The sequence below is a fragment of the Trachypithecus francoisi genome, unplaced genomic scaffold, assembly GCF_009764315.1.
Source record: "Trachypithecus francoisi isolate TF-2019V2 unplaced genomic scaffold, Tfra_2.0 Lachesis_group14, whole genome shotgun sequence".
Taxonomy (NCBI): Eukaryota; Metazoa; Chordata; class Mammalia; order Primates; family Cercopithecidae; genus Trachypithecus; species Trachypithecus francoisi.
In genome coordinates this window covers 39,830,571-40,111,440 of record NW_022681459.1, presented here as the reverse complement: position 1 = coordinate 40,111,440, position 280,870 = coordinate 39,830,571, and the positions used below count along the sequence as shown (strand labels likewise).

Here is a 280,870-nt window from a genome sequence, read left to right as displayed (position 1 = left end):
CTGCCCTCCCCAGCCCTGGATGGCTGCCATGCAAACACGTTTTCTGGATCTGGTAGCGCAAGCGGGGACGGAGGGATGAGGCCTGAAGTGACCTTGAGGTCATTTAAATTTTCTAAATTAGACAAAACAATTTTTAAAAACCCCATATTCCCATGCCTTTTAAAAATCAAAAACACATACTGTTTCTTTTCAGTGTAAGCAGTTTTAATTACGTACCAGGTGCAGAGTCTAGGATACAAGACAGAACTGCAGATAAAGTCTCTTTCCAACATAGTTAGGAGACATGGCTCAGGCCACCTGTTCCAGGTGTCACCTAGAAACCTAATGAATGGCTCCAAACCAGGTAAACTAAACAATTTTCCAAAGTCAAAGAAGCAGTTTATAACATTAAAGCACTTAGCCAATTTAACCTCTGACTTAATTTAGAACAAATGTCTAAACTTTAAAGACTTTTTTTTACCAATAATTTTAAAACTGTATTTCCCACAGATTACTTAAGTCATGTGAAATAAAAGGCATGAGAGTGTCTATTTTTCTGACAAAATATTTAAGACTTTTCATTTTCCTTTAATCCAATTAATTAGAGCTCCTTCATATAAGCATCACACACAACACTTCTAGACAGAAGATCTAGCAGTTGTTAAGTTTTTCTTTCCCATCTTATGACTTTCTGACTTGGCCTATATTTCCCTCTTTCCTAGTCATTCTACTTTAGGACAAGAATTTGCCATACAAGATGCTCCCTCACATAAAATTTCTTTCCTTAATAACCTATCTTACCATAAATACATCTTCATATCTACAACTTTTTCTGTTTTTTGTTTTGTTTTGTTTTTCTGAGACGGAGTTTTGCTCTTGTTGCCCAGGCGGAGTGCAAGTGGTGTGATCTCTGCTCACTGCAACCTCTGCCTCCTCGGTTCAAGCAATTCTCCTGCCTCAGCCTCCCGAGTAGCTGGGATTACAGGCATGTGCCACAACACCTGGCTAATTTTGTATTTTTAGTAGAGATGGGGTTTCTCCATGTTGGTCAGGCTGCTCTCAAACTTCTCACCTCAGGTGATCTGCCTGCCTCAGCCTCCCAAAGTGCCTGGAATTACAGCGCCCAGTTTCCACAACTTTCTTTAGATCTCTCTCTTCTACTAATTTCTGATGCCCACCCAAATCAAAAAGGTCAGATAAGGCAAGGCAAAACAGAGTAGAGCCTTAGATTTTTTCTTTTTCTTATTTTTTTTTTTTGAGACCGAGTTTCACTCTTGTTGCCCAGGCTGTAGTGCAATGGCGCGATCTCGTCTCACTGCAACCTCTGCCTCCCAGGTTCAAGCGATTCTCCTGTCTCAGCTTCCCAAGTAGCTGGGATTATAGGCACGCACCACCACGCCCGGCTAATTTTTTTGTATTTTTAGTACAGACCGGGTTTCACCATGGCCAGGCTGGTCTTGAACTCCTGACCACAGGTGATCCGCCCGCCAGCCTCCCACAGTGCTGGGATTACAGGCATGAGCCACAGGGCCCTGCCGAGTCTTAGATTTTCAGAGGGACCTGTCTGCTTACAGTTCTTGGGGGTTCCATGAGGAAAACAGAGAAACAGAGGTTTCTCCTAAAATGGAGTCTGCAGCACCTTCTGTTTTTCCCAAGGAGTCCCAGGTTGTCAGAAACTACCTTAGGTCCTCTCATATGAGCATCAAGAGTGGCAAGAAGACAGACTAGGGAAATAATTCAGTCAACTGAGAAGAAAAAGAAAACCTTAGTACTGCTCCCATTGTAAAGATGGATAAACTGAGGCACCATGCATACTGTATGGAACCCACCCAGGCAATGCAACCCGGGATAGTGTGCCCAACCTGCCCCCGCAGCGAGCAGTGCAGTCCCAGATACCACACCTACCCTGCTACCTTTTCTACCACTCTGGCCATACTCCCGCTGTGGGCTGCCTTCCTACGGCTCTCGCCGCTGCAGTCTCTACCGCCACCACAAACCACAGCAAAGCCAGCCACGCTGTCACAGACTCAAGCCTCCAGCATCCAGCAGATGTCTTCCTCTTCCCCTTCCCCTTCTCTAAGATGAGCACCAAGCAGCAGAGCAGGAACACAGAGAAGAGCCTAGTAATGGCCTGTCTCCTGGCCACTCAGCCGGCTTTATATAGGGAGGTTTTGCAACCGAATTCCCAGACTACATGTTCTGATTGGATGAGAGAAAACCTCTAGGCCTACTCTGATTGGGCTTTATCATCATGTTCTGATTGGTTGGCTAAAGAATTGCTCTCATCCAATCAGAACATGATAATAAAGTCCAATCAGAGTAGGCCTAGAGGTTTTTTTTCTCCCATCCAATCAGAACATGTAGTTCAGGACACAGTTGTATAACTTCCGTATATAAAGCATGCTGAGGCCGGTCAGGCCATTCCAGATTCTTCTGTGTATGACGCCCCAGTAGCTCCCGCCTGGCTTACAGGAAGAAGAGGCCAAAGGAAAGCCACCTCGCTTATGCTGGTGTGTGGCACCGCGGCTCGCCTCGCTGTGATTGGTGGCCACAATGAAGACTGCAACCTGGCCTGAGCGGTAAGGAGAAAACAGTTTTTGGCCGGGCGCGGTGGCTCAAGCCTGTAATCCCAGCACTTTGGGAGGCCGAGACGGGCGGATCACGAGGTCAGGAGATCGAGACCATCCTGGCTAACACGGTGAAACCCCGTCTCTACTAAAAAATACAAAAAACCAGCCGGGCGAGGTGGCGGGCGCCTGTAGCCCCAGCTACTCCAGAGGCTGAGGCAGGAGAATGGCGTAAACCCGGGAGGCGGAGCTTGCAGTGAGCTGAGATCCGGCCACTGCACTCCAGCCCGGGCTAGAGCGAGACTCCGTCTCAAAAAAAAAAGAAAAAAAAAGAAAACAGTTTTTGGGTAAATGGAGGGGGAAAAGAGGGTGGCAAGTGAAAGGAGAAAAGAGAGTGGTAAAGGGGGTAAAATGGCGGCGAGCGAGAGGGAGAGAAGGTTTTGTGAAAAGACAGTGGGGAGGGAGAAAAGTTTTTGGGTGGATGTAAGGGGAAAAGAGGGTGACAAGCAGGAAGGGGGAAGGAGGGTTGGGAAAACGACGATGAAAAAATAGTTTTGAGGGGTAGATGGAGGGTGAAAAGTGGGTGGTGTGTGGGAGAGGGGCGGGAGTGGGGAAAAGAGGTTGTTGAGCAGGAGCGGGGAGAAGGCTTTGTGAAAAGATGGTGAGGGGGAAAGAAAGTGAGGAAAAATGTTTTTGGGTAGATGGAGGGGGAAAAGAGGGTGGTGAGTAGGAGGGGGCAAGAGTGGTGAGCGAGGGAGACAAGGTGTTCCAAAAAGACTGTGGGGGAAAATGTTTTTGGGTAGATGGAGGGGGAAAAGAGGGTGACAAGCGGGAGAAGCCAAAAGAGGGTGGTGAGTGGAAGGGAGAGAAGGTTTTGCGAAAAGATGGAGGGCAGAAAAGAAAGATGGTGCAGAAAGAGAAAAGGTGGGTAAAAAGCTTTTGGGTAGATGGAGGGGGAAAAGAGTGGCAAGTGGGAGGAGAAGAGAGGGTGGTGAGAGGGAGGTAGGAAAGAGGATTGGGAAAACGTTGATGGGGAAAATAGTTTTGGGGTAGATGGAGGGCAAAAAAAGGGTGGCAAGCAGGATAGGGGAAAGAAGAGGGCGAGCGGGCAGTGGGAAGGGCTTTGTGAAAAGACGGTGGGGGAAAATGGGGGTGGATGGAGGGGGAAAAAGGGTGGCGAGCAGAAGTGGAGAGAAGGCTTTATGAAAAAACAGTGGGGAAACGTTTTTGGATAGATGAGGAAGGAAAAGAGGGTAGCAAGGAGGAGGGTAAAAAAACGATGGGGAAACAGGTTTTGGGTAGATGGAGGGGGGAAAGGGTGGTTAGCAGCAGGAGTAGGAAAAGGGCTTTGGGAAAAGATGGAGGGAAATTTTTTGGGATTATGGAAGAACAAAAGGCTAATGAGAGTGGAAGGGGGAAAAAGAGGATAGGTAAAAACAGTGGGGAAAGTTTTTGGGTAGATGGATGGGGAAGAGAGTGGTGAGCGGGAGAGTAGAGAAGGTGTTGCGAAAAGACGGTGGGGAAAAATTGGTGGGGAAGAAGTTTTGGGGTAGATGGAGGAAGAAAAAGGATGGTGAGTGGGAGAGGTCCAAAGAGGGTCAGGAAAAGAAGGCGGGGAAATAAATGGTGGGGTACAGAGGTTTTGAGTAGATTTTTTTTGATTTTTAAATCAGATTATTTGTATTTTTGCTTTTGAGTATTGAATTCTTTATATATTTTGTGTATTAACCCCTTGCTTGATGCATAGTTTGCAGATACTTCCATTCTCTGGATTGTTTCTTTGTTCTATGGATTGCGTCCTCTGCTTTGCAGAAGTTTTGAAGTTTAATGTAATTCCATTTGTCTATTTTTGCTTTTTTTGCTTCTGCTTTTGATGTCTATTTGAAAATTCCTTGTCCTAACCAATTTCATAAAGCATTTTTCCTATGTTTTCTAATCTAATAGTTTCATAGTTTCAGATCCTATATTTAAATCTTTATTTTAAGTTGATTTTCTTTCTTTTATTTTTTTTGGTTGAGAGGGAGTCTCGCTCTGTCGCCCAGGCTGGAGTGCAGTGGCCAGATCTCAGCTCACTGCAAGCTCCGCCTCCCGGGTTTACGCCATTCTCCTGCCTCAGCTTCCCAAGTAGCTGGGACTACAGGCGCCCACCGCCTCACCCGGCTAGTTTTTTGTATTTTTTAGTACAGACGGGGTTTCACCGTGTTAGCCAGGATGGTCTCGATCTCCTGACCTCGTGATCCGCCCGTCTTGGCCCTCCCAAAGTGCTGGGATTACAGGCTTGAGCCATCGCGCCCCGCCAAGTTGATTTTCTTACATGGTAAGATAACGGTCTAGATTTATTCTTCTACCTGTGGGTGTTGGGTTTTCCTAGCGCAGTTTATTGAAGAGATTGTCCTTCCCGAATGTGTGTTCTTGGTACCTTTGTTAAAAATGAGTTGACTGTAAATGTGTGAATTCATTTGTCAGTTCTCTATTCTGTTTCATATGTCTGTATGTCTGTCATTTGTCTATGGCTGTCTCTCCCTGCCCCCCCCTTTTTTTTGCCAGTACCAGTACTGTTTTGGTTACTATAGATTTGTAGTGTATTTTGAAATCAGGTAGTGTTATGCCTCCAGCTTTTTTCTTTTTATTCAACATTCTTTTGTCATCTGAAGATATTTTGCATTTCCATGTGAATTTTAGGACTTTTTTTATTTCTATGAAGAACATCTTTCGTAATTTAACATGGATTGCATTGATTCTGTAAATCATATATTGGATGACGTAGACATTCTAACAATATTCTTTCTAGTGCGTGGACATGGGATAACTTTTTTACTTGCGTCTTCTTTAATATCTTTTATCAATGTGTTTTATAGTTTTCATTGTGGGATCTTTTGCCTTTTTGGGTAAGTTTATCCCTAGGTATCTTTTTTTGGTGAGTACTGTTAATGAAATAGCTTTCTTGATTTTTCTTAGGTGTTTCACTATTGGCTCATGGGTGTGCTGCTCGTTTTTGTATATTGATACTGTGTCTTGCAGTTTTACTAAATTTATTATTTCTAGTAAGATTTTTGTGGAATCTTTAGGGTTCTCTTTTATATGATCATGTCACCTGAAGACAGAGAAAACCTGACTCCTTTTTTCCCAGTTTGGATGCCTTTTATTACATTCTCCTGCCTAATTGCTCTAGCGAGGACTTACAATACTATGATGAATAAAAGTGGTAAAAGTAGCCACCCTTGTTCCAGATCTTAGAGGAAGAGCTTTTACATTTTCCCCATTGATTATGTTAGCGGTGGGTTTGTCATATATGGCCTTTATTGTGCTGAGTAATGTTCCTTTTGTATTCATTTTGTTGAGTGTTTATCATGAAGGAATGTTGAATTTTAATTTTTTCAGCATCCACTGAAATGATTATATGGTTTTTGTTGTTGATTTGCTGAATATGATGTATCACATTTATTTGTGTTTATTGAATCATCCTCATTTTCCTCAGATGAATCTCACTTGATCATGGCAGATTATCTTTTTATTGTATTGTCAAATGCAATTTTCAAGTATTTTGTTGAGGTTTTTTACATCTGTGTTCATCAGAGATATTTGTCTGTGGTTTTCTTTTTGTGTTGTGTCCTGGTCTAGCTTTCGTGCCAGGGTAATGCTCGCCTTATAGAACAAGTTTGAAAGTATTCCCTTCCTGTTCATTTTTTGGGGAATATTTTGAGCAAAATTGGTATTTGTTGTTTTAAAAACGTTTGGTAGAATTCAGCAGTAAGACCATGATTCGTGTGTTTTTCTTCAATTGACAGGAGACTATTACTGCTTTAATTGCATTACTCATTATTCATTTGTTCAGGTTTTTTATTTCTCTATCATTCTATCTTGGGACTTTGTTATATGTCCGGAAATTTATTCATTTCTCCTAGATTTTTCAGTTTGTATATAGGTGTTTTTAGTAATCTCTTACAATCCTTTGTATTTTTGTGTAATCAACTGAATGTCTCCTTTTTCATCTCTCATTTTATTTCAGTTTTTTTAGTCTAGTTAAAGCTTGTCAATTTTGACTTTCAAAAAAACCCCAGCTCTTGGTTCCATTTGACTTCTTGTATTTTTTTTTAGTGTCTGTTTTTTAAATTTTTTCTCTAATCTTTATTTTATTTTTTTCTACTAATTTGATATTTCTTGTTTTTCTCATTAAAGTGTATTGTCAGGTTGGATATTTGACATCTTTCTACTTTTATACTGCTGTGTTGACTTGTTTACCCTTATATAATTATCTTTCTAGTTTTTCTTTTTTTGACATAGTCTATTTTATCAGATACAAGTATAGGTACTCCTGCTTTTTTTGTTTCCATTTGTATGGGATATCTTTTATCATCCCTTCACTTTCAGTCTATGTATGTCTTTATAGGTAAACTGAGTGTCTTAGGCAGTATCTAGTTGGGTCTGGTCTTTTAATCCATTCAGCCACTCTGTCTTAATCGGAGAATTTAATTAATTTATATATGAGGTTATTACTAACAGGTAAAAACATACTATTGCCATTTTTTACTTGTTTTCTGATTGTTTTCCTACACTCTCTTTCTTTTGTTCTTTCTCTCTTCTTTCCTTTCCTCTCCTCTCTCCTTCTTTCTTCCTTTCTTTTCCTTACTCTTTCCCTTCCTTCCTGTCTTTATTTGTAGTGAGGTAATTTTCTCTGGTAGTGTGTGTTAATTCCTTGCTTTTTGTTTTGAGGGTGTCTGTTACTGATTTTTGTTTTCGTTTCACCATGAGGCTAAACAACATAATTATAACGTTATTTTTAACTGAAGAAAACTTAACCTTGATTGCAAAGAACAAAAAAGAGAGAAGCAAAAAAACTGAAAACATTTGCTCTGTAACTCTATCCCCCGCAACACACACATTTTGTATTTGGATGTCTTTCAGTATGTTTTTATATTCCCTATACCTTTAAAAATTGTTGGATTATATTATTATTTTTAACAATTTTGTATTTTAGCCTTCATATGAAAGATACAAGTTGCTTACACATCACAACTAGAGTATTATTCTAAATTTATCTGTGTACTTACTTTTATTAAGGAGATTTATACCTTCAGATGGTTTCTTGTTACATGTTAGCATCATTTTCTTTCAGACTGAAGAACTCCCTTTAGCATTTCTTGTAAAACAGGTTTGGTAGTGATGCATTTCCTCAGCTTTTGTCTGGGAAAGTATTTATCTCTTCTTCATTTTTGGAGGATGTATATTTGTTGGGTGTAGTTTTTTTGTTGGTATTGTTTTTCTTAGCACACTGAATATGACATCCCACTTCCCCCATGCGAGGGAGGCCCCCAGCCTGTTTAATTTTTGCTGAGAACTGTTTCCTGACATATCAAAGGTCCTTCATATGTTGTTTGATTCACTTCTCTTGTTTATAGTCTCCTCTTTGTCCTTGACATTTGGAGTTGGATTATTATATGCCTTGGCATAATCTTTTTTTTTTTTTTTTTTTTTTTTTTGAGACAGAGTCTCTCACTCTTGTTGCCCAGTCTGGAGTACAGTGGCACAGTCTTGGCTCAGTGCAACCTCCACCTCCTGGGTTCAAGCGATCCTCTTGCCTCAGCCTCCCAAGTAGCTGGGATTACAGGCACCCACCACCATACCCAGCTAATTTTTGTATTTTTAGTAGAGATGGGGGTTTCACCATGTTGGCCAGGCTGGTCTCGAACTCCTGACCTCAGGTGATCCACCTGCCTCGGCCTCCCCAAAGTGCTTGAGATTACAGGCGTGAGCCACCAAACCTGGCCACCTTGGCGTAGTCATATTTGGCTTGAATCTACTTGATGATCTTTGATCTTCATGTACCTGGATATTTATGTATTTCTCTTGAATTGGAAAGCTTTCTGTTATGATCTTTTTGAGTAAGCTTTCTAATCTTTCTCTGTTTTCTCTTGAAGATCAATGGCTCTTAAATTTGCTCTTCTGATGCTATCCCATAGATTTCCTAAGCCATTTTCATTCTTTTTATTCTTTTTTTTTTCTCCTGTTGTGTATTTCAAACGGCCTGTATGAGCTTACTGATTCTTTCTTCTGTTGGGTCAGTTCTGCTATTGAGGCCCTCTCATGCATTTTTCAGTTTATCCATTATATTTTTTCAGCTTTGAGGTTTCTGTGGTCTTTTAAAATTATTTCAATCTCTCTTTTTTTAAATTTCTTTGGTAAATGTCTGAACTACTTTATATTTTTAAAATTTCATTGAAAACAGCTATTTTTTACTTCCCTCTCTGAAGAGTTTCACATCTTTATCTCTCCTAGGTTAGTCACTGGTGACTTGTTTATGTTTGGTGTGGTCATACTACCCTGAATGTTCTTAATGCTTTTGGGCCTATGTTCCTGCCTGGGAATTGAGTAAGTCAGTATTTATTCCTGTCTTCGTAGTCTGGTCTTGTTTGTACCTGTCCTCCTTTAGATGGTCTTCCAGAAATTCCAAGGATACTGACTGTTGAGTTCCCTAAGCCTGTGGTCACTGAAGCTGTTTCAGCATCAGGGTACCGTCAGCTCAGGTTCACTGTGACTCTTGCAAGACTGAGGTCCCGGCGGCCCCTGATGGACTTGGAGAAGATAAGGGACGGTTCCCTGGGTTCCCAGGCGAAGTGTTTCATTCACTTCCCTCTTCTTCCCATTGGAAAGAGTCTGGGTATTGGGCTTTGTGGATCTGAGAGAAGGGTGGTTTGGGCACTCCCATGGCCACTGCAGCTGGCACCACATACCCGAAGCCCACAGTCTCTCGGACCAGAGCAGCACTGGGGCTTGTCTGAGTCCTGTGGCCACTGTTGCCTGACGGCTGCTGACTTATTTAGGCCATGTTAGTCTACTGGTGATGAAGCTGGCCAGTGTTCAGGCCCATCCCACCAGGGCAGCAGATTCCCCTCTGCCTCCAGAGGGGTCTAGAGGTGTCTGGGAGCTCCTGCCTGGGATCAGGACCACAGTGTTCTGTCTGATACCGTGTCCACTGTGGTGGAGCTGGGACTGGTTTCTCCTCTTTCCTGCATAGGAAAGGAGTTATCTCTGCACTGCACTGCACTGCACTGCCTGGAGTTGGGATTAGGGTAACAAAGGCAGCCCTGTGCCCACTGTAGCTGATGTCACATATGAAGCCCACAGCCTCCCAGACCATCATTGGTTGCTGGGGCTCACCCAAGGACCACAGTGGCTACGGCCTGCTTGCCACTGAAGTTTATTCAGAGCCTGAGGTCACTTTAATTAGCTGGTGTTGGCCGGGCGCAGTGGCTCAAGCCTGTAATCCCAGCACTTTGGGAGGCCGAGACGGGTGGATCACGAGGTCGGGAGATGGAGACCATCCTGGCTAACACGGTGAAACCCCGTCTCTACTAAAAAATACAAAAAACTAGCCAGGCGAGGTGGCGGGCGCCTGTAGTCCCAGCTACTCGGGAGGCTGAGGCAGGAGAATGGTGTAAGCCCGGGAGGCAGAGCTTGCAGTGAGCTGAGATCTGGCTACTGCACTCCAGCCTGGGCGACAAAGCTAGACTCTGTCTCAAAAATAAATAAATAAATAAATAAATAAATAAATAATCAGCTGGTATTGAAGCAAGTTAGGACTCAGGTTTGTCCTACGGGGCCGTGGATTCCCTCCTAGCCCAGGTCGTGTCTAAATGCTCTGTCTGTGGGCACAGGCCTGGAATCAAGGACCATGGGGTTCTGTCCAGTGCTGTGTTTTACTGTAGCAGAGATGGTACTGGGCTCCAAGGCAAAGTTTCATGCATGCTTTCTTCTCCCTCCTAGAAGTGGACACATTCTCTCTCTCTCTGCACTGCCTGGGGTTGAGGGAGGGGTGGTATAGGCACCGCAAGACTGTCTTTTCCACCCTCTTTAATGTGTCTTTTCTTGTTTTTTTTTTTTTTGAGACGGAGTCTAGCTCTATCGCCCAGGCTGGAGTGCAGTGGCCGGATCTCAGCTCACTGCAAGCTCCGCCTCCGGGGTTCATGCCATTCTCCTGCCTCAGCCTCCCAGGTAGCTGGGACTACAGGCGCCGCCACCTCGCCCGGCTAGTTTTTTTTGTAGTTTTTAGTAGAGACGGGGTTTCACCGTGTTAGCCAGGATGGTCTCGATCTCCTGACCTTGTGATCCGCCCGTCTCGGCCTCCCAAAGTGCTAGGATTACAGGCTTGAGCCACCGCGCCCGGCCTCTTTTCTTGTTTTTAGGCTAAAACCAGGTTCTGTGATCTGTCACCTGAGTTCTTTGGTTTTTGTGAAGGTATTCGTTTGCTTAGATTGTTGGATGGTGGTTCAATTTGATGTTCCTGCAGGGAGACAATCACGTAGCGTTCTGTTCTGCCATCTCGCTCCACCTCTTCTCATTTATTTAGTTCTTCAACTTTAATAATATTTTGCAGGTTTCAAAGTATGAGTTTTGCACTGCTCTTGTTAATTTCTAAATTTATTACTTGTTTTGTTGGTATTATACATGGTTTTGTTTCCTTAATATCATTTTAAAGCAGTTCATTGATAAGTATATAGAAATAAAATTAATTTTGTAGTGCTGTATTTATATCTTGAAACTATGTCAAATTTATTTCTAATAGTATTTTACTAAATTTCTTAGAATTATATGAGATCGTGCCATGTGTAAATACTAAAAATTTTATTTTCTTTTCAATAAGAATGTTTTAAGTTTTCCATTCTTTACTACACTTCGCTAGAATCTACAGTATAATGTTGAATAGAATTTGCAAGAGTGGACATTCTTGTAACTGACTAGTCATTTATCCTCTCATTGCTGAGTATAATGATAGCTGTGGGTTTCATAGATAAAAGTTTCTTCACTAGTTTCAGGAAGTTATTTTATTGTCCATACATTTGGAGCATTTTTATGATGAAAATGTGTGATATTTTCTCAAATGCTTTCTGTCTGAGATGCTCATATATTTTTGTCTTTTATTCTGTTAATGCAGTGTTCGCATGCATTGATTTCAAATAGTAAATCAATGGTGCATTCCTGGGGTAAATCACATCTGCATGTAGTGTATAATCAATCTTACATGTTTCTGGATTCAGTTTGGCAGTATTTTGTTGAAGACTTCCGCTTTTATAAAACAATGGGCTGGGCATGGTGGCTCTCGCCTATATAATCCCAGCACTTTGGGAGGCCTAGGTGGGCAGATCACCTGAGGTCAGGAGTTCAAGACCAGCCTGGCCAACATGGTGAAACCCTGTCTATACTAAAAATACAAAAACTGGCCAGGCGTGGTGCTGCACGCCTGTAATCGTAGCTACTTGGGAGGCTGAGGCAGGAGAATCGCTTGAACCTGGAAGGTGGAGGTCGCAGTGAGTTGAGATCGGACCATTGCACTCCAGCCTGGGCGACAGAGTGAGACTCCATCTCACACACACACACACACACACACACACACACACACACACACAGAAAGATACTGGTCTATATTGTTTTGTGATACAGTTTTTATGTCAGTAATCCTGGCTTTATAAAATGCATTGGGAAGTGTTCTCTCCCCTTTTATTTTCTGCAACAGTTGGTGAACAGTTGATACTAATTTCTCAAGAGTGTTTGATAGATTTCACCTGGGAAGCTACTTGAGTTTTTATTTTATTTTTTTTTATTGTAAGTTTTCAAAATTACAATCCAATCTTTTTCCCTTCTGTAGATCTATGTAGATTTTCTATTTCTCCTTAGTCCTTTCATCTGTTTTAGTTTGTGTGTTTATCGGAATTCATCCATTCGATCTAGGCTATCTAATTTTTTTAGCCTAAGATTTTCATTGCATTGTCTTTTATTTTTATTTTGTAATACTGGCAGTGATGAGTTTTCTTTTATTGCTGATTTTAGTAATTTGAGTCTCTTCTTTTTCTTGCTTAACCTAAGTAAACATTTGCCGATGTTGGTATCTTTTCAAACATCTGATTTTGGTTTATTGATTTTCTCTGTTTTGTATTCCCTATCTTTCTGTTGGCTTAAGTCTTAATATGAATTTTTGTCTTTAAAAACATTGTATTTGGCTAATTAAAATTGAAGTTGATTTTGGAGTATCAACTGTTCTCTTATATGAAAATAAGAGCATAAATCGGGAAATAATGGGTTCCCAAATATTGCAGTGGAAACACATTTTTGGCGGGGGGCGGGGGGTACAAAACAAGTATCCATGTACATCCAGTCCTTGGTTCCCCAAGTCGTTGAAGTCAACTTTGTCAAAATAAGTAGCTTCTCATTTCTTACCTTATGAGAGTGGTCTTGCCTTGCTTGGAGACATTATAATGAATTCACTTGATGTCGTTACTTTTAAGCATACCAGTTTACTTCATGTCCCTTTTTCAACCAGTTATCGTACCTGGAATAATTGCTAGAATCAAATTCCATCTCGCACAGGTAAATAAGTAAATTCTGTCATTTACTATCTAAATTAGATACATAATTATTTACACATACATGTATTTTACTTGTAATTCAGTGAACATAAGGCTTTGTATGCTGTGTAAAATATGCTGTCTATATTGTCATGATAGTAAAGAATAGAATGATGGAATGTATTTACATTTTACATGTATCTTCCATTTAGTAGCAGAAATAAAATCTTGGTACTTGATTTAGTAAATTTCTTCATTTAAATTAAGTTGTTACTTCTTCGAAACAATTTGTCTTAATGGGATGATAGTTCACTAGTTTACCTCTCACAAGTCTCAGCTAGTATTTAATCTATTCTGAAATTATGCAGCACCAAAATAAAATTAGTTAAAACACAAAAATTATTTTCTTGATTAATTTAGACATCAGATGTTTACATTATGAAATCAAGGTATTTTTTGGGTTTTGTTTTGTTTTTAGAATGTTAGCAAATATTACCAAACGCGAACCATAGTAAAAGTTCTTCTGTAACACTTTACCATTCCATTTTCAGATAACCTGTATTTACATGTCAGGTTGAAAAGCTTTTAGATGAGTGACTTGTATTTCTATCTGTATCCAAATATTTGTATATCATATAGACAAGCCAAGAAAATATGCAGATACGTAAGCCATTGCATAGAATGGTAGAGAATACATTCTTAAAAGAAGGAAGAGAAGATGCATTCGCTTAATGCTCCAGATAGGTCTCTAGTATTTCAAATGTAGCATTCACTCACTACTTTCAAACATTGTATCAGGGCCGGGTGCCATGGCTCACGCATGTAATCTTGGCATTTTGGGAAGTTGAGGTGGGTGGATCACTTGAGGCCGGGAGTTCCAGACCAACCTGGCCAACATGGCAAAACCCTGTCTTTACTGAAACCACAAAAAATAAAAATAAAAATAGCTAGCCACAGTGGCACACTGCTATAATCCCAGCTACTCGGGAGACTGAGATAGAAGAATAATGTAAATGACACGGGAGGCAGGGGTTGCAGTGAGCCAAGATCATGCAACTGTACACCAGCCTGGGCAACAGAGTGAGACTCTGTCTCAAAAAAACAAAACCAAAAACATTATATCATGATATGTGATTACTCTGAATTTAAAACACTAACATAAACTAGATGAAAAATACTATACAAAATTTTTCTTTGTATTTCTGTTTTGAATTTGCCAACAATTCAAATCTTGCTGAGAATTTTGCACTATAAATATTTCTATGATTATTGGTTAATATTCAGATTCACTCTTATTTTCAAAGCAATCTGTATAAAGTTATTAAAATGTATATAGCTTGAAATAATACAGTGTGTTGAATATAATTCTATGTGATACATTTATATTTAATAATTAAAAGCACATTACAACACTTATACCTAATCTTCATATTACTTAACCCTAGAAACACAGAGTAAATGATAGGAATAATATGGGAGACAAACCGTGAAAAGCCACATACTGAATATCTCTGTTGTTTTTATTAAACTTTTTTTCCTGCTGCACTTAAAACTAAATTTGCCATGGACCATTATTTTAGTAACTATTAATGTAATCTTACTGTATGTGTATTCTCTACCATCTTAGGTTAAATAAAATACATGATTAAAGGCAAAAATGTATACAAGGAAAATGTAGAATATTTAAGTTACAAAAAGCTATTCTTAGTAAATCTCTTGAATTATAGTTTATAGCTAAAGTGTACGAACTATTGTAAAAGTTTTCTCCATTTGTAAGTAATTATACATATAAAGTGTTTTCTCGTTCAGTAGATCTTATATTTCTTTCAGAAGCATATTAAATATAAAACATTCTGAATTCTAAATTGCATCATCATTGGTTATATTATGTAATTATAAGCAAGTACATTTAATGACTACATACTGCAAACTTCCTTTACCATGTGGCACAAATAGTTAATTTACCTTTTCTTTCTGTCTCTGTCTTCTATGTCCTAGGCTATTTCAGTTTTCTCACAAGTAGCCATTATTTTCAATGAACTACCAAAAAGTTATAAGGCAGCCACGCTCAAACAAAGACGTTAGTAGTATAGTACAGTATAAAGATTTTTTATTTCTTAATTTATATTCCAAACTGTTAAATAATTGTATTATCCAGTCTTGATGTCTGAAAACATCTTAAAATAGAGAAGTTCACAATATTAGATGCTGTATCTTTCTTCATATAATGACAATAGACTTTAGTTCCTTTCTCAATTTTAGGAAAAGTTTTGCTTTAAGACCAATAAAAACACAAGTTTACATAAGCTGAGAGCATGTGTGTATAGCTACTCTGTGGAAAACATTCTGTTTTAAGAGCTATTAGAAACATCATCTGAGAATATTCAGGCTATATATGATGCTGTAAATTTATTTTCATGGTTGCTATAACCGGCAAGGCAAGCAGATGATATGCCTGAAGCTATCTGGTGATGAGCACATCTCAGGGAATAAAGAAGGCCCTTAACAAGAAGAGGGAGGCACCTGGTACAGTAATGCGTCATGAACAATGCAATGGCTCCTGAGAAAGAGTCATTATAACACCTGCATTCTTTGTTTCTATCTCATACGTAATCCAATTTCAAGGAAGTATCAAAGTGTCAGGGATGGGGAGAGTAGATGAACCATTAGCACGAAATCTATAAGAAGTGTAGGCATCCAGCTGCCTGGTGTCTTCTGAGGTCGTTCACCCAGATTAACAATACAGGTTAACACAGATACTGAGTTAAATTCCGAGCTGCAGATAATGGGAAAATAAGATTGTGGAAATCAGCTCTGTCTGAATTATTACTCAGGTCTCCGACCTCCTCCTCTTCCAGATGCTGTCCCCACAGCATACTCAAGGCGTCTGATGGCATTGATGAGCAACTGAGGAATCATTTAATCACCAAGTTCTTCATCCTTACTTAAAAATGTAGAGTCACAAAATCATATATGAAAACACACTTTTTTTTTTTTTTTTTTGAGACAGTCTCGCTCTGTCACCAGGCTGGAGATACTCTTTTTTAATAGAGTATGGCCTTCTGTCCACTGTGCTCTTATTCTTTTCAGAGTAGCAAGATGTCCTTACAGCATACATTTAGCATAAAATTAGATGGGTTCCATTATAAAATAAAATGGAGACAGAATAAATTAATACTGAATTCTTTGGTAAATCAAGCAAAGTCTTTAAAATTTTTTCTAGAAAATGGATTTTTTGTTTAGTGTTTTTATTTATTTTTATTTAGTTATTTTTGTTCGCTTTTGCCTCATTGTTCTGCATTGCTAACTCATTAAAATCACAAGCTATCTTACTGCGTATTGTGTTTGCAAGAGCTGTTTAGTGTTTTCTTCCCTAGTGAACCAACATAACCGTGATTCTGCTATGAGTCTATGTTATGAAATATGTCTATGTTCTGCTATTCTCAGGCTTCATTTTTGCCTCTAAATCCTCCAGGTGCTGTTGTTTTGGGCAATGTAATGGATATTACTTCTTTTGTTCTTTCTGTGCCTTGAAAATTTCAGTAAGGAAATAAACTGGTTGTCAAAAACACCTGTTTGTTAAAAATTGGAAACAAAACTTTTAAAGAAGAGATGTACTTGGTTTCCTTGGCTAAATATTCAAAAGTTAATAGGATTTTTTTCGTAGTATAACATAGTTTATAAAGTTAAACATAATTGTATTTAGTTTTATTGAATACCTACTTGTGTGGTATATTACATTTATTTTTGTTAATATTAAATTTAAAAATTTTTAAATATAAATTTTTCTTGTGCATTTTATATGATATTTATATTATATACTGTTGTTTTACTTTGGGTTTTCTCATTTAAAGTTATAATCAAAGTTACCCTATTATTCATTTTTTGTGCTATGCATTTAATATTTTTATATATTGTGCAAGTGTCTTTTTCATATAACTTCTTTTTCTCTGGGTATATAACCAGTAGTGGAATTGCAGATGAAATGGTATTTCTATTTTTAGATCTTTAAGGACTCTCCATACTGTTTTCCATAGTGGTTGTACTAGTTTACATTCCCACCAGCAGTGTAAAAATGTTCCCTTTACACCATATTCATGCCAACATCTGTTATTTTTTTTTATTTTCTTAATTGTGGCTATTCTTGCAGGAGTAAGGTGGTATCTCATTGTAGTTTTGATGTGCATTTCCCTGATAATTAGTGATGTTGAGCATGTTTTCATTTGTTTCTTGGCCATTTGTATATCTTCTTTTGAGAATTGTCCGGTCATGTCCTTTGCCCACTTTTTGATGGGATTGTTTGTTTATTCTTGCTAATTTGTTTGAGTTCCGTGTAGATTCTGGATATTAGTCCTTTGTCAGATGAATAGTTTGCAAAATATTTTCTCCTAATCTGTGGGTTGTCTGTTTACTCTGCTGATTATTTCTTTTTCTGTGAAGAAGCTTTCCAGCTTAATTTGGTCCTAGCTACTTATATTTGTTTTTGTTCCATTTGCTGTTGAGTTCTTGGTCATGAAGTCTTTGCCTAAGCCAATGTCTAGAAGAGCTTTTTGAGTGTTATATTCTAGAATTTTTGTGGTCTCGGGGCTTAGATTTAAGTCTTTCATCCATCTTGAGTTGATTTTTGTAAAAAGTGAGAGATGAGGATCCAGTTTTTTCTTCTACATGTGGTTTTCAAATTATCCAAGCACCATTTGTTGAATAGAATGTCCTTTCCCCACTTTGCATTTGCTCTGTCAAAAGTCAGTTGACTATAAGTATTTGGTTTTATTTTTGGTTCTCTATTCTGTTCCATTTGTCTATGTGCCTATTTTTTTTTACCAGTACCATGCTGTTTTGGTAACTCGAGACTTGTCATATAGTTTAAAGTTGGGTAATGTGATGCCTCTAGATTTTTTTTTTTTCCTTAGTCTGTCTTTGGCTTTGAGGGCCTTTTTTTTTTTTTTTTTTTGGTTCCATATGAATTGTAGGATTTTGTTTTGTTTTGTTTTGTTTGAGATGGAGTCTTGCTCCATTGCCCAGGCTGGAGTACAGTGGCACTACCTTTTGCTCACTGCAAGCTCTGCCTCCTGGGTTCACGCCGTTCTCCTGCCTCAGCCTCCTGAGTAGCTGGGACTACAGGCGCCGACCACCATGCCCGGCTAATTTTTTGTATTTTTAGTAGAGACAGGGTTTCACTGTGTTAGCCAGGATGGTCATGATCTCCTGACCTTGTGTCTTAATTGTGTGACAAGTAGATACGGTAGTTGTCGTCTTTGTCTTCGTAAACTGTCATGAATTTCTCTTGATCTGGATGACAAACCACACATTTGCAATCTTGATTCAACCAGGAGATCAAGAAAACAGTCCTAAGGACTCAGGTGCACAGACACAAGTAGGGCTGGTTTGTTTCTTTTCACAGGGTTTTCTGTGCATGGACAGTCTTAAAATCTGCCCTCACTTGTGTTAGATCCCCCTGAAGCACTTCCTCTGTCCTATTGAGAGGTTCTCTGTCCTATTGAGGGACTCAACCCAGAGCCCAGACTGAGTGGAGAAAGCTCCCGGACCCTGGGTGGCCAGAAGAAAGTCAGAGGAAGGGAGGAGGGTGGGAGCCTGAGTCTGGCCCAGCAAAGCTCAGCAGTGACGTTCCTGCCATCTTCTGGTGGCTTCAAGGCTTAGTCATTCCTCAGTCCTTTGCATCTTGCCAACATTATGTTAAGAGACACTGTTCAGGACAAGTACGTATCTATGGGAGAGGATCTCAGCGGAACCATGATCCTGTGGAACAATCTGTGATTAGAGGTGGAGGATGGGGAAGGCTGAGCCCTGTGTCCTACAAAGACCCTGAGAGCCAGAGCCACGGGTAGGTGAGCTCAGTGGGAGGGAGAAGGGATTCTGGAAGCCATCCTCCATGGGATGGTTTTCAGTAACAGATATTCATATGGACCACTAACTATACCCAAAGGAAACATGTTTTTGGAAATTCCTGAAGGGACTTACATCTTTTTCTTTCTTTCTTTCATGGTGGAGTCTTGCTGTGTGGAAGACACTGGCTTCATCCTGGCTTCAAGCAGTCCTCTTGCCTCAGCCTCCCAAAGTATTGTGATTATAGGCATGAATCACCACACCTGGCACCTAAGAACTTATGCTTTTAGAAATTCCTCCCAACTCTGTCTGCATAAATCAAGTTATAGTTTTTGCTATGGCTTGAGATTTAAAATCTGTTTCTGAGTATTTGGGGGGTTTTGAATGGGAATTTAGGAGAGTAGGATTATGGAATATTAGCCTGACATCATTTTAAACAGAGATCCCTGTGAATAATTTTATAATAATAAAAGTAGGCTCTTCCCAAACATTAACACTAATGAAAAATTTCATATACAACTTGTTAAGTACAGGTTATCTGGCACCAACCCAAGATTCAGACTTAGAGGGTTTAGGTTGGAGAATTGCATTTTTAACAAGCTCCCTGAAAATGCTCCCACTTTGGCGATAAATAAAATATTAAGTCAGCCTCCGTGGTCAAATTAATGAATGAGCATATGCCTGTTAATCCTCTTTGAGTAAGAAGTGTCTTCCTGGAGCACAGGGATCTCTGTGACTCACTGTGAGCTTATATATTTTGTAGATAATTCTCCCTCCACATTATTCTCAGTGGCGAGGAAGCACAGCCATGGAACAGTCACACTGGGGAGGTGGACACACCCGGGGAGAGACTGGGAGAGGCACCTGGCAGTGAACCCCTGCATCAGAGGCTGGGGCAAGGAGACTCCTCACTCACCGTGTTGACCATTTCCATCCTGTCACTTTCCCTGCTATCTGTAAGGGCTGAACTGTTGTGAGTATATAAAGAGGTTTTAGTTGCACTTCCTCATAGGTTTAAATCGCCGTGGAAATGCCACTACCCATGTACAGCACACAGTAATAATCAGGTTCATCACCTGCCTGAGCCCCCGTGATGGTGAGGGCAGCTTTGTTCCCAAGGATGGAGCCAGAGAAGCGATCAGGGACCCCAGAAGGGCGAGTGTTTGTGCTGTAGATGAGCGTGCGTGGAGCCTGGCCTGGGGTCTGCTGGTACCAGCTGGGGTAGTTACTGGTAGAGACTGGGCCAGAGCTCAGGCCACAGGTGATTGCGACTGTCCCTCCAGAGGACACTGACAACAATGGCTCCTGGGTCACCACAGTCTGAGAATCCACCCCTAAAACCAGCAGGAGAGACAGTTATGATCATGAGGATGAGAGTAACCTGGACCCTGTTTTGTATGGTCCCCGCCTCCAAGGATAGAGTCCCTTCCCTTGACCTGAATCTATGCACACAGATTGCCAAAAGGAAAGAAAACAAAAGGGAAACGTAGGAAGAGGAAACCACAGAAAATGCGATCTTGTTTCCTTTTTTTGTGACAGGACACGAAAATCACCATGTACACATGCAAATAGAAACACATAGGACTATGGAAAGCTTTAGAGATGTTCCATGGGAATGAAACCAATGAATCAAAAGAGAAGGTGTCCTGGCCGGGCGTGGTGGCTCAAGCCTGTAATCCCAGCACTTTGGGAGGCCAAGAGGGGCAGATCACGAGGTCAGGAGATCGAGACCATCCTGGCTAACACGGTGAAACCCCATCTCTACTAAAAAATACAAAAAACCAGCCGGGCGAGGTGGCGGGCGCCTGTAGTCCCAGCTACTCGGGAGGCTGAGGCAGGAGAATGGCGTAAACCCGGGAGACGGAGCTTGCAGTCAGCTGAGATCCAGCCACTGCACTCTCCAGCCTGGGCGACAGAGCGAGACTCTGTCCCAAAAAAAAAAAAAAAAAAAGAAGAAGAGAAGGTGTCCTGCAGATTTGGAGACAGATCTGAAAAACTGTATCTATGAAAGCAGTTGTTATCTAACATGTCCAAGAAACTAACACCACTGTGTTTGGAAAAAAAAAGACAACAACTCCACCACCACTAATGCCAAAGCTAAAACTGGGTAAAGGCCCTTAATAGACATTTCTAAAAAGATGACATGAATTGACTAATGAGTCAAAAAGAAGTTGCTCAACTTTATGACTTCTCCCACGAAGGTAAGGCCAAACCACAGATCCTCCGGGCTCCTGGAGAATGTGAATTCTGACTCAGTAGGTCTGGAGTGAGCCTGAGATTTTGCATTTCTGAAAGGTTCTTTTCTCCACAAATCCACATATATGTATTAATATTACCAAGTTAAGAATGGTCAAAAATTATAAGGGAAGCCATTAGCAGATAACTTCAGTCTTCCTCCTCATCCTTGTCCTTCACTGCATGGATTAGAATAGTCCTCAGTGGGCCAGGTGCAGTGGCTCACGACTGTAATCCCAACACTCTGGGAGGCCGAGGTGGGCAGATCACAAGGTCAGGAGATCACGACCATCCTGGCTAACATAGTGAAACCCTGTCTCTACTAAAAACACAAAAAATTATCTGGGCGTGGTGGTAGGCGCCTGTAGTCCCAGATACTCAGGAAGCTGAGGCAGGAGAACGGCGTGAACCCAGGAGGCAGAGCTTGCAGTGAGCCAAAGATAGCGCCACTGCGCTCCAGCCTGGGTGATGGAGCAAAACTCCATCTTAAAAAAAAAAAAAAAATCCTCGGTGGCCAGCCATGGGGGGCTTACGCCTGTAATCCCAGCACTTCAGGAGGCCGAGGCAGGCAGATCACCTGAGGTCGGGAGTTTGAGACCAGCCTGACCAACATGGAGAAACCCCCCGTCTGTACTAAAAATACGAAATTATCTATTCTTTGCATAGTCGTCACTGTTCTGAGTGGTGTGGGATGGTATCTCGACCTGCTCTTGATTGGCATTTCTCTGTTGATGAGTGGGTTTGAGCATGTTTCCCTCTTTGCTGGTCACTTGCACATTGTCCTTTGAGAAGTGTGTGTTCACATGCCTTGCCCATATGTTAATGGGATTTTTTGTTGTTTGCTGAATGATTGGCATACGGTCCTTGAAGATTCTGGACATGAGACCTTGATCAGACGCAGTTTGGGAGCATGTTCTCCCACTCTGCCGGCTGTTTCTCTGTCACTAATTTATTTTGTTCTTTGGCAGTTCTTTAGAGTACTAAGTCTGACTTGTCAACTTTTTTGTCATTTCCTTTGGGGACAAAGCCACATAGATTCTTTGCCAAAGCCTATGTGTAGAGAGGTATTTTGTATGTTTTCTTGCAGGATTTTAATAGTTTGAGGTTTTCCATTTACACCTTTAATTCAGGCCAGGAGTGGTGGCTTACGCCTGTAATCCTAGCACTTTGGGAGGCCAAGGCAGGCGGATCACAAGGTCAGGAGTCAAGATCAGTCTGATCAACGTGGTGAAACCCTGTCTCTACTAAAAATACAAAAATTAGCCGGCGTGATGGTGCGTGCCTGTAATCCCAGCTACTCAGGAGGCTGAGGCAGAAGAATCGCTTGAACCTGGGAGACGGAGGTTGCAGTGAGCCGAGACTGCACCACTGCACTCCAGTCTGGGTGACAGAGCGAGAGTCTATCTCAAAAACAAAAAAATCTTTCATTCATCTGGGGTTTCTTTTTGTGTCTGGTTAGAGGTAGGGGCCCAGTGTTACTCTTCCACACATGGCTAGCCACTTATCCCAGCACTGTTGATTGAATAGGGCATCCTTTCCCCCTTGCTTATTTTTGTGGATTCTGTTGAGGGTCAGACGGTTTTTGGTGTGTGGGTTTACTTCTGGCTCCTCCCTTGTGTTCCACTGCGCTATGTGGAAGCAAGTACTCGGTTTTTCCATGAAATTTGAAATCGGTGGGTGAGATGCATCTGATGTGGTCTGGATGTCTCAGGATTGCTTTGGAAGAAATTCAGGGTGATTCATGGTCCCATATGAACTTTAACATCATGTATTTATATTTATTTAAACAAATTCGCCGAATAGTAAAGGAGTACAATGAGAGAGTAGAGTGCGACATTTTGGTCTTTGCATACATTGTGGAATGACGAAATCAGGGTATTTAGCGTCTCTGTTATTTCGTACCATTGTTTATTGTTTTGTAACTAGAAGCTTCTGTATCCTCCTTTCAAGCTATCTAATACTGTTAACCCTGGTCACCCTGCTGTGGAATAGAAAAACAGGATTTCCTTCCTCTCATCGGTGTGGAACTTTGTACACCTTTCCAATCCCTGCCCATTCCCCTTCTTCCTCCCAACCTCTGGTAAACATGATTATGCTTTCTAGGTTTTTGAGACAAAGTTTCTCAGCTTCTGCCTGAGTGAGAGGATGCAAAGTTTGTTTGTGTCTGCCTGGCTCATTTCATTTACCACGATGTCCTCCAGGTGCAACCGTGTGGCTCCCGTGATGGGATTTTTTGTTGTTTGCTGAATGATTGGCATACGGTCCTTGAAGATTCTGGACATGAGACCTTGATCAGACGCAGTTTGGGAGCATGTTCTCCCACTCTGCCGGCTGTTTCTCTGTCACTAATTTATTTTGTTCTTTGGCAGTTCTTTAGAGTACTAAGTCTGACTTGTCAACTTTTTTGTCATTTCCTTTGGGGACAAAGCCACATAGATTCTTTGCCAAAGCCTATGTGTAGAGAGGTATTTTGTATGTTTTCTTGCAGGATTTTAATAGTTTGAGGTTTTCCATTTACACCTTTAATTCAGGCCAGGAGTGGTGGCTTACGCCTGTAATCCTAGCACTTTGGGAGGCCAAGGCAGGCGGATCACAAGGTCAGGAGTCAAGATCAGTCTGATCAACGTGGTGAAACCCTGTCTCTACTAAAAATACAAAAATTAGCCGGGCGTGATGGTGCGTGCCTGTAATCCCAGCTACTCAGGAGGCTGAGGCAGAAGAATCGCTTGAACCTGGGAGACGGAGGTTGCAGTGAGCCGAGACTGCACCACTGCACTCCAGTCTGGGTGACAGAGCGAGAGTCTATCTCAAAAACAAAAAAATCTTTCATTCATCTGGGGTTTCTTTTTGTGTCTGGTTAGAGGTAGGGGCCCAGTGTTACTCTTCCACACATGGCTAGCCACTTATCCCAGCACTGTTGATTGAATAGGGCATCCTTTCCCCCTTGCTTATTTTTGTGGATTCTGTTGAGGGTCAGACGGTTTTTGGTGTGTGGGTTTACTTCTGGCTCCTCCCTTGTGTTCCACTGCGCTATGTGGAAGCAAGTACTCGGTTTTTCCATGAAATTTGAAATCGGTGGGTGAGATGCATCTGATGTGGTCTGGATGTCTCAGGATTGCTTTGGAAGAAATTCAGGTGATTCATGGTCCCATATGAACTTTAACATCATGTATTTATATTTATTTAAACAAATTCGCCGAATAGTAAAGGAGTACAATGAGAGAGTAGAGTGCGACATTTTGGTCTTTGCATACATTGTGGAATGACGAAATCAGGGTATTTAGCGTCTCTGTTATTTCGTACCATTGTTTATTGTTTTGTAACTAGAAGCTTCTGTATCCTCCTTTCAAGCTATCTAATACTGTTAACCCTGGTCACCCTGCTGTGGAATAGAAAAACAGGATTTCCTTCCTCTGGTGTGGAACTTTGTACACCTTTCCAATCCCTGCCCATTCCCCTTCTTCCTCCCAACCTCTGGTAAACATGATTATGCTTTCTAGGTTTTTGAGACAAAGTTTCTCAGCTTCTGCCTGAGTGAGAGGATGCAAAGTTTGTTTGTGTCTGCCTGGCTCATTTCATTTACCACGATGTCCTCCAGGTGCAACCGTGTGGCTCCCGTGATGGGATTTTGTTGTATTTTTCTGGCTGAAGAGTATTCCAGTGTCTACGCATGGGACAGTTTCCTTATCCCTTCATCTGCAGATGGACAGGCAGACTGATTTCTTATCTTGGCCATTCTGCATAGTGCTGGATTCCACCTGGGAATGCAGATAATCTCTTCCGTGGCTTGATTTCATGTACTCTGTGTATACACCTAGTAGTAGAATTGCTGGATGAAATGGTAGTTGTAGTTTTAAGGTTTGGAGGAACCTCCAAGTGGTTTCTTTAGTGTGTATGCTAGTTTATGTTTCCATGAATTGTGGAGGCAAGTTCCCCCTCTGTGGAAATCCACACCATCATTTTTTGTCTTTTAATATTTTTCACCTTTTTTTTTCTGTAGTATCCATTCCATTTAGCGTGAGATGGAATCTGAGTGGTGGTTTTGATTTTGTGTGTGTGCGTGATTAGTTATATTTGCCAAGTTATTGTTAATTTGTTTTTAATTTGATGTGTAAAAGTGGGCAGAGGACCTGAAAACATGAGGTTGATGCACAGGTAAAAGATAAGATTATCAACGTGGCTGATTCACACCAAAACGTAAGTGAAACCACACTTAGATTCCATCTCACTCCAGTTAGAATGAATTCTCCCAACAGTTGATGGCAGTTTCATTGCTTATAGAGTGTATGTATATAACCGGTGCAAGGGACGTTTTGATATATACGTAGCATCATGATCAAATCTGGCATCTCTGTGACCTTCCATCGTGATTATTTCTCTGTGGAGAGAACATGCAGAACCATCCTTTCCAGCTGATTTTGAATAATTCCCTCAGAGGTTGTTGATCCTGGACACCCTGCTGTGGACTAGAACACCAGAATGTATTCCTCACCTCTGAGTCTCTGAGTGTCACTTTGTACCCGTTACCAATCCCTGCCCATGCCCCCCTCCTCTCTCCAGCCTCTAGTAACACCTATTGAAAGTTCTGCTTCTAGGAGACAGTGTCTTTTGGATTCCATTTGCCTAATGTCATGCAGTGTGGGTCTCTAACAGGCTCATTTCATTTCACCTAATTGTCTTCCAGGTTTCTTCACATGGCTGCAGCTCAATGATTTCCAGAAGTTTTACAGTTGAAGTGCATTCCATAGTGTATATATCCGGTTCCTTTATCTCTTCATCTGTGGATGGACAGTTAGGTTGATTCCATATCTTGGCTATTGTGAGTAGTGCTTCTGGACACATGGGAAGGCAGATACCTCTTCAATGCAGGGGTTTCGTTTCCTCTAAATGTGTGCCCAGTGGTGGGATTACTACCTGGAGTGGTAGTTGTACTTTGACCTTTTACTTTTTTAAGGAACCTCCAACAGTTTTGCATAGCGTGTATACTAATTTACATTCCCACAAAGAGCGTACAAGAGTTTTCCTTCCTGCAAGTCTACACCAGCCATCGCCTTCAACAATTTTGATTTTTTTTCTTTCTTAATATTCATTTTAACTGGACTTATATGGTACCTGAGTATGGTTTTGATTCACTTTTTCGTGAGGATCAGTGATACTGAGAAACTGTTACCTGTGAGTCCATTTCCTGTCTTCTTTACATATGTCTATTCAGATCCTCTCAGCTTTGGTATTTGTTGTTGTTGTTTTTGTTGTTTTCCCTTAGTAGAATCAGTGTGTTGTAGGTGTTAGATAACAATCTCTTTCAGAGGTAGAACTTTCCTTAATTCTCTCCCAGTCTTTAGGATGTATTTTGTTAGTTTATTTCATTGTTTCCTTCCCCCTGTAGAAGTTCTAAAGTGTCACTAGTGTCGTTTATATTTGCATATGTTAGCAGTAATTTTTGTATCAAGCCTCCACCCCACAAAACACACACACACACACACACACACACACAGAGCCAAGCCATTGCATTGTCTGTGGGGGCATTTCCCCTAATTTTTCCTTTAATGTTATGATTATTTTTTACTTTTTGCAACCTGTGTGCGTGGATACAGGTTTCTTACAATAAACGCCCAACCTATGTTTTCTTATAGGACCTTTGCAGTTTCAAGGTTGAGTTTAAGTCTTTAATTCATTTTGTGTTGATTTTTGTGTACCGTGCAATGTAAAGGTCTTATTTCAGTGTTTTGCGTGTGCACTTTCAGTTTTCTCAAAATCACTTCTTGAACCAGACTCTTTCCCATCGTGTCTTTTTGGTGTTTTGAAAAATATGTTCCCTACATATCATGTTGGGTTGAGTGTTTGGCTGCCTCATTCTGTCCATTGGGTCCTCGTTCTGTGTTTGTGACAGTCATGGATTGTTTGGATAATGATAGATTGTGTTTTTTCATTTATTATTTTCTTTGCTTCTAATCTTGACTTTTTCTTTCAATGCTCTTTACTCTTACTATTATAGATTAAAGGGTACACATGCAGGTTAGTTACATCTGTTGATTGCATGACACTGAGGCTTGGGGTCCCAACAACCTCATAACCCAGGTAGTGAGGGGAGGACCCACAGACTGGGTCTTCAGCAGACTCCCCCTCTCCCTTTTTCTTTTTTTTTTTTTTCCCGTCTGGTAGTCATTCCCAGTGTCTGTTGTTCCTTTCTTTATGTTCAGGTGTATTCATGGTTTAGCTCCCACTTATAAGTGAGAACATGCAGCATTTGGTTTTCTGTTCGAGGCTTAAGTTTACTTATGATCATGGCCTGCAGCTCCATCCACGTTGCTGCCAAGAACATGACTTTCTTTAATGGCTGCATAGTGTTCCATGGTGTATAAGTAACACGTTTTCTTTATCCCGTCCACTGTTTTATTTTTTATTTATTTATTTTTTAATTTTTTGAGACAGCCTCCCACTCTGTCATCCAGGCTGGAGTGCAAGGGCACAATCACAGCTCACTGCTGCTTCAACCTCCTGGGCTCAGGTGATCCTCCCACCTCAGCCTCCTGATTAGGCAGGACTATAGGTGCCTGGCACTGCATTCGGCTAATTTAGTATTTTTTATAGAAATGGGGTTTTACAAACACTTTGCCCAGGCTGATCTTGAACTCCCGGACTCAAGGGATTCACCTGCCTTGGCCTCCCAAAGTGCTTGGATTGCAGCATGAGCCACTGTCCCAGCCTCATGGGGTATCGCTTCTGTAGCACGCTGTTAACCACACAAGTCACAGACCTGGCCCGGATTCAGGAGGAGGGGAAATAGACTCTCGCTCTCAGTGACATCTCAGTGGGACCCATAGCAAAAAATCTTCAGCCATTTTTAATTTACCACAGGTACTGTTTTCCAGGGCAGAGTATACACCTGAAATCAATGATTGTTATGTAACACCGCTGTGTCTTCACTTGGTGTAAGGGATGGAAAATAGAGATGGCGCCACTTTCCTCATGACTGTCTGTGACTCACTTGAAATTTATGCTCTGGTCCCTGCAATTTCAAGCTCTACATGTTAAGAAGTCCTGACTTCCAGAAGGAAATTACTTCCAGCAGTGGGCATAAGAGTCTCTGAACTTTCAGCTATAGCTGCTGCTTGATCACTTTTAGCGCTGGTGCCAAGAAACCATCCAGAAGAGAAAAAAGTCACAACCTGCAGGGAAAATTAACTCTGATTATCAGTGGGAGGTCGGCCTGCTGCCACGTAATACAGCATAGGGAAGAATCTCTTTGGTGCTCATTGTCCCAGTGCTTTTCTCAAATGAAACGAACTTCATGTAAAAAGCAAGTTGATCTGTGCAGTGGAAGGCATTTTTATACTGTGGTGCTTTGCCAACATCCTTTCTTAGAAATGATTTGCCCATAGCCTGACTGTTGGTGGCTCCCAGCTGCACCCCATTCTATCATCATCGTTCACCATGTTGGTGAAGGAAAAATGCCCCACCCTAAATAGCACAAGGTAGCTGAACACATGACACTTCGCGCTGGACAGATGTAATCGACAGCAGTTTATGAGTTACATATACTCATGGCCTGGGGAAGAGGACGCCACGCACCAGGCAGGGCCACACGAGGGGTGCACTCAGGAATAGAGTGAAGCAGAGGGGCGTGGAGGCAGGCTTTCTAGGAACAAGGGGGTATGGTGGCCTCTGGTGCCTGTGGGAGGATGTGGTTGGCTTGTTTAATGGGCTGGCAGGAGATGGAGACACATGAGGTTGAGGATTGATGGGGGACACTGGTTCAGCCAACAGGGGAACAAGCCAGGCAGGGAGTAGGGGAACTCACGTGGCTCCTTTGGGGCCTAGAAGCCTCAAAGATGTCGAAGCACACTGGACAATTCTTCTTCTTCATGTTTGAGTCCTGTATGTGGGTGTTTTTAGTGTTCACATCCACTCTAATTAAAGGAAGCTTTACCATTCCAATAAATGCACTCCACAGGTCAGTTCTGGGGAGGAAACCCCTAAAATGCAGTGAGCATTGTATTCTGTCTTCGGAGAATTTTAGTTAAAAAGCCACAAAATTGGCTGGGCACGGCAGCTCATGCCTGTGATCCCAGCACTTTGGGAGGCCGAGGTGGGTGGATGAGGTCAGGAGTTCGAGACCAGCCTGGTCAATATGGTGAAACCCCATCTCTACTAAAAATACAAAAAAAAAAAAAAAAAAAAAAACTAGCTGGGTGTGGTGGTGGGTGCCTGTAATTCCAGCTACTCAGGAGGCTGAAGTAGGAGAATTACTTGAACCTGGGAGGCAGCGGTTACAGTGAGCCAAGATCTTGCCACTTGCACTCCAGCCTGGGTAACAAAGCAAGACTCCATCTCAAAAAAGAAACAAAACGAAACAAAAAAAACTCAAAACCAAAAGGAATCTTTCTACCATGTCACGTTATAACGAGGAAGGAGATTTGGGGTTATGACCATTTAGAAGAAAGATGAAGATACATGCAGTAGAAATAGTATTAAAATAATTCATTAAAACCACCTTTACACACTTATCAAGTTCAAAGTTACATTACAGATCGGGGTTGGTGAGTTTTGTTTTTTTAAATAATTTTTGGCCTTGGTTGGACACAGTGGCTCATGCCTGTAATCCCAGCACTTTGAGAGCCAAAGCAGGCGGATCACGAGGTCAAGAGATCGAGACCATCCTGGCCAACATGATGAAACCCTGTCTCTACTAAAAATACAAAAAATTATCCAGGTATGGTCTTGTGCACCTGTAGTCCCAACTACTCGAGAGGCTGAGGCAGGAGAATCACTTGAACCCAGGAGGCGGAGGTTGCAGTGAACCGAGGTCGTGTCTACCCTGGTGACAGACAAGACCCCGTCTCAGAAAAAAAAAACTTCAGGCTCTGTGGGCCATGTGGTCTTTGATTACTCAGTTTTGCTGCTGATGTTGCGCAAAAGCAGCATGGACAATAGTAAACAAATGGGCGTGGTTGTGCTTTAACAAGACTTTATCTACAAGAGCTGATGGCAGGCTGCACTGGGCCCACTGGTATAGTTTGTCAACCGCTGTTATAAAGTATCTGTCCTCAAAAACATATTTCTTAGGTCTGTATATTGCCTTATTTTTTAACCTTCCCTTGAAATGATCAGCTTGTGAGGTATCCAGGCAATATTCTCTCATTTTACAGACAAGAAGCCTGAGGTACAGTAACTTTCCTGGGAATTGCGGTGATGAGTAGCAAGCCAAAATCAGATTTCCTGACTCCTCTCCCACACCCTGTGGCTCAACCCAGCTGATTCACTGGACTCCAGTCACCAACACCAAGTTGCTACCAGATGAGTCAGTTTTAAATCACAGGGAAAAAAACAGAAAAGAAAATTAGATAACTACTTTGTAGCAAGCTGGATTTTATTATTTATTCTACATTAAGCTTTGACCTGGTGTCTTGGTAATTGACCTAATGAGATTTGGATTTGACTGGGAGATTAGGTGCTCCAGTAAACACAATGAACAAATAAGGGTAACTTTTTCTCTTCCTGAAATTTTTAAAAACTATTTCCTCACTCAATTCTTTCTTCTTCCGTTCTCATGTTTCATTCGCCATGTGAAAGGCTGTGGCCCCGTGTTCCGAGAAGCCCCTTGTCTGAAGCAGCTGCTGCTCTGAACAGGCAGATCTCGTCACAGGAGCCTTATTTCTAGAGGGCAGCCTTGTCACTGCTGTGAAGGAAAATGTTTAATGCTCAAGCCAGGGGCTACTCAGGCTTTCCCAGACTTGGCCTTTCTGAGATACTGTAATTAAACTGAAGAGATAGTTATTCTGGGATTAAACTAGGAAATCGCATCATCTTATCTGCTTCTGACTTCATTGGGTTCTGCTGTTATTAATCTACATTAATATGGTCTTTTTGCTAAAGCATAGTTTCCCTGGATGCTGAATGTGGAGCCTTACAGTTTTGGGAATGGCTCGGCAGAATTCTTCTTTGGAAATTGGTGAAGATAGGTGAAGTATGTATAAATCTAGGAAGGTGGAGGGTTCCCGCAAAAAAAAAAAAAAAAAGGTGCCCTCACAGAGAACTATGCACTTAGTGTCATTATATACAATGGGCAGCACAGGCAGGCCCCTGCTTTTCCTTCCTGAAGGACAGGTGGGGAGGATCTCTGGAGGCGGTGCTTGCTCATCCATCGGCCAGCAGCCTCTCTGCTGTCCTCTCCGCCTCCCTTATCATCCACACTCACCTTTGTGGTGCAGGACACGCTGGCTTTGTTCTTTGACCTCATTTCATTCTGAATTTTTAAAGCTTGATGTAACTGGAAACCCTTCAAATCGAAAAGTTTATTTTATAAATTGAAATAATTGTTGCCACGTTTTTCTTAGATGTTTAAAATGGTAGCTGCTTTATTTGCAGACAGTGCATAGAGATAAATGCTGGGGATAAGGATGTTTGCTTTTAACCTTGTGTTTGATCTCTGGGTTCTAGGGGGTGTGGAAAAGGGAAGTGGTATAAATTTAATGACAAGGTTACAGAAGACTTAGACCTAAATGATGAGCCCTGGAGTGCAAATGCTTTGGTGAAGCACATTTTAAATTTAGTTTTCTATAAAATTGGAAGTAGGATTATTTACATTAAAAATAGAGTAGGCAATTTTTTTTTGTTAGTACTGCTGATCTGGCTATATATAGAACCACGAGTAAGTGGGGGAGGGGAGGCATGCTGTCGAGATGAAATGAATATCAAAGAGAAACTAATAAAGAAATCTAACCTTAAGTTTCAGAAGAAGTAGTTGTCCATTAAAATTTTCAAATTTCCTTTTCACTTACATAGGAGCATAATTAGAGAACGTATTTTTAACACCTATACTTTTACCATATTCATGAGTCAGCGTAGCAAAGCAGTCTCTACCTCCAAACCCCCCACTCCCAGGACAAAAAATGTGTGAGGGAAACTACATCAAAAAACCCAATCACAGTTAGCTATTTAAAAACCATTTGGCAGAGATCTTAGCATTCCTGAAACCTAATTTTGAGATATTCTAGGGGCATTTCCAAATTTCTGCCTGTACTAGATAAACTATATTCAAGTTCCAGATCATACCACTGTAGTCATGCATTCGATGGTGGTTGAATAGAGTATCATTGCCAGAAATTACCTAGATTTGGCCAGTCTGCAGAAATTGCCAAACGAAGCCAGGGATGATCCCACCCTGTGCCACAGAACATACTTTTAAATGTTACTTGCCATTTGCTTAAATTTGTCTCCCATAGGATATTTATCCTCTTTCTCTTATTACCAAACAGCTCTTATTTCCTGCCCTTCCTCCCCTTATTTCCTGCCCTATCACCCTCTAAATGAGGGATCAATTTTGGTGCCAGAACTGAGGTCCCCTGACTTCGACTCGAAGCGATACCCTAAAAAGATCCTCGTTTTACTTATGCTTTGCATTCAACACATTTAGTGAGTAGTTACTTGCTGGATTCATGGGCCCTTTGTTTTAGATTGTCAAGACAAGAAAACTTTATTTAGATTTCTTAATGCAGTGCTGTAAAGCAGACACACACTTGTGTACACCAAAGATACGGAATGCCCGCATGCTCTTCCACCAGAGGGGGTGTGATGAGAACTCCCTGGGATCACCAAAGAAATTTGAGTCAGCTCTGTGCAGCAGAAAACTGAGGGCCACTCTGTTCCATTGTGAATCCAAAATATGTGAGACAGGTCTGAATAAATTTGGAGATTTTACTTTGCCAAGGTTGTGTATGTGACACACCCTCAGGAAGTTTTGTGGATGTGCCGAGGGTGGTTGGCTACAGCTTGCTTTTAGACATTTTAGAGAGATGTGAGCGATCAACCAATATATGTAAGATGTCCATTGATTTTGTCCAGAAAGGCGGGACAACTTGAAGCGTGGGAGGGGGCTTCCAGGTCATAAGTAGATAAGACAAATGGCTGCATTCTTTTGAGTCTCTGATTAGCCTTTTTCTGATTACACAATTTATATGTGAGAGGAAGGGAGAGTAATCTTCACTTATGCCTTAGTCTGGCTTAAGGAAATTCCTTGTGGGCAAATGGTGAGAGGGGAGGTATGTAGCTATCTTATTTAGGAATAAACTGGGAGCGGGTTTCCCTGATACAGTTCCCAGCTTGACTTGCCTTTGGGTTAGTGATTTGGGAGTCCCAAGATTTCCTTCTTTTCACACCATATAACTTGTTTTATGATGTAGTAGGTGATAGTGTGATCTTTGAGAATATAGTATTTGGGATTTGGAGATAATTAGCTAAGCTAGGGAGAAATTCTTAATCCTAAAAAGAAAATAAATCCCTTTTCTTGCTTATTGCTTCCTGGTCATTAATTCCTTGGCAGTAACATACTTTGCATTTAGAAACATGCACGTAAGTTATTTCCTTCTAGAATTGAGATTTTAAAAAATTTACACTTGAGATTCTTTGAAAAATGTTGGCAGCATTTATTGAATTACACTTCATGTCCGAAACAGTACTATGTCAACACTTTCAGAATTTTTTTTTTTTTTTTTTTTTTTGAAACAGAGTCTCGCTCTGTCTCCCATGCTAGAGTGCAATGGTGCAATCTTGGCTCACTACAACCTCCGCCTCCCACGTTCAAGCAATTCTCCTGCCTCAGCTTCCCTAGTAGCTGAACTACAGGTGCGTGCCGCCACGCCCGGCTAATTCTTTCTTTTTTTTTTTTTTTTTGTATTTTTACTAGAGACGGAGTTTCATCATGTTAGCCAGGATGGTCTCGCTCTCCTGACCTCGTGATCTGCCCACCTCGGCCTCCCAAAGTGCTGGGATTACAGGTGTGAGCCACTGCATCCGGCTAGAATGTTGTCACTTTTTCAAGGTCTTGTTGTCAGTGAATTTGCCTTTAATATATTAAATAAGGAAAGTATATCATTTATTTTTCATATGAAAAATGTGATTAAATATGGTTTATTAAGTTTGAAAACTTGGTTCAATACTTCACTGTTATAAGACCTTGAATGTGTGGCTCTAAGATGAGTTTATTTCACTGTTATTTAATGGTTGTAATGGTGGAAACAATACCTCACAGTAATATGTAGGAAGAATTCATTTTCCTGCTTACTAAGTTATGGACTTTTAAATCCCATGTGCCAATTAAGTAAAAATTTGTGTTAAAATTTGTCCTGCAATTTTTAATTTTTTATGTTATTCAGTTCTCCAAACTAATTGGAAGATACTGAATTTTTAAAATTATGTAATTAAAACATTATAATTGTGTATACTTAATGAGGTCCAGTTTGATGTTTTGGTACACATGCACATTGTATAATGATCAAACAATTTAAGTCTAACACCGTGTTCATTTGAGTTTGGCAAGTTTTAAAGCTACTAAAACAATAGCAACTTTCTTTTTTTTTTTTTTTTTTTTTTGAGACGGAGTCTCGCTCTGTCGCCCGGGCTGGAGTGCAGTGGCCGGATCTCAGCTCACTGCAAGCTCCGCCTCCTGGGTTTACGCCATTCTCCTGCCTCAGCCTCCGGAGTAGCTGGGACTACAGGCGCCCGCCACCTCACCCGGCTAGATTTTTGTATTTTTTTAGTAGAGACGGGGTTTCACCGTGTTAGTCAGGATGGTCTTGATCTCCTGACCTTGTGATCCGCCTGTCTCGGCCTCCCAAAGTGCTGGGATTACAGGCTTGAGCCACCGCGCCCGGCCGCCACTTTCTACTAGACAGAGTTTTCTAGTCCTCTTAGGTCAGTTCCATCTTCATCAGCAATTTCATGTCAGTCATCCCTTGGTCCCGTGGACCTAATAATGCCCAGCTGTCCATTCTAACCAAGCTGGCTTAAAAAGAAAAGACTTTGAAAAGAAAAGCCTATTTGGAGAAAATGCCTGTTTGAATATACCAGGTAAGAACCATGTGAGAAATCCTAAAAGGGAGAATCCAGGTAGACATCAGAGTGTACCTGGTAGGTCCAGAAGCACTCCCAGTGGCCTTTTTCTGGATTAGTTATGCCTCTGGGGCCACATCTTTTCACCCACCTTATCTTATGAATCTTTTATGCCAGGCCACAGAGGTGGCTGCAGAGCTAGTATCATGGAGTGCTAAGGACACACATGTGAATATACACTCAAGATTGGCCAGCACCATCACTGAGCTGCTGTATGATGTGAGATGATACCAGACAAGAGAAGCGTGGGGAGTAAGGGAATACATGGCTGAAACTCACTTATTTTACCTGGAGAGAACAGGTGAAGGCTCATAATCATTGGGTAATGACTAATAGAGTGATGATGGCCATTCTTTATTGTGTACCTACTCTGAGCTATGAGCTTTAAACAAGTCTTCAACTCTTAAAAAACTCTCTCAGAGGGTGACAGGTTGCATTTCCATTTTTTCAGATGAAAAAACAAGTCCAGAAAAGGAAGAGTGAGCATCCAGTGTCACAGAGCACGGATTTAAATTCAGAACTTCTACCCAGTCTAGGCTTCTTACACTAATCAAAAATGAGAAGCAAATAATTTATATATATATATGGCTGGATGCAGGGGCTCACACCTGTAATCCCAACACTTTGGGAGGCTGAGGCTGACGGGGGAGGATTGCTAGAGGCCAGGAGCTGGAGATCAGCCTGGGCAACATAGTGAGGTCCTGTCTGTACAGAAAAAAAAGCCAGTTGTGGTGGCGTGCGCCTATACTGCCAGCTGCTCCACAGGCTGAGGCAGGCAGGAGTTCAAGGCTGCAGTGAGCTGTGGTCACACCACTGCAATCCAGCCTGAGTGACAGAGTGCGACCCCTCTCAAAAATAATTTATAGGCGGGGCCCAATGGCTCACGCCTGTAGTCCCAGCACTTTGGCAGGCCAAGGCAGGTAGATCACGAGGTCAGGAGATTGAGACCATCTGGCTAACATGGTGAAACCCCGTATCTACTAAAAATACAAAAAATTAGCCAGGTGTGGTGGCGTGTACCTGTAGTCCCGGCTGCTTGGGAGGCTGAGGCAGGACAGTCACTTCAACCCGGGATGCAGAGGTTGCAGTGAACTGAGACCACGCCACTGCACTCCAGCCTGGTGACAGAATGAGACTGCGTCTCAAATAATAATAATTTATTATTATTTATATAAAGAAATAGAGATGTGGGTGGAGAGGTGGAGGGGAGTATGGGCTGAATCTAGGCAGGAACCAGAACCAAAGGGGCCATGTGTGCTGATTTATTTAAGCTCAGGAGCTGTGAGGGCCACTGAAAGACCTTGTGTGGAGACTTATGTGATCTCATTGGCCTCCTAGCAAAGCCCTGCCTAGCAGGGGTGGAGGGGGTGGGTGGGAGGGAAAGAGAGTACTTGGGAAACCCATCAGAACAATCCAGGCAGGAGATAGCATGGCCCTGCTGAGGCTTCTGGAGTGAGGATGGAGAGAGAGGCAGATTGGGGTGCTGTTTAGAAGGTGAAAAATGGTGTGAATGCAGACATGGAGTCTTTCACTGAGGTGGGAACAGGTGGATCAGGTGAGAGAAATGTGAAGAAACCAATAGGACTCGTGTCTCCCTGTGCGTGTGGAGTGAGGGAGAGACCCTGGGGATGACTCCTGGGCTTCTAACAGGGAGAGTAGATGACTGGTGCCTTTGGCTGAGACATAGGACCTTCTGGAGGAGTAGCAGAGGGTGGGGAAGAAGATGCAGGGTGAGCCTGGCTTTCCACCCGGTGAGTTAGGTACCTGTGGGTTTTCCACAGAAGGGAGCTGGGGGGGTGTGGTTTTGTGTGTGGACCTGAAGCTCCATCTAAGGCCCAGCAGCCTAGGGGGAACTGATGTGACAGGCCCATGGAGTGTGCGGAGTGATGAGAGTGGAGCACAGGGCTGCTTCATCAGGGGAGCACCGTGGCCCAGAGGCTCCGACCCCTGAGCTTTCTGAAGGTCTGAGAGAAGATCAGAAACCTGAGTAGAAACCTCTAGCTTATTAGAAAGAAACCAAAATACCAAGAAAACCAAAATGTAACAATCCTGTAAAATATATTTCAAAAGCAAAATTAGAAAAAGGTATTCAGTCTCTCATCTCCACAGTGAAAATGTTTCCTGGGATGTGGATGCATTTTAGTGTATTTAATACATGTGATGTGATGTAGGCGAGGCGTCTTCCAAAGATGTCGCGCCTAACATCTAGGAAAGGAGGTGGGGTGTGAGAAGGCATCTTTTCCTTCACTGGGACCCACACCCTTCATTCCACAGCCACCAGGACTCTCTTCTTTTTTCCGTGGGAGAACTGCCTGTTCTGGCCTTTCCTCGATCTTACCAGACCCATCACCCTTGCAGAGGGCATACATGTGATGCTCCGTATAGAGTTTGTGGGTTCATAACTGAAGTGCAGTTCCCACAATATCTGCTCCTGATGAACCCTATCTGGGGTCACCTGCTCCCTCGGGTGTCCCACTGTGGCCTCCACATGGCTTGATCTGCTCCCACAGTCCCCACAAGATCTGATGAACCTCATCTGGGGTCGCCTGCTCCCTCGGGTGTCCCACCGTGGTCTCCACACGGCTTGATCTGCTCAGGCGGTCCCCACAAGATCTGATGAACCTCATCTGGGGTCGCCTGCTCCCTCGGGTGGCCCACCGTGACCTCCACACATCTTGATCTGCTCATGCGGTCCCCACAAGATCTGACGAACCTCATGTGGGGTCGTCTGCTCCCTCGGATGCCCCACCGTGGCCTCCACGTGGCTTGGTGTGGTCACACAGGCCCCACAAGATCTGGTCCTGTGAACCTCATCTGGGGTTGCCTGCTCCCTCGGGTGTCCCACGGCGGACTGCACATGGCTTGATCTGGTCACGCTGTCCCCACAAGATCTGATCTCAACGAACCTCATCTGGGGTCGCCTGCTCCATCAGGTGTCCCACCGTGGCCTCCACATGGCATGATGTGGTCACGCAGTCCCCACAAGATCTGGTCTTGTGAACCTCATCTGGGGTTGCCTGCTCCCTCGGATGCCCCACCGTGGACTCCACGTGGCTTGGTCTTCTCAGGCGGACTTCACAAGATCTGACGAACCTCATGTGGGGTCGCCTGTTCCCTCAGGTGTCCCACCGTGGCCTCCACACAGCGTGGTCTGCTCAGGCTGACCCCCACAAGATCTGATGAACCTCATCTGGGGTCTCTTGTTCCCTTGGGTGTCCCACCGTGGACTCCACACGGCTTGATCTGGTCACGCTGTCCCCACAAGATCTGGTCTCAACAAACCTCATCCGGGGTCTTCGGGTGTCCGACCTTGGCCTCCACACAGCTTGATCTGATCATGCAGTCCCCACAAGATCTGATGAACCTCATCTGGGGTTGCTTGCTCCATCGGGTGTCCCATCGTGGCCTCCACACACTAGGTCTGCTCAGGCGGACCCCACAAGATCTGACGAACCTCATCTGGGGTCGCTTGTTCCCTTAGGTGTCCCACCGTGGCCTCCACACAGCGTGATCTGGTCAGACAGTCCCCACAAGATCTGGTCCCGACGAACCTCATCTGGGGTCGCCTGCTCCCTCGGGTGTCCCACTGTGGCCTCCACATGGCTTGATCTGCTTAGGCGGTCCCTATAAGATCTGGTCCTGATGAACTTCATCTGGGATCGCCTGCTCCCTCGGATTTCCTGCCATGGACTCCACACTGCTTGATCTGGTCACGCGGTCCCCACAACACCTGATGAACCCCATGTGGGGTCACCTCCCTCAGGTGCCCCACCGTGGCCTCCACACCCGTTGATCTGGTCAGGTGGTCCCCACAAGATCTGATGAACCTCATCGGGGGTCACCTGCTCTCTCAGGTGTCCCACCGGGGCCTCCACACGGTGTGATCTGGTCAGGCGGTTCCCACAAGATCTGGTCCCAATGAACCTCATCTGGGGTCACCTACACCCTCGGGTGTCCTACCGTGGACTCCACATGGCTTGATCTGGTCATGCTGTCCCCACAAAATCTGGTCTCAACAAACCTCATCTGGGGTTGCCTGCTCCCTCGGGTAGCCCACCGTGGCCTCCACACAGCTTGATCTGCTCATGCAGTCCGCACAAGATCTGATGAACCTCATGTGGGGTCACCTGCTCCCTCAGGTATCCCACCATGGCCTCCACACGGCTTGATGTGGTCACGCAGTCCTCACAAGATCTGGTCCCAACGAATCGTATCTGGGGTCACCTGCTACCTAGGGTGTCCCGCCATGGACTCCAACACATCTTGATCTGCTCCTGCGGTCCCCACAAGATCTGATGAACCTCATCTGGGGTCGCCTGCTCCATCGAGTGTCCCATCGTGGCCTCCACACACTTGGTCTGCTCAGGTGAACCCCACAAGATCTGACGAATCTCATCTGGGGTCGCTTATTCCCTCGGGTGTCCCAGTGTGGCCTCCACATGGCGTGATCTGGTCAGGCGGTCCCCACAAGATTTGGTCCCAATGAACCTCATCTGGGATCACCTGCTCCCTCGGGTGTCCCACTGTGGCCTCCACACGGCTTGATCTGGTCAGGCAGTCCCCACAAGATCTGGTCCTGACGAACCTCATCTGGGGTCGCCGGCTCCCTCGGGTGTCCCACCGTGGCCTCCACACGGCTTGATCTGCTCAGACGGTCCCAACAAGATCTGGTCCTGATGAACTTCATCTGGGATCGCCTGCTCCCTCGGATTTCCTACCATGGACTCCACACTGCTTGATCTGGTCACACGGTCCCCACAACACCTGATGAATCCCATGTGGGGTCACCTGTTCCCTCGGGTGCCCCACCATGGCCTCCACACTCCTTGATCTGGTCAGGTGGTCCCCACAAGATCTGGTCCCGATGAACCTCATCTGAGGTCGCCTGCTCCCTCGGGTGTCCTACCCTGGCCTCCAAACAGCTTGATCTGCTCATGCGGTCCCTACAAGATCTGATGAACCTCATCTGGGGTCTTCTGTTCCATCGGGTGTCTCACCGTGGCCTCCACATGGCTTGGTCTGCTCAGGCGGACCCCACAAGATCTGACGAACCTGAACTGGGGTCGCCTGCTCCCTCAAGTGTCCCACCATGGCCTCCACATGGCTTGATCTGGTCAGGCGGTCCCCACAATATCCGGTTCGGATGAACCTCATCTGGGGTCTCCTGTTCCCTCGAGTGTCCCACCGTGGCCTCCACACGGCGTGATCTGGTCAGGCAGTCCCCACAAGATCTGGTTCAGATGAACCTCATCTGGGGTCGCCTGCTCCCTCGGGTGTCCCACCATGGCCTCCACACGGTGTGATCTGGTCAGGCGGTTCCCACAAGATCTGGTTCAGATGACCCTCATCTGGGGTCACCTACTCCTTCGGGTGTCCTACCGTGGCCTCCGCATGGCGTGATCTGGTCATGCTGTCCCCACAAGATCTGGTCTCAACAAACCTCATCTGGGGTCGCCTGCTCCCTCAGGTGGCCCACCGTTTCCTCTACACAGCTTGATCTGCTCATGCGGTCCCCACAAGATCTGATGAACCTCATGTGGGGTCACCTGCTCTCTCGGGTACCCTACCGTGGCCTCCACACGGCTTGAGGTGGTCACGCAGTCCCCACAAGATCTGGTCTTGACGAACCTCATCTGGGTTGCCTGCTGCCTCGGGTGTCCCACCGTGGCCTCCACATGGCTTGATATGGTCAGGCGGTCCCCACAAAAGCTGATGAACCTTGTCTGGGGTCGCCTGCTCCCTCGAGTTTCCCACCATGGACTCCACACATCTTGATCTGCTCATGCGGTCCCCACAAGATCTGATGAACCGCATCTGGGGTCTTCTGTTCCGTCGGGTGTCTCACCGTGGCCTCCACACGGCTTGGTCTGCTCAGGCGGACCCCACAAGATCTGACGAACCTGAACTGGGGTCGCCTGCTCCCTTGAGTGTCCCACCGTGGCCTCCACACGGCGCAATCTGGTCAGGCGGTCCCCACAAGATCTGGTCCCGATGAACTTCATGTGGGGTCGCCTGCTCCCTCGGGTGTCCTACCATGACCTCCACACAGCGTGATCTGATTATGTGCTCCCCACAAAATCTGATGAACTGCACCTGGAGTCACCTGCTCCATCGGGTGTCCCACCGTGGCCTCCACACAGCTTGGTCTGCTCAGGCGGACCCCACAAGATCTGACGAACCTCATCTGGGGTCGCTTGTTCCCTTGGGTGTCCTACCGTGACCTCCACACGGTGTGATCTGGTCAGCGGTCCCCACAAGATCTGGTTCAGCTGAACCTCATCTGGGGTCGCCTGCTCCCTCGGGTGTCCCACCGTGGCCTCCACACGGCTTGATCTGGTCAAGCGGTCCCCACAAGATCTGGTCCCGATGAACTTCATGTGGGGTCGCCTGCTCCCTCGGGTGTCCTACCATGGCCTCCACATGGCTTGGTCTGCTCAGGCAGACCCCACAAGATCTGACGAATCTCATCTGGGGTCGCTTGTTCCCTTGGGTGTCCTACCATGCCCTCCACATGGCGTGATCTGGTCAGGAGGTCCGCCACAAGATCTGGTCCTGATGAACTTCATCTGGAATCGCCTGCTCCCTCGAATTTCCTGCTGTGGACTCCACACTGCTTGATCCGGTCACGCAGTCCCCACAACATCTGATGAACCTCATGTGGGGTCACCTGCTCCCTCGGGTGTCCCACTGTGGCTTCCACATCCCTTGATCTGGTCAGGCGGTCCCTACAAGATCTGGTTTGGATAAACCTCATCTGGGGTCGCCTGCTCTCTCAGGTGTCCCACCATGGCCTCCACACGACGTGATATGGTCAGGCGGTCCCCACAAGATCTGGTTCGGATGAACCTCATCTGGGGTCGCCTGCTCCCTCGGGTGTCCCACCATGGCCTCCACACGGTGTGATCTCGTCAGGCAGTCCCCACAAGATCTGGTCCTGATGAACCTCATCTGAGGTCTCCTACTCCCTCGGGTGTCCTACTATGGACTCCACACAGCTTGATCTGGTCATGCTGTCCCCACAAGATTTGGTCTCAACTTCATCTGGGGTTGCCTGCTTCCTCAGGTGTCCCATGGTGGCCTCCAAACGACTTGATCTGCTCATGCGGTAAACACAGGCTCTGGTCCCAACGAACCTCATCTGGGGTCTCCTGCTCCCTCAGGTGTCCCACCGTGGCCTCCCTATGGCTTGATATAGTCAGGCGGTCCCCACAAGATCTGATGAACCTCATCTGGAATCACCTGCTCCCTCGGGTGTCCCACCATGGCCTTCACACGAATTGATCTGGTCAGGTGGTCCCCACAAGATCTGGCTCCGATGAACCTCATGTGGGGTCACCTGCTCCCTCGGGTGTCCAACTGTGGCTTCCACACAGCTTGATCTGATCATGCGGTCCCCAGAATATTTGATGAACCTCATCTGGGTTCACCTGCTCCGGCAGTGTCCCACCATGGCCTCTACACGGCTTAGTCTGCTCAGGCGGACCCCATAAGATCTGATGAACCTCATGTGGGGTCGCCTGGTCTCGGGTGTCCCACCGTGGTCTCCACACAACTTGATCTGGTCCCAGTGAACCTCATGTGGGGTCGCCTGCTCCCTCAGGTGTCCCACCGTGGTCTTCTCATGGCTTGATCTGCTCACGCAGTCCCCGCAAGATCTGGTCCCGATGAACGTCATCTGGTGTCGCCTGCTCCCTCAGGTGTCCCCTGTGGCCTCCCCATGGCTTGATCTCATCAGACGGTCCCCAGAAGATCTGGTCCCGATGAACCTCCTCTGGGGTCGCCTGCTCTCTGGAGTGTGCCACCATGGACTTCACATGGCTTGATCTAGTCAGGTGGTCCCCGTAAGATCTGATGAACTTCATCTGGGGTCGCCTGCTCCTTCGGGTGTCCCACCGTGGCCTCCACACGGCTTGATCTTGTCATGCGGTCCCCACAAGATCTGGTCCTGATGAACCTCATGTGGGGTCACCTGCTCCCTCGGGTGTCCCACCGTGGCCTCTACACGGCTTAATATGCTCATGCAGTCCCCACAAGATCTGGTCCCGATGAACCTCATCTGGCGTCACCTGCTCTCTTGGGTGTCCCACCAGGGCCTCCATGTGGCTTGATATGGTCACGCAGACCCTACAAAATCTGGTCCCGATGAACCTCATCTGGGTTCGCCTGCTCCCTTGGGTGTCCCACCATCGCCTCCATGCTGCTTGGTCTGGTCTGGAGCACTCTGGGTGCCCTCTTGCTCCCTACCTGCTCCGCGCCTTCTGCCGACTCCAGGCAACTGCATCCTTTTCTGTCTCCAGGCAACTGTCCCTGTGGGACCACCCTTCTGGAGTAGGTCTTGTTTTTATTGCCCATCCACCTCACCCCGCTCCCACTTCTCAGGGTCTTATTTCACACCCCGCCTGCTTCCAGGGGTCAACTTACCTGCCTGGGGCTTCTCAGCTCCTGCCTGGTTACTGGAACTGCCCCTGCACATGGCCTGGAAAGGACTCACCACCAAGTGGATGACCCAGGAGGTAATGGACATATGATTGGATCTCATCTTGGCCAATCATTCCCTAAAAGAAATTTTGTAAGGAGTCAGAAATCTCTCCCACTTAAAAGCAGATGTCAAGAATCCAAACTCTGTCTGTCTCAGAAAACTGGAGATTTTCTGTATGAAGAACATTCTAGTCAATGTGGCCAGTATCACCAACACGATAATATAGACAGAATAACTCCAATTCTAAGTAACATGGTGACTTTAGAGGTTTTTTAAATATTTATTTGTAAAATACACATAATATAAAACTTACCATCTTAGGCATTTTTTTTTTTTTTTTTTTTTTGAGACAGAGTCTAGTCTAGCTCTGTCATCCAGGCTGGAGTGCAATGATGCAATCTCCACTCACTACAACCTCCGCCTCCTGGGTTCAAGCAATTCTCCTGCCTCAGCCTCCCGAGTAGCTGGGACTACAGGCGTGCACCACCACGCCCAGCTAATAGTTTTGTATTGTTGTAGAGATGGGGTTTCACCATATTGGCCAGGCTGGTCTCGAACTCCTGACTTGTGATCCGCCTGCCTCGGCCTTCCCATCTTAGGCATTTTTAAGTACACAAAAGTATATTCACATTGCATTAAACCAGTCTCCAGAACATCTTTGCATGCATGAAACAACTCTGCATTTCCCCGTCCCTCCAGCCTTCATTATATGAAGTATCCCTATCTTAAGTTTTGTTTTTATGAATGACTCTGGATACTTCATATAATGTCACTTACTTTAAAAGATCCAAAAGTATCCCTAGGATGGGTGAATTAGCCACCCGATTTAGTGTGCGCCTAAACACTCTTCCCGGCCATACATTCATTCATTCATTCTGACATCATGTGCTGCACGATGCGTTTGGGTGTTTGGGAGACTCTGTTAAACGTGTTTTTCTATTGGATTGGTTGCCTATTTATTAGCTTGTTGAAGTTCTTTATTGAGAATCATGTGTGCTACAAATACATTTTCTCTGTTTGTGGCTTGCCTTTTTATGTCTCTTAATGCTGTCTTTAGACACCAAAACTTTAAATGTGGTCAAATATATTAGTGTTTCCCTTTATGGTTATTGCTTCTTAATTGCCATTTATGGCATCTTTTCCTAATTTGATGTCCTGAAGATATATTTCTGTTATCTTCTAGATCAGTGCCATCCGATAAAAATATGAAGTGAGACATGTATTGCTTATCTAGACTAAATATTGTCTATCTAGGCTAAATATCTAGTGTCCACATCAGAGAGAAAAAGGAACCTGATAAAGCTAATGTTAATAATGTTTTATTTAACTTGGTATATCCAATGGTATATCCAAATTATTTTACTTTCAAAGTTTCAATATAAAAATTGACACATGGCTGGGCATGGTGGCTCATGCCTGTAATCCCAGCACTTTGGGAGGCTGAGGCGGACAGATCACATGAGGTCAGCAGTTGGAGACCAGCCTGATCAACATGGTGAGACTCTGTCTCTACTAAATACAAAAAATTAGCCTGTCGTGGTGGAGCATGTCTGTAATCCCAGCTACTTGGGAGGCTGAGGCAGGAAAAGTGCTTAAACCCAGGAGGTGGAGGTTGCAGTGAGCCGAGATTGCGTTATTACACTCCAGCCTGGGCAACAAGAGTGAAACTCTGTCTCAAGAAAAAAAAAAAAATGAGACATTTGACATTGTTCTTTCTAGTTAATTTATTTATTTTCTCCTGCCTCAGAGTAGCTGGGATTACAGGCGCCTGCCACTGCTCCTGGCTAATTTTTTTTTTGGGGGGGGGTTTTGGGGGGTTTTTTTTTTTGTTTTTTTGTTTTTGTTTTTGAGACGGAGTCTCATTCTGTCGCCGGGGCTGGAGTGCAGTGGCCGGATCTCAGCTCACTGCAAGCTCCGCCTCCCGGGTTTACGCCATTCTCCTGCCTCAGCCTCCCGAGTAGCTGGGACTACAGGCGCCCGCCACCTCACCCAGCTAGTTTTTTGTATTTTTTATTAGAGACGGGGTTTCACAGTGTTAGCCAGGATAGTCTCGATCTCCTGACCTCGTGATCCGCCCGTCTCGGCCTCCCAAAGTGCTGGGATTACAGGCTTGAGCCACCGCGCCCGGCCTTTTTTGGTATTTTTAATAGAGATGGGGTTTCACCATCTTGGCCAGGCTGGTCTCGAACTCCTGACCTCTTGATCCACCCACCTTGGCCTCCCAAAGTGCTGGGATTACAGGCATGAACCACCACGCCCAGCCCGTTTTTCCTACTGTTTAAAATTCCAGTGGGACGGCAGCAGGGGCGCCTCTGGAGGCCGCAGTCCAGGTCCTGGCTTCGGCCCCAGCCCCACCATGGTGACGCTTGCTGACCTGCTGCTGCTACTGGCCGCACTCCTGGCCATGGCCTCAGGCTACTTTGTTAGCATCAACCCGCATGCCGAGGAGTGCTTCTTTGAGCAGGTCACCTCAGGCACCAAGATGGGCCTCATCTCTGAGGTGGTAGAGGGCGGCTTCCTGGACATCGATGTGGAGATAACAGGATGAGATAATAAAGAGATTTACAAAGGAGATGGAGAATCCAGTGGGAAATACACATTTGCTGCTCACATGGATGGAACATGCAATTTGTTTTAGTAACCGGATGTCTACCATGACTCCAAAAATAGTGATGTTCACCACTGATATTGGGGATCTCCAAAAGGACAAGACATAGAAAAAGAAGCTCACCAGAACAACTTAAAAGAAATGATCAGTGAGCTAGCAGTGGCGATGACAGCTGGAAAGCACAAACAGGAATACATGGAAATCCGGAGAGGATACACGGAGCCATCAACAACACCACAAACAGCAGAGTGGTTCTTTGGTCCTTCTTCGAAGCTCTTGTTCTAGTTGCCATGATACTGGGACAGATCTACTACCTGAAGAGCTTTTTTGAAGTCCAGAGGCTTATTTAAGAAGCCTCTTCTTGGCTGGTCACGGTGGCTTACACCTGTGATCCCAGCGGATCACGAGGTCAGGAGTTCAAGACCAGCCTGACCAACATGGTGAAACCCCCTCTCTACTATAAATACAAAAATTAGCCGGACGTGGTGGTGTGAGCCTGTAATCCCAGCTGCTCAGGAGGCTGAGGAAAGAGAATCCCTTGAACCCGGGAGGTGGAGGTTGCAGCGAGCCGAGATCACACCACTGCACTCCAGTCTAGGTGACAGAGACTCTGTCTCAAAAAAAGCCTCTTCCTGATGATCCTAAACTCTGAATTCACTGTTTACCAAACATCTTGGTCATAATAATATCATTAGTTTCTCCATTTTTATTTTCTGAACTATATATTCACAACTTATGTTTCTTTGTGATGAATAGATTTTGGGATATTGGGGGAAAAACACCTTTTCAGGAAAGTTATTTCTTATTTGAATGCTCCCTCCATTAAGTGAAATATGGGGTATAGTTTTTTTATTATTTCTTCTTTTTGTTTTCACAATAAAATGCAGTTTGTTCAGGAAGTCAGCACAAAGCCTGTACTGTACTAAAATGACTGCATTCTTTGGACTCCCTCAATCTGTGGTTCAGGTCACTAAGATTTTGTTGAGTCCTTATGAGAAACAACAGTATGAATCTTGATGGTTTCTGCCCATCCTAATGGCAGAGCTCTCTGACTTGGGCGTATGCTGCCAGGCTGGGTACTTTTCTACTTTGTTTTTTTGTTTTGCTTTAAAGCTATAACTAAGCATACATTTTGCCCCATACATTTCTTCATTGAACCTTAGGACTGAATCACCTCCAGTTAAATTGATGACACAAGTAGCTAATAATCATTTTTGGGTTTCTGCCTGACCTTCTAATTGTCTGTTAAAGCTAGTTCCCTGGGTGAGAGAATCGAAATGACTTTCTCTTGTTCTCTGATGATGGGTTTAAAATTGCCAGTGAGTGGTAGCTCTTTTTCTATCCACACTGGCACATCCACTTCCCTCACTCTTGGCACATAAGAAACATGCATTTACATAATTGGAAAAATCTGGATTTCTGATGCCAAAGGGTTAAAGCCTCTTGGATTTCATTGCAGTGCTATATAGCCACTATTATATTTTTGATCAGTGGTCTTTGTTTTGGGCATCAGTGTCCACCCCAGGGTTTTTGTTTCGGTCTTTCTTTAGGTCTTGCCTTTTCAGCACATGTAAATTTTGCTTTGTGTAAAATGAAATGACTTTCTCTTGTTCTCTGATGATGGGTTTAAAATTAGAAGAGCCTCTGGTTTTGGTATGGGTACAATCCAGGATTACATTATGACTCATATATATTAGTTGTACTTTTTTTTTTATCTTTGCAACGGGAAAACTACAAGTAATGACTTTTACATAATTAAGTTTGTTACAGGTTTTCATGTTCAGGATAAACAATTTTTCAACCTTGGGTGAGAACACTTGCAACAGTTTATTGAGAAGGTGACTTTCACCTTAGGACAACTGTTGCATGCATATGTGTGTGTGTGTGTGTGTGTGTGTGTGTGTGTGTAACACTTCAAAATTGATTTAAAATATGTAAACTTAAAATTGGTTGTATCTAATATGTCTCAGGTTTGGTAAATAAATAATTCTTTTTAAAAACAACAACAAAATTCCAGTGTAAGTTCTACACTTAATAGCATGTCTCAAGTGTTCAATGTCCATGCATGGGCACAGCAATGTGGCAGTCTTTCTGCTCTCGTTCTGTAGCATTTGTCTGCTTGTCTATGTTTTCCCCACTCCTATACTATCTTAATTACTATAATTTCATGATGAGTTTTTTTTTTTTTTTTTTTTTTTTGAGACGGAGTCTCGCTCTGTCGCCCAGGCTGGAGTGCAGTGGCCGGATCTCAGCTCACTGCAAGCTCCGCCTCCCGGGTTCCCGCCATTCTCCTGCCTCAGCCTCCCACGTAGCTGGGACTACAGGCGCCCGCCACCACGCCCGGCTAGTTTTTTTTTGTATTTTTTTAGTAGAGACGGGGTTTCACCGTGTTAGCCAGGATGGTCTCGATCTCCTGACCTCGTGATCCGCCCGTCTCGGCCTCCCAAAGTGCTGGGATTACAGTCATGATGAGTTCTGATATCTAGTAGGCAAAAATGTCTTAGGAGAATGTGGACTAACCTTGGCTTTTTGCATTTCTGTATAAATTTTAGTTGTCAAGTTCTCAAAAATATAGTGGGATTTTAATTGAGATTCTGTTGAATCTAGATATCTGAAGTCCCTGCCATGGTTCTGGAATCCTAGGGTGAATACAAATAAATTATGGAATAAACAAGACCCGAAAAACATGAACAAAATCAAAACTGAGTCTCCGTCTGTCTCTAGCAGGGGACTTGTGCCCTGTGAGCTTTCAGGGGTAATGGTTCTTGCCCTTACTTTAACCCAGGGCAGGACTTACCCTCCTTGGGAACAGATGAGGTGCTTCCCGCTCCTCATTCACCTCTACCTTCTCTGTCTCTGGCCCTATGGTTTGTTCTGTGGCTACAGACTGAGTTCCGTGGAGAAGCCAGGGACAAATGTAGAAGCTTAGGCCATCTGGCTGATCAGGCAGGGAAGGAAAGGAGCAGACTGTTTAGAGAAAGAAAATCGAAGAGGATTAACAAGATGGGAGTGAAGGCAAAATACAGATAGCAGTAGGTGACCAGGACCTGGCCATGGAAAGGGCTCCTGTGACTTACTGAGGCTGAATGCAGGTTTGCCATTGTCTTGCTTCTCTTTATCCACCAGATCAGGCTGCTGAAGCCATGGTCTTGGCCATTCTGAACTACACCAAAACTGCTCCAGGAGCAGGAAAAACATCTCCAAGATGAGATCTTTGAATCGCCAGGTCTGGTTGCAGGTGCCGGGGCTGGAGGCTGAGTTCTAGAAAGAAGGGCTACTTGGCCGGGCGCAGTGGCTCAAGCCTGTAATCCCAGCACTTTGGGAGGCCGAGACGGGCGGATCACGAGGTCAGGAGATCGAGACCATCCTGGCTAACACTGTGAAACCCCGTCTCTACTAAGAGATACAAAAAAAAAAAAAAATAGCCGGGCGAGGTGGCGGGCGCCTGTAGTCCCAGCTACTCGGGAGGCTGAGGCAGGAGAATGGCGTGAACCCGGGAGGCGGAGCTTGCAGTGAGCTGAGATCCGGCCACTGCACTCCAGCCCCGGCGACAGAGTGAGACTCCGTCTCAAAAAAAAAAAAAAAAAAAGGAGGGCTACAAGGAGGAGTAGGGGGATTGATAGGGGAGTAACAGGAAAAAGTTCAGGGACCACAGCATTCGCAAACAGAGCTAGAAGAAGTAGTAAAGGAATAGATAGAGGAGTCACAGGAAAGAGTTCTGGGACTAGAGTATTGGGAAGAAGTAGGGCTAGGATGAGGAGTAGGGGGATAGACAGGGGAGTGACAGGAAGGAATTCTGGGACCACAGCATTGGCAAGCAGGGCTAGGAGGAGGAGTAGGTGGATAGATAGGGGAGTCACAGGAAAGAGGTCTGGAACCACAGCTTTGGCAAGCAGGGCTAAGAGGGCTAGCGGCATAGACAGAGAAGTTGCCAGAAAGAGTTGTGGGACCACGGCATTGGCAAATAGATAGTCTGTAATGACTAGCAGAGGAGCAGGGCAGGAAGAGTTTTAGGGTAGGGTAGTGGGGAGGGCAGGCGTGAGCCACAGTGGGATAACAGTGAGAGCAGAAAACTGAAAAATCTACATACATCTGGAGAGGAGAAAGAGTCCTGGCAGATTGAGGAAAAAGAGGGGGTAAGTGGGTTGCCTTAGGAGAGTGGGTTGGATTACAAGGGCGGGATGGATTAGGAGGGTGTGGAATCAAACTGGGTATCGGGCGGGGTGGAAACTCAGAAATTGGAGGGAGGGAGCCTTCTTGTCATTTCTTCATTGAGAATTCTAGTTAATCACTTGTCCCGGTGAGTCCAAATGAGTAACTGGGGTGTTGCCCAGACCTACTCCAGCATTTATCTCATGGCCACCCCTCGCATCATACCATGTCTGAATGCCCATTATGATGCCTATGTGCCCCTCCCTTTTGGTCTAGGGAGAGGATCCCAGTCTCTAGGTTTAAGAGTATCATGGCAAATAGCAAAGAGAAGAAATGGGGGCTGTAATATTAGTTCCTGTTCTGGGGATACCATATAGTTATGCCCCTCAGTAGGCAAAGTTTGATTAAAGGGCCAAGAAGGAGTTAGGGGCTTGGGGTCTAGGAGAGTGGTTCTGAAGCAGGACTTGGGAAAATGGGAAGAAGTCAGTGCCCCAGTCTTTCACTTACATTTTTCAAAGTACTTTCACATCATTTATATCGCTGTATGAATATATGTGATTAGAAGAGAGATGCTGTGTTCACTGTATCAATGAGGACACTGAAGACCAGAGAGGAAGCTGCCATAGGAGGGGGTGACAAAGCAAGTGGGACTAGAACTTGGGCCAAAAGGAGGGGCAGGTGGGAGGGAGCACAAAATAGCCCAGAGTGCTGCCCAGCGGCCTCCTGTCTCTCTACACAGGGTCCTGCAGGGGGCTCTTCAGAGCACAACTTGACTTTCTGTAGTAACCTCTTGGTCCCTGTGCCCCTGTACTCTTAACGGGAACCATAAACATAGGGCCAATGCTGGCAGGAGGACTGCCCACTCCTGGACACCTAATGATTAGATTTAAACTTTCTTGCTGAGATATCTGATTCCATGTGGGATGCCTAAAAAGGCCCCTGCACACTTCTCCATTCTTTTGTCTGATGGAGCAACCCTCTCTGCTGAACATTCCTAGTTTCTGTGATCACTATCCAAACCCTAAGCCCCTTTGTTCTCCTATTCTCTCCTGCATTCTTATCACTATATTCTGAATTCTCTCCCTTGGTCCAGCAACCCTTTCCTCCCACCCTGCACAAAATATTCAGTTGTCGTCTCTGGAAGTCCAGCTGTATGACAAGCCAATGTCCTGATTTCCTTTGGCTGCTCTATCATTGACAGTTCCTTGCATCTCCTGGCTGTAACTGTAACCTGGATTTCCCTTGAGGGCATTGCTTCCCTTGGATGTCGAGTAGAGATTACACATTCTCTCAAACTCCAAAGTACTTAAAGTACTTCAGGTGGGAATGTGGTTTATAGAGTCTCCTTGCTCCTTCGAATTCCTTGGGAATCATTATTTCTCTCTTCCCTGTAGAAAATCTCTTGCTCTTAGAAACATGTGCTACCCACCCCCACTGCTAGTTCCCTGGCACTGCCACCTTCAGATCTCTTGGAGATTTTCAGTGAAAACTTTCACACTTCTCCTAAAGTCTTATACTTGAGTTCATCCTGACTGACTTGAACGTCCATTTAAATGACCTGGTTTCATTCCATGGCCTCTGCTTTTCCTGATTTTTGTTTGTTTGTTTACTTTTAAGAAGTTTTGCGTATTTTAGAAGTTTTATTTTAATTGATATGTGATTGTTGTGGATATTTGTAGGATACAGTGTGATGTTTCTCTACATGTGTGCGTTGAGCAATAGTCAAATCAGGGTATTTAGTAGATCTGTCACCTCAGCACTTAGCATTTCTTTGTAGTGAAAACCTAAGTCTTTCCTTGGAGTTATTGTGAAAGTTTTCTCACATATTCTGAACATTAACTCTCCTTGTTTTATGCATAGTTTGCATTTTGTCACCAAAGTCCATCACCTACATTCTAGTCCTTTTCATTACCCAAGAGTTATCCCACTTACATGCTGTTCTGGCCACTGCCTCCTGTCCTTAGAGTATAATCACTAAACTGCTCCCACTTCGCTGGGGCCTCCAACTCACCCCTTTTATTCTTTTCTTTTTTCTTTCATAACAGGGTCTGACTTTGTCACCCAGGCTGGAGTGCACTGGTGCAATTTCAGCTCACTGTAGCCTCGACCTCCTGGGCTCAAGTGATCCTCCCACCTCAGCCCTCCAAGTAGCTGGGTCTACAGGCCCCTGCCACCACACCTGGCTAATTTTTGTATTTTTAGTAGAGACAGGGTTTCAGCATATTTCCCAGGCTGGTCTCAAACTCCTGAGCTCAAGCAGTCTTCCTGCCTCAGTCTCCCAAAGTGCTGGGATTACAGGCATGAGCCACAACACCGAGCCTAACCACACTGACTCTTTCCTTTATTTTACTCTTCTGAAGAGAAAAACCCAACCTGGTTGATTCCAAGTATTTGCCTTCCCTGTGGTGCTGAATGCTGCTGGACAAAATTTCATACAACCTGAAAATTTTCACAGGTCCTGGAAGATTGATACTAGATTAGTTATCTAACCTTTATACTCTATCCTAAATAATATCCACAATACTCAATACCTATGAGAATTTTCATAGAAATACTGTGTATTAAAATAGAAAAATTAAAATAATCTGAAAGCTTATAAATAAAGGTTTAAATAAATTATCATGCAGCTATACCATACAATGTGAAAAGAAAATTTACAAATACAAAAAATAAATAGAAGTAGATAGTTGAGGTGATATTGTGGCATTCGAGGATGGGGGTGGGTGAGTTATTAAAGTTGACAGTTACTAGCAGCTTAAGTTTTTCTGCCTATCTAGATCCAACTAAAAAACTATTCTCACAGAAAAGGTCTCTAGAATCTGGATTTTTTTTTTTAATTAAAGTTTATCTTACCAAATTGAAACCCTGGAAATACATCTTGCCATGGTTTTGAGTCCAAAATTTAAATTACTTAGTGTGGAAAACTACAGGTGACAATTTAAATTCGTTCCAGGACAGTGTCAACTCAGGTGTTAGGAGGATGCACAGTGTATCACTCTCTAGAAGCATAGCCATAACCTAGGCCCCAGAACTTCCCACAGAAAAGCCCCACTTAAGATGACTTCACAATCCACAATTACAAAACACATGAGTAAACAAGTCACATGAGGGATAGTCAGCAGATAGACAAACGAACAGATTTACACATAACCCACCAAGAGTTTTACATAAGTAAAGGCAAATATAAGGATTTAAAGTTCAAAAAAAAAAAAAAAAACCAAGATTCTGAAGAACAGATGGCAAAAAAAAAATGCAGAATGAAAAATATTGTAATTGAAATAATAAAACCTAGTGGACAGGATAAACTAAAGATTAGACACAACTTTCTAATATCAGAATTAAACAAAGATCATTGAAATACTAACTTAGTGAACAGGATAAAATTGACATTAAAAAACCATTATAGGCTGGGCCCAGTGGCTCAAGCCTGTAATCCCAGCACTTTGGGAGGCCGAGACGGGCGGATCACGAGGTCAGGAGATCGAGACCATCCTGGCTAACACGGTGAAACCCCGTCTCTACTAAAAATACAAAAACTAGCTGGGCGAGGTGGCGGGTGCCTGTAGTCCCAGCTACTCGGGAGGCTGAGGCAGGAGAATGGCGTAAACCCGGGAGGCGGAGCTTGCAGTGAGCTGAGATCTGGCCACTGCACTCCAGTCCGGGCTACAGAGCGAGACTCCACCTCAAAAAAAAAAAAAAAAAAATACAAAAAGCTAGCCGGGCGAGGTGGCGGGCGCCTGTAGTCCCAGCTACTCGGGAGGCTGAGGCAGGAGAATGGCATGAACCCGGGAGGCAGAGCTTGCAGTGAGCTGAGATCCGGCTACTGCACTCCAGCCTGGGCGACAGAGCGAGACTCCGTCTCCAAAAAAAAAACCATTAAAGACAGAAAAAGAGAATACATTTGAAGACATTATCAAGAGATAGCAGAAACAGATGAAAATTTAAAAATATAAAAGGTTAAGAGGTATGTAGGATAGAATATAAAAGTCCAGCATATGTCGGTAGAAATTACCAGAAGGAAAAACTGGAAAATGAACAAGAGGAAGCATTTAAAGTGATACTGGCTGACTTGACTTTAGAAATAAAATAACTCATTTTCAGATTCAGAACACACAGTGATAGCAGAAAACATAAGAAATTCACATCTAGACAAAACAGTGAAACTGTCAAACATTAAAGACAGCAGAATCAGTAAAAGGATAGTCAGATTATTTATAAAGAAATTAAACTAGAAGCAAACTTCATAAAAAAAAAAAAGACAAAAGTGAGTGGAATCGTATCTTGTAAGTCTTGAGAGGAATTAACTGCCAATCTAGAATTTTATACCCAAATTACCATTCAAAAGTGGGTGCTCAGGAAAGACATGTTCATCATTGAAGATCAAGTGCTAAACAAAGACAGAATTTACTACTAATAAGCCCTCCTTAAAACAATAAAAGAGGCCAGACACAGTGGCTCACGCCTGTAATCCCAGCATTTTGGGAGGCTGAGGCAGGCGGGTCACCTGAGGTCAGGAGTTCAAGACCAGCCTGACCAACATGGAGAAACTCTGTCTCTACTAAAAATACAAAATTAGCTGGGCGTGGTGGCACATGCCTGTAATTCCAGCTACTCGGGAGGCTGAGGCAGGAGAATCACTTGAACCCGGGAGGCAGAGGTTGTGGTGAGCCGAGATGGCACCATTGCAGTCCAGCCTGGGCAATAAGAGCAAAATTCCATCTAAATAATAATAATAATAACCCACACAATAAAAGAAAGAGAAGGAATTTGATCCTAGGAAGAAGAAAATGCAAGAAGCAAGGCTAGAGAGCAAGGGATTCTGAGCTCACATTGGTAAGTAGAAAGCCCCACTCCAGAGTGTCAGCAAAACTTGTTGCAGGGTGCATGCACACTGCTGCCAATAGGACTAAGAAGACAAGAATGGAAGAACACAGGAACCAGAAAGAGAAGCCACTTTCCTCTGCAGTCAACCTGTTTTCCCTTACTGACCTAGTATAACATGGCATTGTATCAGCTGGTAAAGGAGAAATCCAAGTACAAAGGATCCAGCTCCAGTATCAATACACAAGACAACCAAGCTGAGTTTGGGAGCTGAGAGGCAGTAAATTTGTAACTGGCATAGCAGTGGGTAAAGAAACTGGTAAACACAGGTAAATCTGAATAAGAACCTTAGGAGTATAACCAACTTGGGCAATAGATGATAACCAACTTGGGCAATAGAAAAATTGAGGTGAAAATAAAATGCTGGACAATAGTAACAGGAAAGAGGAGGAGGTGATTAGTGGTAAATTACTCTTTCTGGCTGGGCATGGTGACTCACACCTGTAATCACAGTACTTGGGGAGGCTGAGGCAGGAAGACTGCTTAAGCCAGGAGTTTGAGACCAGCCTGACCAACATGGAAAAACCCTGTCCCTACTAAAAATAAAAAAATAAAATAAATAAAAAATTAACCAGGCATGGTGGCACATGCCTGTAATCCAAGCTTCTTGGGAGGCTGAGGCATGAGAATTGCTTGAACCTGGGAGGCAGAGGTTGCAGTGAGCCAAGATCACACTACTGCACTCCAGCTTGGGCCCCCAAGCAAAACTCTGTGTCAGAAAAAAAAAAAAAATACTTTGAAAATGTCTTACAGTTTGCTATAAGTGAATCAACTTCCAGGATGCCTCATCCCATGGCCATTGGTGAGAAGACTCAGCTCCTTGTTGATTGGTTGTGGAAGACCTCACTCCCTTACCATGTGGACCTCTTTCCAATTATTTTTAAAAAGCCATAACAGGCCGGGCACGGTGGGTCACTCCTGTAATCCCAGCACTTTGGGAGGCCAAGGCGGGCGGAACACGAGGTCAGCAGATCGAGACCATCCTGGCTAACACGGTGAAACCCCATCTCTTCTAAAAATATAAAAAATTAACCGGGCGTGGTGGCACATGCCTGTAATCCCAGCTACTCTGGAGGCTGAGGCAGGAGAATCACTCGAACCGGAGAGGCAGAGGTTGCAGTGAACTGAGATAGCGCCATTGCACTACAGGCGGGCGAAAGAGCAAGACTTTGTCTCAAAAAAAAGAAAATGAACCCTTCAGTCTTCCCAATGAGCCATGGAAGCTGACCCCACATGGAGCAGAGGCAAATTTGCCCCACCTAGCTCTACCCAGTCTTATGACAAAAATTTTACTAAAATATGGGTAAATTTTCTAACAAGAGCCATGGACTTCAGACAATCTATGCAATAAAGTAAGAGTAGATTCTTTTTTTGATGATAAACATTATCCGTGGATAAAATGAATGCCCTCTTTCGAAAATGCAGTACCAAAGATACAGTAATCAAGATATGCCCAAGTAATTAAATGTGAGAATCAGGCGAGTGCTTGGGCATGGGACCAGGATTTTCCTGGGAAAAATCTTGCATTTACCTTAACACATGAACAAATAATCAGTGTGTGGCTCAGAGCTCTATAAAGCGTAATATTAACATATTGTCACTGGAAATCAAGTTTGGTTTGGGGCATGTAAAAGGGCTTCATAAACTATTCTATACTAATGCAGAGTGATGTCATTGCCATTACTTTTAATATGATCATTATTCTCTTGGAGATTGGCTGGGATTTACAAAATCATTTCACTTGTCCTGCTTCCTTGTACAAGTATTTTAAAATGAGGGGTTTATCATTATTAATAATAGTATGAAAATCAGGAGTAAAAAATATTAAGAAGGGCTGCACTAGGAGTCTTCTTGAGATCTTGCCTTAATTATGGCCTGCCTTCTAATAGTTTTGCTTTCAGTAATTTGTAGAAATGACTGACTAACACATGAACAATAATCATTTTATGTAGTGTTCTTTTTTTCTATAGAATTCACTGTATTGAGAATTTCAATTCACTGTTTAGAAGTTAAAGTCTATTAAAAAGTTCATACGCTAAGAATAGGGAATAAATTCAAGTTAGAAAAGAGTATATACATTCATTTAGGCAAAAACATGTTTTTGTTTTTACAAAATGTACCTAATTTTTTTTTTTTTTTTTTAAAGACCGAGTCTGGCTCTTGTCCAGGCTGGAGTGCAGTGGCATGATGTTGGCTAACTATAACCTCTGCCTCCCAGGTTCAAGAGATTCTCCTACCTCAGCCTCCCAAGTAGCTGGGATTACAGGTGCCTGCCACCACGCCCAGCTGATTTTTGTATTTTTAGTAGAGACGGGGTTTCACCATGTTGGCCAGGAATCTTGAAACTCCTGACCTTAGGTGATCCGCCCACCTCAGCCTCCCACAGTGCTGGGATTGCAGGCGTGAGCCACCACACCCAGCCCGAGATATACTAACTTTTTATGTTTAACTTGCCAGAGTGGAAACTCAGTTTCTGGGCCGGGCATAGTTGGCCATGCCTGTAATCCCAGCACTTTGGGAGGCTGAGGCAGGCGGATCACCAGGTCAGGAGTTCAAGACCAGCCTGGCCAACATAGCAAAACCTTGTCTCTGCTAAAAATACAAAAATTAGCCAGGCTAATTTTACAGGTGGTGGTGTGCACCTGTAGTCCCAGCTACTCGGGAGGCTGAGGCAGGACAATCGCTTGAACCCAGGAGGCGGAGGTTGTGGTGAGCCGAGATCATGCCACTACACTCCAGCCTGGGCAACAGAGTGAGACTCCATCTCAAAAAAAAAAAAAAAAAGAAAAGAAAAAAAACTCAGTTTCTGGTTACATCTGATCTTCATTTTTTATATATCACCTAAGCTATAAAGTTACATTCCTTCTTTGTGATCTTAGAAGGACTCCTGGAAAGTGTTGAAATGTTCATATATCTAAACTGGAACATATGTTTATATTTTTAAAAGTAGCCTGAGGACTTGGCAACTAAACTCGTATGTTGAATGATAATTTCTCAGAGTTCCATTTTATGGTCTTTCTGTTGTTCCGTAAAATGAGGGCTTGGATAGATACAAAGTGCCTGGTGTCCATGATTTTGTGAAATCCCTTCCTCTTCAATGTGAGTGGGACCTGTGACTTTTAACCCAGAGAATACAGCAAAAGTGATGTGATTCCTCTGATTCCATTGATTATATTGTCAAAGACTTCCCTTGACCACATTATTTAGGACTGCATCATAGGAGGCTGGGGCACATACCCTCTTTGCTGGCTTGATGTAGTAAACTGCTAAGTTGAGGATGCCCACGTGGCAAGGAACTGTGGGCAGCTTTTAGCCAACAGGCGGCAAAAAGCTGAGCTCTTTGGAACTACAGCCTCAAGGAAGTTACTTCTGCTAATAACCTGAAAAAGCTTGGAAGCTAGTTTCTCTCTAGTAGAATTTTCAGGGAAGAGCATGGCCCAGGCAAGATCTTGCCTGAGCCTTGCGAGACCCTGAGTACAGGATGAAACTGTGCCACACAGGAACTGAGATCATAAATACTTGTTGTTTAAGCCAGTACGTTTGTGGTGGTTACACATCCAGAGAAAACTAATACAGGGTACAGTCTCTCCTATGATCTCTGAGATAAATAATGTAAGTGGAAAAACCTGTCAACAATAAAGATTTTAAAAGAAAAAAAACTTATAATGTAGAAAGTAACTACCGGGACAAAAACAAAAAAGAATATAAGGCCTCAGGAAGGTAAAGATTGACATTTACTCCCAAACTATTAATATACGTCCACCCACCTTTCTTGTAGCAAAATCTTAACTTGATGTTTGTTTCAAATATTTATTAAATTTAGTTATAATGTCCTGTCCCAAAATATAGTAGAGGTAAATGTCCAAGGTACTGGCTTGAGGCCACTTACCCTGTATCTATAAAGCGGAGGGAGACCATCAGGAGAGGGAGGGTAAGAAAGGGAAGAAGAGGGCAAACAAGCTATCGAAAAACAACAGTAGGCAGGGTACTATGGCTCATGCTTGTAATCCAGCACTTTTGGAAGCCAAGATGGGCAAATTGCTTGCACTCAGGAGTTCAAGACCAGTCTGGACAACAAGGCAAAAACCTCCTCTCTACAAAAAATCAGCCAGACCTGGTGATGTGCGCCTGTAATCCCAGCTACTTGGGAGGCTGAGGTAGGAGGATCACTTGAGCCTGGTAGGCAGAGGTTGCAGTGAGCTGACATCATGCCACTGCACTTCAGCCTGAGTGAGAGTAAGACCCTGTCTCAAAAACAAACACACCAGTTAGTTACTCATACTTCAGAGTAATGACAAAACATTTTTAAGTAGCTGGCAAAGGACATCACTATATTTCAGAGTAAAATAAATAGGAAGTGTTTAATCATTTGACATGTTTTTAAACATTGTATCTGAAAAGTGAACAAAGAAATGAATGTGCTTATGATTAAATTGACTTTGTTACTTGGTAAACTTGTAGCTTTAGACCTATCTCTTAGCACCACCAAGCCTCAGTCTTTTCATCTATAAAATGGACATGGTGATGCCGGCCTTGCTATGTTTATAGGTCACTTAGGAATGAGGTATGTATGGTATTGACCATGGTTTCTGGCAAGTGGCATATATTCATTATACCATAGCTCTTTTCGGAAAGCTAAGTCACCACGTACATGTTAATGCAACGTGCTGAAAATAGGCATGGAAAAGCTAGACAAGAAAATCACTGAAGAAGATTTTCTTTAAAAAATATGTACTTTAGTGTTTTAGTCATGAAGTCCTTGCCCATGCCTATGTCCTGAATGGTATTACCTAGGTTTTTTCTTCTCGGGTTTTTATGGTTTTAGGTCTAACATTTAAGTCTTTAATCCATCTTGAATTAATTTTTGTGTAAGGTGTAAGGAAGGGATCCAGTTTCAGCTTTCTACATATGGCTAGCCAGTTTAGTTCATGTCCTCTGAACATGATGGATGAAGCTGGAAACCATCATTCTGAGCAAACTATCGCAAGGACAGAAAACCAGACACCGCATGTTCTCACTCATAGGTGGGAACTGAACAATGAGAACACTTGGACACAGGGCGGAGAACATCACACACAGGGGCCTGTTGTGGGGTGGGGGGACGGGGGAGGGATAGCATTAGAAGAAATACTTAATGTAAAGGAAGAGTTAATGGGTGCAGCACACCAACACGGCACATGTATACATATGTAACAAATCTGCATGTTGTGCACATGTACCCTAGAACTTATAGTTAAAACAATAAATATATATGTTATATGTGTATATATATACACACACGCACACACTTTATCCATGTATCTGTTGATAGACACTTAGGTCGTTCCCTATCTTGGCTGTTGTGAATAATGCTGCAGTAAATATGGGGGTGCAGGTACCTCTTTGGACATACTGATTTCAATTTCCTTGGATATATTGCCAGAAGTAGGATTGCTGGGTCATGTGGTAATTTTTTTTTTTTTTCGAGACAAAGTATTGCTCTGTTGCCCAGGCTGGAATGCAGTGGCATGATCTCGGCTTACTGCAGCCTCCACCTTATAGGCTCAAGCAGTCCTCCCAACTCAGCCTCCCAAAGTGCTGGGAGTAAAGGTGTGAGCCACTGCACCTGACCTCATATGGTAATTCTATTTTTAGTTTTTTGATTAATTTTCATGCTGTTTTTCATAATGCCTGTACTAATTTACATTCACTCCAACAGTGTACTAGGGTTCCATTTTCTCTTCAACACTTGTTACCTTTCATTTTTTAAATATTAATCATTCTAACAGATGTAAAGTGATACTGTTGTGGTTTTAATTTGCATTTCCCTAATGATTAGTGCTGCTGGGCATTTTTTTAAAAGAAGGAAATTGTGTCATTTGCAACAACATGAATAAACCTGGAGAACATTACACTAAGTGAAATAAGCCAGATAGGAAAGATAAGTACCACATGATCTCATGTATATGTGGAATCTAAAAAAGCCAAATTTGTAGAAATAACGGGTAGAAAAGGGGTTATGAGAGGCTGCGGTGTGTTGGGGGTTAAAGCAGAAAGGGAGATGCTGTTCAAAGGGTACAAAGTTTTTGTTAGGAGGAATAAAGTTTTGAGATCTATTGCATAGTATGGTGGCTATAGTAAATAATAATGTATCATATATCTCAAAATTGCTAAGAGTAAATCTCAGATGTCCCACCACAAAGGTGAGCTGGATGATGGATATGTTAATTAGGTTTATTTAATCATTCCACATTGTATACACATATCAAAACATCACATTGTACTCAAGACACCTACACAATTGATTTGTCAACCAAAATAATAAAAATAAAGTCTATAAAATGTAAAATAGTTTTGTTACACAGTTTAGTGTTCTTTAAACCATATTGGCTGAGTTTCTTTCCTCTTTGTCTTGCCCCTTTATCAAGTCTGGGTGCTGAATGGTAAATATAGAATCAGTTAATGTTTACGAGGATCTAGTATGTGCCTCACACTGACCTAAATATTTTATAACTAATTTTTTCAATACCCTGATGAGGTGGTTTTTATGATTATCCCATTTGACCTGAGCTAGCTGATCTCTGAGAGGTTAAGAAATCTTCACAAGGCTACAGAGCTACTAAGAAGCAAGGCCTATATAATTACTTGTTGAAGAAATGAATGATATGAGACTAAGTTTATTGTTTTAAATTATGGAACAATTTACACTTTGTAAAATGCACGAGTTTTAAATGTTCACGTCTGTGAGCTTTGACAGTTATAGACCCTCATGTTACTATCCCAGTCAAAATATAGAACATTTCCAGAAAGTCCTCTCACGTCTCTTTCCAGTCAGTACCTTCACGAGTCAAAAACAACTACCTTCTGAGCTCTGTCACCAAAGGTAAATTTTTCTTATGGCTGCATTTCAAATAAATGGAATCACACATCCACACTTTTGAATATCTGGCTTCCTTCTCTAAATACATTTTTCTGTTTTAGTATTCACCCATGCTGTTGTGTGATTCCATAGTGATTCTTTTAATCACTGAATATATACTGTTGTGTGATACACCATGGTTTATATATATATATATATATGTACTTCTAAGTTCTAGGATACATGTGCACAACGTGCAGGTTTGTTACACATGTATACATGTGCCGGGTTGGTGTGCTACACCCATTAACTAGTCATTTACATTAGGTATATCTCCTAATGCTATCCTTCTCCCCTCCCCTCATTCCATGACAGGCCCTGGTGTGTGATGTTCCCCTTCCCATGTCAAAGTGTTCTCATTGTTCAGTTCTCACCTATGAGTGAGAACATGCGGTGTTTGGTTTTCTGTCTTTGTGACAGTTTGCTGAAAATGATGGTTTCCAGCTTTATCCATGTCCCTACAAAGGACATGAACTCATCCTTTTTTATGGCTGCATAGTATTCATGGTACATATGTGCCACATTTTCTTAATCTAGTCTATCATTGATGGGCATTTGGGTTGGTTGCAAGTCTTTGCTATTGCGAATAGTGCCACAATAAACATACATGTGCAGATGTCTTTATAGCAGCATGATTTATAATCCTTTGGGTATATACCCAGTGATGGGATGGCTGGGCCAAATACTATTTCTAGTTTTAGATCCTTGAGGAATCGCCACACTGTCTTCCACAATGGTTGAACCTAGTTTACAGTCCCACCAACGGTGTAAAAGTGTTCCTATTTCTCCATATCCTCTACAGCACCTGTTGTTTCCTGACTTTTTAATGTTTGCCATTCTAACTGGTGTGAGATGGTATCTCATTATGGTTTTGATTTGCATTTCTCTGATGGCCAGTGATGATGAGCATTTTTTCATGTGTCTGTTGGCTGCATAAATGTCTTCTTTTGAGAAGTGTCTGTTCATATCCTTTGCCCACTTTTTGATGGGGTTGTTTTTTTCTTGTAAATTTGTTTAAGGTCTTTGTAGACTCTGGATATTAGCCCTCTGCCAGATGGGTAGATTGCAAAAATTTTCTCCCATTCTGTAGGTTGCCTGTTCACTCTGATGGTAGTTTTTTTTGGATGTGCAGAAGCTCTTTAGTTTAATTAGATCCCATTTGTCAATTTTGGCTTCTGTTGCCATTGCTTTTGGGTGATACACCATGGTTTATTTATCGACTCACTGTCAAAGGACATTGGCTCATTTCCAAGTTTGGGTTAATGTAAATAAGACTGCTATGTTAGATTCTAGTACAAGTCTATGTTAGTGTACATGTGTGTACATACATATGCACACACATACATACACACATAGACTTGTACTAGAAAAAATATACTAAGTACATTTTTATTTTTCTTGGATCAACAGCTTGGAGTAAAAGTGCTGAGTCATAGGTTAAGTGTATATTTAATATTATAAGAAATTGCTAAACCATTTCCAAAGTAGTTGTTTTACACTTCCACCAGTTTTATGAGAGTGTTGGTTCTTATCTTCATCAACATTTAGTATTATCAGTCATTTTGATTTTGCCATTACAGTGGCTAAAATGTGAAATTGTATCTTGAGATTTTAACTTGCATTCTCCTGTTAGTGATGTTGACCATTGTTTAACATGCCTACTGGCTATTTGTATGTCTTGCTTTGTAAACTGTCTGTTCAAGTTTTTCTACTTTATAATTGGCCTGTTTGCCTCTATATTACTAACTTGTAAAAGTTCTTTATATGAGAAGAATTATTTGACAAATATATGTATTACATATATTTCCCCAAGTCTGTGGCTTGCACATTCATATTTGTAGTGTCTTTTGATAACCTTTAATTTTCACTGAAGTTTAACCTACAAATGTCTTTATGTAGGGTTAGAGCTTTCTGTGTCCTTACAAGAAAGTTCTACCTGTTGCAAGATTAGAAAGAAGTACCCATTTGTTTTCCGTATGGAGTGAGACAGGGATGCAAATATTTATATTTTGTTATTCAAGCAGCATTTGGTACAAAAATTCTTCTTCCCTCTTTGAATTCCCTTGTCAACTTCTCAATTCACTTTTTCCTCATGCACATTATTGGTAAGCATTTTGTGTAAAATTAACTGCCTTTATCAGAAGTGTACAATTTTTTCAGATATCTTTCTATAATCTAGATGTGCAAGGTGATTTTTGGTTCTCTTGCTGACATGTTATAATTATAGCTCCCTTCTACTGCCATGTGATTTGCAATTCTTTTTAATCTTTCCATTTAAGACCCTTCTTACTCCTATATAAAAACTATAATTGTGGCCAGACATGGTGGCTCACACTTGTAATCCCAGCTCTTTGGGAGGCCGAGGTGGGTGGATCACCTGAGATCAGGAGTTCGAGACCAGCCTGGGCAACATGGTGAAAACCCCCTCTACTAAGAATACCAAAATTAGCCAGGTATGGTGGCTCACGCCTGTAGTCCCAGCTACTCGGGAGGCTGAGGCAGGAGAATCGCTTGAAGCCGGGAGGTGGAGGTTGCAGTGAGCCGAGATCGTGCCACTGCACTGGGGCCTGGGTGACAGAGCAAGACTCTTGTCTCAAAAAAAAAAAAAAAAAACTATAATTGCTTTGCTCATGCATATATTGAAACACTGTGTGCAATAATTAGGCAATTGAAATTTTATATTTTTCTAAAATTCAAATGGAGAAAAGCGAATCTACTTTGTAATCATATAGATTCACTAAGGCATTTCTTTCTGTCTTTAGGATAGAGCATTCATACTAACAGGGTGAGTAGTATGGATAAACTAGCATATATATTTTATTATGTTGAATTTCCATATCTAGCCGAATTTTGTCTAGTTACATTACTTACAACATTGTGTTACAGTTTGAAATCAAGAAGAAACTTGTGAATGAGTTTTCTATAATTTCTCTGTAAAACATAGATTTGTCAGATAACATAGTACCTTATGTGATTAAATTAAAGAAATTGTTACAATGAGAACACATGGACACAGGGAGGGGAACATTGCACACCAGCGCCTGTCAGGGGGATGGGGGGCAAGGGGAGGGAGAGCAAGGGGAGGGAGAGCATTAGGACAAATACCTAATGCATGCAGGGCTTAAAACCTAGATGGTGGGTTGATAGGTGCAGCAAGCCACCATGGCACATGTATACCTATGTAACAAACCTGTACCTTCTGCACATGTATCCCGGAACTTAAAGTAAAATTTAAAAAGAAATTGTTATATAAATGTTTTAGTGACTTTAATTTTTAATTAAATTTTGTTTACTTTTTAGGACACTAAAAATTGAAATATGAAACGTAAAATCTTACTATATGCACAGAAAAATCTCATTTACTTCTCTGAGGCAGGAAGTCTTATACTCTGAGTGGGGAAATATAAATGGCACCTAACTCCTGCATTTGATTATTACTGTTCTTGGCTGTTGCCACAATAGGTTTATCTTTTTACACATCAAAAAAGGAAATTATGAGGAATCATATATCTGAAAGGGATTGTTATCTGGCAACAGCAGAAACTAACACCACAGAGGGGCAAAACATACAAAACCCAATACCCCCAAAAAAACTGGGCAAAAAACCTGAATTACAGACATTTTTGAAAAGAAGGTATGATATTGATTAACAGGTTAAAAAGGTGTTTCTCAGCATCACTGGTCATCACAAAACTGTAAATAAAAACCACACTCAGATACTATCTAATGCGAATTAAAATGAATAATACCAAAACAAAAATAATTTAAAAATAAATGTTCAGGGTGCTGTTAGATATCTATCGAGACCTTCTTACACACTATTGGGAGAAATTTCAATTATGAAATGCACTGAGAAAACCACTTGGAGCATCCTCAAAAATTAAAAATGCAAGAACTGTTTCATCTAGTAATTCTAACAGTGGTTATGTGCTTAAAGAAAATGAGATCGGTCTGCTGAAGCAGTAGCTGCCTTCTGAGGTTTAGTGACCTACTGCTCACTTACAGTGAGTAGCCAAGGTATGAAATCAACCTACCTGTCCATGAACCAATGAAAGGATGAAGGGACTTCAGTATGCAGACATGATGAAATGTCTCATGCATAAAAATTCATGACATCATGTCATTTGCAAAAACATAGATGAACATGGAAGACATTACATTAAATGAAATCAACTAGGCAGAGAAAGACAAACACTACATGGTCTCACTTACATGGAATCCAAAAAACTTTACCTTCAAGCAGAAGGTACAGCAGTGGTTTCCTGAGGAGAGGGGAAGGAGGGGGATAGGAGGGATTGGTTATGGAAACAAAGTTACAGTGAGTTTGGAGAAACACATTCTGGTTTTCTATACCACACCTTGGTAACTCTGGTTAACAAAATACTGTATTTTTCAAAGAACTAGAAGGGAGCAAGTTGAATGTACTCACAACAAAGAAATAGTACCTCAATGAGGGAACAGTCATGCTAAGTACCCTGATTTGATCATTACTCAAAATATACATGTATCAAAATGTCCCCAAAGATAAAAACATGTCCCAGCATAACCTCTAATTGTGTATTTATTATACACCAAAAATTTAAGAAATATGATATAAAATGCTAATATTCACCTGGAACCACTAATGACCCTGAACATCTAAGGAATCCTGAAAAATACAAAGTTGGGGAACTCACAATCCCTGATAGCAAATTATATTGCAAAGCTGTAGGTAGCCAATATACATGGTCCTGTGATGTGCCACTGTGCGCCAGCCTGGGTGAGAGAATGAGACTCTGTCTCAAAAAAAAGAAAAAGAAAAAAAGAAAATCTGAGGGAATCATGTAAGCGATAACTGGTTGTTATCAAATATGCACACAGAAAAAAACAATGCAAGGTAGCATAAAAATACATAACCAAACCAAAACAAAGAACCTGAGTAGACATCTCTGCAAAGATGACACAAAATTGACCAACACGTAAAAAAAAAATGTCCTCGGCCAGGCGCAGTGGCTCACGCCTGTAATCCCAGCACTTTGGGAGGCTGAGGCGGACAGATCACGTCAGGAGAACGAGACCATCCTGGCCAACACGGTGAAACCCTGTCTCTACTTTAAAATACAAAAAGTTAGCCAGGCGAGGTGGCGGGTGCCTGTAGTCCCAGCTACTTGGGAGGCTGAGGCAGAAGAATGGCGTGAACCCAGGAGGTGGAGCTTGTAGTGAGCTGAGATCACGTCACTGTACCCCAGCCTGGGCGACAGAGCGAGACTCTGTCTCAAAAAAAAAAAAAAAAGGTCCTCAACATCTCTCTTTATCAGAAAAAAAAAAATGTACCTCAAAACCACATTCAGATACCATTTTACTCTTATTGAAATAAATGTTACGGCCGGGCGCGGGCTCAAGCCTGTAATCCCAGCACTTTGGGAGGCCGAGACGGGCGGATCACAAGGTCAGGAGATCGAGACCACCCTGGCTAATACGGTGAAACCCCGTCTCTACTAAAGAATACAAAAAACTAGCCGGGCGACGAGGCGGGCGCCTGTAGTCCCAGCTACTTGGGAGGCGGAGGCAGGAGAATGGCGTAAACCCGGGAGGCGGAGCTTGCAGTGAGCTGAGATCCGGCCACCGCACTCCAGCCTGGGCGACAGAGCCAGACTCCGTCTCAAAAAAAAAAAAAAAAAGAAAGAAAGAAAGAAAGAAATGTTACTAAAAAGATTTTTAAAAAAATTTTTGAGACAGGGACTCACTCTGTCACCCAGGCTGAAGTGCAGTGTCGTGATCCCAGCTCACTGCAGCTTTGACCTCCCTAGCTCAAGTGATCATCCCACTTCAGCCTCCCGAGTATTTGAGACTACAGGCGCCCGCCACCACACCTCATCCTCCCAAAGCACTGGGACTACAGGCATGAGCCAGTGGTCCTGGCCATAAACTTTTAAAAAGAATGCTGGTATGGATTTGGAGAAAAGGGAACTCTTATACCCTGTTGATGGGAAGATAAATTACTACATATTCTATGGTAAAGAGTTGGAAGTTACCATTTTCAAAAAACTGAAAATACAGCTACCAGGAGGTCAGTGTGGGCAAATTGCTTGAGCTCACGAGTTCAAGGCCAGCTTGGGCAACATGGCAAAACCCTGTCTCTACAAAGAAATAAAAAACTTAGCCAGGCGTGGTGGTGTGTGCCTGTGATCTCAGCTACTGGAGGCTGAGGTGGGAGGGCTGCTTGGGCTTTGGAGGTAGAGGCCACAGTGAGCCGTGATTGCACCACTGCACTGCAGCCTAGGTGACAGAAGAAACCCTGTCTCAAAGAAAACAACAGAAAATACAACTACTGTAAGAGCTGGCAATCCCACTACTGGGTATACCTCCAGAGCAAAAGAAAGCAGCAGAGATCAGAAAGACACAATAGGCACAGGAGAGTTTCTTCATGAAATGATTTTGAGGAAACTGATATCCATATGCAAAAAAAATAAAAAGAAAGAAAGAAATAGGACCCTTCTGTTACACAATACAGAAAAAATCAACTCAAAATGGATTAAAGACCTGAACACAAAACCTGAAATCACGAAAAATTATAAAATTCCTGTAAGAAGAGACGGGGGAGCTTACTTTCAGGACAACTTGAATCCATGCTCATCAGCTGGAAAGAGTTTAAAAAAGAAAAAGAGGAATAGTAAAAACCTGATGGAGGATGAAATGGTTTGTGAGTGATTTTTTTTAAATTGGGCACCAAAGTCACATGCAAGGAAAGCAAGAACAACCATGTGGGGCTACAGCAAACTGAAAAGCTTCTGCACCACAAAGGAAAAAATGAGCCCAAAGTTTGGACGAAGGTTTTGGGGAATCATGTATCTGGTAAGGGGTTCTTACCGAAAATACACAACACATTAACAGTACTACATAGCAATTTAAAACAACAAATCATCCACCCCAAACTGGGCAGAGGCCCCAAATTAGACATTTCTGCAAGAGGACAGAAAACCCACACCGAGGCGTCCCTCGCTTCTGGTCAGGCGGCCACAATGGGAGGGACACGAGAGGACACACGCTGCCCAAAAGTGAAGAAAAGTGACTCCTGTGTCCTGATGGCAGGAACTCGGATTTAAAAATTCAGCAAAGCCCAACACAAATCCTCCCTCTGAGGCTTGGACACGAGGCAGCCCGGATCTGGGCCTGGCCCTGACTCTGACTCCAGCCTGAGCGGCGCTTCCCTCTCTCTCCCTCTACACAGGGGAGGTTCCCTCAGAAAAAGTCTTAAACCCCTAAAAATACCACAGCCTGCTACATGTGACGCCCTCAGAAGCCTTCAGAGAATGAATACCACTGTAAAATAAATACGAAAATACTACAAGAGAAAGAGGAAAACCAGTGAGAACAGGAAAGGAAAGAACAGAACGTGTCAGAAAACTAAAGCTTCTGTACTCAGCATGTAGGAAAAATGCCAGGGAAAAGTGCATAGCAGCTCCCTCCTCAGCAGTCAGGGCCCAGACAGGAGCAATTTTCTCCCCAAGACACGACTCCAAGTCGTCCAGAAGCCTCCGTGGTGCCCCTCCAGGACTACAAAGATAGGATGCCCTCCCAAGATGCACTGTCCCCTTAAAATCTTATGCATCCTTCAAAACCCACCTCAAAAGGATGCTGTCTTTCCCCAGCCGAGCAGACCTCTCCTGTATGCCCGCAAGTGGGCACTATTCGTTCCTCTCTCAAAGTTCCTGTCCCCAAACACTGCACAATAACCTGTATACAGGTCTGTTTCTTCTACCAGACTGTAGGTATCATGAAGACATAAGACTGGTGTATCATTCAGCTCTGAACACAGTGCACAGCTTACTTAAGACATGCAGTAAAAGTCTGATGAATGAATATGTTGGTCAGTATATATGGGTGGTTGGGGGTGGGGACGGTAGAAATCAAATTTGGAATTAAATTAGAATTCTAGCTTTGCCATTCACAGGCTGTGACTCTGGATTATTTGCTTAACCTCTCTAGGCATTTATAAAATAGGAATATAAGTATGTCTCTCACTGGGTTGTTAGGTTAGCAGAGTGCCTGCCACACAGCAGGCACTCAGGAAATGGAAGGATGGATGGATGGATGCATAGATGGTATAATTTGACTTTAAACAGACTGGAATTTGAATCTGAGGTCTATCATTACAAGATGTGTGACTCTAAGAAGTACTTGTGCCAAATATCATCTCCTTACCTCTCCCGATCCACACTCCATACTCCCCCAACCTGTTATCTCCCTGAGAAGTTGGCCTCTACTGACTGCATCAGTAAGCTGGCTCGCTTACTCAGCTTTGTGTTAAGATCAGCCAAAGGACAACCACAACAGAAGAGGAAAGTGAGAAAGTGGCCGGGCATGGTGGCTTACACCTGTAATCCCAGCACTTTGGGAGGCTGAGCTGGGAGGATAGCTTGAACTCAGGAGTTTGAGACCAACCTGGGCAACATAGTGAAACCCTGTCTCTACTAAAAATAAAAATATTAGCCGGTCATGGTGGTGTGCGCCTGTGGCCTCCACTACTCAGGAGGCTGAGGTGGGAGGATCACCTGAGCCTAGGGCAATCAAAGCCGCAGTGAGCCGTGATCATACCACTGCACTCCAACCAGGGCAACGGAATGAGACCCTGTCTCAAAAAATAAATCAGTAACTCAGAAATGCATCAGTCCAGTTTGATAATTTAACATGCCATTGGAGGTGGACAGTGTGGCACCCAATCGGACAAATTTAATTGTTGAGGCTCAAATAAATAGCACTTAAAATGAGTAAACCAGGGGCTGGGCACAGTGGCTCACGCCTATAATCCTAGCACTTTAGGAGGCTGAGGCAGGCAGATCACCCGAGGTCGGGAGTTCAAGACCAGACTGACCAACATGAAGAAACCCCATCTCTACTAAAATTATAAAATTAGCCGGGTGTGGTGGCACATGCCTGTAATCCCAGCTACTTGGGAGGCTGAGGCAGGAGAATTGCTTGAACTGGAGAGGCAGAGGTGGTAGTGTCAAGATCTCGCCATTGCACTCCAGCCTGGGAAACAAGCACGAAACTGTCCCCCCCAAAAAAAGAAAAAAAAAAGTAAAGCCATTGTTATCCAAAATCCAAAATATTTCTGCTTCTCAAACTTTCTAGTTTTTTTGTTTTCTTTTTTTTTTTTTTTTTTTTGAGACGGAGTCTTGCTCTGCCACCCAGGCTGGAGTACAGTGGCCAGATCTCAGCTCACTGCAAGCTCCGCCTCCCGGGTTTACGCCATTCTCCTGCCTCAACCTCCTGAGTAGCTGGGACTACAGGCGCCCGCCTCGTCGCCCGGCTAGTTTTTTGTATTTTTAAGTAGAGACAGGGTTTCACCGTATTAGCCAGGATGGTCTCGATCTCCTGACCTCGTGATCCGCCCGTCTTGGCCTCCCAAAGTGCTGGGATTACAGGCTTGAGCCACCGCGCCCGGCCGTTTTTTTGTTTTCTTTGTTTTTGTTTTTGTTTTGAGACAGTGTTTCGCTCTTGTTGCCCAAGCTGGAGAGCAATGGCACAATGTCAGCTCACTGCACCCTCCACCTCCCAGGTTCAAGGGATTCTCCTGCCTCAGCCTCCTGAGTAGCTGGGATTACAGGTGCCCGCCACTATGCTCAGCTAATTTTTGGTATTTTTAGTAGAGATGGGGTTTCACCATATTGGCCAGGCTGGTCTAAAACTCCTGACCTCAGGTGATCTGCCTGCCTCAGCCTCCCAAAGTGCTGGGATTATAGCATGAGCCACCATGCCCAGCCTCTTGCATATTTTTAAGAAGAACTAGATTCTTCCATACATTCAGAAGTGTTTTAAACCGGTACCATTTCTACCTTAGGCTCAATGGCCATGAGAAGGCTTTGATACCATGCCAGGCACGCCATTCAGAGATGAGTGACCAGTGGTCACTCCTGTCAGGCAAGTCGAGGCAGGGTGGCCACTCCACACTTCTACTTCCAGGAAGGAATGTAGGAATGGGGGAAGTTTGCTTGGTAGTTCTTCCTTCGGTTCAGGAGCAGCCACCTTGAAAGTCAGTTAAATACTGGAATTCCTGGATGGTTTGCTATTGCTATTTTGAATGTCGTTGTCTTTTTTTTTTTGAGACAGGGTCTTACTCTGTTTCCCAGGCTGGAGTACAGTGATTTCCTCACAGTTCACTGCAGCCTCAGCCTCCTGAGCTCAAGTGATCCTCCCACCTCAGCCTCCTGAGTAGCTGGGACTAAAGCGCCTGTCACCACGCCCAGCTAATTTTTGTATATTTGGCAGAGACTGAGTTTCACCTTGTTGGCCAGGCTGGTCTCAAACTCCTGGACTCAAGCGATCCACCCACCTCGGTCTCAAAAAATACGTGTGGCTCATGCCTGTAATCCCAGCACTTTGGGAGTCTGAGGCGGGTGGATCACCTGAGGTCAGGAGTTCAAGACCAGCCTGGCCAACATGGTGAAACCCCCATCTCTACTAAAAATACAAAAAAAAAAAAAAACAGAAAACAAAAAAAAGAGGCATGGTGGTGTGTGCCTGTAGTCCTAGCTGCTTGGGAGGCAGAGATTGCAGTGAACCACGATGGTGCCCTGTACTCCAGTCTGGGTGAGAGTGAGACTCCATCTTTAAATATATATATATATATATATATATATATAAAATATTGGGATTACAAGTGTGAGCCACCACACCCAGCCTGTTTTCCTTCTTATATTCATGTCTGGTCACTGGGGCTGCAATCTAGCATTTCTTTAGCCTTAGTTGTCTGGTGTTGGATTAGGTTCTAAAAGGTTCATATAACCATTAATAGCAATAATTTGTGTTTTTTTTTTTCCTACCAGAGACATATGTATTCCTCATGCAAAAATATAGAACTAGTCACTAAATAAGGTAAAATCTTGAAAGAATTTTGGATAAGAAATTTCCCACAAAAATGTTTACTTTTAACCTTTTTTCTTTTGTTGTTGTTGTTAAATGAGTTATTTTTAAACCACTATCAGTTTGTTAGCGTGTTACAATTAATGAAAGAAGTTCCAGTGCAAAATATTTTAATATAAGGTTATCGAATATAGTTATTAGAATTATCTATCACTTATAAACATCAGTACATCACATTATTCTATAAAAACACAAATCACACATTGACAGTAACCCCTGCAGCCCAAGAATACCCTGCCAAGAGTACAAATTACAAACACATTTTTAAAAACCCTGATATGGGCCGGGCACAATGGCTCAAGCCTGTAATCCCAGCACTTTGGAAGGCCAAGGTGGGTGGATGACGAGGTCAGGAGATCGAGACCATCCTGGCTAACATGGTGAAACCCCCATCTCTACTAAAAATACAAAAAAGCCGGACGTGGTAGCGGGCACCTGTAGTCCCAGCTACTCGGGAGACTGAGGCAGGAGAATGGCGTGAACCCGGGAGGCGGAGCTTGCAGTGAGCCGAGATCATGCCACTGCACTCCAGCTTGGGAAACAGAGTGAGACTCTTGTCTCAACGATAAAATAAAATAAAATAAAAAATAAAACCCTGATATGGTTTGGCTCTGTCCTCACCCAGATCTCATCTCCAATTGTAATCCATATAATCCCCATGTGTTTAGAGGGGGACCTGGTGGGAGGTGATTAGATTATGGGGGTGTTTCCCCCATACTGTTCTCATAATAGTGAATGAGTTCTCACAAGATCTGATGATTTCATAATGGTCTCTTCTGCCTTAGCTCATTCATTGTCTCTCGTCTGCCACCATGTAAGATGTGCCTCTTCTTCCGCCATGACTGTAAGTTTCCTAAGGCCTCCCCAGCCCCATGGAACTGTGAGTCAATTAAATCACTTTATAAATTACCCAGTCTGGGGTCTCTATAGCAGTGCGAAAACTAATACAAACTCTAAAGACACATGCATTTAAACCAAAGTAACTGTGACTAGACTAAATGCATTCATTCATCAAGTTCAATAAAAAAATTTAGCACTGCTGCTTGTAGTCACTAATAACACAATTTTAGGTACAATTTCACATGCTTTCATAAATCTTCCAGTACAGTTCCCATAGTAAAGTGACATGGTGTAGACCATTTTCATTTATTTGTAGGTGCATCACACGTTATACTTAAGACTATTTCACTTCACAGACTGTTTATATATATCATAAGTGAACACCAGGTAAAAAAAATTAACCTCAATGATGACAAAACTTAAAAATGAAAGAAAATCCCTGAAAACATATGCCAATTTAATTGCCTAAATACTATTTCCACTTAGAAGCTGTTGGAATAAGTAATGAATATTGAAATATTAACTCAAAAAAAGATAGAGGCTCCAAACTGTCCTAAAATATTAACACGTTTTTAAAGTAATAATATAATCACTCCCTAAGTCAAAAGTAACTTCCTATTCATTGCCAAATTTAAAACACCAGTGATTTGAAGAGAAGACTGAGGCCTAAAATTGTGCTAAATTGTAAAATACAGGAAAGAGTGTGCAGCTAATTTGCTTGTGAATATGTGATAGAATCACTTTCACAGGATTGTTATGTTAAACACTACTTTTGTTTTTATTTCTGTATGTATTTATTTATTATTTATTTGAGACAGAGTCTCACTCTGTTACCCAGGCTAGAGTGCAGTGGCACGATCTTGGCTCACTGCAACCTCTGCCTCCTGAGTTCAAGTGATTCTCCTACCTCAGCCTCCTGAGTAGCTGGGACTACAGGTGCCTGCCACCACACCCAGCTAACTTTTGTATTTTTGGCAAAGACTGAGTTTCACCATGTTGGCCAGGCTGGTCTCGAACTCCTGACCTCAAGTGATCTGCCCACCTCAGCCTCCCAAAGTCCTGGGATTACAAGTGGAAGCCACCACACCCAGCCATGTTAAACACTACTTTAAATGGACAGTCTATGCCGGCGCAGTGGCTCACGCCTGTAATCCCAGCACTTTGGGAGGCTGAAGCGGGCAGATCATGAGGTCAGGAGATTGAGACCATCCTGGCTAATACAGTGAAACCCCATCTCTAAAAAAAAAAAAAAAAAAAAATCAGCCAGTTATGGTGGCAGGCGCCTGTGGACCCAGCTACTCAGGAGGCTAAGGCAGGAGAATGGTGTGAACCCAGGAGGCAGAGCTTGCAGTGAGCGGAGATTGCACCACTGCACTCCAGCCTGGGCAACAGAGTGAGACTCTGTCTCAAAAATAAATAAATAAACAAATGGACAGTCTAAATGAACTTACCTTTACCAGCAAGGAAAGTGAAAAATTAAGGCTTTTTTACGCTATCTGCAACTATTAATATTACCCAAACTTAAAAGTCAAATATAGGTTACAAGACTGCAAAATATTACTTCTAAGATCTCTAACATATTGTTAGTTGCTTCCTCTCAACTCCATACTTACATTATTTAGATGTACATTTTTCTATATCTCTATCTTAATTAAGCCCCCATCCCACCCCAACTAGACAGAATGCTGAAAATGGTTAGGGCCTTATCTGTTTGGTTCACAGCTGTATACTGGGAAGCTAAAAATGCTTGGCACATGCTGTAAATTAAATACGTATTTTTGAATGAACTAAGAACTCAGGCCTTCAAAGGCAACCCAACTTGTTTTCCCAAAGCATTAATAGATCATTGTTACCTCTTTAACCAGATTATTATTATTATTATCGTTATTATTTTGAGACAGAGTCTCACTGTTGCCCAGGCTGGAGTGCAGTGGCACGATCTTGGCTCACTGCAACCTCTGACTTCTGGGTTCAAGTGATTCTCCTGCCTCAGTCTCCCGAGTAGCTGGGATTACAGGCACACACCACCACACCTGGCTAATTTTTAATAGAGAGGGGGTTTTGCCACGTTGGCCAGGCTGGTCTTGAACCCCTGACCTCAGGTGATCTGCCTGCCCTGGCCTCCCAAAGTGCTGGGAAACAGGCATGAGCCACTGTGCCTGGCCAGATTGACAATTATTAAGAAGAAATTGATGTGTTGTGGGCTATGAAAACATCATAGGTTGTAATAGAAAGGATAACTGAGGCCAGGCGCAATGGCTCGTGCCTGTAATCCCAGCACTTTGGGAGGCTGACGCAGGCCAATTGCTTGAGCACAGAGCCTGGGCAACAATGGTGAAACCCTATCTCTACAAAAAAAATTACAAAAATTATCCCAGCGTGGTAACCCAAGTGCCTGTGGGCCCAGCAAGTTGGGAGTATGAGGTGGGAAGACTACTTGAACCCAGGAGGCAGAGGTTGCAGTAAGCGGAGATCGCATGCCATTGAAATCCAGCCTAGGTGACAGAGCGGGACTCTGTCTTTTTAAAAAAAAAAAAAAATCAATGAATGTAAATACTTTATTAAACTATTATACAATTTAAATTTTTATTAGAGGAATGTATTATTCACATCCACAACTTCTTTTTTTTAATTTTTTGAGATGGAGTTTTGCTCTGTCAGCTAGGCTAGAGTGCAGTGGCGCGATCTCAGTTCACTGCAACCTCCGCCTCCCAGGTTCAACCGATTCTCCTGCCTCAGCCTCCAGAGCAGCTGGGATTACAGGCACCCGCCACTGCGCCTGGCTAATTTCTGTATTTTTAGTAGAGATGGGGTTTCACCATCTTGGCCAGGCTAGTCTCGAACTCCTGACCTCGTGATTCACCCGCCTCTGCCTCCCAAAGCACAACTTCTTAAAGTCCTTTTTAAATTAGTATATTCCATAATAAATACACTAAAATCATAATTTATGTTTCATAGGGGAAAAAAACTATGAGAATCCTATTAACCCAAGCTATCTCCTTATTATGTTTATTTCTTAAACATTTGCATGTTAATATACACTTGGTGAATAGTGATCATTCATCCCAATAGTGGTAAATTTCAGCATAATCTTTTTTTCTTTTTTTCTTTTTTTGAGATGGAGTCTCGCTCTGTTGCCCAGGCTAGAGTGCAATGGCACGATTGCGGCTCACTGCAACCTCCACCTCCTGGGTTCAAGCGATTCTCCTGCCTCAGCCTCTTGAGTAACTGGGATTACAGGCGCATGCCATCACGCCTGGCTAATTTTTGTATTTTTAGTAGAGACAGGGTTTCACCGTCTTGGTCAGGCTGGTCTCGAACTCCTGACCTTGTGATCTGCCCATCTCAGCCTCCCAAAGTGCTGGGATTACAGGCGTGAGCCACCACGCCCAGTCAATTTCAGCATACTCTGAAGTGACTGGAGGGGACAGTAAAACAGTCACAGGTAGATTACATGAGCAGATACTTATTCTGGTACATGTAAACTTACTTATAAAGCAACATAAAATGAGCATTGCATAACAGCGATAACAAAATGTAAACAATTAAATGTTCATCCCTTCCCTGAAAAACGAAAGATAAAAGTGCTTCTTGTTTTATTGAAACGTGACATGATCTATTGTATCAAAAAGGTAAGACATTGATTTTACAAAATTATATTTCCAAATACAGATAAAATCTGGAACAGTTAATTCAGACTTTATCGAGCTAAAATGTGCAAAAACTCTGATAAGACTGAAGCTTCTTCAATTCACTGTATATAGGCTGATACCATCTTAACACAAAAAAGCCTCTTGTTAAGATTCAAAATAGTGGGCCGGGCGCGGTGGCTCAAGCCTGTAATCCCAGCACTTTGGGAGACCGAGACGGGCGGATCACGAGGTCAGGAGATCGAGACCATCCTGGCTAACAGGGTGAAACCCCGTCTCTACTAAAAATACAAAAACTAGCCGGGCGAGGTGGCGGGCGCCTGTAGTCCCAGCTCCTCGGGAGGCTGAGGCAGGAGAATGGCGTAAACCCGGGAGGCGGAGCTTGCAGTGAGCTGAGATCTGGCCACTGCACTCCAGTCCGGGCGACAGAGCGAGACTCCGCCTCAAAAAAAAAAAAAAAAAAAGATTCAAAATAGTGTTTAATTATCTGAGTTCAGTCCATACTGTAAAAGTAAAACAAACTTTTCTGATTATTATGACTTGAAATTCATTCCATTAAAAAAAAGTATAGCCGGCCGGGCGCAGTGGCTCAAGCCTGTAATCCCAGCACTTTGGGAGGCCAAGACGGGCGGATAACGAGGTCAGGAGATCGAGACCATCCTGGCTAACACGGTGAAACCCCGTCTCTACTAAAAAAAAAAAAACTAGTCGGGCGAGGTGGCGGGCGCCTGTAGTCCCAGCTACTCGGGAGGCTGAGGCAGGAGAATGGCTTGAACCCGGGAGGCTGAGCTTGCAGTGAGCTGCGATCTGGCCACTGCACTCCAGCCTGGGCAACAGAGCGAGACTCCGTCTCAACAACAACAACAAAAAAAAGTATAGCCAACATTCACTAGAAAAATTAGAAGTCCCTATGGAAATTACACTAAAAGACAATTCTAAATTAAAATCAAATTTTCTGCTAAAAAATGCACATTAATTTTTAAGTTATTCAGGTTTAATATATTTACTAAGCATAGAGTTCACAGGTCATTTGGTACTTCAGTTTGGACTCAGATATTTGCACAGTACCCCCAGAGACAGTTGGGAAGGTAAGATAAACATAAAATTGTGATACTTTTCTCCATACCACAACAAAGGCACTTGGATTTGTGTAACTCTAGAAGAAAAAGAGGAGTAACAATTCACAACTCCAAAACATTTTCCAAATAGATAAATAGATAACAAAACTTTTTCTTTTTTTTTTTTTTTTTTAAGACAGAGTCTCACGTGATTTCCAGTGACTGCAACCCCCGCCTCCTGGGTTCAAGTAATTCTCCTGCCTCAGCCTCCCAAGTAGCTGGGATTACAAGTATGTACCACCATGCCTGGCTAATTTTTGTATTTTTAGTAGAGACAGGATCCCACCATGTTGGCCAGGCTGGTCTTGATCCTGGCCTCAAGTGATCAGCCTACCTCGGCCTCCCAAACTGCTGGGATTACAGGTGTGAGCCACCGCGCCCAGCCAGATAACAAAACTATTAAACTACTTAGATGTGTTATTAGTGAATCAAAGTGCAAGTGATGACAGCATTAGCATCAAATGTACTTGAAAACGTGATTTCAACGTTTTAAATGTTTTCAGTGACAACTAGTTTTTTTTTTTTTTTTTTTTTTTTTTTTTTTTTTGAGACGGAGTCTCGCTCTGTCGCCCAGGCTGGAGTGCAGTGGCCGGATCTCAGCTCACTGCAAGCTCCGCCTCCTGGGTTTACGCCATTCTCCTGCCTCAGCCTCCCGAGTAGCTGGGACTACAGGCGCCCGCCACCTCGCCCAGCTAGTTTTTTGTATTTTTTAGTAGAGACGGGGTTTCACGGTGTTAGCCAGGATGGTCTCTTTTAAGGTAGTGAATGTGAAACAAATACTTAAAATTTTTGGGCTGGGTGCGGTGGCTCACACCTGGAATCCCAGCACTTTGGGAGGCCGAGGCGGGTGGATCACGAGGTCAAGAGATCGAGACCATCCTGGCCATCATGGTGAAACCCCGTCTCTACTAAAAATACAAAAATTAGCCGGGCGTAGTGGCGCGTGCCTATAGTCCCAGCTACTCAGGAGGCTGAGGCAGGAGAATAACTTGAACCAGGGAGACGGAGGTTGCAGTGAGCCGAGATTGCACCATTGCACTCCAGTCTGGTGACAGAGCAAGACTCTGTCTCAAAAAAAAAGAAAAAAATTCCATGCATTGCCCCTACCCCCATGAAATTAAATTGTAATTTCCCTGTTTAACATGATATAAAACTGTTTTGAATAACAGTGAAATAGAAGCATGAATTTAGATATGTACCAAACTCTATGGGATGTACTAATCTATACACAGTGTTTTTTGTAACACTTGCATGACTGGATCTTGTCTTTCATTGCTTAATAGAATTCTGAGAAATTACTTTTAACAACATACATTTATCCTACCACTTAACTCAATAGGGACATACAAATACATTTTTTAATTTCTTTTTATTTATTTATTTTTTTTGTCTTGAGACAGAGTCTCGCTCTGTTGCCAGGCTGGAGTGCAGTGGCACGATCTCGGCTCACTACAAGCTCCGCCTCTCGGGTTCACGCCATGCTTCTGCCTCAGCCTCCGGAGTAGCTGGACTACAGGCGTGAGCCACCACGCCCAGCTAATTTTTGTATTTTTAGTACAGACAGGGTTTCACCATGTTGGCCAGGATGGTCTCAATCTCTCAACCTTGTGATCTACCTGCCTCAGCCCCCCACACAGTGCTGGGGTTACAGGCGTGAGCCACTGCACCAAGCCACAAATACACAAATTTTTAAAGAAAAAAATTCAAGTTATTTAAAGGGGAAATAAAACAAAGCTTCAATTATTTACCTTTTGAAGCTGCATTTAAATTAAAAGTTATCATAGGCCAGGGAAGGTGGCTCACGCCTATAATCCTGAGGCAGGTGGATCTCTTGAGGTCAGGAGTTCGAGACCAGCCTGGCCAACATGGTGAAACTCTGTCTCTACTAAAAATACAAAACTTAGCCGGGCATGGTGGTGCACACCTGTAGTTCCAGCTACTCGGGAGGCTAAGGCAAGAGAATTGCTTGAACCTGGGAGGCGGAGGTTACAGTGAACCAAGACTGCACCACTGCACTCACTACAGCCTGGGCAAAAGAGTGAGACTCCGCTCTCAAAAACAAACAAAAATAAATTTAAAAAAAAGAAAAGAGGCCAGGCACGGTGGCTCAAGCCTGTAATCCCAGCACTTTGGGAGGCCGAGACGGGCGGATCACGAGGTCAGGAGATCGAGACCATCCTGGCTAACACGGTGAAACCCCGTCTCTACTAAAAAATACAAAAAACTAGCCAGGCGACGTGGCGGGCGCCTGTAGTCCCAGCTACTCGGGAGGCTGAGGCAGGAGAATGGCGTAAACCCAGGAGGCGGAGCTTGCAGTGAGCTGAGACCCGGCCACTGCACTCCAGCCTGGGCGGCAGAGCGAGACTCCGTCTCAAAAAAAAAAAAAAGGAAAATAAAGAAAGATGAGCTACAGATGACCTGTTAAGTTCCAGCTCAAGTGTTTTCTTTAGCTGGCCGTTTTTTTTTGTTTGGTTTGGTTTGGTTTTTTGTTTGTTTGTTTTTGAGACGGAGTCTCGCTCTGTCACCCAGGCTGGAGTGCAGTGGCCGGATCTCAGCTCACTGCAAGCTCCGCCTCCGGGGTTTACGCCATTCTCCTGCCTCAGCCTCCCGAGTAGCTGGGACTACAGGCGCCCGCCGCCTAGCCCAGCTAGGTTTTTTTGTATTTTTTTAGTAGAGACAGGGTTTCACCGCGTTAGCCAGGATGGTCTCGATCTCCTGACCTCGTGATCCGCCCGTCTCGGTCTCCCAAAGTGCTGGGATTACAGGCTTGAGCCACCGCGCCCGGCCATTTGTTTTGTTTTTAATAATTCAGGCCTTGTTTGGTTCTGTTCTCTGATCTCTGTGCCCATGGGCATTTACAGTGAGGGTGGAGCCACGGTCCATAACTCACTAGCTGACAGGTCCCAGGAACCTTCTGTCCCTCTCTCTATTGTTACTTATGGAGATCAAACCTTAGTGGTATTGAGCAACTATTTAAGGAAAAAAAAAAAAAAGAATTTGTTAGATCAATGATATGGAACTCAGTGAGAAAGAAGCCCAGGAAATGTCAGATGGCACGTTTTTGGAAGCTAATTGAAGACACTCATGCAATAGTAAGAAATAATACAGAGAGATCCCTGTACGCTTTGTCCAGTTTCCCCAACAGTAACCTTTAGCAAAACCATAGTAATGGAGAATTTGAAAAAGGCAGATAGAATTAAAATGAGCATAAAACACGTGGATTTTGCCTTAAAGGTGAAAATATGGACAGGTGTAAGAGAAGTAACTGACCACATGGATGCCAGACTATGGCAGGGTGCACAGCGGTCAAGAAAGTGCTGCTTCTGGAGTTGGAGGGCGTGGGTTCGAGTCCTGCCCTGCCTCTCACTCTGTCTTTCTGGGAAGAGATGACCTAACCTCTCTCTAGGAGCTTTCCAGGGCTGCTGTAACCAAGTGCCACAAACTGGGGGTCTTAAACAACAGATTTTTCTCTCACAGCTCTGGAGGCCAGAAGTCCAAAGTCAGGGCATCAGCTGGGCCACCCCCCTCACAGGCTCAGGGGATCCTTCCATGCCTCTCAGCTTCTGGGGCTGCTAGCGATGCTTGGTGCTCCTTGGTGTGTGGCTGCATTACTCCAGTCTCTGCCTCCATCTCCACACGGCTGTTTATTCCCCTGTCTCTGTGCCTAAGTTCTCTCTTTTTAGAAGGACACCAGTGTTGGAGTTAGGGCCACTCTATTGTAGCCTGTGCCCTTATCTTAACTTGCTTACACCTGTAAAGACCCTATTTCCAAATAAGGTCAGTCACAGATTCCAAGTGGACATGAATTTTGTTGGGGACAGTATTCAACCTGGTACACTGTCCACAGCAACCTGGCTCAGTTTTCTCATCTGTAAAATGTAAATAACAATTACTCTCAAAAGAGTCAATGTGGACAGGAAGAGCAGTGTAAACTGCCTGATCAGAGGACATTATTGTCACAAATGCCACAGGGCTTATCCGGGACTGCTGTGAGAGTCCAGGGAGACCTCCAGCACTTTTTTTGAGATGGAGTTTCGCTCTTGTTGCCCAGGCTGGATTGGAGTGCAATGGTGTGATCTTGGCTCACTGTAACCTCCACCTCCCAGGTTCAAGCAATTCTCCTGCCTCAGCCTCTCAAGTAGCTGGGACCACAGGTGCGTGCCACCACGCCCAGCTAATTTTTTTGTATTTTTGGTAGAGATGGGGTTTCACTATGTTGGCCAGGTTGGTCTCAAAACTCCTGGCCTCAAGTGATCCACTCGCCTTGGCCTCTCAAAGTGCTGGGATTACAAGCATGAGCCACTGCACGTGGCCAACCTCTGGTACTTTTAAGACCAGCATTGTCTTGAAGAATGTCTTGTGTCCCCCCAGCTGCCCCGTGGCTCCTGCTGTGTGGACAGGTGGAACTCAGGACTCACCCACCTCATGCACACGTATCCTGCACATGGGCTACAGCTGGCGTTAAGCAGCACACTGCAGCGTGCCCATCAGTTGCTCTCTCAATAGGCGAACCTTGGCTTTGACCAGATGTCTGTAGTGATGGTATTTGCTATAATACATATTGAAGTATACTGTTATGTGTTGCTTCACGATGGGGACACCTGCTGGGAAAAGCATTGTTATGTGATTTTTGTCATTGTCCAAACATTACAGAGTCTACTTCAGAAACCCAGATGGCAAAGCCTACTGCACACCTAGGCTCTATGGTACAGACAGACTGTTGCTCCTAGACCACAGATCTGCACAGCATGTGACTGTGCTGAATACTGTAGGCAGTTGTAACACAATGGTAAGTATTTGTTTATCTAAACATAGAAAAGGTACAGTAAAAATATAGCATTATAATCTTATGAGACCACTATTGTATATGTGGTCTATCAATGGCTGAGACAATGTTATCCGGTGCATGACCATATTTGTTCATTATAAACATCCGTGTTAATCACTTCCCAAAACTTTACAGATACTATTTTTAAAAGTAAACTTTTTTAAAAAGTATCACTTAGTATCACTTAGTACAACAGCCCAAATTTTTGTATAGTTGATAAGACTGATTAGACTAAATTGTTGATTTTACTTTTTTTTTTTTTTTAAGACAGAATCTCACCCTGTTGCCCAGGGTGGAGTGCAGTGGCATGATCTTGGCTCACTGCAACCTCCACCTCCCAGGTTCAAGCGATTCTCCTGTCTCAGCCTCCTGAGTGGCTGGGAGCACGCCACCACACCTGGCTAATTTTTGTATTTTTAGTAGAGACGGGGTTTCACCATATTGGTCAGGCTGATCTTGAACTCCTGACCTCAGGTGATCCACCCACCTCAGCCTCCCAAAGTGCTGGGATTACAGGTGTGAGCCACCACGCCCAGCCTAATTTTACTGTTTTATTTATAGCTAAACCCTTTAAAGGAATGGTGAAAGAAATGCAGCTTCATCAAGAAGACTTAGAAATAATCAAATAGAAGAGGTGCTTTTTGTGAGGTAAGGGGAACTTCATGTTAACTTTGCCTAAATTGTCAAACACTAATAGCTCCCATTTCACCTTTTTGTGGACCTATACATTGATTTGGGGATGAGGTAATTAGTATCATTTGGAAAGTCTTTTTTCTTATCTTTCTTTTTTTTATTTTTTGAGAAAGGGTCTCACCATGTTGCCCAGGCTGGCCTTGAACTCTTTGACTGAAGGGATCGTCCTGCCTCGGACTCCTGAGGAGCTGAGACTACAGGCACGTGCCACTGCCCCAGGCTGGAGACCTCTTGATAGAGAAAATCTGAAAGACAGAATAAAGAAAGGGAAAAAATACCCAAAGCTTGTGACTGGTGATTACCCTGAATATCGTGGGGACAAAACGTTTCTTACAGATGTCGTTTTAAAAAATCTGTATGTTAACTGAATTTTGGCATCTTCTGGGCTTTTCTAAAAAAAATGCAAGGAGGGTTAAATAACTGCTGTGCTTAAGATGTGTAGCTTGCTCACCATTGACACTTGTGTGGTTGAGTGTGACTGGCTTTGCGTTAGGAAGGAGGGCAGGCCATATTGAGTGCAGCTGGAGAGGCCCATGGCACGGTGCAGCCTTTACTCACAAGCCTCCATCTCCAGCGCCCTCTCCACAGACTTGCCTTGGCCTCATAGTGCAGTACTGCCAAGACCAAGGGAGAGGTCAGGCTCCTTCAGCAGCCCTAGGACCACCTAGGCGGTGTGACAGTGACTCACCAGAAGAGCTTTGTTGCTTCTTTTTTTTTTTTTTTTAACACAATCAGAGTATTATTTATACAGGCAAATACACACATAGACAATATTATTGGCAATAGACATATGGCTGATTCATATTTGAGTTTTGAAACAAATTGTCTTTTTATAAAATCTATATTTTTTTTAATTTGACTTTTATTTTAAGTTCTGGGATACCTATGCATGGTGTGCAGGTTTGCACATGAGCTTTGCATCTTAAACTGTGAAGTGTATTAGCACCTATGCTGAGGTTTGATCTAAGCTCTCCTTGGCTGAGAAATTGAGCATGTTGGTTATGAGGGAAAATTAAACAACAAAACGCCCTGTATCTCATCACAGCAGCGGGTGTGCTCTGCCTAGAGCGAACCTACTGGACATGACTACAATGTGCTACAAAGTGTGAGATGGCATTTTCCGTGCAAGATGTATGTTTTCCAGGGTGCAGAGATGAAAGAAAGCAAATCAGTACTTTAAGCAGACAGCCCCACCTCTTTTAGCACCATCCCTGTGAGTGACTCTCATCAGAGGGATGGGGGAAGGGAAGGGAGAGCAGCTCCTCCAAGGCCTGTCCCCAGGGTGACTGGGGCTCTAGATGTATCTCAGTACAGACCCTGGATCAAGCCCTCATCAGCCAAGTTCAATTTACTATGGGCTGCGATGGAACAGAGAGCTGTTTAAATTTTAAAAAATAATAATAATAATTACATATAAAATGCATAGATCTAAGTGTACAGTTTTGAGTTTTAACAAATGTCTACACCTGTGTAACCAGCGCCACAGTCAATATAGAGTATTTCTGCCCCCTAGAAAGTTCCCTCGTGTATCTTTTCAGACTCCCTCCTTTCCAGACCCTCCCCTCATACCCAGGCAACAACTCTTTGATTGCCACCAACAAGGAAGTTTTTATTTAAAGGTGCAATAGGAAAAAATTGATTTCTGCATAAAATTAAAAACCTCTAAGTGGGCCGGGCATGGTGGCTTACGCCTGTAATCCCAACACTTTGGGAGGCTGAAGCAGGCGGATCACAAGGTCAGGAGATCAAGACCATCCTGGCCAACATGGTGAAACCCCATCTCTACTAAAAATACAAAAATTAGCTGGGCATGGTGACTCGTGCCTGTAGTCCCAGCTACTTGGGAGGCTGAGGCAGGAGAATGGATTGACCCTGGGAGGTGGAGGTTGCAGTGAGCCGAGATCGCGCCACTGCATTCCAGCCTGGCAACAGAGCGAGACTCCTTCTCAAAAAAATCATCTTTGGGAGGCCGAGGTGGGCAGATCACAAGGTCAGGAAATCGAGACCATCCTGGCTAACACGGTGAAACCCAGTCTCTACTAAAAATACAAAAAAATTAGCTGGGCATGGTGGCGTGCACCTGTAGTCCCAGCTACTCAGGAGGCTGAGGCAGGAGAATGGCATGAACCTGGGAGGCGGAGCTTGCAGTGAGCCGAGATGGTGCCACTGCACTCCAGCCTGGGCGACAGAGGAAGACTCCATTTCAAAAAACAAACAAACAAAAAATCCCTCTAATTGATAAATGGGTTATTTGATGATGTAAAGTTGTTTAGTGAAAAGAGAAAGCCTTTTAAAAGTAAAGCCAAGGCTGGACGCAGTGACTCACGCCTGTAATCCAGCACTCTGGGAGGCCGAGTCAGGCGGATCACTTGAAGTCAGGAGTTCAAGACTAGCCTGGCCAACATGGTGAAACTCCATCTCTACTAAAAAAAATACAAAAATTAGCTGGGTGTAGCAGTACATGCCTGTAATCCCAGCTACTCGGGAGGCTGAGGCAGGAGGATCGCTTGAACCTGGGAGGCGGGCGTTGCAGTGAGCCAAGATTGCACCACTGCACTCCAACCTGGGTGACAGAGTGAGACTCTGTCTCAAAAAAAAAAAAAAAAGTAAAGCCAGATTGCATTCACTGCATACTGTGATTGCCTGTCTACCTGTAGCATGAACTGTGCCAGGTGTGGGAACCTGGGAGATGAGCAGGGCCCAGACCAAACACAGCTCTGCAACCATGGCTGTGCTTTCCAGAGTGCAGTTAGGAGAGAGGAAGAGACACATCAGGGCAGGGATGACTAAGGGAAAATGAAAGAGTGAGAGAGAAAATTGTTTTGTTTTGAGTCAGCGTATAGCTCCGTGGTCCAGGCTGAAGTGCAGTGGCTACATCATGGCTCACTGCAACCTCAACCTCCAGGGCTCAAGTGATCTTCCTGTCTCAGCCACCCAAGTAGCTTGGACTATAGGCGTGTGCCATCATGCCTGACTAACTTTTTTTATTTTTTTTTATTTTTATTTATTTTTATTATTTATTTATTTTTTTTTTTTGAGGCGGAGTCTCGCTCTGTCGCCCGGACTGGAGTGCAGTGGCCAGATCTCAGCTCACTGCAAGCTCCGCCTCCCGGGTTTCCGCCATTCTCCTGCCTCAGCCTCCCAAGTAGCTGGGAATACAGGCGCCCGCCACCTCGCCCGGCTAGTTTTTGTATTTTTAGTAGAGACGGGGTTTCACCGTATTAGCCAGGATGGTCTCGATCACCTGACCTCGTGATCCGCCCGTCTCGGCCTCCCAAAGTGCTGGGATTACAGGCTTAAGCCACCGCGCCCGGCCACTTTTTTTATTTTTTGTATAGACAGGGTCTCACTATGTTGCTCAGACAGGTCTCAAACTCCTGGGCTCAAGTGACCCTCCTTACCTCAGTCCCCCGAGTAGCCTTAACTACAGGCACCCAGTTCTCAGCATCATGTTTAATACTTAAAGTGCAAACCTAGCTGCCCCCAGCACAGCAGTGCCTCTCCATTTTTCACGGATGATAGTTATGATTACTAGAGCAGCTTTATGTATGCATAAGGATTTACAGGCCATGAACATTCTGAGCTACATCCTTCTCACTTTCTGCTCATACCCTTGGGAAGGAAGGAAAATAACATTTGAATGAACTAGTCTTGTATGAGAAAACCAGAGCTTGAGGTTGAGTAAATCCAAGGTCCTTCAGTAATAAGGAGGCAAAGTCAAGCTGAAGGAGTCTAACCCTAAGTCTGGTGTTATTTCCATCACATGCCCCTAAAAAACCACCACTGGAGAGCTTCAAGTCAGTAGAAACAACAGTCAAGCACCTCAGCTATAGAACTATGGCCACACTGACACTCACACGGGCAGCTGATATTTACCAGTAGAAAGCTGGGCTGCTGCAGGTGAGGAAACGCTGTAGCAGCCTCCAGTGGAGAGTCGAAAGTGGCCATTGTGGAAAAACAAAGACGAAATCTCGACATCTACAACACAACAGAATCTTTTTATTTTTCAGAGACAAGGTCTCACTCTGTCACCCAGGCTAGGGTGCGGTGGCACAATCATAGCTCACTGTAACCTCAAACTCCCGGGCTCAAGCGATCCTCCCACCTCAGCCTCCTGAGCAGCTGGGACTACAAGTGTAAACCAACACACCCGGCAAATTTTCTGTTTTTGTAGAGATGGGGTCTCACTATGTTGCCCAGGCTGGTTTAGAATTCTGGCCTCGGGCAATCCTCCCACCTCAGCCTCCCAAAGTGCTGGGAGTACTGGTGTAAGCCACTGTAACTATCCCTAACAAAATATTAGATAGTTTCACAATGCCCAGGAAAACATTTGTGTAACTCAACACACACACCACATGTTCCCATGTTGTATTTTTTATTTTTATTTTTTTTAGAGACAGAGTCTTGCTCTGTTACCCAGTCTAGAATGCAGTGGCATGATCTCAGCTCACTGCAACCTCAAACTCCTGGGCTCATGTGATCTTCCTGCCTCAGCCTCCCAAGTAGCTGCAATGCAATGGCATGATCATGGCTCACTGTAGCCTCAACCTGGGCTGAAGCGATTCTCCCACCTCAGCCCCCTTAGTAGCTGGGACTACAAGTGCATGCCACCATGCCCAGCTAATTTGTGTGTGTGTGTGTGTGTGTGTGTGTGCAGAGATGAGGTGTTGCTGTGTTCCCTAGGCTGGTCTCGAACTCCTAGGCTCAAGCAATCCTCCCGCCTCAGCCTCCCAAAGTGCTAGGATTGCAGGCATGAGTCACTGTGCCTGACTAGCAGTTCCCATGTTTTAGAGAAACACCATTCTCATGTAGCCCACAGTGAGCAGCCTCAGAGCCAAGTTTGTGGTGGTGAATCCTTGGTAATGCTTGTACAGCACTTGCTGTACGCCAGGACATACTCTGCTCTAAGGAGCAGGAGAGCTCTAAGGACTCTCCATATATTTCCTCGTTTCATCTTCAGTGGTAGGCAGAATTCTAAAGATAGCTGCCCAAGATTCCTGTCCCCTGGTTCTTCAGTCAAATATTTATCTGGGTACTGCAGAATGGAAGGCATTCTGCAGATACACTTAGAGTCCTAAGTTAGTGGACCTTAAGTTACAGAGCTGTCCCCAGCCAGCAAGGAAACAGACCTTAGTTCTACAACTCCAAGCAACTGGATTCTGCCAGCAACCTAAATAAGCCCGGAAGCAGCTTCTTCCCTAGAGCTTCCAGGTAAGAGCAAAGCTGCCAACACCTTGATTCCAGCCTTGTGATGCGCAGCCAGGCCTGCCTGGACTTCAGGCTACATAACTATGAGATAATAAATGGGTACTGATTTAAGCTGCTAAATTTGTCAAACAAGAATAGAAAAACCATCTTCAAATACAGATGTAACAAAGTGCAGGTCAGTACAGATGAGGGAGAGGCAGAAAGGGAATAAGTCACTTACCCCCCCGCAGCTAGTAAATGGCAGAACCAAGATTCAAATACAAAGACGGCCTCACAGATCTGAGATAAGGGCAAATCCCCCCCATACTATTGGGTTATGTTGTTTAGTGAGAAGAAGGAGAAAGCCTCTTAAAAGTAAAGTCAGATGTACTCTATGTAAATCTGTCCTCTACATAATGAATGGAGGGGAAGTGCAAGCTCCACCAAGGGAGCCTTTGAATGAATGAACCATCAGAAAACTAGGATCAACTCTCCAGATTCCTACCTCTCTGCCCACCCAGGTCCAAAATGAAAAATGCTGAGACCTAGACTGCGCAGAGAGGAAGTCTCCCAAGTCCCACTGGTGGGCTAGTGACAGCTTTCATGGCCCAGCTCTGCCCACTGCACAAGTAAAGGCACAGGGGTGGCACCTGGCAGTCTATGTGGAGGAAGAGAGGCTGGGTGTAAGGAGGCCGTGTAGGCAGTTGGGAGGGGTGAGAGGAGACAGGAATCTCTGCCACTGGCAATAAAAACACCTCTCAGGTTTTAACCTACTTACCAAGTTCAGTGTTAAGGAAAACCTAAAACACTTCACTCCTGAGGCACTCGGTCAAGAAAACACTGCACTGCAGAATGATCAAAGCAGCACAAAATCGGAGACTGTTTAAGTGCAGAGCTTTCTCTGCTCTGAAGTGAGAGCATCTCTGCTCAGAGGAAGCTTTCATAGGCAGCGATTGAAAGACTGAGGCGGCCGGGCGCGGTGGCTCAAGCCTGTAATCCCAGCACTTTGGGAGGCCGAGGCGGGCGGATCACGAGGTCAGGAGATCGAGACCCTCCTGGCTAACACGGTGAAACCCCGTCTCTACTAAAAATACAAAAAAAAACTAGCCGGGCGCGGTGGCGGGCGCCTGTAGTCCCAGCTACTCAGGAGGCTGAGGCGGGAGAATGGCGGGAACCCGGGAGGCGGAGCTTGCAGTGAGCCGAGATCGCGCCACTGCACTCCAGCCTGGGCGACACAGCGAGACTCCGTCTCAAAAAAAAAAAAAAAAAAAAGAAAGAAAGAAAGACTGAGGCCCAGAGGAATTTCCGGGAATTTCCAAGAGGAAATTCAGACCCGGGAGTTTCCAAGAGAGGTCGGTGTCTCCTACAGCCATTCTCTGACCCTGCCATGGCCACGCTCCCACATCACACCCCACTGCCATGCACCAAGCGTCCGCTTCATCTCGCCTCTTCAACACTTTCTTCAGGAGCTGCTTCGGAACCCGTTTAGAACCCGTTTTGGAGTTTCCTCGGAGAGCGACAGCCCTCAGGCAACGCCAATCATTCCAAGTAAATCCTGTCACTGCCAAGACCTCCCCTGAGCAGCAGCAGCAGCCCAATTGTCCTGTCAATTGGCAATCGGGACCTTCCTATCACAGATGAGGAAACCGAGGCTTGGAGAAGTCAAGCATCCCGTGTGAAGGGTCGAGCTGGGACCCACACCCGCTCATCCTCCCACAGCACCTGTTGAGCCCAAGTCTCAACTTCAACACGAAGCTCTCCTCCCCTCAATTCCTTCAGCGAATGTTAACCTTCAAGGAGCACCTACCGAAACAGAGTGTAGGCGCCGCGCGGGAAGGTGGCACAATGGCATGACCAAAGGGTGCCGTCATGAGGACTCAACTGCGGCCCTCGCCTCCCAAGCCCGCCCGGTCGGGGCACAGTGGCCGGAGCGGGCCCGAGTCCCAGGACTCGCGGAGGAACGGAGACGGCCATGGCAGGGGCTCCGGGAAGCCGCCGGGGCGCAGGACCGTCTCACGCGCGTCCCCCGCCACACACCTGTGGAACCCACAGTGTTGCCCGCCTCTGAGCTGGAAGCCGCTATTCGGCCACCTGGTGCCGAAATGTCATCATCAAGCTGCGCGGGGTGTCACGCGGGAAAAGCGGCTCTGCCTCTTTAGGAGGCTACATCAAAAGGCGCGTGTGCAAAGCGAAGGCCGGCCAGGTGGCGGAGGGGAGGTGGCGAGGCAGGAGTGCGGCGGGGAGGGTGGGCCGCCACTGAATGCGCCTGCGTAGTGGCGTCCTCTTCCCTTACCATTACGTGCAAGCACCTTCTCTCCAGCAAGGAGTGAGCGTGCGCCTAAGCAGGGCGCTTAGTGCCGCCTTGGAGCGCCCCCTAGTGGGACACCGGCGCGGATAAGACAATTGTACGCTTTCTTGCAACAGGCAAATTTTACTGAGCGTTCAGTGCATGCCTGGCACTGGGATGGGTGCTGCCCCCTAAGCGAGTATGACCAATGCTCGGCCAGGGCCTCCCTAGGCCCTGACCACCAAGGAGCGGGCCCCTGCGGTCAGCCACTGCCGCCTGGGAGGCCGGGCACTGGCGCTGCAGGGAGAGGGCGGCGGGCGCAACTGGTAGGGGGTACGGTGGGAGCGCCCACGCAGGGCGCAGTGCCTGGGCCGGGGCGCGCGGCGCCCCCGGGCTGGAGGCTGCCCGGCAGAAGCTCTCACTGCGGCGGGAGAAGGCGCGGAGCGCTGAGGAGATGGAGCTGTAAGAGCTGGCGCAGGTGGTGGGCGGCACCATCGACCTCCAGGTGTTCAAGTGAGCTGGACAGATGGCGGCCGCGCGCCCCCCTACGCCGCGACCTGTGCTCTCCCTGTCAGTCCGGGCTCGCTGGTCCGGAGGAGCCTCTCGCCCTTGTCGGGTGTTCAGGGAGGGGCCCGGGTCCGCGCCGGGCGGGCAGGGCTCACCGGCCCGGCGTCTGTCCCTGCCAGGACCCTGGTGGACCTGCTGAAGTTGAAAATGGCCCCCTGGCCGTCTTCCAGATGCTCAAGTCGATGTGTGCCTGGCAGAGGTTGGCGAGCGAGCCCCAGGACTCTGCGGCCGTGTCTCTGCTCACGTCGAGCGTGCCCGAGACCCTAAGTCAGAGCCGGGCCCGTCATCCCTGCCCCAGTGGCGGAGCGGGGAGGGGCAGGCGCGGCACAGCGACGGCTTGGGCCTGAATGATCACGCCTTTCTGTCGGCCTCAGCCGAGCCCCTGCAGGGCCCATCCGTGGGCTCTGCTCCCTGGCCTCGCTGCTATCCTTAGGAGACACGTCCAGGCCAGGTGGACCCAGAGCGCGTGTCCCAGGATGCTCCAGGCCGGCAAGGGCTCCTCTGCCTCTTCACTCATACCTTCATTCCACAAAGTCAGGAATCAAGACGACGTTGTGGAATGACGACTTTGTGCTAGGCGCGTTGGCTCACGCCTGTAATCCCAGCACTTTGGGAGGTCAAGGCGGGAAGGTTGAGACAGAGTCTCACTCTGTCGCCAGGCTGGAGTGCAGTGGCGCGATCTTGGCTCGCTGCAACCTCCGCCTCCCCAGTAGCTGGGACTACAGGCACCCGCCACCACACCCAGCTAATATTTTTGTATTTTTAGCAGAGACAGGGTTTTACCATGTTGGCCAGGATGTCTTGATCTCTTGACCTCGTGATCCGCTCGCCTTGGCCTCCCAAAGTGCTGGGATTACAGGCGTGAGCCACCGCGCCCGGCCCCCACAAAAATAAAAGTTTTTTTTTTTTTTTTTGAGGCAGAGTCTCGCTCTGTCGCCCAGGCTGGAGTGCAGTGGCTGGATCTCGGCACACTGCGAACTCCGCGTCCCAGGTTCACGCCATTCTCCTGCCTCAGCCTCCCCAGTAGCTGGGACTACAGGCGCCCGCCACCTCGTCCGGCTAGTTTTTTGTATTTTTTTAGTAGAGACGGGGTTTCACTGTGTTAGCCAGGATGGTCTCGATCTCCTGACCTCGTGATCCGCCCGTCTCATCCTCCCAAAGTGCTGGGATTACAGGCTTGAGCTACGGCGCCCGGCCAATAAAAGTTTTTTTAAAAGACAGTTTTGAGCCAGGATTGGTGGCTCAGGCCTGTAATCCCAGCATTTTGGAAGGCTAAGGCCGGCGAATCATTTGAGGTCGAGTTGGAGACCAGCCTAGCCAAAATGGTAAAACCCTGTCTCTACTAAAAATACAAAAATTAGCTGGGAGTGGTGGTGCACACTTGTTTTTTTTTTTTTGAGACGGAGTCTGGCTCTGTCACCCAGGCTGGAGTGCAGTGGCCGGATCTTAGCTCACTGCAAGCTCCGCCTCCCGGGTTCACGCCATTCTCCTGCCTCAGCCTCCCAAGTAGCTGGGACTACAGGCGCCCACCAACGCGCCCGGCTAGTTTTTTGTATTTTTTAGTAGAGACGAGGTTTCACCATGTTAGCCAGGAGGGTCTCGATCTCCTGACCTCGTGATCCGCCCGCCTCGGCCTCCCAAAGTGCTGGGATTACAGGCTTGAGCCACCGCGCCCGGCCTGGTGCACACTTGTAATCCCAGCTAGTCTGGAGGCTGAGGCAAGAGAATCGCTTGAACCCAGGAGGCGGAGGTTGCAGTGAGCTGCGATTATGCCATTACACTCCAGCCTGGGTGACCGAGTGAGACTCCTCTCAAAAAAAAATTTTTTTTTAATTAAAAATTTAAAAAAGAAAAAAAGCACAGTTTTGGTCCCTGTCTTGTGGCATTACAGCCACCAGGGAAGTGCCCAGGAAGCAGGGCAGCAGAGGTCTTCCCACCACCCCCTGCCTGTACCCGACCTGGGCCCAGGTTCCTGTGCAGGGGCTTCACCAGCCCTGGCCAGCTTCCCTCTGGGGATTGCAGGATGGGAGTCAGAGGCAGAACTCCCAGGGGGCAGAGACCTGTGGGACCTGAAGGGCCTCCTCTGTCCAGCATGGTGGCTGGGGCTGACCAGCAGATGCTGAGGCCTTGATTTGTCATGGAGCCTCGGTCCCTGCTCATCCTCCCCACGTGTTGCTTCTGCTCCTGACGGCTCCCTCTGAAAGGCAGCAGAACCTCCCAGGCCACTGGAAGGAGGCCCAGAGCTGGCTCCCTGCCTGGAAGCATGAGGACACCCACACAGGCATCCTGAGAAGGGGTGGAGAGCACGCTGTCCCCATGGGGGCAGGGCCTGGGCACCCATTACCATCCCCTGAGAGGCCCCAGGCAACTGTGCACTGGCCTCACTGACCCCATGCTCTGTTCTCTTTGTGTCTCTCTGTAACCTCCAGAGGCCTCCTTTCTCTCTGCCAGGAACAGTAGCCCCACTGCGAGGCCCACTTTTTCCTCGGGCCCTCGGCCTGCAGCCTCTCGGGTTCTGCCCCACAGCCTGGCTGCCACACACTCACCTTTCTCTCCAGCCCTGCCCCATTCCCTCCGCCTCTCTTGCTGCCTGTTCTTTCTCAGGTCGCGTTTATTGACTTATCTCTGGGGGTTGGTGCTCTCCCTTGTTTCCATGGAAAGTGCCTGGCCCCAGGAGGCAGGAAAATCTGTAAGTTGCAAGGGCAGGACCATGTAGGCCATCGCTGCCCTGCAGCTTAGCGACAGGGCACGATTTGTGGCTCTGTTTATTAGAGACATGGTATGGCCCACAGTTGGGCTGGCATCCGGGGATAGGATCAACACCCCACACCCCAGAGGTGAACTGTGGTGAGTGAGACTTGTGCCCTGTAAAGAACTCCCCCCACCCCAGGAGAGGACAGCAGGCCGAGGGGTGGTGTGCTGTGCTGGAGAGCACAGCCCCAGGCGTGACAAACACCTCGGCCTCTTAGAAGCTATCCTCTCTCCCGACAGGAAGTCTGGAGGCTGAAACAGAGGCTCCCGCCCTCCCCAAGCGTCCTGGGCAGCACCACACAGATGCTGTGTGCTGGTCCCCTGACCACACTCCAGCACCCAGCCCCCTTGCTCGCCTCACTCCTGAGATGGGGCCACCTTCCAGGTGTCACCAGCTGTGATGAGACCAGGGACCCAGCACCAGGGGCCTGTGAGAGCCCAGGGGGCTCTGGTCACACCTCCTGTATGCTCCTCCCCACAGCGCCCACCTCACTGCCACCCAGAGCTCAGGCCCAAGGGAAGGTGGAAAGAGGCTGAGGGACAGGCCGGGGTAGTGCACGGACTGCAGGCTGAGATGAGCAATTGAAGGACAGGTTTGCAAGGGGAAGAACAAACTGGGAACAGAGTCCTTGTCATTCCAGGGGATATTGCCACTCAGTCAGGAATTCTGGGTGCTGGGCCCAGCTCTCAGTGCAGAAAGCCTGGCAGGGAAGTGAGATGGTCACACTTGGTCCAGTGAGAGGTGGCGAGAAAAACCACCAGTGATGGAGACAGGAGGAGGTTTCTGAGCAGGAGAGCAGTAAGGGTTACACAGGGTGGGATAGGAGGGGTCAACAGGGCCACGGAGGTGTGAGCTGGGGTGATGGGAGGCGGTGGGTGAGGCAGAGTGCTGTCCAGGTGCTGGGCCCAGGGCGGGAGGAGGGAGATGGCAGGACACAGTCAAGATGTATTCAGGGGCCAGGCACGGTGGCTCATGCCTGTAATCCCAGCACTTTGGGAGACCAAGGTGGGTGTATGGCCTGAGGTCTAGAGTTAGAGACCAGCCTGGCCAACATGGCAAAAACCCATCTCTACAAACAAACAAACAAAAATTAGCCAGGTGTTGTGGCATAATCCCAGCCACTCGGGAGGCTGAGTCATGAAAAACACTTGAACCTGGGAGGCGGAGGTTGCAGTAAGGTGAGATCACGCCACTGCACTGCAGCCTGGGAGACAGAGCGAGACTCCATCTCAAAAAAAAAAAAAAAAAGATGTATGCGGGAGTCGTGGCTCTGGGAACACGGGCATAGAGGGACCAGAAGGATCAGGGGTGCCATGTGAGTGAAGGGGGGCTCCAAGAGAAGTGGGAGGAAGCCCAAAGCACGAGGACAGGAGTGACCTGGCCTGCTGGACCCCTCAGGGTCTTTGCTCTTTGAGGGCTCTGTCCTGTAAGCTGGGCAGCAGAAGGCCAGGATATGAGGGCACAGAGGCCCTGGGGGGATGCCCTGTGGGGAACCTGGGGAGAAGGTGGAGGGGAGTGGGGCAGAGATGGGGCCACTCCAGGAGTGTGCTGCGGAGTGAGAGGTAGAGCCAGCAGATGGGATACCGAGAGCTGTCTGATGCCCGCATGTTGCAACATCTGAACACACGGAGCTCCGCTGTCCCAGTAATGGCAGAATCTGGAGAACATAAGGGGATGTTGTCAGAGTGATCCACCTGGGGGACATGGAGGCCATGGATTTCACACATGACTCAGGTGTGGAGTTCTCCAGGCCGTGGGCCAGGCCCACTCAAGCCTGCCTCTGTGAACTGCAGCAGGCGCCCAGGCTTCTCTGGATGCCTGTCCCCAGCCATCCAGAGAGCCTGCAAGGACCACCACCAACAGGCTCATTCATACCCACAGGGAGGGGGAAACAGAAGACCCCAGAAGAACAGGGGGTGATGCTTGTCGTGGTGAGGGTATGGAGTCATTGAGGGAAAAGTAAATTCAGTCAAGCGGTCTTTTAAGTTTAGGGAAACTACACATTTTTAAAAGTTGTCCAGAGCCAGGAGCGGTGGCTCAAGCCTGTGATCCCAGCGCTTTGGGAGGCTGAGGCGGGTGGATCACAAGGTCGAGATCCAGACCATCCTAGCTAACACGGCGAAACCCCGTCCCTATTAAAAAAAATACAAAAAAAGAAAAATTAACCGGGCATGGTGGCAGGCGCCTATAGTCCCAGCTACTGGGGAGGCTGAGGCAGGAGAATGGCGGAACCCAGGAGGCGGAGCTTGCAGTGAGCCGAGTTTGCACCACTGCACTCCTGCCTGGGCGACAGACCGTGAACTCTGTCTCGAAAACAAAAAAGTTGTCCAGAGCATGTAAGATGATGACATTTGCTATGTGGAAGCCGTGAGTCTCACATGAGCTGTGCTGCCTGATGCAGGAACCACGAGCTATATATGGCTGGCATGGTCACTGCACTGCGTGTTATGCACAGCAGGTGCCAAGGGACTGGTACAAAAGTGAATACAGGGCATGGTGGCTCACGGCTATAATCCCAACACTGGGAGGCAGAGGCAGGAGAATCACTTGAGACCAGGAGTTCAAGACCAGCCTGGGCAACATAGCAAGATCCAGTCTCTACAAACAAAAGAACAAAAGTGAATGCAGTCCAGGCGCAGTGTCTCATACCTGTAATTTCAGCACTTCGGGAGGCTAAGGTGGGTGGATCACTTGAGTCCAGGAGTTTGAGACTGGCCTAGGAAGTATGGTGAAATCCCATCTCTATTTAAATAAAAAGGAAAAAAAAGTGATTGCAACATTTTATGAATAACTTATGTACTGATTACATGTTGAAATTATAATATGTTGGATATTTTGGGTTAATTGAAATATATTATTTGAATTAATTTCACTAGAAATTTAATTTTCTAGTGGTTACCAGAAAATTTTAAATTGTGGCTGGGGGCGTTGGCTGATGCCTGTAATCCTAGCACTTTGGGAGGCTGAGGCTGGTGGATCACCTGAGGTCGGGAGTTTGAGACCAGCCTGACCAACATGGTGAAACCCTGTCTCTACTAAAAACACAAAATTAGCCAGGCGTGGTGGCGCATGCCTGTAGTCCCAGCTACTTGGGAGGGTAAGGCAGGAGAATCGCTTGAGCCTGGGAGGCAGAGGTTGTGGTGAGTGGAGATTGCACCATTGCACTCCAGCCTGGACAACAAAAGCAAAACTCCGTCTCAAAAAATAAAAATAAATAAAGAATTGCATGTGTGGCTCACACCCCTGGCTCGGGGTTGCTGAAGGCGTGTCGTGAATGTGCTGGAGCAGCACTGTCCGACGGGAGCATTAGGTGAGCCACAGACTAACGGGTCTGCTGTGCAGCCCCCCGCCCCGCTGGTGAGACACCACTGTTGATGCCACCTGCCCTGGCTGTGGCTGCTTCTCAAGCAGGGCCAATGGTGGTTTCCTTCCCTCTCAGTTCTCTCACCTCACCTCTGCCCGTTTTCCTTCCTAACATAAATGTTGGTCAGCCCATGTCGCCGCAAGGTCGCGCTGCCACTACAAAACCAGAAAGGCCACCCTTGGGGACCAGCAAGAAGGGACAGATCCTCATTCCCCAGCCAGCTCTGCCCAGATGGGAAACGGTAGGGAGCCAGGCTCGCATAGGCCACACCAAAGGTAAATGGCAGAGGACGTCCCACCTTGGTCTGGCCCACTCCGCAGTTTCAGGGATTCCCCAGATCATGGGAGGCTGACAGGCAGCTGCATTTTGGGGTTTGCTTCGTTAGGGGCTCACAGAATGCGGAGTGGCCACCAGCTGGTTTCAGAGTAGCAGGAGCACTGACCTTGAAGAGAATGAGCCAGGCTGTTTTTGGTTTTGTTGTTTTTTTATTTTTATATTTTTAAGTTTTGTTAATCTAATTTTTTTGTTTTTAGAGGTAGTCTCCATCCCTCCCTCCCTCCCTGCAGTGGTGCAATCATGGCTCACTGCAGCCTCAAACTCCTGGGTTCAAGTGATCCTCCCACCTCAGCCTCCTGAGTAACTGGAACTACAGGTGCAGGCCACCACACACGGCTTTTGTTTGTCTTTTTTTGGGGGGGAGGTTAGAGATAGGGTCTCACTTTTTTGCCCAGGCTGGTCTTGAACTCTTGGCCTCAAGGGATCCTCCTGCCTCAGCCTCCCAAACCACTGGGATTACAGCGTGAAGTCTGTTTTAACGTTCAGTGGACATTGACTATTTTTGGTTCATAGGAGGACCCTCCAGGGACCAGGCCTGGGGGTATCAGTCACCCCAACCTCCCACCCCAACCTGCAGCCACACTTGGTTCAACCCCACTGTCCAACCCGTCTGACTCAGTAGCCCCTCCAAGGGAGCAGAGCTAAAAAAGCTGGTTTTCCCACTGCAAGACACTGTAGGCCATTCCCTTCTGGGCCTCCTCATCCTTCATAAAGTGGGGAGGCTTGAACAGGGCTCCCCACTAACCCCAAGAGCACATGATTGTTGAAGGGTTCCAGAATTGTTTTCTTTTCTTTCTTTCTTTCTTTCTTTTTGTGTGTGTGTGTGTGTGTGTGAGCAACAAGGCTGTTTATTTCGTATTTCCCAGAATTGTTTTCTTAATATCCATTATGGCTTAAAGTTATGTTGGTTTCATATTTCCAGGGTTTGTCAGCCCTGTCAGATTTAAAGATAAGCATTATTAGTCAGGTGTGGCCACATGCTTGCAGTCCCAGCTACTGCTTGAGGCCATGACTTCAAGGCTGCACTGAACTGTGATTGCATCACTGCACTCCAGCTCAGGTGACAGAGCAAGACTCAGTCTCTAGGCCTGGCGCGGTGGCTCACGCCTGTATTCCCAACACTTTGAGAGGCCAAGGCAGGCAGATCATGGGGTCAGGAGTTCGAGACCATGGTGAAACCCCGTCTCTACCAAAAATACAAAAAAAAAAAATTAGCCGGGCACAGTGGCGAGCACCTGTAGTCCCAGCTACTCAGGAGGCTGAGACAGGAGAATGGCGTGAACCCGGGAGGCGGAGCTTGTAGTGAACCGAGATGGTGCCACTGCACTCCAGCCTGGGAGACAGAGCGAGACTCGTCTCAAAACAAAACAAAACAAAATAAAAAAAGACTCAGTCTCTAAAAACCAAAAAAAAAAAAAAATTTTAAACCCTTATTGGCCAGGCACTGTGGCTCACGCCTGTAATCCCAGCACTTTAGGAGGCTGAGGTGGGTGGATCATAAGGTCAGGAGATCGAGGCCATCCTGGCTAACACGGTGAAACCCCATCTCTACTAAAAATACAAAAAAATTTAGCCAGGTGTGGTGGCAGGCACCTGTAGTCCCAGCTACTTGGGAGGCTGAGGCAGGAGAATGGTGTGAATCTGGAAGGCGGAGCTTGCAGTGAGCCGAGATCACACCACTGTACTCCAGCCTGGGTGACAGAGCAAGACTCCATCTCAAAAAAAAAAAAAAAAAACTTCTTTCCTCCTTTCTGTTTCCCTCTCATGCTTGTTTCCAAAAGGGACCGAGTCATTACTGAGGGGAAGAGAGGAAGTTCAGATGGCACCAAGCTGAAAGGAAGCTAGCTCTGAGTTAGGCCCAGGTCTGCAGGCTGCCCTGCCGTGTGCTGTGGGGAGGTGGGAGTTAGTCACCCTGAGAGCACGTGGGCACCTAAACACCACGGCTACAGACGATCTGACTCTGTCTGGCCTGGCCCGCAGAGGGACTGTGGCCTCAGAGGAGGATGCTGGCCCATTGTGGGAGCTGCTGCAGGGTGGTGGGGCCCATCTGCTCATGGGAGACGGTCCAGTCAGTGGAGACTAAAATAATGGCAGTTTGTACCAAAGGAAATACATAGTGGCCATTCTCTGCCTTGTGCCTTTTTCACGAGTCACTGGTAGACTGAGGTGGCCAAACTTCACCCACCACATGCTTCTGGCTGCGCCCCTCCTTGGTTCTGGGCAATCCTGACTCCATCTTTCTTGAGTTGAGTGTGCCAAGCTGACAGAGTTCCAAGCATGACACCACCATAACCTTCATCACTCACTGAGCAGCAAAGATCTCATTCTCTGAAGAAGAACTCCCCAGAAACTCTCACAAGAAGGTTGTCCTATCCCTGCAGGGGTTTGGGGAGAATTTTGTTTTCAGTATTGGCGTGGAAAGGGAGCTGGAGTGACCTCTGGAGTAGCCAAGATCCATGGCGTCTCAGACACAGGAGCCTCCACTTGTTCAAGGTGACAAATGGTGAAACAGAAATGTCCTGATGGATCCCTAAAACACCTGGTTACATCTTTTCTCCAAGAGCGCGGTTTCCCGTTGCCGGCTATTTGACTAAACTTGGTAAGAGGCCAGGGAAGAACCAGGATTGAGGCTGGGTGTTCTGTTGGCTGAACTGTCAGCTGGTGTCACCCCAAAAGTGGTGGCAGGAGAGCTCCCACAAGGGACTGCTCCAGACCTTCCACTTGGGTGACCGAGAGCCAGTTGGGATGAGAGCCAGTGGGATTCCCAACGCAGAAGCATTTAACACCAGGGTGGTCAGTCCAAAGCATTTGTTAGGAGAACTTCCATACTCACAGGGCTGCAGTGTGGCCTCACGAGGGACAGCCAGGAAGGAGGTTTCTGCCTAGGCATGCTGCAGTGTGGGGGCGGGGTGTGGAATTTATATGAGGGTGCAAGGAATTTGGCTGGGGGGGGGACCAGTTTCCACATGCTTAGCAACATGTCAGATCTTTCAGTGTTTCAGGCAACAAACAACATGTTTATCAGTGTCTGGTAAGAAGCAAGGCCCCAGCTAGGGTTCTAGCCTGCAGGGGGAACATGCAGCTGACCAGGTCACAGAGCAGTCAAGGCACATTCTTGGTCAGGACAAAGGAAAAGGTGGGGGGACAAAATGGAGGACACATGCCCTGGTTACAGCCCATGGGACAGACCGGGCTGGAGCAGAGGAGAGCCCTGGCCAAGGCACTCCACATCAGGGTCTGTGACCCCACGGGCAAGCCGTCTATGCAGGCACATTTGTGCCTTGGAGGGTCCTCTCAGTCTTGCTGATGCCGACAACATCAAGCCCAGGGAAATCCATCCATCAAAATAAAGCTCTGGCCCAAGTGTGGTTGCAGATCTTCCTATCTTCACAAAAAAAGAGTAAGCAAATGACAAATCAAGGGAAATCTGAACTGGTGGTCTTCATCTGAGACTCTCTGGTGGTCAGAGGGACACAAGCATTCAGACCACAGCAGGAACCCAGTCATGAAATCCAGTAGCTAAACCTAAAAGCAAGAGCCTTGACCACTGTTTGCAGAACACTGGGGTCGGTAGGAAACAATGTGAGAACTTCCAAAATCAAAGTCGGAAACCCGATTCCAGTACTTGGTGACTGCGGTGTTTCTTGCCTGTCACCGTCTGAGGCAGCTCAGATGTACAGTTCAGCGTGAACACACCTAGAGGGTGAAGCGGCAAGTCCCTGCTGCTGCTGGCACCATCAGGGCAGACCAGGTTCCTTGTCCAGGCCAGGTATGGACCAGCCACGCTTACCCTTCCCTAAATAAACCCCTGGCCAAAGGCTTCTGGGGCATGACCTGCCTTTGGCGGTTCTGAGCCTCAGGACTCGGGACTGATACAGGGCCTTCAGCTTGAAGTGGCTTTGAGGGAAATGTGCAGACACAAACGTTGCTCAAGGAGCACAGTTCCGTAGGTGCTGCAGTTACAGGGCTCGCTCGTTCCTATTGGTTGTGCTTTGTGTCTCCTCAGGGAGAAACAAAGGCAGCACCTCCCTCAGGGGAGCGGTAGCCCTGTTGGAATGCAGCGGCCGCAAAGGATCCAGCCAGGGGACACCCTGCCAGCCCAGCGCTACCAGGCTGCCCACATGGGGCAGGCCTGGGAAGAGCCCTATGCGGGGCAGCACCTAGGATGGGCCCGAGACGTGTCAGACCACTGTCCCCAGCAAAGGCTACATGTTGTCTCCTTCAGTTGATAATAAGCCTTTCTGAGACGCAGAAGGTCCGGGTCACATGTTCTCTGCTGTTTTTTGATGATATTATGGCACAAACTTACAATGAGGTTTTTGTGCAGGTCCTGGTTGTGCCACAGCTGAACTAACCAGGTCACTTCACCGTGAGTCAACTTCCCGGAGCTGACTTTGGTTCTGAAAAAAAATACCTGGATTCCCAGGTCTTCTATAAACAGACGTCAACATGCTTCACTTGAAGTGCGAGGTTTTCTACCAAGACAGCTGACAGTGCTGAGGGGCAAGGTGACCGCGTGTGTGCCTAGAGGGCAAACGCTGCCTTCCACATTACCGTGGAGCAGTGGGGGTCAGGATGGGTGTGTTGTGACCTTCTGTGGGTCACAAATACTGTGGAGAACTCAGTAACACTCCTTCCCCCTTCTAAAATGTCCTGACCTTACACATTTGACCCACAGCTTTAGGGATTTCATGGACAAGCCCCATTCACATACCTCAGATTTAAACACTCTACTTCTAGGCTCTTCTTTTTAGCCAGCACATCCCATTAATAGACAAGCCCCAGAAAGTGCAAATTCAGTTGAAACCCTGACTTAGCTTTCCTAGAATTGAGGAAACCTATCCACTGAACGCTTGGCTTGGAAAAACACTGTTTCCCCTGGGTCAAGTACTTCCATGGCAGCTCCTTAAGGACATACACTCGTGCTGCACCCCAACCCCGTGCCAGCAGGGCAGGCTGGGACCCCACTGACTGTCCACGCAGGCTCTGGGGTCCCACCTGCTCCTGTAGGCAGAGCCAAGCAGCACGACACACAGAGGTCTTGGTTTTGTAGAGAAACTTTAATTGCAAACAGCTTGAAAGCAGCCATGGTGGGGGTGGCAGGAGAGAGTCCACCGCACCCTCCCCTCGCTATTCTTCACCTTCTTCAGCCTCCGCTTCCACGGAATCCACACCCACCTCTTCATAATCCCCCAGAGCTGCCAGGTCCTTTTTTTTTTTTTTTTTTTTTTTGAGGCGGAGTCTCGCTCTGTCGCCCAGGCTGGAGTGCAGTGGCCGGATCTCAGCTCACTGCAAGCTCCACCTCCCGGGTTTACGCCATTCTCCTGCCTCAGCCTCCCGAATAGCTGGGACTACAGGCGCCCGCCACCTCGCCCAGCTAGTTTTTATATTTTTAGTAGAGACGGGGTTTCACCGTGTTAGCCAGGATGGTCTCGATCTCCTGACCTCGCGATCCGCCCGTCTCGGCCTCCCAAAGTGCTGGGATTACAGGCTTGAGCCACCGCGCCCGGCCCGCCAGGTCCTTTTGAGCCTCAGAGGATTCCCCGTCCGCCATGCCTTCCCCCGTGTACCAGTGCACAAAGGCCTGCCTGGCATACATGAGACCAAACTTATGGTCTAGACAGGCCTAGGCCTTGGTGATGGCTATGATGTTACTTAGCATGCACATGGCGCATTGCAACTTGGCCAGATTTCCCCCAGGGACCACCGTCAGGGGCTGGTAGTTAATGCCCACCTGCCAGAGAAGGGAAAGAAAGCAGTCCATGAAGCTTGTAACAAACCTAGAAAAGGTGGCTACTTTTCCTCACACAGAAGACACCCTGTAGGTGACCAGGAGAATGCTCAGTTCACCCCACAAACCTCACTAAGCCCTTCTCTGTGCCAGGCAGGGTGACGGTTCCAGACAAGGAGTAAAGAGAAAGGAGCCTTGAGGTGGCCACCCTGGCAGGGTCCCAAGCTGCCTGAAGGGCTGTGTCCTAGCAACTGTGACATGTGATAGGTGCCCAGGTGAAGACTGTCTTCCCTCTGAAAATGTACCCTGCCTGTCCTCCTTATAGATTATTTACTCCAGAGGGTTTTACAAGATAGTCATGAAATTCCATAGCTAAACTTGTTCCACCCAGATAGATTCTGAGTACACAACTGTGATACCACGGGGAAGGTCATACCCCATGCTGTCCCACCAAACAAGCCGCTGTGAAATATGCAAAGGTGACAGGTCAAAGATCACTTGAATGAAGCTACCGCAGCAGCAAGAGTAGTCCGTGTGCTTGCTAGAGTAGGAAGTGACATGCCACCACACCTGGGAACCAAAAGAGAAGCATTCCAAGTTTCAGAACTTGGGAATAACACGTCCTGAGTAGTGCATGGGGTCAACTAGAGCAGTGGTCAACAAACCCGTTCTATAAATGACAAGATCATACAAATTCTAGGCCTTACAGGCACATGGGCTCTGTCACACCTACCCCACTCTGAGGCTGGACAGCAAAATCGATCTGCAATGAAGGGGTGTGGTGACTGTGTTCAGACAAAACCTTACTTACAAAATTAGGTGGCTAGTCCAGCAGCCACGCTAACCCCTGAAGGAGAGGAAGAGAAGCCCAGAGTAGCAATTCCCAGTCAGAGCTGACTGCAGTGGTCTCCCCAGAGGCAGTGGGTGTCTGAGCCAGAGGAGGCAGGGAAAGCAAAGCAGAGGACCCACAGGTCTGATAGAGGAAGAGGCGACAGGATTTAGTCACCAACTCCTGGAAAAGCTGAAAGGGGACCACAAGCTTTCTTCCATGTGTCAGTGGAAGGTGGCGACAGATTTTCTGTCTGAGGCAAACACAGGCCACAACTACTAGGCTTCCCAAAAGAGAAATAAAGACGGTGCTGTTTTCATCAAAAAAGATTCTTGATAGTCTCTCTTTAAATCAAACACTCCAAAGGACATTTACATTGGATATAATTTCTACAGACATTCTGACTGTGCCTTCACGGTCAACAACGAAGCCACCTACGACATATGTCGGCACAACGTGGACATACTTACATGAAGTAGGACTTAGTGAGAGCAGTTTACAACGATGCCCAAGTTAAAATACATACACCATCCACATGATTCCCCAAAATGCCCATAAAATTTCTACTAAGTTCAACCTATCTTTTTCACACAAATTCTGCTATCCAAGCAAGGGACACCAAAATCATCCAAAAAATACCTTAGTCTTAAAAAAACACAAAAACTTCACCACATATATATAGTGTGATGACTCACAAAGGAAGTTCAAAAGACACCACTGAATTAATTATCACTCTGGTTCACTGATTGATGCCCACGAGCCTAGCCCATGGAACAGGGGCAGGTGACAGTTCCAGACAAGCAAAGGATGCGGGCCTTCACAGGCAGCATTATTCTGCAGGTCTGCTGCTTCCCGACAGCACAAGGACTCCACCTCACCCAGTCCTACCTTACATCCAGTCGGACACCAACCCACAAACTGGTTAGTGCGCTTGCTCTTGATGGTGGCGACAGCTGCACTGACATCTTTGGAGACCACATCCCCGTGGTACAACATGCAGTAGGCCATGTACTTGCTGTGGCGAGGATCACAGCGACCATCCGATTGGCTGGCTCGAAGCAGGCATTGGCGATCTCGGCCACGGACAGCTGCTCGTGGTAGGCCTTCTTGGCTGAGATGACTGGGGCATAGTTGGCCAGGGGGAGGTGGATATGGGGATACAGCACCAGGTTGATTTGGAATTCTGTCAGATCCACATTCAGGGCCCCATCAAATCACAGGGAGGCCGTGATGGAGGACACGATCTGCCCAATCAGATGACTGAGGTTGGTGTATGTGGGACACTCGATGTCCAGGTTGTACCGACATGCCATAGGTGGCTCTGCCGTCGACCATGAAGGCACAGTCAGAATGTTCCATGGTCGTGTAGGTGGTCAGGATGGAGTGTAGGGCTCCACCATGGCCGTGGAGACCTGGGGGAGCTGGGGAAATGGCAAATTCTAGCTTGGACTTCTTCCCATAGTCCACCGAGAGCCACTCCATGAGCAGAGATGCGAACCCAGAGCCAGTGCCGCCCCCAAAGCTGTGGAAGATGAGGAAGCCCTGCAGTCCGGTGCACAGATCCACCTGAGAGAAACCAGACAATGTGAGCCAATGCCCGTGGGAGCCACACCACCAACCTCCACCAAGCCAGGGCCACTTCTCTTTGCCTCTGAGAGTGGATATGGATTCAGACTATCCATAATGAACACGCATCACACTTTGAAGCAAAGAAAAGCAGACAATACAGATCTATGCACAAATCACTACGCACACTTCATAGTAAGACGTTGCAGACTCAGTCGGACTCAAGATGCTGCTCTAAGTGTTGCGAAAATGACCTTCCCTTCACCATCCAAGGCCTGTTCTCCCGTGCAGGACAACGTCCACATGAAGCCTTCTCCTTACCAGTTTGTGGATCTGGTCCAGGACCAAGTCTCCTTGCCGATGGTGTAATGGCCTCTGGAGTAATTACTGGCTGCATCTTCCTTGTCAGTGATCAGCTGCTCCGGGTCGAAGAGCTGCCTGTAGGTCCCTGTGCGCACTTCATCTACAAAGAGACCACATGTGCTGTGAGCTTTTAAGGCCTACTGTACACCAAGGTGGACACGTTCCAGGACTGTTCACTTCTACAAAGTACATGCTGTTCAAAGTACATGAGCTACATGTTGTAGGTCAACAGTGGCAGTGTCTGGTAGAAAATGTCTCTGTGTGGGGCCAGGCATGGTGGCTCACGCCTGTAATCCCAGCACCGTGGGAGGCCGAGGCGGGAGGATCACAAAGTCAGAAGATCGAGAGGCCAACATAGGGAAACTCCATCTCTGCTAGCTCTTAAAAGGGTAGAATAACAAACTAAAATAGAAGGGAGAAGGTAAATAGAAGGGAGAAGGCTGAGTGAGGTGACTGACACCGGTAATCCCAGCGCTTTGGAAAGCCAAGGTGGGAGGATTGCTGGGGCCCAGGAGTTCTGCAGTGAGCTGTGATTGTGCCACTGCATTCCAGCCTGAGTAACAGAGTTCTTAAAAAAAAAAAAAAAAGTTTATTATTGCTACATTTAAGACGTCAGCCCTGGAGCGGAGATTTGAGTTGCTTTAAATATACACTGTTAATTAGCAGCAGTTACAAAATGCTGTTTTATGTTAGTTTTTATGTTATTTTGTTTTATTTTATTTATTTATTTATTTTTGAGACACAGTCTTGCTCAGTGGCAGGATCTCAGCTGACTGCAACCTCTGCCTCCCGGGTTCAAGCGATTCTCCTGTCTCAAGCTCCTGAGTAGCTGGAAAAGGCACGTGCCACCACAACTGGCTAATTTTTATATTTTTAGTAGAGACTGGGTTTCACCATGTTGGTCAGGCTGGTCTCGAGCTCCTGACCTCCTGATCCACCTTCCTCGACCTCCCAAAGTGTTGGGATTACAGGCGTGAGCCACCGTGCCCAGACTATTTTATTATTTTTTGAGACAGGGTCTCACTCTGTTGCCCAGGCTGGAGTGCAGTGGTGAGATCATGGCTCACTGCAGCCTTGAACCTCCTTAGGCTCAGGTGATCCTCTCATCTCAGCCTCCCATATAGCTGGGACTACAGGCATGTGCCACCATGCCCAGTTAATTTTTTGTATCTTTTGTAGATACAGGGTTTCGCCATGTTGTCAGGGTTGGTCTCAAACCCCTGGGCTCACGTGACCTGCCTGCTTCAGCCTCCCAAAGTGCTGTGATTACAGGCGTGAGTCACCATGTCGAGCCTGATTCATTCATTCTTTTTTTTTTTTCTTTTTTTGAGATAGAGTTTCGCTCTTTTTGCCCACGCTGGAGTGCAATGGTGCGACATCTTGGCTCACCTCAACCTCCACCTCCCGGGTTCAAGCGATTTTCCTGCCTCAGCCTCCTGAGTAGCTGGGATTACAGGCATGCAACACCATGCCTGGCTAATTGTTGTATTTTTAGTAGAGACAGGGTTTCTCCATGTTGGTCAGGCTGGTCTTGAACTCCCGACCTCAGGTGATCCACCTGCCTCGGCCTCCCAAAGTGCTGGGATTACAGGCGTGAGCCACCGCGCCGGGCCATTCATTCATTTTCTTTTTTTTTGAGATGGAGTCTCGCTCTGTCGCCCAGGCTGGAGTGCAGTGGCCGGATCTCAGCTCACTGCAAGCTCCGCCTCTCGGGTTTACGCCATTCTCCTGCCTCAGCCTCTTGAGTAGCTGGGACTACAGGCGCCCGCCACCTCACCTGGCTAGCTTTTTCTATTTTTTAGTAGAGACGGGGTTTCACTGTGTTAGCCAGGATGGTCTCGAACTCCTGACCTCGTAATCCGCTCGTCTCTGCCTCCCAAAGTGCTGGGATTACAGGCTTGAACCACCGCGCCCGGCCATTCATTCTTTTTTTTTTTTTTTGAGACGGAGTCTCGCTCTGTCACCCAGGCTAGAGCGCAGTGGCCGGATCTCAGCTCACTGCAAGCTCCGCCTCCCGGATTGACGCCATTCTCCTGCCTCAGCCTCCCGAGTAGCTGGGACTACAGGCGCCCGCCACCTCGCCCGGCTAGGTTTTTGTATTTTTTTTTTAAGTAGAGACGGGGTTTCACTGTGTTAGCCAGGATGGTCTCGATCTCCTGACCTCGTGATCCACCCGTCTCGGCCTCCCAAAGTGCTGGGATTACAGGCTTGAGCCACCGCACCCGGCCCCGGCCATTCATTCTTAAAGATAGTCTTTACTTTCTTGAATATCCACTGTGTATTCGCTTCTGGGAAAGCACAGGAGGAGACATGCAGGCTTACCCCTAGCTCATCACTGGAATGCAGCACCCCATTCTGGCTTCTCCCCAGAGGGTGGTCAAGCAGACCCTTAACTTTCCCTCCTAAGAAGACAGCAGGGAAGAGAGAGGAAGCTCCTCCAGTGGAATGAGACACATGAGGTCCGGAGTTGGGCCTTTTCTGTGGGCTTTGGGGACCTCTGAACAGTGCAATCAGGTCTGCCCTTAGAAGGGTGCTTTGGCGCAAGGAGAGGCAGGGAGGGAGTTCTGCAGAGGGCCACGGAAACCAGAGGAGGCCACTGCCCCCACTGCCCCTTCTCCCCAGGAGGGTGAATCATTCCGTATTAGTCAGCTCCAGGTGCCATAAAAAAATACCATCGACAGAGCAGCTTAAACAACAGACATTTATTTTCTCTCAGTTCTGGAGGCTAGAAGTCCCAGAAGCCTCTCTTCCCGGCTTGCACGCAGCCACCTTCGCACCATGTCCTCCCACGGGGTGGGGGGAGGTAGCACCCAAGCTCTCTGTCCCCCAGGCTGGAGTGCGGTGGCCGGATCTCAGCTCACTGCAAGCTCCGCCTCCCGGGTTTACGCCATTCTCCTGCCTCAGCCTCCTGAGTAGCTGGGACTACAGGCGCCCGCCACCTCGCCCAGCTAGTTTTTTGTATTTTTTTTAGTAGAGACGGGGTTTCACCATGTTCGCCAGGATGGTCTCGATCTCCTGACCTCGTGATCCGCCCGTCTTGGCCTCCCAAAGTGCTGGGATTACAGGCTTGAGCCACTGCGCCCGGCGCTCTCTGGTCTCTTATAAGGACACTAATCCTGTTGGATCAAGGCCCACCCTTATGCCCTCACTTAATCTTCATCATCTCCTTATAGGCCCTTGCCCCAAATACAGTCACACTGGGGACTAGAGCCTCAGCGTCTAATATTGAGGGGGATACCATTCAGTCCACAGCCCTCCCCTTCCTCAGAGCTCCAACCACATCATGCACAGAACTCAACTGTAGCCTGCATCACACGGTGCTCTTCAGTAGAGGTATGCATTGCGCAGTGACTAGGATACATTCTCAGAAATGCATCATCAGGCAATTTCGTTGATGGGAGAACATCATAGAATATGCTTAGACCAGCCTAGATGGTGCGGCCTACTGCACACCTAGGCCATATGGTACAGCATATTGCTCCTCGGCTACAGACCTGTACAGTAAGGATTTGTGTATCTAAACACAGAAAAGCTATGGGAAAAATATGGTATTAGAATCTTAGGGGACCACTGTCGTATATGCTGTCTGTCGTTGACCAAAACATTATGATATGCCACGTGACTGCCGTATTTGTTTTTCTGATTATAAAAGTAACACATATTCCCAGTAGAAAGTGTGGAAAATCGCTGGGCACGGTGGCTTATGCCTGTAATCCCAGCACTTTGGGGGGCTGAGGCAGGCGGATCACAAGGTCAGGAGATCAAGACCATCCTGGCTAACACGGTGAAACCCCATCTCTACTAAAAATACAAAAAATTAGCTGGGCGTGGTGGTGAGTGCCTGTAGTCCCAGCTACTCCGGGAGGCTGAGGCAGGAGAATGGCGTGAACTCGGGAGGCAGAGTTTGCAGTGAGCCGAGATCGCGCCACTGCACTCCAGCCTGGGCGACAGAGCGAGACTCCGCCTCAAAAAAAAAAAAAAGTATGGAAAATCTAAAAACAAAAAGAACATAAAATCATTCAAAAACCTGCAGCTTACAGATAAACATTATTAATATTTCAGTTGGGCTTTTTTGGTCTTTTTTTCTTGTGTGTATATATTCATACTTTCATTTATTTATTTATTTATTTTTGAGACAGACTCTCACTCTGTCACCCAGGCTCAAGTGCAGTGACACAATTTCGGCTCACTGCAACCTCCACCTCCCAGGTTCAAGTGATTCTTGTGCCTCAGCCTCCAGAGTAGCTACATCATATTTGTACTTTTTTAATACCACTAGGTTCAACCAGTATATTTTTTGCAACAGCTTTCTTGAGATGTAATTCACATGCCACATAAATAACCCTTTAAAATGTAAAATTGAGTGGTTTTTAGCATACGCATAGAGTTGCACATCACCACAATAAATTTTAGAACATTTTTATCACCCCCTTGCAAAGAAATTCATATCCTTTAGCTGTCAACCTCCAATCCCTCTGTTTCTCTACGTCTAGGCAACTTATCATCTACTCTCGGTCTCTATAGATTTGCGTACTCTGGATGTTTCATATAAATGCAATCATGTAACATGTGGGCTTGTGACTGGCTTCTTTCATTTAGCATCATGTTTCCTAGTTTCATCCATTTTTAGCATGTTTCAGTACTTTTCCTTCTTTTCGAAACAGTTTTATTGAGACGCCATTCACATGCCATACCGTTCATTCCTTTAAAGTATATATAATTCAATTGCCTTTAGAATACGCAGTTATGTAGCCATCACCACAATACATTTTTAGAACATTTTTATCACCTCCAATTCCTTTTTATTGCCAAATAATATTCCATTGTATGGATATACCACATTGTATTTATCCACTGGTGGGCATTTTTACTCTTAGAATATTATAAATAATGTTGTTATGGATATTCGTGCACAAGTTCTTGCGGGGACATATGTTTTCATTTCTTGTAAGTACCTAGGAATGGAATTAATGGGCTATATGGTAATTATATGATTAAGCTTTTGAGGAACTGTCAGATAATCCACGTGATTGATTGATTTTAAAGACAGGGTCTTATTGTATTGCCCCAGTTGGTCTCCAACTCCTGAGCTCAAGCAATCCTCCTACCTCAGCCTCTGAATGGCTGGGACTACAGGCAAGTACCACTGCACCCAGCTGCCATGTGATTTTTTTCCTCCTAATTTTCTCAGTTAACATTAATCATGTACATTTTCATGAATTGTTAAGCGTCCTTTGAGCATGTGGCTTTTAACATTTGCAGAGTTCCAAATTTTAGTTGGCCAATCCCGTTATTGGGGACACTTCCGATTTTCATCATGATAAACAGCATTTCCACGGGCTTTTTTTTTTTTAAGACAGATTTGTGCTCTTATTGCCCAGGCTGGAGTGCAGTGGTGACAACTGCAACCTCCACCTCCAGGATTCAAGCGATTCTCCTGCCTCAGCCTCCCGAGTAGCAGGGATTACAGGTGTGTGCCATCACGCCTGGCTAATTTTGTATTTTTAGTAGAGCTGGGGTTTCACCATGTTGGTCAAGCTGGTCTCGAACTCCTGACCTCAATGATCCACCCACCTTGGCCTCCCAAAGTGCTGGGATTACAGGTGTGAGCCACTGTGCCCAGCCCCATGAGCATCTTTAGGCACCAATCTTTTATTTAGGCATCTCTGGTTATTTCTCTAAAGCACATTAGTCAAATAATTGTATAAAAGGGCACAGGCAGTTTTGAGGCTCTCAGTGCATAATGATAAATTGCCTTCCAAAAAGTCTGTGCCCGTTTGCATTCTCAAAAGTACAGTGTGTACCCCCTCCTTATATTTTAATAGTTTCCTGAGGTCACCAGAACATGAACATGGGGAAGGCAGGGACTTGCTTGGGCATCTTGGATACCACACCCAGGTCAATGTGCAGTACTTAGTAGAGGTTTGTGTGACATGAATGAGTGAGAGCACATGAAAGCCCAGATGAGTGCAGGGTCCGTGGGGCACAGCGGAGAGTACAGGTGTGTGAGCACCGTGAAGGCCAGCTCCATAGGACTTAGCACACTGCTGACGTGGGGACTCAGTGTAGACACAAGTGGCAACAAGGCCTCGTGAGTCAAAGAGCTCCTCACACTGGAGGTCAAAGCAACTGATTGGAGATGAGGAAGCCGCACTCCAAGGTCACTTAGAGACAGACGCTGGCAGGGCTGGTCTGAAGACTGGCAGCAACTCCTTTTTATACTCCACTCTGCAAGCACCAGTCTTTATGCAGAGCTCTGGAAGAATTCCCTTCACTGAGCTAGCAAGGCCATCAAACTCTGCGTTCACCTGGATATCCTGAGGAGACACCCATTACAAGGATGAACTTTATTACTATCTGAGAACTTGACCATTTTTCACTCACACACACAAGGTCTCAGAGAAGCTCCTTCGGGCGGCTTCTCCCCTGTGGATGACAATCTCATACCCGCAAACTAGTAAGATCCAGGAGAGAAGGGGACAATGGGGCACGTTTAAAGTCCTGCTGTATTTATTTATTTAGAAATGGGATGGTACTCTGTCACCAGGCTGGAGTGCAGTGGCTCCATCATAGCTCACTTCATCCCTAAGCTCCTGGACTCGAGCTATCCTCTCGCTTAAGCCTCCAGAATAGCGGGGACTACAGGTGCCCACCACCATGCCCGGCTATGCTGTGTTTCCAGATCTAGGGGCTGGTTACATAGACACCTATGCCGTTTGTGAAAATTCTCCAAGCTCTATGCTTAATCTTTGTGCATTTTTCAGCATAAATGTTGTTCCTCAATCAAAAAACCAAGGGGTTGTTAGAACAGAACTGGCACTGATTAAGTCCTTCTCTGTGCAAGGCCTTTCCCTCAGGTCTGTCATCTCAGCTGAAGTTCATGATGGCCTTGGGGGGTAAACGTTAGCCCCATTTCACAAAAACACAAGTCTGAGCCCAGGGAAAGATTTTCCTTGAACTATAAGTCTTCAAAACTATTTCCCTCAAAGCCCAGAATAAAATCTGCGCTAGTCAGATTATACTAGTGATAACAGATAACAACAGTTAAGGAATAGAAAATAGAATATTCGATTCAGGCTAATTGTTTTTCTTTGTGTTTTTGTTTTGTTTATTTGTTTTTGAGATGGAGCCTCGCTCTGTCACGCAGGCTGGAGTGCAATGAAACGGTCTCGGCTCACTGCAACCTCTGCTTTCTGGTTCAAGCGATTCTCCTGCCTCAGCCTCCTGAGTAGCTGAGGTTACAGGGGGGTACCACCACATCCAGCTTACAACACAGAGTTTCACTCTTGTTGCCCAGGCTGGAGTGCAATGGTGCAATCTTAGCTCCCTGCAACCTCCGCTTCCTGAGTTCAAGTGATTTTCCAGCCTCAGCCTCCCGAGTAGCTGGGATTACAAGTGCATACCACTATGCCTGGCTAATTTTTGTATTTTTAGTAGAGACAGGGTTTCACCATGTTGGCCAGGCTGATCTCGAACTCCTGACCTCAGGTGATCTGCCTGCCTTGGCCTCCCAAAGTTCTGGGATTACAGGCATGAGTCACCAACTCTGGCCACATTTTTGTATTATTAGTAAAGACAGGTTTTGCCATGTTGGCCAGGGTGGTCTCGAACTCCTGACCTCAGGTGATCCACCTGCCTTGGCCTCCCGAGGTCCTGGGATTATAAGCTTGAACCATCATGCCCAGCCCAGGCTAGTTATTGATTGATTGTTTACGATTCTTTGACTCAGAATCTTGTCCAGGATCCCACATTGATAGACACAGGATTTGGTCCCAAACCTGAACTGATTCCAAAGCCCATGGCATTCCCATGAGACTAGAGGCTTCTGATAATGACCATACATTGTGTCAAGTAAGTATATATTTGGGTAGGATAATGCCATATGTCATTCTATTTCTTTTAGAATGACAGATCCAGGGCTGACAGGAATTCTCAGAGCAGCAGGCACATGGTTAAGGCAAGAACAGGCCGTTAGAAGGAAACGGTAAGGATGTTTGACGTCGGTTGTCCCAAACCTGAATAATCGAAACTACACACACACATTTCTGGAAAGGCTTTGACTCAAGTCTGGGTTGAAAAAAATCAGGGTTAGAATCAGCACTGATTTGTAACTCAACTTTTTTGTTTCCTTCTTTTTTTATATTTTTTGAGACAGAGTCTGGCTCTGTTGCCCAGGCTGGAGTACAGTGGCACAATCATAGCTCGCTGAAGCCACAAACTCCCGGGATCAAGTGATCCTCCTGCTTCAGTCTTCTGAGTACCCGAAACTACGGGTATGTGACACATGTCTGGCTAACTTTTTAAAAAGCTTTTTGTAGAGATGGGGATCTTGCTGTGTTGCCCAGGATAGTCTTGAACTCTGGGCTTTAAGGGATCCTCCCACCTCAGCCTCCCAAGGTGCTGAGATTATAGGTGTGAGCCACCTCACCAGGCACTTTTCCTACATTAAAAATCAAAATTTACCGGCCGGGCGTGGTGGCTCAAGCCTGTAATCCCGGCACTTTGGGAGGCTGAGACGGGCGGATCACGAGGTCAGGAGATTGAGACAATCCTAGCTAACCCGGTGAAACCCCGTCTCTACTAAAAATACAAAAAACTAGCCGGGTGAGGTGGCGGGCGCCTGTAGTCCCAGCTACTCGGGAGGCTGAGGCAGGAGAATGGCGTCAACCCGGGAGGCGGAGCTTGCAGTGAGCCGAGATCCGGACACTGCACTTCAGCCTGGGCGACAGAGCGAGACTCCGTCTCAAAAAAAAAAAAAAAAATCAAAATTTACCAGGCTCAATGGCTCATGTCTGTAATCCCAGCACTTGGGAGGCCAAGGTGGTTGGATCGCCTGAGGTCAGGAGTTCAAGACCAGCCTGGCCAACCTGGTGAAACCCCATCTCTACTAAAAAAAATACAAAAAAAAAAAAAAAAATTAAGCCGGGCATGGTGACATACGCCTGTAATCCCAGCTACTTGGGAGGCTGAGGCAGGAGAATTGCCTGAACCTGGGAGCTGGAAGTTGCAGAGAGCTGAGATAGCACCACTGCACTCTAGCCTGCGTGACAGAGTGAGACTCCATCTCAAAAAAAAAAAAAATCAAAATTGACCCAAGACATAAGAAACCACGGCACAAGGATCACTTGAGTTCAGAAGTTTGAAACCAGCCTGGGCAACATAGCAAGCGCCCATCTCTAAAAAGAAATTAGCCAGGTATGGTGACCTGTGCCTGTACTTCCAGCTACTTGGCGAGCTTAGACAGGAGGACCACTTGAGCCAAGGAATTTGAGACTGTAGTGAGCTATGATCACACCACTGCACTGCAGCTGGGTGATAGAGTGAGACCCTGACTCAAAAAAAGTGGCAGAATTGAATGAAAAGGGATCCTAATCTCTCTCACAGCCACTCAAGTGAACCTTCCAGCACCACAGTCTACCTGCAGACAGTCGGGGGAGGGGCAGAGGGCAGCCTTGCAGGTGCAACTGCAGATCTAAACCTCAGTGGATAGGGAGCATCGTGCCCAGACCTCCACTTATCCTCTCTCAGCCAATGAAGAACCCAGGCAGAGGCCCCAGGCAAGATCCCGCAGAACCACCAGTCCAGAGGGGGCAGAGCCGAGTGGCACCATGCCTGCATTCAGGTCCCTACTGCAACTCTGCCTCTGCCACGCCGTGTGTCTGGGCAGGGCTCTTGATTTCTCTGACCCTCACTTTCTTCTTCTAAAATGATGATACCTCACAGGGCTGTTGGGAGGATCAGAAACGAGGTTTATAAAATTCTCTTACTGAGAAATCCAGCAGCTCCAGGGCAGAGGCTGGATTGTCCTGGACAGACTTGAGGAGACCAAAGCAGCCTTCACTTCGCATGGGATTCCTGGACACCTAAGAAACACGCACACAAAGCTGCGAGAAGCCGGATCTAGGGAGGCCAGAGAGCAATGTGAAAGGGAAGGAGGGGCTCCTCATCTCTGAGGACACAGCTACTATGGCCACACTGTCTCAGCTCAGAAGGTGTCTCCATCAGACAGTCAGACAGAATGTTCTGGTGCGGCTGCTGGGCCAGAGAAGGGAGGAAGGGAGAGGCCTCTGACTGATACAGACACACAAGACACACTCTTGCCTTTAAGAACTTGCCTGCTGGGGAGAGGGGAGGGAAAGGAAGCATCATGAAATGTGGTGTGATCAGCGCAGTGAGTATGCACCAGCTGCCCTGGGAGGGAAAGGCTGGGAGGGGAGGTGTATCTGGGTAGGGCTCAGCTGAGCTTCCCAGGTGAGGTGGCTGTAGCTGGACATTTCAGCAAGAACAGCAGAGGAACAAAGGCAGGGGTGAAAAATAGTACCGTGTGTGTGTGTGTGTGTGTGTGTGTGTGTGTGTACTCCGAGCTTGGGGTGAGAGAGCACTGAACTTGGAAGAGAGGGGCTGGCAGAGCCCAGATCCCCTATGACATGCTATGTTACTTTTTTTTTTTTTTAAGACACAGTCATGCTCTGTCGCCCAGCCTGGAGTGCAGGGGTGAGATCTCAGCTCGCTGCAACCTCCGCCTACTGGGTTCAAAGGATCCTCCTGCCTCAGCCTCCAGAGTAGCTGGGATTATAGGTGTGCGCCACCACATCTGGCTAATTTTTTACGTTTTCAGTAGAGACAGGGTTTCACCATGTTGGTCAATCTGGGCTCAAACTCCTGACCTCAGGCGCCTGCTTCAGCCTCTTGAAGTTCTGGGACTATTGGCATGAGCCACCACACCCAGTTCCCCATGACAAAATGCACTCGAAGCTTGGGTTTATCCAGAGGGGATAAAACTCCAACAGTTTTCAGGCAGGGCATGTTTCTGGTTTAGAAAGGTCACTGGGTAGCAGGTGGGAAGGAAGGACTGTAGCCAGGAACCCTGCAAGTTCACAGAAGCTGAGAGGGGAATTCAGAAGAGGGAGGAGTCAGCAGGGTGAGCCCCTGCAGAGGGTGGGAGGGAGGGTGTGGAAAAGGGAGGGGCAAGCAGGCTCTGGGCCCCAGCTGGTGACTTGGGAAGAAGGAGACCCCACCAGGAGGCGGCCCTTAGAGGTGGGTGATGCATTCAGGTTGGACTCTCACATTCCCACGCGACTTTGGGACATTTAGAAGACTGTCTAGGAGGTGACTGGAAACGCAGGTCTACGGTTCAGAGAGGTCCGGGTTCCTGTGGGGCAGGGAGCAGGGGAGGAGAGCTATGGGAGAAGCCCAGGGAAGGCTGGGGTGGGGAGCTGAGGGTGGACAGAGCTGGGTGTCCATACCCAGCTGGCAATGCTGTCCCCCAGCACGTACCTGCTGTGGGCACAGTGGTCCCCTGGGGACCTGCTCCCCAATCGCCTCCCTCCTGTGTCTGTCTTCTGCTCTCTGTCTTGCTCAGCACTCCCTCCCCACCTGCAAACCCAGGGGAAGGACCCCAGCTGGAAACACCAGGCCTCAGGTCAGCCTGAGCAGCGGCCAGCGCAACACCTGGGTGGGGCCTGGGTCCCAGCAAGGCCAGAGGAAAGGCAGGGGAGAAGATGAGGGAGACACAAGGGGTGCCCAGCCACCTTCAGCAGAGTAGCACCCCAGCCCACAGAGGAGGAAGGGCAGCAAGAAGATGTGGGAGAGAAGCTGGGAGGGAGGAAGGGGAGAAGAGGAGGGCCAGGCCCCAGATGCAGGGTGAGTGGCAAGGGAGCGAGCCAGCCTGTGTGCACCTGCCCGCTGCCCCTGGGTGGGAGCTGTGGGGGAGGGATCTGTGTGCACTGGTACAGGGCAGGTCTGTGCTGGGGTCTCAGTCATCAGGCTGGCACTCACTACAAGAATCCTCAGTGTCTGGTTGACCCGGAGACCCAGGCCCAGGCTCAGGGCTCCCATCGCAGAGATGCGGTTGTTGCTGCAACAAAGACAACAGATACATGCCTTGTGCAACCTTCCAAGCAGCCGTGCAGAGCCCACTGCCCCAGGGTGCCCACTGGAGTTGCCATTGCAGCCACCAGGTTGGGTCTCTCATTCCAGCCCTCCACTCACCGCAGGAACCCTGGACAGGTCAACAGGTAAAAGGTGGAGATGACACCGTTCAGAGGGATCACGCAGCAAACACGCCTAAAGCGTCCCTGTCCTGGTGGACACCAGCTGCCGCTCCCTGGCCCTCTGAGCTCTGCAAGTGCTCCCACGTGTTCTGCCCGAGCTGGCATCTCATGCCTATCACCATGACAACGCCTGTTCCAGAAAATCACCTAGCTTCTGTCCAAGGCCTCTCCTCCTCCTGCTGTTCCCAAACTCCAGGGCTCAGCACCACCCTGGACCACTTTGTCTCCGGAGCCAGTCCCACTTCCCTTTCACTTCTCAGACCCCAGCTCTGGCTGCACCTCCATTTTCAGCCTCTGTGGCTGCCCCTAGTCTTAGCTCCTCCCATGGGGAGGAAAGTTGGGCAGGATTGAGTGGGGCCTTCTCGCCCACAGGGAGCTGCCCCTGGGAAGGGTCTCAGTCACAGCAGCCCATGACCTCCCTGGCCTCTGGCCCATGACCTCCCTGGCATCCACCTCTTTTCTTCCTTCTGGGCTTGTGCCTCCTGGCTAGGCTGGGACACTGCCTGGCCTGGAGGAGCCCCTCACACAGGGCATGCTCCAGTAGCCACGTGCTGAGCAAAACAGGCACTGGGGCCCACTTGTCAGGGTCCTGCCTTGCCCCATCCAGACTAGGCTAATTTTTCTCCCTCTGTTGCTCAGGCTGCAATGCAGCGACATGATGACAGCTCACTGCAGCCTGAACTCCTGAATCCTAGACTCAAGCAATCCTCCTGCCTCAGCCTCCCAAGTACCAGGAATGATAGGTGTATGCCACCGGAAATGGACAATTTTTAGATTTTGCGTAGAAATGGAGTCATGCTATGTTGCCTAGCCTGGTCTCAAAATCCTGTCCTTAATGGATCCTCCCACCTCAGCCTTCCGAAGTCCTAGGATTACAGGTGTGAGCCACAGAATCTGGCCTTGGCTCATCTGCAAGGGAGGAAAGCTTGCATGGAGCACCCGCCATGCACCAGGCTCTGCGGGAGATGCTTTATACACCGTGTGCAATTTGCAGCCATCTGCCTGTGCTGTAGGAATCACAGGTCTCTATGTAATAGTGAGGAACTCCCCATGACTGTAATTCCAGCACTTTGGGAGGCTGAGGCGGGAAGACTGCTTCAGCCCAAGAGTTCAAGGCCAGCAGGAGACTGTCTCTACAAAAAAGAAAAAATTAGCCAGGCTTGGTGACATACTCTTGTGGTCCCAGCTACTTGGGAGGCTGAGGTGGCGGGATTGCTTGAGCCTGGAAGGTCAAGGCTGCAGTGAGCCATGATCACATCACTGCACTCTAGCCTGGGCAGTAAAGCAAGATGCTGTTTTAAATCAATACATAAAATTATAAACTCCAGCGATAAGGATGATAGAGCTGCTCTGGGACTGTGGCTCAAGCCCCGTCACAGGTAGACCGTGTGGATCAGCAGCAAGATCATGGAGCCCACGATTCCTGGAGTGTCCCCACAGGGATCCTCACCTCATGTTGAGTTCCTCCAACACGTTGTTGGCCTTGAGAGCCTCACCCACTGCAGAGGCTCCAGGATCCCCAAAGCCATTGTATGAGATGTCTAGAACTTTCAGGAAGATGTTTGCCTAGAATACCGAAGAGTGAAGTCATGAGACCCCGTCTGACAGTGGAGCAAGCCAGGGTGCCACAGCCTCAGAGACCAGGAGTACTGAGGAGCAAAGATAAGGGATAAAGGGCAGAAGGCGAGAGGCTCCAAGGAAGGGTCAGGAAAGTGCCATGCAGACCCCCCGGTGGCTACAGATTGGATGATGGCGGTCAACAGAGCCCAGTGGCCCAGAGCACAACAGGAAAGGACCGGTGTAGACGTGAATGGCCCTCAGAGAGACTGGCAGGGATGTGTGCAGAGCAGCAGCAGGCCCCAGAAACATTGAACGGACTCCACACCCACTTAATGGCTCTAGAGGGCAGGGATCCCAAGATCCAGTGAACAGCTGTTGGATGAAACCTGCCCAGGGTACTGTGATGGGAAGAACGGTAGGTGCTCCGGCAAGACAGAATGTGTCATGCCACCTTGTGGGGCAGGACCCCAAGGTCAGCCCCTGTATCAGGGCAAGACAGCAGCTGCCATGGCCTGAGGAGGACTCCACAGGGTATCTGGCACTAGGGACATTGCAGGCACCTTGTACCACCCTAGCACCAGCTTGAGCCGCCCATTCTCGAGCCCTATGAGCCACAACATGGAAGGGAACGGTGGGTGTTTGAGAGGCTGTGCTGGCATCCAAGGGTGCAAGGTCTTATCTCAGGAAACCACCTGCCTATGCCCAACAGTGAGCATGTGTCACCAGACTGCACAGATGTCCCTTCCCAGCTGGGTGTCTGTGGTGTCTAGGGAAGGTGCAAGACATTCAACAGTGACCCTTCAGGAAATGATATGACAGTGAACACAGCGTATTGTGGTCACTAAGTGAAGCCAGGAAAATTAAAATCACCTAAAGAAACAGTCTTTAAGCTCTGCTTAAAAGATCCAAGGTTCGGCCGGGCACGGTGGCTCACGCCTGTAGTCCCAGCACTTTGGGAGGCCGAGGCGGGTGGATCACGAGGTCACGAGTTAGAGACCATCCTGGCTAACATGGTGATAACCCCGTCTCTACTAAAAATACAAAAAAATTAGCTGGGCGTGGTGGCGGGCGCCTGTAGTCCCAGCTACTAGGGAGACTGAGGCAGGAGAATGGCATGAACCCGGGAGGCAGAGCTTGCAGTGAGCTGAGATAGTGCCACTGCACTCCAGCCTGGGAGACAGAGCAAGACTCTGTCTCAAAAAAAAAAAAAAGATCCAAGGTTCATTTCCGAAGAGCTGCAGAGACAGGGAGCTGGCCCCTGGGAGACAGGCACCAGCAGACAGGTTGCAGGGATGACTAGGTGGGGGCTTCATACCTCCAGTCCCCTGGCAAATGCCACAGCTCCTGGGCCTCGGAGGTGATTCCAGCTCACGTTAAGTTCGGTGAGTCCAGTGTTTTCTGCCAGGGCTGGTCCGAGTGTCTCCCCTTCAGAAACACCAAGAGAGACCTTCTGACTCACTCTCTTCACTCCTTCAAAAGATCGCACTGATGCCCACTGTGTGCTGAGCCTCTGCTGGGCAGGAGGGTCACAGACATGAAACTGACATGGGCCTGCCATGCCTTAAGGAACTCACATTTCATGGGGAAAATACAAATACAAATGTATGGGATGTGAGCTATTCATTTAGACTGCAAAGAGGGAGGCATGGGAACAGAGTGGTGGCTAACCTGTCTTGCGGACAGTCAGGAAAGAGGACAGAGGAGATAACTCAGGACTGAGGAATTCCTGACGGGCTTGTGCATGCACAGTGGGGAGGAGGCACAGGAAAGTGCAAATGGCAGAGGCACCTGTGGAAATGCATGCAGGCTTGGAGCTGGGGCTGGGGAGGGGGAAGCCAGTGAGGTGAGGAAGGAGTAACAGGCACTTGAGAGATGCTGAGGGGCCTTGAGTGCCAAGCTAAGGGGCTTAGGCAGCACATACAAGTGGCAAGGAGTCAGGGAGGGCCTTAAGAAGCGATGAGGCTGGACTAGCATTTCAGCAAGTGGCAGGTGTCCAGGATAGACTGGGCTGGGTGGGGGCAGAGGCAAAAGGCTGGGGGACCAGGTAGAAGGCTGGTGCCATAGGGTAGGCACGAGGTGACAGGGCTGGCACAGCTGTGATACAGAGGAGATGGGGGTGGTAGAGAAAGGAAGGTGAAAGCCAGGCAGTGGTGTGTGCCTGTGGTCCCAGCGACTTGGGAGGCTGAGGCAGGAGAATTTCTTGAGGCCAGGAGTTCAAGACCAGCCTGGACAAAAAAGGGAGACCTGGAAATGAAGGCGGAGCAACATGGCCGAACAGAACCCTCCAGCAGTCATCCCACAACCCTCACAGAACACCAAAGAGAACATGTGGGGAAAAGGAAGAGAGATTAGACTGTTACTGTGCCTATGTAGAAAGAAGTAGACATAAGAAACTCCATTTTGTTCTGTACTAAGAGAAATTCTTCTGCCTTGAGATGCTGTTAATCTGTAACCCTACCCCCAACCCTGTGCTTGCAGAGACATGTGCTGTGTTGATTCAAGGTTTAATGGATTTAGGGCTGTGCAGGATGTGCTTTGTTAAAGAAGTGCTTGAAGGCAGTATGCTTGTTAAAAGTCATCACCATTCTCTAACGTCAGGTACCCAGGGACACAATACACTGCGGAAGGGAAGGCCGCAGGGACCACTGCCAAGGAAAGCCAGGTGTTGTCCCAGGTTTTCCCCCATGCGATAGCCTGAGATATGGCCTCCTGGGAAGGGAAAGACCTGACCTTAAAGGGCCTGTGCCTCTTTGCAGTTGAGAAAAGAGGAAGGCATCTGTCCCCTGCTCATCCCTGGGAATAGAATGTCTCCGTGTAAAACCCAATTGTATGTTCTATTTACTGAGATAGGAGAAAACTGCCTTAGGGCCAGAGGTGAGCCCTGCTAGTGGCAATACTGCTCTTTAATGCACTGAGATGTTTGTGTACTCCCACATCAAAGCACAGCACCTTTCCTTAAACTTATTTATCACACAAACATCTTTGCTCACATGTGCTGACCCTCTCCCCACTATTATCCTATTGTCCTGCCACATTCCCCTCTCCCAGATGGTAGAGATAATGATCAATCAATACTGAGGGAACTCAGAGACCAGTGCCAGCTGGTGGGCAGGGATCCTCCCTATGCTGAGTGCAGGTCCCCTGGGCCCACTGTTCTTTCTCTATGTGTCTTTTTTTTTTTTTTTTGAGACGGAGTCTTGCTCTGTCGCCCTGGCTGGAGTGCAGTGGCCGGATCTCAGCTCACTGCAAGCTCCGCCTCCCGGGTTTACACCATTCTCCTGCCTCAGCCTCCCGAGTAGCTGGGACTACAGGCGCCCGCCACCTCGCCCGGCTAGTTTTTTTTTTTTTTTTTTTTGTATTTTTTTTTAGTAGAGACGGGGTTATCACCATGTTAGCCAGGATGGTCTCGATCTCCTGACCTTGTGATCCGCCCGTCTCGGCCTCCCAAAGTGCTGGGATTACAGGCTTGAGCCACCGCGCCCGGCCTCTCTATGTGTCTTATTGTCTCTGTGTCTTATTTCTTTTCTCAGTCTCTCGTCCCACCTGAAGAGAAACACCCACAGGTGTGGAGGGGCTGGCCCCCTTCACAAACATTTATATACATAAGAAAGCACCTGCATAAGACCCAGAAACCAGCTGCACATCACAGTACCTGCTTTTAACATCATAACAGGGAAACAGGCACTAAAGAGGAAAGAAAGATAGTCTTTTTGTTGTTGGTTTTTTTGTTGTTTTTTTTTTTTGAGACAGAGTCTCACTCTGTCGTCCAGGCTGGAGTGCAGTGGCACGATCTCGGCTCACTGCAAGCTCCGCCTCCCGGGTTCACGCCATTCTCCTGCCTCAGCCTCCTGAGTAGCTGGGACTCCAGGCGCCCGCCACCGCGCCCGGCTAATTTTTTGTATTTTTAGTAGAGACGGGGTTTCATCGTGGTCTCGATCTCCTGACCTTGTGATCCGCCCGCCTCAGCCTCCCAAAGTGCTGGGATTACAGGCGTGAGCCACCGCGCCCGGCTTTGTTGTTGTTAAGACATGGTCTCACTCTGTTGCCCAACCTGGAGTGCAGCGGGACAATCACGGCTCACTGCAGCTTTGGCATCCTGGGCTCAAGCAATTCTCCTACCTCAGCCTCCTGACTGAGACTACAGGCACAGGCCACCACTTGGGGCTTTTTTTGTTTTTTGTTTTTTGTTTTTTTTTTTGAAACAGAGTCTCACTCTGTCACCCAGGGCTAATTTTTTAAATTATTTGTTATCACCACTGGGGCTCCCTATGTTGCCCAGTTTGGTTTCGAACTCCTGGCCTCAAGCAATCTTGGCCCCTCAACCTCCCAAAGTGTTGGCATTACAGATAGCCACAGTGCCCTGCCAAGCCTCACTTTTAATTTCACTGACTTCTTGCAATCATTTTCTTAGAAGGCAAACTGGCTCTCTGGCAGTTACATGCCAGGGCCAATTCTCACAGGCCAAGGCTGATGTCACCCCACTTGCTCTAAGCTGCTTGAGACAGAGAAGTGCTTCTGAAAAGACAATTCTCAGCCAGGCGCAGTGGCTCATGACTAATCCCAGCACTTTAGGAGCCTGAGGTGGGCGGATCACAAGGTCAGGGGTTCGAGACCAGCCTGACCAACATGGTGAAACCCCATCTCTACTAAAAATACAAAAATTAGTCGGGTATAGTCACGCGCGCCTGTAATCCCAGCTACTCAGGAGGCAGGAGAATTGCTTGAACATGGGAGGTGGAGGTTGCAGTGAGCAGAGATCACACCATTGCACTCCAGCCTAGGTGACACAGTGAGACTCCACTCCGTCTCAAAGGAAAAAAAAAACGGTTTTTGTTCTTTTGAAAATGTTCCTGGGGCAACCATTAACATGCAGATTCACCGGCATTCCCCTAAGAGTTTGGTTCAGCAGGTCCAGGGCCAGCATCTGCATGCCTAACCCAGGGTCCCAGGTGATCCTTACTATTATCAGACCATTTGAGGAGAGGCAGGTAGAAGTACATATTCCTGGCAAGGCAGATAGCTCCTGCATATGCTCAGGGGCATGACAGTGATGAGATCAAGGAATCCCAACATGTCTGCTACCTCACTTGGAACAAAATCTTCACCCTTTTTGCCACAGCCTGTAGCCCTGCAGCCCCCTCTGCCCTCTCCACCCCACAGCCTGGCCACGCTTCCCTGGCTGCCTAGCCTAGTCACACTGCTGTCTGCCAGTCTGCGAAACAGGCCCGCATGCTCACTGTTCCTCTGCTTGAAATGCTCTCCCTCTGATCTTGCCAAGGCTGACTCCTTCCCACTCTGCACATTTCAGCTTAAATGTCACCTCACAGAGGCCTCCCCAGCCACCTCTTTAAAGCAGGGGGTCCCCATTCTTCTCTAGAAGCAGAAACTATTTGTTTCTTCTGAGAATGATGTTGTCAACACTGTTCCTTGAGGCCAGGAACTTGGTTTGTTCAAGGTGGATCCCTGGTGGCTAAGTCAGTATGCAGCACATACAGCAGTGGGCAATGAGATATTTGTGGAAGGAATGAAGAGTTCTGTGTGGCGGGAGTGGAAGAGGAGTGGGGCAAGGTGGGGTGTGGGGAGCCGGAGCCAGAGCACATGCTCCCTGGTGATGTGCAGTGCGGTCCTGCCAACCTCCACCCACCCCTGTCCCAGGAAGCTGAGTTTTTATGGCCCATGGTGCCCTGGGCAGGTGTTACCTGCTTGCTCATTCAGCTGGTTATAGCTCAGGTCCAGGGACTTCAGGTCTGTGTGGGCCAGCAGGAGTTCAGCAAGGTACTGGGCCGCCTGCTCCTCCAGGCCATTCCCTGACAGCTGTATCTTCTGCATGGCCCGGTTGATGGTGAAAGCAGCACAGAGGGCCTGGGCTCCTGCCACTCCCAGCTGGTTCTCCGACAGGTCTACATCTGGGGGATGGAGCCACTCCTCAGCCAGTGGGATGCAAAGCCAGGCACCCCCCTACACACCCTCCTCCCTCTTCTACCATCCCCCAAACCTCCAGGTCTGAGGCAGAGGAAGGCACCTTACAGGTTACTGTTCTGGGGTTGCATGGTGGCTCTGGCTCCCAATGGCTGGGTCCCCTCTGCCCCTGACGTCCCCCTCCCTGTGTGTCCACGAGCTTCTGTGTCAAGTGGTTAAAACCGCCTACCTCTTGGTACTGTAGAGACTGCTGTGGTGGGGGATAGCCACCCCGTCAATGACTGTGTCTGGCAGTGATATCACCACGTACTTCAGAAGCCCTCACAGCCCCACTGCCAGGATTGGCAATAATAGCCCAGGTGGCCATGCATGGAGCACTTACATGGGTCACACACTCTGCTGACCACTTCAGGAGTGCGTTTCACTTCATGCTCACCACAGCCCCAAGCTCATAAGATATTGTGGGGGCCATTTCACAGATTGGAAACTGAGCTGCTTTCATAAGTCACCCTGTTTTCTCAGTGGCAGAGCCAGCATTTGGATTCAGCTCCAATGAACTCACACCTTGCCCACCCCTTTCTTGAACTTCCCAGTCTGCAACTCTCTGTGTTGCAGGACTTTCCACCCTGCATTCAGGCACTGGGAGTCTCTTATGTGCAGGGCAGGGCAGGAGAATGGGTGCCAGCTAGCAAGGAAGGAGAGTGGTGGGGTGGGGTGGGTGAGGAAGGGACTTGTATCCAGCATTGACTGTAAGCAGAGGGTTTAACTCCACCCCACATGCCCCCTCCTGTGATGAGGCCCCTCCTCTATCCACCAGCAACACCAGCAGGCCCCAGGTAACATGGCCCAGCTTTCAGGGATGGAGGCACATCCCTGAGGATAGGGAGGACTGACGCCTGCCCACCTGCCCCAGGCCCAGCACCTACCACGGATGCTGCTGCTCTTGCTCAGGGCATCTGCCAGGGCCTCTGCACCCGCCCCACAGAGCCCATTGTCCCAGAGTTCCAGCCGCTTGACATATGGATTGGAGCTCAACGAGGAAGCCAGAGCCCGGGCGCCCTGGGACAGACAAAGCAAACACACTGGCCACTATCCTGGCTCATGCTCCAGGGCTCAGCCCACTCCATGTCCCCGACCTGGAAAGTACCCCGCTTCCTACCTGCCTAAGGGACACCTGCTTCTCCTTTTAGGCCCCGCCCAGGTCTCCCCCTACTCCCACCTCTCCCAGATCCCCCAGTGGGTTAGAAGCTTGCAGGCTCCCCAACCCTTAATGCCATCTGTCATAGCCTCAATCCCATCTGTCTCCCAGATGTGGAGGGTAGGGCATGACTGGCACAGGCAGAAGCTGGTAAGTATAGGGGACAGACTCAAGGGCACTCTCATGGCTGTTGTCTCCTGGGGCCTCTCCCTGTAAGCCTGGACCCAGTGTCCTTCCAGTGGTACCTGGGGCCCCAGGCCACCATGCGGCAGGTTCAGCTCTGGGGTGCTCCCTTGGCACAGAAAGCAGAAGATGGGCACAATGCTATGGATCCGGCAGGACCTTAGGTAGAGGGTGTCCCCAACCAGTTCTCCAAGCCCATGGGTGCTTGGTAGGAGACAGCAGGATGAAGGTGAACCCCTGCATGGCTATAGCCACCTGCCTCCTCCCCTGCCCTGCATCACTACCTGGCCTATTGTTTGCCTCTAGAAGCACTGCTTCCTACACTCCTTGGGACCATTGCCTCCATGTGACAGATGGGAACATCCAGGCTAAGACAACGCAAATCTTTTCCTTAAAGTCATACAGCTGTCAAAAGAAAGCTGGACAACCTGGGCAACATAGCGAGATAAAAAATTATTTAAATTAGCCAGATGTGGTGGTTCCCTGTAGTCTCAGCGACTCAGGAGGCTGAGGCAGGAGGCTCACTGGAGTGCAGAGTTCAAAGCTGTAGTGTTGGCCGGGCGCGGTGGCTCAAGCCTGTAATCCCAGCACTTTGGGAGGCCGAGACGGGCGGATCACGAGGTCACAAGATCAAGACCATCCTGGCTAACACGGTGAAACCCCGTCTCTACTAAAAAATACAAAAAACTAGCCGGGCGAGGTGGCGGGCGCCTGTAGTCTCAGCTACTCAGGAGGCTGAGGCAGGAGAATGGCATGAACCCGGGAGGCGGAGCTTGCAGTGAGCTGAGATCTGGCCACTGCACTCCAGCCTGGGCGACAGAGCGAGACTCTGCCTCAAAAAAAAAAAAACAAAAAAAAAAACAAAGCTGCAGTGAGCTATGATCCTGCCACTGCACTGAAGCCTGGGTGACAGAGCAAGACCCTGGCTCTAATAAATAAATACATGAATAACGTACCACAGCTAGTGGTAGCCAATCCTGATAGAGTCAGGCCTCTGCCTATCTGATGCCGAATTGCACGCTGTGTCTTTTAACCTGGATTGCAGACCACAAATGTTTTGTAAACATTTTACGGGAGAAAAAACCGAAATAGTTCTAAATTCTATACATCCAGTAGCTTAGTTTTTCCTGTGGATTGGGAAAACCCAGCTCTAATTGCATTTCAGGGCGGGACAGCCCTCGGTGCACAGTCTGGCGGGATTTTGCATTTTAACCTCCTTCTGGAAGCGCCTTCTCATGGTAAAGTTAGTGATGCCGCCAGGAGCGCCGAGGGGAGGGCGAGGGGCTGGAGACGCCCCGCAGAGGGCTACGTGCCCTGCTGAACAGGGGTCTCCTGCCTCCTCGGCCTCAGCCCACCTCCCACAACCCCTGTGGGAGAAGCCTCCAAGGGGAGGAGGCGGGCCTGGCCCCTGCCCCGTGCACCTTCCGTCTCCGGGTCGGAGTCCGAATCGGCCTCGGGACCCTCCTTGGCCTCGGGGACCCCTGCAAGACGTCCGCAGGCCGCCGTCGCCTCTTCCTCCTGCTCTTCATCCTCCCCAGACCTCTCGCAGGAACCACTCATGGTTAAGCCCCTTTCGCAGCCTCAGACCCTCAGGCGAAGACCGCTTGCCGCCTCACCTAGAGCGCGGCCCGGGGATGTGGGCGGAGTCTGCGGCTGCGCTGACCAATCGAATGTGGCGTCCATCGACTGGCGTCCGCCACGGCAATTAGCGACGGGCTCCCTAGCGGCGGTCGCCCCGGCAACCAGGTGTTGTTAGTTGCCGTAGAAACCGTGGCTCGCCTCAGCTGAGGCTCCCCGCCTGAGAGGGTAAACTGCACGCGCCACGGGCCATGAACTAGCTTGGGCGCCTTGTGGGCATTTAGCCTCCCTGCCTCCCTAGGCGGTTCCAGCATCGCACCCCCTTTCATGGAATGGGAAACATGCCTGACTTCTGAGCTTGTGTTTTCTTCACTGCACTTGGGAGCAGCTTTTCAGGAGAGTCTGGGGAACCTCTCAGAGCCAGGTCACCCTCTCACTCTGTGGCTCTCAGTTCTCTTGCATGCGCTGGCCTTTGCATACGCTGTTCGTTCCCCTGGGAACCTCCATCCCCATCTTTGTCTGCTTATTCACTTCAGAATCTGCAAGGGTCGGCTCAGAAGTCACTTATTCCTGAAGCTTTACTCAGAGCCTTCCCGGGGCTCTTGCTGCCCTCAGGCCATCCTCTCACAGCACTGATAACAGCTGTCCTTCCCCATCCTCTCACCACCTCCACTCCCACCCCAGGAAGTGAGGCCAGAGGGCAGGGACAGAGCTGCTGCTGTTTTCTGTGTGCCAGGGCCCAGCAAAGGGAATGTAGGGAGGGTGGGACGTGCAGGGCAGCTGGGGTTAGGGACTGAGGGCTGGGTGTCGGAGGCTGGATCCTGCTTTAGTGGAAGTGTCCCTTTAACAGCGGCTGGCCTGGCCTGGCTCAGGCCCTGCTTTGCCTCCTGTTCAGCTGTGACTGCAGCTACCATGCTGACTCATGTGCCCGCAGCTAGCAAGAGCTGGCAGCATGGGCTCCCCAGGGGCTACGACAGGCTGGGGGCTTCTGGATTATAAGACGGAGAAGTATGTTATGACCAGGAACTGGCGGGTGGGCGCCCTGCAGAGGCTGCTGCAGCTTGGGATCGTGGTCTATGTGGTAGGGTAAGAGAGAAGAGCTTTTGGCCAGGCTGGAGGGGCAGGGGAAGAGGTGGGGGGTGGGGCTTGGTCCTGCTGGGTTGAAGTTGAGGGATGGGCTGTTTAGGGGCTGGAGGGGAAGGGGGCAGATTGGGATGGGGGCTGGGGGGAGGTAGGCGATATAAGACAGGAGAGCAAGAACAAGCTGTGTGTTTGTCCTGTGTGCCCACCTGCCTCTTTCCCAGTCCCTCCCCACAGCCCCACCCAGGGGGCACAAGACATCGTCCTTAACATCTGTGAGAGCTGGAGCAGTAGCCCCAGAGAGACCACCAGCTCTACCTCGGGTCAGGGGAGTCTAGAAGCTGGGAGCTGGGTCTAGTGAGGCTGGGGGTGGGTGCTGGCTGGGGAAGGTGATTGTCCGAGGGCACTGGCTCTCTGACGCATGGCTGGAGCTTCTGTCTCGTTCAGGGCGTCTGGAGTGGGAAGTGGGGCCAGAGAGGAGGTGGGGCCCTCGATGCTGGACTGGGAGCCTGTAGGGTGTGGGGAGAGAACTGAGCATGTAGGGCCCAGCTCTGCCCCTGTCACTACACGCTGGGGACACACCACACTGCCTAACTTCTCCTCCCCAGGTGGGCCCTCCTCGCCAAAAAAGGCTACCAGGACCGGGATCTTGACCCCCAGATTTCCATCACCAAACTCAAAGGGAAGTGGCCGACTTGGTGAAGCCGCCTCAGGTGGGGGCCCTGGTGCTGCAGACGGGGGCGTAAGTCCTTTCTCTGCTGACAGCTTGGACACCCGCCATGCAGCCAGTGTGTGCCAGAGAGAAGCATGTGATGCCAGAGGCAGCTGGGGGTTCTCAGGAAGGCCTTCACAGAGGAGTGGCGCCTGGACAGCGCTTTCAGGGATGTGTAGGAGGTTCCGGTAGAAAAAGGTACAGGTTGAGAAGCCAGGCCAGAGAAACTGCATTTCCGAAGGCTGCCAACAGAAAAGAAGGGAGTGTTTGAAACTAATGACTTGAGCTTGAGAGGGGTGAGGGGTGTGAGAGGGCTGGAACCGGAACTTCCTGTAGCCCTGCTCCCTGATGGGGGCACCTCTGTCAGGTGCTCCTCCTGCACCCTTCTCGGCTGCATTTTCCTCCTCCCTCCACCCAGCTTATCCACAGCCTTAACTTCCACCTCTGCTCTTCTGATACCCAGGGTGTATGCAGCCCCAGTGAACACCTGCCTAGAGCACAGCTGTCTTCCAGGTGCACACCCACATGTCCAAAGGTCAATTATTTCCCTCTCCTGGCATGGCCTCTGTGACATCCACTAGTTCCGAGGGCTGTGACATCCACTAGTTTAGTGCGGCAGCCAGACCCGTGACTCAGCCTCAACCCCTTCCTATCCCTTCCAACATGTTTCACTACTTGCCCATGCCACGCCTGCATGAGACTGTGAACTCCTAGAGGACCCTTAGATGCCCCTCTCACCCATTCCCTACTGCTCGGTGCACACCACTCAGTAGCCAGGCTGAACTTTCACACCAGGCATCCTCAGAGCCTGCAGCCCCTGCTTCTACTCTCAGGAGCCCCCCACCCCCCAATAATGGTGGCCACCCATCCCTCCTAATCCCAATGACTGCCTCTCTCAGCACCCTCTGCACAGCCCTCACCTTCCTTTCCTGGGCATGCATTCCCCAAATTCAGTGTTCTTGTGGGCAGCACTGGAGGGTCAGCCTCCCCTTCCAACGTCCTTAGCCACCCTTTGACCACAGGCAGAGCTTTCTGTCTTCTCACCTGTGCCCTGCCATGCCAGTGCTGCTGTGTGTGGTATGGGAGACTCACCTCCTTTCCATCCTGGGCAGGTGCCGGGCCCAACTCTCCCCTGGATCTTCAGTACTAGAAGCAGCAGGCTGTTGGAATATTCTGGTTGATGCCAGGCATGGTAGCTAGAGCCTATAATCCCAGCTACTTGGGAGGCTGAGGCAGGAAGATCTCTGGAGCCCAGGAGTTAGAGGATGCAGTAAGCGTTGATGACACCACTGCATTCCAGCCTGGATGAGTAAAGTGAAACTCTGTGCACCTGTAGTCCCAGCTACTCAGGAGGCTTAGGCAGGAGAATCCCTTGAACCCAGGAGGCAGAGGTTGCAGTGAACCGAGATCGTGCCACTGCACTCCAGCCTGTGTGACACAGTGAGACTCTGTCTCAAAAAAATAATAAATAAGAAAGAAAAGAAAAGATATTTTGGTTGAACAAATGAGAAAGAAACTTGTCTCAAGAGATGGACACAGGCACGAGGCTTCCCAGTCTCAAAAATGGCCAGAACCCTGCCAGCCTCCCATCTCTGCTTCAATCTGCCTTATGGGGGGACAGGGTTAATGACTGGACAGGGCCAACATCCCTTCCCTCATAAACCAGGCTGCCGGCTGCCGGCCTTTCTGGTCAATGCGAGCCCATCCAGGCCAACCTTAAGATTTGCCTCCTAGGGAGAAAACGTGTTCTTCTTGGTGACCAACTTCCTTATGACGCCAGCCCAAGTTCAGGGCAGATGCCCAGAGGTGAGTTTGTCCAGGATCCTCCCAGCAGGCCCCTCGTTCCTCCACCAGCCCCAGGTGGCCACCCGTGTTTCCCTTTCCCCTTCCCAGGTGGCTGAAGGCTCAGCATGTGCTTAGTGTCCCCCAGGCACTGGGCTACATCTTTGTGTGAACCATTTCATTCAGTCTTCACATATCCCCACAGGAATTCCTGTGATCCCCATTTCAGAGGCAAAGACTGAGGCTCAGTGAAGTTGAATCACTTTCTTAAGGCCTCCCAGCCTGTGGGTGACAGAAACCTGAGCTCTGGGCAGCAGCAGTTTCCATGAGGTGCCCAGGCCCTCCCATCCTGGTCCTGCCTCTGGGTACTCTCCAGGTTGTTAGTGTGACACCCAGAGCTGGGCACATGCTCAGGGAGGCTCCAATAGCAAGAATCAAGCAGTGGCATGATCATGGCTCTCTGCAGCCTCAAACTCCCAAGTGATCTTCCTACCTCACCCTCCAGAATAGCTGGGGCAACAAGCATAGGCTACCACACCCAGATAATTGTATTATTCTATGTAGTGATGGGGTCTCACTGTGTTGCCCAGGCTGCTCCCAAACTCCTGGACTCAATCAATCTTCCTCCCTCAGCCTCCCAAAGTGCTGAGATTACAGGTGTGAGCCACCAAGGCCAGCCCAGGACACTTTTCTTGAGAGACACAGGTATCTTTTGTTCCCGTGTAGTAAGAAACCAAAGTTGAATAAGCTTATACTTACGTTCAGCAATCAATGTTTCTGTATTATATCTTATTTGGAAGTGATCTAGATATTCAACAAATAACCATCTTTTAATTTAACTTAGTTTGACTTTAAGGTTTTAGATTACTGAAAAGATTTTGGATTTTGTGTGTGTGTGTGTGTGTGTGTGCTTTTGTCACCCAGGCTGGAGTGCAGTGGTGCAATCTCGGCTCACTGCAACCTCTGCCTCTTGGGTTCGAGCAATTCTCCTACCTCAGCCTCCTCAGTAACTGGGATTACAGGTGCCTGCCATCATGCCTGGCTAATTTTTGTATTTTTAGTAGAGTCGGGGTTTCGCCATGTTGGCCAGGTTGTTCTCAAACTCCTGACCTCAGGTGATCCATCCTCCTCGGCCTCCCAAAGTGTTGGGATTACAGGTATGAGCCACCTTGCCTGGCCAGAAATTATCATCATTATTATTGTCATTATTATTGAGACAAGGTCTCAATAATAGTGGGAGTTGGCTGGAGTGCAATAGCACAATCATGGCTCACTGCAGCCTTGAACTCCTGGAAATTATTTTTAAGTAGACACATTTTATAAAATGTAATCATTATTTAAATAGTATGTCTAGCAATGAGTCAGTCAAAAATAAAAATTAAAACAATAAAAAATTATTTATAGCTGGGCACAGTGGCTCCCGCCTGTAATCCCAGCACTCTGGGAGGCCAGGACAGGAGGACTGCTTGAGGCCCAGAATTTGGGACCAGCCTGGGCAACATAGCAAGACTCCACTCAACAAGAAAATTTTTCTAAAAATTAGCCAGGCATCGTGGTACACACCTATAATCCCAGCTACTCAGGATACTGAGGCAAGAGAAGTTCAGGGCTGCAGTTAGCTACGGTCCCACTACTATAGTTTAGCCTGGGCAACGAAGCAACACCCAGTCTCAAAAAATAATAATTATAACTTATTTACAAATTTTTTCCCACTTGCATTTATATAAGTTTAGTTTGTTTAACAATTAGATTTGAATTGTGAAAACTTCATGAAACATTAGACAAAGTTAGTTATTAAGTTTTATTTTGCTGGCAATTTTTTTGACATATATATATTAGGCAAATATCAAACATTATTGAAGTAAAGTATCTAAAATGTTAAACATTCAACACTTTTTTAAAATCTCATATGAGCATACTAGGGGTTGTTCTAGTTAATTCGTCAGACACTTTTTTTGTTTGTTTGTTTGCTTTTTTGAGACGGAGTCTGGCTCTGTCGCACAGGCCGGAATGCAATGGCATGATCTCGGCTCACTGCAACCTCCGCCTCCCAAGTGGTTCCAGTAATTCTCCAGCCTCAGCCCCCCAAGTAGCTGAAATTACAGGCGCATGCCACACCCAGCTAATTTTTTTTATATATGTATTTTTAGTAGAGACAGGGTTTCACCATGTTGGCCAGGCTGGTTTCGAACTCCTGATCTCAAGCAGTCCGCCCACCTTGACCTCCCAAAGTGCTAGGATTACAGGCTGAGCCACTGCGCCCAGCCCAATGCCTCAGATACTTAAGTTTTAAAGATATGATAAGATTTACACTTTCAAGGAACTAAGAAAGAATGTAGATTTTCTTCAAGAAGGAGTTTCAGAGCATATTTTTTGTTATCAGAGATCTAGGGTGATGTTTATGGTTTCTTTTTCCTAAGAGCACGATAGTTCAGCAGATTTTTTTGTGGTTTCGGCCTAAACATGGGAATGCCTGGAGCTGATGAGGTTTGATGACAGAGCCCCAGGAAGTAGGAGGAATTGTAAGGTACAGTGAAGCAAGCCTGGCTGCTCGTTCCCAGAACCTGTGTTAGGTCTATTTTCTGGCTATCAGTATTTACATGTCACCTGTATATCTTGGGCCTGGAAAACAGGCTAGGGTGCTTTCTGTGAATTTTACAGGAAAAGGGAAGATAAGTAGGCAGCTGGGCATTGAAAGGATATTTGGAGAAGTTTTAGGTCTAAAAGAAATTTGCTGAGGAGATAGGGCCAAGTTTTGAGGAGGGTAGGTTTAAGTCAGGGGCCCAGATATCTGAAAGATCTTCTGGGGGATCAGGGACAGGGACTTGGGGGTTGAGCAGAGCACAGGTGGATGGAGGAGGAGAATTTACAGAGGGTGCAGATTTTAACTTTTATTTTACATCTGATTTCTGTTCTTTAATGTGGAGGAAGATTAAAGGAAGTCTCTAAAGCTAACCATTATATTTCTTTTTTTTTTTTTTTTTTTGAGACGAAGTCTGGCTCTGTCACCCAGGCTGGAGTGCAATGGCGCCATCTTGGCTCACTGCAACCTCAGCCTCCCGGGTTCAAGCGATTCTTCTGCCTCAGCCTCCTGAGTAGCTGGGGCTACAAGCACCTGCCACCACGCCTGGCTAATTTTTGTATGTTTGGTAGAGATGGAGTTTCAACATTTTGGCCAGGATGGTTTCAATCTCTTGATCTCGTAATCCACCTGCCTTGGCCTCCCAAAGTGCTGGGATTACAGGCATGAGCCACCATGCCTGGCCTATATTTCTTTGTGTCTTCTTTTTAATTTGATCTTTCTCTAGTTACCAATAGGACCGTTGTTTAGGATGAAAGCACTCTTTTGTGTGTGTCGGGCGGGGGGCAGTTTAGAGATGGGGTCTCACTGTGTTGGCAACATCATAGTTCACTGCAGCCTCAACCTCCTGGGCTCAAGCGATCCTCCCACCTCAGTCTCCCACAATGTTGAGATTACAACACCCGGCTAGTAGCACTCTTTAAAATACTTTTAGACTGGGCACAGTGGCTCATGCCTGTAATCCCAGCACTTTGGGAGGCCGAGTCAGCAGTTCATGAGGTCAGGAGTTCAATACCAGCCTGGCCAACATGGTGAAACCCCATCTCTACTGCAAATACAAAAACTTAGCCAGGCATGTTGGCAGGCACCTGTAATCCCAGTCACTTGGGAGGCTGAGGCAGGAGAATCACTTGAATCCGGGAAAGAGAGGTTGCAGTGAGCCGAGACTATGCCACTGTACTCTAGCCTGGGCAACAGAGCAAGACTCTATCTCAAAAAAAAAAAAAAAAAAAAGCTTTTAGATTCAAAAGTCCAAATCTTCAATGTTATACCTACTTTAATTGTGACTCAAAACCAATAAGCCTTTTTATGGCTTAAAATCAGTATGCCTTTTCTGGCTCAACCGGAGACAGAGAAGAGCATCCCAAACAGGCTGGAAAAGATGCAATCCCCCCAAGATCCAAAGTATTTCTCAAGATAACCTAAGCAAGCAAATATCCTAATTGTTATCAAGGCAATGAGAGCTGAGACAAGTAGGACAAACTCCTCTGAGAGCTGAAACCGTTGGACAGAGACACTGTGTTTCTGATTCCTGGGCAGCTGGCTAGCAGCTTAACAACGACCTGTCCCCCCAACCCCCCCAGCTGGCAGAAACCAAAGAGAATATTTTCATTGGTCACAGAGCCATGTTCCCAAGACATAAAACAAGATATAATAAATCACACAAAAGACAGAGACATAGAAAACAAGCCTTATTTCTGGGAGGCTGTGAGTCAATAGCCACTATGTATGCAGAGCCAAATACCAAATTCAGAAGTGTGAAATCAAATAATTCTTTTTTTTTTTTTTTTTTTTTTGAGACAAGGTCTCCCTCTGTCACCCAGGCTGGAGTGCAGTGCTGCAATCGTGGCTCACTACAGCCTCAAACTCCCAGGATCAAGCAATCCTCCCGCCTCAGCCTCCTGAGTAGCTGGGACTACAGGCGCCTGCCACCATGCCAGGCTAATTTTTGTATATTTAGTAGAGACGGGGTTTCGCTGTGTTGGCCAGGCTGGTCTCAAACTCCTTTCTCAAGTTATCCAGCCACCTCGGCCTCCCAAAATGCTGGGATTACAGGAGTGAGCCACCGCCAAGCTGTTGGAACTTTACATTACTATGAGCCTCGGGAGGAATGTGGCCATGTGGCCTGAGGCATAGAGTGTGCAATTGCAACTTCTGCTTTTTCCTGTAAATGGTTGGAAATGACTGAGCAGCATCAGAGATAAGATGCCCTCAGACTTTGACTTCTTCTCACGGAATGTTGAAACAATTTTCCTTGGAATGTAGCAAGCTGTACTAATCGAATCTAACATACTGGATTTGTACACAAGATGTTGCAATCCTGCTGGCACTGTTTCTGTTTCTACCTTAGCTTCCCCACTTTGGAGCAATGACCCCAACCCTTTGGAAGCTGTTTCCTGGGTGTCCATGTCAAGCTTTGAACTAGAATAAAGATCATATTTCCTTTCTTTTTTCTTTTTCTTTCTTTCTTTTTTTTTTTTTTGAGACTAGGTCTCTGTCACCCAGACTGGAATGCAGTGATGCAATTATAGCTCACTGCAGCCTCAAAGTCCTGGGCTCAAGTGATCCTTTCACCTTGGCCTCCCAAAGTGCTAGGATTACAAGCATAAGCCAACGTGCCTAGCTGGTATTTTCTGAATCTCATTATTTCAGGTTGACACAAGAGTCATAACTCCAAGAATCAATTCTTATCAATGCTTTTCTCCTGCCAGTTTGAATTTGGAAAGGGACAAGGAAAAATTTTACTCTCCTCTTTCAACCAGGCAGTACAGACAGAGATCCAGAAGAGTTCACTTTGGTAAGAATTCCTACCTGTGCCTGCTTTTATTTGTTCTCCCAGGATCCCATCTTTAGGCTTGAGAGGATCTCATCCTTATCACCAGAAACTGTAGGGGTGGCAAAACTCCACTTCCATCCCTAGTCTCAGCTGGGTCCAAGAATTAAATTGACATACGACAGGTTAACAGGAGAAAAGCACACAAATTTATTTATATGCTATTCTACATCTGATTTCTGTTCTCTAATCTTGCTAACAGAGTCCCTAAGGCTAGCCATTACATTTATTTATAAATAAGGGACGCTGGAGTGCAGTGGCAAAATCATAATTCACTGCAGCCTCAAACTCCTGGGCTCAAACTATCCTCCCACCTCAGCCTCCCGAGTAGCTGGGACTACAGGCACATGCCACCCACCACACCAGTCTAATTAAAAAAAAAAATTGTTGAATCGGGGTCTCACTATATTGTCCAGACTGGTCTTGAACTCCCGGACTCAAGCAAGCCCCCCTTGGCCTCCCAAAGCACAGAAGTGAGCCACCACACTCAGTCCCACAAATGTATTGGGTACAAGTTTTACATGGGTTGGGAACCCTCATAAGGACATATGAAGACCCAAAGAAGAAGTTAGAGTCTGTTACTTATACACTGAATTGGACAAAGAATAATAAGTTATGAAGAAGCAACTAAATTATGTGGGGAGGCTTAAAAGATAAGAGTGTTTTAACAAGGTTTGTACAGAATTCTCTCATTTCAGTTTCTCATCCTTGAAGATAAGAATGTTGCATCTTTCACATGGCAACTTCATCTCTGCATTTAAGAAATAGCACAGGCGGCCGGGCGCGGTGGCTCAAGCCTGTAATCCCAGCACTTTGGGAGGCCGAGACGGGCGGATCACGAGGTCAGGAGATTGAGACCCTCTTGGCTAACACGGTGAAACCCCGTCTCTACTAAAAATACAAAAAAAAAAACTAGCCGGGCGCGGTGGCGGGCGCCTGTAGTCCCAGCTACTCGGAGGCTGAGGCGGGAGAATGGCGGGAACCCGGGAGGCGGAGCTTGCAGTGAGCTGAGATCCGGCCACTGCACTCCAGCCTGGGGGACACAGCGAGACACCGTCTCAAAAAAAAAAAAAATAGCACAGGCTGGCCGGGCGTGGTGGCTCACGCCTGTAATCCCAGCACTTTGGGAGGCCAAGGCGGGTGGATCACGAGGTCAGGAGATCAAGACCATCCTGGCTAACACAGTGAAACCCCATCTGTATTAAAAAATACAAAAAAATTAGCCGGGCATGGTGGCGGGCGTCTGTAGTCCCAGCTACTGGGGAGGCTGAGGCAGGAGAACAGTGTGAACCCAGGAGGTGGAGCTTGCAGTGAGCCGAGATCGCGCCACTGCACTCCAGCCTGGGCGACGGAGCGAGACTCCATCTCAAAAAAAAAAAAAAAAAAAAGCACAGCCCAGGTGGGGTGGCTCACGCTTGTAATCCCAGCACATTGGAGAGGTTGAAGCAGGTGGATCACTTGAGGAAATGAGTTTGAGACCAGCCTGCCCAACATGGGAAAACCCCCTCTCTACTAAAAATACAAAAATTAGCCTGGTGTGATGGCGCACGCCTGTAGTCCCAGTCATTCGGGAGGCTGAGGCAGGAGAATCACTTGAACCCAGGAGGCAGAGGCTGCAGTGAGCCAAGATCAGGCCACTTCACACCAGCCTGGGTGACAGAGCGAGACTCTGTCTCAAAAATAAAAATAAAAAATAAAATTAAAATGAGCTATTCAGCCATGAAAAGTCATCGAGGAATCTCAAATGCGTATTATTAAGGGGAAGAAGCCAGCCTGAAAAGGCTACATACTCTAGAATCCCAACTACATAAGATTCTGCAGGCCAGGCGCGGCGGCTCACGCCTGTAATCCCAGCACTTTTGGAGGCCGAGGCGGGCAGATCATGAGGTCAGGAGATCGAGACCATCCCGGCTAACACAGTGAAACCCCGTCTCTACTAAAAATACAAAAGAAAAAAAAAAAAATTAGCCAGGTATGGTGGTGGGCACCTGTAGTCCCAGCTACTCAGGAGGCTGAGGCAGGAGAATGGTGTGAACCCGGGAGGCGGAGCTTGCAATGAGCCGAGATCGCACCACTGCACTCCAGCCTGGGTGACAGAGCGAGATTCCATCTCAAAACCAAAAAAGATTCTGCAAAAATAAGACTAGACTATGGAGACAGGAAAAAGATCGGTGGTTGCCAGGTGTTAACAGGGAGGGATAGGCAGGGCATAGAGGGTTTTTAAGGCAATGAAACTACTCTGTATGATACAATAATGGTGTGCATATGTGTCATTACACATTTGTCCAAACCCACAGAATGTACAACCGGAAGAGTGAACCCTAATGTAAACTATGAACTTTGGGTGATAATGATGTGTCAATGTAGGTTAATCGATTGTAACAAACATGCCCCTCTGGTGCTGGATGTCAGTAGTGGGAGAGGGGGCTACACGTGTGTGGAAGGAAGAAGTATATGGGAATTCTCTGTACTTTCTGCTTAATATTGCTGTGAACCTAGAACTGCTCTGAAAACTCATCTTTTTTTTAGATACAGGGTCTTGCTATGTTGCCTCCTAGGTTCAAGCCATCCTCACAACTCAGCTTCCTGAGTAACTGGGACTACAGGCATGTACCACCATTCCCAGCTAATAAAGTCTACTTTTAAAAATCACTTTTCCATAAACATAAGTGTTTATTTGTGGACTGTCAATTCTATTCCATTCATGCATGTACTCTTATGTCACCACCACGATCTTGATTACAGTCATTTCATAGTTTAGAAATCAGGAATTGTAAGTCCTCCAAATCTTTTTCAAAAGTATTTTGGCTATTCTGGATCCTTTGCATTTCCACATTAATTTTGATGATTTCTGCAAAATAGGCAGTTGGGATTTCAATAGGAATTGCACTGAATCTATGCAACTCCTGAATCTGTAGACCAGTCTGGGGAATACTGCCATTTTATATTTAAAATCTTACAGTCTATGAACATGGGATGTCTTTCCATTTATTTATTTTGCTTTTAATTTCTTTTTCTTTTCTTTTTTTCTTTCTTTTTTTTTTTTTTTTTTTTTTGAGACAGGGTCTCACTGTGTCACCCAGGCTAGAGTGTAGTGGCACAAACATGCCTCACTGCAACCTCAACCTCCCAGGCTCAAGCAATGCTCCCACCTCAACACCACCCCCAACTCCCAGGAGCTGAGACCCAGGCGCATGCCACCATGCCCAGATAATCTTTTTACCTTTTCGTAGAGGTGAGGTCTCCCTATGTTACCCAGGCAAAATACCCAAGTATTTTGGCTATTCTGGATCCCTTGCATTTCCATATGAATTTTTTTTTTTTTTTTTTTTTTTTGAGACGGAGTCTCACTCTGTCACCCAGGCTGGAGTACAATGGCACCATCTCAGCTCACTGCAACCTCTGCCTCCAGGGTTCCAGCGATTCTCCTGCCTCAGCCTCCCAAGTAGCTGCAATTACACGTGCCCACCACTTATTTTAATTTATTTATTTAGTCGTTTTGGAGACAGGGCCTTGCTTTGCCACCCAGGCTGGAGTGCAGTGACAGGATCATAGCTCACTGCAGCCTCAAACTCCTGGGTTCAAGCGATCCTCTCACCTTAGCCTCCCAAAGTGTGAGCCATTGGGCCTAGCCAAATACTGTATTTTTTATCAACATTTGGTTGAAAAACATCTGTGTATTAGTAAACCTGTGTTGTTCAAGAGTCCACTGTGCTTTGCTGAGGATTTCTACATCTATATTCATAAGGGATTTGGGTCTGTGGCTTTTTTTTCTTGTGATGTCTGTCGAGTTTGGTGTCAGGGTAGTCCTGGCCTTGTAGAATGAGTTAGACATTATTCCCTCCTCTTTTTGTTTCCTGGTGGTTTATCTTCACTGCATCACTGTGGGGTTGCTCTGTGTAACTGTCTCACTCAGTAGTGAGTGAAATATCCTTGGAAATGTACAATTTACTGCATTAGCCCAACTTAGTGTCACATATCCATTGTATGTTGGTGCCTGTGGCAGAAGATGTGGTGTCACACCTTCTCCAGGTAGATAAAAAGTCAACATTCCAAAACACTGGACAGCAGCAATAAGGTGGTCATTGGTAAGGCCTTGGGGGAGCTCCCATCACAAAATTGCCTAAGCCTCTGGCCTGAAGTGCCTAGACTTTTGTGGTGACATTTCAGGACAAGGGACGTCTGCTCAGGCAACACAGGGATGGGGTAAGGAAGCTACCATCCCACCGGAAGTGGGAGCCATCTGAGAAGTTCCTCAAGACAATACCAGCCAAATATTAGAAGGTATTGGCATTCTGGCCGAGGCAGAATGTTCCAAATTAGCACTATCTTGTCTGGGAGTCCATCATCCTGCCACCAGCCCAGCTGGATAGGCTGCAGATGCTCCTAAGATCCCATTCCACAAACCACACATAAGCCTGAACACATGTCTAGGATAGCGTTCTGGGGAGGCCAGGAGCCATGGTTCATCACAGCCTTTTGGGAGGCCAAGGCAAGAAAATCGCTTGAGTCCCAGAGTTGGAGACCAGCCAGGGTGACATAGTGAGACCTAGTCTCTAAAACAAATAAAATTTAAAAATTAGCCTGGTGTGTTGGTGCAAAGCTGCCTGCCTGGAGCGTGGGGTGCAGGGAGGCAGTACTCAGGACACAGTGGCTCTCACTGATAAACACAAGTGTGGATCTGTTATTGGGGTCCTATAGGCCCCTCCCGGCCTGCCTGAGGCATCTAGGCTAGGAGGGGCTACCACTGGGGTCTGAGGAGGTCTAGTCCCCTACGGGAGGGCTGCGAGGTTGGTCCCAGAAACTGCTTGCTCCCTTGCAGGATGTGGTAGCGCAGGCTCAAAACAGCCAGCCTGCGTTCCCCCAGTTCGCAGAACTCTCTCAAAAGGCTGCAGTCTCTTGCCAACCTGTGAGGGTGGCTGACTGCCACCCCATTGTAAGAGTAGAGGTCAGGGACTGCCCCAGGCCACTCTGGCAAACCTGTGTTTTCATTTAACTCACTGTGCCTGAAGCTCACATGATGGTGCTGCAGGGTCTGTCTGGGGCGCAGCTGGGTGGGGTTCATGTACTGGGGTGAGGGATCAAGAAGGGTGTCCACTGCAGTGGAAAGAGGGTGGGCTGCGGACTTTCAGACGTGGCCCTTAACCTCCCGAGTGACCTAGGCTAGTCACTTAGCCGGTGGTCTGACCTCCATCTGTGAGTGAGTCACAGTCACAGGGCTTCCCTAGACCCCGGTGAGCTCCCGTCATGACCTTGCGAGGTCGGGGCAGGGTGGGCAGGGTGAAATATCTGGGTATGTGGCAGCGGGTGGGGCCGCGTGGGGGGGGCCTGGGGGTGGGGGCGGGCCCTGAGCTCCGGCGCCGGCAAACTGGGCGGGCTCAGAGCTCAGAGCCGAGGCAGCTGCGGCGGCAGCAGGTGGGTTGCAGCGGATCCTACGGGGGACCGGGACCGGGACGGGGATGGGGATGGGGACGGGGACGGGGACGGGACGGGGGACGGGCTCAGGCCCAAGAGCAGGCGAAGGCGCAAGTGTCCGGGAACGGGGGCGCGGCGGAGCTGGCTCTGGCGGCAGCGGCGTGTTGGGCATGGGGAGGTGTGCGGGCCCAGGGCTCCCCCGCATTCTGCCCGGCGCGCGTATACCCCAGTCTGGCCACGGTGGCGGGGGCAGGTGCCGGGTATATGTGGCCGCCACTGTCTGTGGCAGGTGGCTGCCTGGGACACGCCCGACCCAACGCAGAGCCGTGGCTCCTGTTCCGGGTCCGGCTCTACTCTGGGGAAGCCTCGGTTTCATCTCGCTCTGGGACCCCACCACTGAGCCGTTCCCAGTCTCTCTCCCAGCTTCGCCTGGAGCTGCTCCCTCCCCACCCCACCGAGCAGGTGAGTAGGTGGGGCCCCACCAGGCCTTCTCTGCTGCCTGGGATGCAGACAGGACCTCCAGGCTTCCTATGACCTCCTGCCCACAGGCTCTGACACCTGCCCCATTCCAGCCCTTCAGCAGGCCTCCGGTTCGGGTGTGTAGGTCCGCAGGGCAGGGACGGAGAGAGGACTGGGGGTGGTGAGACCAGGAGGGATGAAAGGCCGGCTGGGCATCCTGTCATTCCCCTCTGGCCCTAGCAGGTTCCAGTAGCTTGCTCGGTGCTCTTCTCGGCCACCTGCCATGGCCCAGGGGCTGCCCAGCATGGCCAGCCTGGCTCGCTTATGCCAGAAGCTGAACCGCCTGAAGCCGCTGGAGGACTCCACCATGGAGACGTCACTGCGGCGCTGCCTGTCCACACTGGACCTGACTCTTCTGGGCGTGGGTGGCATGGTGGGTTCGGGCCTCTATGTGCTTACAGGTGCTGTGGCCAAGGACGTGGCTGGCCCTGCTGTGCTCTTGTCCTTTGGTGTGGCTGCTGTGGCCTCCCTGCTGGCAGCCCTATGCTATGCAGAATTCGGGGCACGTGTGCCACGCACGGGCTCTGCCTACCTGTTCACCTATGTATCCATGGGCGAGCTGTGGGCCTTCCTTATCGGCTGGAATGTTCTCCTCGAATACATCATTGGTGGTGCCGCCGTGGCCCGCGCCTGGAGTGGCTACCTGGACTCTATGTTCAGTCACAGCGTCCGCAACTTCACTGAGACCCACGTGGGTTCCTGGCAGGTGCCCCTCCTGGGCCACTACCCGGATTTCCTGGCTGCTGGCATCATCCTCCTGGCCTCTGCCTTTGTCTCCTGTGGAGCCCGCGTCTCTTCCTGGCTCAACCACACCTTCTCAGCCATCAGCCTGCTTGTCATTCTCTTCATTGTCATCCTGGGCTTCATCCTGGCCCAGCCTCACAACTGGAGCGCTGAGGAAGGCGGCTTTGCACCCTTTGGCTTCTCCGGCGTCATGGCTGGCACTGCCTCCTGCTTCTATGCTTTCGTGGGCTTCGACGTCATTGCCGCCTCCAGCGAGGAGGCCCAGAACCCACAGCGGTCCGTGCCTCTGGCCATTGCCATCTCACTTGCCATTGCAGCTGGTGCCTACATCCTTGTCTCCACCGTGCTAACCCTCATGGTGCCCTGGCACAGCCTGGACCCCGACTCAGCACTTGCAGATGCTTTTTACCGGCGGGGCTACAGGTGGGCTGGCTTCATCGTGGCAGCTGGCTCCATCTGCGGTAAGAGACTCTTCCTGGGCAGGGTGGCAGGGAAAAGAGCAAGGGGGAGCTCTGTCCTCAGATTCACCTTCACCTGGGGCTGTTTTACCAGTTGCATAATGGGGCAAGGAAAGTGCTAATTATTATTATTATTTTTTTTTTTTTTTGAGACGGAGTCTCGCTCTGTCGCCCGGGCTGGAGTGCAGTGGCCGGATCTCAGCTCACTGCAAGCTCCGCCTCCTGGGTTTACGCCATTCTCCTGCCTCAGCCTCCCGAGTAGCTGGGACTACAGGCGCCTGCCACCTCGCCTGGCTAGTTTTTTGTATTTTTTAGTAGAGACGGGGTTTCACCATGTTAGCCAGGATGGTCTCGATCTCCTGACCTCGTGATCCGCCGGCCTCGGCCTCCCAAAGTGCTGGGATTACAGGCTTGAGCCACCGCGCCCGGCCAAGTGCTAATTATTAGAAACTCTTCGCTTCAAAAAAATTTCTTCAGAAACTTTTTGGAAGGGACCTCCCCACACATGGTCCATAGCATATTAGTGTTGGGCATGTCCTTATAGATTATTTCCTAGGCAGACGGACTCAGCTCTCATCAGATGCTCCAGTGGGCCTGTGACCTATCCCAGATGTCCTGTTCTTGGGCAGAGCGCTGACAATCTATTACTCCTACACACACTCATGCTTACTCTAAGAGGCCAGACAAGCTCATGCCCATGTTCCTAAGGAACCACCCATGCACCGACCCCCAGCAGAGGCCCCTGGTGGGCTTCTCCGCCATGTTGACCCTCCCCGCTCTCTCTGCTACAGCCATGAACACTGTCCTGCTCAGCCTCCTCTTCTCCCTGCCACGCATTGTCTACGCCATGGCCGCCGATGGGCTCTTCTTCCAGGTGTTTGCCCGTGTGCATCCCCGGACACAGGTGCCTGTGGCAGGCACCCTGGCGTTCGGGCTTCTCACAGCCTTCCTGGCACTGCTGCTGGACCTGGAGTCGCTGGTTCAGTTCCTGTCCCTTGGCACACTCCTGGCCTACACCTTCGTGGCCACCAGCATCATTGTGCTGCGCTTCCAGAAGTCTTCCCCGCCCAGCTCCCCAGGCCCAGCCAGCCCTGGCCCCCTGACCAAGCAGCACAGCTCCTTCTCAGACCACCTACAGCTAGTGGGCACTACGCACGCCTCTCTCCCTGAGCCGGGGGAGCTGCAGCCAGCCTTGAGGCCCTACCTGAGCTTCTTGGATGGGTACAGCCCTGGAGCAGTGGTGACTTGGGCGCTTGGCGTTATGTTGGCCTCAGCCATCACCATAGGCTGCGTGCTCGTCTTTGGGAACTCGACCCTGCACCTCCCACACTGGGGTTACATCCTGCTGCTCCTGCTCACCAGTGTCGTGTTTCTGCTCAGTCTCCTCATCCTGGGGGCTCACCAGCAACAGTATCGGGAAGACTTGTTTCAGGTACCTCCCCCAGCCAGCACCCACTGGTGCTCTGCCCAGGCAGCTGCCTCCCCTTCCCCCACGGCCATCCCAGAATGAACAAGACTCACAGGGCTGGGGAGGACGGCACACCCATCCCGCACCCCTCTCTGCTTGGTGAGTGAGCACATGTCTCCACAACCTCCTGAGAGGGAGAAAGGCTGTATGGATTCCCGAGAAAGTGGGCCCTGGGCTGGCAGATCTTTCCTGCAACCCGGTCCAGCCCTGCCCTGCCCCTGCCTCCTCAGATCCCCATGGTTCCCCTGATTCCAGCCCTGAGCATCCTCCTCAACATCTGCCTCATGCTGAAGCTGAGCTATCTGACCTGGGTGCGCTTCTCCATCTGGCTGCTGATGGGTGAGTGGGGGCCAGGCTGGGACCGGGTTCAGGAGGAGGGCAAAGAGGACAGGAAGGGCTGAAATCTGTACCTCAGGCTCATGCCCTGCCTCCTGCCCTGTCTAGGACTCGCAGTGTATTTCGGCTACGGTATCCGGCACAGCAAGGAGAACCAGCGGGAGCTGCCAGGGTCAAACTCCACGCACTACGTGGTATTCCCCAGGGGCAGCCTGGAGGAGACAGTGCAGGCTGTGCAGCCCCCTAGCCAGGCGCCAGCACAGGACCCCGGCCATATGGAGTAGCTGGTCAGCCCACACTTGCCCCGCTCTCCCACACCTGCTTGGGAGGCCAGAGAGGCTGGACAAGCCAGGAGCCCCTTCTGTTGTGGGCGGCCTGGGTTTGCAGGCCTGCGCAGGCTGGGGCGTCCTCAGGACCTTAGGACTTTGTCCAGGAGCTGAGCTTCAGGTCTTCAGGAGTGGGCCTTGGCCGATGCTGGTGCCGCGGACTCTGCCCAGAGCCTTCTTGTTTATGATCAGCTCCAGCTACCTGGGCAGGTGTGGTGGGGTGGACGGGAAGGCCCACAGCACAAGGGATCCATAATAATAATTGCTTGGCCAGCCATGTGGCCTGCTGGCATATCCACTGTGGCATTCTTTATGGCACCGAGTCTTCACCTGCCCCATGGAACCAGGCAATTGTCTCCAATCCACATCAAAGATGCTGGGGCTCTCCAAAGAGTAGGTGCCAGTCCTGGGACCACCCTGAGTCAGAGACACAGGTGGGCCTGGATCCAGGTGCCCAGCTAAGAGGGGAGTCACACACACCAGGCAAGGAGGGTTCCATGACAGACCTGGGGTCAGGCTCCCCACATCTGCTAGGTGGCAGATCTAGGGAGCAGAGCTGGGGCCCCAAGGAGGCTTCCTAAACAGGGCAGTAGGGTTCAGAGGATGGCATGCACCTGAGGCCTGCCCGGCACAGGCACACCCACAGGGACACACACGTCCCTGCAGGCACTACCCTGGGGTGCACGCCTGTGTGCAGACTGAGGTGGCAGCTGCTTCTGAGCTCAGGCCCAGGCTGAGGCTCTCTTGCTGTCTTTGTCCACTCTTCAAGGGCTGTGAGGTGAAAGAGTGTGGCCCTCAGGCTCTGACATGGGTGCACAAGTGTCCAGGCCTATTCCAGTTACCTTTTAGCCCACCTGGTAGCTGCAGGGCCTCAGTCTTCGGGGGTAGGGTCCCCAAGTCCACCCTGCACTGCCCCACTGGCTCCCCATGGCTGTGCCATGTCTACCATAGATGCCCCCCAACTTTCCAGTCCTGCCCGTAAGGATTACACAGGACGAGGGTGGCTTTGCTGGCTTTACTCCACGACTTTCTCCAGCCAAGACATCAGCTTTCTCTGGGCCCCAAGGAGAATCAGGTGCATGTGCCCCTCCTTGGATACCCAGGCCTCAGGGGCCACACTCTCCCACCCTAGCCCTTCAGAGCCCAGCTCCCGATGGACATGGCTCTGGGGATTGAGAGGCAGCAGGGACCCCAGGCATTTTACTGAGGCTGCAGGTGGCAGATGATTCCAGACGTCAGCCCAGCCTCAGCCCCACCCCTGGCCTTCCACAGCATGCCCTGATCACCAGGTATCCACAATGGAAAGCAGCCCCTTGACTCCCTGGGGTGGACAATTAGAATTCCCTGCCCTGCCCTGGGACCAAGAGGAGAATTCCAGCTGCAAAACCCAGCCAGCCTGAGGGAGATCTCGGTGTTGTCGTTTGGAACCATTCCTTCCAGCCACTCCACCCAGCCTGGGATCAGAGTCAGGGCCTCCCTCGAGCAGCTGCGCTCAGACAGCTTCCTAAGTATGACTTCTGTGGCTGACTTCTGTGGTTCCCTGAGGAAGCATCCTGCTAAGGCAGGAGTCAGGGGAGGGACTGTCTGCTGGGGTTCAAGGGTAGAATTCTACCCCCAATCCTCCATGCTGGGGCCTCATCCTTGAGATCCCCAGGCAGGGCCCCACCCTCCCCAGCCCCCAACTCTCAACCAGCAGGGAATGGCTACGGGCTTCAGGAATGGGCTGGCAAGTGGGTGTCAGAACTTGGACAGGGCCATCCTGGTGTCTGTGTCTGACTCTCAGCAGCAGTGGCCATGGGTGCAGGTGCTGAGATCTGCCTAAGGCACTTGGCCAGTCGGGCTTGGGATGCAAGGGCCAGCTCACTCCACACAGAGTTGGCGGTTGCCTTCGGGGCCTTTGCCTGCAGACGAGGACAGCAGGTCAGGGATCCAGCCAACTTCTTTCTAAGTGTGGCAGAACCCAGAGTCCAAGCAGAGCACCTCAGCTCACCTCCTCATACTTTGTCCTCCAGTAGAAATGGGCTTCTCTATCCACATACAGCAGCAGCAGGTCACAGATAAAGGTGACCTGGGAGAGGCAGGGCCAACCCATGTTCCAGCCCCCGAGCCTGCTCTCCTGCCACTTCCCCAGCCTGCACCCCGAGATTCAATGTGCAGGCACCGGAGCCTCCAGCATGCGTTGGACACACCCTGGTCAGCGGCATTCACCGCAGCCTGCAGGTGCCCACAGTGCTTGCACTCACCACGCCCAGCCAAGCTGCCCCGGTGCCCAGTGTGACGGCCATGGGGATGAGCCCGAACTTCCCTGCCTGAGAGAGATCTGAGCTGAACCTCTCAGCCCACGACTGTCGGCCTCATGCCTCCTCCAGCCCTGTCTGCTTTGCCGCTTCCCATCCCCGGCCTGACCCCTACCTGTGCCTACCTGCCCGGTGACGAGGATGTCGAAGCGGATTCCGTAGAGTTTGAGCAGGGTGCGGGCCTCCACACCCGGTTGCTCCCACCAGTAAGTGGCTGTCCTGCAGGCAGGAAAGAGGGCTCTGGTGGCCTGCTTTGCCCACCCACAGGTGGGGCTGGCCCTGCCAGGGCTCTGTCCACCTTATCCATTGACTGTAAACCAGAGCCCAAGCCTGAGTCCTGGGTCTCAGCCCTGTGTCATTGGTGAGAAAACAGAAAAAGCAAACCAAGACCTGTCCCTCAGAAGTTCCCTGCCTGCTGAGGGGATAGGGGACAGAGGAGTCCCTAAACAGACCCAGCAGCAGGGATGTGAAGGAGCAGGCTCAGGGCTGAGGGATTCCAGAGATGGGAACTCACTCTTCCCTGGGAACTGGGGTAGGCTTCCTGGAGGGGACATGAGACTGGGCCTGGAGGAACATGCACACAGATGGTTTGCCAGCACAGAGGTGGGGGGAACAGGATGTGGGTGGGAGCCAGCCCTGCATGGTTTCGAAGGGTTCAGGAGGTTGGGGAAGCCAGACCAGACGGGATGCAGTGAGCTGTGTTGAGGGGCATCATCCCCAGGCCTGGTGGCCGTGGTGTGCCCACTTGCATGACAAGGTGACACTCAGTGGCAGAAGGATCCAATAAATCTGCTTAGAAGACTTAAAGACATGATAATAAATGCAATTTAAGAACCTTGAGGCCAGGTGCGGTGGCTCATGCCTGTAATCCCAGCACTTTGGGACGCTGAGACAGGTGGGTCACTTGAGGTCAGGAGTTCAAGACTAGCCTGACCAACACGGTGAAACCCCATATCTACTAAAAACACAAAAATTAGCTGGGTGTGGTGGCATGCACCTGTAATCACAGCTACTTGGGATGCTGAGGCAAGAGAATTGCTTGAACCCAGGAGGCAAAGATTGCAGTGAGCCGAGATCAGGCCACTGCACTCCAGCCTGACACCAACAAGAGCAAAATTTCAACTAAAAAAAAAAAGGCCAGGCATGGTGGCTCATGCCTGTAATCCCAGCACTTTGGGAGGCCGAAGTGTGTGGATCACCTGAGGTCAGAAGTTCGAGACCAGCCTGACCAACATGGCAAAACCCCATCTCTACTAAAAATACAAAAATTAGCCAGGCATTGTGGCACACACCTGTAATCCCAGCTACTCCGGAGACTGAGACTGGAACCTGGGAGGCAGAGGTTGCAGTGAGCCAAGATCATGCCATTGCACTCTAGCCTGGACGCCAAGAAAGTGAAAACTCCGTCTCAAAAAAAAAAAAAAAAAAAATTAAGGCCGGGCGCGGTGGCTCAAGCCTGTAATCCCAGCACTTTGGGAGGCCGAGACGGGCAGATCACGAGGTCAGGAGATCAAGACCATCCTGGCTAACACAGTGAAACCCCGTCTCTACTAAAAAATGCAAAAAACTAGCCGGGCGAGGTGGTGGGCGCCTGTAGTCCCAGCTACTCGGGAGGCTGAGGCAGGAGAATGGCGTAAACCCGGGAGGCGGAGCTTGCAGTGAGCTGAGATCTGGCCACTGCACTCCAGCCTGGGTGACAGAGCGAGACTCCGTCTCAAAAAAAAAAAAAAAAAGAAAAGAAAAGAAAAAAAATTAAAAAATTAAAAATAAATAAATAAATAAAGGCCAGGCGTGGTGGCTCACGCCTGTAATCCCAGCACTTTGGGAGGCCAAGGCAGGTGGATCATGAGGTCAAGAGATCGAGACCATCCTGGCCAACATGGAGAAACCCCATCTCTACTAAAAATACAAAAATCAGCCGGGAATGGTGGCACACACCTGTAGTCCCAGCTACTCGGGAGGCTGAGGCAGGAGAATTGCTTGAATCTGGGAGGTGGAGGTTGCAGTGAGCCGAGATTGCACCACTGCACTGCAGCCTGGCAATAGAGTGAGACTCTGTCTCAAAAAAAAAAAAAAAAAAAAAAAGGCCAGGTGCAGTGGCTCACACCTATAATCCCAGCATTTTGGGAGGCTGAGGCGGGTGGATCACCTGAGGTCAGGAGTTCGAGACCAACATGGTGAAACCCTATCTCTACAAAAATACAAAAATTAGCTGGGCATGGTGGTGGACGCCTGTAATCCCAGCTACTTGGGAGGGTGAGGCAAGAGAATCGCTTGAACCCGGGAGGCAGAGGTTGCAGTGAGCCGAGATCATGCCATTGCACTCCAGCCTGGGTGACAAGAGTGAGACTCCATCTCAAAAAAAAAAAAAAATTCTTGAGTGCATCATAGATTGGAAAGTACAAAGGTTTAGGATCACTGTTGGCACAGCTGGGGAGCATTAAGTATTAGATTTATTCTGCCAGCCAGGAAGGTGGGTCACACCTGTCATCTCAATACTTTGGAAGGCTGAGGTGGGAAACTGATCACTTGAGGCCAGGAGTTCAAGACCAGCCTGGTCAACATAGTGAGACCCCGTTTCTATATTGTTTTTTAAAAAGTAAAAAAGATTTACTCTTGCTAAATGTCTTTCTTTCTTTCTTTTCTTTCTTTCTTTCATGGCATCTGACTCTGTCATCAGACTGGAATGCAGTGGCATGATCACGGCTTACTGCAGCCTCAGTCTTCTGGGCTCAAATGATCCTCCCACCTCAGCCTCCTGAGTAGCTGGGATCATAGGCATCGGCCATCAGGCCCAGCTAATTTTAGAAGTATTTTTTGTAGACATGGGGGTCCCCCTATATTGCCCAGGTTGGTCTCAAACTCCTGGGCTCAGGTGATCCTCCCGCCTCAGCCTCCCAAAGTGTTGGGATTACAGGCATGAGCCACTGCACCCAAAAGTCAATTTCTTGAGTGCAACAATAAGACAGTGGCTACATGGGGAAGGTCCCTGTTCTCAGGACAATGTTGAAAAAGGTGAGTGTCCGGATGTCTGCCACCTACTTTCAAACAGTTCCGTTTGAAATCTAAACATATCCAGTTCACTCCAGACAGGGAGAAAGAAAATGTGGCCAGATGGTAACATAAAAACTGGTAAGCCCAGATGAAGGTATATGGGTGTTCATGGCACTAATCTTAAGTTTGTCTAGAGTTTTTTAAAAAAATGTTTAGGTAAAAGCTGAAGGGGGGCCAGGCACGGTGGCTTACATCTGTAATCCTAGCCCTTTGGGAGGCTAAGGTGGGTGGATCACCTGAGGTCAGGGGTTTGAGACCAGCCTGGCCAACATCGTGAAAACCCATCTCTACCAAAGTATGAAAATTAGCTAGGAGTGGTGGTGGGCGCCTGTAATTCCAGCTACTCGGAGGCTGAGGGAGGATAATCGGTTGAACCCGGGAAGCGGAGGTTACAGTGAGCCAAGATCGGGCCACTGCACTCCAGCCTGGGTGACAGAATGAGATTGTCTTAAAAAAAAAAAAAAAAAAAGGCCGGGCGCGGTGGCTCAAGCCTGTAATCCTAGCACTTTGGGAGGCCGAGACGGGCGGATCACGAGGTCAGGAGATCGAGACCATCCTGACTAACACGGTGAAACCCCGTCTCTACTAAAAACTACAAAAAAAACTAGCCGGGCGAGGTGGCGGGCGCCTGTAGTCCCAGCTACTCGGGAGGCTGAGGCAGGAGAATGGCGTGAACCCGGGAGGCGGAGCTTGCAGTGAGCTGAGATCCGGCCACAGCACTCCAGCCTGCGTGACAGCGCGAGACTCCGTCTCAAAAAAAAAAAAAAAGCTGAAAGGAAGAAGGGGAAAGTAAAAAGCAAACACCCCATTGCTGTGGAGGGGAGATACTAGAGGCAGGGTGGGTGGAGAAAGGGTTGACAGTGAGGAGCCTGAGCTGGGCAGGGGCCCGGGACAGATGGGGTGGAGGGCTCAGGACTTGGGGGAGCAGGATGGAGCCTGTGCTGGAGGATGTGGGGTTGAGAACAGCTCTCTCGTGCTTCTGGGAGCCCCTCGCACACCAGTGGAATATCCAGAGGGCTGGGCCTGGGTGTGATCTGTCCTGATCGCCACAGGGAGAGGGCGATGGGCACAGCAGTTGGGCACTGGGAGCAGTGGGGCCGCACCTGAAGTTGTAGCTCCTCTCCTGCAGCTGGAAGGAGTAGTGAGTCCGGCAGCCGGAGTCCCCAGTGTCCAGGTCACAATCCCAGTGAACCCTGATGCCCACAGAGCCACCCTGCACATAGCACACAGCTGTTCCACTGGTGGATGGGCCCGGGACCCTCTCCCAGAGCCCTCCAGGAACCTTGCCCCCAACTCAGGACCCACCAGCAACGCCAGGTCCTCGAAGTTCCCTCCAGCCTCAGCCACGAGGTCCCCAATGCGGAACACGGGACAGTAGGGGCTGAGTTGTGGTTCATAGCGGCAGTACTTAAAATAGGTGGGGTCCCAGGTCTCCAAGGCATTGGACCTGGGAGGGGTGGGGGAGGTCAGACAAGGTAGGAGACAAGGAGGGTCTTGGGGCAGATGGGACCCACTCTGCTTACTTAGAGAAGTTGAACTTGCTGAAGGTGACCGTGTTTTTGATGAACAGTGTGAAGTTCTGGGCCTGGGCCAGCAGGGGCCTCCTGCAGGTGGAAGGGAGATGACAGCCTCTGCCAGGCCTGGGGCCCTGCACCGGTGGGGGTGGGGGATTGTGGGGACACTTACGAGGGCACAACGCCACTCTCCACTGGGCACCAACTCCAGATCTCACAGGTCCTGTGGGTCCCATTGAACACCACACATTGGCCTGTTTTCACGCCTAGAAAACAAAAGATGAACTCCAGACCTTCAAATCTCCACAGGGCTGGGGAAGGCGTCAGCCAAGGGGTTGTTGTCAGAAAGAGAGATGCAGGGACAGAGGCGAATGGGGCCTGCACTCAGGAGCCACCCAGGATCCCAGCCCAGCCCCCACCCTGCTGGGGACACTGGAAGACAGAGCCCACAGTTACCGTGGCTGTGCGTGCCTCTCTCCCCTTCTGGGCAGTCCTCGTCGACCCAGCAGTTAGCCAGTGGGACGGAGGGGTGCTGAGGTGGGCAAGAAAGCAGTCACCCATGGCACAGGGGATGTCTCCCCTCCACAGCCCAGTCTCAAAGGCAGGGAGGTTCAAGGTGGGAAGGACAGGCCCCCTTCCCACCTTAAACCTCCTCACCACCCCCCCACCAGAGTACCCTGAGTCTGGGCCCACACAGGAAAGCTGGAGGGTGCAAATAAAAGGAGGTGGTCAGAGGAGGGAGCAGAGCAACGCCCTGGCCAGATGAGGGTACAACGCTGTATTTCAAAAACAAAGGGAGACCCCTTTCCTCCTTTTTAAAAAAATTTATTTTTAGTGATGTGGTCTCACTCTGTTGCCCAGGCTGGAGTGCAGTGGTACGATCGTGGCTCACTATAGCCTTGCCCTCCTGGGCTTAAGCAATCCTCTCACCTCAGTTTTTCCAGCAGCTGGGACTACAAACACACACCACTGTGACTGGCTGATTTTTTAATTTTCTTTTTTTTTTTTTTGTAGACATGTAGTCTCGCTATGTTGACCAGGCTGGTTTTAAACTCCTGGCCTCAAGCAATCCTTCTGTCTCAGCCTCCCAGGGTGCTGCGATTAAAGGTGTGAGACAACGCACCCTGCCCTTCCCTCCTGACAGTTCTGTCCATGGTGGACACGGAAGTGATTCTTCCAGGTCTAGCTCCTCTGGTCCAATCTGGATGACAGATCAGGGAAGGTGAATATACCTTGGGAGGGCAAGTTTTTGATGCCCGGAATGGGGACACAACTGACAAAGATCAGGGCCCTAGAGTCAAGGGCTTGGGTATTGAAGCAGGACCCCACACCCTTGCTGAGGGGCCACAGGCTACTCCTTTCTGCTCGCTCTTCTGTAACCTGGGGACATTAATGCCTGCACAGAGGCATAGGACTATGGGGCTCTGGCAGAAGGGGAGGACAGGCGAGCTTTCTGGGGTCCCAGACCCAAGAGAGGAAGGCACACTTGAGCACCAGGCACTCTCCCAGGCACGGTTCTGCCCCAGCTGAGGATGGACACTGCTGCCCAGGGCACTCAGTTCAGTGGCAGCAGGAGGAACAGCAGTACCAGGGGCTCAAGGAAGGCTGAGGGCCTCTGAGAAGCCAGAATGAGGCAGTGAGAATTTCTGAAAGACAGGGCCGTCATGATTGGGTGGAGGGCGGAGCAGAGCCACATGCTGTGCTTCTTTGTCCCTACCTATGTCCTGTGTCTGCCTCTCCTCTCCACTCCAGCTGGGCTACCGTCTCCTCCAATTAGACCCCACAGTGACCACCAATGGGGCCCCCATGTCTCCCCCTACCCTCATCCACCTACCCCCAGCAGCCCAAGTGGTGCATCCCACAATGTGCAGGAGATTGAGCACCCTGCCTCTGAGCCCATGTGTGGCTCTCTTCTTCTCCTCTCATCAGGTTTAGCTCCTGTCAGGCACGGTGGCTCATGCCTGTAATCCTAGCACTTTGAGAGTCCAAGGCGGGCAGATTGCCTGAGCCCAGGAGTTCGAGACTTGCCTGGGCAACAAAGCAAGACCTCATCGCTACAGGAAAAAAAAAAAAGTTTAACAATTAGCTGAGTATGGTCACTCCCACCTATATAGTCCCAGCAACTCAGAAGGCTGAGGCAAAAAAATTGCTTGAGTCCAAAATGTCAAGGAGGCAGTGAGCTGTGATCACACCACTGTATTCTAGCCTGGGTGACAGAGCAAGACCCTGTCTCAAAAAAAAAAAAAGAAAACAAACAAAAACAGTTTGGCTCCATAGTGGGGCTTACAGGGGCCCCTGAAATCCTGAACTACCTTCTTCCCACCCCAGTTCAAATATTCACTTCAGCTCCACTCAGTGGCAGGTAGCCCTAAAGGCACCTCACCTCACACAGCTCAGCGCCTTTGCCCACCAAGCCCCCTCTGGTGGACACCTGCTCCAGCCAAATCCACCTGCTCACCAGCTTCTCCTCACCCTTTTTTAAGATTCTGCTCAGCTGGACACGGTGGCTCATGCCTGTAATCCCAACACTTTGGGAAGCCGAGGTGGGTAGATTACCTGAGGTCAGGAGTTCGAGCCTGGCCAACATGGCAAAACCCTGTCTCTATTAAAAATACAAAAATTATCTGAGTGTGGCGGCTTGTGCCTGTAGTCCCACCTACTTGGGAGACTGAGGCAGGAGAATCACTTGAACCCAGGAGGTAGAGGTTGCAGTGAGCCGAGATCATGCCTCTGCACTCCAGCCTGGGTGACAGAGTGAGACTCCATCTCAAAAAAAAAAAAAAAAGATTCTGCTCAACTGCAGCCCTGGGTCCCCCACCTACAGCCTCTGTCCCATCATAGGACCTGCCACCTTGGCTGGGCTGTCCACGCAGGTGGTCCTTGAGGTATGGGAGATGGAGTTTTGTGAATTCAGCATAGCTAGCCCCCTGGCCCAGAGGGGAGGCTCAGCGGTGCCTGCTGAGGGAGGTGACACTAAAGGAGCACGGTGCACGAACGGGAAGGATCAGGGCCAGGATCCCGAGAGGAGCTGGCAGAACTCTGGTCTTCTGGGAAAGCCAGGTTGTCAGATCTGATCATTACAACCCAGCCCTGATGTTTCATGGAAAGAGCCAGAAGTGTGCTTGCAGACAAAGAGGAATTGCACAGATTCTGAAAAACACAGACCCACGGATCCAGCCAAATTTCAGAACAGTCTACAAACTGAATATTAAATAGACACCTGAGCATTAAGAAAGGGAAGGACATTGTGTGGGTTCACTAAGAGTAAGCACATCCTGCTGGGTGCAGTGGCTCATGTTGGGAATAGGCCCCCAAAATCTGGTCATAAAGTGGCCCAAAACTGGCCATAAACAAAATCTCTGCAGCACTGTGACATGTTCGTGATGGCCATGACGCCCACGCTGGAAGGTTGTGCGTTTACCAGAATGAGGGCAAGGAACACCTGGTCCACCCAGGGGGGAAAACCGCTTAAAAGCGTTCTTAAACCACAAAGAATAGCATGAGCCATCTGTGCCTTAAGGATATGCTCCTGCTGCAGATAACTCGCCAGAGCCCATCCTTTTATTTTGGTCCATCCTTTTGTTTCCCATTAGGAGTACTTTTAGTTAATCTATAATCTACAGAAACAATGCTTATCACTGGCTTGCTGTCAATAAATATGTAGGTAAATCTGTTTAAGGCTCTCAGCTCTGAAGGCTGTGATACCCCGATTTCCCACTCCACACCTCTGTATTTCTGTATGTGTGTCTTTAATTTCTCTAGCGCCGCTGGGTTAGGGTCTCCCCGACCAAGCTGGTCTCGGCAGGCTCACGCCTGTAATCCCAGCACTTTGGGAGGCTGAGGCAGGCAGATCACCTGAGGCCAGGAGTTCAAGACCAGCCTGGCCAACAAGGCAAAACCCTGTCTGTACTTAAAATACATAAATTAGCTGGGCGTGGTGGTGGGCACCTGTAATCCCAGCTACTCAGGAGGCTGAGCAGGAGAACTGCTTGAACCGGAGAGGCGGAGGTTGCAGTGAGCCAAGATCGGGCCATTGAACTCCAGCCTGGGGGACAAGAGTGAGACTCCATCTCAAAAAAAAAAAAAAAAGAGTAAGCAATCCTTTGTGCATATTTCAACTACAGACATGGGATGTCTCCAGCAACTGTGCTAGGACTAACCACCAGGGCTCAGGGAACAGGTGTCTGCACAATCTGCACAATGACCCTCCAGCCCAGGAGGCAGGTAAATGTTGGACTTGTTTAAAGAAAGATGTCACTGTGGAAGTAAACTTTTGGGACTATGTCCTGAGTCTCAATAGTTCAAACAAAATTCACAGCTGGAGAGAATGAGCGTGCTCTGTGACAGATCCCAGGGACATCTCCAGGCAAGGGGTAAAGGTGAAATGTCAGGGGGAGAATCAGTATTTCTGGATCAGAAACGAAGAAGAACAAGGTGGGGGACTCTGGCTTGACCATGGTTGATGTAAAAACTATCCAGAAATCAGGGCTCACGCCTGTAATCCCAGCACTTTGGGAGGCCGAGGCAGGCGGATCATGGGGTCAGGAGATCGAGACCATCCTGGCTAACACGGTGAAACCCCGTTTCCACTAAAAATACAAAAAAAAATTATCTGGGCGTGGTAGCGGGCGTCTGTAGTACCAGCTACTCAGGAGGCCGAGGCAGGAAAATGGTGTGAACCTGGGAGGCGGAGCTTGCAGTGAGCCGAGATCTCGTCACTTCACTCCAGCCTGGGTGACAAAGCAAGACTCCATCTCAAAAACAAAACAAAACTATCCAGAAATCATAAGCAACCCTGAATTCACCATGAGCAAGAGTGTGCTGTGTTGGCTCACAAAGATGAAAGCTGCTTCAGGACACATTAATAGAGGCTGAGCACAGAGAAGGGGAGGTGATATTCCAGCTTGGCTCTTGCTATTAGAGCCTCCCTGAGCATGTGCCCAGCTCTGGTTGTCACAATAACAACCTGGAGAGTACCCAGAGGCAGGACCAGGATGAGGAGGGTCTGGGCACCTCATGGGAACTGCTGCTGCCCAGAGCTCGGGGTACTGTCACCCACAGGCTGGGAGGCCTTAAGAAAGTGACTCAACCTCACCGAGCCTCAGTCTTCTCCTCTGAAATGCGGATCACAGGACTTCCTACCAGACAGGGGATATATGAAGACTGAAAGAAATAACTCACACAAAGATGTAGCCCAGTGCCTGGGGGACACTAAGCACATGCTGAGCCTTCCGCCACCTGGGAAGGGGAAAGGGAAACACGGGTGGCCACCTGGGGCTGGTGGAGGAACGAGGGGCCTGCTGGGAGGATCCTGGACAAACTCACCTCTGGGCATCTGCCCTGAACTTGGGCTGGCGTCACAAGGAAGTTGGTCACCAAGAAGAACACGTTTTCTCCCTAGGAGGCAAATCTCAAGGTTGGCCTGGATGGGCTCGCATTGACCAGAAAGGCCGGAAGCCGGCAGCCTGGTTTATGAGGGAAGGGATGTTGGCCCCATCAAGTCATTAATCCTGTCCCCTCATAAGGCAGACTGAAGCAGAGATGGGAGGCTGGCAGGCGTTCTGGCCATTTTTGAGACCAGGAAGCCTCGTGCCCATGTCCATCTCTTGAGACAAGTTTCTTTCTCATTTGCTCAACCAAAATTTATTTGTGTGTGTGCGTGTGTCTGTGTGCATTTAGAGACAGGGTTTCACTTAGTCACCCAGGCTGGAGTGCAGTGTTATCATCAGTGCTCACTGCAAACTCTAACTCCTGGGCTCAGGAGATCCTCCTGCCTCAGCCTCCCAAGTAGCTGGGACTCCAGGCTCCAGCTACCATGCCTGGCTTCAACCAGAATATTCCAACAGCCTGCTGCTTCTAGTACTGAAGATCCAGGGGAGAGCTGGGCCCGGCACCTGCCCAGGATGGAGAAGAGGTGAGTCTCCCATCCCACACACAGCAGCACTGGCACAGCAGGGGCCAGGGGAGAAGAGGGAAAGCTCTGCCTGTGGTCAATGGGTGGCCCAGGACATTGGAAAGAAAGGCTGACCCTCCAGTGCTGCTCATGAGAGCACTGTGAATTTGAGGAATGTGCACACAGGAAGGGAAGGCAGAGGGTGGTGGGAGTGGCAGCCATTAGGATTGGGAAGAATGTGTGGACACCCTCATAGGCAGGGTTGGGAAAATTCCTGAGGGTAGAAGCAGGGGCTGCAGGCTCTGAGGATGCCTGGTGTGAAAGTTCAGCCTGGCTGCTGCGTGGTGTGCACCGAGTAGTAGGGAGGAGGTGAGAGGGGAATCTAAGGGCCCTCTAGGAGGCCACAGTCTCATGCAGGCATGGCAAGGGTAGTGGTGAAAAATCTTGGAAGGGACAGGAAGGGGTCCAGGTTGAGTCACGGATCTGGCTGAGGCACTAGTGGATGTCACAGCCATCATGACTAGTGGATGTCACAGAGGCCATGCCAGGAGAGGGAAATAATTGATCTTTGGACATGTGGGTGTGCACCTGGAAGACACCTGTGCTCTGGGCAGGTGTTCACTGGGACTACATACACCCTGGGCATCAGAAGAGTAGAAGTGGAAGTTGAGGCTGGGGATGAGCTGGGTGGATGGAGGAGGGAAACACAGCCGAGAAGAGGGGAGGAGCAGCACCTGACCACAGTGCCCCAGGTCAGGGAGCAGGGCTACAGGAAGTTCCATGCCCCAGCATCCCACACCACTCTCAAGCTCAAGCCATTAGTCCCGGACACCCCCTTCTTTTCTGTTGGCAGTCTTTGGAAATGCAGTTTCTCTGGTCTGGCTTCTTTTTTGGGACGGGGGACAGAGTCTCTCTTTGTCTCCCAGGCTGGAGTGCTGTGGCGCAATCTCGGCTCACTGCAAGCTCTGCTTCCCAGGTTCACGCCATTCTCCTGCCTCAGCCTCCCTGAGTAGCTGGGACTACAAGCGCCCGCCACCTCGCCCGGCTGATTTTTTGTATTTTTAGTACAGACAGGGTTTCCCCATGTTAGCCAGGATGGTCTCTATCTTCTGGCCTCGAGATCCGCCCGCCTCAGCCTCCCAAAGTGCTGGGATTACAGGAGTGAGCCACCGCGCCCGGCCCTCGCCTGGCTTCTTGACCAGCCCCTTTTTCCACCCTGAAACCTCCTACACATCCCTGAAAGCGCTGTCCAGGCGCCATCCTCTGTGAAGGCCTTCCTGAGAACCCCCAGATGCCTCTGGCATCACATGCTTCTCTCTGGCACACACTGGCTGCATGGCAGGTGTCCAAGCTGTCAGTGGGCAAAGGACTTGCACCCCCATCAACAGCACCAGGGCCCCCACCTGAGGTGGCTTCACGAAGTCGGCCACATCCCACAGCCGGTTTCCAAGCTCCTCTATCTGAGTCACGGAAACCCCTTTGAGTTTGGTGATGACAGAAATCTGGGGGTCAAGATCCCGGTCCTGGTAGCCTTTTTTGGCGAGGAGGGCCCACCTGGGGAGGAGAAGTTAGGCAGTGTGGTGTGTCCCCAGCGTGTAGTGACAGGGGCAGAGCTGGGCCCTACATGCTCAGTTCTCTCCCCACACCCTACAGGCTCCCAGTCCAGCATCGAGGGCCCCACCTCCTCTCTGGCCCCACTTCCCACTCCAGACGCCCTGAACGAGACAGAAGCTCCAGCCATGCGTCAGAGAGCCAGTGCCCTCGGACAATCACCTTCCCCAGCCAGCACCCACCCCCAGCCTCACTAGACCCAGCTCCCAGCTTCTAGACTCCCCTGACCCGAGGTAGAGCTGGTGGTCTCTCTGGGGCTACTGCTCCAGCTCTCACAGATGTTAAGGACGATGTCTTGTGCCCCCTGGGTGGGGCTGTGGGGAGGGACTGGGAAAGAGGCAGGTGGGCACACAGGACAAACACACAGCTTGTTCTTGCTCTCCTGTCTTATATCGCCTACCTCCCCCCAGCCCCCATCCCAATCTGCCCCCTTCCCCTCCAGCCCCTAAACAGCCCATCCCTCAACTTCAACCCAGCAGGACCAAGCCCCACCCCCCACCTCTTCCCCTGCCCCTCCAGCCTGGCCAAAAGCTCTTCTCTCTTACCCTACCACATAGACCACGATCCCAAGCTGCAGCAGCCTCTGCAGGGCGCCCACCCGCCAGTTCCTGGTCATAACATACTTCTCCGTCTTATAATCCAGAAGCCCCCAGCCTGTCGTAGCCCCTGGGGAGCCCATGCTGCCAGCTCTTGCTAGCTGCGGGCACATGAGTCAGCATGGTAGCTGCAGTCACAGCTGAACAGGAGGCAAAGCAGGGCCCGAGCCAGGCCAGGCCAGTCACTGTTAAAGGGACACTTCCACTAAAGCAGGATCCAGCCTCCGACACCCAGCCCTCAGTCCCTAACCCCAGCTGCCCTGCACCTCCCACCCTCCCTACATTCCCTTTGCTGGGCCCTGGTGGTACACAGAGAACAGCAGCAGCTCTGTCCCTGCCCTCTGGCCTCACTTCCTGGGGTGGGAGTGGAGGTGGTGGGAGGGTGGGGAGAGACAGCTGTTATCAGTGCTGTGAGAGGACGGCCTGAGCGCAGCAGCAGCAGGGCGGGGAGGGTGTTGAGGAAAGCTTCAGGAAGAAGTGACCTCTAAGCTGACCCTTGCAGATTTCTGAAGTTCGACAAGCAGAAAAAGATGGGGATGGAGGTTCCCGGTGCAGGGAGCAGCGTATGCAAAGGCCAGAGCATGCAAGAGAACTAAGAGGCCTAGAGTGAGAGGGTGACCTGCCTCTGCGAAGTTCCCCAGGCCCTCCTGAAAAGTTGTCCCCCGCCACCTTCCCCAGTGCAGTGAGGAAAACACAAGTCCTGGAGTCAGGCATGTTTCCCAGTCCATGAAAGGGGGGCGATGCTGGAACCCCCTAGGGAAGCAGGGAGGCTAAATGCCCACAAGGCGCCCAAGCTAGTTCATGGCCCGTGGCGCGTGCAGTTTACCCTCTCAGGCGGGGAGCCTCAGCTGAGGCGAGCCACGGTTTCTACGGCAACCAACAACACCGGGTTGCCGGGGCGACCGCCGCTAGGGAGCCCGTCGCTAATTGCCGTGGCGGACGCCAGTCGATGGACGCCACATTCGATTGGTCAGCGCAGCCGCAGACTCCGCCCACATCCCCGGGCCGCGCTCTAGGTGAGGCGGCAAGCGGTCTTCGCCTGAGGGTCTGAGGCTGCGAAAGGGGCTTAACCATGAGTGGTTCCTGCGAGAGGTCTGGGGAGGATGAAGAGCAGGAGGAAGAGGCGACGGCGGCCTGCGGACGTCTTGCAGGGGTCCCCGAGGCCAAGGAGGGTCCCGAGGCCGATTCGGACTCCGACCCGGAGACGGAAGGTGCACGGGGCAGGGGCCAGGCCCGCCTCCTCCCCTTGGAGGCTTCTCCCACAGGGGTTGTGGGAGGTGGGCTGAGGCCGAGGAGGCAGGAGACCCCTGTTCAGCAGGGCACGTAGCCCTCTGCGGGGCGTCTCCAGCCCCTCGCCCTCCCCTCGGCGCTCCTGGCGGCATCACTAACTTTACCATGAGAAGGCGCTTCCAGAAGGAGGTTAAAATGCAAAATCCCGCCAGACAGTGCACCAAGGGCTGTCCCGGCCTGAAATGCAATTAGAGCTGGGTTTTCCCAATCCATAGGTAAAACTAAGCTAATGGATGTATACAATTTAGAACTACTTCTGTTTTTTCCCCGGGAAAATATTCACAAAACACTTGTGGTCTGCAATCGGGTTAAAAGACACAGCGTGCAGTTTGGCATCAGACAGGCAGAGGCCTGACTCTATCAGGATTGGCTACCACTAGCTGTGGTACGTTATTCATGTATTTATTTATTAGAGCCAGTGTCTTGCTCTGTTACCCAGATTTCAGTGCAGTGGCAGGATCATAGCTCACTGCAGCTTTGTTTTTTTTTTTTGTTTTTTTTTTTTTGAGGCAGAGTCTCGCTCTGTCGCCCAGGCTGGAGTGCAGTGGCCAGATCTCAGCTCACTGCAAGCTCCGCCTCCCGGGTTCATGCCATTCTCCTGCCTCAGCCTCCTGAGTAGCTGAGACTACAGGCGCCCGCCACCTCGCCCGGCTAGTTTTTTGTATTTTTTAGTAGAGACGGGGTTTCACCGTGTTAGCCAGGATGGTCTTGATCTTGTGACCTCGTGATCCGCCCGTCTCGGCCTCCCAAAGTGCTGGGATTACAGGCTTGAGCCACCGCGCCCGGCCAACACTACAGCTTTGAACTCTGCACTCCAGTGAGCCTCCTGCCTCAGCCTCCTGAGTCGCTGAGACTACAGGGAACCACCACATCTGGCTAATTTAAATAATTTTTTATCTCGCTATGTTGCCCAGGTTGTCCAGCTTTCTTTTGACAGCTGTATGACTTTAAGGAAAAGATTTGCGTTGTCTTAGCCTGGATGTTCCCATCTGTCACATGGAGGCAATGGTCCCAAGGAGTGTAGGAAGCAGTGCTTCTAGAGGCAAACAATAGGCCAGGTAGTGATGCAGGGCAGGGGAGGAGGCAGGTGGCTATAGCCATGCAGGGGTTCACCTTCATCCTGCTGTCTCCTACCAAGCACCCATGGGCTTGGAGAACTGGTTGGGGACACCCTCTACCTAAGGTCCTGCCGGATCCATAGCATTGTGCCCATCTTCTGCTTTCTGTGCCAAGGGAGCACCCCAGAGCTGAACCTGCCGCATGGTGGCCTGGGGCCCCAGGTACCACTGGAAGGACACTGGGTCCAGGCTTACAGGGAGAGGCCCCAGGAGACAACAGCCATGAGAGTGCCCTTGAGTCTGTCCCCTATACTTACCAGCTTCTGCCTGTGCCAGTCATGCCCTACCCTCCACATCTGGGAGACAGATGGGATTGAGGCTATGACAGATGGCATTAAGGGTTGGGGAGCCTGCAAGCTTCTAACCCACTGGGGGATCTGGGAGAGGTGGGAGTAGGGGGAGACCTGGGCGGGGCCTAAAAGGAGAAGCAGGTGTCCCTTAGGCAGGTAGGAAGCGGGGTACTTTCCAGGTCGGGGACATGGAGTGGGCTGAGCCCTGGAGCATGAGCCAGGATAGTGGCCAGTGTGTTTGCTCTGTCTGTCCCAGGGTGCCGGGCTCTGGCTTCCTCATGAGCTCCAATCTATATGTCAAGTAGCTGAAACTCTGGGACAATGGGCTCTATGAGGCAGGTACAGAGGCCCTGGCAAGTGCCCTGAGCAAAAGCAGCAGCATCTGTGGTAGGTGCTGGGCCTGGGGCAGGTGGGCAGGCGTGAGTCCTCCCTTTTCTCAGGGATGTGCCTCCACTCCCGAAAGCTGGGCCATGTCACCTGGGGCCTGCTGGTGTTGCTGGTGGATAGAGGAGGGGCCTCATCACAGGAGGGGGCATGTGGGGTGGAGTTAGACCCTCCGCTGTGCAGTCAATGCTGGATACAAGTCCCTTTCTCACCCACCGCACCCCACCACTCTCCTTCCTTGCTAGCTGGCACCCATTCTCCTGCCCTGCCCTGCACATAAGAGACTCCCAGTGCCTGAATGCAGGGTGGAAAGTCCTGCAACACAGAGAGTTGCAGACTGGGAAGTTCAAGAAAGGGGTGGGCAAGGTGTGAGTTCATTGGAGCTGAATCCAAATGCTGGCTCTGCCACTGAGAAAACAGGGTGACTTATGAAAGCAGCTCAGTTTCCAATCTGTGAAATGGCCCCCACAAGACCTCATAAGCTTGGGACTGTGGTGAGCATGAAGTGAAACGCACTCCTGAAGTGGTCAGCAGAGTGTGTGACCCATGTAAGTGCATGGCCACCTGGGCTATTATTGCCAATCCTGGCAATGGGGCCATGAGGGCTTCTGAAGTGGGTGGTGATATCACTGCCAGACACAGTCATTGACGGGGTGGCTGTCCCCCACCACAGCAGTCTCTACAGTACCAAGAGGTAGGCGGTTTTAACCACTTGACACAGAAGCTGGTGGGCACACAGGGAGGGGGACGTCAGGGGCAGAGGGGACCCAGCCATTGGGAGCCAGAGCCACCATCCAACCCCAGGACAATTCACCTATAAGGTCCCTTCCTCTGCCTCAGACCTGGAGGTTTGGCGGATGGCAGAAGAGGGACGTGGGCAGGGGGGTGCCTGCCTTTGCGTCCCACTGACTGAGGAGTGGCTCCGTCCCCCAGAAGTGGACCTGTCGGAGAACCAGCTGGGAGTGGCAGGAGCCCAGGCCCTCTGTGCCACCCTCACCGTGAATCAGGCCATGTGGAAGATACAGATGTCAGGCCTGGAGGAGCAGGTGGCCCAATACCTTGCTGAACTCCTGCTGGCCCACACAGACCTGAAGTCCCTGGACCTGAGCTATAACAAGCTGAATGAGCAAGCAGGTAACACCTGCCCAGGGTACCATGGGCCATAAAAGCTCAGCTTCCTGGGGCAGGGGTGGGTGGGGGTTGGTAGGACCACACTGCACATCGCCAGGGAGCATGTGCTCTGGCTCCTGCTCCCCACACCCCACCTTGCCCCACTCCTCTTCCACTCCCGCCACACAGAACTCTTCATTCCTTCCACAGATATCTCATTGCCCACTGCTATATGTGCTGCGTGCTGACTTAGCCACCAGGGATTCACCTTGAACAAAACCAAGTTCCTGGCCTCAAGGAACAATGTTAACAACATCATTCTCAGTAATTATTGGTGCTACAAAAGAAACAAATAGTTTCTGTTTCTGGAGAAGAATAGGGACCCTCTGCTTTAAAGAGGTGGCTGGGGAGGCCTCTGTGAGGTGACATTTAAGCTGAAATATGCAGAGTGGGAAGGAGTCAGCCTTGGCAAGATCAGAGGGAGAGCACTTCAAGCAGAGGAACAGTGAGCATGCAGGCCTGTTTCGCAGACTGGCAGACAGCAGTGTGACTAGGCTAGGGAGCCAGGGAAGCGTGGCCAGGCTGTGGGGTGGAGAGGGCAGAGGGGACTGCAGGACTGTTGACTGTGGCAAAAAAGGGTGAAGATTTTGTTCCAGGTGAGGTAGCAGACATGGTTGGGATTGCTTGATCTCATCACTCTCATGCTCCTGAGTGTTTGCTTTGCCAGGAATATGTACTTCTACCTGCCTCTCCTCAAATGGTCTACTAATAGTAAGGATCACCTGGGACCCTGGGTTAGGCATGCAGATGCTGGCCTGGACCTGCTGAACCAAACTCTCAGGAGAATGCCGGTGAATCTGCATGTTAATGGATGCCCCAGGAGAACTCTCTTTTCTGCAGTGTTTCAGAATCTCTGATCTGGCTCAAGCAGCTTAGAGGGAGTGGGATGGCACCAGACTTGGCCTTTGAGAATTAGCCCTGGCGTGTAACTGCCAGAGAACCAAGTTGCCTTCTAAAAAAATTACTACTGGGAGTCAATGAAATTAAAAGACAGGCTTATTTCAGACTTTGACAAACTGAATATAGGTGTCTCTTTTGACCGGCACAGGAAAAGGGCAGGTGCCAGAGAGGCAGCCAGGATGGAGGGCCTGGAAGCTAAGGTGCTATGAAGGCTTCACAAACAGACACATGTACATGAGGGAGGTGGTTGGGGACTGGAAATAGGCCCAGCAAGGCCATTTTTTTTCTCCAGAAGGAGATCTGTGGGAGGGCCCAACTCCCTTGAGAGGTGAAGGAGCTTGGGTCTCTGCCTCCCCACTTGATCCGTGGCAATGGTAGCACCTACAACATAGGACCGCTACAAGGGTCACACAGAACAAGCATTGGCAGTTGCAGGAGTGTGTAGAAGAAAGAATCTTCCTACCCTTGAGCTGTTCAGCAAAAACAGGGCTTCCCTACAAAGTGGGGGATTACTGTCTGACCCTGCCAGCCAGCCCTAGAAGTGTCTGAGTAAAGACAAAAGCACATGTATTTGAGTACCTGTATTATCAAATCCGGTGCTGGGTGCTGAGTCTAGTTCTCAGGTAGAGAGGGGCAATGCCCTGAGTCCTTGCTTCTGTGCAGGGAACTCTCCATGGTGCTAAACAAAAGTGTCTGTAGCCACGGGTGCCAGTCCAGCAGGCTGGCTGAGCACTCTGGTTAATCCATCCATTTTTATTCTGTGTATTTCTTCAAACCAGCCTTCCTAGACCTATGCTAGGTGCTGGGATCATGGAGAGAGGTCAACTTCAGATCTCCAAGGGACACTCAGACTGGTAGGAAAGACCCACTAGGCAGAGAGCGGTCTAATGGCCAGAGCCGTGGAAGGACATGGGGCTCAAGGTCATCCAGTAAGCTCAGCCAGGCAGGCAAGGCTTCCTGATGCTATGAACCCAGATTAGAAGATGAGGAGGCTCACACCTGTAATCTCAGCACTTAGGAAGACCAAGGTGGGAGGATCACTTGAGTCATGGAGTTTGAGACCAGCCAGGGCAACGTAGCAAGAAGACCTTGTCTCTACTAAAAATAAAAACAACAACAACAAAAAAATTGCTGGGCACGGTGGCACATGCCTGTAGTCCTAGCTACTCACGAGGCTGAGGCAGGTGGATTTCTTGACTCCAGGAGGTCAAGGCTGCAGTGAGCTATGATTGCACCACTGCACTCCAACCTGGGTGACACAATGAGACCCTGTCTTAAAAAAAAGAAAGAAGGATTAGGAGGATGAGGAGCTGTTAGCCATGTGCAGAAGGGGCTTTTAATTGGAGGACAGTACACAGACATGCTGGTGCTGATGCTTTCGCAAACTGAAAAGAGGTCAAGGCCAGGCGCGGTGGCTCACGCCTGTAATTCCTACACTTTAGGAGGCCACAGCGGGTGGATCACCTGGGGTCGGGAGTTGGAGACCAGCCTTCCCAACCTGGTGAAACCCTGTCTCTACTAAAAATACAAAAATTAGCTGGGCGTGGTGGCGGGTGCCTATAATCACAGGTACTAGGGAGGGTGAGGCAGGGGAATCACTTGAACCTGGGAGGCAGAGGTTGCGGTGAGCCGAGATAGCGCCATTGCACTCCAGCCTGGGTGACAGAATGAGACTCTGTCTCAAAAAAAAAAAAAAAAATTGGGCGTGGTGGTGCATGCTTTGTAGGCCCAGCCTGCAAAGGATGCTGAGGCAGGAGGATCATTTGAGTCTGGGAGTTTGAGCCCAGCCTGAGCAACACAGTGAGATCCTGTTAAAAAAAAAAAAAGGAAGAATCAGTTCCAAAGTCCTCCAAAATGAGTATTGAGTCTCAGCTTGGCTCTTCCCTGAGCAGGGATGTGCCTCTCCCTTTCTGGTGGGCAGAAACTCACTCCTCACTAAGAAAGTGAAAAAAGGAAAAATAGCTCGGAGCACTTTGAGCTATATGGGGTATGCAGAATTTATCAGGCCCAGAGTCATGAATATGGGACTTCAGGCAGGGCACAGTGGCTCACGCCTGCAATTCCAGACTCAGGAGGCCAAGGTGGGAGGATCACTTTAGTCCAGAGGTTCAAAACCAGACTGGGCAACATCGGGAGACCCTCGTCTCTTCAAAAACTTAAAAAAAAAAAAAGTAGCTGGGCATGGTGGCACACACCTGTGGTCCCGAGCCCAGGAGGTTCAGCCTGTAGTGAGCTATGACAATGCCAATGCATTCCAGCCTGGGGGACAGAGCCAGACCCTGTTTCAAAATAAGAAGAAAAAGATGAAAATGAATATGGGACTTCAGTAACACACTTTGTACCAATGCCCAGGGGCCAGCTGTTTAAAGACATTTTGTTCCTGACTAGCTTAATGTATTATCTTCGCGTTCCTGGAATTTGTGATGCAAAGAATAATGTATGGACAATCAATAGCTTATGCTATTTTAATACAGATTCTTGTGGCAAGGGAAGCTGAAGTGATAGGATTGCTTGAGGCCACGAGTTGAAGACCAGCCTCAGTGAGACCCATCTTAATTTTTTTTAAAAGAGCAATTTTTGGTAAACCACTTAGGAACTGCCTCTTCTTTTCATTTAAAAACAGCATCTCTGGCCAGGTGTGGTGGTTCATGCCTATAATCCCAGCACTTTGGGAGGCTGAAGCAAGCATATTGCCTGAGTCCAGGAGTATAAGTCCAGCCTGGGCAACATGGCGAAACCCTATGTCTACAAAAAAAAATACAAAAAATTAGCTAGGTATGGTGACATGTGCCTGTAGTCCCAGTTATCTGGGAGGCTGAGGTGGGAGGATCGCCTAAGCCTGAGGAGGTTTGAGGCTGCAGTGAGCTGTGATCTCATCACTGCCCTCCAGCCTGGGCAATGGAGTGAGACCCTGTCTCAAAAAATAATAATAAAACAGCAAGTTGTAACTGCTGTTAATTAGACTGTATATTTAAGGCAACTTTAATCTATGCTTCAGGGTTTCAGTTCTCAAATACAGCAATAATAAACTTTTTTTTTTTGAGACAATCTCTCGCTCTGTCACCCAGACTGGAGTGCATTCTGGGTTCAAGCAATTCTTTTGCCTCAGCCTCCCAAGTAGCTGGGACTATAGGTGTGCACCACCATGCCGGCTAATTTTGTTTCACTGTGTTGGCCAGGCTGGTCTCAAACTCCTGACCTCAAGTGATCCATCTGCCTTGGCCTCCCAAAGTGCTAGCATTACAGGTGTGAACCACTGCAGCCAGTCAGATTTCTAACTTCTAACCTTTAATGTAGCTTCAGGTAGGAAAGACGTATGTACTATAGAATTACCTAGGCGGGGCGGGGGGATGCAAGAACTTATTTCCCTTCGCTGGAAGCTGTTCCTGCTGACATTTATACCAGAGCTGACTTTAACTTCCTAGAACCTTAAATTGCATTTGCGGTTTGGTTATCACACAGAGACATCCCCCTCCCCTTCACCCTTCCCCTCCCCCTCTCCCTCTCCCCTCCTTTCCTCTTTTTTGACAAAGTCTCACTCTGTTGCCAGGCTGGAGTGCAGTGGCGCCATCTCACTGCAATCTCTGCCTCCCAGGCTCCAGTGATTCCCCTGCCTCAACCTCCTGAGTAGCTGGGATTACAGGCGCACAACACCACGCCCAACTAATTTTTTGTATTTTAGTAGAGACGGGGTTTCCCTAAGTTGGCCTCTCGATCTTCTGACTTTGTGATCCTCCCGCCTCGGCCTCCTATAGTGCTGGGATTACAGGCGTGAGCCACCATGCCTGGCCCCACACAGAGACATTTTCTACCAGACACTGCCACTGTTGACCTACAACATGTAGCTCATGTACTTTGAACAGCATGTACTTTGTAGAAGTGAACAGTCCTGGAACGTGTCCACCTTGGTGTACAGTAGGCCTTAAAAGCTCACAGCACATGTGGTCTCTTTGTAGATGAAGTGCGCACAGGGACCTACAGGCAGCTCTTCGACCCGGAGCAGCTGATCACTGACAAGGAAGATGCAGCCGGTAATTACTCCAGAGGCCATTACACCATCGGCAAGGAGACCTGGTCCTAGACCGGATCCGCAAACTGGTAAGAAGAGAAGGCTTCATGTGGACGTTGTCCTGCACGGGAGAAGAGGCCTTGGATGGTAAAGGGAAGGTCATTTTCGCAACACTTAGAGCAGCATCTTGAGTCCGACTGAGTCTGCAATATCTTACTATGAAGTGTGCGTAGTGATTTGTGCATAGATCTGTATTGTCTGCTTTTCTTTGCTTCAAAGTGTGATGCGTGTTCATTATGGATAGTCTGAATCCATATCCACTCTCAGAGGCAAAGAGAAGTGGCCCTGGCTTGGTGGAGGTTGGTGGTGTGGCTCCCACGGGCACTGGCTCACGTTGTCTGGTTTCTCTCAGGTGGATCTGTGCACCGGACTGCAGGGCTTCCTCATCTTCCACAGCTTCGGGGGCGGCACTGGCTCTAGGTTCGTGTCTCTGCTCATGGAGTGGCTCTCGGTGGACTACGGGAAGAAGTCCAAGCTAGAATTTGCCATTTCCCCAGCTCCCCTAGGTCTCCACGGCCATGGTGGAGCCCTACACTCCATCCTGACCACCTATATGACCCTGGAACGTTCTGACTGTGCCTTCATGGTCAACAGCAAAGCCACCTATGACATGTCGGTACAACCTGGAAATCGAGTGTCCCACATACACCAACCTCAGTCATCTGATTGGGCAGATCGTGTCCTCCATCACGGCCTCCCTGTGATTCGGTGGGGCCCTGAATGTGGATCTGACAGAATTTCAAACCAACCTGGTGCCATACCCCCATATCCACCTCCCCCTGGCCACCTACGCCCCAGTCATCTCAGCCAAGAAGGCCTACCATGAGCAGCTGTCCGTGGCCGAGATCGCCAATGCCTGCTTTGAGCCAGCCAATCAGGTGGTCACTGTGACCCTCGACATGGCAAGTACATGGCCTGCTGCATGTTGTACCGAGGGGATGTGGTCTCCAAAGATGTCAGTGCGGTTATCGCCACCATCAAGAGCAAGCGCACCAACCAGTTTGTGGGTTGGTGTCCGACTGGATGTAAGGTAGTACTGGGTGAGGTGGAGTCCTTGTGCTGTCAGGAAGCAGCAGACCTGCAGAATAATGCTGCCCATGAAGGCCCGCATCCTTTGTGGAGACAACCCCTTTTCATGTCAGCTAGGTTGCAAGGAGAATAATTTTAGTAATTTATTTCCTACCGCCTTATACTTTACCAAATACTTTATGTTCCCTTATATGTTACTGCCACCCTTTAAAGTTCATGGGGCAATATTACCAGCATCTTACACTTTAGAAAACAGAGACTGAGGCCGGGCGCGATGTCTCACGCCTATAATCCCAGCACTTCGGGAGGCCGAGGCCTGCGGATCACGACGTGAGGAGATCGAGACCATCCTGGCTAACATGGTGAAACCCTGTCTCTACTAAAAATACAAAAAATTAGCTGGGCGTGGTGGCGGGTGCCTATAATCACAGGTACTAGGGAGGGTGAGGCAGGGGAATCACTTGAACCTGGGAGGCAGAGGTTGCGGTGAGCCGAGATAGCGCCATTGCACTCCAGCCTGGGTGACAGAATGAGACTCTGTCTCAAAAAAAAAAAAAAAATTGGGCGTGGTGGTGCATGCTTTGTAGCCCAGCCTGCAAAGGATGCTGAGGCAGGAGGATCATTTGAGTCTGGGAGTTTGAGCCCAGCCTGAGCAACACAGTGAGATCCTGTTAAAAAAAAAAAAAGGAAGAATCAGTTCCAAAGTCCTCCAAAATGAGTATTGAGTCTCAGCTTGGCTCTTCCCTGAGCAGGGATGTGCCTCTCCCTTTCTGGTGGGCAGAAACTCACTCCTCACTAAGAAAGTGAAAAAAGGAAAAATAGCTCGGAGCACTTTGAGCTATATGGGGTATGCAGAATTTATCAGGCCCAGAGTCATGAATATGGGACTTCAGGCAGGGCACAGTGGCTCACGCCTGCAATTCCAGACTCAGGAGGCCAAGGTGGGAGGATCACTTTAGTCCAGAGGTTCAAAACCAGACTGGGCAACATCGGAGACCCTCGTCTCTTCAAAAACTTAAAAAAAAAAAAGTAGCTGGGCATGGTGGCACACACCTGTGGTCCCGAGCCCAGGAGGTTCAGCCTGTAGTGAGCTATGACAATGCCAATGCATTCCAGCCTGGGGGACAGAGCCAGACCCTGTTTCAAAATAAGAAGAAAAAGATGAAAATGAATATGGGACTTCAGTAACACACTTTGTACCAATGCCCAGGGGCCAGCTGTTTAAAGACATTTTGTTCCTGACTAGCTTAATGTATTATCTTCGCGTTCCTGGAATTTGTGATGCAAAGAATAATGTATGGACAATCAATAGCTTATGCTATTTTAATACAGATTCTTGTGGCAAGGGAAGCTGAAGTGATAGGATTGCTTGAGGCCACGAGTTGAAGACCAGCCTCAGTGAGACCCATCTTAATTTTTTTTAAAAGAGCAATTTTTGGTAAACCACTTAGGAACTGCCTCTTCTTTTCATTTAAAAACAGCATCTCTGGCCAGGTGTGGTGGTTCATGCCTATAATCCCAGCACTTTGGGAGGCTGAAGCAAGCATATTGCCTGAGTCCAGGAGTATAAGTCCAGCCTGGGCAACATGGCGAAACCCTATGTCTACAAAAAAAAATACAAAAAATTAGCTAGGTATGGTGACATGTGCCTGTAGTCCCAGTTATCTGGGAGGCTGAGGTGGGAGGATCGCCTAAGCCTGAGGAGGTTTGAGGCTGCAGTGAGCTGTGATCTCATCACTGCCCTCCAGCCTGGGCAATGGAGTGAGACCCTGTCTCAAAAAATAATAATAAAACAGCAAGTTGTAACTGCTGTTAATTAGACTGTATATTTAAGGCAACTTTAATCTATGCTTCAGGGTTTCAGTTCTCAAATACAGCAATAATAAACTTTTTTTTTTTGAGACAATCTCTCGCTCTGTCACCCAGACTGGAGTGCATTCTGGGTTCAAGCAATTCTTTTGCCTCAGCCTCCCAAGTAGCTGGGACTATAGGTGTGCACCACCATGCCGGCTAATTTTGTTTCACTGTGTTGGCCAGGCTGGTCTCAAACTCCTGACCTCAAGTGATCCATCTGCCTTGGCCTCCCAAAGTGCTAGCATTACAGGTGTGAACCACTGCAGCCAGTCAGATTTCTAACTTCTAACCTTTAATGTAGCTTCAGGTAGGAAAGACGTATGTACTATAGAATTACCTAGGCGGGGCGGGGGGATGCAAGAACTTATTTCCCTTCGCTGGAAGCTGTTCCTGCTGACATTTATACCAGAGCTGACTTTAACTTCCTAGAACCTTAAATTGCATTTGCGGTTTGGTTATCACACAGAGACATCCCCCTCCCCTTCACCCTTCCCCTCCCCCTCTCCCTCTCCCCTCCTTTCCTCTTTTTTGACAAAGTCTCACTCTGTTGCCAGGCTGGAGTGCAGTGGCGCCATCTCACTGCAATCTCTGCCTCCCAGGCTCCAGTGATTCCCCTGCCTCAACCTCCTGAGTAGCTGGGATTACAGGCGCACAACACCACGCCCAACTAATTTTTTGTATTTTAGTAGAGACGGGGTTTCCCTAAGTTGGCCTCTCGATCTTCTGACTTTGTGATCCTCCCGCCTCGGCCTCCTATAGTGCTGGATTACAGGCGTGAGCCACCATGCCTGGCCCCACACAGAGACATTTTCTACCAGACACTGCCACTGTTGACCTACAACATGTAGCTCATGTACTTTGAACAGCATGTACTTTGTAGAAGTGAACAGTCCTGGAACGTGTCCACCTTGGTGTACAGTAGGCCTTAAAAGCTCACAGCACATGTGGTCTCTTTGTAGATGAAGTGCGCACAGGGACCTACAGGCAGCTCTTCGACCCGGAGCAGCTGATCACTGACAAGGAAGATGCAGCCGGTAATTACTCCAGAGGCCATTACACCATCGGCAAGGAGACCTGGTCCTAGACCGGATCCGCAAACTGGTAAGAAGAGAAGGCTTCATGTGGACGTTGTCCTGCACGGGAGAAGAGGCCTTGGATGGTAAAGGGAAGGTCATTTTCGCAACACTTAGAGCAGCATCTTGAGTCCGACTGAGTCTGCAATATCTTACTATGAAGTGTGCGTAGTGATTTGTGCATAGATCTGTATTGTCTGCTTTTCTTTGCTTCAAAGTGTGATGCGTGTTCATTATGGATAGTCTGAATCCATATCCACTCTCAGAGGCAAAGAGAAGTGGCCCTGGCTTGGTGGAGGTTGGTGGTGTGGCTCCCACGGGCACTGGCTCACGTTGTCTGGTTTCTCTCAGGTGGATCTGTGCACCGGACTGCAGGGCTTCCTCATCTTCCACAGCTTCGGGGGCGGCACTGGCTCTAGGTTCGTGTCTCTGCTCATGGAGTGGCTCTCGGTGGACTACGGGAAGAAGTCCAAGCTAGAATTTGCCATTTCCCCAGCTCCCCTAGGTCTCCACGGCCATGGTGGAGCCCTACACTCCATCCTGACCACCTATATGACCCTGGAACGTTCTGACTGTGCCTTCATGGTCAACAGCAAAGCCACCTATGACATGTCGGTACAACCTGGAAATCGAGTGTCCCACATACACCAACCTCAGTCATCTGATTGGGCAGATCGTGTCCTCCATCACGGCCTCCCTGTGATTCGGTGGGGCCCTGAATGTGGATCTGACAGAATTTCAAACCAACCTGGTGCCATACCCCCATATCCACCTCCCCCTGGCCACCTACGCCCCAGTCATCTCAGCCAAGAAGGCCTACCATGAGCAGCTGTCCGTGGCCGAGATCGCCAATGCCTGCTTTGAGCCAGCCAATCAGGTGGTCACTGTGACCCTCGACATGGCAAGTACATGGCCTGCTGCATGTTGTACCGAGGGGATGTGGTCTCCAAAGATGTCAGTGCGGTTATCGCCACCATCAAGAGCAAGCGCACCAACCAGTTTGTGGGTTGGTGTCCGACTGGATGTAAGGTAGTACTGGGTGAGGTGGAGTCCTTGTGCTGTCAGGAAGCAGCAGACCTGCAGAATAATGCTGCCCATGAAGGCCCGCATCCTTTGTGGAGACAACCCCTTTTCATGTCAGCTAGGTTGCAAGGAGAATAATTTTAGTAATTTATTTCCTACCGCCTTATACTTTACCAAATACTTTATGTTCCCTTATATGTTACTGCCACCCTTTAAAGTTCATGGGGCAATATTACCAGCATCTTACACTTTAGAAAACAGAGACTGAGGCCGGGCGCGATGTCTCACGCCTATAATCCCAGCACTTCGGGAGGCCGAGGCCTGCGGATCACGACGTGAGGAGATCGAGACCATCCTGGCTAACATGGTGAAACCCTGTCTCTACTAAAAATACAAAAAATTAGCCGGGTGTGGTGGCGGGCACCTATGGTCCCATCTACTCGGGAGGCTGCGGCAGGAGAATGGCGTGAACCTGGGAAGTAGAGCTTGCAGTGAGCCGAGATCGCAACCACTGCACTCCAGCCTGGGCGACAGAGCGAGACTCTGTCCCAAAACAAAAAACAAAAAAAAAAAAAAAGGAAGAATCAGTTCCAAAGTCCTCCAAAATGAGTATTGAGTCTCAGCTTGGCTCTTCCCTGAGCAGGGATGTGCCTCTCCCTTTCTGGTGGGCAGAAACTCACTCCTCACTAAGAAAGTGAAAAAAGGAAAAATAGCTCGGAGCACTTTGAGCTATATGGGGTATGCAGAATTTATCAGGCCCAGAGTCATGAATATGGGACTTCAGGCAGGGCACAGTGGCTCACGCCTGCAATTCCAGACTCAGGAGGCCAAGGTGGGAGGATCACTTTAGTCCAGAGGTTCAAAACCAGACTGGGCAACATCGGGAGACCCTCGTCTCTTCAAAAACTTAAAAAAAAAAAAAGTAGCTGGGCATGGTGGCACACACCTGTGGTCCCGAGCCCAGGAGGTTCAGCCTGTAGTGAGCTATGACAATGCCAATGCATTCCAGCCTGGGGGACAGAGCCAGACCCTGTTTCAAAATAAGAAGAAAAAGATGAAAATGAATATGGGACTTCAGTAACACACTTTGTACCAATGCCCAGGGGCCAGCTGTTTAAAGACATTTTGTTCCTGACTAGCTTAATGTATTATCTTCGCGTTCCTGGAATTTGTGATGCAAAGAATAATGTATGGACAATCAATAGCTTATGCTATTTTAATACAGATTCTTGTGGCAAGGGAAGCTGAAGTGATAGGATTGCTTGAGGCCACGAGTTGAAGACCAGCCTCAGTGAGACCCATCTTAATTTTTTTTAAAAGAGCAATTTTTGGTAAACCACTTAGGAACTGCCTCTTCTTTTCATTTAAAAACAGCATCTCTGGCCAGGTGTGGTGGTTCATGCCTATAATCCCAGCACTTTGGGAGGCTGAAGCAAGCATATTGCCTGAGTCCAGGAGTATAAGTCCAGCCTGGGCAACATGGCGAAACCCTATGTCTACAAAAAAAAATACAAAAAATTAGCTAGGTATGGTGACATGTGCCTGTAGTCCCAGTTATCTGGGAGGCTGAGGTGGGAGGATCGCCTAAGCCTGAGGAGGTTTGAGGCTGCAGTGAGCTGTGATCTCATCACTGCCCTCCAGCCTGGGCAATGGAGTGAGACCCTGTCTCAAAAAATAATAATAAAACAGCAAGTTGTAACTGCTGTTAATTAGACTGTATATTTAAGGCAACTTTAATCTATGCTTCAGGGTTTCAGTTCTCAAATACAGCAATAATAAACTTTTTTTTTTTGAGACAATCTCTCGCTCTGTCACCCAGACTGGAGTGCATTCTGGGTTCAAGCAATTCTTTTGCCTCAGCCTCCCAAGTAGCTGGGACTATAGGTGTGCACCACCATGCCGGCTAATTTTGTTTCACTGTGTTGGCCAGGCTGGTCTCAAACTCCTGACCTCAAGTGATCCATCTGCCTTGGCCTCCCAAAGTGCTAGCATTACAGGTGTGAACCACTGCAGCCAGTCAGATTTCTAACTTCTAACCTTTAATGTAGCTTCAGGTAGGAAAGACGTATGTACTATAGAATTACCTAGGCGGGGCGGGGGGATGCAAGAACTTATTTCCCTTCGCTGGAAGCTGTTCCTGCTGACATTTATACCAGAGCTGACTTTAACTTCCTAGAACCTTAAATTGCATTTGCGGTTTGGTTATCACACAGAGACATCCCCCTCCCCTTCACCCTTCCCCTCCCCCTCTCCCTCTCCCCTCCTTTCCTCTTTTTTGACAAAGTCTCACTCTGTTGCCAGGCTGGAGTGCAGTGGCGCCATCTCACTGCAATCTCTGCCTCCCAGGCTCCAGTGATTCCCCTGCCTCAACCTCCTGAGTAGCTGGGATTACAGGCGCACAACACCACGCCCAACTAATTTTTTGTATTTTAGTAGAGACGGGGTTTCCCTAAGTTGGCCTCTCGATCTTCTGACTTTGTGATCCTCCCGCCTCGGCCTCCTATAGTGCTGGGATTACAGGCGTGAGCCACCATGCCTGGCCCCACACAGAGACATTTTCTACCAGACACTGCCACTGTTGACCTACAACATGTAGCTCATGTACTTTGAACAGCATGTACTTTGTAGAAGTGAACAGTCCTGGAACGTGTCCACCTTGGTGTACAGTAGGCCTTAAAAGCTCACAGCACATGTGGTCTCTTTGTAGATGAAGTGCGCACAGGGACCTACAGGCAGCTCTTCGACCCGAGCAGCTGATCACTGACAAGGAAGATGCAGCTGGTAATTACTCCAGAGGCCATTACACCATCGGCAAGGAGACCTGGTCCTAGACCGGATCCGCAAACTGGTAAGAAGAGAAGGCTTCATGTGGACGTTGTCCTGCACGGGAGAAGAGGCCTTGGATGGTAAAGGGAAGGTCATTTTCGCAACACTTAGAGCAGCATCTTGAGTCCGACTGAGTCTGCAATATCTTACTATGAAGTGTGCGTAGTGATTTGTGCATAGATCTGTATTGTCTGCTTTTCTTTGCTTCAAAGTGTGATGCGTGTTCATTATGGATAGTCTGAATCCATATCCACTCTCAGAGGCAAAGAGAAGTGGCCCTGGCTTGGTGGAGGTTGGTGATGTGGCTCCCACGGGCACTGGCTCACGTTGTCTGGTTTCTCTCAGGTGGATCTGTGCACCGGACTGCAGGGCTTCCTCATCTTCCACAGCTTCGGGGGCGGCACTGGCTCTAGGTTCGTGTCTCTGCTCATGGAGTGGCTCTCGGTGGACTACGGGAAGAAGTCCAAGCTAGAATTTGCCATTTCCCCAGCTCCCCTAGGTCTCCACGGCCATGGTGGAGCCCTACACTCCATCCTGACCACCTACATGACCCTGGAACGTTCTGACTGTGCCTTCATGGTCAACGGCAAAGCCACCTATGACATGTCGGTACAACCTGGAAATCGAGTGTCCCACATACACCAACCTCAGTCATCTGATTGGGCAGATCGTGTCCTCCATCACGGCCTCCCTGTGATTCGGTGGGGCCCTGAATGTGGATCTGACAGAATTTCAAACCAACCTGGTGCCATACCCCCATATCCACCTCCCCCTGGCCACCTACGCCCCAGTCATCTCAGCCAAGAAGGCCTACCATGAGCAGCTGTCCGTGGCCGAGATCGCCAATGCCTGCTTTGAGCCAGCTAATCAGGTGGTCACTGTGACCCTCGACATGGCAAGTACATGGCCTGCTGCATGTTGTACCGAGGGGATGTGGTCTCCAAAGATGTCAGTGCGGTTATCGCCACCATCAAGAGCAAGCGCACCAACCAGTTTGTGGGTTGGTGTCCGACTGGATGTAAGGTAGTACTGGGTGAGGTGGAGTCCTTGTGCTGTCAGGAAGCAGCAGACCTGCAGAATAATGCTGCCCATGAAGGCCCGCATCCTTTGTGGAGACAACCCCTTTTCATGTCAGCTAGGTTGCAAGGAGAATAATTTTAGTAATTTATTTCCTACCGCCTTATACTTTACCAAATACTTTATGTTCCCTTATATGTTACTGCCACCCTTTAAAGTTCATGGGGCAATATTACCAGCATCTTACACTTTAGAAAACAGAGACTGAGGCCGGGCGCGATGTCTCACGCCTATAATCCCAGCACTTCGGGAGGCCGAGGCCTGCGGATCACGACGTGAGGAGATCGAGACCATCCTGGCTAACATGGTGAAACCCTGTCTCTACTAAAAATACAAAAAATTAGCCGGGTGTGGTGGCGGGCACCTATGGTCCCATCTACTCGGGAGGCTGCGGCAGGAGAATGGCGTGAACCTGGGAAGTAGAGCTTGCAGTGAGCCGAGATCGCAACACTGCACTCCAGCCTGGGCGACAGAGCGAGACTCTGTCCCAAAACAAAAAACAAAAAAAAAAAAAGAAAGAAAACAAAGGCTGAGATAGCTTTAGGTGTCTGAAGCCTCACAGGCAGCAAGTGATGCAGAGAGAAATCAGAGATGATCTGACTACAGGTCCTGGTCTGTCCTCCACATTACTCCACTGCTTACTTTAGTAATTTGTCAGGTTCTATGGTATCATTTTTTGTGTTTTAAACAGTGGGTTTTACACTTTACATCATCTTGGTCACCTGTTGTCACTGAAGTTTGGGCAACACTATGTTTCTGTGAAGATTTTTAAATACATTGTGCAGTGTTTACTGTGAAGACCAAAGGCAGGTCTTTGCCCTTTCTCCAAACCAAGCAGAGACCTCTGCCTCACACACAATCAGACTGATGATTTGGTGCTCCTTTAGCTATGCTTACAGTCCATTGTCTACCAAGAGAAAAGTACCATGTATTTGGAAGCCAAATAACAGAATGTCAGGCTCAAAGATCTGTTGTGAGGACTAGGCTAAATGCCTCACCACACCTGTGTTGGTCAACTTTGTGTCCTATGGTTAGTTAAGAGCCCTTGTCTACAGTGGTTTCCACATTAGGCAAAGCTATAGATCCCACATTTGTAACTGTCAATGAGTTCTGAAGGTGCTGGAGGAGTTGCAAGTTCCAGGATCATTCTAGATTGAAATGATATAAGAAAGTCACAGGTATGTGTCTTCTTTTTCCCATGTGGAATGGCCATAGCTTGCCTCTGAACACACACAACTTCTTGGATCTGTCTGGCCCTCTGTCAGCCACTTTACAACACCTTGACACAGATCATCTCTATTTTTCATCTTATGTTGATGCAAATCATCTTTAAGTGACAGATTTAAAGTGATTCATAGAACAGGGTAAAATCCGCCAGGCTCAGTGACACATGCCTGTAATCCCAGCACTTTGAGAAGCCAAGGTGGGAAGATCGCTTGAACCCAGGAGTTCAAGACCATCCTGGGCAACATAGTGAGACCCTGTCTCTACAAAAGATATAAAAATTATCCGGGTATGGTTGTGCATGCCTGCAGTCACAGCTAATGGGGAGGCGGAGGTGGGAGGATCGCTTGAGACAGGGAGGCAGAGGTTGCAATGAGCCAAGATCACACCACTGCACTCCAACCTGGGCAACAAAGCGTGACTGTCTCAAAAAAAAAAAAAAAAGGAAAAAGAAGGGTAAAATCTACAACAGTTACACCAACCTGGAATGTTCATTACATGTTACACAGGAGGATTACAGACCTTGGATATTAGATGTTACAGGTAGGAGGTGAAACCTTCCATTCTGTGTCTAATTACTAAGCCTCTCGACTTGAGTAGAGGAATTTTTCTTTCAATTGGTGTTGCATTTGGAAGGTGAAGACATCCTTAGCTGGCAGGCACTGTGGGAGATGCTGTGCTCTGCAGAGGTTTCCTGTTGTAGCTAAGTCTTGTGAGACAGTAGTCTGTGGGGAGATAAAGTACAACCTCTCCTGTCCTCCCAGAAGATAGTCCAGCTCCAGATGGACCTTGTTGAATTCTCTTTGCTCTAAGTTCCTTTTTGTCAGTCTTAGTGTGGTTTACCATACATTCTTTTTTGTTTGTTTGTTTTGAGATGGAGTTTCACTCTTGTCGCCCAGGCTGGAGTGCAGTGATATGATCTCGGCTCACTGCAACCCCTGCCTCTGCGGTTCAAGCAATTCTCCTGCCTCAGCCTCCTGAGTAGCTGAGATTACAGGCGCCCCGCCACCACATCTGGCTAATTTTTTTTTTTTTTTCTGAGACGGAGTCTCACTCTGTCGCCCAGGCAGGAGTACAGTGGCATGAACTAGGCTCACTGCAAGCTCCGCCTCCCGGGTTCACACCATTCTCCTGCCTCAGCCTCCTGAGTAGCTGGGACTACAGGTGCCCGCCATCACGCCTGACTAATTTTTTTTTATTTTTATTTTTGTATTTTTAGTAGAGCCAGGGTTTCACCATGTTAGCCAGGATGGTCTTAATCTCCTGACCTTGTGATCCGCCCACCTCGGCCTCCAAAGTGCTGGGATTACAGACATGAGCCACCACGCCCAGCCAATTTTTTGTATTTTTAGTAGAGAAGCGGTTTCGCCATGTGGGCAGGCTGGTCTCGAACTCCTGAACTCAGGTGATCCACCTGCCTTGGCCTCCCAAAGTGCTGGGATTATAGGTGTGAGCCACCACACCCGGCCAACCATATGCTCTTATGTTTTTGTTTTTGTTTTTGTTTTGAGACGGAGTCTCACTCTGTCACCCAGGCTGGAGTGCAGTGACAGGATCTCAGCTCACTGCAAGCTCCACCTCCCAGGTTTACGCCATTCTCCTGCCTCAGCCTCCGAGTAGCTGGGACTACAGGCACCCGCCACCTCGCCCGGCTAGTTTTTTGTGTTTTTTTTTAGTAGAGATGGGGTTTCACCGTGTTCGCTAGGATGGTCTCGATCTCCTGACCTCGTGATCCGCCCGTCTTGGCCTCCCAAAGTGCTGGGATTACAGGCTTGAGCCACCGCGCCCAGCCATGTTCTTATGTTCTTTAACAACCATCTGCTTCTTTTTTTTTTTTTTGAGATGGAGTCTCGCTCTGTCACCCAGGCTGGAGTACAACAGAACACACTGCAACCTCCGCCTCCCAGGTAAGCAATTCTCCTGTCTCGACCTCTCGAGTAGCTGGAATTACAGGCATGCACCACCACACTTGGCTAATTTTTGTATTTTTAGTAGAGACAGGGTTTCATCATGTTGGCCAAGCTGGTGTCGAGCTCCTGAACTCAAGTGACCCACCTGCCTTGGCCTCCCAAAGTGCTGGAATTACAGGCGTGAGTCATTGTACCCAGCCTCAGATACGCTATTTTCAAAGTCTTTTCCATGCTTAAAAACATTTGGGGACTGGGCAGAGTGGCTCATTGCCTGTAATCCCAACACTTTGGGAGGCTGACGTTGGTGGATCGCCTGAGCTCAGGAGTTCGAGACCAGCCTAGGCAACATGGTGAAACCTCATCTCTACCAAAAATACAATTAGCCAGGCATGATGCCACGCACCTGTAGCTACTTGGAAGGCTGAGGTGGGACGATCACTTGAGCCTAGGAGGCAGACGTTACAGTGAGCCAAGATCGCACCACGGCACTCCAGCCTGGTGACCAAGTGAGGCCCTTTCTCACCAAAAAAAAAAAAAAAAAAAGCTTGAGTCCAGGAGTTCAGGATCAGCCAGGGGAACATGGTGAAACCTCATCTCTACACAAAATACAAAAAATTAACCGGGTGTGATGGCACACACCTGTAGTTCTAGCTACTTGGGAGGCTGAGGTGGGAGGATCACCTGAGCCTGGGAGGCAGATGTTGCAGTGAGCTATGATTGTGCCACTGTACTCCAGCCTGGGTGATAGAACAAGACCCTTAGTGAAAAAAAAAAAAAATTTGGGTTTTTTATTATAAAAGTACTTATGTTGGCCAGGCACAGTGTCTCACACCTGTAATCCATGGGGTGGATGGCTTGAGCCCAGGACTTTGAGACCAGCCTGGGCAATATGGCAAAACCCTGTCTCTACAAAAAATAAAAAATTAGCTGGGCATGGTGGCACATTTCCTGTAGTGCTAGCTACTCAGGAAGCTGAGACAGGAGGACTGCTTGAGCCTGGGAGGTTGAGGCTGCAGTGAGCCAAGATGGCACCACTGTACTTCACTCTAACCTGGGCAAAATAGCAAGATCCTATCTCAAAAAAAAAAAAAAAAAAAAAAGCTGGGTGCGGTCAGTGGCTCACGCCTATAATCTCAGCATTTTGGGAGGCCGAGGTAGGCAGATCACCTGAGGTCAAGAGTTCAAGACCAGCCTGGCCAACATAGTGAAACCCAGTCTCTACTAAAAATACAAAAATTAGCCAAGTGTAGTGGTGGTTGCCTGTAATTCCAGCTACTCTGGAGGCTGAGACAGGAGAGTCACTTGAACCCAGGAGGTGGAGGTTGCAGTGAGCTGAGATTGTGCCACTGCACTCCAGCCTGAATGACAGAGCAAGATTCCATCTCAAAACAAAAAACAAAAAACAAAAGATATGGGCTGGGCGTGGTGGCTCACACCTGTAATCCCAGCACTTTGGAAAGCTGATGCAGACGGATCACTTGAGGCGGGAAAATTGCTTGAACCCAGGAGGCAGAAGTTGCAGTGAGCCGAGATCACACCACTGCACTCAAGCCTGGGTGACAGAAAGAGACCCTGTCTCAAAAACAACAAAAAACAAACAAAAAAACCCTGATATGTGGCAAAATACGAAAAGAATGTGGACGACTGAAAAGCTGAAGTCCTCTTCTTCCCCAGAGCTGTTTCTGTCCTCTGAAAAACGTTCTGTACATATTCAAGGCATAGTAATCTCTCGTTATACAGGTGATGTTGGCAGTGGCCAGCAGACATGTATGTCCCTTTCCTGCAGGTGACAGGCCCAATCACTGCACACAGGTGGTCACAGTAAACAGAAAGCTGGCAGCACTCCCACTTGGAAGGGCTGATCGGCTTGGCCTTAGAGTTGTGGGAGAACACTCCCTGATCAGGGTACAAACCTTTCTCTCTGCCCCTTCCAACTCCTGTGGAGTCTGTATCTAGCTGCTGCTAACTGCTAAGTGCTTGTTAGGGCAGGGTAGGGTCACCGCCTCGGCAGGCGTTTGTCCTCCTCCAGCATGATGCTACCCCTAGCCACCCAAGGCTCTAGCCTGTGTATGTTACTACATAGATTTTTTTGCACATAAATACAGACTTCAACTCACTTTTTTTTTTTTTTTTTACAAAGTATACAGTATACCTTGGATGTATTTATATCCCAAGACAGGGTTCTCGTTCATGTGTTTTACTGTATGGGTAATATGGGATACACACACACACATATATATATATTTTTTTCTCCGAGACAGAGTCTCACTCTGTAGCCCAGGCTGGAGTGCAGTGGCAAAATCTCAGCTCACTGAAATCTCCGTCTTCCGATCTCCATCTTACATGGCTGTAATCCCAGCTACTCAGGTTGCTGAGGTAGGAGAATCGCTTGAACCTGGGAGACAGAGGTTGCAGTGAGCCGCGATTGCACCACTGCACTCCAGCCTGGGCAACAGTGCTAGACCCTGTCTTAACAACAACAGCAACAACAACAACAAAAAAAAAAAGGAGGAAGAAGAAGAAAAAAAAAAGGAAGTCATCAAAGGACATTGTCAATAGATAACAGATAATGCCAAAAATTCTTTAAAAAAGGATATTGTCAATAGATAACAGATAATGCCAAAAATTCTTAAAACACAGTGTTGAAACTGGTCCACAGCTCTAATTTTTAATGAACTACCATTTCTGAGGCCAATATAAACTTCATTCTATACTGCCCATCTCTGACAGGTGGGCATTAACTACCAGCCCCCCACGGTAGTCCTTGTGGGAGACCTGGCCAAGGTGCAGTGGGCGGTGTGCATGCTGAGCAACACCATGGCCATCGCGGAGGCCTGGGCCTGCCTGGATCATAAGTTCGGCCAAGTGCGCCTTAGTGCACTGGTAGGTGGGGGAAGGCATGGCAGAGGGGGAATTCTCCGAGGCCCGCGAGGATCTGGCAGTTCTGGAAAAGGATTATGAAGAGGTGGGCATGGATTCCATGGAAGCTGAGGCTGAAGAAGGCGAAGAATAGTGAGGGGAGGGTGCGGCAGGCAACCATCCCTCTGTATTCCCTACCATAACGTTAGAAGAGCTAATTACCTATTAAAATTTCTGTATTGCAAATTAGCTGGGCGTGGCGGCGTGCCCCTGTGGTCCCAGCTACTCGAGAGGCTGAGGCAGGAGAATGGCGTGAATCCGGGAGGCAGAGCTTGCAGTGAGCCAAGATCGCCCCATTGCACTCCAGCCTGGGTGACAGAGGGAGACTCCGTCTCAAAAAATAAATAAATAAAATTTCTGTATTGCGATATTGTCTTTCTCCTGTGTTGTACTTTGAGAGATTCCTCCTCCAGATAACCTTCCTAGTGCATTTCTACGGGAAAAAACATCGATTTGTTTCATTTTTTTTTTGAAACGGAGTCTCAACGGAGTGGTGCCCGCCACCACGCTCTGCTAATTTTTGTATTTTTAGTAGAGACGGGGTTTCACCGTGTTAGCCAGGATGGTCTGGATCTCCTGACCTCGTGATCCACCCGCCTCGGCTCCCAAAGGGCTGGGATTACAGGCGTGAGCCACCGCGCCCGGCCAATTTGTTTTCTTGAAGAAATTAAGCATGTCAGTATGTTTAGTAATTGCATTACTTCCCCATTGCTGGCTTCAAAACACTAACTGAGGGAATTAGGACAAAATGCTTTACTTTTCTTTTTCAAGCCGGAGTCTCACTGTCGCCCAGGCTGGAATGCAGTGGCATGATCTCCGCTCGCTGCAGCCTCTGCCTCCCGGGTTCAAGCGATTCTCCTGCCTCAGCCTCCCGACTAGCTGGGACTATAGGCGAGCACCACCACACCCAGCTCTTTTTTTTTTTTTTTTAAGTAGATTCGGGGTTTCACCATGTTGGCAGGATGGTCTCCATTTCCCGATCTTGTGATCTGCCCGCCTTGGCCTCCTAAAGTGCTGGGATTACAGGCGTTGAGCCACCGCGCCTGGCCTATTTTGCATTTAAACCTTCTGAAGCTCTTGAATGGAGCGGCTATTTTCACTGAGTCTTATGGGAGGAGATGAGGACTTAAGTTAAGCAGCCCGCCGGGTCATGTGTCCACGGCCTTCGCAGGCGCAGTTCCCGACGCTGCCTGTCATAGCGGCATCCTCAGCTTTTCCCCCACTCCGTCACGCCCCTACCGAAGCTGGCTACAATGGAACTTCCCGCCCAGCACACGTCCCCAGTGTACTCAGGGGCATACCCTGCCCTCCCTCAAGTACACCTCCCCGGTACGAGAGTGTGGGCTCTGGTTTTTGTCGGGTTCTTTTGTGCAAGCGTCCCAGGCCCCGTTTTCTTTCGTCAGTCAGTGGTCTTCCGGAAGAGAGCTGCCGCCCCGCGGCTTTCGAGGCTCCCAGGACACCGCAGCTTTCCGCTCCCGGGCCGACCCGTACACTGGGGCCGCTCCATCGTGCTGGGGTGTTTACGGAGAACAGTGAGGCCTCAATCGACGAAAGACAAGCCCACATGGGCGACAACACCGGTAGTCCAGGCAGCTGGGACGACGCGGGCGCAACAGAGACTCGCACACTCGCACCGCTTCCGAACCCAGCTCGCTGGCACCTCGCCCCGCCCCGCGGGCGGAGCACCTCCAGCTCTCCAGTCTCTATGGTACCAACTTCCGGCGCGCGCTACCCCTCGCGAGACTTCGGCGGCGCAGCAATGGCCAGACCGTGAGTGCCGCTGACAGAAGTCAAGAAACCGGCTGGGACGGGGTTGGGGCAACAACGGGCCGGGGGGCACCCAACGGGCCAGAGCCCCTTGGGGAGGAGCGGCGGCTGGCGGCGCGAGGCTCCTCTGGATGCCCGGACAGCCGCTTGCGACTTAACTCCCGCCTCTTCCCCAGATGCCGCGTCACTGCTCCGCTGCCGGCTGCTGCACACGGGACACGCGCGAGACGCGCAACCGCGGCATCTCCTTCCACAGGTCAGCGCGCGTGCGCGGGTTCTCGTGCGCATGCGCTAGTCGTTGCTCGCTTCGGGCCGTAACTGCGTAGAGGCTTCGCGCCTTTCTCGGATCCTGAGGAGGCTTGAACCTGTGGGTGGGAGGCGAAGCGGGACGGTCCTGGCAGAAACAAATGCAGTCGGGACGGGGAGGATGGGAAATCTGGCCGGCTTGGACGTGCACCACTCTGTTACCTGCCAGACGACGCTGAGGAAACTGCTTTTCTTGTCGAGGCTCCCGTTGCCTGGTCTGTGCCGGGGCGCTGGTGCTTATCTGGCGGGGTCGCAGGGTGGTCTCGTGGCGGCGCGTGTTGGGTCTGCGTTTTCCCCCTGGGGAGCTTGGGCAGCATGAGCCCAGGGCTATGGACAGCCTGGTGCTCACGGGTTTGTGGCTCCACAGACTTCCCAAGAAGGACAACCCGAGGCGAGGCTTGTGGCTGGCCAACTGCCAGCGGCTGGACCCCAGCGGCCAGGGCCTGTGGGACCCGGCATCCGAGTACATCTACTTCTGCTCCAAACACTTTGAGGAGAACTGCTTTGAGCTGGTGGGAATCAGGTGAGCCTCCCTGCCGGCCAGCGTTGGGGTAGGACGTGGGGCCTCAGGCGGATTGGGACAGCTACAGGTCCTGGAAGTCCCTTGAGCAGCCAGCGTCCGAGGGGGCTGTTTCCTCTTCCCAGCTCTGTACAGTGAGACCCACCCCCAGGATCACTGTGCCATGACACGGGGAAAAACGTGAGCCTTTCCAGAGAGTATTTTTCAGAGCCCCAGTCTTGCCAGCAAGTCCACAAATCAAAAAATTGTTTTTGGCTGGTCAGCCCAGCTCTGCTTGTGCAGGTTTTCCACGCACCTCGACTTTGAGGGGTCCTGCAGGGAAGCGATTGGTGTAGCTCTAACTTGGCATTCCCCAGACCTATTGTTTGCGCGATGCCTTCCAGCCTCCCACTCCGCTGGTGCTGGCGGCAGGTTGGCCTGGGGAGGCAGCACTTGCTCTCCAGCTCATCTGGGTTGCTTTTCCCCACAGCGGGTATCACAGGCTAAAGGAGGGGGCAGTCCCCACCATATTTGAGTCTTTCTCCAAATTGCGCCGGACAGCCAAAACCAAAGGACACAATTATCCACCTGGCCCCCCTGAAGTCAGCCGGCTCAGACGATGCAGGAAGCGGTATGTGGTATGGGTGGGGGATGCCCCACTCCCACCCCTAGGCTGAGAGACTGGGCCCTAGGGGGTCTGCCAGCAGTCTAACTAGACAGGGTTCTTGCTCCACAGAATCTGTGGATCGGGTTTGGGCGTTAAGGGGATCAGGTGGACTGGTGGAGTGGGGTCTGGCAAGCCCTCAGCCTAGCCCATCAGTCTCTCTCTTCCCCCTTACTAGCTGCTCCGAAGGCCGAGGGCCCACAACTCCATTTTCTCCACCTCCACCTGCTGATGTCACCTGCTTTCCTGTGGAAGAGGCCTCAGCACCTGCCACTTTGCCGGCCTCCCCAGCAGGGAGGCTGGAGCCTGGCCTTAGCAGCCCCTTCTCAGACCTACTGGGCCCCCTGGGTGCCCAGGCAGATGAAGCAGGCTGCAGTGCCCAGCCTTCGCCAGAGCGGCAGCCCTCCCCTCTCGAGCCACGGCCAGTCTCCCCCTCAGCCTATATGCTGCGCCTGCCTCCACCCGCTGGAGCCTACATCCAGAATGAACACAGCTACCAGGTGGGCAGCGCCTTACTCTGGAAGCGGCGAGCTGAGGCAGCCCTTGATGCCCTTGACAAGGCCCAGCGCCAGCTGCAGGCCTGCAAGCGGCGGGAGCAGCGGCTGCGGCTGAGGCTAACCAAGCTGCAGCAGGAGCGGGCACGGGAGAAGAGGGCACAGGCAGATGCCCGCCAGACTCTGAAGGAGCACGTGCAGGACTTTGCCATGCAGCTGAGCAGCAGCATGGCCTAAGGGAGGTGCCGCTAGACTGACTGAGGGGATGCCCAGCAAGGCTGCTGCCTCTCCCGCCCTCAGATCCCACCAGGTGCCATAATAAAGCGGATTCTAGACAGAGGGCCTGCTGTCTGGCTCAGCTGGGGGCTGGAGCCCCTCTGAGTACTAAGCTTGCTGCCCCAGACAGTGGCTGCAGCTTCCAGAGGGCTCAGTCGAAGCTCTTCGCCAAGGAGAACAGAGAGCCTGGCTGTCACCCCTCAGAGCTACTGGTGGCAGACAGCCCTGCTAGTGCAGCTCCATGCCCCACAGGGTTCTCTGAAGCGCCAGGTGCCCTTTCCATAGGATCTGCAACAGCCCTGACCTAAACCAGCCAGCCCCTTTGAGAACACTTGTGAAACCCAGTCCAGATTCCATTCTCAAGCAGGGGCATGACAGGCTTCTCTGTCCACAGGCCCCATCAGCCTGGTGGGTAAGCAGGGCAACCCTCTCCCCATCCCCCTTCACTACCATCTCTATTTGAAAAACAGGGATGATGATGACGACAGTCATCAGCCTCCTGGGGCATGTCAGCAGGTAGTGAAGCCCCAACAAGCTAGTCCCTGGAAATCTAGGAAGAGGTGGCTAGAACTTGGAGACAAGCAGTCAGGTCTTGGCCTCAGCGTCCTTTTCCTTCAACTCCCAGGAACCTGGAAGGCCTTGCTGCAGCTGTAATTCTCCAGCAGCTCTGTGTGTGGGGTGATTCACTGCAAGCATGGCCTCTCCCTGCCAAGGAGCACAACTGAATTCATTCTAGTCCCAGAAACTGCCACACAATTTTGTAAAATGTGCTTTTTGGGGCCCTTGGCATGTAATTTCATTTATTCATGTAAGCCGAGAAGAGACAGTTCAGGGTTCAGCAACAAGGGTCAGCATAGAGCAGGGTTTGCAGACTAGTTCAAGGAGGCTTCCGGGCTGACCTGTCCCGGAGAGGGATTTGGGGGAGGCTGCCCTGTGGGTGTGGCAGGAGCCACATGTGGAAACTGTGGCCCCACTCTGAATGAATGCACCTGACCCACATGGCTGGCTGCTTCAGCCTGCACTCCACTTCCAGGTTCTGACATATACCCCCAGCCATGGTCCTGTGCCTGCTGTGTCCTCACCTCATGGGCCTCCTGGCTCAGCCTCTGCCCTAGCTCCCACTCTCTCCTCCCTTGTTCCCAGCTCATCTTGCACTAGGCCACTTCCTAGCCTGCAGGCTGCCTATGGATCTGTTCCTGTTAGCTAAGCAACTTGCCACTCAAGGCCCCCCATCCACCTGCATACAGCCAGAGGAGAGCAGGTCACTTCCCCAAGGTGAGCTGTGGCACACAGCATAGCAGCCACAACAAAAAAGGGGTCCTGGAATCCTCTTCCCAATAAGGGAGCACTGGTTCCCCAGCATCAGAGTGGATTCACATGGAGGCCTCACTATGGCAAGACGGCAGCCTGCCTTCCACAGGAGCCAAGAGCACAGTGCAGGGGGAAGGCAGGGCAGAAGGGGCAGGAGCCCACCCCAGGCCTCCAGGATTCCCCTGGGAGGGGCCAGCCTGGAGGCCTTCATAGCCCTTCTCCCCAGTGTGACCAGGTGACCCCAGGTGGGGTCAGGAGTTGACAGCATGGATAGAGACAGGTAAGACCGACTGACCTACATCTGGGGATCTGCTAAGCCATGGGCTCCAGAGCCAGTCCTCGGCTGCGGGAGGGCCGAGGGACTGAGGCCAGCAGTGGTGGCTGGGCCAGCAAGGTGTGTGTGGTAGGTAGCACTGCTGTGGCTTTAATGGAGGCTTGTCTGTGACAAAATACTCAGCAAGGGACACGCGGGACTTGGCTGGCTTCTTTCCGCCTGAGCCCTGACATGCACACAGGTGGACTGGGATCCTTCAGCCCCTGTGAAAACCAGGCCTGGCCCAGCACAACCGACCTGGGAGCTGACCTCAGGGCCCGTCACTCCAAAATTCACCTCAAGTCAGGTGAGACCCACACATCATGAGTCCACACTCAAAAGTTCCAGGTGGGAAAAGGAGCCCCTTACATGGATCTCAGTGAGGGTGGGCGGGACAGGAGCAGCCCAAGCAGATTACATGGTGCAGCGCAAGTCTGCTAAGCCTCCTCCCGCATGTTGGAGGAGCCTTGGTGATAGGCCCCAGTGCCTGGGTCTACAACACACCCAGGCCACAGGAGCCAGGCCAAGCACCACTGGGTGGGAGGCCCAAGGTCTCTCCCCACTTCTGGGTGGTGAGCCCATCACTGAGCCATGGCCTCACATCCACACCACATCAGGAGAGGGTGATGACAGGGGAGGGGGTGTGCTTCCTCATCTGCTCTCTGTGGGACCTGTGTCTTCAGTGAATTGAGATTGGGGCCCCACATCCCCTCAGCTCTATTTGGAGGCTCTGGGCACCCTGACCCTTGGCCTGGCAGGTGCACCCACTCTGCCATAGGCAGACGCATAGCCAGTAGTCTTCTCAGTGGGCAGGGCAGGCAGGCACGGCAATTCTTCACAATGGGCAGGCGCTATAGGGCCTCAGATGTCAGCACCCAGCTCCGCGCACTGCTTGTCTGAGATGTGGGAGGCCAGGGAGTCTATGATGTCCAGCAGCAGCTGCTGGCTCAGTGACCGCAGCGTGGGCAGCTTGGAGACCTGCAAGGCAAGCAGGCCGGAAGGAGATGGGACTAGATCCACATAAGGGCCATGGTGGGCAGTGGAGCCCTCTGGGGCCCACCCTACTCGGGGCTCAGGCTGGTCCCAAGGATGAAGCAAGGTGCAGCCAGTGGTGGGCTGCTCTGCTTCGCCCACCCCCAGGACCCACCACTGCAGGGGACCACAGAGCCTGGGCACCCCTCCCTGCCTGGGCGTGGCCACTGCCGAGGGGAAGCAAGTCCTGAAGGGGAGGCCAGAGCCTTGACCTTGGTGAACTGGTGCACGATGATGTGCAGGCAGTGCCGCTTCATGTCCAGCGCCTGCGTTTTGTCGGCTGCCTCCAGGATCTGTAATGGCAGGGACCTTGAGGCGCTGCCCCTTTCACCCACTCAGTGGGAGCTGCAGCCACGGGCACAGGGCTGGGGGGCTACCTGCAGCACGTTCTGCACCGTCACGTTCATCTCCAGGTTCTGCTTGCAGTACGCCTGCAGCCGGTTGTTGTAGAAGCCATAGTAGTAGGGGGCCGCAAACAAGTAGCTGGGGCCTGGTTAAGGAGCTGACCAAAGGAACCTGGTCTGCCCACACCCTCCCAGGGAAGGACAGGGAGGGACGCAGCTGGAGCCCCAAGCCCACCAGGGAGGGGTCAGTCTCCAATCCAGCCCACACACCAGCATGCTCTCTAAATGGATTCTGAACTACTTAGTGGGTCAAAGGCCCCACTGAGGATTCAAATACCATGAATCCCCTCCCCAGAAAAATACCGTCTGCACATCTGCAGCGCTATTCCATGGCCTTGCAAGCCTAACAGGCATCGTGACCCTCCATGTTCGGACCCCTACTGAAGTGACATAAGAGGAGTAGTTCCATGTCTGTGCTCAACTGTCACACACAGCAATGACCCACCCCATCCTCTGGGCAGTTGTGAGGGTTAGGAACCCACTGGTTCCTCCTGGCTGCAAACCCCTCCCTGCCAGGTGCCAACTGCTTCGGAGAGCACCTGGCCCAGCTCCAGGCACCAGCAAATCCTCTGGAGGGAGGCGCTGGGCCCAGATCACCTACCTGGGGCAGGAGAGCGGGCCTCAAAGCCACCCGAGGTGGGTGCCAGCACCCCTTGGTGGGGACCTGGGAGTTCCTTGGGGAGTGAGGATACAGCGAGTCCTCGGGCGGCATGTTGACCTCGCCGTAGTAGATGTAGCGCAGCATGGACTCAAAGGCCTGCCTGCTGGGCACCATCTCCCCGATGGAGATGTTCACCTGCCCGTCCTCGGGCATGAAGGACCGGAACATGGCTTCAAAGTAGCTGTAGACAATGAGCGGCAGGCACCCGGCTGTCAGCAGAATGAAGACACCATCCAGGCCCACCCTCCCCTCCCGTCCAGCCCCCACCCACCTGGAGCGGGCGGCCAGGATAGCCTTGTGGGCTGGCCGTGGGTGCCCATCCAGCAACAGCGTGATGTCACAGAACTCTGCGCCCGCCCCCTCCAGGTATGCCTTCATGTCCTGGATCAGAGAGGTGCCTGGGGGTGGGAGGAACCCTGAGCAGGTACAGCCTGGGATTCTGGCCTTGGGGCCCCATGGCACTACCTTCCCGCACATCTGCCCATGTTGTCACTCTGAACAAAACTTCACCCAGGCAGAAGGTTTCACTCTGGCCCTGAGGCACCATCAACCACATTCTGTCCTCCCTCAGCGCCCTGACCGACTCCAGCACTATGCTGAACACACAGCCCACCACCCAGTGTCTCATCTTCCACCCAGCTTGCTGTGCCCCCTTCGCTGCCCTCATGATCAAGCACCCTCCAGGCCCACTGCATGGCCTCTGGTGCCGGCAGATGTCACCAAGAGCCAGCAACTGGGGTCAGCACGACCCCCAAGGAGAGCTGGGGGAATGAAGGGGCCTGTGACATTACAAGCAAAGAGAAGTCCAGCGACTGATCACTGTGACCCTGGGCCATCAGACCTGACATCCCAGCCCAAAAGAGGTGCCCATGTCCACCCCCAGAAATTGGCTCAGGAAATCCCAGCTCACCAGGACACAGCCCACTGTGGCAAGCCCCATGGGTTGGGGGCTTCTGCCTCCATCTGTTTCTGCGCTGTACCCAGGAGAGCACTCTGGGGTCCCATGGCACCCACCCCCACCCCGAGGGCCTGGCAGGTGCTCTCCATGGCTCCCAAGTCTCCTGCCACAGATGAACACCATCCCTCCCAGACCCGAGGGAAGGGGAACGGGGCTCCCTACCAATGTCCACTGGCTGGTCTGAGGGAGTGCGAGGGGGTGGCTGCTGCTTCCGCCGCACAATCTCCACAATCAGCGGCGAGGAGAGGCGCTCGAACTCCTTCATCATGATCACCTGGTTGAAGTGGGACTCCTTCACCACGAAGTTCAGGCAGTGCTCCTGGGCAGACAGGCACAGGCAGGCAGGCAGGCAGGGTCAAGCCAGGGTCCCAGGCTGGGCGAGGGGCTCACAGTGGTGGGCAAGGAGGGGGCCGAAGCCTGAGCACACCCCACCTGACCCCGATTGCGCTGACCCCACCCCACACCTTGAGTTGGCTCAGCTGCAGCCGGGCGGCACTCTCGCACACGACCAGCACGTTCTGCAGGTCCACGGAGGCCTCGATGTACTGGCGGCACAGCTGCTCCAGGCGGCACAACTGGAAGCTCAGTGCCAATTTGTACACATCCATGATGAGCAGCACATCCTCCACGTGGCCTGCGCCCCAGAGCCCCCGAGTCTCAGGGAGCCGGAGAGGGGAGGGCGGGGCACAGGGCACAGGGCTCCCCACATGGAAGAGTGTGAGTTGGGGCCACTAGGTAGGAGCAAGGCCTGGGGGGACTCAGATGGTGTCCAGCGGCAATGATCATGGGTAATGAGGGTGATCTGCAGCCTCTGAGCCTCAGGGGGCCCATCAGTAAGGCAGGGCTGGCAGCACCCACCTTTTGGCTCTGCTGCCCGCACCCCAGCCCACACCAATCCTGTTCCACCCCCACCCAGGCGGACCTTTCCGTGGGTATTTGATCTTGTCGGTGTAAAGGAACTGCATGAGAACCTCGAAGGGCCGGGCCTCGGCCTCCCGGATGGCCACGTGCAGCAGGGGTGGCCGGGTCCCACCAGCAGCCACGCCGGGGGCCTCCCTGGGAACTGAGGCGGCCTCCTGCTCCAGCTTCTGTGGGGAGAAGGGAGCTCAAGGGCACCCCAGTGGACAACAGGCATGGCTGCCTGGTCCAGGCGGGGCAGTTAGGCACCTCACCTGGGCCAGCCGCTCCCGTGCCTGCGTGATCTTCCTGCGAAGCCAGCGGCTCCGCGCAGTGACAATGGCTACATGGCCCTGCACGCACTCCTCCTTCTGTACAAAGAATAATGCACTGGCAGAGGGCATGGGACCCTCGCCCCAGAGAACAGAGACCCAGCCGGCCAGGGTCAGCACCACCAGGCCAGCAGCTGTTTTTCTGAGGGGCGAAGTTCCCACTACCCAGGCACAGCAGGCAGAGCAGGGTGCAAGGACAGGCACTCACCTCACCTAGCACGAACTCCACATCGCAGAACTGGCGGCTCTCCCACAGCCGCCCATAGTCCTCGTGCAGCGTGCACTTAGGATAACAGGAGAACTGCAAGAGGGGCCCAGTGAGGCTAGATGTTGAGGACAGCAGAGTGGCCCCAGTGTGGCTGCGCAGGCTGACCCTGAGGTCCCCACCTGACCCATGCTGACCCTCAGGGCCCAGAAGGCAGGTGGGCCTGGCTGAGGAGAAAAAGCCGCCGCCACCCCACCCTGAAAATACAGCCTGGCTCCAGCCTCTGCACCTGCAACTGTCCACGGCCAGTTCCACAGCAGGAAAGGGCTCCCCTGCCTCTTGCCTTCAGCTGGGGCCCAGGCCTCAGCAGAGCTCTGCTGTCTCCACTCTGCCTGGACTTGTGTCCTCACATTGGCCCCCACCAGCACCACCCCAATCTCCTCTAGGAAGCCGGCCCTGACCTCACTGTGGCTGTGAGTCCCTGCCCTGACCACCTGTTCCTCCAGGCCTGGGAAGGGGCTGTCAGTGCAAGCCACTGTCAGCCCTGGCTCTGCCCTGGGCCAGGCTGTGATGCCTGTGAGGCTCTGGTGCTGAGCCTAGCTTGGCCCGGCTCCCTCCACTGACTCTGCTGTGAGCCCCAGTGCCATCCGCCTGCCCCACTGCACAGAGGCTGCCCACTTTAGTGCCACCTCAGCCCACAGGGCTGCTCCCAAGGATTCCATCCCGCCAGGTGTGGCCCTGGCAATGGCCTGGATAAGGCCCGCCCCCCCGACTTGGCCTCAGTTTCCCATCACGGGGGATCCGTCCACCCAGCCATTCCTACAGGCCCACAGGCCCCACACCTGGAACCTGTACATCTCCCCGCTGCGGATGTTGTTGTCCACCGTGCCCCCGAAGATGTACATGGCGTCCGAGATGACAGCAGCCGCGTGGAAGAGCCTCCCGCTGGGCAGCTGGGGGACAAGAAGGCAGGGTGGAATGGGGGGCAGAGCCTCCACTGTGGGGCTGGTACAGCCAGGTAAGGGCAAGGACGCGCCACCTCATGGCCATGAAGGGCCAGGGGGCAGGGTCCCCAAGGGAGGAGGGCCCCTGGGTGCAACCACAGACACAGGCGGGACCTGAATACCCACGTAGTCGAGTGGGGCATGACGGGCCATGGGGACCCTCAGAGTGGGGGGGCACTCGGCCAGTGTGTGGCACCCATCCCAGAAAGCTGCAGCCTGGCCAGCAGGGTGAGGGCTCCTGGCCCTGCATCTCCTTTGGAATGTGACCCCAAGCAAGTATTTCTCTGGGCCTCAGTCTCCCCATGTGTGAGAGGGGTTGATCACAGGACCTGCTTCAGGAGGTGATGGAGCCTTAATGAGGGCCCAGCCTGTACCTCCGAGGCGGGCTGGGCGGGCTGCTTGGCTGAGGTGGTGCCAAAGTCCAGGCCGAACACATCTCGGGACTTCTTGAAGCCGCCTCGCTCCTCAAAGGGCAGGGTGGGCACCTCCTCGGAAGCACAGGCTCGCTCGGGCACTTCAGCCCCACCGACCTGAAGAGGAGAGACACGTGGGCATGAGATCAGTTGGCAAGGGCCAGGTAGGTGCCCAGAGATCCCCACCATCCTGGCCTTGAGAGCGGGTTCGGAAAGAAGGAAGAGCTGCATGGCTCTGGGCTTCCCAGGAAAGGTCTGCAGCACAGCAGCCCCATGTAGCCATGATGGGGTGTGAAGCGTTAACCACCTGCAGGCTGTGGGGTGAAGCTGGGGCTGGAGGCCGGGGCACGTGTCCAGGGCTGAGGCCCAGGTGTCCTGGCCTTGCTCCTGGTAGCTGTCTGGAACCCCAAGGGGCCCCAAAGCTGTGAGGAGCTGGGGAGAAGGTGGGAGCAGGGTAGGAGCCACTGGTGTCCAGATGGCAGGGCAGGACACCCCTGGGCACCCTCACCTCGCTGTCGGAGCTGGGCTGGACGACCTCCCAGGTCTGGAAGTCCACGTCATAGCAGTGCAGCTCATTGGGCAGCGTGTTATCGGCCGCACCCCCAAACACATAGAGGTGGCGGTCAAAGGCCACCATGGTATGCCCGTAGCGCCGCTGCGGGGGTGGTGGGGAACCCCGGAGCAGGTGTTCGGTTGGGATGCGTGTCCACCTGGGGGTACACGACAGTGAACCAATGCTGGGACAGGGGCTCCTGCTCACCCTCGGGGCCTTCCCACAGCAGGCCCTCACTGGGAGGTCCCCCTGCAGCCCCTGCGGTGACTAGCCCAGGGTCCAGAGGGAGGCCTAGACACCTCGCTGAGCACCCCTCACCCCATCCAGCACTGGCACCAGCCCTGCCTGGTTCCATGTGGCCCACTGCGGGGTCCTGCCGGAGCTCCCCTGTCTCCCCATGGTGCAGGCAGCAGTGATGGGCAGGAGGGTGGCATCTGACCCGCCAGGCAGTCCTGCTCTCTGGGAAGTGAAGTTGTGCAGAGACCATTGCACATCTTCATGCTGCCCAGTCAGACCATCCCCACAGCTGAGTCCCCATCCTGGGAGCTGCCTGCACCCCACATCCTGATGCTGCTCCAGCACCTTCCACCTCCAGGCTTCCCAGTACCTCCCAGCGAGTCCTCTCTTTTGCTAAGTTAGTTGAAGACTTCAGAACAGATCCTGGCCTGGCAGGGCTATTCCATCTGGCTCCTTGCTAAGCCCCGGGCCCTCGACAGGTTCCCTCGTCCTGGGGCACCCTGCCCTTCCTCCCACGCACCCGTGGCCTCCAGGGAAGCTCCCAAGTCCCTTCCCAAACCCTCTGTGCCTGCAGCTCACACTCCTTGTGCCCTCTTCTGCAGCCTCATTGCAGGGTCAAGGGCTGGCCAGCAGCCAGGGGCAGCATGGGCCAGACCTCTGGGGACCTGCAGGCCCCTCTGGTCTTCTGCCATCATTTGAGATCTATGCAGGCCATGTTTGTTACTGGTGGCCCTGACCAAGCCATTCACGGGGAAGGGGATGTCCTTCATAGTCAGGGGGAGGCCTAGTCAGGGGCCTCCTCGCCAGGCCCTATCTTGCTAAACTGTAGCCATATCCTGGAGACCTGCACATCCCTGCTCCAGGCTGGAACCTCCTGCTGTTTGCAGAGCTCAGAAGGACAGTTACCATGGCCACCAGGTGCAGGGGGCGTCCTTCACATTCAAGGATTCGGGGGCACTGACTATCTTCCCTCCACCCCACTGGCCAGAGTACTCACGTCTTGTCCTTGAATTCAAACTGGAAGAGGTTGTTGGTTATCTTGGCTCCGCTTTGCCCGGAGAACACAAACATCTTGTCCCGGCACACGGCCACGGGGAAGTTGCAGCAAGACGGGGGTATCTCACCACTCTGGGCCACCTGCATGGGGGAGAGAACAGCTCAGCCCTGGCCTCACGGGGCCCACTCACATTTCACAACGCTCAAGACTGCTGAGATGGGACTGCTTTTATTCTTGAAACTTCCCCAGATGAGGGTTCACAGATTCATTTGTCTTCGAGCAGCACATAGCCCTGTCTCCTCCACTTCAGGGGGCTCAGTTGCGAACAGCTAGGGCTAAAATCATCAGGGTTAAATCCGCAGCGGCTAAACCCATGTTTTTCATGCCCAGAAGACTGAGAAAAAAAAATTTTTTTTAATGAATACATAAATAAATTCCATGTTTCTAAAGGGGAAAGCAATCCCAGGGGGAGCTCCAGGGAGCAGAACACTAGATAGCAGACTGCCCTCACTGCATTGAAACAAAGGGTGGATTAAAGCAAAACCACATCCCTCAAACATGTGGCGCTCTGCCCATCCAAAACACCAAGGCTCGAATCACTGTGCAGCCACAGTGAGGAACTGGTCATGAAGGCCCGCAGGTCGCCAGGGAGGAGAGCGTGGCTCAGGTGGAGGCAGGGCTTTGAAGGGGGAAGAAAGCAGCCTCGACCCCCTAGCCTGGCTCTGCCTGCCTCCCACCTCCCTCCACCTGCACCCTGGCTCCCTGCACCTCCCACCTCCCTCCACCTGCACCCTGGCTCCCTGCACCTCCCACCTCCCTCCACCTGCACCCTGGCTCCCGGTGCCCCTCACCTCCTCCCAGCAGGTGAGCTCTCGGTCCTGGAGGCCAATTGTCCACATGTCATTCAACCTGTATTAGGACAGACCAGTGAGGACCCCTTGGGTCTGGCTGTCAGGGTGGGCCGGTCCTGGCTGGAAGGGATGGCTGAAGGGAGTACCCCCATCCCCACACAGGGTAGGAGACTTGTGCGGCCATGAGGCGGGAACTTCTGTGTGGGGTGGCAGGCACTGCCTCAAATCCCTGCTGTGCTGGGCCCCCTGCCCGGCCCAGACAGAACAAGTACTCTCATACATGACATTGGGGCAGTGTGGCAGGCCAGCTCCTCACGCAGTGTCCCTCCTGGGTGGGGAGAGGACACAGATATCACAGACACCACCACCATCACTGCATCGTTAGGAGTTTCTATAATGCTGAAGTTTTGGGAAACCAGCACATGCTACTTTTGTAATCAGAAAAAGAGAGCAAAGCCAACTTTCTAAAATAAGGAGGAAAAGGCCTTTGGCCTGGGCAAGAACCAGGGCTGGGCCTGAGCCTGGGCACCGCCCATCCGCCCACTGACTCAGCCCTGCAGGGCGACTCCTGGCTGAGGATCCTCAACGGAGGTAGACATGGGGCTCCACCCAGTGGTTCTCACCTCCATCTGCCCATCCTCCTCTTTCCCTGTCCCCCTCCCAAGAAACCCCTAGACAGTGACACTCAAAACCTACTAGGCAGAGCTCTCCCAGCCTAAGCCCTCAAAGGCCAGGATGGCCTGCTCCAGGTCTCAGTGCAGTCGGAGGAGGGGTACAAAGGCCGGACCACCACCCACCTGGCATTGCCGTCATAGCCAGCAAAGATCCACAGCTTGTCACTGTACACCGTGGCCCCGTGGGCTGACCTAGCGACCGGCAACCTGGAGTGTGAGGGAAGAGGGGAGGGAGTGAGGCCGCCCAGCACAGACCTGAGCCTCGCAGTCCCATATGGTCAGTGCAGGGGCCACAGCCAGGCTGCATAGCCACATCCGCCCAACACTGGGGCTTCAGGGCCTCCACAAGGCACTAGGAATAAGCAACAAGGCCAATAAGAGGCCGACTGGAGGCTTGAAGAGGAATTCAGACAGCCACAGAGGCACAGAACCTTCTCCTAGGTGCCACCAAAATATCAAAGGGGGTGCTTAAAAAGCAGGACCCCAGAAGCACCATCAGCAGTACATTGGGTCTTTTTAAAAATTTTTTTGTGACAAGGTCTTGCTCCATCTTCCAGGCTGGAGTGCAGTGAGGCATGCATGGTTCACTGCAGCCTTGAACTCCTGGGCTCAAGTGATCTTCCCACCTCAGCTTCCCAGAGTGCTAGGACTACAGACTTGCGCCACCATGCCCGGCCCATTTGGGTCTCTTCTGAAAGGAGGGAACTAAAGGCTGGTAGCAGGCCATGCACAGCTGCACCGGGGGATATTCCACCAACCCTAAGCTCCCTGCTACTGCGTGCCCTCAGAGTCCTCATCTGGGAGGCAACAGGGGACAGATTCCAGATCCAATGCCACCCAGGACCCTGCCTGTCCCAAATGTTTCTGCAAAGTTTCTCACCGTCCTTCAATTTTCCACTCCGTCCACTGGCCAGTTGCAAACTTGTATTCAAAGAGGTCATTTTTATTCTTCAAGTTAGAATTGGAATAAATGTCCCCAGTGTAACCCCCTGAGTAAAGAGAGTGAGAAACTGTCAAACCCAAAGGCAGTCTTGAAGATTTCAAACCCTGGAAGGTGGACCAGAATCTGGCCCCACTGAAAATGCATAAGCCAGGACTCCCTCCACAAGCCCTAGAAGGACCTACTGCCCGCCTGCCTCCATGCTGGGCTCTGGGGACACAGAGATGAGCAGGACACTGTTCCCAGCCACAGCCCAGCAACACCGAAAGACACCCAACCCTGTGAGTTCAGGGCTGTTAGGGCAAGGGGTCCCAGATCCAGCGCAGAATTCAGAGGACTGGCAGACAAAGCCAAGGGTGAACAGAGAGCCCCTGCTGTATACAGCATGAGCACAAACGCCCCAGGCCTGCAGAAGGGCAGGGTGTCTGTGGGCCTCGGGGGCGACACAGCCCCTGGGAGGCAGGAGGCTGCTTACCAAAGACAAACATGCTGCTCCCATAGACGACGGCCGAGTGGTGGTAACGGGGGGCCGGCGGGGTCCCAGTGGTAAAGGCCCTGGGGTGGCACAGGGGTGGTGAGAGTCAGCAGGCGTCACCCATGAAGTCTACACCCTCACAGGGTGGCGCTGCATCCCTGTGCTGCATTTTTTTTTTTTTTTTTTTTTTGAGACAGAGTCTCGCTCTGTCACCCAGGCTGGAGTACAGTGGCGCCATCTCGGCTCAACCTCCGCCTCCCGGGTTCAAGCAATTGTCCCGCCTCAGCATCCTGAATAGCTGGGATGACAGGCACCCACCATTATGCCCGGCTAGTTTTTTGTATTTCTGTAGAGATGGAGTTTCACCATGTTGGCCAGGCTGGTCTTGAACTTCTGACCTCAGGTGATCCGCCCACCTCGGCCTCCCAAAGTGCTGGGATTACAGGCGTGAGCCACCGCGCCCGGCTACCTTTCATTTTTGTATTTTGAAGGTGACACCTGTATCATTATAGAAACTTAAAAAAAAAACAACTCACCAATAAGGAAAAAAAAAAAATAGGCACTAAAGCTCGTGCAAATTCCCATTACCAGAAAACCTCTGGCAACACCTTGAGGTCTTCCCTACACCCCTCTCCTATGCATACTTAGGCTTCCATGGAATTTTTTTAAATGGAATCAAGTGGTAGATATTTTGTAAATTGCTCATTCAACTCACAGAATGTGACCAGGTCCTCATGCTACTTCAGGACCATCCATACTCCTGCTCTCAGCAGCAGTGCAGCGTCTTACAGCATGGGGTCCATCAATTTCATTTAATACCTATCTAACCATCATCTATCTACCTACCTATCTATCATCTATCATCTAATCTATCTATATAATCTACCCATCATCTATCTCCCTGTCATCTATCATCTGTCATCTACCCATCATCCATCTATCTATCTATCTATCTAATAATCTGTCTACCTATCATCTGTCATCTGTCTGTTGATCTGTCATCTATCTATCAACTATCCACTATCTAGGTCATCTATCTAATCTACTTATCATCTAGCTATCTACCTATTATCTATCTATCTATCTGTCTGTCATCTCTCTTTCTGTCTTTCTATCTATCTATCATATGTCTATCTTTCTAGACGGGGTCTCACTTTGTTGCCCAGCTGGTCTTGAACTCCTAGCCTCAAGGGAGCTTCCCTCCTCAGCTTCTCAAAGCATTGGGATTACAGGCATGGGCCCCTGTGCCCTGCCTTTACATTTTATGTACTGAATTCAAAATCCATTTACACTGCTGACCTGGGGCTGCTCTTTTTCTGAGTTTTATAGTTAAGCAATTTTTGACAAATAATTGCGAAGCCTTCAGAATGATTTTTAAAATTAATTTTTAACTACTAGCTATCTTACAAAATCACGTGTGAGAGAAATGACATAGCAACTTCTGTACCCACACTAGCAGCAGCCTCGGGGTAGAGGTGGGCGCCCGGAAGGGAGCCGCCCTGTGTGCCCAGCTTGGCAGCTGCAGGTGCTGGGCAGCTACTTCATCTCCTCAGCCCTGACAGGGTGGCTCTGGGTGTGGCATCCCTGGGGACGTGGTTGTCTCCTCCTGGAAGCTTCTTTCTAGCTTCCCATGATGAGAGAGCCTCTGCTAGCAACTGGGACCCAGAACTGTGCCACTGTGTTCTAGGAGGAAAGGCAGGGCCCTGGAGCACAGGGCCACCCACCTGCACCAGGAGCAGTCTTTCACATCGAACCGCAGGAGGTCATTGAGCATGGTCTTCCTGAAAGGCAGTCGGAAGAGAGGGTGGCATTAGCCAGGTCTGTTCTGCAGGACCCCCAGAGATGGGTACTACATGTAGCCAGGGTAGAGGAGGGGGCTGTTTTGGGCTGGGTCACTAACACAGCCAGGCAACCAGCTGATGCCCAAGAGTGGTGACCACAAAGGAGGCTCCCCAACTGACATGGGCAACAGGGCTGCCACACAGGCAGCCACCAGCCAACCTGGGGTCAGGACCAAAGCATGAATGTGGCCACCAGGAGCCCAACCAGCAGGCACGAAATGGCCCAAAGTCCAGAGTCACCCTCACACCTTACCCTAGCCTCCAGAACCCCTATTCACATGTCCCAATCCCCTTCTGCTGAGGCTGTACCCCACAATGCATGCACTTGCCCATGCTTCAGGGGAGGCCCTTTGCTTCTCTCTGATCTTCCTGCCACTGCTTTAAAAAAAAAAAAAATAGAGTCAATGCGCTGGGCTCAGTGGCTCGTGCCTGTAATCCCAGCACTTTGGGAGGCCGAGGCGGACAGATCACTTGAGGTCAGGAGTTCGAGACCAACCTGGCCAACATGTTGAAACCCCATCTCTACTAAAAATACAAAAAATTAGCCTGGCGTGGTGGCGGGCACCTGTAATCCCAGCTACTCGGGAGGCTGTGGCAGACTCGCTTGAACCCAGGAGGCGGAGCTTGCAGTGAGCCAAGATGGCGCCACTGCACTCCAGCCTGGTGACAGAGCAAGACTCCATCTCAAAAAAAAAAAAAAAAAAGAAATGAAGTCTTGCTTTCCTGCCTAGGCTCATCTTGAATGCCTAGCCTCAAGTGATCTTCCTACCTCAGCCTCCCAAAGTGCTGGGATTACAGGTGTGAGCTACCACACCTGGCCCTTGCCATTTCTTTATTGCAAAAGTCAATGTAATAATCATGTTAAAGATACAATTAAATAGAAAACAAATTCACTGGTCATTGCACCACCTAATACAACCAGCTGGCATATTACTACCCAGCCCTTGGGAAGAAGGGCAAACTGACAGGAGCCCAGCACCCCTCACGCCCAGCCTGTGCTGGGTGCCCCCTGCACCGTCTTAGTCTGCACCAGCGGGTGCATCTGTGAAATGGATGTGCATCTCACATCCATTTCACAGATGGCGACAAAGCCTAGTGGTTCAAAGGCTGTGTCTGAGGCCATGCAGCCAGGAAGCCAGGAGCCTAGAAGCTGGTGGTGACTGTGATATCGCCCCTCCCTCCCTCCCTCACTTGCCCCACGTGCTGCAGGAGGCCATCTTTCTTTGTACTCAGTCTTTATAAAGTTAAGACTAGAGTGAGACAAATTTGTATCCTATTTCTTTGTCACACTGAAGCAAAAATGTTTCTGCTTATTGCTACACAGTTGTCACACAAACTACCTGTTAGGGACACTCTTGAGGATGAAGGTCCCCCATTTCCCACCTGCTGCCTTGTACTGGACACCAAAGCCTTTTCTGGTTTGGAGGGTTCTCATTAAGGCTCCAGTAAACGCCTGTGGGTAGGCATCTCTTCTTTATTTCATTCCTTCATCTGACAAACATTTATTGAGTTTTCTTTTACAATGGTAAAAGGAGCACAGGCCCTGCCTTGACTGAACAGATGGATAATAACCAACATCTGTGTGCCTCAGGAACAAATGAAGATGGTAAGAGGGATGGAGGGGAAGTAATGGTCTCCAGTTGTTCCAGATGACCAAGGAAGGCCTCAGTCACAAAAAGCATCAGAAGAGGGGCAGGAAGGTAGGAGGAGAGAATGGGCAGTGCAAGGGCCTGAGCAAGGGGGCACTTGGTACAATCCAAACATAGCAAGGCAGCCGGTGCAGCCCCAGTGCAGTGAGAGACTGAGGGCAGAGAAGCAGCAGATTCTCATGAAGACTTGGGCTTTTACTCAGAGAGGCAGGGAGGCATCACAGGAGGATGAGCCAAGGAGGAACACACTCTGACTTGCATATGTAAATAGGCCCCACTGGCTACTCCTGGGGAAAGAGAGTGGGAGGAAGGCAGGCTTGAAGCCAGGGGACCATGCCCAAGGAGGCTTTTTTGCCCAGTCTGCAGATCCTGGTGGGGTTCAGACTACCCCACCATCCTCAAGCCAGCCCCCCGGGAGGCCTGCAGGACCAAGGCTGCAGAGCCAGTAAGAGGCCAGCTCTTCCAGGGCTTCATGCCAGGTCCTGGGGCTGAGAGGCAGGAATATGACAACTGGTCATGTGCAAATACTCCACCCTCTGCATAAGGAAACCAGCCACAACTTAACTGGAGACAGTTTATGTGAAAGGAGGTGTGCCCACCAACAAAACATCACGTTGTTGCCTGAATGTTTGCAGCAATGTGGGAAAACCCTCACAAAAAGTGAAAAATGTATGAAATAAATAAAACTGTGTCCTCCATACCGGATGAGGCCCAGGGAAAGAAAAGTGCCTGGCAGGGCTGGCTGCAAGGGTGGTTGTGTTTCTTTCAAGGCTGCGTCTACTCAGAAGAGGGACATTTCCACATACTGAGCACGTGCCACCCACTGGAAGCTGTGCTGAGGACCATGAGTGCAGGATCTCATTTAATCCTCACCACGACCAGGGAGGTGAGTGCAAGGAATCTCACAGATGGGGAAACTGAAGCTTAGAGGCACTAGCTAACATCTGAAAGGACAGTAATGGAGCTGGACAGGCCCAGTCCCTGACCACAGTACTTCTCCCTACCTGGTCCAAACACTGATGCTCAGACTCACTCACCCATTGTCTCCACCAAATACATAAATGGCATCTTTATAGGCCACTACTGTGTGCTTGCTGCGCCTGGAAAGAAAGGAGTGGAGGGCGGTAAGGACAGGACCCTCCTGGGGGACACCCAAGGAATGGGACTAAGCAGGAGAGCTGCCACAGACGTTAGATATCACCTCTCAACTGCTAAGATCGATCATCTTCTAAGATAACACCAATCACCCTGCAAGTGAGGACCCCTGACACGGCTCCAGGACTTTCTGGACTCCTCACCCCACGTCAGAGCACCTGGGACCCCAGCCCAATATCCACAAACACAACTTAGTTCTAGTATTCTGTCCCAGGTCATCGGGCTCTGGGACTCCCTCGGACCCCCTCTCCCCTGCCCTGAACAGCGTCCTGTACAGCACCATCCACCTCATTACCAGATCCTACCCCAGGACACCACGCATCGGCCTCGCCCCTGGACCCCGCCCTGGGACTCTCGCAGATCGCCCTTCCTGTCCTCAGGACCCCATGAAGCCCACCGTACCGGGCACCCACGAACTCGTCGCAGGGCGGGAGGCGCCGCCAGCGATGCACTGTTTCGAAGGGCCCGAAGTTGAGTGTCAGGTACTCGACACTGTCCGAGCAGCTGTGATCGAAGTCCACGCTTGGGGCTACCTTGGACCGCGCGCCGCCTGCCAGGGCCCCGGGCCCAATCTGGCCCCCGGTGCTGCCCGGTCCAGCCATCCCGGGTCCACGCCGGATCGGCCGCGCTGTCCGCAGAACTTGAGGCCACCGCCCCGGGCCGCCTGGAGGAACCACATTTCCCGGCGAGCCCTGCGCTGACAGCTCGGCACTTCCGGCCAGCGCCGCGCTTGCGCCCTTCCGCTCTTCCTGACAAGCCTAGCGCTTGCCAAGACACCGCGGGCGAGCGCTGGGTCCAGTTGGGGACGGCGCAGCAAGCGTGGGACTCTCTGGGGGGCGTTTCAGGCTATGTACTGGCGCCGGGTTGTCCCTTCCAGTGAATGCGGTGTCTCGTCCCTAACCCCGTCGCGACTGCTCTTCCCGGCGCCTCCCAGGCCCACGCAGCCCCAAGACCCGCGGCTGGCCTGCAGTTCCCGGCATGCCCTATGTCTGCGCGTGGCTCCGGCCTGGATCGTCTGCTGCTGCCAGGACTCCACAAGGAGGGTTCCGGGCTCGCAGCGACCTCTGCAGGCGCTCAACGCTCCCTTTCCTGCTAGCGCCCCCAGCCCTGACTCCCTACATCTCCCCTCTCTCCTTGGCGTTCTTACTGACTGAGAGGCAGCCCGGCGATGAGCCTCTAGATTCTCATTTCTACTTAGCAGGGCCTCAGCTGCGTCACCTCCGACATTGGGATTGAGAATGCCCCAGCTATGAAAAGCATGGGGTCTGTCTCAGGACACAACTCCCACAACCCTAAATGGGCAAATGCCCCCAAAGTGTCAAGCATGAGCCACCTCTGAAGGAGCATTTACTATCTTAAGACTTTTGGGCTTGTCCCTTCTACCTGGAATACCCTTCCTTCAAAATTCAGAGCCAAAAGCAAAAAGCGTTCGCTGATCGCAGAGAGGGAGAGGGATGTGGGAGGGCGTGGGGCGCAGAATTAGTTGCTACCTCCTTTGGGAGTTCACAGGCCAAATTTCCTTGGTGTGGCACCTAGCATTCTATGATTGTGCCTGTTTCCCTGTGGTCTGGCCCTGTGCCTATCGGCCCAATTACACTGGGAGTCATACAGGTCTGCAAGTTTGTGCGTTTTAATTTTACGGCAATGTCTACATGTTGCAGGGTTCTTCAGGGGACCAGTCCCAATAGAGGGAGAAGAGGCAGGGCCTGTCCTGCTTCCAGTGCCAGCTGTCAGTGGCAGTAGAGGCCTTGAGGGTTGAGCATCTTCTGGATCCAGCAGAGGCCTCCCAGGAGGGGAGCCAGGTGGCTGAAGGCAAGCACTGGGAGGGCTCAGGTTCTGCCCTGGGGGATCCTGGGACTGGAGATTGGCACCTGCCCCCAAGGCTTGGCCTCTGACCCTGGTGCCCCCCCTTTGCCTGCCCAAGTCTACTGCATGTGAGCTCAGGATCCTTTCCCTGTAAGCCAAGACATGTCGCCAGTCCTGCAGGAATGAGGGGAGGAGGGGTCATGACAGAAGAAAACAGGCTCTCCACTCTGGGCACCCTGAACAGCTGGCCCTTGAGGACAGCAGGGGGTCTGTTCTGTGCCAGACCCTAGTGCCCAGCAGGGAGGTGTACTTGGACAGATGGAGATAGACCATTGGGTGGAGGGTCTGGGCTGACATGGGAAAGGCTCAGAACAGTCAACATGAAGGACACACGTACTTGCTGTGCAGCACAAACAGCCTTCACGAAGGCAAGAGAGAAACAGAAGGCCAAGAAGAGAGCATGTCATTTATCATGTCCCCTTCTGGTCCTCCATTGTTTCCAGCCTGGAGCCTGCCCCTGTCTCATAGCCCCCCAGTGGCCTCCAGGCTGTCCTCAGTCCCTGGGAGCTCTCTCCCAGCGGGTGAATCTCATTGACACCACACCAGGATAAGGGAACTGGCTGGTGTTGAGTGAAACCTAGAACCACCCCCACCATCTCTGTGGAGGGCATACCCAGGGCATCAGTAGCTGCATTTTCCACGAGCTTCTGCCAGGCTCAGCACAACCATGTCCAGTTAGGTGTCCCAGGCCTGGTGATTGACCATGCATTGGGCCCTGACCCCTCCCCACAGCACTGGCCTTGCCTGCGGACACACATCCCTATTCCTTCCATCCACCGTGAACACATAACCAGCCTGCTCCCAAACCATGATCCTTGCCCCACACCTCCCTGTAGTCCTGGAAGCCTCCGGTGATGCAAACCAAGAGTGAGGGGCAAGGCCCTGGAGGGTTGTGGGGGCGACTGGCTGTCATGGGCACCTTAGCCAGTCCTCCAGGGAACTACTCCCGCCCCCAGGCTTCCCACACCCACACTCACTCCACCTCCCGCTTCCGGATGGCACGGCCTGAGGCCAGAACCTCAGCGACCTTGGACACAATGGGATCGTAGTTCATGCTGGCCACGGCGATCACCTCGTCGCCTCTGCAGGGAGAGGATGGCCAAGCCTGAGGACTGCCAGGCAGCAGCCCCTTTTTGAAGACCCTGATGCACTGCTGTCATTCTGGGGCCCAGGGAAGGACCTACCCCAGGGGAACAGGAATGTCCTGAGCACCCAGCCCTCCCTGCTTCGCACATCGGGGCTTGACCATGCACAAGCTTCAGGCTTTCCTAAGGAAGCTCCAGCACTCCTCAGCGGGGCTCAGGGCTGGGCTCTTGTTCTGGGATTTTGCCTGAGATGAATCCCCCTTCCCGACTGAGCTCCCGCTGCTTCGAGCCAAGCTGCACCCCGATGCTCTCACTTAGTGTAAAAAGCCACAAACTTCAGCTCCTCCAGATCCCCCTGGATGATGACGTCGTCGAAGCCTTCTCCGTAGCCTGTGGGCCGGGCAGGTGGGTGGCACCCACGTGAGCCGGGGGAGGGAACGAGACGTCACAGGATCCCCTCCTAACCCCGCCCAGGCCCTGCTCCATACGTCCTTTTAGGTAGTTCCTAGCCTCGCCGCCAGCGAGTTCTTACCGGCCGCTTCCTAGTGCAGTCACAGCTCTTCCCGTAGGCGCCCCGCCCCGCCCCAGACCCAAGCCCCGCCCCTAAACGCCCTTGACCCCGCCCCCACCCGAGGCCCCGGGGTTACCCGCGTAGCGCAGGCTCTTGCCAAACATGGCGGTCCAGAGGTAGGGCACGGTGCTCATCTCCGCTTCCTGCGCCAACATGTTCTGGGCTGCCACGCGCCCTGCAGGACCCAGGGCCGTGAGAACCCTGACTCTCGCCCTTACCACTCCCACACTGCCTGCTCCTGATGCCGTTGGGACCCCTGACACGTGTGGCTACTCTTCCTGGTCTCCCCAGAGGTCAAGAGACATCATTGTTCAGACCACCGCTCACTTGCACCTGCAGCTAACTGGTGCAGGGGAACACCTGACTCCAAGCTCGCCACTTGATTGTTTCCTGGGAGAATTTGAATACAGTGCCCTGCCTCTGGAAGGTCTGCTTCTTGGGGTTGGGCTGTGCACACAGACACCTAATCAGACATAACAGGTCTGAAGAGGGAGGAAAATGGGCCATAAGTACGCAGGGAAGCACAGATGACAGCCACACACAAGGCTCCGAAAAGACCAGTATGGATGGCTCCCCAGTTCCTATGAGGCCCCAGTAGACCCCTGTAGTTGGATGTACTTCAAAGTCCCCTAAACTCTCCCAGTTAAATCCTAATTATACTTGGCTGATCAGTAGCCTTGGTTACTTACAACTTACAACTTTAGACTTTGGACTTGAATAGAAATTGGTACCAGGAGTGGGGTCTCAAGCAGCAGACCCTCAGGTGTAAAGGCAGAGGGAAGGGGAAATGGGTGCAGAGAGGTCCCTTGTCACAGGCTGGGGGTCTGGCAGTCCTCTCTCTGAGGCAGTGAGGCAACTAACGTGATGGCACCTGTAGCTTAGGGGCCCAGACCAGATGTGCACAGTGGATGAGGCTTGGGGGACTTGGTGGCCAGCAAACAGCAGGAGGGGAAAGCTATTCCTCAGAAAGCACAGTGCCTCCACTGAGCCCAGGTCTCTGGGCTTAGATGGCACCTCAGGGACCTGCATGAGGCTGAACTGAGTTCACAGAGATACTTGAGTGGCCCAAGGGAAACAGAGGCACAAAGTAGGAAGGTGATCCAATAAATCCCTCCCTCCCTCCCCAGGGTAAGTGCACAGGTTGATCAGGAATTCTGCAGAATATAGGTCCTTGAGGACAAAAAAGGGAGAGACTACCAGAAGGAAAACTGAGATTGAGGAGCTGTGGCTGGCTCAATGGGGTGTTGCTCTCTGTGTTGGCTGGATTGCCGGGATGAGGCTGGCCAGAGAATCCACATCAGAGCTTTGATGCCTAACACAGTGTCTAAGACCCAAGGTCAGCAACTGAGGCATGGGCATGGGGACACTGAGACCCTGGGACTCCCTCCCACCCCTCCATGTGCCTCGGGACTGGCCATACCCTGAGCATGAGCCATCTGCCAATGTGGAATGTTCACTTTCCGGTTGTTCCTCCAGGCAAGGGGGAAGGTGACGGCGTCACCAGCTGCGAACACACCTGGGACATTGGTCTGCATCATCTGTAGAGAGAGGGCCCAGGGCTCCATGGGTGTGACGGGGCCCTGACCTGAACCTCCTGCCACTCCCAGCCCAGCACCGGGCCCTCCCCACCCAGTGCCATCCACCCCACCTTGTTGACAGGGATGAAGCCTCGGGAATCCAGACCGATGCCGCTCTGCCTCAGGAAGCCTGTAGCGGCCACTGCACCTAACAGGACGGAGGCCTGTGTCCACTCCCCTGTCCCTCCCTTCTGCACCGTCACTCTCCACACCCCACATCCTGTGTTTGATGTGACATCCCCAGACTGATCTTCCAGGGGCTGCCACCTGAGGCCTTCATGCACCCTGGCCCCCACTAACTGGGCTTCACAGATCTGGTGCCTCCTGCAAGACCTCAGGTATCACCTTCTCCAAGTGCTCCATGAGGCCCTTAAGTGGAGGGACGGCATGCCACACCTCCTCAGCCCCTGCAGGCACTACCACCTCCCATCTTGGCCCCTACCCAAATTAGCACCTCAGCTGGAGCAAGAGCCAGTTCAGGGCTTGTCTATGTCAACTCTCGCAGGGCATGGAGATGAGTGTTACTGGGCAGTGGGCACTGGGAGCATCCTCTGTGCCAGGCCTGGGCTGAGCCCCGTACACACCTTCCTCAACAGCTCCGTAAAGTGGGGGTGGTTGGCGGTCCCCGTTTGACAGATGTGGTGGAAACTGAGGCTCTGGGAGGGGAAGGGACTAGCCCAAGGTCACATGTGAGCGTGTGCAGACAGCTGTGCTGGTTTGCGCCTGCCTGCCCACACACCAACTCACCAATGCCCACCACGCAGACGTCAGCCCGCACAACCTTGCTGCTCTTCAGCACAACCTCCTTCAGCTGTGGGGAGTGGGTGGGTGAACAGGTGGGTCAGCTCCTGGGCTCAGGGGACAGAGGACAGAAAGCAGCAGGGAGAAGGGAGAAGGGCCCACCTTTCCCTCCTGGCCCCGCAGCTCTGACACCTCAGTCTGCATGTAGAACTTCACCCGGTTGTTCTCAAACATCTGTCAGGACAAGTGAGCAGGTGGACAGTGGATGAGAGTCCAGCCAGGGGCCAGGCTGGGCCCCACGGCTTCAAGGTGCTGGGTGCGTGCTGGAGTGGGCTCACCTTCATGAGGGCACGACCCACGCGCTCCCCCAGGAACCTCCTGAAAGGCGTCTCCTCCAGCTCCACCACAGACACGGAGTGGGCCTTCTCCGTCAGGTAAGCGGCCACCTCCATCCCTGGTCGTGGGCAGGGGTGGCAGGCTGGCACCTGCACCTTCCTTGACCAGAACTTCCCTGGGACTGGCCATGACGACCTGATCACCATCCCCACCACCCACTACCTCTCACCCAGGAAGCCGGCTCCCACGATGACCACATTGCGGCCTCGGGCCAGCCTCACCACACGATTGGCATCCTCTGGCGTCCGGATGGTGAACACGTTCTCCATTTCTTTGCCTTTGCAGCTCAGAGTCCTGGGGCTGAGACATGGCAGTGTCAGTGAGGGCCTCCTGGCAGCCCCAGCCCCGTCCAGGCCAGTGTCCTGCCTGGTGTCCCATGGGTAAAAAGGAGACCCTCCCACCTGCTCCCTGGCGCCAGCAGCAGCTTGCTGTACTCCAGCTTGAAGCCATCCTTGAACACGACCTTCTTGTTTCTCACATCCACTGTGACCACCTGCAACCCCCGCCAGGCAGAGCATGAGCTTGAGCATGGGGCTTGGCCTCGCCGCCCACTCCCGGGTCCTGCAGTACATTCACAGCCCAGCCACAGCCTCTGAGAAGCTCCCATTAGAACAGATCCTGCCACCCGGACTTTGTTCTTTTTTTTTTTTTTTTTTTGAGACGGAGTCTCGCTCTGTCACCCAGGCTTGAGTGCAGTGGCCGGATCTCAGCTCACTGCAAGCTCCGCCTCCTGGGTTTACGCCATTCTCCTGCCTCAGCCTCCCGAGTAGCTGGGACTACAGGCGCCCGCCACCTCGCCTGGCTAGCTTTTTGTATTTTTTAGTAGAGACGGGGTTTCACCGTGTTAGCCAGGATGGTCTCGATCTCCTGACCTCGTGATCCACCCGTCTCGGCCTCCCAAAGTGCTGGGATTACAGGCTTGAGCCACTGCGCCCGGCCGGACTTTGTTCTTTTTTTTTTTTTTTTTTTTTTTGAGACGGAGTCTCGCTCTGTCGCCAGGGCTGGAGTGCAGTGGCTGGATCTCAGCTCACTGCAAGCTCCGCCTCCCGGGTTCACGCCATTCTCCTGCCTCAGCCTCCCGAGTAGCTGGGACTACAGGCACCCGCCACCTCGCCCGGCTAGTTTTTTGTATTTTTTTAGTAGAGACGGGGTTTCACAGTGTTAGCCAGGATGGTCTCGATCTCCTGACCTCGTGATCCGCCCGTCTCGGCCTCCCAAAGTGCTGGGATTACAGGCTTGAGCCACCGCGCCCGGCCGGACTTTGTTCTTTAAGCTTCAGACATCACCTTCCCTCTCTCCTTACCCTCCCAAGTCCCACCAGTCTCTCCTATTCAGCCCTGATTGTTCATCTCCGCACACCCTGGGGCTGTGTGTGTGCCCATGACCTGTCGGGAAAAAGCTCCTTGCTGTCTCCCAAGCCTGGAGCACCTCCCAGGTGCCTGGGCAGTGGGGCCAGGAAGGGAGAGCACCAAGACCCCACCCCAGGGGCCCACACAACCTCATGTTCCCACCCTCCCTCCTCGGGGCCTGTTTCCCACCCTTGACCCTGTACCTGAGCCTCCGTGAGCACCTCGATGCCATAGGCTCGGAAAAACTCCTTGGGCCTCAGGGCCAGCTGCTCAGGCTGTGTGTCCAGGGACTGCAGGGGCGAGCCAGCTTGAGAGGAGCCAGTTTACAGCAGAAGACACTGGGGCCCAGGGAAGGTAGGGCCAGCCCCAGTGACACAGGGGCTGCAGGACAGAACTCAGCAAACCCAGATCTGGCCAGGCGCAGTGACTCATGCCTGTAACCCCAATACTTTGGGAGGCTGAGACCGGAGGATCGCTTGAACCCAGGAGTTCAAGACCAGCCTGGGCAACATGACAAAACCTCATTTCTACAAAAAGTACAAAATATTAGCCAGGCATGGTGGTGCACGCCTGTAGTCCTAGCTACCGGGAGGCTGAGGTGGGAAGATCATTTGAGCCTGGGAGGTGGAGGTCAATGCTGCAGTGAGCCATGAGACAGGCACTGCGCTCCAGCCTGAGTGACAGAGCAAGACCCTGTCTCAGAAAAGCCAGGTGCAGTGGCTCACACCTATAATCCTAGCACCTTGGGAAGCTGAGATGGGTGGATGGGCTGAGCTCAGGAGTTCAAGACTGGTCTGGGCAACATGGTGAAACCCCATCTCTACTAAAAATACAAAAAATTAGCCAGGTGTGGTGGTGGTACACACCTTTAATCCCAGCTACTCAGAAGGCTGAAGCACGAGAACCACTTGAACCCAGGAGATGGAAGTTGCAGTGAGCCAAGAACGCACCACTGCACTCCAGCCTGGGTGACAGAATGAGACCCTGTCTCCAAACAACAAGGAATCTAGACCTTTTGGGGGTACCACGGACAGGCCTGGCATAAGCAGAGAGGGCAGCCGGCCAGATCTCCAAGGGGTGACAAGCAAGGCTTGAAGTGGGCTTAACTGGGACTCAGAGGGATAGGGTCCCACTTGCCCCACCCCCCCTACCTTGCTGAGCTTGGGACGGTCATAGGGAAGGTGCCGGTCTAGCGTGCACAGAACGATCCGGTCGGAGAAGCCCTCCTGCCGCAGTGTCTCTGCACACACCAGGCCAGCTGCACCTGAGGGGAGGGGCCCGTGGGCCGGGGACCACTTCTCACCAATCCCATCTCCCACCCTGCCCCTCATGACCCCACTACCAACCTGCGCCCACAATGAGCACATTGGTGCTACTGCTGTACCCAGCACTTGGGGAGATACACTTGGCCATCACCTTGGTCCTTCGCTGCAGCTGTAGAGCCTGTGGGTGCCAGGAGGGTGGAGGCTCATTGCCATCATCCTGGCAGGCAGGTCCTGGCACTCCAGTCCAGCTTCATCCCTACTGCAACCCCTCACTCTGGCTCAAGTGACATGGGCCAAGCTCCTCTCACCACAGGGCCTTTGCACATGCCATTCTCTGGGCCAAGATGCCCTCCCGGCTCCTCCCTTCTGCCTGAGCCCAGAGCTACCCCCTCACCTGCTTGCTGGCCCGGACGTACACCTTCTCCTTCTCAATCTTCACCTGCAAGGGCTGCATTCCTCAGGACCAGCCCCGAACCCCACACCCCCAGGTTCCCACCCCACCACACTCCTGGCCCCACCTGGAACTTGTGCAGACTATCCAGGCCGGGGAAGTCCTCCAGGTCCCCAGTGCTGACGTTGAAGCAGGCACCGTGCCAGGGGCAGCGCACCCGACCACGGGACAGAACGCCTGGGAAGGGGAGGTGCTAGGCTGGGGCCACCAGCAGGGGTTGCTTCCCAAGGATCTCAGTGCCCTGGCAACTGCGGGCCCCTCCCCAAAGCCTGGGAGACTTCACTAATAGATGAAGATCCTGGGGTCTGGGGAGGAGTCAAGCTGGCATGGGGCCTGGAAGGTCCCCCTCACACCTCCCACCTGACAGCTCACCTTTCACCAGGGGTGCGCCGTAATGCGGACACTTATGGCCCAGGGCGTGGAACTCCCCATTGTCCTTCACCAGCAACACCTTCCCCCAGCCCAGCTCCACTTCCCGCATCCTGGGGAATCGCAGCACTCAGAGGTCAGGCCAGACACCAGGCACAACCTCCTGGCAGCTCCTCCCAGTGTCCAGCCTTCTGGGGAGCAGGCCCAGACCGGTAGAAGCCACAAAGGCAGTGACCAGGGCAGCAGCTGGTCATAGCCCCTTCAGGCCAACCCCGACCCCCGGCTACGACCTGTACCTCACCCTCCCACCTTGGGACCCCTGATCACCCCTCCCAGGCAGGCCCAGAACCCACTGGCCATTCTCGAGGTCCTTGACGTGGCAGACAGCAGCCTCCACACAATCCTGAGGGCTGGGGTAAGGGTGAGGGGTGGGCAGGCGCTCCTCTGTGTGGAAGTGGCGGGCCGTGCCGTTGCCCTGGTAGGCCCGGGGGCTGCCCTTCCCACTGGCTGACAGCTCCTCCTTGCCTCGTTCCTTCTCAGGCAGCACCACCTCGATCTTGAGCTCCACTGTGGGCAAGTCAGCGCCTTGAGCCCTCTACCTCAGCCCACTTCCTCCCCCATCCATCAAGCTGGGTGCAGAGGCCAGCTCCTCGGGGTGCCGGGAGGCTCCGCCCGGCCTGGTAACCTCCTCAGAATGCCCTCTGCACCACCAGCAAAGAGCCTTAAACCTGGCACAAAGCAGAGGAGGGGCATGTATGGGTAGGGGTACACCCGAGTCTGCTTGAATTCATTCTGCGTGTCTCTTTTTTCTTTTTTCCTTTTTTTTTTTTTTTTTTTTTTTTTTTTTTTTTTTTTTGAGACAGGGTCTCACTCTGGCACCCAGGCTGTAGTGCAGTCATGCAAACTCGGTTCACTGCAGCCTCCGCCTCCTGGGTTCAAGCAATACTCCCATCTCAGCCTCCCCAGTAGCTGGGACTATATGTGCACACCACCAGGCCAGGCTACTTTTTGTATTTTTTGGTAGAGACAGGGTTTTGCCATGTTGGCCAGGCTGGTCTCAAACTCCTGACAAGTGATCTGCCCACCTCAGCCTCCCAAAGTGCTAGGATTACAGGCGTGAGCCACTGTGCCCCACCTCCTTTTTCAATGACAGTATTAGTGAGGGGGGCACAGAGCTGAGTTCCTTCGACCCTGCAACTCTCCTGGCTGCAGAAACCTCTGTGGCAGAAAGAACGCTGAGGCCCTCAAGTCCTGCATCTTCCGACGGACAATGACGATGTCTCTGACAGCTCAGGGACACATTTAGGGTATGACTCAAGTGCACACAGGAATTCAAAAGTGGTAGCAGCTCAGTTCCCAGCCAGTGAATCTGAGTGACAGGAAGTTAAGGGTTCATTGTTCTAGTCTTACAACTTTCCCGTATATTTGAATTGTTTTCAAAAATTAAAAAAAATCAGGAGGCTGAGGCACGAGAATGGCGTAAACCCGGGAAGCAGAGCTTGCAGTGAGCTGAGATCTGGCCACTGCACTCCAGCCTGGGCGACAGAGCTATATTCCGTCTCAAAAAAATAAAAATAAAAATAAATGTACACAGCATAATTCACAGCATAATTTCAACTTCTTTTTTTTTTTTTTTTTTTGAGATGGAGTTCCCTCTTGTTGCCCAGGCTGGAGTGCAATGGCGCAATCTTGGCTCACTGCAACCTCCGTCTCCCAGGTTCAAGCGAGCGGCTGGGATTACAGGCATGCACCACCACTCCCGACTAATTGTATTTTTAGTAGAGACGGGGCTCCATGTTGGTCAGGCTGGTCTTGAACTCCTGACCTCAGGTGATCCACCGGCCTCAGCCTCCCAAAATGCTGGGATTACAGGCGTGGGCCACCACACCCGGCCCAATTTCAACTTCTCAAAATAGCTTTTCTCACCAATTTGAGAACCCCTCACTGACCAGGTGCTGGGTTTTCAGTGTCCTCGTGTGCCCCGGGGGTGAACCCCAGCATGTGAAGGCATGTGGACAGCACAGCCCCCCGACAGCCTCCTACAGAGCCCACTTCCCCAGCATGCCCACGGGGCCAGCTCTAGCGGGGAGTGAGCCAGAGATTGCCATTTTCTTCTTTATACTGTTCCACATTTTCCAAATTCCCTGTGATGTGCCTGGGATATTTTTCTAATTAGAAGGGAACAATAAACAGAATTTTTAGCAGCAATAATCCAGCCTCCCAGGCTGCTGCGGCAGGGAGGAAGCTGAGTGATGGACAGCCCCTAGCACAGCATGGGCCAATGCTGGAGCAGAAGTACCTCTCTCACTTCCCAAGGCACCAGCGCCTCTGGGTTTTACCTCTCATCCCCTCCACCTCAGACCCGACACTCCAGAAACCAAGAACCCAGACAGGCTGCCGAGATGCACCTCCAGGCCTTCATCTGAGCTGTCCCCTGGGCTGGGGCTGCCATCTGCCATCCTTCCTGTCTACCCAGACAAGGCTCAGGAGTTGCCTCTCCTGGCTGCCCAGTCCCTGCATATCCGTCATCTCATGCTCTGCTAAATCCTCCACCCTGGCCAGGCCTCCTCCCCAGTCCCAAGTCCCAGCCCTCAGCTCAGGCCCAGGCATAGCAGGAGACAGGGGCAAAGGTCAGTTCCTTGACCTCAGCCCAGCAGGGAAGGTGCAGAGCACAGAGCCACACTGAGGCCATCGTATCAGGTGGGGGGTTATGGGTGGGGCTTTCATTCCATTTTCTATACTTTATGTAATGGTGTTATAATGTTTTTGGAAGACTTAAAAAGAGAAATACTTTGGACTTAGCTGACATCAGCTCTAGAAGCTGTGGGAGCTCACAAATAGCCTGGCAGGGGGGCCAGATAACGCCAAGCCAGGCTGCTCTCATCCTCCACCTCCTCCCAGAAGGCTCCAAGCCCGCTCACTGATGCGGTCTAAAAAAAGCCATTAAGTCAGGGGCCCTTTGGAAAGGTGGAGGGGAGGGGCGTCTCTGCTCACCCACAAAACCAGATCAGCCCCAGATCCGTGACTTCTGGCTGCCCATAAGACCCGCCTTAGCCCTTTTGGGCCTTAAGATGCCTTTATTACAAAATGGAGAGAAGGCCAGGTGCGGTGGCTCATGCCTGTAATCCCAACACTTTGGGAGGCCAAGGCAGGAGGATCGCTTGAGTCCAGGGGTTCAAGACCAGCCTGGGAAAGAAGATGAGACACAGCCTCTACAAAAAATTTAAAAATTTGCCTGTTGGCCAGGAATGATGGTTCACGCCTGTAATCCCAGCACTTTGAGGCCGAGGCAGGTGGATCACTTGAGGTCAGGAGTTCGAGACCAGCCTGGCCAACATGGCAAAACCCAGTCTCTACTAAAAATATAAAAATTAGCCAGGCATGGTGGCATGCACTTATAATCCCAGCTACTTGAGAGCCTGAGGCAAGAGAATTGCTTGAACCTGGGAGGTGGAGGTTGCAGTGAGCCGAGATCGTGCCATTGCACTCCAGCTTGGGCAAGGGAGTGAGATTCTCTCTCTCTCTCAAAAAATCAATCAATCAATCAATCAATCAACCAATAAAAATAAAATTGCCAGTCGTGGTGGTGCAGGCCTGTAGCCCCTGCTTCTCAGGAGGCTAAGGTGGGAAGATCACTTGAGCCCAGGAGTTCTAGGCTGCTGCAAGCTATGATTATGCGACTTTACTCCAACCTGGGCAACAGAATGAGACCCTATCTCAAAAAATGAAAATAGGTCGGGCGCGGTGGCTCAAGCCTGTAATCCCAGCACTTTGGGAGGCCGAGACGGGCGGATCACGAGGTCAGGAGATCGAGACCATCCTGGCTAACATGGTGAAACCCCGTCTCTACTAAAAAATACAAAAAACTAGCCGGGCGAGGTGGCGGGCGCCTGTAGTCCCAGCTACTCGGGAGGCTGAGGCAGGAGAATGGCGGTAAACCCGGGAGGCGGAGCTTGCAGTGAGCCGAGATCCGGCCACTGCACTCCAGCCCGGGCGACAGAGCGAGACTCCGTCTCAAAAAAAAAAAAAAAATGAAAATAAAACAGAGAGAACAGCAAATGCCTACCTCGTTGGTGATAGTGGATGCTGAAGGAAATAATGTATGTAACCCAGAATAGAAGCTCAATAGATGGAGTTGGGCAGCAGTGTTTTACCAGTTAGCTCTGAGCCTCCTAGCAGCCATGGTGAGGATGGAAAGCCTTTAGGTAGCAGTTATGGCCTAATAAAAGGCGGGTGAATAGATGCTAAGAGAGCTGCACTTCCTCCTAGCTCTGAGCTAGATGAGGGACTGGCCTGATATCTTCTTATCAAGAACTCAGACAGGACATGCAGGAGCACAGAGGGAACCCAAGAAGCAGGTGCTGATACACATGGAGCCACAGAATCGAGTGGGGCAAGATAGAAAGTGAGGGATTTGCACAGAGGTCTTCTGCTTGCTCTAGTCTCTTTGTGGCCCCTTAAGACCCCAGCAGAACCCTCATGCCCCAAAAGCTGTAACTCCCATATCTGGAAATTCCCTGAGCCTCATGCCTGACCTGCCCAGCATGGGAACCTGGGGCCTGAGCCTCTGGCTACAGGCCTACAGGGGAGGCCTGGCAGCACAGAGCCCAGCTCAGAGAAGGGATAACAAATAATATTCCACAAGTGTTTCTTGTGTGCCAGGCCCCCATGCTAGGCACAACAGCCCCACTTTACAATGAGGATGCAGAGGCTCAGAGAGGTGAAATCACCTGCCGAAGGCCTCACAGCCAGGAAAGGGCAGGGCTGGATTTGCCTAAATTCTTAGCCCTGCCTTTGGTGAGAGTGGCCACCCCCCATACTGGGCCCCAGGTCCCAGGCAGGCCAGCCCTTTGGGGTCCTTTAAAAGAACCTGCAGGTGGCATCTTCTGCCAGGGCCTCCTGCCAGCCCAGCAGTGCCACAGACGCCTGGTATGAGGCCAGCTGGCATCATCCCACCCACTTCTAGGGGGAGACAATGGACATCATTTGCCCAAGGCACATTTTGAGGCAGGGAGGGATCCAGCCCAGGCCTGGGTGTCCACAGCACAGGAGTTGGGGGAGGAAGAGTGGCTTCCTGGAGCAGAGGCAGGTGGGTCCCTCTGTCTGGTGAGTCACTACAGCTCTCCTCCCTCCCCTAAGTTCTCCCTTAGACCCAGGAAAGGGAGAAAAGGCTCACAAGTTCCAAGGTAACGGAGCCGATGGGTATCAGGTAAGGGGAGCTGGGGTAAGCTGGCTGGGGTGAGCTGGCTGGGGCAGGGTGGCCTGGCGGGGTGAGTGGAGCACTGGCTGGGCTCTTGAGGTCTCTCTAAGCCTCATTTCTCCATCTGTGACAAAGCTGCACACTCCTGCCTCCCTGGGTGTTGTGAGGAGAGAAGATGGAAAGTAGGGGGCCAGAGAGAGAGCTCTGCAGACATGAGTCTTTAGTGGAAAAAAGACCCAGGCCTCTCCCAGCACCCCATGACACTATCACTTCTGGCCAGAGTAGCTCAGGCTAGGTTGGGTGGTGATTTCCTGTATAAATGGGGAAGTGTGCCCAGAAAGACCAAGAAAGCAGCCCGAGACCACACAGGGGATGAGGAGGCAAAGAGAGCCAGGATCTGCTCACTACACCCTCACAGCAACTCTAAGAGGTCAGGGTGGCCAGGCCCTCTCTTTTGCAGAGAGAAAAACAGAGGCTCAGAGGGGTAACTTGCATGCCCTAGGTCATAGAGTGGCTGAGGTTGTCTTCAGTCCCCCCACTTCCCTGGCCCTGGGGGCATAGCCCCTTCCCCAACCCTGCAACAGGAGGAACCTGCCTTTCCTTTTCCAAGAAGGGTCCTGCTGTTATTCCCACCACCAACACTCAAAGCCCCAAAGAAAAAGGGGCACCCACTGGAGCAGGGGCCAGCCGGGGAACTGCTCCAGGCCTCCTACCCCCTCCTGGCCGCAGCGTATTAACATTCCGAGCAGGCTCCTGCCTAGCCTGACCTACTTCAGAGGCTTGCCGAGTGCAGAGGGGGAGGGCGGGGGGGAAGAGGGGGGAGGAAGAGGTGGGGAGGGAGGAGGAAGGATGGAGGCAAGAAGACAGGAGGTACCTGGTTTAGGCTTGGAGAAACAGCCACCCATGGTGAGTGGCCTGAAGATGGCCGGCAGGCAGGAGCACAGATGGGGAGCTGTCGGAGGCCTAGGGCACCCGCCATGGGGCTGGACCCCCTGAAGGCCTTAGAGATGCTGGAGATGCCATCCTGCTGGAGCTGCTCTAGGACCTGCCGGGGAGACTGGGGCCGTCATGACCGGGGCGTGTGGGCAGAGGTAGAGACACAGAGAGACAGAGACAGTGGGAGCTTCAGAGAGTCTTACATTTGAGTTGGGAACCATGGCGTGTAGGTGAGCCTGATCCCAGAGCATGGGGCCCTGGAGGACACCTCCCCTTTGAAGCCCTCCGAGCTCAGCTCTCTCACTCCTCCAGTGGAGTTCCTCGCCCCAACCTCGGCCACCCTTGGTCCAGCCCTGCAGTTGCCTTGCCCAAGAAATCCTCCCTGATTTCTGCTGCCTCCTCATGCCCCCCTTCCCCTCTCCAAATCCCACAGCCTGAGAGTTCTTGGACCCTCCATTGTACCGGGAGACCACCATGCCTAAGCTCAAAGAGTGGGTCACCTTGGGCAAGCCAAAGCCCTCCTCATCCTTGGTCTTCTCCCTCCTACAATGAAGGTGTCATCAGGCTCCCCCTAGCCCAGCCCCACCCTGGCTAGTACTCTGGACACCCACCTCCTCTCAGGGCAGCCACTGCTCCATGTTCCAGGCCCAGCAGTGGACTGAGGCTGCTGGGCCTTGGAAGGCCAGGCAGGCAGGGCAGGGGTCCAGGAGGCGGCCCAGCCTCCACCCTCCTCCTAGCTCAAGCTGTGGCCAGGAGGGGCTGGGGGGTGGTGTGGGGCTGGGCCAGTCCACTGGTCCCCAGGGAAACCCAGCTCTGTGGTGAACAGAAGTGGGCGGCCAGCCCGGCCCTGATGGGGTTAGGGGAAAGAGAAGCTGGGCACATAGCCCTGCCACGCCTGTGCCCAGCAGCCATAAGCTCCCCCTACCCCCGACTCCAGCCCTTCACAAGTGCCCACTAGGCCTGTGGTGCTGGGGTCTTGCCCAACAGCAGATGGGGAAAGCAAGGGGCCAAGGTCCCATCAAGGTCAAGCAGCAGGGGTATCCCTGTGGCCTCCTACCCCACCCTCCCACCTTCATCAGTTTTAAGATGGGCAGGGGCCCAGAAAGCCCCCATATCACCCTAAGGCCCTGCAAGGTGCCCTGGGGGAGGGACACCTGCACAGCAGAGAGATCACTGTAGCCCAGGTGCCTTCCAGGCTACAGGGTGGGCCTTGCGGAAGATGCAGCCTACAGGTAGGACTTTGGAAGGCCCAGGGCACAGGCATAGCTGCCTTGTTTACAAATGACCTCCCCACAGTCCATCCCACTGTCATCCTCCAGTTTCCTCTGGAACTTCTTCCTGAAGTCTCACTTGAGGTGGGGCTGAGGCCCACCTGGTCTGGCCCAGATCCCAGAAGGGCTGTGGGTGGGTGCCTGAGAGCGAGGGGTGGAAACAAAAGGCCAGGTTGGAGAGAGACCATTGGTGCCTGGCCCCTGCGCCTGTCAGCCCTCGAGGTGCCCATTACAGGGGAGGAGCCAGTGACTCCCACAGCCACTGGGGCGTGCCTTGTCTCTTTCCCCCACTTGTCACCAAGGAAGGTCTGTAAAACTCAACTGCCACCTGCCCCACCTGCCCCCTCCCTGGGCACTAGGCAGCCCCTCCCTGGGTCCTGGCTTCAGCCCTGGCTCAGCCCTGCCCACTTCCTTCCTGGCTGACCTCAGGCCTCACCTGCTAGGCCACAGATCCCAGAAAAGGTCAGACCTGGTCTTGCCACTGGGGACCTGCCCAGGCTGCGCTGTCCCTTCCCAAGTACCCAGGGGCCTGAATCCCCCAGGGCCTGGGCCAGGAAGAAGACTGGGTGGGGCCCCTGTGCCTTCGGCCTACTGTGTACTAGATCGGCTTGGAGCCCAGTCACCCCACTCAAAGGCAAAGGTCCTTGCTAGGGGCAGGGCAGTAGGGGCCCCCCAGGTTTGTGCAGAATGCCAGAGTGCTGTTCCTTGCCCATTAGCTGCTCACTGCAGAAAAGTTCTAGCAGAGTCCAGTGCTAACTGGACTCTGCAGGAGTCTGTCTGTCCCAGGGACCCCAGGACCTGTGAAGCGGGACTGGATTACCCCCATCTCACTGAGCGGCCACTGCTCCACCTGACCCTCCCAGGGCTCCTGGCACCCGCCCCCTGTGCAGGCTGGGCAGGGTCCTCCCTCCACTCCTCCACCTCTGGCCCACCTGCCCCCGCTGCCTCATCCCAAGGGCTCCTGCCCAGATAGGGCTCCCAGTGGCTTCCAGGCGTCCTAGGGGTGGCATCTGATTCCAGTCCTGCCTTCGAGTGTGGGGGCTCCGCGCTCTCCCCTCCCCCACGGAGCTCAGGCGCAAGCCTCTGTCCACTCTCCCCGCCTCTGCACGTGCAGTTCCCTCTCTCCAGGAAGCCGGTGGCCCGTGCCAGCAGCCTCACCGGCTCCGTCCCGGTGCCCCGCCAGACCTTGCAGCCCGGGAAGGGGGACTGGCACACAGTGGGAACCCGCGGCGAGCAGGGAAGGGGCGGTTGTGGGACGAGAGAAGAACAAGGTGTGCTCCGACCCCCGGGCAGTGCCTCTGGCCACGCTTGCCGACCCCCAACCCCTAACGTGCCGGGCCCGGGTCCGAGACCTGCGAGCGCAAGCGCTGGCCCCCGGCGCCGGGGCGAAGAGGCGGGGCGGCGGGCGGGGACCGGGGTTCCGGGGACCGGGGTCCCCGGGGCGGGCGCTCACCTGGGCTCGGCGCGGGCCTGGACTCGGGAACCGCTTGGGGCCGCGGGCGCGGGGGGGCGGGGAGGCGCGGGCGGGGCGGGGCTGGCGCTGCGGCTGCACTGCGGCCGGGGAGCCCGCGGCGCCCAGCACCGCCCCGCCGGGCCGGAGCAGGTGGTGGGCGGCGGGGGGACATGGGGCAGGCCGAGGCCCTCGGCGTCCGGACCGGAGTCGCGGAGCGTGGGGAGGCAGCCGGGGGCCGCTCTGGCAGGGGGCGCCCCGGACCCGGGTCTGGGTCTCCGAGGATCCTCGCGACCTCCCAGGGATGCCCAGCTGGGGCGCGGGCAGGGTCTGCTTCTTTTTCACTTTTCTTTCTTTCCAAAGTCTCAGAACCACTGTGGGCGGGGTGGGGGAACTTGAATCACTCTGAGAAATCTCCACAAGAAAGAAAACCCCAATCAAACCTTACTGCCCACAACTCCCTTCACTGGGTGGGGGAGTTCAGGTTCACCTGTGTCCTAGGTTCCTCCCGGCCCTCTCTCCACAGGTACCAGGGTCTATTTTCAATTATATTTTATTACATTTTTCTTTTTCTCACCTGTCATTTACCAGAACTCCTTGGGTCTCCAGAAATCACAGTGCACCCTGGTGTTGTGCCTCCTCCTCCAGGAAGCCCTCCCTGACGAGCCTCCCCTCTATTAGGGCTGATTATTTTGGTTCCTAACACTTGGGTGTTTCGTTGTCCTTAATGTGTGGATCTCTGCATTTGTAGGTAGACCTTGTCCTTCCAGCAAGCTAGAGCACAGAAGCTGTGTGGGTTCCTCCCCTGTCTGGGCCTTACTCTCCTCTCCTGTAAGGAGGACAATAATGACAGCAGTAATAGTCCCCTGTGCCAGGCCTAGCCGGTCTTCCCAGGCCATCCTCTGGGACTATTTATGCCCCACCCCACCAGGGGGCAAGTTCCAGCCCCCCAACCCCACCACCCTCCTACAAATTTACAGATAGGAAACGCAGCCCAGGAAGTCTTGGTATTGCTCAGGGTCAGGAACAGGCCCTGCATGGGTCACACTGGGGGCAGGTGGTGGGGTGCCCAGGCCCGAAGGGCACATGTGGCTCAGTTCAGGCAAGTCCTCTCAGCTCCTGTGTCTCTTCCACAGTGGGACCGTTGCCACTGCCACAGGAGAGTCCCATCACGGGGCAGATGGCAGTGCTTGGGTCTGGTGCCCTCCATCTCCAACCAGCCTGCCCCCATTTCATACACGTGGTGATCTGGCTGCCCCACCCCCCACCCACCCTCAGAATCTCCTGCAGTCAGGAAGACAGTGTGCCTCATAATACCTATGGCTGTGATTTTGCATGCATTTATTTCCTTACCCATCACAACAGCCTGAGAAGGAAGGTTCTCTTTGTATTATCTCCATTTCACAAACGGAGAAACTGAGGTTCAGTGAGGTTAGGGACTCTCCAGGACCACACAGCTGCTAAGTGGCAGAGCAGACCTGGGCAGGCTGGCCTCCCAGATGGAGGATTGGAAGCAGGAGGGGAGAGGCCTACCAGGCTCATGCAAGGCCACAGGGCCTCCAGTGCACAATTCAAGTCTTACTCTGTGACCATGGCAATCAGTGAGTGGACCCCTCTGCTCCAGCCTCCCCAGGACACCGGGGGTAACTGAAATACTCTCCCAGACTGCTGCCAGGACACCATGACAGGTGCAGAACCAGGCACAGGGGGTGCTCGGGAAGTGGGGTCGGGGCTGCTGAGTTTGGGGTGCCAGAGATAAAGCTGGGGAAACAGGTCATTGTGGGGGTTGAGGAGGCCAGCAACCTGGGGAGATACCCTGACACAAGGCAAGTGCAGGCCTGACCTGGGGCAAGTCCATTGTGGCTCTCTTGGCCCCAGGCACTGTGCTTGAGGTTCCTGCTGCCCCATGCTGGGGAAGAAATCACAAGATCTTCATAGAGCAAAAGCTAAAACCAAGGGCAGGCTAGAAGTGCTGCTTCTCGAAGGGCCCTAACGCTTAGGGGAGATGCATGTGAACCAGGGGCCCCAGGAAGACCCAGGAGGGCTCTGAGCCCCTGGCAGCCTGAAGTCCTGATCTTGCCCCAAGGATGGTTCTGGAAAGGCAATAATATTCCAGCAGCTTTGACAGTACCAAATGGGGCACATGGCTGCAGTGAGATGACCTAGAGCAGCTGGGAGGTCCCTAAGGCCCATTAGACACCCCAAAGGCAGGAAGAGGTAGCCAAGGTTAGAGGAGCAGTGAGTGTGGGAAGGATAATTCCACAGCCTGGGAGAGAGGTAGATTCCTAGGCACCCCCAGCCCTGGAGCATCCCACCACACAGCAAGCTTATCCCTCTCCTCCTTACATCTACCCCCTACTGTCAGATTCTCCTGTTCCCCACTCCCCTCACTCTAGAGTCTCCAAGCAGGGTGTGCAGGTATTTTAGGTAAGAAAGTGACCGGGCGTGGCGGCTCACGTCTGTAATCCCAACACTTTGGGGAGCTGAAGCAGGAGGATCGCTGTCTGGGCAACAAGGCAAAACTGTCTCTACAAAAAACAAACAAAACAACACTTTAGCTTGGTGTGGTGGTGCAAGTCTGTAGTCCCAGCCACTTGGGAGGCTGAGGTGGGAGGATGGCTTGGGACCGGACAGTCAAGGCTGCAGTGAGCCATGATTCTGCTACTACATCCAGCCTGGGTGACAAAGTGAGACCCTGACTCAAAAAAAGAAAAAAAAAAAAGGCCACTGCAGTGGCTCACACCTGTAATCCCAGTATTTTGCGGGCAGATTACTTGAGGTCAGGTGTTTGAGACCAGCCTGGCCAACAAGGTGACACCCCATCTCTACTAAAAATACAAAAATTAGCTGGGTGTGGTGGTGCACACCTGTAATACCAGCTACTCAGGAGGCTGAGGCAGGAGAATTGCTTGAATCCAGGAGGCGGCGGTTGCAGTGAGCTGAGGTTGCGCTACTGCACTCCAGCCTGGATGGCAGAGTGTGACTCTGTCAAAAAAAACAAAAGAAAGAAAAAGAGAAAGAGAAAAAAAAGAGAGGAAGGGAAGGGAAGAGAAGGGAAGGGGAGGGGAGGGGAGGGGAGGGGAAGGGAGGGGGAAAGGGAGGGAGGTGGGGAGGGAAGAAGGGAAGAAGGGAAGGGAGGGGAAGAAAAAAAAAAAAGAACTGAGCCAGTTTCAGTATCTAACATTGTGATTGACACTGTCGCCCCCTGGAGCCCAATCTGAGAATCAGCAGGATTCTCCTTGAGGGTTCTGAAGGCAAAGACCAAGACTGGGGGCATTTTCCCTGCAGGCTGAGGCAGATTTCCAGATGCAGAGACCTCAACTTAATTAACTGATCCCGGGAAACATTGAAGGACTGATACAGCACAGCCAACATGAGCCAAGGGCAGCTGTGTGGAGGGGCAAGCTGATGCAGTGGTGCGCGCAGCTGTACAGTGATTCATTCATATGGAAGCAAAGAACTGGGGCCCAACTCCATCACCCACTCCTGTCCCTGCCCCTCTGCCTTGCCCTGGCTCCTGCAGCCCAGCCTCTTCTCAGCCCAGGTCTGCCTACATAGGCCTGACCACTGTATGCCCAGCACCCACTAGATTCTCTGGGGTTGTTCAACTCTGTCCAAAGTCAGCTCCAGCCCATTGATCTATTCAGTTCAGACTAGGCCCTCCTCAAATGGCTGGCTTTGCAGCGTGCACTGTCCTGTCCCCATACTCTGGGAGAGCCAGTCTTTTTTTTTTTTTTTTGGAGATGGAGTCTTGCTCTGTCGCCCAGGCTGGAGTGCAGTGGCACAATCTCAGCTCACTGCAAGCTCTGCCTCCCGGGTTCACGCCATTCTCCTGCCTCAGCCTCCCGAGTAGCTGGGACGACAGGCGCTCACCACCACACCCAGCTAATTTTGTGTTTTTAGTAGTGACAGGGTTTCCCAATGTTGGTCAAGCTGGTCTCGAACTCCCAACCTCAGGTGATCTGCCTGCCTTGGCCTCCCAAAGTGCTGGGATTACAGGTGTGAGCCACCACGCCTGGTGAGGCATAGCCAGTCTTAATCCCTGTTCTCATGGAGGGAGGTGGCAAGAGCTGAGGGCAGATGCCCGTAGTTCACAGGAGAGGAAAAGGGCATTCACACAGAAGAAACAGTGTGGGCAAGGAGGTAAGACGGTAAATTCTGGAGAACTCAGAAAATGCCAGTCCAGTCCAGCTTGCCATGAAGTTCTAGGCAGGGGCCTTACATGGATGTTGGCTGGTCTGGAGGAACAGGGGAAGCTGGGTAAGGGGTCTTCATGACATGTGTTTTGTTTTTGAAACAGGGTTTCTCTGTCACCCAGGCTGGAGTTCAGGAGCACGATCATAGCTCACTGCAGCCTTGAACTCCTAGGCTCAAGGGATTCTCCTGCCTCATTCTCCCGTGTAGATAGGACTACAGGCATATGCCACTGTGCCCGGTTACATGTGTCTTCGGGAAAGAAACCTAGGACTGGTGTTGGACTGGAAGGAGGCAACAGGTAGGGGGAAGAGGTCAGAGGACTCCTAGAGTGAGCTAGCCCACAGGGCTACAGGGTGGCCCTGTCCCTGCGGCCCTTAATTGGATCCCCTGAGGAATTTTTATCATCAATTTGGCAACAGGTCAGGAGCATGGCTCACATCTGTAATCCCAGTTCTTTGGGAGGCCAAAGCAGGAGGATCGCTGGAGCCCTGGAGTTCAAGACCAGCCTGGGCAACATGACAAAACCCCCTTTCTAAACACACATGCGTGTGTGCGTGCACACACACACACACACACACACACGATTGGCAACAATCTCCACACTCCCAGTGACTGATGGGCTAGTATAAGCTGTCTCCGGCCAGGCGCGACGGCTCACGCCTGTAATCCTACCACTTTGGGAGGCCGAGGCAGGTGGCACCTGAGGTCAGGAGTTCGAGACCAGGCTGGCCAACATGGCGAAACCCTGTCTCTACTAAAAATACACACACACACACAAAAAAAATTAGCTGGGCATGGTGGTGGGCACCTGTAATCCCAGCTACTTGGGAGACTGAGGCAGGAGAATTGCTTGAACCGAGGAGGTGGAGGTTGCAGTGAGCCGATATCACGTCACTGCACTCCAGCCTGCACATTGGAGTGGGACTCTGTCTAAAAAAACAAAACAAAACAACAACAAAAAAACAAAAATCCAGCTGTCTCAGTCCACACAGTGGAATACTGTTCTGCCATGAAAAGGTTTTTTATTGGCCAGGCGCGGTGGCTCAAGCCTGTAATCCCAGCACTTTGGGAGGCCGAGACGGGCGGATCACGAGGTCAGGAGATTGAGACCATCCTGGCTAACACGGTGAAACCCCGTCTCTACTAAAAATACAAAAACTAGCCGGGCGAGGTGGCAGGCGCCTGTAGTCCCAGCTGCTCGGGAGGCTGAGGCAGGAGAATGGTGTGAACCCGGGAGGCGGAGCTTGCAGTGAGCTGAGATCCGGCCACTGCACTCCAGTCCGGGCGACAGAGCGAGACTCCGCCTCCAAAAAAAAAAAAAAAAAAAAAAGAAAAGGTTTTTTATTACAAACATTTTATTATTTTTAATTATAAACAGTGTTTTGTAATTGTGTTAAAAATACATACATACATATATATATATATATATATATTTTTTTTTGATACAGGGTCCTGCTTTGTGGCCCAGACTGGAGTGCAGTGGTGTGATGACAGCTCACTGCAGCCTCCACCTCCTGGGCTCAGGTGATCCTCCCAGCTCGGCCTCCCAAGTAGCTGAGACTACAGGCATTTGCCACCATGCCTACATAATTTTTGTATTTTCTTGGTAGAGACAGGGTTTCTCCATGTTGCCCAGGCTGGTCTCGAACTCCTGAGCTCAAGCAATCCACCTGCCTCGGCCTCCCAAAGTGCTGGGGTTACCAGCATGAGCCACTGTGCTGGGCCTAAATATTTTAAATATTTTCTTTTTTTTTTCTTTTGAGACAGGGTCTCACTCTGTTACCCAGGCTGGAGTGCAGTGGTGCGATTACGGCTCACTGCAACCTTCACCTCCCTGGCTCAGGTGATCCTCCCACCTCATTCTCCTGAGTAGCTGGGACTACAGGAGTATGCCACCACGGCTGGCTAATTTTTAAAATGTTTTCGTAGAGGCGGGGTTTCGCCATATTGCCCAGGCTGGTCTTGAACTCCTGGATTCAAGCAATCCACTTGCCTCAGCCTCCCAAAGTGCTGGGATTACAGGCATGAGCCATCGCACCTGGCCTTCCTTTTTTTCTTTTGAGACTAAGTCTTGCTTTGTTGCCCAGGCTGGAGTGCAATGGTGTGATCTCGACTCACTGCAACCTCTGCCTCCCAGGTTCAAGCGATTCTCCTGCCTCAGCCTCCTGAGTAGCTGGGATTACAGGCATGGGCCACCAGGCCTGGCTAATTTTTGTGTTTTTAGTAGAGATGGGGTTTCACCATGATTAGCCAGGCTGGTCTCGAACTCCTAACCTCAAGTAATTCGCCTGCCTCGGCCTCCCAAAGTGCTGGGGTTACAGGCATGAGCCACTGCGCCCGGGCCAACTCCCAGGTTCAAGCCATCCTCCCATCTCAGCCTGTGGAGTAGCTGGGACTACAGGTCCAGCTAATTTGTTTATTTTTATTTTTTTGTAGAGACTCACTATATTGCCCAGGCTGATCTTGAATCCTCGGGCTCACGTGATCCTCTCCGCCTCAGCCTCTCAAACTGCTGGGGTTACAGGTGTGAGCCACCGTGCCCTGCCTACAGGTCTTTTGAATGCTGCATCCTATAGATACTTTTTTCCTTCAATCCAGAAGCCAAAGCATAATTCACTAAATTCTTCAGAGCTGTCTTGGTGAGCTCAGGTGGTCTGCAAAGCGCTATTTCCAGAGGGCTGGCATGGGGGCCTGTGTCTTCCCCCTTGCAGCCCTGTCCAGGTCCCTCTTCTTGGCTCCCACTCTCTAGGCAGTTACTGGTTACCTACCCCGTCCTTCCCGAACTTGACTGTTGGGCATCTCCAGGGCTTCCGCCTTGCTAGTCTTCTCTTCCTCAGACCCTTTAGCCTGAAAGTGGGTTCCCCAGGGCTTTCCTTGGCCGGAGGGCGGGCAGAAGCTGTCCTCTTGGGGCCCCCACCCTGGCCATCCCATGCAACCGTCCCTCCTCCATACGGTCCTGCTTTCATCTTAGCAAGGGCAGAGCTAAGATCCTGCGCCTCCCTCAGGGACTCAGGGACACAGGTTACTTAGGGCCGAGAGCCCAGGAAGCCTTGAGAGGGCAAATGCGACGGCTCTGAAGAGCCATACGAAGAAAGGCGGCGCAGCCGACGGTTGGGCCCCACGCCCTGCCTCCCCAATCTCTGCAGCTGCTGAATGCGCCCCCACCATCTGTGGACGCCAGAAGCCATGGGCACTGGAGAATGTCAGGGAAATATCAAGTTCTTCCTTGGGATCCGAGGGCTAGGACGGAGCTCCCGGAAGCACCAGGGACCCCAAGAGTTCGGCCACCCTCCACACCCACCCCGCGCAGGGTCCACCACCTTCTACCCCCATCCCAAGCTGGGATTCTCTCTGAGCTTAACCCGCTTCCGTGCGATGTCCACCTTCCCCAGACTCGGCGCTGGAGATGCCCCACGTCGGCTGCCGCGGGCGGGGACCGAAGGTGCAGCTGGGCCCGGCGATGCGGGGCCATGAGTAAAGATCTGGAGGATGCGGAGCTGGCCAGGGTCCGGGTTGCAGGCCACGCCGGAGTCCGCGCTGCAGCGGGGGTCGGAGCCCGCTTTCAGGGTCCAGGGGTGTGGCGGCCTGGCCCTCAGCACAGGGGCCCACAGCCCCGCCTGAGGGCTGTGCTCCCGACTGCAACCGTCTCTGTCCCCCGCCCCCACCACACCCCAGGAAAGAGCGCGCGGGAAGGGACTGGGAGAGCACCAGACAGGAAGCCCGGACTGAGCGCGGGGGCTGGGATCTGGAAGCCAAACGCGGTGGCCGCGGGCCCGCGCCGGGACAGACCCGGGATCCACTCTCACACCAACACCACGCGGTAGATGGGCTACAGTTCCTTGTCCGAGGGCTTCCAGGAGCAGGAGCCACACAAAATGAAGGGGTTCACTGGTAGTGGTTCCCAGACTTCGTTGCATATTAAACCCCCCTGGATAACTTAAACTCCAGTGCCCAGTCCTATGCAATCAGATCCCGGGTCTCCACTGTGCAGCGCCCGTGGAGAGCCAGCGATGTGGAGGGTCGAGGTCACCCGGTTCTTTTTTTTTTTTTTTTGAGGCGGAGTCTTGCTCTGTCGCCCAGACTGGAGTGCAGTGGCCAGATCTCAGCTCACTGCAAGCTCCGCCTCCCGGGTTTCCGCCATTCTCCTGCCTCAGCCTCCCGAGTAGCTGGGACTACAGGCGCCCGCCACCTCGCCCGGCTAGTTTTTGTATTTTTAGTAGAGACGGGGTTTCACCGTGTTAGCCAGGATGGTCTCGATCTCCTGACCTCGTGATCCGCCCGTCTCGGCCTCCCAAAGTGCTGGGATTACAGGCTTGAGCCACCGCGCCCGGCCTGTCACCCGGTTCTTTAGGGACAGGGTCTCACTGCCACCCAGGGTGGAGTCCAGTGGTGCGATCACGGCTCACAGGAGTCTCGACCTCCAGGGCTCAAGCGACCCTCCAGCCTCAGCCTCCCAAGCAGCTGGAAGCACAGGCGCATGCCACCATGTGTGGCTTGAGACGAGGTCTTGCCATGTTTCCCAGACTGGTTTCAAACTTCTGGGCTCAAGCGACCCTCCCGTCTCAGGCCTTCCAAAGTGCAGGGATTACAGGCGTGAGCCACTGCCCCTGGCCCCATCCAGCTCCTTCAGCCTGGATTACCAGTATTTCCCCTCCTCCAGGAAGGTTCCTAAACCCGCCTGGGCTCCACAGCGCCCCTCATCCTCAGCGCACTGGTCACCACATATGCTGCCCCAGCTTTCCAGAGCAGGACAGGGAACCCCTGAGCTCCAGCTCTGGTTGCTACCGGAATAGTCCTGCTTGCTGCCCTTGAAGAACCAGGGTGTACACTAAGACTGCAAGAGCAGAGTCCAGTCACAATAGTGGGCTGGGGAATCACCGACTTGGCCAGAGAAGACACCTCCAGAATGACTAGCCTGGAGGTGTCAAGTTTTTGTTGCAGGGTAAGGTTTCAAGACTGACTGGGCCAGCTGTACTGTTAACCCAGCAGGGAGGCAAGCAGAGGGGTAGTTCCAACTAGGTCCCATGTCCAAGAGTTTCCCTCGCCTCGAAGGAACTCAGGTCAGCATTCCTGGCCAAGATACACTTTTTCAAACTTGTTATTTTTTAGTTATTTATTAAAAATTGAGATGCTGGCTGTGCGCAGTGGCTCACGCCCAGCACTTTGGGAGGCCGAGGTGGGCAGATCCCCTGAGGTCAGGAGTTCAAGAGCAGCCTGGTCAACATGGTGAAACCCAGTCTCTACTAAAAATACAAAAGTAGCTAGGCATGGTGGTGCACGCCTGTAGTCCCAGCTACTCCCACCTGGGAGGTGGAGGTTGCAGTGAGCCGAGAATATGCCACTGCAGAGGAGACTGTTTCAAGAAAAAAAAAAAAAATTGAGATGCTACTATGTCTCAATAGGGGTCACTATGTCAACCAGGCTGGAATGCAGTGGCTATTCACAGGCACAGTCATAACTCACTGCAGTCTGGAACTCCTAGGCTCAAGCAATCCTCCAGCCTCAGCCTCCAGAGTAGCTGGGACTACAGGAACCCACGACCACACCAGGCTCTAAAGGTAGTTTTCTTTTTTTTTTTTTTTTTGAGATGGAGTCTTGCTCTTTCACCCGGGCTGGAGTGCAGTGGCCGGATCTCAGCTCACTGCAAGCTCCGCCTCCCGGGTTTTATGCCATTCTCCTGCCTCAGCCTCCGGAGTAGCTGGGACTACAGGCGCCCGCCACCTCGCCCGGCTAGTTTTTTGTATTTTTAGTAGAGACGGGGTTTCACTGTGTTAGCCAGGATGGTCTCGATCTCCTGACCTCGTGATCCGCCCATCTCGGCCTCCCAAAGTGCTGGGATTACAGGCTTGAAAGGTAGTTTTCAAAGATGTATCTGGAAAGTATTGTTTCTTTCAGAATGATGTAACAGTTTTGATATTTCATGACAGATTTCTCTCAAATTCAGCAGAAACCTGAAAGTAGGAATCAGGGACATTTTAGCATCATAGTTCTATATAAATATATATACCGGGCCAGGCACAGAGGCTTATGCCTGTAATCCCAGCTACTGAGGAGGCCAAGGTGGGACGATTGCCTGGGCCCAGGAGTTGGAGGTGAGCTATCATCTTACCACTGTACTCCAGCCTGAGCAAGACACTGTCTCAAATAAATTTTTAACTTATTTTTTTTTTAGATGGATTCTTACTCTGTCACCCATGGGGCTGGAGTGCAGTGGTGCGATCTTGGCTCACTGCAACCTCCGCCTCCTGGGTTCAAGCAATTCTCCTGCCTCAGCCTCCCAAGTAGCTGGAATTACAGGCACCCACCACCATGCCCAGCTAATTTTTGTACTTTTAGTAGAGACGGGGTTTCACCATCTTGGCCGGGATGGTCTTGAACTCCTGACCTCGACATCCACCTGCCTCAGCCTCCCAAAGTGCTGGTAAATTTATTCTTAAGACAGAGTCTTGGCTGGGCGCGGTGGCTCATGCCTGTAATTTCAGCACTTTGGAAGGCTGAGGCGGGTGGATCACCTGAGGTCAGGAGTTCGAGACCAGCCTGGCCAACATGGTGAAACCCTGTCTCTATTAAAAATACAAAAAGTAGCTGGGCGTGATGGCACACGCCCATAATCCCAGCTACTCAGGGGAGGCTGAGGCAGAACTGCTTGAACCTGGGAGGCAGAGGTTGCAGTGAGCTGAGGTCACACCATTGCATTCCAGCTCTGGGCGACAGAGCAAAACTGTCTCAGGGGGCGGTGGGGAAAGGATCTCCCTCTGTCACCCAGGCTGGAGTGCAGTGGTATGATGTCTGCTCACTGCAACCTCTGCCTCCCAAGCTCAAAAGATCTTCCCACCTTGGTCCTCCCTGCACAGTAGTTGGTACTACAGGCGTGCATCACCATGCCTGGCTAATTTTTATATTTTTTGCTGAGATGAGATTTCACCGTGTTGGCCAGGCTGGTCCTGAACTCCAGATCTGCCCACCTTGGCCTCCCAAAGTGCTGGGATTACAGGCATGAGCCACCACACCCAGCCATAATTTTTAAAAATGGCTTCCTGAGGTTTTACAAGAAAATATGCACCTCTCAATACACAAACAGTTATGGGAAGAGTACAAGTGAAGTCAAAGATAAAATGTACTGAGAGCTGGGAGTAGGAGAGACAAGGCCCTGGCTGAGGGGGTGTCAGTGGGCCTCCCAACACCTCAAGTCAATCCACTTGGAGGTCTCCCAAAGTTCATCAGGAGAACCACATACAGCCGAAAACAGAAAAGGATTCAAGAAAGCTGCATAGGTATCATGCCCTGACCTGCGATGAGGCTGCTCACTTCCCATGACTTCTGCTTGAAACCATTCAACCCTGGTTAGCTCATGCTGAAGAAATATTTACTAGAAGCCTCAGATATGGGTGCCTAGAAGGAAAAAGATCCAAATTCTCTGTGGTGGTGCAACCTGTGGGAACTATTGCCCCATGCTCAAAAAGGCCAAACACTAGGCTCCCCTACAGTACCTACAAGGCAGACACTCTGGGAGCCAGATTTTTTCTCTTTTGGAGGGAGACCCCAGGTGCTCTCCTCTGGGTGCCTGAGTGTTGGAATGGGCAGATGCCAAGACTTCATTCTAGCTCTTGGTCAGCAGCAGCACTAAGGGGTCTCTGAGGAGCATCAGAGATTTCACCACTGCTCAACTGCCAGGAGGCTAGTGGGGGCTGACTGAGGAGACACTGAAACACCAAAGCTGCCGCCACGACCGGCTGATGCAAGTTTTATTGAGACAATATACAAACAGGCCACGGAAACAAGGGTTTTGATGCTGGGACCACTAACGTAAAACGGAATACAAAAATAAAAAGGCACTAATCTGTTAAGAAAAGACACTCGATGTGTTCTAAGAATATAAGTCATTTAATACTGTTAATTTTATAGCACAAAATAAAACAAGCTATGATCCCCAAAAATAATTTTAAAAGCTTACACAGAAAATATTATTGCCTGAAGTTTATGATCTTTAAATTACAGGTCAAAAGAGTTTTACGGTGTTGTTGTTTTTGTTTTTGTTTTAAAACACACAGTGAAGACCGTCTAAGAAGCAAGGCCACTGTTCCTCCTGTAGGGACAACGATCCTGTCTCAGAGACCTGTCTTTCTACTCCTTTAGAAAATAGAACCAGCACAGTGTCCACACCGACAGCAGTTTCCAGGGGCATAGTTCTCCGGTCCCAGAGGGTGGAGTTGAGGCAGAGCTCAGTGGTGTCCACAGAAAGCATTAGTCTTAGGTACTGTGTTAAAACAATCAAGAATTCGTTCACGTTTAAGAGGTTAATAACCGTAATATTAAAGGATTAAATTATAAACACCTGGCACAAAACCACATCATCCCTTTTCAAAAATAAAATGTTCATATTCCTCTGAGCAAACATCACAAGAGCAGTGGCCATCCTCCTCAGGCCTGCCTTGTCTGTAAACAGCTGTAAAGGAAAGCTAGCACAGTGCTAGGGACACATGAGCTCCCAGGAGGGCACAGCTGTCCTTCCCTTTCAGCTTTCCAAACATGAGCACAGAAGGTGTCTAGTCTGGGTGACCAAAGTCCTCAAACGGCAGCCGGTCAACGTATCATCTTCCTCATTAACCATGTCGTCAGGTGGTTCCACACAGCACAGACATGGCTGACTCCTGTACCGCAGGTCCTTCCCAGGATACACAAGTTTATAACCAAACAGTCAATGCCCTCTAGTATGTAATTTGTTTCCTTCCCAGGTGAAAAACCATAGTGAGTTAATTTAACATCCAAATATTTCTTTAAACATGGTAGAGCAGAGCAAGTAGCAGTTATGAACACCCACCCTCTGGGTCAGATTTGCACTGCTCTATGGAGCACAACAGGCTTTCCAGACCAGTGGGGAACCCAGGCACGAGGCTGAGCTGAGGCAGGGGTGCTGCTTTCATATGTTTAGTGTGAAAAAGAGAATATCCCTGCCTGATTAAAAAAACTGACAAGGTTGTAAGTCAAAAAGTTTTACTTTTGGCACATATCAGGAGCGCAGAACTCAAGCTCGCCTTGTTTTGAGCTCTGAATCTCCTGACAGCCCTGTATGCCATTTTCATGGGATGAAGTAATGAGCTGATTAATTATAAAACCAAACCACAGGTATACTCTAGGTATATCTGATTCTGAAGTGCGCCACACAAGGTGAGTCGGGGTATTGGTCAGTAGACAGGGCTGAAAGGAAAGCTTGCTTTCCAAAATGGCCACAGACTTCTTGCGCTCTAAGTCAACTGCTGTAATTCAAAGGTGTCAAGCCCTTCAGCTAAATCTGGTTGGAAAAGGCTTAAGGGTCTGTGCCCTCCTTGAACAAGGCACATTCCTCCTTCTGCTGGAAACTCCAGTCAGGGCTCAACTTGGGCAGGGATGAACCAGGTCACTGGCTAAAGGGCAAACACTGTTTCTAGGCAGAGTTTGGGGACTCTGTGATATGTCTGCCACTTGTGGGTGCTACGCTAGGCCTGAACCCAAAATAAACAAACTTGACACACCTAACCAGAAGCAGCAACTGCCGCAGACCATGCAGAGCAGGAGGTGGCCACCGTTCTCACTGGCAAGGAAGGGCTAATCTCCAAGAATTTTAGAGGAGAACCACAGATGGGAAGCCATGGTGAGTTTTCCCAACTGACCATTTAATCCTATCACAGGGAACACTCTCAAGATTCATGAATATGGCAGTTATCTGCCTAATAGAATACTGATTTAAAGAAAAATTGAAAAATGGTTGTTTTGCCGGTTCTGTCTCCAGAAGGCATTGTTCTAAATCTCAAAACCTAGGAACCTTCAGACAGGGCCACAGTCACAGCAGATACTCAGTAAATGACAATTACTCATTAGGCGGTTGCTACATTTCTAGGTCTGCTGTGTTCACTATGAGCTGAGGCTTGTCTTTACCAGGGCCCAGAAGGGAGAGCTGACTGAATTGCACAGGGTTCCCAGAATTCTAGTCTGACATGAGCAGCAGATGACGGATGAACCACACGTATATACCAGCTGGCTTGTATGAATAGGCCTCTTTCAGCTAACAGGGAAATGCTTTAACATCAATACACTGGTAAGTGGTTAATGATAAACTAGTTAATGGTCTCCCTAGTCACTAAAACACTAAGACATCAAATACATTAACCAATTTCCAGAGCCTGCATTTCCATTGCTTGGGAGCATCAGACACTTACTTAGACTGTGAGACCAGTATCAGCAGCACCAACTTTCTCTGGCAACCTGGTGAGACTGGGCCTGGGTACGGAGGTCTGGGCTTCAGTGAGTGGAATTTAATGATTCATTAATGAGTCCAATGATTCTATGAACAACCCCACTTTTTAGGGGAATTTAAGTCTTAACCTAAAAGGGGTACATTCACTGAAAAGCTGAACAGAAAACTGGCCAACTGCCCTCCAACCCACTGCTCTTATCACTGGCAAACAAGGTAAGCAAAGGTTTCCCTAAAGTACCCCCCAACTCTGATGCTTTTTAAAACAAAGTAATCCAAGGGGCTGTGCACATAGCATGGCACACCACAGCTGCATTATTTTGTGTGTTTTCTGCTACATGGCAAAACAAACTATTACTGGCAACCAAGACAATAAAGGCCTCTGCTTCAGGGTTGTTCTTTTCAGATTCCTTTAGTTACAGCAGCTTCAGTTTAGAAGCTCAGAGGCATGTGTCATTCCTTGCACTATCATAAAAACCCAACCTGCTACTTAACCTGTTTAGAACACACAAGTCTAGGCCAGGCACAGCGGCTCATGGCTGTAATATCAGCACGTTAGGGGGCTGAGGTGGGTGGATCACCTGAAGTCAGGAGTTCGAGACCAGCCTGGCCAACACGATGAAACTCCGTCTCTACTAAAAATACAAAAATTAGTTGGGCGTGGTGTGCGCGCCTGTAATCCCAGCTACTCGGAGGCTGAGGCAGGAGAATCGCTTGAACTCAGGAGGCGGAAACTGCAGGGAGGCAAGATTGCGCCACTGCACCCCAGCCTGGGTGATGGAGCGAGACTCCGTCTCAAAAAAACAAAAAACAAAACAAAAAAACCCCACACAAGTCTAATTAATTAGTTTTCCAAAACCAAACCAAACCAAAAGAAAAAAAAAAGCCGGATTTTGGAGTTTTAGGACAGAATTCTCTCTTCCTTAAGGTTCAGTTCCTGTTGTCCAAAGAAAAGCAAGATGGCAGCTGAGCCACTGCTTTGTGGAACAGCAAACATGCAGTATCTCGCCATGGCCTCAGGCTTTCTCTGGTGAACACGACAGAATCAGTCCCATGTACAAACAGGCAGCGATGAGAAGGAAGACCCTTTCCTCGTCAACTTCTCTCCACTTGTGTGCTTCCATCAGTATTTCCAGTTTATGATCCAAAAGAACTCTAAAATCAACTACTCTTTGACAATACAACTATGATACAAACGTCAGGAGGCAGTCGCTGTGTGCATTCCAAATGTGTGTGCGACTGCCAGTCTGCAGAAAGCTGGACTTCGGCAATGCAGTGTGACTTGCCTATGAGAGAGAATGCTTTCCCACTTCAAAGGAGACTAGGACAGGCAGAACAACAAAGCAGCAGGAAACATGGCAATGGCAATCACTCGTTTTCATCTGGGTTTTGAGGGTCAAAGATTTTGACATGCGTAAAGGGAAAAAGCCCTTTGCGCCCATTCACCTCGCCTTCCCACTGGCCATTTATATTCATCCTTGTGACTTTCACGATGTCACCAACCTGTACAGATGAAGAAGACAAAGTTAGCATTTCTCTGCAACAAGAAAAAGACAGTTTACATTAAATCACAAACACTACCTTATCCAAAGGGCCCATACATTATATTTAGACATAGAGTCTTACTCTGTTAGCCATGCTGGAGTGTAGTGGTGAGATCACTGCTCAATGTAACCTCTAACGCCTGGGCTCAAGTGATCCTTCCACTCCACCTCTTGAATAGCTGTGACTACAGGCGTGCACCACCATGCACATTAATTTTTTATTTTTTATAGACAGGGTCTGTCACCCAGGCTGGAATGCGGTGGCACGATCACAGCTCATTGTACCTTGAACTCCTGGGATTACCTGAGGTCAGGAGTTCAAGACCAGCCTGGGCAACACGGTGAAACCTCATCTCTTCTAAAAAATAGAAAAATTAGCCGGGTGTAGTGGTACACGACTCTAGTCCCAGCTACTCAGGAGGCTGAAGTGAGAGGATGGCTTGAGCCCATGAGGCTGAGGCTGCAGTGAGCCGTGATCGTTCCATGGCACTCCAGACTGGGCAATTGAGTGAGACCCTGTCTCAAAAATACAAAAACAAAAACACACACACGCACAAACAGCTTTTGAGCACAAAGCAGCTCCTCCCCAAACCAATCCTCTATTTTGGCCACTAACCCCAACAGGATAGAAATGAACACATGATTCTGAGAATGGTTAAAGTCAAATCACACAAAAAGGTGTATTTTAAAAAAAGACCTTCAGGTGGTAGCCATTTAGACATTGTGCTCTCTGTTCAGCAGAGCACTAATCTAAGATTCTATTTTGTGTACTCAGGTCCGTGAAAATACTACTTGAATATAAGACCCACTTAAGATCTAAGACAATAAGAAATAAGCTTTTGTCTGCTTAAACACATACAGAACCAGGCATAGTGGTGCGTGCCTGTAGTTCCAAGTACTTGGCAGGCTGAGGTGAGAGGATTGCTTGAGCCCAGGAGTTTGAGACTAGCCTTTGCAACACAGCAAGACTACATCTCAAAATAAAAACAGGCACAAGGTGGCACAGTCCAGTGGTCCATGCCATGAACTCTGGAGCATGCAGGACACCAAACAAATATCCTGGTTCTGCCACTTTTAGAAACTACATGACTGTAGCAAACTGCTTAAGTTCTCCAAGTCTCAGTTTCCTTCCAACTTTGAAAGGGTCTTGCATTAATCAAATGATTGTTACTTAAGTAAAGATTCCTGAGTAGAACCCAGCCCCCAGCCCCACGCCCCCTCTAATGATCATACCCTTTGGATGCACGAAGGGAAGAGCTGGAAATAGCACTGAGAAGCACAGCACTGTATATATCAGAGGATTTCCAACCTTGTCACCAATAAGGGTCCTCTCAAAACCAATGAGGAACAGGCTGACAACGGGGTCTAATAAATTACTGTGATGGATACTAAACAGCCAAGGAAGACAACGGGAAGATGGAGAAGATGAGGCTAGGGATTGAAAGCTACCAAGAATACTCACACCTCATACCTTCCAATTAACTTGTGAGTCTGGCGGTCTTTAACAGGATACTTTCTAAATGATCCTACCTAAACAATTAAATAAAATTTACTGAACATCTATTCCATGGAAAGTGGGCAGGTCAATTTGTATCCTCAAAAAACTTGTCTTTTGAGTGGGATACACGATCAATCTTTGTTAAATAATAACAGTGTAAAAAACACGAAGTGGCTGGGCGCAGTGGCTTACACCTATAATCCCAGCACTTTGGGAGGCTGAGGCGGGTGGATCACTTAAGCCCAGGAGTTCAAGACCAGCCTGGGCAACACAGTGAAACCCTGTCTCTAAAATACAAAAATGAGCCAGGCATGGCGGCATGCACCTGCAGTCCCAGCTACTTGGGAGGATGAGATGGGAAGATCGCTTAAGCGCAGGAGGCAGAGGTTGCAGGGTTGCAGTAAGCTGTGATCATGCCACTGCACTCTAGCCTGGGTGACAGAGCGAGACCTTGACTCAAGAAAAGAAAAAGAAAAAGAAAAGGGCTGGGCACAGTGGCTCATATCTGTAATCCCAACACTTTGGGAGGGCGAGGCAGGTGGATCACCTGAGGTCAGAAGTTCGAGACCAGCACGGCCAACATGGCAAAACCACGTCTCTACTAAAAAATACAAATCAGCCAGGCTTGGTGGTAGATGTCTGTAATCCCAACTACTCAGAAGGCTGAGGCAGGAGAATCACTTGAACCTGGGGGGTGGAGGTTGCAGTGAACCAAGATCATGTCACTGCATTTGGTGTAGCCAGGCACAGTGGCTCACACCTGTAATCCCAGCACTTTGGGAAGCCAAGGTGGGAGATCACTTGAGGCCACATGTTCAAGACCAGCCTGGGTGACATAGTGAGACCTAGCTTTTATTAAAAAAAAAGCCGGGTGTGGTGGCTCAAGCTTGTAATCCCAGCACTTTGGGAGGCCGAGACGGGCGGATCATGAGGTCAGGAGATCGAGACCATCCTGGCTAACACGGTGAAACCCCGTCTCTACTGAAAATACAAAAAACTAGCCGGGCGACATGGTGGGCGTCTGTAGTCCCAGCTACTCGGGAGGCTGAGGCAGGAGAATGGCGTGAACCCGGGAGGCGGAGCTTGCAATGAGCTGAGATCTGGCCACTGCACTCCAGCCTGGGCTGCAGAGCGAGACTCCGCCTCAAAAAAAAAAAGAAAAAAAGAAAAAAGAGAGAGAGAGAAGACACGTAAAAGCAGCAAGTGGCAGAAAAACACTACTAAACCAATGCTGCAGAGCACAGGATCAAGGGGCTACTGCTTAGACAGAGGGAACCTTGACCAGCAGAAGTAGGCCAAAGAGCAGCCTAGGAAGAGAATGGCTGAGACTTCTGGTGGCCCCTTGACCATTAGTGCCTCATTGTGGCCTTGCAGGAGTTTCCACATGCTAAAACACCATCATCGTTCCTCATGCTGTTTTCTATCAACACAGAAAAGACATCCTGGCTGTTATGCAGCCTGCTGCCCAGTTACAGGCCTGGTTATGGACCAGCTTCTTCCATGGCTCTACCGAACAGTGCTTGTGCTGAGATCCTAAAATGGTTGGTAGCTTGGCAGTCACCTTGCTGTTTCCTTCATCACTCCCTATTCTTCCTCTGGGTTCATGGTACACGGATCCAGTTCAAAGAAGCACTCACTGTGGAGGGCAGATCAATTTGTTTTGTTTGTTTGTTTGTTTGTTTTTTGGTGCTCTACACTTTCAGAGAAACTTCTCTAGTAATGAACTATAGAAATGATCCCTGAGGCCGGGCGCGGTGGCTCAAGCCTGTAATCCCAGCACTTTGGGAGGCCGAGACGGGCGGATCACGAGGTCAGGAGATCGAGACCATCCTGGCTAACACGGTGAAACCCCGTCTCTACTAAAAATACAAAAACTAGCCGGGCGAGGTGGCGGGCGCCTGTAGTCCCAGCTACTCGGGAGGCTGAGGCAGGAGAATGGCGTAAACCCGGGAGGCAGAGCTTGCAGTGAGCTGAGATCTGGCCACTGCACTCCAGTCCGGGCGACAGAGCGAGACTCCGCCTCAAAAAAAAAAAAAAAAAAAAAGAAATGATCCCTGAAAGTAAAGTCAGAGGGCAGATCAATCTTGATGTAGGTAGATACCAACTTGGTTCAAGGGGCAAACTACACCTGGAAGATGTGGCTGACCTTATCAACAGATTAAGAGGAAGCACATATCTAATGCATCATCTTTATTAATTTTCACTCTATGGAACAGGACAATCTTAATCATCATTAGAACTGTCAAAATACTATCTTTGGGGCTGGCCGCACTTAGCACCTGTGGAGTGGACACAATAACTCTAAAACACATATGCCAGGGACACTAGTCAGCCCTTCTATGTCTACCAAGAGTTAAATGGCAAGAGGGTACCTCTTGCTGCTGGCAGTAGTTTCCTACAGCCCTACTTGTCCAGAGTGTCGCCCAGAAAATGACTCTACTGACTGGCATGTAGCACTTGATTCAAAGAGCAGTCAAGGCACTGGAGGGCCCAAGCACTGGTTGTCACAGTAGTTTTTTGGTTCCATAATCAGTCTCCACTCCCTGTACTGATATTCTGAGATTTCATGCTTTCAGGTTACATAAAAGTAAGATCAGGAGTACACTGGTGACACTGGAATCATAAATGCTAACTTGGGTGACGTGAATGGTTCTCCGTGACCAAAGAACATCCTGCCAAGTTGTATGCAAATGCATGAATGTATGCTGTTTTTCTGAAGACTGCACAACTTTCACTGGATTCTCAAAAGGCGCTTATAGCTCCCAAAATATCTAAAACAAAACAAAGCCCATGTACTATAATCACCAGACAGGTATCATCCTGCTCTCTGTGGCTTTTATTCCTCTAGTCATTCAACAAATATTGAAGATCTATGTGTAGGCTGTGGAGAGATACGAGAGGGGACACAAAGGAGACAAACACCCCTGACCCTCACGGAGCTGCATAGGTCCACTGCCTGCCCCTATGTTCTCTGTGCACCTGCACCCGAATCAGAGTAGCCGGAGAGATAGAGGCTTTAGAGGGCTAGGCTCCCCGTCTGTGTGCCCTGGGTAGCAGTCAAGTAACCTTATGTGCTCAAGCCCACAACTGAATGCTATCTAATAGGGTTTTAATACTGAAGACTTGGTCTCTTCCTTAAAATTACCACTATCCTTCAGAGTAGTAACTTGATTCAAGAGAGCTGTTTACTGGTTAACAAAGATTTTATTTGGGAAGGGTAGGTGGCAGGGCTAAAGATACCACAGGCCAGTATGCCGTGGTACAAGAGTATGTGGGCTTTGAAAAGGAAGAAGTCAAGACACGATTATATATATAAAAAAGTTCACAGATTCCACAAGAAAAGATACAAATTCAGCAAAGTTGCAGGGTACAAGATCGACACATAGATATCAGTTGTGTCTTATATATTGGTAATAAATAATTAAGAAAGCAATTTCAGGCGGGGTACAGTGGCTCATGCCTGAATCCTAGCACTTTGGGAGGCCAAGGAGGGCAGATTGCCAGAGCTCAGGAGTTCGAGACCATCCTGAGCAACATGGTAAAACCCCAATTCTACTAAAACACACACACAAAAAAGTTAGCTGGAAGTGGTAGCAGGCACCTGTAGTCCCAGCTTCAGGAGGCTGAGGCACAAGAATTGTGCCACTGCACTCCAGCCTGGGCAACAGAGCGAGACTGTCTCAAAAAAAAAAAAAAAGGTGATTCTATTTACAATAGCATCTAAAATAAAAATATCAGGCCGGGCGCAGTGGCTCAAGCCTGTAATCCCAGCACTTTGGGAGGCCGAGACGGGCGGATCACGAGGTCAGGAGTTTGAGACCATCCTGGCTAACACGGTGAAACCCCGTCTCTACTGAAAAATACAAAAAGCTAGCCGGGCAAGGTGGCGGGCGCCTGTAGTCCCAGCTACTCGGGAGGCTGAGGCAGGAGAATGGCGTAAACCCGGGAGGCGGAGCTTGCAGTGAGCTGAGATCCGGCCACTGCACTCCAGCCCGGGCGACAGAGCAAGACTCCGTCTCAAAAAATATATATAATAAAATAAAATAAAATAAAAATATCCAAGAATAGGCTGGGCGTGGTGGCTCATGCCTGTAATCCCAGCACTTTGGGAGGCCAAGGCAGGCGATCACGAGGTCAAGAGACTGAGACTGTCCTGGCCAACATGGTGAAACTTCGTCTCTACTAAAAATACAAAAATTAGCTGGGTTTGGTGACACATGTCTATAGTCCCAGCTACTTGGGAGGCTGAGGCAGGAGAATCGCTTGAACCGGGGAGGCGGAGGTTGCAGTAAGCCGAGATTGCGCCACTGCACCCCAGCCTGGTGACAAAGCAAGACTCCGTCTAAACAAAAGAAAACAAACCAAGAATAATTTAACCATGGTGGAAGATTTGCATACCAAAAATTATTAAAGACCTAAATAAATGCAAAAACATTTGTGTTAATGGATGGAAAGACTTACTATTAAGATGTTAATACTGGTTAGGTACAGTGACTCACACTGTAATTCCAGCACTTTTTTTAAAAGAAAGACTCTGAAACCTTACCTCACACTGTACACAAAAAGTCATTTTTAAAATGGATCAACAGCCTAAATACAGTAACTAAGGTTAGGCATGGTGGCTCACGTCTGTAATCCCGGCACTGTGGGAGGCCAAGGCGGGCAGATCACCTGAGTTTAGGAGTTCAGGCCAACATGGTAAAACTCCATCTCTACTAAAAATACAAAAAATTAGCCAGGTATGGTGGTGAGCGCCTGTAATCTTGGCTACTCGGGAGGCTGAGGCAGGAGAATCGCTTGAATCTGGGAGGCACAAGTTGCAGCGAGCCGAGATCGTGTGTTCCATTGTACTCCAGCCAGGGCGACAGAGTGAGACTCTGTCTCAAAAAATATAAAAAATAAAAAATAAATAAATAAAACAAAATACAAATAAAAATGCCCAAATAACCCAATTAAAAAATGGGCAAAGAACTTGAAACCATTTCTCCAAAGATTTGCCAACAGCCAATATGAAAAGATGCTCAACATCAGTCACTAGGAACATGCAAATCAAAACCAAAATGCGATACCACTTCACACCTACTAGGATGGCTATAATAAAAAATATGGAAAATAGGCCGGGCGCGGTGGCTCAAGCCTGTAATCCCAGCACTTTGGGAGGCCGAGACGGGCGGATCACGAGGTCAGGAGATCGAGACCATCCTGGCTAACACGGTGAAACCCCGTCTCTACTAAAATATACAAAAAATTAGCCGGGCGAGATGGCGGGCGCCTGTAGTCCCAGCTACTCGGGAGGCTGAGGCGAGAGAATGGCGTAAACCCGGGAGGCGGAGCTTGCAGTGAGCTGAGATCCGGCCACTGCACCAGCCTGGGCGACAGAGCGAGACTCCGTCTCAAAAAAAAAAAAAAAAAAAAAAATGGAAAATAATAATTGGTGAAGATGTGGAAGAATTTTTTTTTTGGCAGTGAAGAAGGGAACCCTTACATACTGCTGGTTGGAATGGAATATGGTACAGCTGCTATGGAAAACAGTTTGTTCCTCAAAAAGCTAAACATAGGCCAGGTGCTGTGGCTCATGCCTATAATCCCAGCACTTTGGGAGGCTGAGGTGGACGGATCAGTTGAGGTCAGGAGTTCGAGACAAGCCTGGCTAACATGGCAAAACCCTGTCTCTACTAAAAAATACAAAAATTGGCCGGGCGCGGTGGCTCAAGCCTGTAATCCCAGCACTTTGGGAGGTCGAGACGGGCGGATCATGAGGTCAGGAGATCGAGACCATCCTGGCCAACACGGTACCAAATGAAATAATACAAAAAAATACTAAAAACTCTCTACTAAAAAATACAAAAAACTAGCCGGGCGACGTGGCGGGCGCCTGTAGTCCCAGCTACTCGGGAGGCTGAGGCAGGAGAATGGCGTAAACCCGGGAGGCGGAGCTTGCAGTGAGCTGAGATCCGGCCACTGCACTCCAGCCTGGGCAACAGAGCAAGACTCCGTCTCAAAAAAAAAAAAAAAAAAAATAGCCAGGTGTGGTGGCGTGCACCTGTAATCCCCATTACTTGGGAGGCTGAGGCAGGAGAAATCGCTTGAACCCAGGAGGTCGAGGTTGCAGTGAGCCGAGATTGTGCCACTACACTCCAGCCTGGGCAACAAAGCAAAACTCCATCTCAAGAAAGAAAAAAAAAAAAAAGCTAAGCACAGAATTACCCATTTGACCCAGAAATCCACTCTGAGATATATAATCAACTGAAAGCAAGAACTCAAACATTTGTGTGTCAATGTCCACTGCAGCATTATTCGCAATAGCCAAAAAAAAGAAAACAACTCAAGTATCCGTCAAGAGATAAATGGGTTAACAAAATGTGATATATACATAACAATGGAATATTATTCGCCCTAAAGGAATGAAGATAAAGACTTTATCTTAATTTCCTGTATAGATGGAGTCTCCCTATGTTGCCCAGGCTGGTCTCAAACTCCTTGCCTCAAGTGATCTTCCCACCTTGGCCTCTCAAAGCACTGGGATTACAGGTGTGAGCCACCCCATGCTGGGACAAGGAATGAAGTTTTGATATATGCTACAACCTGGATGAACTCTGAAAACATTGTACCAAATGAAATAATTCAGACCCAAAGGACAAATACTGCATCATTTTACTTATATCAGATACCTAGAATAGGTAAATTCATAGACAGAAGGTGGATTGCTGGCAAATTATATAAACCTCAAGCTCTTAGTGGGGGAGCAGTCATGAGAATAAACTTCTCTCTGTGAACCCCTAGCTGATGGTTCTTCTCACTCAACAGCTATCAGCAGAAAACAGCTATCACAGAAAACAGAGGTCAGCATAATGACCAGGATGGGACAGGCCCTACCTGAAACACACCAGGGCCCCAATTCCATGGCATTCTCACTTAATTTACACATTAGGAAAGAGGAACAAAAACCTTTAAAAAAATCTTTTTTCAGCTGGGTGCGGTGGCTCACACCTGTAATCCCAGCACTTTGGGAGGCCGAGGCGGGCTGATCACGAGGTAAGAAGATCGAGACCATCCTGGCTAACACGGTGAAACCCTGTCTCTACTAAAAATACAAAACATTAGCCGAGCGTGGTGGCGGGTGCCTGTAGTCCCAGCTACTCTGGGAGGCTGAGGCAAGAGAATGGCGTGAACCCAGGAGGCGGAGCTTGCAGTGAGCCGAGATCGCACCACTGCACTCCAGCCTGGGCGACAGAGCGAGACTCCGTCTCAAATAAATAAATAAATAAATAATTAAATATTTCTCTTCTGGGCTGGGCACAGTGGCTCACGAGGTCAGGAGTTCAAGACCAGCCTGACCAAGATAGTGAAACCCCAACTCTACTAAAAATACAAAAACTAGCCCAGCCTGGTGGCGGCCACCTGTAATCCCAGCTACTCGGGAGGCTGAGGCAGAGAACTGCTTGAACCCGGGAGGGAGAGGCTGCAGTGAGCTGAGATCCCGCCACTGCATTCCAGCCTGGGCGACAGAGCAAGACTCCATCTCAAAAAAAAATACATATATATATATATACACACACACACACACACACCCACATATATGTATATATTTTTAAATAGGAGAATCTTCTAAAATTCTAAAGGACTTTCTAAAGATTCCTATGTTTGCACGGTATTATAATCAAGGAAAAAAAGCACTTTTGGTACTGAAGAAATAAAGCTGAGATGCTGTGAAGGACAACTGACACAATGTCAAAGACAGAAGGGTGGAGGAGGATCCTGGCCAGTCCTGACGAAAGAAAGGTCCAAGGAGGCGAGTGGAAATGATTCCTCGGGCACCAGACATCCACACACACCACCACGACATGGGTAGAACACACCTGAGATTCTTGCTTAAGGTGAATGCTAATTTGTGGGCCTTTCCGAGAAGCCTTGGTAAGAAGGCTTCACGTTGCTAGAACGTGACGTGAAGTGAGAGACAGCAGCCCCATTACACTGGGAGGCTGTAAGCTTGCTGCATGGACCCCTGAGTCAGATGCTTCATGATGAATACATATAGGCCCAACAGCACTGCAGGCTACCCAGTAGGAGGAACTCATGATGATCCCTAAGAGATTACAAAGTACAATCAGTATTACCGAAACCTAAACTTACTTTGTAGGTTACTTCACCTCAGCAAGTAGAAGCAGCAATGAAGAAAATGCTATTACAAATTTAACTCTAAGCAATGAAGCAAAACCAATTGGTAAAGTGGGAATCTGATAATTCCAGGTCAGTCAGTGAAGGAAGTTGTACCATGGGCCCTTGGGAAGGCCAATTCAAAAGACACAGAGACCTGATGCAATCCAAATGACTACAGGTTTTGAAATGGGGCAAAGACAATCCAAGAAGAAATTATAAAAACGCAATCACAGATGACACAGAGCAAGTACAGGAACGAACAGCAAGAATGTTGAGGATGCTGGTGAGCTCAAAGAACTCTGAGCATCACTAAGAAAAAAATGTCAAAAAAAAAAAAAAAAAAAAGAGCACCAAAGATGATGAAAGGGTGTTCTCATGCTGAAAAGGACAGGTATGTAAGAGTTGACCAAATACACTGGCAAGCAGGAGTAAGAGTCCAAGACTAGTCTCATCATAGAGAAATTACATCATAGGACACTGGAAGATTAGAAAGGGTCAAGTCTCTCTCGTTTTTTGTCAAAACAAAGATGGCAAATTCCATAAAATGTAAAACAGTGAGCTTGAAATGAATCCCAGACAAAATTCTGGATGCAATTAGCTAAGAGATGGTTTGTGAGGATTTAGAATGGGAAGTAGAGCATCTGGAAGCAGCATGAACCCACCAAGAACAAGTCACACCAGATCAACCTCATTGTCTTTTTATAGATATAAGAGGCAGATCTGGAGAGGCTGCAGAGAAGGACTTTAGTACAAAGATCTGATTGGTGCTTTTACAAAACCTGTAGTTAGGACACTGGAGGGTAATGAATACGCTAGATGACATAATCAGGATTTTAAAAGATTCAGAGGCTGGGCGTAGTGGCTCATGCCTATGATCCCAGCACTTTGGGAGGCTGAGGCAGGCGGATTGCCTGAGGTTAGGAGTTTGAGACCAGCCTGGTCAACATGGTGAAACCCCTTCTCTACTAAAAATACAAAAATTAGCCAGGCGTGGTTGGCAGGCGCCTGTAATCCCAGCTACGCGGGAGGCTGAGACAGGAGAATCGCTTGAACCTGGGAGGTGGAGGGTGCAGGGAGCCAAGATCACACCATTGCACTCCAGCCTGGGCAACACAGTGAGACTTTATCTCAAAAAAAAGAAAAGGATTCAGAGATGTACACAGATGGTATGATAAGACCAATAAAAACCAAACCAACAACAACAACAAAACTCAAGAGAGACAACTATGGGGCCATGCACTTAAGTCCACATACTGGGCTAGGCAAACACAGGAAGGGGGCTGGCTGTGGCTTCTTTCTCCCTAGTGGAGAGCCAGAACACAAGACTTGTCAGCTACCAGAGCCATACAACATGAGACACACCACCTCATGAAACTGTTATGTTCCAGACGTTCCACAGGAAAGACATCTTTGTTTTGTTCACTACTATATCCCAAGTTCCCAGCCTGTCACGTAATAGGCACTCAATGAACTTTTGTTGAAGTGAATGTTTTTTTGGAGGTGTCCAAGTTGAGACTGGAGGGCCATGGAGTTAGACTCTGAAGAGGGCTAAAAGCACTGGGAAAATGATTAGACTAAATGACCTAAGGTATCAATACAACCTTTCTGCTTGATTTCTATCAATTCCATCCCAAATCACTTTAAGTCTCACTTGAAGCCTGGGAAACTATTTTTCCTCCACACGATCTGTACCACTGACTTCAGTTCCCACAGATCCCCAGCTTGTGTCACCAACTGTTTTCTTATACCATACCATGGGGGAAAAGCACAGCTGAAGCTGCATTTAGACATCTGAATACAAATTTTCATACAAATATTCAGGGGTGTGTGTACCCAGGGTTAAGTACAATTCTAAAGTTGCTAAGATATTTCTTCCCTTTCTTTTTAGTGAGAAAAGTGTACTGGAATGCAAATGAATGAGAATGATATTATTACATGAGAGTCAAGCATTTGCTCTAAATTTAAAAATTAATAAATAAAAAGAAGTTGCCTGCAAACCTGACCTTGTCAGTTGTGAGAAACTGGCTGTTTCATGACTCAAATGAAGGCAATGCAAGAAAATTGTTAATCTCCTCAGCTTAGCCCTTCGTGGTATGGCAACAGCCCACTGTCCTGGCTGTCTTTTGCCACTTTTGCCCTTTGCCCAGCATGCTCATCTATCTACAGCTATTCAGTGATATTAATCTCATCACACAAGCTCTACTCACCTTACAGATACCAAGCATTCCCCTTCAAATCAAATCTCAGGATCAACTCTCTTCTTGCAGAAAAGTCAGCAAGAAAAGAAAATAGCTAAACACAGACTGGTTTTGAAATACCTAATTACTTACAGGAATACTCTTTTGAAAATCAAGTTTTATTAAAAAAAAAAAAAAACTTGTAAAATAATTTAAGGAATGAAGTCACCTAAGCCATCATTGTTCTCTGTAATACTATCTAGGGGAATAATGAAGCTTCAATTATTGGCACATTTTGTCCTACTTGTCCGTTTCTCATTTTAATTTTAATACTTTTCCTAGTAACCTAATTGCAAAAGTCCCAAGAGTTGTTTCTAACAAGATCAGACAGGCACCACTATCCTAATAATAGTTTTAGAAGGTAACAATCAAAAAAATATTTACCCCAGCTACTCAGGAGGCTGAGGCACGAGAATCGCTTAAACCCATGAGGCGGAGGTTGCAGTGAGCGGAGATCGGCGCCACTGCACTCCAGCCTGAGTGACAGACACTTGATCTCGGGGAAAAAAAATTTTTACTTATGCTATAACCTAAAGTTTCATTTAAATATACAGAAAGCGAAATACCTTAAATGGAATTGGTAAAGGTCTATTTCTCAGGTCCTATTTACATTCTCTCTCATTCAAGCACAAAACAAACCATTTGCTGAAGCTCAGCTGGCTGGGTTAGTGTCATGAGGCTCAGGTGTGGAGAACCTCTCTCTGGGGCCAGAGAGACTAGGAGCTATGTAATGGCCAAGTATGTAGGCTATCTTAAAATACACAATCATTAACTGGGCTTCCCTCCTCCTACTCCTGACCTGTCTCGGGCACCTACCTATCCACCCACGCACCAAGCTCTAAATGATCCCTTCTGTAATACCTGATGTTCCTCCCTACAACCTCCTAGTACTCGCTGCAATGAGCACACACGCACGCACACTAGATACAGGTTTCTAAAACACACAATCCTAGAGCCAGAGGTCAACAGGGAGGTACCTAAAATTCTGACTGGGAGCCTCCGTGGCTTCAAGGTTCTCAACGAGCAGCTGCCAAACACATGCGAGTCACACCCACTCTGACTCCTAGCTCCCCAATCCTATGCTATGACGGACGTGAAAATGCCTCAAAATGCTGAAAACACAATGCATGCTACAACATATTAACAGCCCAGGGCATCCCATGTTATTCTAAGGTGCTGAGGTGTAGACCAGGCCAGAGGCATGCACCTGTGCCTAGGCCGGTCTGTGTTGGGGTGAGAAAGCTGGAAGGCCTGACCAGGCGCAGTGGCTCACGCCTGTCATCCGAGCACTCTGGGAGGCTGAGGCGGGTAGAGGATCAGAGCAGCCTGACCAACATAGTGAAACCCCATCTCTACTAAAAACAGCCGGGTGTGGTGGCGGGCACCTGTAATCCCAGCTACTTGGGAAGCTGAGGCAGAAGAATTGCTTGAGCCCAGGGGGCAGAGGTTGCAGTGAGCCAAGATTATACCAAGTGCACTCCAGCTTAGGCAACAAATGAGACTCCATCTCAAAAAAAAAAAAAAAAAAAAAAAAAAGAAGGAAAGAAAGCTGGAAGGCCTGCTCAGCCAGCACTCCTATCTGTGGAGGCAGCCTCCTCAGACCTGGGGCCACTCAGTCCCTGACCTCCACCACAGCCTCAGATGCTCCTTCTTTCCTTATAGCCAACATGAAAGTGAGACAAAAATCAAACACTGAAACAAACCTTCAGGTGCAGTTCATTCAGATAATACTACTGGTCCAAAGAAAAATTGAGGGCCAGGCATGGTGGCTCACACCTGTAATCCCAGCACTTTGGGAGGCCGAGGCGGGCAGATCACCTGATGTCAGGAGTTCGAGACCAGCCTGACCAACATGGAGAAACCCGTCTCTACTAAAAATACAAAAAATTAGCTGGGCATGGTGGTGCATGCCTGTAATCCCAGCTACTCTGGAGGCTGAGGCAGGAGAATCGCTTGAATCCAGGAGGCGGAGGTTGCGGTGAGCCAAGATGGTGCCATTGCACTCCAGCCTGGGTAACAAGAGCGAAACTCCATTTCAAAACAAAACAAACAAAACAAACAAAAAAACATTGAGGACAACCTATGGACAAACCAATTCTAGATAACTTTTGTCTGTGGGCAGGCTGTTTGGTGAGTCAGGATTTGTTTTTTTTAAAACGACAAGGTCCCTTACTTCATCCTTCTGAATTGCACTTGGGATCTCTCTTAACATTCTCCCCCTCTTTTTTTGAGATAGGGTCTCACCCTATTGCCCAGGCTTAAATGCAGTGGCATGATCTCGGCTCATTGCAACTTCTAATTCCCCGGTTCAAGCAATTGTTCCACCTCAGTCTCCTGAGTAGCTGAGACTATAGGCGTGTGCCCACCACGTCTGGCTAATTTTTGTATTTTTTGGTAGACATAGGGTTTCATCATGTTGGCCAGGCTGGTCTCAAACTCCAGACCTCAAGTTATCCACCAGCTTCGCTCTCCCAAAGTGCTGGGATTACAGGCATGAGCCACTGTGCCCAGCTGAGAAAGTGTCTTTTTATTTTTATTTTTATTTTTATTTTATTTTATTTTTTTTTGAGACGGAGTCTCGCTCTCCCGGGCTGGAGTGCAGTGGCCGGATCTCAGCTCACTGCAAGCTGCGCCTCCCGGGTTTACGCCATTCTCCTGCCTCAGCCTCCCGAGTAGCTGGGACTACAGGCGCCCGCCACCTCGCCCGGCTAGATTTTTGTATTATTTTAGTAGAGACGGGGTTTCACTGTGTTAGCCAGGATGGTCTCGATCTCCTGACCTCGTGATCCGCCCGTCTCGGCCTCCCAAAGTGCTGGGATTACAGGCTTGAGCCACCGCGCCCGGCCGAAAGTGTCTTTTTAAAAAGTAATGTTTAGTTAGAAGAAAATGACGTGGCCGAGTGCAGAGGCTCACGCCTGTCATCCCAGCACTTGGGGAGGCTGAGGCAGGCGGATCACCTGAGGTCAGGAATTCGAGACCAGCCTGGCCAACATGGTGAAACCCCCATCTCTACTAAAAATACAAAAATTAGCCGGGCATGGTAGTGCGTGCCTGTAGTCCCAGCTACTTGGGAGGCTGAGGCAGGAGAATCTCTTGAACTCAGGAGGCGGAGGTTGCAGTGAGCCAAGATCACACCACTGCACTCCAGCTTAGGCAACAAGGCAACAGAGCAAGACTCTGTCACAAAAAAAAAAGAAAAAGAAAACAAAATGACTTAATAATTAAAATGTTCAACTTCTATTTCATGCTATTCTAATTTACAAAACCTGTAACAAGCAAGGGCTGATGTATTTTAAAATCATTCCTCTATGGCTGGGCGTGGTCATACACATCTGTAATCCCAGTACTTTGGGAGGCCGAGGCAAGCAGATTGCCTGAGGTCAGGAGTTCAAGACCAGCCTGGCCAACATGTTGAAACCCCATCTCTACTAAAAATACAAAAATTCGATGGGTATGCTGGCAGGCACCTGTAATCCCAGCTACTCAGGAGGCTGAGGCAGGATAATCATTTGAACCCGGGAGGTGGAGGTTGCAATGAGCCAAGATCATGCCACTGTGCTGGAGCCTGGGTGACAAAGCGAGACTCCATCTCAAAAAAAAATCATTCCTGGGCCAGGCACGGTGGCTCACGCCTGTAATACCAGCACTTTGGAAGGCCAAGGCAGGTGGATCACGAGGTCAGGAGATCGAGACCATCCTGGCTAATACGGTGAAACCCCATCTCTACTAAAAATACAAAAAATTAGCCGGGCGGCCGGGCGCGGTGGCTCAAGCCTGTAATCCCAGCACTTTGGGAGGCCGAGACGGGCGGATCACGAGGTCAGGAGATCGAGACCATCCTGGCGAACACTGTGAACCCCGTCTCTACTAAAAATACAAAAAACTAGCCGGGCGAGGTGGCGGGCGTCTGTAGTCCCAGCTACTCGGGAGGCTGAGGCAGGAGAATGGCGTGAACCCGGGAGGCGGAGCTTGCAGTGAGCTGAGATCCGGCCACTGCACTCCAGCCCCCGGCGACAGAGCAAGACTCCGTCTCAAAAAAAAAAAAAAAAAAAAAAATTAGCCGGGCATAGTGACAGGTGTCTGTAGTCCCAGCTACTCGGGAGACTGAGGTAGAGATGGCATGAACCCGGGAGGCGGAGCGTGCAGTGAGCGGAGATCGCGCCACTGCACTCCAGCCTGGGCGACAGAGCAAGACTCTGTCTCAAAAAAAATTAATTCCTCTACCAAGTTCAAGAGAAATTCTAAGACATTTTCATATTTCTCAACTGATTCCAAGGTTAGAAATACAGAACCATACAAGTAGCTATGTATCTGTATGTTGATTTTGCCTCTAGGTCATGGGTCTTCCTTAATTATTATCTTTCCTTACTGGAAGAAAAACCAATGACTGCAAAACTAAATCTGTTAGGCTTTGGGAACAAAAAAGAGCAAGGAGGCAGAGAATGTGGGACAAACAAAGAATAGGAAAGAACAAAACAAGCTGTGAAACACTAATAACAGGCCAGGCACGGTGGCTCACATCTGTCACCCCACTACTATGGGAGGTTGAGGTAGGAGGATTTGCTTGAGGCCAGGATGTCGAGATCAGCCTGGGCAAACAACTCTTTTTAACAGAGACTTTGTCTCTGTAAAAAAATTTAAAAATGAAATGCTACCAGTGCATATCTTCCAAAATCATCTAGTGCTCTAATTCCATGAATATAAGCTTAAATGAGCAGAAACTAAAACTAAAAATTAAAACCAAATGTCAAAGGACCCAAAAAGCTAGTCTGAACAGATTTTACCTCTAATGCCAAGGCAGTCTTGTCATAAGCACAGGGCACTCTTTTCTGGATTGCTTTCGCAAAGACAGGTCCATTCTGTGTGGATGGCAAAGGGGTGATTGCTGCCCCAGGAGAACCGGAAACTGCAGGTAGAGGAGTTGTGGTCTGAGGTTGAGCATATGCATGAGCAGGTTCTGGGATCCCATAACTGTTGGAATTCCTATTTCCATGCTTTCCGTGTGGTGAGGATCTCACAAGCTTTTCAACATAAGGGACAGGAATCATCCCAACCCGGCCATCCTTGTTTCGGGCACTCCACCACTGTTCTTCAGGCTTCTCTATTATCACTAGGATCTCACCCTTTTTAAAGGGCAGGTCTTCGGCATCATTTCCAGGAAAATCATACAGAGTCCGTACATATTCCAGGTTATCTTCTGCTGTAGGCAGGTTGGGTGCTGAGACAGAGCCCATTGGTGGGCTTGGATACCTTAAGAGAGAGAGAAAATTACTATTAAGAGAAAAATCTTACTCTAAGCCAGTGCCTGTCAAACTTCTTAATAAACCACTCTCCTCTACAATAAATTATTTTCCTTTTCTTTTTTTTTTTTTTCAGACAGGTTTCGCTCTTGTGGCCCAGGCTGGAATGCAATAGCGTGATCTCAGCTCACTGCAACTTCTGCCTCCCAGGTTCAAGTGATTCTCCTGCCTCAGCCTCCCGAGTAGCTGGGGTTACAGGCACCCACCACCATGCCCGGGTAATTTTTTTTTGTATTTTTAGTAGAGAAGGGTTTTCACCATGTTGGCCAAGTTGGTGTTCAACTCCCGACATTGGGTGATCCACGCGCCTCGGCCTCCCAAAGTGCTGGGGATTACAGGCATGAGCCACCACACCTGGCCCCTACTTTTTTTTTTGGAGATGGAGTCTTGCTCTGTTGCCCAGGCTGGAGTGCAGTGGCGGGATCTCAGCTCACTGCAACCTCTGCCTCCCAAGTTCAAGCAATTCTCCTGCCTCAGCCTCCTGAGTAGCTGGGACTACAGGCACATGCCACCATGCCCCGCTAATTTTTTCTATTTTTAGTAGAGATGGAATTTCACCTTGTTAGCCAGGATGGCCTCGATCTCCTGACCTCGTGATCCACCTGCCTTGGCCTCCCAAAGTGCTGGGATTACAGGTGTGAGCCACTGAGCCCAGACTTTTTTTTTTTTTTTTGAGACAGAATCTTGCTCTGTCACCCAGGTGGAGTGCAGTGGCGCAATCTCAGTTCACTGCAACCCCTACCTCCGGTGTTCAAGTGATTCTTCTGCCTCAGCCTTCCGACTAGCTGAGATTACAGATGTGCAACACCATGCCCAGACAAATTTTGTGTTTTTAGTAGAGACAGGATTTTGGCATGTTGGCCAGGCTGGTCTCAAACTCCTGGCCTCAGGTGATCCACCTGCCTCAGCCTCCCAAAGTGCTGGGATTACAGGTGTGAGCCACCATGCCAGGCCTTATTTTCCTTTCTATATTCTTAGTAGTTAAGAAGGTTCTATCATGCTGTAATTTTTGTAGTCTGTACTGTCCCAAAATTTACTATTCTGAATGTCTTTTCAAATTACAAGTATATACACACACATACACTTCATCTCTGTTTTATAGAAACCTTTTGATTACACAGAGATACCTGGTTTAAATTTATTTTTATAATCTCAAGTAAGTTCGGAAGCTGCCTTCCTTTGGACCCTTGACACAACCACCACACTCTTCCTCCCACTCCTAATCTATGGCTTATACATCCTGAACACTTCCCTGGACACACAGAAAATGACAAAGGCCTCTACCTCTGGCCCCTTGAAAAAAAAGGAACAAAAAAGGGCTTACAGACTTGCCAAGTTAAAAATAATAAATCCACCAGGAGTAGTGGCTCAGAACTGTAATCCTAGCACTTTGGGAGGCCAAGGCGGGCAGATCACTTGGAGACCTGCCTGTTCAACATATCAAAACTCTGTCTCTACTAAAAAGACAAAAAATTAGCTGGGCATGGTGGCACACACCTGGGGTCTCAGATACTCAAGAGGCTGAGACAGGAGCATTACTTGAGCCCAGGAGTTAGAAGCTGCAGGGAGCTATGACTGCACCATTACACTCCAGCCTGGACAACAAAACAAGACTCTGTCTCAAAACATAAATAAATAAGAGGCTGGGCACAGTGGCTCAGACCTGTAATCCCAGCACTCTGGGAGGCCGAGGCGGGCACATCACAAGGTCAGGAGATCAAGACCATCCTGGCTAACACGGTGAAACCCCGTCTCTACTAAAAATACAAAAAATTAGCCAGGTGTGGTGGTGGGCGCCTGTAATCCCAGCTACTCAGGAGGCTGAGGCAGGAGAATGGCGTGAACCCGGGAGGCAGAGCTTGCAGTGAGCTGAGATTGCGCCACTGCACTCCAGCCTGGGCGACAGAGCAACACTCTGTCTCAAAAAAACAAAATAAAACAAAACAATAAATAGCTAGCAAGAGTAGTAGGAACAGGAGTAATAATAAAGAGATCATACTTATTATCTATGCTAGGCATAGTTTACGGTGTTTGAAAATATTACATTATTTAATAGTCACAGCAACCCTGTGAGGTAGATGCTGTTATTTCCATTTTACAAATGAGGAGCCAAAGAAGAGGTTAGACTTGAACTCAGGGAGTCTGGTTCTAGACTCCTCACTCATAATGAGCTAATCAGCCTTAGGGATGAACTCTGCATCTGTCAGGTATATGAGAATGGCATAATGCATGTGAAGCATTCAAAATTACCGACCAGCACCAAGCATTCAATATAACCACATGAACACACACATACCCTTCAAGTACATCCCTGCTTCTATTTCTTTCTCTTTTTTTGAGACAGGGTCTTGCTGTCATCCCAGCTGGAGTGCAGCGGCACAACCACAGCTCACTGTAGCTTCCACCTCCCAGGCTCAAGTAATTCTCCCACTTCAGCCTCCTGAGCAGCTGCGACTAGAGGCAGTTGCCACCACACACAGCCAATTTTTAAATTTTCTGTAGAGATGGGGGTATCACTATGTTTTCGAGGCTTGTCTTGAACTTCTAGCCTCAAGCAATTCTCCCACCTTGGCCTCCCAAAGTGTTGGGATTACAGGTGTGAGCCATCACACCCAGCCCCTGCCTATTTGAAGAGCCATAGAGATCCTGTGAAGAGTCTAGTAAGCACCATATAAATTTCAGACACTATTAAGAGCACAGTCAGTTCCACCTTAAGACTCCATCCAAGAGTATTTTATTATTTGTATAGTTAAAAGCAGTTAGCCAGTGCGTGGTGGTTCACGCCTGTAATCCCAGCACTTTGGGAGGCCGAAGTGGGCAGATCACGAGGTCAGGAGATTGAGACCATCCCGGCTAACAGAGTGAAACCCTGTCTCTCTACTAAAGATACAAAAAATTAGCCGGGCGTGGCACGCGGCTGTAGTCGCAGCTACTCGGGAGGCTGAGGCAGGAGAATGGTGTCAACCCGGGAGGCAGAGTTTGCAGTAAGCCGAGATCACGCCACTGCACTCCAGCCTGGGCAACAGAGCAAGACACTGTCTCAAAAAAAAAAAAAAAAAAAAAGCCGTTAATCCTGGCTGTGTGTGGTGGCTCACTCCTGTAATCCCACACTTTGAGCTCAGGAGTTCGAGACCACCCTGTCTCTGAAACTGTCTCTACAAAACTACAAAAACTAGCCAGACAAGGTGGTACAAGCCTGTGGTCCCAGCTACTCAGAGGCGGCTAATATGGGAGGATCACTTGAGCCTGGGAGGCAGAAGCTGAGTGAGTGGAGATCGCATATCTAGCACTCCAGCCTAGACAACAGAGCAGGACCCTGTGACCAAAAAAAAAAAAAAAAAAAAAAAAAAGCAGTCCTACCAGAGAACAACACTTAATATAGCTTCAGTGGGGGATTAATACTGATGAAATCCATTTGCCCAGGTATCCACCGGCCCTATTATGTACTAAGAATTTGGGAGCTGGCCGGGCGCGGTGGCTCAAGCCTGTAATCCCAGCACTTTGGGAGGCCGAGACGGGCGGATCACGAGGTCAGGAGATCGAGACCATCTGGCTAACATGGTGAAACCCCGTCTCTACTAAAAAATACAAAAAAAACTAGCCGGGCGACATGGCGGGCGCCTGTAGTCCCAGCTGCTTGGAGGCTGAGGCAGGAGAATGGCGTAAACCCAGGAGGCGGAGCTTGCAGTGAGCTGAGACCCGGCCACTGCACTCCAGCTGGGCGGCAGAGCAAGACTCCGTCCAAAAAAAAAAAAAAAAAAAAAAAAGAATTTGGGAGCCACATGCTGTGCTTTGTTCTGCACCTGTAGTCCCAACTACTAGGGAGGCTGAGGTGGGAGGATGGCTCTGTCATCCCAGAACTTTGGGAGGCCAAGGCAGGCAGATCACCTGAGGCCAGGAGTTTGAGATCAGCCTGGCCAACATGGTGAAACCCCACCTCTACTGAACATACAAAAAATTAGCAAAGTATTGTGGTGCACGCCTGTAGTTCCAGCTGCTCGGGAGGCTGAGGCAGGAGAATCGCTTGAAAACTGGAAACAAAGGTTGCAGTGAGCCTCCAGCTTAAGCTACAAGAGCGAAACTCCATCTCAAAAAAAAAAAAAAAAAAAAAAAGGAAGAATTTAGAAGACAAAAAAAGTAAATAAAACCAAGTTCCTCCTCTCAAAAGACTGAATTTAACAGTGGAAGGCAAATGAGAGAACACAGTATAATTAACATGTGTCTCAGCCGGGCATGGTGGCACACATCTGTAATCCCAGCCCTTTTGGGAGGCCGAGGCAGGTGGATCATTTGAGGTCAGGAGTTCAAGACCAACCTGGCCAACATGGTGAAACGCCATCTCTACTGAAAATACAAAAATTAGCCTGGTGTAGTACTGTGAGTCCATAAGCCCAGCTACTCAGGAGGCAGAGGCAGGAGAATCACTTGAACCTGGGAGGTAGAGGTCGCGTGAGTCACTGCACTCCAGCCTGAGTGACAGAGCAGGACTCAGTCTCAACAACAACAACAAACATGTGCCCCAACAGAAGCTGATAGGGTCAAGGAGTACTCAAAGGAAGGAGTTTTGCTAAAGGTCAGGAGAACAAGCTAAGGAGGTGATGCACAGAAAGCTGCTCCCCTTGAAGTTGAATGATTCTGCTGAACACAGGTTCATGTATTTGGTTCTCCATTAGAAATACACTAGAGGCCGGGGGCAGTGGCTCATGCCTATAATCCCAGCACTTTGGGAGGCCAAGGCAGGCAGATTGGGCTGAGGCAGATTTGCTTGAACCCAGGAGGCAGAGGTTGTAGTGGGCTGAGACTGTGCCACGGCACTCCAGCTTGAGCGATAGAGTAAGACTGTCTCAAAAAAAGAAAGAAAAAACGAAAGAAACAGACTAGAGGCCAAGCATGATGGCTAATGCCTGTAATTCTAGCACTTTGGGAGGCTGAGTGAGGCAGGAGGATCCCTTAAGCCCAGGAGCTACAGACCTCTTAAAAGAGCTACAGCTCTCTTAAAAAAAAAAAAAAAAAAAAAAAAAAAAATTGGCCGGGCGCGGTGGCTCAAGCTGTAATCCCAGCACTTTGGGAGGCCGAGACGGGCGGATCACGAGATCAGGAGATCGAGACCATCCTGGCTAACATGGTGAAACCCCGTCTCTACTAAAAAATACAAAAAACTAGCCGGGCGACATGGCGGGCGCTGTAGTCCCAGCTGCTTGGGAGGCTGAGGCAGGAGAATGGCGTAAACCCAGGAGGCGGAGCTTGCAGTGAGCTGAGACCCAGCCACTGCACTCCAGCCTGGGCGGCAGAGCGAGACTCCGTCTCAAAAAAAAAAAAAAAAAAAAAAAAAAAAAAAAAAAAAAAAATTAAAAAAAGCTTAACCAGGTGGTGGTGATGTGGGGAATAGGGTAAAACCCGAGGGAACCCATTTAGAAAGTGTCACTCAGGGCCGGGCGCGGTGGCTCAAGCCTGTAATCCCAGCACTTTGGGAGGCCAAGATGGGCGGATCACGAGGTCAGGAGATCGAGACCATCCTGGCTAACACGGTGAAACCCCATCTCTACTAAAAATATGAAAAAAATAATTAGCCAGGTGTGGTGGCGGGCACCTGTAATCCCAGCTACTCAGGAGGCTGAGGCAGGAGAATGGTGTGAACCTGGGAGGTGGAGTTTGCAGTGAGTCGAGATTGCGTCACTGCACTCCAGCCTGGGCGACAGAGTGAGACTCCATCTCAAAAATAAAATAAAATAAAATAAAATAAAAATTAGCCAGGCATGGTGGCGCACGCCTGTAGTCCCAGCTACTAGGGAGGCAGAAGCAGGAGAAACTCGGGAGGTGGAGATTGCAGTGAGCCAAGATCGTGCCCATGCACTCCAGCCTGGGAGACTGGGTGACAGAGGGAGACTTAATTTCCAAAAACAAACAAACAAACAAACAAAAAGTAGCTAGGCTCTAGCAAATGAGGAGAGTCTCTGCCCGGCCGCCCCACTGTCTGGGAAGTAAGGAGCACCTCTGCCCAGCTGCTGCCCCGCCTGGGAAGCGAGGAGTGCCTCTGTCTAGTCCCTGCACTGCCTGCAAAGTGAGGAGCACCTTCCCCCACCGCCTCCCACTCCACCTTCACCGCCTGCACTATCTGGGAAGTGAAGGGCGCCTCTGCCCAGTTGTCCCCCCACCATCTGGGAAGTAAAGAGCGCCTCTGCCTGGCTGCCCCATGGTCTGGGAAGTGAGAAGCCCCTCTGCCCAGCTGTCCCCCGATCTGGGAAGTGAGGAGCGCCTCTGCCTGGCTGCCTCAGGGTCTGGGAAGTGAAGAGCGCCTCTGCCCAGCGTCCCCCCCATTCTAGGAAGTGAGGAGCACCTCTGCCTGGTTGCCCCAGGGTCTGGGAAGTGAGGAGCGCCTCTGCCCAGCGTCCCCCCCGGTCTGGGAAGTGAAGAGCGCGTCTGCCCAGCCGCTGCGCAACCCTCCAAGTGTGAAGTGACAGCCTTGTGTATGATCTTTCTGCCCTCCCCAAGTTTGCATTTTTGACATTAAAGTTTACTTTTTAATTAACAAGAAAAAAAGCAGCCGGACATGGTGGCACACACCTCTAATCTCAGCTACTCGGGAAGCTGAGACACAAGAATCACTTGAGCCTGGGAGGTGGAGGTTGCAGTGAACCTAGGTGGCACCACTACACTCTCGCCTTGGCCACAGAACAAGACTCTGACTCAAAAATAAATAAATAAAATAGACTACAGCCCAGTAAGTTCATTCAAATGTTCCCCTACCCAGTCTTCTCACAGCCCTCAGTGCACACATGCATTATGCCATTAATTCTCACAGGCACATAACAGAAGCTGGGCTGGCCAAGGCCTTTCAAAGGTCGCCAAATGTTCATAAAGGGTCAGATGGTATCCATTTTAGGCTTTGCAGTCTTCATATGGTCTTTGTCACAAATTCTCTTAAACTCTTTTTTTTTTTTTTTTGAGACGGAGTCTTGCTCTGTCTCCCGGGCTGGAGTGCAGTGGCCGGATCTCAGCTCACTGCAAGCTCCGCCTCCCGGGTTTACGCCATTCTCCTGCCTCAGCCTCCGGAGTAGCTGGGACTACAGGCGCCTGCCACCTCGCCCGGCTAGTTTTTTGTATTTTTAGTAGAGACGGGGTTTCACCATGTTAGTCAGGATGGTCTCGATCTCCTGACCTCGTGATCCGCCCGTCTCGGCCTCCCAAAGTGCTGGGATTACAGGCTTGAGCCACTGCGCCCGGCCAACTCTTTAAAAATAAAATAATCAGGCCTTGTGCGGTGGCTCACACCTGTGATCCCAGCACTTAGGGAGGCCGAGGTGGGCAGATCACCTGAGGTCAGGAGTTTGAGACCAACCTGGCCAACATGGTGAAACCCCATCTTTACTAAAAATACAAAAAATTAGCCAGGCGTGGTGGCACATGCCTGCAGTCCCAGCTACTCGGGAGACTGAGGCACGAGAATTGCTTGAACCCAGGAGGCAGAGGTTGCAGTGAGCCGAGATTGCACCACCGCACTCCAGCCTGAGCAACAGAGTGAGACTCCATCTCAAAAATAAATAATCATTCTTAGCTCCAGTACACTGTACAAAAATTATTGGCCAGGCGCAGTGGCTCACGCCTGTAATCCCAGCACTTTGGGAGGCCGAGGCGAGCAGATCACAAGGTCAGCAAATCGAGACCACGGTGAAACCCCATCTCTACTAAAAATACAAAAAATTAGCCAAGCGTGGTGGTGGGCACCTGTAGTACCAGCTACTCAGAGAGGCTGAGGCAGCAGAATGGTGTGAACCTAGGAGGCAGAGCTTGCAGTGAGCCGAGATCACGCCACTGCACTCCAGCCACGGCGACAGAGCGAGACTCCGCCTCAAAAAAAAAAATAAAAATAAAATAAAATGTACAGGGTTTTCCAAGCCCATCCAAACACTCTCGACCATACTTCCACTTTATGCTTATTGTCCACTGCACACTTTCAGCAGCAAAGCCCCAGACAACTAATTCGTAACTGAATTTTCTCATCTGATGATAATGAAATTCTCAGCTCTTTTGGTTAAAAGCATTCTCAGGCCGGGCGCGGTGGCTCAAGCCTGTAATCCCAGCACTTTGGGAAGCCGAGACGGGTGGATCACGAGGTCAGGAGATCGAGACCATCCTGGCTAACATGGTGAAACCCCGTCTCTACTAAAAAAAAATACAAAAAACTAGCCGGGCGAGGTGGCGGGCGCCTGTAGTCCCAGCCACTTGGGAGGCTGAGGCAGGAGAGTGGCGTGAACCCAGGAGGCGGAGCTTGCAGTGAGCTGAGATCCGGCCACTGCACTCCAGCCTGGGCGACACAGCGAGACTCTGTCTCAAAAAAAAAAAAGCATTCTCAGTTTCTACATGTATAAACCATACACAAAACATGTTTAAACCAAGCTTTAATATGTTCTAAGCTTAAAATCTCCTTATGCATGCTAAGAACCAATACAATCAACTTCTGGAAAAAGGAAGTTTCAAAGGTGCTGGTAATATTCTTTTTTTTTTTTTTTTTCAGATGGGATCTCATTCTGTTGCTCAGGCTGGAGTGCAGAGGCACAATCATGGCTCACTGCAGCCTCAACCTCCAAAGCTCAAGCAATCTTCCCACCTCAGCCTTCTGCGTAGCTGGGACTACAGGTGCATGCCACCACATCCGATTAATTTTTGTATTTTTTGTAGAAACAGGTTCTTGCCATGTTGCCCAAGCTGGTCTTGAACTCCTGCGCTCAAGCGATCTTCCCACCTCGGCCTCCCAGAGTCCTGGGATTACAGTCTGGGCCATCACGCCTGGCCAATGTTCTATTTTTTTTTTTTTTTTAAAGGGAGCACAATGATGATAGTTTTTTTGTTTGTTTTTTAAAATTTTTTGAGACAGTGTCTTGCTCTGTTGCCCAGGCTGCAGTGCAGCAGTACGATCATGGCTCACTATAGCCTTGACCTCCCAGGCTCAAGTGATCCTCCCACATCAGCCTCCCGTGTAGCTGGGACTACAGGAATGAGCCACCATGCCCAGCTAACCCTTAATTTTTTGCAGAGATGGGGGTTTATGTTGCCCAGGCTGGTCTTGAACTCCTGGGCTCAAACAATCTTCCTACCTCAACCTCCCCAGTATTTGGGACTACAGGTGCATGCCACCACACCCAACTTACATATACTTTTTTTCTTTCTTTCTTTTTTTGAGACTGAGTCTCTCTATTGCCCAGGCTCGAGTGTAGTGGTGTGATCTCGACTCACCACAACCTCCGCCTCCCGGGTTCAAGCGATTCTCATGCCTAAGCCTCCCCAGTAGCTGGGATTACAAGTCCCCACTACTGCCCGGCTAATTTTGTATTTTTAACAAAGATGGGTTTCACATGTTGGCCAGGCTGGTCTTAAACTCCTTACCTCAAGTGATCTGCCTCCCTCAGCCTCCCAAAGTGCTGGGATTACAGGCATGAGCCAACGTGCCCAGCCTTACTCTTTTTTTTTTTGAGACAGAGTCTCGCTCTGTTACCCAGACTGGAGTGTAGTGGTGCAGTCTCAATTCGCTGCAACCTCCACCTCCCGGGTTCAAGCAATTCTCCTGCCTCAGCCTCCCAAGTAGCTGGGATTACACGTGCCTACCACCATGTCTGGCTAATTTTTGTCTTTTTAGTAGAGATGGGGTTTCACCACGTTGGCCAGGCTGGTCTCGAACTCCTGATCTCAAGTGATCCACCTGTCTTGGCTTCCCAAAGTGCTGAGATTACAGGTGTGAGCCACCGCACCCGGCTGCCTTACTCTTTTCTACGTATGAAATATTTCACAGTTGGCCGGGCGCGGTGGCTCAAGCCTGTAATCCCAGCACTTTGGGAGGCCGAGACGGGCGGATCACGAGGTCAGGAGATCGAGACCATCCTGGCTAACACTGTGAAACCCCGTCTCTACTAAAAAATACAAAAAACTAGCCGGGCGAGGTGGCGGGCGCCTGTAGTCCCAGCTACTCGGGAGGCTGAGGCAGGAGAATGGCGTGAATCCGGGAGGCGGAGCTTGCAGTGAGCTGAGATCCGGCCACTGCACTCCAGCCCAGGCGACAGAGTGAGACTCCGTCTCAAAAAAAAAGAAAAAAGAAATATTTCACAGTTAAAAATAAACAAAAAACACCGGTAGAAAAATTAATTTCAGCTAGGTGCAGTGGCTGGCTCATGCCTGTAATCCCACCACATTAGGGGGCCGAGGCAGGTGGATCACCTGAGGTCAGGAGTTAGAGACCAGCCTGGTCCAATGTGGTGAAACCCCATCTCTACTAAAAAATACAAGAATTAGGCCGGGCGCGGTGGCTCAAGCCTGTAATCCCAGCACTTTGGGAGGCCAAGACGGGTGGATCACGAGGTCAGGAGATCGAGACCATCCTGGCTAACACGGTGAAACCCCGTCTCTACTAAAAAAAAAATACAAAAAACTAGCCGGGCGAGGTGGCAGGCGCCTGTAGTCCCAGCTACTGGGGAGGCTGAGGCAGGAGAATGGCGTAAACCTGGGAGGTGGAGATTGCAGTGAGCCGAGGTTGCGCCATGGCGCTCTAGCCTGGGCGACAGAGCGAGACTCCGTCTCAAAAAAAAAAAAAAAAAGAAAAAAAAAAGAATTAGCCGGGAGTGGTGGTGGGTGCCTGCAATCCCCGCTACTCGGGAGGCTGAGGCAGGAGAATCACTTGAACCTGGGAGGTGGAGGGTGCAGTGAGCCGAGATCACACCACTGCAACTCCAGTCTGGGCGACAGAGCAACACTGTCTCAAAAAAAAAAAAAAAAATTAAATTCCAAGACAAGCTAAGTACTTCTCTAGTGCAACTACTTTTAACCACCATTCTTCTTTTTTTTGAGATAGAGTCTTGCTCTGTCATCCAAGCTGGAGTGCAGTGGTACCATCTTGGCTCACAGCAACCTCTGCCTCCCAGGTTCAAGCGATTCTCCTGCCTCAGTCTCCTGAGTAGCTGGGACTACAGGCACACACCACCACGCCCGGTTAATTTTTTATAATTTAGTAGAGACGGGGTTTCACCATGTTGCCCAGGCTGGTCTCAAACTCCTGAGTTCAGGCAATCCACCTGCCTTGGCCTCCCAAGGTGCTAGGATTATAGGCGTGAACCACCACGCCCAGCCAGTAACCACCATTCTTTATCACTGACCAGCATTTAATGCCAAGGTCCCCTGCCTTCCGTCCCTGGGCTTTCAGGCCATCACTAATGGCTCTTCCTCCTATGCTTGCGGCTGCCTCTCCTTCCACAGCTTCTCTTCTTCTACTTATTCCTGTTCTGCCTGCTCATTCTGGGTGATCCTATCTAAGCTGAGATTCCCAGATCTATGTGTATTCAGCCCTTACCTCTCTTCTCAATAACAAACCCATCAGATTGCTGAATACCACCTAGCTTCCAGAAGGTACCTCAAAGAAAGATTCTTCCTGTTGAAAAGAATCACCCCCCAACCCTCATCCCTTTCTCTTCTCTCAAAGGTACCACTCAATCCTCTGTGAAGTCATCATACCTCTTCCCTCACCTTCTATGTGCCACTTTACATTCCTGTGGTATTTGATCTTGGCTCAGCTTCTCAGGGTCCCTCTCCAGTAACAGAGAATTAGTCCTTCAGATCTTTCCCCACCCAGAGCAGTTTCTCAAAAGTAAAACTCATGAGTTCTCCTTTTAAAATGTGACAGTTCTCTTTTTAAAAACCTTAGATGGCTCCCATTGTTAAACTCATTTACAAGGCACAGGAGGCCCTTTACAAGTTGGCTTTATCATTCCTTCCTAGGTTCCTGCCCATCATTTACATTAATTATAACTGTGTCTTTACCAGCAAGCACTGCCACCACCTCTTCTACCTCGTATACTTGTTCTCATCCTTAAAGAATCAGTTGAAGAGCATCTCCTCTTTCAAGCCTTTCTCCACCTCTCAGGTACAGTTGATCACCTTTGCTTTTAAGCTATCATGGCATTCTATTTTAGTTTTTTCAATAGACCAAGCTTCTCAAAGACAAAAAACAAAAACAAAAACATGGTTTACTTCCATTAGATGCCAAGAGTCTAGCAGTGAGTTTTGGTATATAGTAGGCCTCCACATATCAAAGAAATTTCCTTTCCAATTTCCCTCCTTTTTTGTTTCCGAAAGCACAAAAGCTCTGATATTTCAATTACCTAACTATGGTTTAATTCTATCAGAAAATTGGTGTGACAGAATTCGAATACTGTTGAGTGTGCCTTCGAAGCCTCTTCTCACATTCATTCCAGGTGAGCTGCTATGTGCCTAGTGGCCCCACCTAACCTGTTATGATTTTAGCTCAGATTCAACTCAAGTTAATCTGAACTCCCCACTAATAGGCTGTGTCCCCTTTTACTTATCTGAAATAATTAAAATGTTTTTGTTTTTTGTTTTTCCGAGACGAAGTGTCACTGTTGCCCAAACTGGAGTGCAGTGGCGCAATCTTGGCTCACTGCAACCTCAGGCTCCCGGGTTCAAGCGATTCTCCTGTCTCAGCCTCCAGAGTAGCTGGGACTACAGGTGCCTGCCACCACACCCAGTTAATTTTTGTATTTTCAGTAGAGACAGAGTTTCGCCATGTTGGCCAGGATGGTCTTGATCTCCTGACCTCGTGATCCGCCCACCTCAGCCTCCCACAGTGCTGGGATTACAGGCATGAGCCACCACGCCCGGCTGGGAACACAACTCTTAACTGGACAAGATTCCATTCTCAGCATAATGACAGTGTTCTTGTTTTTTGTTTGTTTTTTGGAGAGAGTCTCCCTCTGTCGCCCAGGATGGAGTCCAGCTGCACAATCTCGGCTCACTGCAACTTCCACCACCCTCACCCCTCCTCGATTCAAGTGATTCTCCTGCCTTAGCCTCCCGAGTAGCTGGGACTACAGGTGCACGCCACCATGCCCGGTTAATTTTTTGCATTTTAGTAGAGACAGGGTTTCACCATGTTCCCCAGGCTGGTCTCAAACTCCTGAACTCAGGCAATCTGCCCGCCTTGGCCTCCCAAAGTGCTGGGATTACAGGTGTAAGCCGCTGTCGGCCATGTTCTTGTATTTTATCTGAATCAAATTCATATGATTTTAACTACTGGTCAGGAGAAATGCAAAGGGGTTTATTCACAGTGTTGAATTCTATGCTGATTAAAATTACTGGCAATCCTTTCCCCTATTCCCAATTATGGAAGTCTAGATTTGAGTTCTTAAATATTTAGAACAGGGGATATAAGGAGGAGGCACAACCATGCTTGTTTCCTCCTGTCCCTTCAGGGATTGGCTTCTACTTCACAGGTGTGTGAGGCTCCTTTTCTGGGCTCTCAGGTTAGTCTAAGCACTCTTTCTCAGTTCTCCCATAGCTGCTTTACCATGCATGGAAATTAAATACATACAACTTACATTCATTCATTCATTTTTTGAGACAAGGTCTGGCTCTGTTGCCCAGGCTGAAGTGCAGTGGCACGATCATGGCTCACTACAGCCTCGACTTCCCAAGCTCAAGCAATCCTTCCACTTCAGCCTCCCAAGTAGCTGGGACTTAAAGGCACATGACACCGGCCGGGCGCGGTGGCTCAAGCCTGTAATCCCAGCACTTTGGGAGGCCGAGACAGGCGGATCACGGGGTCAGGAGATCGAGACCATCCTGGCTAACCCAGTGAAACCTCTTCTCTACTAAAAAATAAAAAAAAAATTAGCCGGGCGAGGTGGCGGGCGCCTGTAGTCCCAGCTACTCGGGAGGCTGAGGCAGGAGAATGGCGTAAACCCGGGAGGCGGAGCTTGCAGTGAGCTGAGATCCGGCCACTGCACTCCAGCCTGGGCGACAGAGCGAGACCCTGTCTCAAAAATAAAAATAAAAATAAAGGCACATGACACCATGCTCAGTTAATTTTTAAATTTTTTTTATAGGAATGGGGTCTCACTATCTTGCCAGGGCTGGTCTCGAACTCCTGGGCTCTAGCGATCCTCCTGCCTTAACCTCCCGAAGTGCTGGGATTACAGCATGAGCCACCAAGCACAGCTGACATTTAAATTTTTTTTTTTTTTTTTTTTAGTACCAGGCGCAGTGGCTCATGCCTGTAATCCCAGCACTTTGGGAGGCCGAGGCAGGCAGATCCCCTGAGGTTAAGAGATAGAAACCATCCTGCTCAACATGGTGAAACCCCATCTCCACTAAAAATACAAAAATTAGCCAGGTGTGGTAGCATGCGCCTGTAGTCAGTCCCAGCTACTTGGGAGGCTGAGGCAGGAGAATCGCTTGAACCCGGGAGGCAGAGGGTGCACTGAGCCAAGATCGCACCACCGCACTCCAGCCTGACAATAGAGCAAGACTCTGTCTCAAAAGAAAAAAAAAAAAACGCTGGCCGTGGTGGCTCATGCCTGTAATCCCAGCACTCTCTGAGGCCCAGGGGGGCGGATCACGAGGTCAGGAGATTGAGACCATCCTGGCTAACACCGTGAAACGCCATCGCTACTAAAAACACAAAAAGTTACCAGGGCGTGGTGGCAGGCACCTGTAGTCTCAGCTACTTGGGAGGCTAAGGCAGGAGAATGGCATGAACCCAGGAGGCGGAGCTTGCAGTGAGCTAAGATCCCGCCACTGCACTCCAGCCTGGGCCACAGAGCAAGACTCCATTTCAAAAAAAGAAAAAAACAAAGTAACCAGTAAGCTCCTCTGAAGCATGATAGGGCTCTCTGATTCAATGTTGGTTCCATATTACTAGGTGCATGCAACGCCCAAAGTCTGCTGAGTACAATACATTATTTTCTTGAAGGGCCAACCTCCTTTAGTTTTTAATGGCAAAATTTTATTTCTTCTAATTTTTCCTTGTAGCCTGAATGTATCTATCAACAAATGGAAAATGTCAAACAAAGCAAGCTACTTTCTTAAGCATTCTGTTGTTAAACTGGAAACAACCCCTATTAAATAAAAAACATTAGAGCTAGGCCAGGCGCGGTGGTTCACACCTGTAATCCCAGCACTTTGGGAGGCCCAGGCAGGTGGATCACTTGAGGTCAAGAGCTCAAGACCAGCCTGGCCAACGTGGTGAAACCCTGTCTCTACTAAAAATACAAAAATTAGTGGCCAGGCGCGGTGGCTCAAGCCTGTAATCCCAGCACTTTGGGAGGCCGAGACGGGCGGATCACGAGGTCAGGAGATCGAGACCATCCTGGCTAATACGGAGAAACCCTGTCTCTACTTAAAAAAAATACAAAAACTAGCCGGGCGACGAGGCGGGCGCCTGTAGTCCCAGCTACTCGGGAGGCTGAGGCAGGAGAATGGCGTAAACCCGGGAGGCGGAGCTTGCAGTGAGCTGAGATCCGGCCACTGCACTCCAGCCTGGGTGGCAGAGCAAGACTCCGTCTCAAAAAATAATAATATAATAAAATAAAATAAAATAAAATAAAATAAAAATAACTAGCCGGGCGAGGTGGCGGGCGCCTGTAGTCCCAGCTAATGGCGTAAACCCGGGAGGCGGAGCTTGCAGTGAGCTGAGATCCGGCCACTGCACTCCAGCCCGGCGACAGAGCGGGACTCCGTCTCAAAAAAAAAAAAAAAAAAAAAAAAAAAATTAGCCAGTTGTGGCAGTGCATGCTGTAATCCCAGCTACTAGGGAGGATGAGGCAGGAGAATCTTTTTTTTTTTTTTTTTTTTTTTTTTTTTGAGACGGAGTCTCGCTCTGTCGCCCAGGCTGGAGTGCAGTGGCCGATCTCAGCTCACTGCAAGCTCCGCCTCCCGGGTTCACGCCATTCTCTCCTGCCTCAGCCTCCGAGTAGCTGGGACTACAGGCGCCCGCCACCCGCGCGCCGGCTAGTTTTTTGTATTTTTTAGTAGAGACGGGGTTTCACCGTCAAGATATGGAGACCATCCTGGCCAACATGGTGAAACCCTGTCTCTAGTAAAAATACAAAAATTAGCCAGATATGGTGGCGAACGCCTGTAGTCCCAGCTACTCAGGAGGCTGAGGTAGGAGAACCACTTGAACCCGGGAGGCGGAGGATGCAGTAGGCTGAGATTGGGCCACTGCCCTCTAGCCTGGCCACAGAATGAGACCTCTTCTCTCCCTCTCCCTCGCCCGCCCTCCCCCACCCCCGCAAAAAGAAGAAAGAACAAACTCCCAACACAATGGACTTTGTCACCTCAGGACATCTGCATAAGCTTTTCCCTAAATCTGGTAGGCTCTTCCCCTCCTCTGGAGCCAAGCCTTGCCTAGGCTGGGTTCTTCTTTACTCTTAGGTCTTAGCTTCATGCTTTCTCCTACCACACCACCCCGGGTAGGTCCCTCCTGTTATAGTCCTTCAGCCTTGGTTTATTTCCTTCATAGCATTTATTAATCTTACTCTAGTACTTTATTTTTCTACTTTTCAGTCTGTCTTCTCCACTACAGTAGGAGTTTCACAGGGAGAAAGTATGTCTGTCACACATCTTTCCCATTACCTACGCTGGGTTATAATTCTCTTATAAACATTTGAACAAAAATATAAAATTAAAAATTATGAAACGTTCCAATAAAAAGGATAAGACTATAACATGCAAGCCACCAGTCCTTAAATTTCAAGTAGGACATTACTGTTAAATTTTAGCTATGCAAGATAAACCAAAATAGTAGCCAAGAGGTATTAAATTCTGGCTTTAAAAGCTCAGTTTTGATGCCTGAAAAGTTAAGCCACTAAATTTATCCTGTTTGGGATGTGAAGAAGAAGCATTACACTGAGTTTTCCGTTTGGCCAAGGCTCTAGTAGTCACTAGCTTTCTATAAAAGGCTAATAACATGTTAAACCTAAGCCATGAAAACCAGGCTTGGGAGCGGCAATTCGAAGATTCAGTATAATAAAGTAAATTCAGTCAGTATCTAATTCAACCAGCATGGTGATCTCCTTCAGAGATACCTAGGAAAATGAAAAACTAAATTAAAGCAACAGGCCTGAGGCAGAGGGCACAGAGAAGGAGAAACAAAGCTGAACGTGAGGGGGAGGGTCAGAGAAAGGCCCTATAATCTGTGAAGGTACTGGAACAACAGGTAGGATTTCAACAGATGGAGAGCGAGGTGTAGTTAAGGCAGTCAATGAAGAGCCAACAGCTGGAGCAAAGGTGCAAAGGTACAAAGGTATGAGTAAGGAAGGATGGCTACCAGGGAATAAGTGAGCAGCCTAGTAGAGCTGCAGTAAAGGAAGGGAGGAGGAATGTGTCTTCTCTTTTTTTTTTTTGAGACGGAGTCTTGCTCTGTCGCCCAGGCTGGAGTGCAGTGGCCGGATCTCAGCTCACTGCAAGCTCCGCCTCCCGGGTTCACGCTATTCTCCTGCCTCAGCCTCCGGAGTAGCTGGGACTACAGGCGCCCGCCACCTCGCCCTGCTAGTTTTTTTTTGTATTTTTTTAGTAGAGACGGGGTTTCACCGTGTTAGCCAGGAGGGTCTCGATCTCCTGACCTCGTGATCCGCCCGTCTCGGCCTCCCAAAGTGCTGGGATTACAGGCTTGAGCCACCGCGCCCGGCCAGGAATGTGTCTTCTCTAAGAAGACGCATGTATGGAAAATCTGGAGGCAATTCTATGGATAGAGAAGCAGCATACTTCTTTTCCTCCATCTAGAAGGAGATTCAAGCCATTAACTCACTTTCTTTCTTTTTTTTTTTTTTTTTGGAGACAGAGCCTCACTCTGTTGCCCCGGCTGTGCAGTGGCGCGATGTCGGCTCACCGCAACCTCCGCCTCCCATGTTCAAGCGATTCTCCTACCTCAGCCTCCCCAGTAGCTGGGATAACAGGTGCCCGCCACCACGCCCAGCAAATTTTTTGCATTTGTAGTAGAGACGGGGTTTCACCATTCCGCCTCCCATGTTCAAGCGATTCTCCTACCTCAGCCTCCCCAGTAGCTGGGATAACAGGTGCCCGCCACTACGCCCAGCAAATTTTTTGCATTTGTAGTAGAGACGGGGTTTCACCATGTTGGTCAGGCTGGTCTCGAACTCCTAACCTCCTCGTGATTCGCCTGGGAATCCCAAAGTGCTGGGATTACTGGCGTGAGCTACCACACCCCACCATTAACTCGCTTTTTGAAACAGCTGTATTATTAGTATTTATCACCTCAATGTAAGTACATGCATGGGTAATGAATGCCTGGTATTAATTATATAATTCACTCTCACAAACGAGAGGAATAATTTATTCAGTAATACTACAAATCTCACTACAGTGGGTTCTAAGATTCTCAACCCCTTAAATTAGAATTATATTGTGCTTAAAGTTGATTGCAACTACCAGCATCTGCTGGGAACCGCATGTTTCACCAGATTCTTGGTGTCCTGGTCTTTGTTATACAGTATTTGATTTATAATCACTTTCTCCCCACTTTTAAAGTCCATTTAGTTCAGTAGTTAATCTTACAGTCATTATACTGTCATGGCTTCTTTTTCTATCTCTATCCCACTATGCAAACAGTTGGTGTCCTTAATTATAATAGCTTTTAATGTTTAAAGTTTAGAGTAATACCCGGTCGACAAATCCATAAAGTCATAAACATTTAACCCTGGAAAAACCGTATCAACACCCAGTCCTTTAAAAATAGATGTTTAAGAAATGAGGCCGGGCGCGGTGGCTCAAGCCTGTAATCCCAGCACTTTGGGAGGCCGAGACGGGCGGATCACGAGGTCAGGAGATCGAGACCATCCTGGCTAACACGGTGAAACCCCGTCTCTACTAAAAATACAAAAACTAGCTGGCGAGGTGGCGGGCGCCTGTAGTCCCAGCTACTCGGGAGGCTGAGGCAGGAGAATGGCGTAAACCCGGGAGGCGGAGCTTGCAGTGAGCTGAGATCCGGCCACTGCACTCCAGTCCGGGAGACAGAGCGAGACTCCGCCTCAAAAAAAAAAAAAAGAAATGAACTGGCCAGTTTGTTACTTTAAAAATTCTAGGCAACTTTTCAACTCAAATTTGGGATAATTTAAATACAAGAAACCTCTGATAAAATCAAAGTGTTACAGGGCAAACACCAACAATAAAAACAAATCTTTCTTAAAATGTTTAAGGCAAATTAAAGCAACTAATCTATTAAAATAATGTATTTCACTTGGAAAAGAGACTACTTGGTCACTTTGCATTAATTTAAAAATAAGATACTAAGTCATCAGACTTAACACAAAAAGCACGTCTGAAATTGAACTAGGATACAACTCAGTGTCATTCAAAAATTTTCCTTAATAACATTTTAGCCTAATTCCACCTTGAAAATTAACCGGACTAATCTCTGGCCTACTAATGGTCCTTGGGGAGAAAATATGAAATAAATTTTCCAAAAAATATCCTCGCTGAAGCCAATGCACCTTATCTTTGTGATTAACGTACTATAAAAGTGGTGGTGTCTGGCCTGCTTCAAACTTGGTACCACAGTATCAAATATATAGTTCTGATATTTTGGTTAAAGGTTTTTTTTTGTTTCTAAACGCTAAAGCATTTTCATTTTGTCGACTGTTACAAAGGCTGCAGTCCTGGAGTTCTTCATCTAGAGTTCAGAGATCTGGAGGGAGTACAAGAACCTGGGATAGTGTGCAAACTTGTGTGTACGTGCCTTTCGCGGGGAGGGGTGGGGGTTGGGTGGTGAGTGCTCAGCTATCTCCAGATTCTCAAAGAAGTCTATGGCTAAAAACGGTTTTTGGCCAGGTGCGGTGGCTCATGCCTGTAATCCCAGCATTTTGGGAGACCGAGGCAGGCGGATCACGAGGTCAAGAGATCGAGACCATCCTGGCCAACATGGTGAAACACCGTCTCTACTAAAAATACAAAAATTAGCTGGGCGTGGTGGCGTGCGCCTGTAGTCCCAGCTACTCGGGAGGCTGAGGCAGGAGAATAGCTTGAACCTGGGAGGCCCTCGGAGGTGGCATTGAGCCGAGATCGCACCGCTGCACTTCAGCCTGGCGACTCTGTCTCAAAAAAAAGGTTTTTAGGAAAACCAACAAATCCCTGCATCAGTGTTACACCCAGACAAAGTCACGAAAGGCAAAAAGCGTGCATTTTATGCAATCCCCGTTAAACATTTAAAACGCATCCCCCTAACATTGAGAAACAGCCTGAGGAAAAAACAAAAAACAAAAACGCATCCTCTTATCCAGTGACCCAGATCCTGACACTAGCTTTCCGTTAGGAAGGCCTTCTGGAAAATAATTTGGTTCAGAATAGGGGGAATATGGGTTCAAGTGCGCCCCACCCCCCCTACACAAACACTCTTCGACCGACCCGGTTCTTGACCTTCCTCCGCGGTCGGGATGGGCTCTCGCGTACCTGGGCGCGGGTTCGATGAGGGTGGTGGTGTCCAGGTAGTGGATCTTGTAAAACTCCAGCAGGGCCGGCAAATGGTCAAACTCCTGGTCCCCGATCTTAAAACGGCGGTTGGGCAGCGAGTTGATAATGTAGTGGGAGACTCGCGAGTTCTCGGACACCGACAGCACATAGTCCCCAGGGCAGGTGGAAGAATCGCGGACGAGGAACATACCGTGGCGCTGGCCCTGGAGCCGGGTCTGCGCCTCCTGGCGAGACACCGGCCCCATGTACCAGGCGGAGCGGTCCGAGGAGTCGAACCTGGCGGAGGACATGGTGTCGGGCCGGGGACTCTGCGGCGGTAGGGGCGGCGGCTGTCCTCGCCTGCTCTGCACGCCTTAGCCCGGCAGACGGCTTTGGGGCCGAGGAAGGGCCTCTCGCACACCTCGAGGAGCGCTCAGAGGGCTGGGCCAGCACTTTCCTCTCGGCTCCAGGCCCGCAGCATCCTCCGACGCCGCCCGCCTGCTCCGGGGCCGCCTCACGGAGAGCCGCCCGGGAATGCAGGGCAGAGCCGGGGGGTCAGGGCAGGCAAAGCCGAGCCGCAGCTGAGGCCACCTCGGGGTTCTCGGGCTGCTCGGCGTCCCAGGGGTGCCTCCAGTGACTCCCGGCCTGGAACGCGCCGGCGTCGCAGCTCCACGGGTCTTCACCCACCCCCGCCGTCACACGAGGCACCAAACTCGAAGGAACGTCGCGCCTCGGGGGTGGTTTTGCCCAGCTCGTTCCCAATAGCCACAGCAACAAAATGGCGGACGCGGGAGAAGCGGCAGCCACCTCCCCCTCCGCTCAGCACGCTCCGTCTGCGCACGCGCGGAGCCCCGGCTCCCGGCGGCCGCCGGGGCCCTTCCGTGACGTCACACAGCGCAGCCAATGAGGAGCACTGTCACGACGATCTGGGTGGGCGCTGGTCGCGCTCGCTCCCGCGTTCCGGGAGGAGGCTGAAGAGGCGCCGGCGGTAGGCAGTCTCTTCCTGGGCCGCTGCGCGCCGCTGGGGGCGCTGCGGCTGCCGGGTCTCCCAGCGCTGGCAGGAAAACAGCTGGAGCCGAGAGGGAGCGGCGTGTCGAAAACCTGCTTCTGGGAACAAAGCGTAACGTGCAGGCCGAATCGCGGGCCAGAGAGGCGTGGCACTGAGGCGACTTGGCCAGCCTAGGGGCCTGAGGGAGCTCAAGAAGTAACAGGTCCCGATGGGCCGAGGTGGCCCAGTAAAGGGATGACCCCAGGGGCATATGTGACTAC

At 49.7% G+C, this 280,870-nt stretch overlaps 7 protein-coding genes, 3 long non-coding RNA genes and 5 pseudogenes across 37 annotated transcripts; 8 read left to right on the top strand and 7 right to left on the bottom strand.

Annotated features, from left to right (window-relative positions):
• Positions 1-36,050: 36,050 nt before the first annotated feature.
• LOC117095984 lies at positions 36,051-49,214 on the bottom strand. 4 transcript variants are annotated; one of them, XR_004442280.1, is made up of 5 exons: positions 49,020-49,214; positions 48,740-48,909; positions 41,111-43,410; positions 39,359-40,116; positions 36,051-39,171 (listed from the first exon to the last, which is right to left on the bottom strand). It is a non-coding gene; the product is annotated as an uncharacterized LOC117095984 (long non-coding RNA). The 4 variants fall into 4 exon arrangements; XR_004442281.1 differs by having other exon boundaries at positions 36,051-38,982; XR_004442279.1 differs by having other exon boundaries at positions 36,051-40,116; positions 41,111-43,162; positions 43,277-43,410.
• On the top strand, positions 45,538-46,350 carry LOC117095983 (annotated as a pseudogene).
• A 33,840-nt stretch (positions 49,215-83,054) lies between the features above and the next one.
• Positions 83,055-84,112, top strand: LOC117095982. Its single transcript, XR_004442277.1, has 3 exons — positions 83,055-83,175; positions 83,776-83,862; positions 84,021-84,112. It is a non-coding gene; the product is annotated as an uncharacterized LOC117095982 (long non-coding RNA).
• Positions 84,113-91,354: 7,242 nt separating this feature from the next.
• On the top strand, positions 91,355-102,564 carry LOC117096523 (annotated as a pseudogene).
• Positions 102,565-103,530: 966 nt separating this feature from the next.
• LOC117096522 lies at positions 103,531-112,920 on the bottom strand (annotated as a pseudogene).
• A 130-nt stretch (positions 112,921-113,050) lies between these two features.
• Positions 113,051-129,460, bottom strand: LRRC74B (leucine rich repeat containing 74B). Its single transcript, XM_033232851.1, has 9 exons — positions 129,224-129,460; positions 127,865-128,007; positions 127,348-127,480; positions 126,202-126,408; positions 121,818-121,927; positions 120,393-120,508; positions 118,668-118,746; positions 116,657-116,752; positions 113,051-113,206 (listed from the first exon to the last, which is right to left on the bottom strand). Exons 1-9 carry the CDS (start codon positions 129,360-129,362, stop codon positions 113,051-113,053), a joined length of 1,179 nt encoding a protein of 392 aa, XP_033088742.1. The 5' UTR covers positions 129,363-129,460.
• A 412-nt stretch (positions 129,461-129,872) lies between these two features.
• LOC117095978 lies at positions 129,873-141,133 on the top strand. 4 transcript variants are annotated; one of them, XR_004442272.1, is made up of 4 exons: positions 129,873-130,466; positions 131,069-131,173; positions 132,907-132,978; positions 140,898-140,935. It is a non-coding gene; the product is annotated as an uncharacterized LOC117095978 (long non-coding RNA). The 4 variants fall into 4 exon arrangements; XR_004442274.1 differs by lacking the exon at positions 140,898-140,935 and adding an exon at positions 133,588-133,662; XR_004442273.1 differs by lacking the exon at positions 140,898-140,935 and adding an exon at positions 133,545-133,599.
• Positions 141,134-143,870: 2,737 nt separating this feature from the next.
• SLC7A4 (solute carrier family 7 member 4) lies at positions 143,871-147,932 on the top strand. The gene is made up of 4 exons (XM_033232850.1): positions 143,871-145,507; positions 146,296-146,936; positions 147,203-147,311; positions 147,417-147,932. The coding sequence occupies exons 1-4, from the start codon at positions 144,526-144,528 to the stop codon at positions 147,590-147,592; spliced, it is 1,908 nt and encodes a 635-aa protein (XP_033088741.1). The 5' UTR covers positions 143,871-144,525; the 3' UTR covers positions 147,593-147,932.
• A 703-nt stretch (positions 147,933-148,635) lies between these two features.
• On the bottom strand, positions 148,636-162,896 carry P2RX6 (purinergic receptor P2X 6). Of its 6 annotated transcripts, none has more exons than XM_033234074.1 (12): positions 162,549-162,896; positions 161,796-161,946; positions 159,825-159,896; positions 154,956-155,031; positions 154,672-154,765; positions 154,509-154,589; positions 154,287-154,432; positions 154,089-154,178; positions 150,057-150,150; positions 149,878-149,943; positions 149,625-149,702; positions 148,636-149,535 (listed from the first exon to the last, which is right to left on the bottom strand). In XM_033234074.1, the coding sequence occupies exons 1-12, from the start codon at positions 162,710-162,712 to the stop codon at positions 149,229-149,231; spliced, it is 1,419 nt and encodes a 472-aa protein (XP_033089965.1). In that variant the 5' UTR covers positions 162,713-162,896; the 3' UTR covers positions 148,636-149,228. The 6 variants fall into 6 exon arrangements, with proteins under 6 accessions (XP_033089965.1, XP_033089960.1, XP_033089962.1 ...); XM_033234069.1 differs by having other exon boundaries at positions 154,089-154,198; positions 154,291-154,432; XM_033234071.1 differs by having other exon boundaries at positions 154,089-154,198; positions 154,291-154,432; positions 162,627-162,866.
• A 407-nt stretch (positions 162,897-163,303) lies between these two features.
• Positions 163,304-173,101, top strand: LOC117096636 (annotated as a pseudogene).
• A 3,026-nt stretch (positions 173,102-176,127) lies between these two features.
• LOC117096521 lies at positions 176,128-180,899 on the top strand (annotated as a pseudogene).
• A 7,519-nt stretch (positions 180,900-188,418) lies between these two features.
• Positions 188,419-190,822, top strand: THAP7 (THAP domain containing 7). 3 transcript variants are annotated; one of them, XM_033234090.1, is made up of 5 exons: positions 188,419-188,525; positions 188,699-188,778; positions 189,196-189,351; positions 189,818-189,958; positions 190,170-190,822. In XM_033234090.1, the coding sequence occupies exons 2-5, from the start codon at positions 188,699-188,701 to the stop codon at positions 190,720-190,722; spliced, it is 930 nt and encodes a 309-aa protein (XP_033089981.1). In that variant the 5' UTR covers positions 188,419-188,525; the 3' UTR covers positions 190,723-190,822. The 3 variants fall into 3 exon arrangements, 2 of the variants coding, with proteins under 2 accessions (XP_033089981.1, XP_033089982.1); XM_033234091.1 differs by lacking the exon at positions 189,818-189,958; XR_004442566.1 differs by lacking the exons at positions 188,419-188,525; positions 188,699-188,778 and adding an exon at positions 188,896-189,043 and having other exon boundaries at positions 190,170-190,401.
• Positions 190,823-191,522: 700 nt separating this feature from the next.
• Positions 191,523-209,275, bottom strand: LZTR1 (leucine zipper like transcription regulator 1). Of its 5 annotated transcripts, none has more exons than XM_033234045.1 (21): positions 208,066-209,275; positions 207,546-207,608; positions 204,743-204,799; positions 203,019-203,098; positions 202,484-202,592; positions 201,727-201,810; positions 200,930-200,987; positions 200,079-200,218; positions 198,800-199,001; positions 198,253-198,408; positions 197,717-197,827; positions 196,878-196,970; positions 196,613-196,708; positions 196,363-196,528; positions 195,905-196,074; positions 195,603-195,759; positions 194,754-194,880; positions 194,514-194,663; positions 193,795-193,900; positions 193,630-193,710; positions 191,523-193,363 (listed from the first exon to the last, which is right to left on the bottom strand). In XM_033234045.1, exons 1-21 carry the CDS (start codon positions 208,263-208,265, stop codon positions 193,247-193,249), a joined length of 2,523 nt encoding a protein of 840 aa, XP_033089936.1. In that variant the 5' UTR covers positions 208,266-209,275; the 3' UTR covers positions 191,523-193,246. The 5 variants fall into 5 exon arrangements, with proteins under 5 accessions (XP_033089936.1, XP_033089938.1, XP_033089937.1 ...); XM_033234047.1 differs by having other exon boundaries at positions 195,603-195,714; XM_033234046.1 differs by having other exon boundaries at positions 196,363-196,525.
• On the bottom strand, positions 209,276-226,312 carry AIFM3 (apoptosis inducing factor mitochondria associated 3). Of its 11 annotated transcripts, XM_033234054.1 has the most exons (22): positions 226,194-226,266; positions 224,081-224,881; positions 223,408-223,578; positions 217,687-217,900; positions 217,337-217,446; positions 217,032-217,141; positions 216,908-216,952; positions 216,595-216,691; positions 216,400-216,512; positions 215,452-215,538; positions 214,301-214,392; positions 214,069-214,199; positions 213,842-213,957; positions 213,666-213,737; positions 213,510-213,573; positions 212,834-212,910; positions 212,606-212,723; positions 211,262-211,360; positions 210,929-211,004; positions 210,507-210,611; positions 209,867-209,887; positions 209,384-209,643 (listed from the first exon to the last, which is right to left on the bottom strand). In XM_033234054.1, the coding sequence occupies exons 3-22, from the start codon at positions 223,436-223,438 to the stop codon at positions 209,604-209,606; spliced, it is 1,818 nt and encodes a 605-aa protein (XP_033089945.1). In that variant the 5' UTR covers positions 223,439-223,578; positions 224,081-224,881; positions 226,194-226,266; the 3' UTR covers positions 209,384-209,603. The 11 variants fall into 11 exon arrangements, with proteins under 11 accessions (XP_033089949.1, XP_033089952.1, XP_033089953.1 ...); XM_033234058.1 differs by lacking the exon at positions 224,081-224,881 and having other exon boundaries at positions 209,276-209,643; positions 226,194-226,312; XM_033234062.1 differs by lacking the exon at positions 226,194-226,266 and having other exon boundaries at positions 209,279-209,643; positions 210,950-211,004; positions 224,081-226,175.
• Positions 226,313-238,104: 11,792 nt separating this feature from the next.
• On the bottom strand, positions 238,105-280,461 carry CRKL (CRK like proto-oncogene, adaptor protein). The gene is made up of 3 exons (XM_033234092.1): positions 279,602-280,461; positions 258,842-259,307; positions 238,105-242,121 (listed from the first exon to the last, which is right to left on the bottom strand). The coding sequence occupies exons 1-3, from the start codon at positions 279,910-279,912 to the stop codon at positions 241,987-241,989; spliced, it is 912 nt and encodes a 303-aa protein (XP_033089983.1). The 5' UTR covers positions 279,913-280,461; the 3' UTR covers positions 238,105-241,986.
• Positions 280,462-280,870: the final 409 nt, after the last annotated feature.

What these genes read in the sequence shown, in the direction of transcription:
- LRRC74B (XM_033232851.1), bottom strand. Translation starts at nt 129,362, where the DNA reads ATGAGTGGTTCCTGCGAGAGGTCTGGGGAGGATGAAGAGCAGGAGGAA. An exon ending in CTCCGACCCGGAGACGGAAG is followed by an intron (nt 128,008 to 129,223) that starts GTGCACGGGGCA and finishes GTCTCCTACCAA; the next exon opens with GCACCCATGGGCTTGGAGAA. An exon ending in TTGGAGGAACTCAACATGAG is followed by an intron (nt 118,747 to 120,392) that starts GTGAGGATCCCT and finishes TCTTTGTTGCAG; the next exon opens with CAACAACCGCATCTCTGCGA.
- SLC7A4 (XM_033232850.1), top strand. Translation starts at nt 144,526, where the DNA reads ATGGCCCAGGGGCTGCCCAGCATGGCCAGCCTGGCTCGCTTATGCCAG. An exon ending in GGCAGCTGGCTCCATCTGCG is followed by an intron (nt 145,508 to 146,295) that starts GTAAGAGACTCT and finishes TCTCTGCTACAG; the next exon opens with CCATGAACACTGTCCTGCTC. An exon ending in CTCCATCTGGCTGCTGATGG is followed by an intron (nt 147,312 to 147,416) that starts GTGAGTGGGGGC and finishes TGCCCTGTCTAG; the next exon opens with GACTCGCAGTGTATTTCGGC.
- P2RX6 (XM_033234074.1), bottom strand. Translation starts at nt 162,712, where the DNA reads ATGTGCCCGCAGCTAGCAAGAGCTGGCAGCATGGGCTCCCCAGGGGCT. An exon ending in GAGAGGCACGCACAGCCACG is followed by an intron (nt 154,766 to 154,955) that starts GTAACTGTGGGC and finishes TTTGTTTTCTAG; the next exon opens with GCGTGAAAACAGGCCAATGT. An exon ending in GGACCTGGCGTTGCTGGTGG is followed by an intron (nt 154,179 to 154,286) that starts GTCCTGAGTTGG and finishes TGTGGGCATCAG; the next exon opens with GGTTCACTGGGATTGTGACC.
- THAP7 (XM_033234090.1), top strand. Translation starts at nt 188,699, where the DNA reads ATGCCGCGTCACTGCTCCGCTGCCGGCTGCTGCACACGGGACACGCGC. An exon ending in CGCGGCATCTCCTTCCACAG is followed by an intron (nt 188,779 to 189,195) that starts GTCAGCGCGCGT and finishes GTGGCTCCACAG; the next exon opens with ACTTCCCAAGAAGGACAACC. An exon ending in CTCAGACGATGCAGGAAGCG is followed by an intron (nt 189,959 to 190,169) that starts GTATGTGGTATG and finishes CCCCCTTACTAG; the next exon opens with CTGCTCCGAAGGCCGAGGGC.
- LZTR1 (XM_033234045.1), bottom strand. Translation starts at nt 208,265, where the DNA reads ATGGCTGGACCGGGCAGCACCGGGGGCCAGATTGGGCCCGGGGCCCTG. An exon ending in GGCTATGACGGCAATGCCAG is followed by an intron (nt 200,988 to 201,726) that starts GTGGGTGGTGGT and finishes GTCCTAATACAG; the next exon opens with GTTGAATGACATGTGGACAA. An exon ending in AGCTCACCTGCTGGGAGGAG is followed by an intron (nt 200,219 to 200,929) that starts GTGAGGGGCACC and finishes TCCCCCATGCAG; the next exon opens with GTGGCCCAGAGTGGTGAGAT.
- AIFM3 (XM_033234058.1), bottom strand. Translation starts at nt 223,438, where the DNA reads ATGGGTGGCTGTTTCTCCAAGCCTAAACCAG. An exon ending in ATAGTCTGCACAAGTTCCAG is followed by an intron (nt 216,953 to 217,031) that starts GTGGGGCCAGGA and finishes CAGCCCTTGCAG; the next exon opens with GTGAAGATTGAGAAGGAGAA. An exon ending in AGGTGCTCACGGAGGCTCAG is followed by an intron (nt 214,393 to 215,451) that starts GTACAGGGTCAA and finishes CGGGGGTTGCAG; the next exon opens with GTGGTCACAGTGGATGTGAG.
- CRKL (XM_033234092.1), bottom strand. Translation starts at nt 279,912, where the DNA reads ATGTCCTCCGCCAGGTTCGACTCCTCGGACCGCTCCGCCTGGTACATG. An exon ending in CTCATCGAACCCGCGCCCAG is followed by an intron (nt 259,308 to 279,601) that starts GTACGCGAGAGC and finishes CTCTCTCTTAAG; the next exon opens with GTATCCAAGCCCACCAATGG. An exon ending in AGACTGCCTTGGCATTAGAG is followed by an intron (nt 242,122 to 258,841) that starts GTAAAATCTGTT and finishes TCATCTGTACAG; the next exon opens with GTTGGTGACATCGTGAAAGT.